This window comes from Mustela nivalis, assembly GCF_964662115.1.
Source record: "Mustela nivalis genome assembly, chromosome: 3".
Lineage (NCBI taxonomy): Eukaryota > Metazoa > Chordata > Mammalia > Carnivora > Mustelidae > Mustela > Mustela nivalis.
The window spans coordinates 150,425,811-150,714,168 of NC_139022.1; the positions used below are offsets into that span (position 1 = coordinate 150,425,811).

Below are 288,358 nucleotides of genomic sequence, written 5' to 3' on the forward strand. Positions count from 1 at the left end.
AAATGGAGGGGCAGCTTGATTGTCGCTATACAGCGACATAGAGCTGGGCGTAGTGCCAACCACAGGACAAGGGCTTGGTACGTATCTTGAAATAACTGGTCCTTGACCAGCCAATACATGGCTTAATGTGTCTCCTGGATAGAAGAACTACGTCATCGAACGGAGAGGTGACCTGCCTGGGCTCTGGCCTGCAGCCGTGGGAAGACCAGGGGTCGCCCGGCACCCGCGTGCCTCACCCAAGGAACGGAGGCCGCTGGGTGGCAGGAGCAGCTCCTTCCCAGGTCGGCTCGGGTAGACCTCGCTCACCCGAGGCGCTCCAGTCTTTGCGGCCTGCCCTCACCCTTTGCTCTCCTTCACAGACACTTGCTTCATCCTCCTGTCTCTCTGACGGCCGCCGATGAAGGACAAACAGGCTTTATGGAAGCGACCACAGGTGACAGCCCTCCTCCTACCCACCGTCCGCCAACACCGGCACGTCCTCCCTGCTTCGACATTTTCGTTTTTCTCTCTGGGCTGGCTTCGCTAGCCCTCCCAGGGACCGGCGGCCCGACTCAGTCATCCATTTCCGCCGCCACCTCTCCTCCCCGCAGTTGCAGACCGGCTTCTCCAGAAGACAAGCCTGGCCTCCCCTCTCAGACATGGCCTCGGTGGCGTAGGGAAGTCCTGGTAGGTTCCACAGGCCCCCCGGCAGCCTCCCGCTCCACCCGGGGCCAACACATCTCTTCTCCACATCCCAAACGTTCTTCTCTCAGGTCGGGGAGCCCCCACAGAGCTGGGCCTGGGGTGCCAGGCTCCTCCAAGCTTAACAGCCTTAGAGTCGGGAAGAGGAGGGCGCCCTTCCTCCCAGCGCCTAGTGCGGAAGACGCTGGTGGGCGTGGCCTGCGTCACGTGTCCAGGCGGAGGGGGCGCGGTCACGTGGCCCGAAAGAGGGCCTGTCCACAGGCAAAACTACACGTTCGGAGTCAGAGGACGACCAGTCCCCCAAAAGAAGAGGGGCGATATTCTGAGTGAACAAAACAATATTCCCTCTAGGCTCGCTCAAGAAAAGCTAGAAAATAAAAGGAAAAAAAGCACATCGTTTTCTTACACAGCTTTAGCTATTTTTAACACTTTTCCTTCTATCCTTTTAATTTTTCTCTGTGAATGTATCTAAATGTTCACACATTTCCATATGTATGTGTGCACATGTATGAGGGTTATACTGGATATTCTGTTTTCAAACCTGATTCTTTTATTTGATGTACCTTGAAAATCTTTTCATGCCAATATTTTTAGGGCATTGCTCTTTCCTGGATCTATAACACTCTGTGTATGGATAGGTTATTTAAATTTCCTATTCTTTATTCTTTATTGAATTCCTTCGTTTATTCATTTATAAAACCGCTGCTAGTTTTCATTAAACAGTGGATGACTTTGAAAGCCAGGCAAAGATGTTTGGGGTTGGGTTGGTTGGGACTAAAAACCCAGCGCTCAAGCTTGGCACCAGGAGCCACTGGCTCCCTCTACTCAAGCACTCCCTAGAGCACGCAACTTCTCTGTACCATAAAACGTCGTCTTTTCTTACCAACTGACTCATGAAGACTCCAGCCTAATGCAGAGTTCTGCTGCTCACATGCTACTTCCTCTGAGATGATGGGGTGGCCAGCAAGCTCGGAGTGGGGACCGCTCAGGACTCACACTGGGTGGTCACTGGAAAAGGCAGCTGCCTGGCTCAGGTTCCTCTGGTCCTCAGGGAACCCACACCAACCGCCAAACTCCGTCCTGAGCCCTTAGGCATTGGTAAGGATCTTTGCACCCAAGGGAAACAGGACTTTCAGGAACTGTCATAGGGATTTTGAAATATTTTGATGCTCTCTGGGAATAGAAGTCCCTTTATCCTAGGAGTCTTTGACTCCCTAGTGCGGGAACAGAGCAGATGGTGACACATTCTTTAACAAGAGACACGCGACACGAAGGTTGTCTTAGGTGAACAGATCTGGTTTCCGGGGCAGTTCTGTGTGGAGGCCCATGGCAGGCATGGAGGGTTGATAAGCTGTAGTCGGCAGAATTCCAAGATGGTCCTCAGGATTCCCAGCGCCGGCTGCTCAGGCCTGCTACCATCCCATTGCCTGGAATGTGAGTCCGACCCAAGTGAAGGAGACAAGACGTCGTGCCCATGATTAGGTTACTCATTAATCAACTTGCTTAATAAAGAGGAAGATCATCTGGGGTGGGCCTCACCTAATCAACAGCTCTCACAGGAGGGACTGGGTCTTGCAGAAAGAAGAGTCTCCTGTGGGCTTTGAAGGGGCAGGTGGCCTGTGAGCCCGTCAGACGAGACCACGGCCCTGGCGGACACCTGGATTTCAGGAGCCGAGTCTTATCTATCCTTCATCCTCTCCCCCGTGTCTCCTCCAGGGGTTGGTTTCCACACAGCAAATCCTCAGGAAATGTTCACAAAGCAGATGTGCGCTGGCACATGTCTGGGGCAGGGGGCACTACCGCAATGTTTGTGAGGACCCAGATCACTCTGCCTCCTTCCAGTCTGATAGCCCCAACGGCCCTGCACAAACCCAAGGGCTGCAGGCAGCCAGGCCAGAGGCAGTCATGTCACCGTGAATAAGGCCCCAGCACTTGGCAAATCATTTGAGCTCCCCAGCCCTGTTTGGGGGACTAGATCGGACCATCAGTCAGCTTCTTTCATTCGAGAGGTTGTACATGTATGGCCTGAGCAACCAGGGGACCCATTTTCTGCTCTGACAGTCCCTCCTGTCACACCCACGCTCCCCCAGCTGCCCTGTGAGCTGAAGTCCAGTGGGAATACAGGACATCTGCAGCCAGGGCCCAGGTCCCCTCCACACTCTCTCGGTCTGGCAGCTCCCTCCCCTGGCCTCTACCTTCCTGAAGCCCATTTCCTGATAGGGCTTTCTGCAGCTCAGCCTGTGGCCGGGTGCCTATTACTTCTGGTGCTAAATGAGGCTATTTGAGCACATTTCTTGAGCTCCCCTGACCGTCCTTCTCAGAGACATTCCAATCCAAGTTGTCTTCTAGCTAATTCAGAGCTGCAGCCCCATCACCGGGCTGTCCCAGGAGGCCGTAGCCCCAGGCTGGGCCCTTGCTTGGAGGTGGGCAGCTGGGACACTGGGGGAGGTCATACTGCGTACTAGAAATTTCTGTCTTTGTAAACCACTTAGATCTTAAATAGGTCAGTGAGACAAAGACAGCTAGAAAGCAGCCCCCTCATGCCAAAGACTGAGACACAGTGTTCCTCTCATGTCCTTCCAGGAAAAGACAAGTGCTCTGGGAGCCATGCACTTTCTAGGACCAAAGAAGTCTCCACAAGGGCAGGCAGGAAGAGGAGGAGTGGTGGGGAGTGTTTCCTGCTGCCGGCCCTGTGCTCTCAGTTCTTGGCTTGGCCCGGGCTAGGCCAGGGCCCAGGGGAGCACACTGCTGCTTGGAAATACTTCGCAACAACTCCCCTGAGTTCTGGAGGTTATTTGTGGAGGGGAAGGCGAAGGAGAGAAGGGAAAACACTTCAAATCCAGACCTCATCGCATACCGTGGGTCCCCGAATCCCACTCAGACCGAGTGGCTCTGGTTTCTACTTCCAGAGTCCTTGAGATAAGAGAACTTTGGAAGAAGGCAGACTTGGAGCTCTGATGAGAAACTGGCAATCAGACACTTGGGTACCAGCCTCTGCCCAAATCCCCTTACCCACAGGCCTGTGCTGCCGGCCTGAAGAAGCCCAGAGGGCACTGAACAATCCTGGGGTCCTTGGGCTGGTCGCGTCTGACTGCAGATCCAGGTCAGGGGGAGGAAAGCTCCACAAGGAAGCGTCATGGCTGTGTCCTCCTGGTAGGACCACGGCAAGTCGCCCGGTCTTTCTGGCCAGCTTCTGTCCTTGAAGATGGCAGCTCCGGCTGTCATCAGAGGAGGGCTGTCATTACGCTTCCACGTGTGAACGTGGGGCTGGAGCACAATGGCTGACAGGGGCCATCCCCCAAGCCGGTCCCGGTGGTCGCCAGAATACAGCCACCTGCGAGCTGGAACTTCCGGACCACAGCCTGTCACCTCCCCCGAGACCCACCAGCTTCAGGGCCTGCCTTCAGACGGCGCGCTCCCCTGCCTCACTGGGCTGAGGCAGGGCCCTTCTTCTTCCCTTCTCGGTCTCGGTGTGTGCTGCAGAAACACCCAGCCACGAAGCCGCTGCGTGACCCATGCTCTCCACCTTGGGAATAAGCCACTCGGGAGTGGGCTGAGGCACCACACGTCCCTTGTTTGGGATTCTGCCCTTGACGCCATTCCTGCCTGTGGTGAGCTCTCCACACAGCCTGATCAGGTCTGGTGCCGGGCACACCCCGACCCCCAAACCCCACCTCTCGCCACAAGGGCAGCTACCGTGTGTGTGGCTGGGCCGGAGCTGAAAGAGGCTATAAAGGACACAGGGAGTGGCTAATGCTTTGTCCAGACCACTCTTCTAAAAGATGGATTGTCCTTCTACTTGGAGCGGGATTTCTCTGCCTTGATTTTCCCCCAGCTGCTGGGCCTCGGCAGGCTGCCCCCCACCCCGGCCCTCCCCTCCCAAAGAGGAACAGCCCTCGGGGGCGGGGGTTTGGCTGTCAGAGCTGAGAGAGGTTGGGAGCTGCTCCTCCTCCCAATTCTTCTTCCTTTGGGAACTCTCCGTGCTAAAAACAAGCTTTCTGAGAACCATATTTTTCTGGGTTAAAGGTGAAAAATGCAGCATTTCCTCCAAGTGGAAAGCACTGGGCCGGCCAGCTCCGGGCACATTTCCGAGATCCTTCCTCCCACTCGGGGAGGAGGCAGCTCGCTTGCAAGGGGGAGAAGCCATGAGGTGGGCGGTGAAGGGAAGGCGAGGCGGGAAGTCGGAAGGAAAGCGCCCGTTCCTCTGAAGCCCGGGCGGTTCGCGTCCGGCAACCTGAGGCTTGTTTGTGTTGGCGCAGGCCTGGAGGCTGGACCGGGACCGGGTCCGGAAAAGAAAAGCAAAGAAGAGGGTGAGAGAGCAGGGCAGCCATTCGGAGCGGTGCCCGACGGCCGGGGTCATCAAGCTGCCACTCACGGGCTTCTGGGACAGTGTGGGGACAAAGAAGACCCCGCAGACCTTCCTGAGAGAAATCCCGCAACCAGGCTAAGAGGAAAGGTGTGGTTGTGAAAGTCAGTTTTAATAGGAACAGCAAGAACACCCCACCCCGGTCCTCACCCCCACCCCCACTTCCAGCCATCCTTGCTTAGGGCACATGGAAGTCTGAGGGATTTTCTCAGATCCTGCCTGTGGACAAAAGGTGGTTTTTAGGAACCCGGGCCTCCCGACAGCCCTCCTGTGCAGGACAGGGATGGCATTAATCTCCGAGCTCCCTGGCTTGCAAACCTCTCTAGGGAGCCCAGGGCCCAGGCACGTTCTTCAATATTGTCTCAACAGAGCCGCTTCCCAAAAGCTAGGGCACAAATCCTGTCACCCTGCTAGGCCCCCCTCCTCAGAGTAATAGCATGGCTGCCAAGGATTGGGCAACAGGTAGAAGAAGGCACAGGGCACAGCAGGAGCAGCCGGAGGAGGGACGGATGCTGCCCCCTGGGCCCCTCCTGGCCGGGCGGCCACTGACTACTTCACAGAGCCCCCTCTCACCGCCCCCCCAGAAGACCGTGGCCTGCGGGGCCACCTCCCGCTGATCACAGCATCTCTCAACAGCCTATGGCTTGCTGTGTGGGACGATGGCCTTAATGGCCCGGATCTTGCACCCTGGCTATGCCGGGCCCTTTGCTGGGTGACCTCTTCTCCCCTGCAGAGACCCAGTCTGTTTCTTCCTCTCTTCAGTCCATGGACTTCGACTGACAAGATGTGGCAGAAGAGACATGTGCAGCCCCAAAAGTAGGCTGTCAAAGGCCTTATACCTTGACTTGAGTTTCCTTGCCCTCCTCTCTAGTGACAAGGGCATGTCAGCCTATCCCTTGGGCCCACGACGTGGATAAGAGCCACAGGGAGCAGCTCAAGTCAGCTCACCATCCCAGCCAAGGCCATCCTAAATGAGCCAATTGCCGCACACATGAACAGGTCCAGTGGAGACCTGAAGAACCACCTGGTCAAGCCCCGCAGAGATCAGCCGAGCTGCCACACTGACCACTGGGGGCCTGTGAACAATACACCCTTCCTGCCGTTCTGTGATGCGTGGCGTGCAGGCTTCTGTGGCAGTAGAGAACAGACTTAGGACCCAAAGCACCCACAGAGCCAGCCCGAGCTCGCCTCGGCTCTATCTCCTACCCCTGAATCCCGGCCCAAGTCCTCTACTTCAGAATGCCGTTGGTACCCCCACAACCACCTCCCCTATAAATCCATCCCAGATCTCTCCCAGATCTTGTCCACCACGAGGGGGAGAGAGCCCTGCTTCTGGCTGGGATGTACTTTCCATGTGCTCTGACTCTGAGCCCCAGTGACCGCTCCTCTGGGGTCACTGTACTCTGCTGTCCTCATGTCAGCAGGGTCTCCCCCTGGTCCCCAGCCCACCACGGGGTCCCCCCTCCTCACCCCTCTGCATCCCACCCAGTGGGGGAAGGTGGCCCACAATTCTCATCAGCTTCAACACACCCCTCCCAGGTCCGGGTTCCTGAGTCATCGCATTTTTGTCCAGAAAACACCTGCAGGGAGCAGTAGCTCTTCTACAGCACAACTCTCCTGGCTTGGGCTCAGCTGCATATTTGGCTAAAATTGCAACATTTTATTTGTTTGGGGTTTGGGTTGGGTTTTTTTATTTATTTATTTATTTTCCCTTGTGGCTGGAGGCAATGGATTCAGACTGAGCTACGAAAGCAGCCCGGCTCTATCTCTATCTTGGGAAGCACGGATCCTGGCAGCCTCCAAGGAAGGGGTGTGGAGGTGAGGGTGTTTGGGAGGTGGCAAAACCCACTTTCTAACACAGAACCTTCTGATCGATGCCCTGAAGGTGACAGAGGATACAGACATGTTGGATTAAGGAATGTGATCTGCGGGGCTGAGGAAACAGCACAAAAGAATTGTGCAAAGACATCAAAGTCCATGAAGAGTTCAGGACACCATGTAGGCTGGAGATTGCAGAATACAGGAATACATATAACCATATGAAAATTCTGTATTTTCTAAGCTGAATGCTAGAGGGAATGGGAAGAGTCTGCGATTAACTGAACTAGATAACAAAACAAACAAAAAAGACAACAAACACCCACTTTCTACCACAAGGCTTTCCTGCAAACTGCACTCCCTAGCTGACGCCCGGCAGAACAAAGGAATTACCAGGACTGCCGCTGTGACGATCACGATCACCGTCCTTATGATCATCGTTGCTGTGGTTCCTCCTCCGGGAGGGAGGATCCTGGTCATCGGAGGTCCCAGAGACAGGAGATAGAAGGCTGAAGCGTGAGTTTCAGCCCGTCTCTAGTTTACTTGTTCATTTTTCAGAATTTTCAAAGTGCTTAGCACGGTGCTTCGCTCAAAGTCTTCGCTAAACGCAGGCTGCACACACCAGACTTGAGTCATGACGGACTAATTATAGGCTCTTCCGTGATTAGGATCCGATTTCCCTCCTCTTCAGGGACAGTGTTCAGCTCACCTTTCCCTTAGTAAGTCCTGTCCTGGGAACCTGCCAGTGAGCCAGCTGTCTGCAGGGTCACCACCAAGGGCTCAGAGCCAGCAGCCCGCTTCCTGGGTTCTTGCCCAGACGCTCAGACCACGCTGAGGACACCCCTGCCCCAGAACAGCCTCAGACCCACCAACTGTGAGATGCCACTCGCAGGGATCGTGTCTAGAGTTCCTAATTGTATTGGTGTCCACGTGTGGACACGGCTTCTGCAAGCATCAGTAACAACTCCCCCAAATGAACAAAACACTGAACACACGAGTTCTAGCCTTCTTCATCTCCTTTATTTAGGTTCACTATAGACGTTCCCCCTCTCTTAAAGCAAAAAAGACAGTGGCCCCCCACTCTGTAACCCATGTGCCTGCTGATCTGCTTTTTTTGGAAGCTTCATGTTCATCTCCTTGAGTCGTCCACATTTACTGCAAGAGAAGAGTCGGCTTCCCCAAGCTGCCCCCGCAAGTTTACTATCCGACTCTGACTGATGCCACGAGGGGCCCAAACAAGTCCCTCCGGGGGGCATATCTTTAGGAAGTGTGCAAAGAATTCAGTGTTGTCCGCACAAACTTGGAAAAGTATACTGTGTGGATAATTTGCAGCTATAAAAATATACACATACAAAAAGACAGCTACAAAATCATGGTGCCCCATTGTCTTCGACTTGCATTATAAAAAGTAGGGAGTCTCCCACTAAAGGTAAACTTCGGTGGAGGGCAGCATGATAACTGGGACTCTGTGCCTAGGCTCCCCTCCTCCTGATTCTCATGGAACAGTCAGAGCACACTGCCCCAGCCACTGAGGACTGGTAGGGATTAATCCTACTCATTCGAGGGCCAAGGTGAGCAATTCAAAAGTTCGAGGTCAAATAGTCATTCTGCTGTCATGAATCAGGAAAGGAGGGAAGTATTTTAATACTGCCCTGTGGGTCTCTATTTTTTTTTCTTTCTTTTTATATGCACCATGAATCACAACACAGTCATTGAGCTACAGCAGAAGGCTCTGGAATTTGCATTGATGTGTGATCTCTGGCAGCTGCTACACATTCAATGGACAAAGTTCGACGCTTCCTACACAGAGGATTCTGTTGGGTTTGGCCCCCAGAGTGTCCGCAGGAAAGGCCACACAGGGACTCCTGTCTCCGTTCTAGTCTCTCATCAGGGGGTACCTTCTCCTTGATGAGAAGACACACACCTGGTCCCCGTGCCGCTGTGGCTGGCATCAAGCAGGGTCTCAGGGCCTCAGGGATTCTCAGCACAGAAGGCTGTGTCCCTTGGGCAAGGCCAGCAGAGTTACTTGGCTCCACAGGTGTTGATGTTTTTTCCATCCACGGCATCTTCCACGAGGGAAACGTGGTAATCGGTAGACAGGGTGAAATGAGAAATGCAGCCCACGAGGCCCCGCATGTATTGCCTGTTAGTGTGCAGAGCGATTTCCTTCATCCCACCTGCCGGGAAGCAAGAGGGCAATGGGGTGAGCCAGAGGGAAGCAGGTCTCGCTAGGAAGCTGGAGCATTTACTGACCAAGATGTCCCTCGGCTGACCGGGTGAGTGAAGGCTGTAAGCGCCTCCAGCTGCTCAGTGCAGAGCATCCGTCTAACGAACAGTAACCCTTGAAGGAGCAGACAGACTTGTGTCAACCTGACAACCAACCAGGGGCTATTAATACCCGCCTCACGCGGGCCCGCTGACCCAACGGACTCAGGTCAAGCCAAACAGGACCTGGTAAATTTTGAAATGTTGTGTGACGGCAACAGAATGTACCAGGTGCTTAAAGGTGATGTCATCTCAGCCCGAAGGAAACACACTGATACTGAAAGCTTTCAATTAAGTTCACTTTTAGGAAATATCATTGGGGTAGAGATCTATTTTCGTGTTTCTGTGTCTGCAGTAGCGGTTTCTCAACTATTTACAGAAGCACTACTCATTCTGATTTGGAGAGGGAGCAAGAAGGATCCTCCTTCCTCAGAGGGAATTCTCGGGGCTATATCGGGCAGGTTCTCGTTCTATAAACAAGAAAAGCACGGTTTTCCTGGTGGACCAGCCCAAAGCACAACATCGTCCAAGTGCTTCCTGCCCCCTCAGCCATGAGTCAAAAGTTCAGAAAATAGAAGAACAGAACATCTGGCAAGCTTCCCAATTTCCAAGTGTTTGATCCAGTGACGTGCACCTCTTTGGGGGAACCCCACCATGACAAATGGCGGCCTACCAAGAAGACCGGGGCGTAATTTAGATTTGGTCAGAGGTCACTTACCCACATACAGAGCGCCGTTGATGTTCAGCTGCCTCATCATGCCGGGCGATTTGCCTGTTCTGGCTCCATAGTCATCCACGGTTATCTTTCCGGATTGGCCATCCCTGTAGAAACCACCATTTTTGGAGCTTCGTTCAATTAGTCATTCATTTCAATAAAACTCTATTCAAGTCCATCTCCTCTGTGCCAGACACTAGGCTAAATGATGGAGGCGTAAAGAATGAGAGAAAAAAAAAAAAATTCCTGGCCCTCAGGAGTTTAGAGTTTCCTGAGGCAAACAAAAAAAATTCAAAGTGTATATGACAACACTTTGTCATGGCTCCACAGCAGAGGAATGCCAGGATGCTGTGGAATGCAGGAGGAGGAGAGAGGGTCAGGGGAAGCTTCAGAGGAGACTCCGTCTGAGGTGAGCTTCGAAGGCTGGGGTGGTCAGGTGAAGGAGGAGGGTAAGGCAAACAGGAAGTGGCGATGCCAAAGAGAGAAAAGATGGGGCTAGTGCAGGTTGGGCATAGAGAATTCTGGGGGTGGGAGGAGAGAGGCCAGAAGCGGATGGTGAAGAGCATTTCTCCTGAAGGGAGCCAAAGAACAGAACCATAAGGGGAGGAGTGGTGGGGACATGGGGACACATGGTGATTTCGAACACTACTCTAAGCTTCATGGGAAGCCAATGAAGGAGGTTTTGTAGGTAGAGAGGATTACTCTCTGAAAGGACACAGACTGGCTAAGAAGTTTCTAAAGAACCCAGAGAGTCACCCAAAAGTGTCTCTGGGTACAGTGGAGTAGAAGTGTTTATATGTGACGAGGGCTTTGCCATTTTCTAAGCTGGTTTCTAAAACTATCTAGTCCCAGGGACCTTCTTCAAAAAATCACCTCTGTTTGTACAGCTCTTGGTGGGCTGTACCAACCCAGGCTGCACACTTTTTCTTTTTTTTTAGGAGTTCATTACTGATCTTCTAATATTCTTATTTTACAACAAACTGTTCCTGTTTCTTGGATCACTAGCCTCTCTTATCTCTCTGATAATAGTAATATGTTTTATCATTTTTTCATTCAAGTCTCTGTCTCCATCAAATTGCTTTGTTATGTTGACTTGTTCTGATATCTGTCTTTTACATCAGAGACTTTTTCAAATGCCTAGTGACTCCTGACACCTACTTCACAGTTAAGTGAAGAGAAAAGGCACTGGGGGTCTGGGGGATTCAGTGGTTAAGCATCCAACTCTTGATTTTGGCTCAGGTCCTGATCTCAGGGTTGAGACTCTGCACTCAGCAGGGCGTCCATTGAGACTCACTCCCCCCCACCTCTGCCCCTCCTCCGACTTGCCTGCACACTCTCTTTCTAAAATAAATAAAATCTTTAAAAAGGTAAAAAAGTACTACAAAGCAGGTTAGAAGCTCTATGTGCAGGATGGGTTCTGCTGACTGGGTGGGGCTTCATGTGCTGGGATCTGCTCAACCATTTTCCTGGGGGACACGTGAACTTTCTACTTTCCTTGCTGGGGGGATAGGCCTGGCTCCTAGCATTCTGGAATCTCACTGGGGGCAGAATGATGGGGTTGTGGAGTTCTTAATATTCAACATGTGAGCTTGCACACAGTCCCCAGCTTCACACAGTTGCCCAGTGTTTAGTATTTAGTTATGGCTGGCTAGTGTCACCAGCTCAGAACCTTATTTCTCTTTCTCCAGGGAACTGCCTTTCATTATTTTCTGCTGGGTAGGAAGGGCAGTGTGCCGGCTAGATGAGGCAGAAAAGGGGCTTGGGTTCTAACTCCTCAGGTAAATTAAGTAAAGTTTTTAAAACCAATCTTCCCATTTTTAGCTCCTCATTCACCTTCCAGAATTTCCTGGCCCTACCCTTTTTTGGGGAGACCCAATAATAGAAATCTGGCTGGCCAGGCCTCGTGTCTTGGTAACAACTCTTCTAGTAATGAGCTGTAGAGAGAATTCTGTTCTGCCTCACCCTTGGGACCGTACACTGCCTCCCCACTTCGGATAGGCTTTTCTAGAATCTCATACCTGAATGCCATGAGGGGCAATGCCCCCAACAGCTTGCATTGCCTGACCTGCCTTTCCCACCCCCCTCACCATTACTCCAAAAAATTCCATCCCCGCCCACTTTATTTCATCTAAGAATTTTTCATTTTAATATATCTCTGAAATGAGGCCATTATGTCTTATAATTGGTGGCATCTTAGGTTTGAAAATAACATGGTATCAACTTCTAAGGTAGTAAGTGATAGACAGGAGAGTGAGGTTACTCTGACCATAGCCTATACGTGAGCTGAGGTGGAAACTGACCACGGCAGCCCTATGGTTCCCTAGCCTCGCTCACGACCTCCCCCACGGGTCCCCCCACGAAGGGTTATGGCAAATGCTCAGGGAACCTGAACCACAGACTCTATTCAGCTCAGTTCCTGGAACCTTCCTCTAACATGGCACCACTGACATTTTCTTACAGAGCTAAGTTTGGGCCTGCTCTTTGGTTTCTCAGAATATACTGTTAAGAATATGGACAGAGGTAGTAAAACTAATTTTAAAGGAATGATTCACCCGAAGTTAATCAGAAGTCAGGGTAGTGACCTCTGTGAGGGGGGAGATGTGTAATTGGGGCAGGGCACAGCCTCTAAAGCTTGGGTAATATGATGTCCAAAAAAAAAAGTGGGCAGTTGCCCACACAGTAAGATTTGAAGATTATGGACTTCCTCAAAGTCCACAGGCCCTGAGATCTTATCCCACTAGAGACCTAGGTCTCAGGAGAAAGCGAAGCGCTCTTCCAGTTGAGCCATCAAAAAAGTTCTTTCTCTGGAAGGTCTCTGTTGAGCATAGACTTGGGAGCTCAGGCTCTCTGGCCTGTCAATGTTAGGGAAAAGCAACGAGGAAGTTAGGAACAGCTGCCCAAATGACCCGGGACAGAAGCAGCAGGATGCCAGGCAAGGTTGGGGAACAGGACTTTGGGGCCACGGGAACGTGGATAAGACATTCACTTCTTGGTAAGCTCTGGCTCCATCTCCCCCTGTGGTGGGGACTCACCTGACAGCCTTGACACGGTGCCACCGGCCATCACTGAAGGAGCCATTGACCATGATGGATGCCACGCCACTGCCCAGGTTATAGCTAATGGCATGAGAAAAGAAGCAGACAGACAGAATCAAGTGAAGTACAGACAGGCAGGCAACCATGAACGATTCTCACTGCAAAAATTCCTTGGAACTCGGAATGTACTTTCCTTAATACAAAACAAAACAATGTTATAAAAAGCATTAGGTTTCCAGGGTAGGCCATGAATGATCCAAAAAAAAAAAAAAAAAAAGTTTCCTTTAAAGTCTAATTGCAGTAAAATACATGTATCATTAAAATTTACCACTTGAATCGTTTTCAAGGGTCAGTTAGCTAGTGTTGAGCATGTTCAAAACTCGTTTTATCTTGCAAAACTGAAGCTCTACAGCCCTGAAATTACAACTCCTCATTCACCTTTCCCGGGCCTCAGGCAACCACCGTTCTGCTTTCTGTCTCTGTGACTTTGACTATTCTCGATACCTCACGTAAATAGAATCATGCAGTGTTTGTCTCTTGGTAAATGGCCTCTTTCATTGAGCACAAGATCCTCAAGGTGTCTGTTGGCTGGTTTGTTGTGGCCACACGTACAGAAACGTCAGTCCTACAGAACCAGGAGCAGGAAGGGCTTCATCATTTGTAATGTGTTGTCCTCGGTCAAACACCGTCTCCTCAAAAACCCCAGAATGTGACCTTATTTAGAAAGAGCGCCTTTGTAGATGTAATTAGTGAAGATGAAGTCATCCTGGGGTAGGGCGGCCTTAAATCCAATATGTCCTCATAAAAGGGGAAATTTTTGGACACAGAGACATGCAGACAGGAAGGCCACGCGAAGATGCAGGCGGAGATTGGAATGGGGCGTCTAAGAGCCAAGAAACACCCAGAATTGCCAGCAGCCACCACTGCCCGGGAGAAAGGGATAGAACATTCTTCCTCAGAGCCCCCTGAAGGAACCAAGCCTGCCAACACCCGTGTGTCAGACTTCTCTCCTCCAGAATTGTGAGTGAATACATTTCTATTGTTTTCAATCTACTGTCACCCAATTTGTGTTCATTTGTTACTGCAGCGCTCAGAAACTAATACATGCATTTTCACTTTCTGAAAAACAAAACAAAACAGAACATAGCAGATGGGCTGAGCCCGGTATATATCAGGAGGATCTGCCTAAAATCCTGAAGTGAATGGATAGGACTTAATTTGGTGTCTTATCTGCTCCTCCCTCCCCATTTTACGCGGATAGCAGGCCCACTCAGTAGCTTTGTATTTTCTATTTCAGTTTCCAGATACTCTCATACTCTACGGATCTCAGAAGACATGCACGTGTTGTTTACCAGAGAGAAATATCCCTCTCAGTCCACTGCTAAACTAATTCTAGTTTAATTCAATTCAACAAATATTTCGTGAGTGACTACTCCAGGCTGGGCACTGGGCCAACTGCCTAGACCTCCCCTTGATAATGTAATAAAGCCTAATGTAACCACGCTTTTCAAAGAAAATGTGTTCCACCGTGGCACCTCTCTCCTCAGCTTATAGAAGAGGACATGTCTCTCTGTGACTTCAATGGCCAAGAAACAGGAATGTTGAAGGGAAACCTGGTTTAGTTACTGAGCTCTGAGAGCAGAGCAAGACGAGAAAGCACTTGGCTTTCCCCAGGGAAAGCACGATGGGTCCTTTCTGTAATCTCGGAGGTTCCAAGGAGTCCTCCAGCCCGTTGACACCGAACCAAGCACGCAATTTGGGTGAACTGACAAGCTAGGAGACACAGCTGTCACTCAGATCCTGAAAACTTTACAGCTTCCTAATGAATTTTCCCATGTCCAGTGTCTCCTTGTATGAAGCAGCGTGGATATGGCAGCAGGTGGCTCAGTGGGTTAAAGCCTCTGCCTTCAGCTCAGGTCATGATTACAGGATCCTGGGTTCGGGACCTGCATCGGGTTCTCTGCTCAGCGGGGAGCCTGCTTCCCCTTCTCTGTGTCTCTGCCTGCCTCTCTGCCTGCTTGTGATCTCTGTCTGTCAAATAAAGAAAGAATGAATGAAAATCTTAAAAAAAAAAGAAAAAAAGGCAGCGTGGAGGTGGGATTTTCAGGTTTCATTATTTAGTGGCCAAATAACTTTGAAGAAATGAATGAGGATGAAGCAAGGCAGAGAGCCGGTTGGCAGACACTGAGCCGAATCACCAGGGGTGGCTTTAATTAATGAAAGGCATTGCTAGGTAACAGAAAGAGTGTGGGCACTTGGATTGGACGAGACTGCCTTGATTCCAGGTCTTGACAAGGACCTGCTCTGTGGCCTTGGCTGTTTGCCAGATCACTCTGAGACTATTTCCTCATCTGTGAAACGGGGGTAGTAATACCTTCCCTAAAGGACTGTAGGGAATGTTACACACAGTAAGAGCCCGGCACACAGTAAGAGCCAAACAAGTAACCCCACCACCCCCAAAACACAGTCGTTAATGCAGCTCATATTCAAGATCAAGGAACCAATAGTAGGGAGAAAGTTGCCACCAAGAGTTAAACTCATCAAGCCTCTCCTGGAAGAGTAGTCATGTGTGAGAGTGAACGAACAGGCTGTAAATATGTAACGAAAAAGGTCATGAACACCCAGATCTCAGAATCAAGGTGACTTGGGGATAATCTCAGGGACACTAGACTGGAACGTGATTGTAATCCAGTGAATGGAAACCTTTCAGCTGTTCGGACAAAAGAGGGGTGTTCTTCTGTTCTCCAACCTGATAATGCTCCTGTTCAAGCAAAGAGCCAGCACGTGCTCGAGGGAGTCAACACTGAACTTAGCAGCCAGGACCCCAGCCCCCAGAGTGTGTGTGGGGGCAGCTCAGGTATCCTCTCAATGGCCTGACTCTCCAACACCGCGGCATGCTGTTGGACCCTCCAACCAGCCTCCTGCTTCCCCAGACACCCTGTCACCCTGCAGAATCTCTTTGGTATTGTTTTAATTTTTGTTTTTTACAATATTGAAAGACCTGGTTACCTGCTTTGGGAGATGGCATGGGGGAACCTGCTGGGCTGTGGGAAATGTTCTATCTTGTTCTAGGTGGTGGTTTCACAGGTGTCTCTGCATGTTTAAAAATTTTCCAAAGTTATCAAGCTATACACCTAACATTTGTGCACTTCATGGAAGTTATACCTCAGTTTAAAAAGAAAAGGCAGAAACAGATGAATAATGAATGAACTCACGGATCAGTGCATGTCGGCCTCTCTACCAACACCTTGTGAATGTGGTTAGCAGGACTTGGTTATTCTGATCCAAATTTGCCTGCTCAGCTCTCAGTGCCGGGAAGCTATGGGGCTGGGCACCGAGGTGGGGGCCAGGGAGAGCCACCAGGTGTGGACTTTTGGAAACCACGTGGCTGCCTCCGTGTGGTGACCGCTCCCACCCCCTTAGCCGCACCCCCTTTGAACTGCAGCACTGGGCATTTTGCTACTGTCAGATCTCTTCCTTTTCCCTGTTGCATGAAAATGTTATCAAGGTCACACAGAAATAGGGGGAAAGCTGGTCCAGCAGACGGTTTTCACAAACCCCTTCACTGGCCTTTACGCCCCCCACACAATCATAAAACCTAATAAAGCAAAAACCACCCAAAACCATACCCTTGGCTGAACACCTTGATTCCTTTTCTTCTACTTAAACTTGTACACAGAAACTCAGAAAACATTTGCTCCAAGATTACAATTTTAATAATCAGCACCACCGACATCAACATGGAGATAAGGCCAGACCCTGCACTAAGCCCTGCCCATGAATTAACCCATTCAGTCCTCATGACTGTTTGCTTGGGGCTGTTACAGGGAGGCAGGGTAACTTGCCCGAGGTTACGAGGCCATGGGAACAGCCCCTGTCTGACTCCAAGCCCAGGCAGTTGACCATTTCAGACCCTGCTTCTTAGGTTGCGGTTCCTGATCGTTTCCAATCGGATTCGGATACCCCTGAGGCCCTGGGCCATCAGATCCTCTGGGGTGGTCCCAGGAATCCTCCTCTGAGACCAGCCACGCCCCTCCCCCTCCTGGCTGACTCTACAGTGACATTTTCAAACCACTGGCTGGCACTCTAATGACTTTCCATGTCCAGCCTCCCGCAACACTTCCTACATCCGTGCTGGGTGAATGGATGTGAGAAGCGCCTGCTCAGAGGAAGGAAGGTTGCAGAGGCAGCGACACTATAGCTCCAGGCCCAGGGACGGGTGGGCACAGACGACTGCCTTGGTTGGGGGGAAGCCAGCATCCTCCACACAGAACACAGCCACCACGCCAGGTTAAAAGAAACACACCAGGCCCATTTGCAGAATCCCGAGGGAGAACTGGTAACAGAAGAAAAATGTCTGAGATGCAGGGGGGGCTATCAGAGGGTGTCCCGGGGGTGTGGGAAGCAGGGGCTGGCCAGCTGCGAGAGCCCAGAGCCGGTGGGAGGTGCGGGGCGGGCCTGAGTGCAGTTCCCCTGTCCGGGGTCAGTGGTTTAAGGGGGGGGAAGCTGGGCCTCCCACTCACGGCTGAGCTACTGTTTCAGTTCCCCTTTCTGGGCACAATCAAGTACTTGAGGCCTTGGTGAGGTTAACCACAGGAAAACCACAAGAAAATGGCTTCACGGCAGCCAGCCTGAAACTGGGGTGTGAAGAGCTCTGTGTTTGACCTCAGGGCCAAGGGGGGAACGGAGCCGCGACGGGGAGAGTGCTCCCACCGGCCAGCCTGGAGCCTTCAACCGCCAACGCTCTCTCACAAGTCCCGGACCGACTGTCACAGGATCGCAACCCCCAGCCGCTCCGCTGTTTAGCGGCAAACGTGATGTTGCACAAGTGACATTTCCTGTCAAAATGCCTTTTAGTCAAACGGAAAAGACTTACATTATTCTCCTCAGGTGGTCAGTAATCCCTGTGCATGATCCACAGCAGCCCCAGAATTAAAGCTTCATCTCCCCCTCAGGTCAGTCATCTTTGTTTTGATTCCAACTGATCCCATATCATTTAGTGAATTTGTGCTGGTCACCAGAGGGGGAATTAAAGAAGGAAAAGCCAGAGAAATTCCTATCCCCATAGAGAGCAGATAGATGATCTAGAAACCAGGCAGGGGTTTCAAACCTTAGTGGACAGAATCACTAGGAGAAACAGTTAAAACAGACAGCTGGGCCCCATCCCTAGAGTTGCTACAAGTTTTGGGGGGTCACTAATGCTGCTGGTCCAGAGACCATGTTTTGGGAATCATGGGTCTAGACAAGTTATTTCTAACCTCAAATGAGGATGTAAAATCACAGTCTCTAAAGAAACTTTCTCACATCACACAAGCCAGTGCCTGTCCTGGGGAAACCCGGCTCCCACCCACCGTGGTGGGGAGAAGTGGTCTGGGTAATCTTTTAGCTGCTTCTCAGAATGATCCATCCGACAAATTTGAGAATAGTCTCAAGTCACTCAAAAGAGGCAAGAACTTCAGGGGCCGCCTTATCAGTATCACTCCCGAAGCAGTCACAAAAATCCAAATGTTGGGTTGGTCCACGGACAGGTGGTCTGGCTTTGCAGGGGGAGACTGGAAGGCAGGCGGTCTCCTTTCGGAGGTTGCACAGCTAATAGGGACCAGAGTCAGAATTTACAGGCAGGTCTCTCGACCTTAGCTGGTCACATCTGTCTGAGCCAGTTTGAGCAGAGCACTCACATTCGGGCTCAGGGCTATCAAAGCCCTCTTTCTACTAACTCCTGATTTGCAAGTGGGGAGCATATGGCCTAGAACAGGGGTCCAAAAATGTTGTGTAAAGAGCCACATGATAAGTATTTTAGGCTTTGCCCTGGAATCCCTACTGAAGTGTACCCCCGTAGCATGAAAGTAATCAGATAATATATAAGTGAATGAGTATGGCAGAATTCCAACAAAACTCCATTTATAAAAATGGGTGACGGGCTGGATTTGGCCCTCAGGCTAAAATTTGCCAACTGATGCTCTAGAAGGTGGATGCTGGAAAGAAACTCCAAAAGCCTCACAGAAGCTTGGACCTTTGGGTCCATTCCAGCATACAGGGTGCTAGCTAACTTTGGCATGTCTCTGCTTGGCATGACCAGACCTGAGGGGTTAGGTTACCTGAACACCAGGGCTCCATCTCGAAGGCCCAAGGAAATGAAGTCACTGTTGGGTCTCATGGGGCTGTCTCCCCTCCACAACAACAGACCATCCTTGGCAGTTGTCTTAAACCTCATGAACGCATTTGATCTTGATCCGGATACCCTGGGGAAAATGCACAAATAATCGCAACAGTTCAACCCGTCTCCACCAACAGCCATTCTGAATAGGCCCAGTTTTGTCTGTTAGCCCCGGGGAGCCCGGTATAAGGGTAATGTGGCATTTCTGACACATACTACCAGGAAATTACAAACGGCATCGCCACCACAGGCCACACGATGGGCCTACAATTCTGGACATTCATTCTGCAGCAGTGTCTTCTGTCGCTGTGGTGAAACTCCACGAGAGGCCATGTTATGAGTTACAGATTAGCTAGACTCTGGCCAAAGCTGGCATCGAGGCTATACCTCCAATACACACCTCAATCTTCCCTTTTTCCTGTCCCCGCCTCAAGGGGCCTTGGAATACTGCTCCCCATTACCCAACAGAAAGTGAGTTTCTTAATTGCCAAGAGGTTCAAGTTGGCAGCTCTCTGGGCCACGATCATGGCTATGGATTGCCTGCTCTGGCAGTGACTGTCCTTGAGGGGAGTGACTGGACAGGGGGAAGAGTGTCAGACAAGGAACGTGGCTCGATAGGATAACGGTTTGGAGAGCTGCTGGGGCGGAGGCAGGGTGGAAAGGAACAGGAAGCTCAGAGGAACGGAGCGGGGCTCAGATGGGTCAGCTCCCGGCCCTACAGGCATGGCTGGGGGTAGGATCACAGGCTTATGGGTTCTTATCAATTCCTGGGAACAGACTAGTTCAGAAATCTAGTCTCACTAAGGGGACCAGGGTTTCATCTGATGTAAGGAGAAGATCAAGTGTGAGATCTTTAAATAAAAGGTGAGCTAAGAGTAAAAATAATTCAGCATTGCACCTAACACGGCACCACTGGGAAAGTCTCCTTTTCTGTCTCCCTATCCCTCGCACCATCCCTCTCTGACTCACCTACCAATTCAAGAGCTACACAGCGTGTTCAGTACAGACCCTCCTCATCTTACTGTGGAGTTACACTTGGATAGACCCATCATAAATTATAAATATCCTAGGTCCAAGTGCTTCTAATACACCTCACCTACTGAACATCTTAGCTTAGCCCAGCTATCTTAAATGTCTCAGAACACTTCCATTAGTCTACCCTAGAGCAGAATCAACTAAAACAAAGCCTGTTTTCTAGTAAAGTGTTGACCACCTCAGATAACTTACTGAATACCACACGGAAAGTGAATTCTGGAACAGCTGGATGGGAACAGAGCGGTTCGAAGCACATGGGTTGCTCACGTTCATGATGGTGTGGTTACCTGGGTGGCCACTGCCACCACTCAGCTCTGTGAGAGAGAATCCTACCACACATCACTAGCCTGGAGAAGATCCCAATTGAAAATTCAAAGTATGCTTTCGGTGGAATGTACATTCCTTCGGCACCATTGTGGAGCTGAAGTCAAACCACCATAATGTGGGGACTCTCTACAGCGAACAGCGAACTTGCCTTGGCTTCCCAGAGCCTGACCTAGATAGGAAGAGATCAACTTTGCCTTCCCCATGCAGGGCCTCCCAGTAAAGCAGGAAGAAGCAGGGTCCATAGTGGTGACTTTGCCACCAGGCCCAGTGCAGAGAATCCAGCCCTGGCCCCACTCCCTGCAGACCTCCTTTTCCCATCTTTTACTCTGGGCTCCTTCCTTCCCTCACTTGCTTTGGATACACTGACCAGTGTAAGCCAATCAGAATGGTTCCATTTCTCTTGCAGTGATTGGTTTAGCGGTGGGCACATGACCAATACTGTCCACTGAGATAGAGGAAATTTATCCGAAGGAGTCTAGGAAAATTCTTTTTCTTTAAAAAAGAGTTGCATGAAAAAAATGTTTACTTCCACTGGACATTGTCCTGCTGTCCAGCCATTCCATGAGGGTCTTATGGACAGCTGTCGTAAGCACAGAGGGAGGCCCCTGGAGATGATCCTGACGACAACAAGGCCTAACGATGGAAGAGACATAGGTCTTTGATGATAGAGTTGAATCTCTGAATTAATCAGTCCAGGAACCAGTCTAAGTCTGGACTGCTTGATACACGATCTGATGAACGCCCTTCAGGTTGAAGACATAGGAGTTGAGTTGTCCGTTACTTGCAGCCAAAGGCATCCGACGGAAACAGACCCTGATCCTGACTTTTACTTGCAGCTTCGTGCACTTGCATGTGAATGTGCACACACGCATGTGTACGCAATTGTTTTGGTTTGGGGCCCTGCACCCCCTACTCTCACCAAACCCTTCTATTCCCCCAAACCACCTGGTGCCTCGTACTAAGCCCCAGGGGGCTGAAGATTTGTGCCCCTTTCACAAGGCCTTTTTTCTAGGGACTCATGCCCTTGTATCTTTGGGGAGAAAGGGCTGAAGAAGGAAGAGGCTCTCTCTGGGCCCCACACCAAGACAACCTAGATAAACACAACACATGATTAAAGAAATGAAGCAGTGTCCGTCTGGTGTGTGTTCAGTTACCAGGTATATCCAGCGCCCTGGGAAAATTTCTCTCAACCACTTTCTCCCTTGAAAGGCCCCCAAACTCATCTACCTTAAGTTCTGGGTGCCTTTTGCTTAAAGCTTTGCCTTAGTCTGCTAAGATGCAGTCAACCTGAAGAGGAAGGAAAATTCTAGAATGACGGTACTGGTGGCAGAGTGGGGGAAGGCACCCTATAAACTGTAAGGAACTAGAGGAAGACAAAGAAAGAGAGAAGGGCACATTGCAAGCACCCCAATTGAGCCTGGCTAGGGTGAGGACTCTGCCTGGGTAGGGCCAGCCTTTTTCTTGTCTTGTCCGCACGCGGTTCCAAACCGGGGGCTTGGACTCCAGGGCAGGGCCAGAGCTGCTGCCACCAGGCATAAAAAGCCTGGCCAGCACCTGGTCATCTCCTTGGATCAGGCTTTTGTAGCCACATGAGGAGAGCCCAGAAGCCCCTCACTGAACTGGCCAGAGCCTGAAGAGGATGGTGGAGCTCTGTGGAGGAAGACACAAGGTAGCATGTGGACTCGAAGACTGATGGCAGGACCACGGGAGCGCTTCTGCTGCTGGCTCCAGGCAGGACTGCACACTGTGGCCAGAGGACAGCGGCCAGCTGACTGGCCCACCTGGGGAATCACACTCAGAACCCCAACTTGGGGTGTGTCAGGTTCTCGATGCTTCTCAGTGCCCTGCTGCTGGAAATCCTGGGGCTGGGCAGTCTCCTCCCTCTAGGTCCTCTGACCAGAAAGGGTTTGGGCTCTTGGTAACAGGGTGGTCTGAAAGGCAGCACTTTTCAAGTAGGGTTTGTTTTTGTGTTTGTTTGTTCTATTTTGAGTTTTTCTCCCCTCCCCTGAGGCCATGGCTCAATGGCCTTCTTGGAGAATTATCTTCTGGCAAGTAAGATAAGGAAAAGTCCTGGGAAAGACTTGGAGAGATGGACCCCCGCAGAGATAAGGAAGGTGCCCACTGTAGCTTATTACCTCTTGAGGATATCTGGGTTGTCGTAGATCAGGTAACTGCGCCCCATGAACTGCGGGATCTCGATGGCTTCTGTGATGGCTGAGACAGAAGAGAAAATGGAGGTTACATGGTATTCGGATCTCTTGACCCCAACCCTCAATCACAGGGCAGGAAAATACAGAGGATGCCAGCTTCTGGAAATGGGACATTTAACAACTTGTCAGCCCCTTCCTCTTGGCTGCACATGTACTTGGCCAGGTTCGGAGCTGCCTGTCAAGGCTTGGGGTTGGTGTCTCCCTGTGGTCACCTCCCTGGGGCTGGCTGTCACTGTTATTGGCCTCAGCACTACTGAGAAGTCCTTGCAGTATGCTGAAACTTGAACTGTGCCCAATTATTCTTGGAAGCCAAAGAGTAGGTCTTGGGCCATGTGGGGAACAGCTGGGGATAACCCTAGATACTCTCCAAGGGAGGCAGAGAAAACAATCCCCAAACAAAGCCCACCAGGATTTCATTATCTGAAGCCAGTCTGCCCTAGGACTCCTACTCCTTCAGCCATGACCTCAAGAGACTGGTGAAATAGGCAGGATAAGGTTTTGGCTTGGTTGTTTTTGTTTTGGTTTTTTAAATACAAATCACCTTCCAGTGTCATGTTTAACAGCCTCTTCACCATATTCTCATGAAGTAGCAGAGAGTATGGAGGACGGCTGGCTATTCCCATGTTACAGAAGTGGAAGACGATGCACGAGGGTCATCAAGGATTTGCCCAAGGTCACACAGCAAAGAGAGCACAAGACCATACAGCAGGCGGGCTCTCCTTAATTCTGGCCCTCAGCCCACCTCGGACTTCCCCGTATCTTAGCAGTGTATTTGCTTCTTCCTAATGTCTCATGCCTTTGTTTTCCCAAAGAATCACCCTTTCCCACATGGCTGTATCTTTCTCCCTTCAGAAAGACAGAGAAGTGACCGTTGAAGGAAATTAAGATGGAATGAATCGCACTTTTGAAGAGATGTGCAAAACGAGAGAGAAGAAGCCAGCTTACAAGAACAGTTAGAGTTTCACCAAAATGCGTGCTTGACGCAAAGGAGACACCGAGCTGACTCCACGCCCAGGAGAGAAAACGTAAAATTATTTGATACTGTGAACCGCTGGAAAGTTTACACTTAACTTCTAATCATGAAAAGAGAAAGGGAGAGACAGAGAGAAAGGAGAGAGAGAAAGGCAACAGCGAACCCCCAAACCCAATGACCTTGAGCCCCAAGGATAAATTCCTCTGTTGGCAGGTCACCCATGCAGGTTTCCTCAATGAAAAAAAAAAAAAAAAAATTAAAAAAAGGAAAGAAGGAAACAGGAAAGGGAGGGAGGGAAGACAAGCAAAGGAAGAAAAATGAAAGTTGAATAATTTCAGAGGTAATGCTCAAGAAATTGCTTTCATGTTCTCTGACACTTCACAGCTGCCGGCCCAGGGGGTGCCTACTGGGACCAGGAAGGCTCTATCTAGGACAGCAGCCCCGCTTATTGGTGGGCTAGCTGGCCACACTTGCAGTCACTTGCGGTCGGCCGTGTTCCAGCAGATGCTGCTCCTGTCGTCAGAAAGCCAACAGGAGCCTAATGCTGGGTCACCATGCCTATGTCACTGCCCTCACTTCATCTCACCGGAGCGCCATTTCCCCTCTCAGCATCTCTGGAAGGCGGGGGTGCAGTCCCATAAGGTATCCGAGAGAGACCGCGGTCGCATAACTCTGATTATGTGTGTGGTTGGAAGGGTTCTGTTTTATCATCAGTTACTGTCGTTACTCTTCTGACTGTGCCCAATTTAGAAGCCGCACTTCATCGTAGGTGAGCGCGGCTGGGAAGAAACACAGAGTCTATGAGAGTCTGTACTGTCCGTGGTTTCACGCATCTGCTGGGGGTCTTGGCAGGTGCCCCCTGCACATAAGGGGGGGGCTACCGTAACTCCAAATTCTGGCCACACCGCCAGCCTCTCTCCCTTCTGGTTAAAGTGGGTACGAGGAAGAGGGGAAGAAAAGGAAGAGAAACAGAGACAGGTAAAAACAGCGGGGATGCAAAATACGGGCTGAGGAGGAAAATGAACAGAAAGAAGGGGGGGGGGAAGAAGCTGCCAAGGAGGGAAAGGAGAGCCCAGTGCCGGGGCAGCCTTCAGGTGGCGGAAGAGTGGGGCGGAAGCCAGGCAGCGAGGAAAGGACCCAGAGGAGTCAAAGTCGAAATGAGAAGGCAAGAGAGGAAGCGGGACAAGGGGGCTTGTTGGTGGGATGCAGGCCCCTAACTTTAGGATACGAGTGCCCAGGAGGTAAAAGGAGAGGCTAGCCAAGCTGTCAGAGGAGTCGTTCCCAGAGCTAAACATAGCCAAGGCTCCCCCGCTGGGTTTGGCTCACCCCCAGGGTAAGAGGCACAGGCAGGGTCTGGGCCCTGCCCTTATTGGCCCTGGGCGTGGGACTGTGGCCAAGAGCCCGCGTTCCCCTGGACTCCTTGAAATAGGCAGGATGTGCTTGTCACATGTCAGCTGGGCACACAGAGAGCCTCCAAGGGGTCAGCTGCCTGCCGGGCGCCCAGCTCTGGGGTTCAGGCTCTCCCCGATCTCCCACTGGGAGAGGAGTGCCATCTCAGGGCCTGCTGGATTTAGAGGGAGGAGTCCCACCTCCCCAGTGGAGCGGCCAAGTCCCATACCACTGAGCCAAGTTACCCTCCGCACGCGGTCGGCCTGCACGGAGCCCACGGCCTGGCCAGAGCCCCCCTGGCAGGAGCCCAGGGCTCTTTCACGGTGTCTCATGGGACATATTGTACTTACTATTGAGGCAGTAGTTTCCACACTCTGCCAGGTGCCAGCATGGAACAGAACGGGGAAAGTCAGAATTGCACAGTTGTTGTAAAATCCCAAATACCTCGGTTGCAGATCACTGGAAACCAGCCTTGTTTCCCTCATAAAGCCCTGAGAGGGCCCAGCTTGTCCTCTTAGGGGAATGAGACTATGAATCCCACAGGAACCGCTGGAATCTTTCTCAGCACAATTAGCACCAACTCCCCTCCCTGAGCCTCCACTCCGTGGTGGGGGTGGGGTGGGGTGGGGGGACAAAGAAGGGATGTGTCACTCGTATGACACTTCCGAGGCTCCCTGAGTTGGAACTAACAATTCCCCGTTTATTCTAAACCTGGAGAAACAGTTCTTTGCTAAAGAGTTACTTACCTTGTCAATGATTATTACTTTTCTTGCCTCTAGCTACATGTGAAAGAGGAATGAGAAGCTAGAATTCTGGGCTAGAACACGAGAGCTGGAAGTGACCATCTAGCCCTTTCCAGCCCTCTGTAGCTTATTTAAATATTGTAAACGTGATGATATTTTATCCTAACCCGATGTTTTCAACACGATCTTTTCTTCTGCAGCAAAGGCACTAGTGGAAAAGTGTTTTTGTCACGTTTTCACGTTTATACCTAAAATTTCGTGCCATCTGCTGACAGAAAAAAGTACCCAATGAGTAGCAGCCTCCAAGCCACACGAAGCCAATTTTCCACTTGAGGGACGTGAGATTCCCAACCAAGTTGGTGGGGTCGGGCTCTTCCTTACAGTCACAGGACCCCAGAGAAGGAAGGACCTGGGGGGCTGTAACCTGACTTTCCCAACCCAGCAACATCCTGATGGGTGGCCACCCGGCCCGAGGCAGCTCCCTCAGCCACCGGGCAGCACCCTCCCTTGCTGGACAGTTCTACTTGGTCCAGGATTCTTGGTTCCACGACGCAGCCTCTGTAGCTCGAGTAACAACCACCAAACTTTCCCTTTCTGTCCAGGACCAGCCTTCAACTCTCTCAAGACCGCCATCCAGGCTGAACACCGCCATACTGCTCCATTGTTAAATGACACAACAAGCTAAGGAAAAAACAGTCCCCATAGCCTGCATAAGGAATACGCTGTATGAATTTGTGTTTTTATAGACTGATTTTTCCTAAATTATGGCTTACATGTACTGAACTATTTTTCATATACTGGGACCAGAAAAAGCAAAATCATCTAAATCAGACCTCACAGTGTGCTGTGAATTGGCTAAACACAACAGAAAATGTTCGAAATGTTGCATTTGTGGTAGATGTGCAATGATGAGACAAATCCCATCCTGTAGGACTGAGGACCCTGTGCCCAAGCCCAGTTAGTTCCCTGTCAGTTTCTGAGTGCGGAGCGGCTCTCCCGCTGCAGTGAAACACCGCCACCTAGCGGCCGGACCGGTCCTGCACGCCCGGAGTCCAAACTTGTCCATGCAGGGAAGGGAGGCCGGGCCTCAGAGTTCTTTCCCAAATGGCCTGCGTGCTATTGGCTGGGAGAAGCCCTGGGGGCCGGGGCGGGGGGGCAGCTGCATTCTCTACCTTGTCTTGGACACTCTGATCACAGCCAAGGCGCCAAGAAGTCCCCCAGATGAGAGAGCTGTTGAAACTGGGGTTACTCAGGATTATCAGCCCACAGAACCCCAGCTCCCATTTTGTGTCTGTGAACGCATGTTGTCTGTCTGCGCATGTGTGCTCAAAACAGCCATTAATATTTCTTAGAACCTAATTTTGTTCATGAGCTTTGTGAAATTCTGCTTTAACTCACTAGTAACCTACTGAGATACAAGAACTCTGAGGGCCCCGACGCAAGATGGGTAAATTTGGATGAGAGTAGAGAGAAGGAGAAACGAAATCTGTAAGGACGGGGCATACCTTTTCTGAGGAGGGAGGCCTTCCTGACACCCCTCTTGTGAGAGGAGAGGGGGAGTCTCAGTATTGGGGTGCCCCAAGGGGGTGCTTAGATGTGAGGTGGCAGAAGGCACCTAAGAGTGAGAGACCCCACACGGAAGGAGAGGGGACCACCAAAGTCAGGCCGTATGATTTCTGTAGGCACCTGAAGCTAGAAGTAGGTTGGGAGTCAGAACAACTGGCTTCTCCTGGCCTGGTGGGTTCCCCAGGTTGAGGTGGACAGTTCAGACTTCCATAGCTGTTGGTACTACAGGGAACCCACAGCATCCCGGGAGCAGTAAGGCACTCAGTGGGAGCTCGATGCCAACTTCTGTCTGAGCTCAGCCTTGCATGGACAGAGGGGGAGGTCCCTAGACCCCTGTGATGGTCTGGGTGTCTAGACCACTCCAGGATTTGCCCGAGTTTCTGGTTCCAACCCTCCTGGGCCACTAAGAAGTGAGAACAGGTGCCAAGCCCCCAATGGGTGTCCTAGAGGAAATCGCCTGTGTGCCACAAACCCCCTGACCAGGGTAGAGAAAACCAGACTCACCAGGGATTCTCCAACACTAAACTGCTGGAAGAGAAGGTGGCATGGATTGAATGAGGCCTAGCGCTGGTGACTTCCGCAATGTGTTGTTGTAAAAGGATTTCACTTCCAGAGGGAATACTAAGAATAGGTTCTTGCTTTTGAAACATGATCTGGTTATCAGGGAGGGGGAAAAAAAAGCCCAAACTTTTAAATATAGGAAGTTAGGGACCACCTCGATGGATGAGACAAGACTGTTTCCTGTCTACCAGTCAGATTCATCCTGACGACCAAGGATGGCTTCTGAGCATTCCTGGTCTCTCCCACCAAGAATCTAACCAAACTTTTAGAATGTTCTTCTGTATCTCTGTGGAACAGTAGAGCAGCCCATCTCTCTCCCTTCTCTTTCCAATCCTCACTCAGGACGTGATGCCCACCCCAACATTAGAGCAGTCCGTGTGACAACTGCATGCCACCATGTGCCTGCAGGGGCCCAGAAAATTTGTCCTTAACAGCCCTAACCTGTACCCAGTGTCCCATTAATGCTCTCAAGCCAATTAACAGAGGAAATGACTGCTATAGGCCACCCACCCCCCTGCCATGCATAAGCCTTCCTAGGAGTAGCCCAGGCTGCTGTTGGGGCAGAAACACTATCTTTATTTCAAAGCTTAAGGAAACACTGATACAACACGAGGGGAGGTGATAGTTTTTTACTCTGGCCTCAAGCCTAGCATATTCCAGAAAAAGAGGCCTAATGCCCCCCAGGCTCCCTGGCTGCTGTCCAGGCCCTCCCTGGGGCTCTGACTCCTCATGCTGGTGATACTTGCTTCTCACTGAACCTGAACCCAATGTTAGAAAGCTATAAATGTGAGCACTTTAGATCTGTTACGGCTACTGCTCTGCAGCGGAAAACGAGGCTTAACAAGATCGCAAATTATCCCGTCCTTCCTCCTCTAATTCTCAAAGTGAGATGTTCATTTAAGGCTGGACTTTATATATGGACCATTAAGGTGAGTATTTAAGGCAGGAGCAAATCCGAATTGCTTCTGGTAAAGCTGGAGACCCAGGAAACTCAAACACTAATGTGTAAAATCCAAACTCAATTTTCCGAATGAATGGGCTGCTCTTGAACTAAATCTCCACAAGTACGTGCCATTAGCCAAACAACAATTTGCTTGTTAGAATTATAATCAGGATCTTTCCAGAAATGGATCAATTACTCTTCTTCGGGGGTTCATCACAGGGTGAGCTATGTTCATAAACATATTTCATATAATTTGCCACGCAGTTTTCAAAATTCACTGAAATAAAATACACTGCAGGCTTCCAATCAGCAAATTAGCATTTCTATTTCCCATGGTCACTGCAAAACAAGTTCTCCTACTATTCCTATACTACAGCATCTGCCTGTAACTGTCTTCCCCTAAGCCTGAATTCTGATAAAGTTCAGGAACCTGGAAAGAGATGGAAAAGAGAGAGCACACGTCCCTTCACTGAGGCTCACCACCTCACTTCCTGTGGCCTGATGCCCCCCCCCCTTTTTTAAAATTAGTTCCCAGACAGGTGAGGCCGTACTAATATCTGAAACAAAAAGATCCAATGGCCTAACATGACCATATACTGGTAGGCCTCTTCTGGACACAAGGTCCGTGGCCTCCCTGGGGCAGATGTGGGAAGCTCCATCATGTAGGGCCTGTGACCTGCTCTAGCTTTCAGACAAGGGCGGGCTGGAAGTTGAGTAGCTCCCAGCACCTGCAGGGAGCAGGTGCTTCTCACCAATAACAATGACGGTGAGTACTGGTTGAGGGCTTAGTAGACATGTTTCTCAGGAATAAGCATTGCCTCATTTAACCTATATTACCACCGTCTGTGTTAGACATTATTGCATGATTACTCCCGTTTTATTGAGGAGGAAACCCAGGCACAGAGGAAAGAGCATGAAAAATAGCACTTCACAGAAGGTTATTTATAATTCAGCAGAATTTACCTTTTTCTGTCCTGGGCAAGATTTCTCAGATTTCTCGTTATCATGTTCACAGGTAGAGGTCAACATACTTACCAGCCTCTAAAGCCCAGGCACCCACCTATCAGGACGGACTCTGGGTATGGCTCAGAGGCATGGGTCCCGGAAACCCTTCTTTTAAAAGCTTTCCAAGTGACTTGAAGACACTAGGATTTAAGCTTTTGGTACCTAGACCATCAGGGCATTCTCAGGGAAGAGGCCCACTGTTAAAGATACTTTGACATTATGATTCTTCTTTAATAGGATAATTAACCATGGGACATACCAGCTATTATGTTCCTGAACTCACTGCTCAAAACCATGTGCCTGGCTGTCCTGGGGTTCCCAGTGCCTCCTGGAAGAGTGCGGCCCCCGTGCTTCCAGAGACACCCCTTCCCGCTCCGTGCCTACCTTTCTGGCAGTGCAGCCCCTCAAAGCCCAGGGGGCAGTCGCACTCGTAGCTCTCCTTCCTGGGCCGACAGCTGCCCCCGTGTGCACAGGGCCCCGCCACGCAGGGGTGGGCTGCGTTCTCCACGTTCACGCCCCACGTGAAGTCATGCTTCAGGTGGATGGTGCGGTCGTTCAGAATGATCTGCAGGGGACAAAAGGTCAAGACGTTTGGGCACTCGGGACACATCTTCACAGTCGGCTGAAGCCTCCCTTGGCATCCTCACCTGCGTGACGCCTGGTGAGGGAACTTTCATAAAAGAGAAAACGTCCAGTTCGTGTTTGTATCACCTTGTAAAAGCGATGCAGAAACTGATGTCATTACCTGTGGCCCTTGGGAGACTCTGCAGAGAGGAAAGCATCCTCTGGCTCTGGAAGATTCCAGGTCATAAAGAGGTCCCCATAAATGAGGGTCCTCAACCTGGCTGCCTGTTAGAATGGCCTGGGGAACTTTAAGAAAAGTACCGATGGCCGGGTGCCAGGCAGGTCCCCCCTGCATCTCTGAGGGTCGGGGCCGGTCAGCAGTCACTTTTAAAAGCTTTCCAAGTGGGGCGCCTGGGTGGCTCAGTGGGTTAAGCCGCCGCCTTCGGCTCAGGTCATGATCTCAGGGTCCTGGGATCGAGTCCCGCATCGGGCTCTCTGCTCAGCAGGGAGCCTGCTTCCCTCTCTCTCTCTCTGCCTGCCTCTCCGACTACTTGTGATTTCTCTCTGTCAAATAAATAAATAAAATCTTAAAAAAAAAAAAAAAATAAAAGCTTTCCAAGTGACTTGAAGATGCAGCCAAGGAAGAAAGGTGCTGCTGTGAAGCCAAGTAGGAAAGAATACAAAAGAAAGAACCACACGGGCAGGAACCAAAGGGAAATGGATGGCTCCCGGTGGCAGTGGGGCTGGGAGAAGCTTCACCCTGTGCTGCTGTGTTCTTCTGGCTAATGGGCTCTGGGGAATCTACAGCTCCATCAACTGGGTCTTCCTGATTGTCCCACCCCCTCCTCTATGAATTCCCTTCTTCTCCACATCCTGTTCCCCACCATTTAAAAAAAAGAAAGAAAGAAAGAAACCCAGATGCCATTCTTCGCACTGCGTGCAGACTCGCTGGGACAGGAGAGCTCTTTTGCCTTCACACCCTGCTCCCTGCAGTGGGGGCTCTAGTGGAAATGAGGGGTGACGGGGAGAGGTTACTGGGCTTTCCAGCCCCAAATAAACGGAGCCAAGCTTTTCAGCCCTTGCTGTGGAGAGTGTGTTTGTTTTGAGCTGTGGGTGCTTCAGCGTCATGCACTTCCAACCTCGGCTGCATCTTGAGTCAGTTTGTGGAATCTGCGGACAGAGCACCTCTCAGAAAGACCTCCGCCCTGCAGGGCGTCCGAAGAGGTTAGCCGTGGTCCTTCCTGCCACTAATGCGTGGTTCCACAGGCTTGCCTAGATCTTGGAGGGTGTCGGGAGAGTTGGGAGAACACTTCTTTTCCTGGTCTTGAATCTTACAAGCTGCAAGAAAGCAGCCAGAATCCTTCTATAGTTGTCCCCTTTTCATGCTCCGAGTGAAAAGACTGTGAAACTGAGTCATGCGTACTTGAGACAAGCCAAGATGCTACCGTCCACCACGGGACATGGCAGAGCCAGTGACTCAGCCCGTGGGAGGGGAGGGTGTCCTGCCCAGGAGGTGCGGAGGAAAGGGCTCTGTGCGCTGTGTGAAGGGGGGAGGGGGAAAGCCTGACAAGGGTGGGGAGAGGGTGTGGGGCCCCTTAGCATCTCCGCTTTCTAAGTGAGAACTTAAAACACATGATTAAACACAGCCAACCGTGCTGATGGGGGACTATGGGCTGAGCTGAGGTGTCCCGGATATCGCTGTTCAGCCACACAGGGAAACACATCAGAGTCAGCAAGTGTTGACTGGACCCCTTTTGTGGGACCCACAGTGGGATACAAGAGGAGAAAGAGCTCCGTGGGGCCTCTCTGAGTGCAAATCATGAAAGGGTCTCCTTTCACTGGCCTCCTTCGTTCTGGCCTCCCCCATACTTCATCCCAAGGCTAGAAAGGATCCGCGGCCCACCACCCACCATTGGTTGCTAAAGGAAAACAGGACAAAGTTAACATCCAGGAATCGAATATGCTTTTCTTCAAATCCTTTTTCTCCCAGGGTTTCATGGTCCTGGAAATCTGGTTTGGTGAGTCAGCCTGCATGTCTGTTACAGACAAAACATGTTATCATAACTGGAGAGGTCATGGGCAGCCCTAAGGGAAGGAATAACAGACAAATATGAGTGGGGTCAGTGTCCTATAGCTTTAACTAGCTGAAGGATTGTTTTTGCTCAACCTTCTACGGAAGGACTTCCTTCACCTATGCTCTTAGGGGCTGGGTTACGTGATGGGTGAACAATTGTTAACTTGCAGGGGTGTCAGTGGGCGTGGAGGTTGGATTGGGGGTTGGCTCCGACTTGAGCAGACCACAGAGTAACCCCAAAGGGAAGCACAGAGCCAAGACCGGCTAGAAGACCCCCTCGGCCTCCTCCCCTTCGGCAGAAGTATCGGCAGCCACCTGCAGCCTGCTCCCTCCCTCAGCACTGCCCGGATCCTTTGGTGGATTGACGGTAAGGATTCCTCTTCACTGAGCTGTGTTCATGGAATGTCTGCTGGACAGAGGCCTGGGAGCTGACGTTATCAGAAAGTGGGATTGGAAAGCTCTGTGGCTAGCATTAACAAAGAAAACCTTACAACTTTCCCCAAGCTTCTTTTTTGGAGGCATTGGATTACAGTGCTCACAGTTCTCGCGCCCATCATCTGCAGACCAGGCCACACAACAAACATGCGTAAGTGAAGCCGGTACCTTCTGGATGCTTCCACTAAATGGCTTCAGGATGCCCGAGTTCTTCTTCACATCATCGTAATTCGGGACTCCACCGATAAAAATGTCTGTGTTGCACTTAATCTGCGTGAAGCCTCCCTGCCAAGAGAGGAGACACGAAACACGACATAGCTTCGGAAAAGGTAGTCAAGGCAACCAATGGGTACAGACACCCCAGGGACGCAGCCCAGCAGGCTGGCTGGACTTCCACATTGGCCGGCATCGCCACTTACCCCCACTGTTGGAATGTCTGTAAGTGCAGTAACCTGTCCGAGACTTTGTTTAGACATCTATAAAATGGGAACCCTAATGTCTACCACCGAGAGCTGTCACGGTGCGTGTGGTGGGCTGCACGACTGCCCACCCATAGTCAGCGCTTCTCCAAAAGCACCCCCTCTCCCTGCAGGAAGACCAGCTCCAACCTGCTGATCTTGATGGGGCGAGGGAGCTGGCTCCAGGCAATAAAACTCAGGCAGCAGAGAAATGAATCACGTCTTCGCAGAAGCTTTCCGAGTCAGACAGTAGCTCAGGGTGACTCTCAGCCTGAGTGCCCCATTCAAGCTGCACCTGACCAGGGACACCTGGGGGTCTCAGCCGATTAAGCATCTGACTTTGGCTGGTTTTGGCTCAGGTTATGATCTCAGGGTGGTGAGATCGAGTCCCGCCTCAGGCTCCGTGCTCAGTGGTGAGTCTGCTTGAGATTCTTTCCGTCTGCCCCCATCCTCCCCACCACCTCAAATAAATAAATAAATTTTTTTTTTTTTTTTTTTTTTTTTTTTTTTTTTACAAAAAGCTGCACCTGACCACAGATGGATATGCAAGTGAGAAATAAGCCCTTATTGTAGCTTTTGATATTTTGGAGGCGTTTGTGATTGCCATAAGCACAGTCTTGCCTCTCTTGAAGGCTGAGATCTGCTTCCTTAGCACTTTGTCCCGGGTTGGATGCATAATCAGCATTCCTGTGTAACCAGCTATTGTTATATGGGCAGTGGTAAAGACAGAACCGCTGGAGGCCAAGAGAAAAGGCAGGCATGGTGAGTGGGAGGCATTCCTTATCAACTACAAAGGGTAGAGAAATTCTTCTGTTTTCCATATTCTGAGAAAACTTCCCATGTCAACCCCCAGAGGCTTTCCCCTGTTACTGGTTTTTACTTCCCAGCCTAAACTCTCAGGCGTGGGCTGGTCAACAAACTGTACGTCATAGTTAGTGTCCAAATTCCTCCAGATAAGAGCTGTAAGCAAAAAGTTAAAATGTTCCAACAAAGGGGGGCACCTGGGTGGCTCGGTGGGTTAAGGCCTCTGCCTTCGGCTTAGGTCATGATCTCGGGGTCCTGGGATCAAGCCTCGCGTCGGGCTCTCTGCTCAGTGGGGAGCCTGCTTCTCCCTCTCTCTCTCTGCCTGCCTCTCTGCCTACTTGTGATCTCTGTCAAATAAATAAATTAAAAAAAAAATCTAAAAAGAAAAATGTTCCAACAAAGGGAGACACATTGAAATCTGGGATCTCTGCGATGAGCACTCTTTAGGTAACATAAGCCAGGTTGCCTCCGATTTATGGGGAAATGAAATATAGATAGTAGCATCATCTAGTCATTGATTTAATCAGTATTATTGGGCATTTCTGTGTCCCAGGCACTAAATGCTGGCCAGACAAGAGGGAACAAGGAAGTTCCTGCCCTCCAGAGGCTTACACGGGCAGGTGGGACTCAGCAAGGGCAGTTCTGGTGAGTCTGGAAGTACTTGCTGGCGGGAGGTGTGTGTCCCATACCCTAACCTGGACCCAGAGAGTTGGGGAGGTGGAGGTGGTCGAGGAAGGGTCAGAATTGTAGAAACCAGACAAAGTCAGGGCTTGTGGGGAAACAGTAGGTATAGAACAGAGGCAGGGAGGGATCAGACACTGCGTGCATAGAAATTTGCTCTGTACCCAAAAAGCAGTGAGAGAAAATAGTCCTATCTGTGTTTTAGGCAGATCACTGGTCAGAGGGAGGAGAATGGATATGGCACCAGGTCCGAGTAGGGATGGGGAGACAGGGAGGGCAGAGAGGAAGGGGCACCATCTTGGGGGGAGCTCACAGTGATGGGGTCCAGCCAGGTAATGGCAGAGAGGTCTTGACCGGGATGCAGACAGCACCACCTTCAGTCAATAAGCTTTGGCAGCTTCCGGGGTTCTTATTTAACTGGCCCAGGGTTGGCAGGAGGCCGTGCTCATCAAAGAAGCCGAAGGGCTTTCTGGAATTCTAGCGGCTGCCTAGAACATTGCCCCAGGCAGCAGCTGTCACCACACACCCACAGGCACCCATCGCTGTCGCGTCTTAACTGCTACCCAAAAGTTCAAGTCAGATAATAAGAGGAGAGGAGGAAGGCTGTAGGGTCAGAGGGATTTCAGAGAAACAGGCTGTTTTGAAGAACCTTTGAGTTGGAACAGGACCGGCCTCATGGGGTGAGAGTTGCTTCCTTTCGGTTGCTCAGCAAAACCCTTGCCCCTACCCCTAACCCATGGACAAGAGGCTGGGCTGCAGCTGCCCCACCCATGGGAAACCGCAAGAGAAAAGCAAACAGACCCCACCAAAATGAGGCTTCGTGTCTAGATCTGCCACTTCTGGTTAGCTAGAGGTGGATGGGAAAGCTAAGTGAAGCCACTGGTTGGGATTTCTGGAGCCCTTAAGTTGGAAATGGACTCAACCCTGGATGGTTGGTATTTCTCAGCTGAACGACCCAGGGCTCAGTTTGGCTTTAGTGTGGACACTTAGGGGCTGACATCCTGGGTTGACCCCCAGCAGTGTTCTCTAATCCCAGCCACCTCTAAGCTCTAGAACCACTATTCCTAATACCATTGCTCTATCAAAAGGGTTAGCCATGCCTTTGGATGTGGTATGGGCAGTGTGGGGAGCAGAAAGCCCTGGCGGGGGAAGATGTGATTAAGGCTCAGCTCATTGAGATCAAGCATGGGGACTTCCACACCTGCCTCAGAACTGCCTCAAAACAAACAAGCAAAAAGATAAAACCATGGCACAAGCACCCAGAATAGCTACACTTAACCCTCATGTTTACATAGCTTTCCAAGTGGGAGTTGCGCTCCAGCCTGTCTGGTTCAAAAGCCAACAGGGGGGCAGAGGTTCTACCATGCTGGTTTAATTCTCACTCTCTGACATGGTAGCAACAGAAACTGTGAGGTATGGTTTTTACCATTGTGTTGTCTCTTCGCTGTAGAATACCAATGGTAAATACTATGTCCTGAAGAGTTTTTTATTTGTAACCAAAGGCCTTGACCCTACTATCTACAAATATACCCATTCTGAACTTGTTCCTGTTGTACAAATGTTTGTGACTAAGGCCTACAGAGATACAGCGCTTTTTTGAATTTATATTAAGTCAACATACAGTCACGTCTACAGCTGTGAATTTCTACTTCTATCTTGGACTAAATTCAGCTGTTAGAATTTTCTGGGTCATAGCAGAAGTGATTCCTGTTCTCCCTTTACAATCCATCTCCCTCTTTCCCTCCAACCATCCCTCCCTCCCCTCCGCCCTGTTTTCCTTCCTTCCCTTTCTCCTTCTTTCCTTCCTGCCAAAATACATATAGAACATTTTGTAGGTCTGAAGGGTCCTCACCTCTTAAAGAAGAACCCAGTTTGGGATTCTTCTAATCATGAGGAGGTCCTTGGTTCGGACAGGACCTCTCACCACTGCCATCCCTAATGCTGGCCTCTGGACATATACGTGTCCTTCCTTTTTTCTTCTTCAACCCAATATCTCTTTCCTCACCAAAAGTCTCTTTTCCTGCCTTTTCTTTTTTCTACCAATCCATTTTCTTATCAGAATACCCACATTCATTAATAGCCTCTTTAAATCTGGTGATGTTCAGAACAAAGACTGTTGGGAATTAAAATAGTAGAAAATCCAAATTCCCCACTGTTTTGGGGGGACTAAATGTTTTGTGTGTAAAGAACCCTGGTAGGTTATAATTTAAAATAAACCTCTCTTATCTCTTCTTAAAAATGTTATTTTCTTTGGACATGACCTTGGGAATAAAATCATGGATGAAGGTTATAAACAAGTAGAAATTCTTGTTCTTGAGGTCACGAGAGTACTCTATTAACAAATAAGTCAAGCTGCATAGGGTTGACCGTGCGTTAGTACCACTGCGTTTTACATGTATAGTTATTCTCATTTGCACAACTCTGTGAACTAGGCCCTATTATCATTACCCTTATCCCCATTTCATAGATGAGAAAACAAAAACTTAGAGGTCAAATGACTCATGTGAATTGACAGAATGGAACTAGGTCTGGAACCCAGGAGCCTAGGGTCAGGTGTAGGACTCACCCAAGGCAGGCCCCCGTAGGCCCACGCTCCAAGTCCATGTCCTGACTATCAGACACTGACTCGAACAACGGCAGGGATGGGCGGTAGGGGTGGAGGTGGCAAGCAATTTTGTAAACGCCATACTTGTAGTCGCTCACTCAGTCCTTGCAACAACTGTAAGAGACCTCCCACATCATTCCCCCATTCACAGCCAAGGAATAGAAAAGTGAAGAAACCTGCCCAGTGGGGAGCTTGGGTGTTAAGTGAGGCAGCCTGGCACTGGGGTCCGTGTACTTACCCACCACGCTGCTGCTCTTCTCACCAGAAGAGGGAGAAAACACTACCCCAGTTCCCACTAAAGCATATCCTTCTTACCTCTGCCATTGCTTCCACCACCTTCTGCTTATCCACTTGTAAGATCCCATTCTTTGCTGTGCGAGACACGTGCAGGTCATGCCAGCGGCCCAGGGTGAGGGGGTCTTCACTCCTGTTGAAGGAAAGAAACTTGAGCGTGGGTTAACATCCTCAGTGTTACAGATCCCACTCATGAATCCTCCAGAATGCAACCGAGGCCAACCTCAGATGCCTCATTTCATTCAGTCCAAAGAAAATCATTCCTGTTTAGTAAGCACGGCAGGCAAGGTCCATCTATTGGAGCTCGGACCCCTTTACGGTAGGAACATTGCAATTATTATTTTATTTATTCGTTACAACAAGCCTGAAATGTGGGTCAGATGAGCCTGGTTTTCTAAATGAGAGGTGAGGAGGGGGTGAGATGTGATCACAGTTGCACATAAGCTTTGAAAACGGAGAAGTTACCTGGGCTCTGGTGTAAAACACAGATTCTCTGCTGTACTGATGTTTACAGCATCCTTTGAAATGCATAAAAAATAGGATGGATGGATGGATGGATGGATGGATGGATGGATGATTGGACAGATAGATGGATATAAGGATAGCTAGGCATGTGACAAAGCAAATATAGCAAAATATTAATTATAGATGGCAAATGAGAGATACAAAGATATTTACTGTATAGTTCTTCCAACTTTATTACATGTTTGAAATTTCTCATAAAAATGTTGGGGGGAGATTCCATATTATCTGATATTGTAAAAAGGATTAAAGGTACTTTAAAAATTCAATTACTAATTCAAGGTAGAAGTGCTTGAAGTTTAAATGTTACTGACAGGAGTTTTACACATTACTTTGGATAGTGAGGTATGCAAGAAGAGTATAATTATTGCATTTGTATTTCTAACGGTGTCTAGTTCCTAGCCTTCACTGAACCTCCCAATTATTTTTTGATCCTGGATCATCTTTAGAAAACTGTCAGGAATACCAATGGGCACAATTATCGAAAGGTCTCCACCCCCTCACTTGATTTTTTTTTTGCTCTGGCAAATGCTTTTGTGATTTGTCCTTAGCAATTAGATTTTAATCACCTTGGCTAAATCGATATGCAATAAAGAAACCAGAGGTACTCTTACAGCAGCCCCATCTCTGTGATAAGTCATAGTGCCTTGGTGGCGTGCTCGTCCTGCAGAGGTCACTCCCTGTCAATACCTGCCTTCCTCAGCATGCTGGGATCGATCACAGCCATCACAAACTCATTGCAATTGCCTTGATTTTTGAACCAGGTTCATAATGAACTTGACTGCCTTCTCCTTTTCCTAAAGTTAACATGATTTGGCCAGTTCCACAACTTCCTGTGGTTAGGGGTTTTCAGCGAATGTTACTAATCAAGCAGGAAGTCTTTGAAATGGTTTTCAAAATAAATATCTTGCAAAGGAGCTCCTGAAACACCATAGTAATCACTGCTGTCAGGTTATACTGGAGAGGGGATGGGACAGAGGGTGCTCTGCCCCTTGAACACTTTGAGCACTTGCTTTCTTTTGTCACAACCAATATGCAGAATCCTTTTTCTGGGTGCTTTCCTGCCAAGCAAGAAGACAATAACTCACAGTATCAAAACAAAACAAAAAACTAAAGCCTCCTCTTGTCTCAAAGAGGCACAGAATTATGAAGGAGAGATGCTGGACACGCAGGTCCTATGAGTCTGTGACCTCACAGCTGGAGCGGTCACTGCAGAGTGCGGAGTTGGGGGTGCCTTCCGTCCAGGAGGAGGGCTGATCAACCCGACCCTCCGCTCACGCTTTCGGTCACTCCATGTCCAGGAGGAAGCCATGTGAAAACACAAGGTGATATTCAAGGTGTCTTCCCCTCTCAACTTGACAAACAGTTCTACTGGAATTGCTTCAACTGTTTTGCATAATCATATGTAAATTGAATCAATTAAATACCTACCAAAGTTGTCTTGAGACCTAGGACATTTTTGCATAACCAGAGGTACAAAAATGTAGTCCTTTTTAAGAATTGTTGGAACCTAATGCTGTAAGCATTTCTCATCAGCCATGAAAAACGGCCAGCAGTTAAGGGCGATGTAAGGTTGTAACATCTCTCCCAAACACTCTTCCTAAAAATGATAGTCTAGCAGTAGGAATTACGATGGAACGCAGCCCGCGATTTCCTTTAAAACAACCACCACCGTCGGGTTTCCTGCTGCAGGGCGTCATTGAACAAAACACTGTAGTGAGTTTCAAAAAACAATTCACCAAACATAGGAACAAGAACCATGTCTGCCTTTGATGAACAGGCTTCTGGCTTGAAGGTAAAAACTACTGTGGGAGCAAGATGGTAAGAAGGGGGAGACACAAACAAATAAGAAGAGCATGGGCCCGTACCATCCACAGGCTAGGGGAGTCATCAAAATAGCGACACACTGGATGGGAACAATCGATCTGCTAATAAATTAACAGTACAAGCGGGATTCCAGGAGGACAGGTTTGACGACTCGGAGCCAATTCTGCCACTGCCAGCAAGTATTTAAGAAGCAACTAGTCACCGCCACGCTATCAAAACCACCTGTCACACAGCCTTCCGGAGATCATGCTCAGGGATGGGGCTCTGTGACAGCTGACTCCGCGCCCGGCTCTACGTGGAGAGTGTAAGAGACTCGTTAGTAGCTGGTACCATCGAAGACACAGTGTAAGAGGACAGTAAGCATGGAAAGCGAGGTCACCAAGGACATTTATGTTCCATGTCCTCTGATACCTCTTTGCTGGTTGTCATCTATTTGCTGAGCGCCCACCCAGGGATGCTCCGAGCACGTGCTGATGAATTACACTTCCTCCCGTTTCTCCTGATGGCACCATAGCAAAGAAAGGTAGGGGACCCCGGCCAAAGCTAGCCTGCCTGCCACAGATGGACACACAGAGTCACTCCCTGCTGGGGAGTTACTGGAGAAAAGGAAGTCCTGTCAGGAGGAAAGCCTGAGCCACAGGAAGCATGTTATCTATAAACACAAGGACAAATTTCAGAAAAGGTAACTGTGGAGGGAAGACAGGAAGAGTGCTAGCTATCAGGACAAAGTCATCTTTTCCCATAGTGACTGCTGTGTAGCGTTTGGGTGGTGGGGGGGCATGAAAGTTGCAGCCCTTACCTGAGAACACCGGTCCCAGAGCCACAGTCGAAGCGGAACTCCACGTGGCCCCCTGCCATGTTAATAGACAGGAAGTCCTTGCTGGCTGTGTCGTAGCTGTACAGCAGGACGCCGTCCCCCGAGTCCGGCCGAAACGTGATCTCAAACTCCGTGAAGGAGAGGTAATGCTGGGGCTCCAGGGGCCAGGGGGTTGCAGCATAGGACCTCAGCGACTCTCTGAATTGTGGAATGATCAGGCTGAAAGCTGAGGATAGAAGCGTGTCATTAGAAATCCCTCTGGGGCAGGACTAGCCACGTTCTTGTCTTCCTGCATAGAGAGCAAAGCTGCATTTCCTGGCGGCCCTGAGCTCGCTGGCCCCCATAACTGAATTCCGGTCAGTAGAATGTGGGTGGGAGTACCACACGGCACCCCAGGTCCAGCCCTAAAACTTCCCTCCATCTTGCACGCATCCTCTTCCCTCATCTGCTGGCTGAATGCAGGAAGGGGGGGTGGCGGGAGGTGGATTCTAAGGCCCCCCGGCAGAGCCACTGGAAGGCAGGAGCCTGCATCCCTGAAGGACTGCATGGAGCAGAGGGTGCGACCCTCCCCCCCTCCCCCCGACCTAGTTGCATCAATGTGTGATGTGAGCAAGGATCAACCTTTATTATGTTATACTACAAAGTATGAGATGATATGTAACAGCTCTGGTTTTCTGGAAACCATAGGCCTTCTTCTAGGAGAAATGAGATTTGAGATTATACTGTGTTCAAAAGATTTTCTCCCAGGATGATGTCTTAGGTCCAAATTTAAACCACTGGTAAAAAATTAAAACATGTTCAACTCTGCATGGTGCTCCAAAATCTTTTAAAAATCTTTAAAATTTTCCATTATTGTATGTGCGTTTGTGTACACGCATGTGTTTACATGTATATACACACATGTTGGCGTCTACATGTACCGGGACCTAGGCAGACGGTATAGAGGGGTGGAATGATTCACTAGAACAGTACAAAAACAGAGAGTCAAGATGACTTTTGTCCTATCCGTTGTTAATGATTCTGCGTCTCACTTCCCAACCTTTTCTCTGAAACTGTCAGCCATTCTAACGAGCATGAGCTGCAAATGGTCTGATATAGACCATATGCGCAGAGGTTTTTCTAAGTTTTGGGGGGGCCAAAAGGAGCTCACCAAAGCCTGGCCCAAGAGTATCTTCAAATGAATATATCCTTGGCTGATTTGACCCATGAACACTCAAAGACACACCAACCTTATAAAAAGGGGCAGGGGGGAACACCTGGGTTAAGCATCTGACTCCAGCCCAGGTCATGATCCCAGGGTCCTGGGACTGAGCCCCGTGTAGGGCTCCCTGCTCAGCGGGGAGTCTGCTTGTCCCTCTGCCTCTGCCTCTCCCCTCACCCCACCTCGTGCATGCACTCTCTCTTAAATAAATAAAATTGTTAAAACAAGATTCTCCTGTGTCTCCCAACACTGCATAAATTTTAATTCCATAAAAATGTATGGGACCTTGCTAAAAGCACACTGATGAAAAATTATATCAACATGAATTAACCATGCAGAGATCACAGTCAACTTGCTTCTTTCTCACCATCTTCACAGTGTCGCCCTTTGAATCCAAGGGGACAGAGGCAAACGTAGGAGTCGGCTTTGACGGCCGTGCAGGTGCCACCATTGATACACGAAGCCTCATCACAGAGCCCGCTGCTGCATTCCCCTAAATACAGAAGAGGAATTACCAAACAGATCCATCATGGGAGCCAGGCCGAGATGATGGCACTTAGCACGCCAACAGCTCAGGGCTCCGGATAAATACAGTTCCCTTCCACTCCTGTTCCCTGGTATCGCTGCACAAGTTCAGAGGAAGTGGAACGTACCTTCGTTTTAATTTGATTTTGGCTTGTTCTTTATGAAGAATCACCGAATCTTCAAAACATGGTGGACACAGTTAATCAATAGTCAATTCTTGGACAAATTTATGACCACTGACGAGGATGAATGAGCTGTCTCTGCTTTAATTCATCTCTCTCTTATTCCTACAAGAGTGTGTTTCAATCTCGCCACATCAACAAGGCATTTCTGTTAAAAGTGTTCTTGTTGGTGTGGCCGCAGTTCCCTTAAGTGCTAACACCCTGGGGGTTCAAAGTGGAGGCAATGAGGTAGGGACTGAAGCCATGTCTAATGTATGACCTGGCCTGAACCATCCACTCTTTTGTCTAAGGCAGGGAGGGGTGAGGGGTAAGGGGGCTCCCTAATACCTCAGCACATGCCTTCCAGAATCCCTGTTATGATCACATGGGAGACAGCAAGGTGGCCTGGAGTAAAAAGTGGTGAGACACTCCACGCCAGATGGGTCCATTCTCTTTACCGAACACAGAGAGGCCCATGCAGGGCACATTTTGTCATTGTCAAGATCATCGGTTGAAGGAGGAACAAATGGACCTCCCCTGCGCTGCTTGTCTTCTGCTTCTGCTGTCTTCCTTCTTGTATATATGAAATAAATTAGACAGAAGGGCCAGTATTTGGTCCAGAACGACATAGGTGAGTACAAAACACTTCTTTCCCGGATGGGGGCAAAGGGGCACATCTCTGATTGAGGGGTCCAGCCCTGTGCCCTGCAGGTTGGTGATGCTGGGCCCGCCTGAGCTAAAAGCATCCCCCACCCCCAACGTTGGCCTGGTTGTGTCATCTCTGCAAGCCTCACATCCTTTCGTCCTCAGCCCTCTGTGTTCATCGAGCTGATCCAGTCCCTGTTTCCGTGCTCAGCCTCCCTGGGAGGATGAACTGGGCTGGTAGAGTGTGCACCCCTCGAGGAGGCCAACCGCAGGGGCCCGTGACAGAGGTGAATTCGAGCCCCTGCAGATGGCTCGGTGCTCCAGCCAGGGTGGGCTGGCTTTGGCAAATCCCAGTTGGGGACCCTGGAAGTTCAGGCCAAAGTGACAGGTGGCCTGCAGTCACAGTCCGAGCACATGGCCAGCATCCTGGCTCCGCGGGGAGGGTGAGGAGCATCCCCGAGAGCCAAACTTGCAGGGCCGTGCCCCCACTGGTCTTGGTGGGCTGTGGCTCTTTCTCAGAGAAGGGCTGTTCCCACAGGGTAGAACGAGCTTCTCGGGTTATTTTAGATGCATGCAGGAAAATATTACTTTATATATTTGCATTGTGACTATATTTTAAGAGGTGGGAGTGGGAGGGGGCATTTCCTTGATGAAAGGGTGTTTTGGCTTAATTCTGCTGGCCATGGTATGCAAGCCGGACCAGGAGCGCTGGCGTGGGAAACAGGAACGAAATCTTACGGAGAGGGAACCTGGGGCTGGACAGGGTGGTGGCAGGGGACATGGAGAGAAAGTGAGACACAGGCAAGGAAGAAACAGCCAGCTCCTTCTAGAGGCTGTCAGTGGAGGCAGACTCTAGCATAATGTCCAGGGGGTCCCCGCCAGGCCGTCTGCATAGAGTGGCAGGAGCAGAGCCATGAGCACGGCTGGGAGCGGGAACAGGTCGCTCTGGGCAGAGAAGCTAGCCTCACTCAGGGGAAGCCTATGGTCCCTGTGCCAGCATCCCCTGCTCAGCCCCGTGGACACAGCCCCTATACACATGAGGGGCACGCTGGGGGGCGGCAGTGACGTGGGGGTAACCTGGACACCAGGAGTGGAGGGGCTTCCTAGAGAGGATGGGGAAAGAACCCTGTGGGACTCCAGGAACCAGGGAAGGGTGAGGAGCTGGCAGAGAAGACAACAGGAGAACAGGCCAGTGGGCTGGGAGGACTCAGGGCAGGTTTGGGGAAGCTCTGGAGCCAGAGCACAGAAAGCAGGCAGAGTTAATACTGCTGGAAAGTCCTGGAAAAAGGCTTGCGGGTTTGTAAAGGGGTGACCATACCCGGTTTTAGGAGAGGGATTTTGCTGTGCCATGGAAGGCAGAAGCCCTTTTGCAGGGGGTTCACATGGGGGCCTGGAAAGATTGGGAGCGTCGGGTCTAGAAAGAGAGGAGCGAGGTGCCCGGGATTCCCAAGCGCGGAAGGTAGCAGGGCTATGTGAGGCATGGTGCTGGGTTTCAGCAGGGGGACCTGAGCAAGTGAGAATAAGACCAGGCCGGGGGGGTCCGTGAACTGATAAAACACATTAACCTTTATTTTACCTCACTTCCAACTGAACGGGAGTGTTCCCCTCAGTTACTAACATAGACAACAAGCCTCTAAGAATGGGTAGTGCTCGTGGCCTGTGGCCAACAGTCCCGAGTTACTGTTATATCACATTCCACTCGTTGCAGATATCTCAAAATATCATTTATGCTAATTACTACTTTGAAACCATGGTAGCTCTTCCACCCCCATTAAATAATCTTATTCTCTAATGCTTTATAAAGAAGCACAGATACTACTACAATAACAAAACTTAAAAAAAAATTATATGGCTTTATTTCAATATAAGTGTTTCCTATCAGGAATATTTTTCTCCGCATTTATTTTTTTTTTAAGTTTTTATTTATTTATTTGAGAGAGAGAGAGCAAGCATGAGTTGGGGGGAGGGGCAGAGGGAGAAGCAGACTCCCTGCTGAACAGAGAGCCCCACATGGGGTTCAATCCCTGAGATCATGACCTGAGTTGAAGGCAAAGGCTCAACCGAGCCACCCAGGTGCCCCTATTCTCTGCATTTAAAAATGTCATTTCGAGGGGTGCCTGGCTGGCTCAGTCAGTGAGCATGTGACTTTTGATCTCAGGGTTGTAAATCTGAGCCCCACATTGGGTGGTAAGATTACTTAAAAATAAAATCTTGGGATGCCGGGGTGGCTCAGTTACTTAAGCATCTGATTCTTGATTTTGGCTTAAGTCATGATCTCAGGTCATGAGATCGAGCCCTGCGTCAGCCACTGCACTGGGGCATGGAGCCTGCTTAGGATTCTCTCTCTCTCTCTCTGCCCCCTCCACCCCCTGCTCTCTCTCTCTCTCTCAAAAAAAAAAAAAAAAAATCCTAAAGAAAATAATAAAAACATTTGAGAAGAGTCCATTGGCTTCACCAGACCTTTAAAGAAGTTCATGGCACACGAAAGGTTAAGAACCCTTGGGTTTCTGAAATGATGATCCTAGTAGCAAGGTCCAGGGATGTCGGGAAGGACAGAAGAAAAGTGGAGATAAACAGGTCAGTTTTAGAAGTGAGGAAATCTTCCCAATCTTAGAGCGGGAGGAAGAAAGTTGGTGTTCAGGTCACGGGCCTAGAGTGCTGGGAGTACCTTGGCCCCACTAAATGAAATCACTTTTGTTGACACTGAACCTACTAGATGCCAGCTTGTGTTTACGCAAGACAATGAAGTGAGAGCCAGTGAGAAGTGAGGCCACTGAGGAGAAAAGTGAAGGTAGAAGGTCACGGGGTAGAAGACATTAAGGACACACGGGCAGGGAGCAACCTCCTCCCCTCGTCCCCCAGTCCAGAACAGAGGCCTGTCGGTCTCCCCTACTGAAGACCTGTCAACTTAGTCTACACCTCTGCCACCACCACTGGCCTGGAGCAAATCGCCATTATCTCTGATCTGGACCGCTGCCATCACTGCCCGGCCAGTTTAACGTGCGTCCTAAATACTGCTTCCAATAAGCTGTCCGCGGCCAGAGCGATCTTTTCAAAACACAGACTACATCCCGGTAGACCCACCTCCCCCAGTACTCCCACTGGGACAAGTCATTTCCTCTGCCCGGAATGTTCTTCCCTCTCTTATTTGCTTTAAAAGAAAAATGCTTCAGATAGCAACTTTGCATTATATCCTCAGAAAGCTTTCCTGGACCTCCTGCTCATACAATTCCCTTATTACACACTATTATTGTGTTATCACTCCTCCTTTGTAACACTTACAGCCAAACGTCATTTTACATTTACTCGTGTTCAATCTGGTCTCTCCTTGCGGCAGCTACGTGAGGGCTGAGCTCCGGTTCTTGTTCATTACTTTATCCCCAGCACCTAGAGTCATGACTGACATTAAGCAGATGCTGAAACAAGTATCTTGAGGGAAAGAATGACTAAAAAACCGACAAGCCCATGGGGAGACCCACGGACACCTCAGACCTCTGGAGTCTCGAATAACTTGGGAAGCGGCTTTGTCACGCTGACCCAGTGGGGTGTGTGTGAAGATCCAAGACAGGATTGGAAAAAACGAGTGCTGCTGGTTTAGGTTGGAGAAGTTGGGTAGAAATAGTAAAAGAAAAGTCTAGCCCAGAGAATGCAAAATTTGCTGAGATCGCAGACTAGTCTAGAACATGAATTTAAAGAGAGTTCAGTCACTGGGAATAATCTAATGAAGGGGATGAGGTGGGAGGGCTTGGGGCATGAAGGGTCCCTCTGAGGAGCAGAGGCAGGCTGAGGTGATGGGGGAGGGGAACAGAGAAAAAGCTGGGGTTGCAGACAGCAGTGCCAACTTAGAGGTACCAGACAGAGGAAGCATGGGTCTGCTACTGTCATTACTTTCTTCTGGAAGCCTGTATCCCCACCAGAAATTCACTGCTGTTGGTATGAGCCCAGCCTTCCCCATGGTGGCACTGCATTTAACTTAAAAGAACTTGAATTTCTGAAGGACTAACTCCGACTAAAGCAAGTATGGAGTATGAGGAAGCAGCCCTTCTCCAGCACGCCAGGGTGAAAGATGGGAAGAAAATAAAAAAAGGCAATGTGACTGATGTCTGCCATTAAGGTTCATCATAAGGCTCACAGTCATCAAAGAATCCAATAGTAGCTCCTGAGGAGCCCAGAGCCAGTAAGGTAGGCCCGCCTGGTGCCATCGGCTCAATGGAGAGGTTGGTTTCACACTGTGTGAGAATTTAAAGCACTGCCAGAAATTGGTCCTTGCTCAACTTCTCAATGTCATAACTACCCATCAGATGACCACACGGCCTGGAGGCCACAGATCTTTCAGGGCTGTTTCCCTGTTAGTTCAATGAAGAGAGAAAAAACTGCTTATAGCCTGCTTAATGGGTGGAGTCAGGATATTAATAATAATATTAATAGCAGGAAATATTTACAACATGTTTGCTATGTGCAAGGCTTTGTTCTTAGTACTTATATGCACTACAACTCATCTGGAGAAAGTAATCTTACAAGGAAGTTACAAAATATATTCATAGGTTGAAGCCAAATTCCCTGTATTTGGAGACAGGGCCTTTGAGAAGGTAAATAAGGTGATTTGAAGTCTTAGTGATCCAATCTGAGCAGTGTCCTATAAGAAGAGGGAGAGACACCAGGGATAAAGGCACCGACCAAGGCCACAGGAGGACACGGCGAAGGAAGGATTGCCAAATGCAAACCGAGGAGGAAGGCCTCGGGAGAAACCAAACCTGCCAGCGCCTTCATCATGAAGTTTCAGCTTCCAGAACTGTGAGAAAAGAATGTTATTAAAGCTACCTGGTCTGTGGTATTTTGTTACAGCAGGCCCAGCAGACTAAAACAGTCACCAAGTTAACCAAATTTAGAATTACCTATCTGCTCTCAGTGATGGAATAAACATCCTTATTCCTTTAAAAAACAATCCTAGTCTTTTCAAAAAATCATGCTGAAACAATTGGACATCTGCATGCAAAAAAAAAAAAAAAAAAAAGGTAATAATCTAGACAGAGACCTTACACCCTTCACAAAAATTAACTCAAAGAGATCACAGACCTAAATGTAAAACACAAGACTGTGAAACTTCTAGAAGGTAGTGTTGACAAAAACCTTGATGACCTTGGGTAAGGCAATGACTTTTTAGAGACAACACCAAAGTTACAACCCTTAAAAGAAGTAACCAATAAGCTCAATTTCACTGAAATTAAATATTTCTAATCTATGAAAGGCAGTGACAAGAGAATGAGAGGATAAGCCACAGACTGGGAGAAAATATTTGCAAAAGACATATCTGAAAAAGGACTGTAGTCCAAAATTCATTAAAAAAACCAAAGTCTTAAAGTTCAACCATAAAAAAGCAATCTGTTTTTTTTTTTTAAATGGGCTAAAGACCTTAACAGACACCTCACCAAAGAAGATATACAGGTGATAAATAAACATATGAAAAGATACCCCACGTGATAGGTCATCAAGGAAATGCAAATCACAACAAAATGCCACCACACATCTGTTATAATCTGGAACTCTGACAACACCAAACTCTAACAAAACTGTGGAGCCACAGGAACTCTCAAACATTCCAGGTGGGAATGCAAAATGGGACAGCTACCTTGGAAGACAGTCTGGCAGCTTCTCACAAAACTAAACATATTCTTAGTACGTGACCCAACAATCACACTCTCTTTTGTTATTTATCTCAAAAAGTTGAAAATTTATGTCCACCCTAGAAACCTTCACACTGATGTTTAGAGCAGTTTTATTCATAATTGCCAAAACACGGAGGCAACTGAGATGCCCTTCAGTGAGCAAGACAGACAAGCCCATAGTACATATAGACAATGAAATATCACCCAGCACCAAAAAGAAATGAGCCACCAAGCCAGGAAAAGGCATGAATGATGGGTGCTTGGGTGGCTCAGTGGGTTAAAGCCTCTGCCTTTGGCTCAGGTCATGATCCCAGGGTCCTGGGATAGAGCCCCACATCAGGCTCTCTGCTCAGCAGGGCACCTGCTCCCGCCCAACCTCCTCTGCCTGCCTCTCTGCCTGCTTGTGATCTCTGTCTGTCAAATAAATAAATAAAATCTTACAAAAAAAAAAAAAAAAGGCATGAATGAAACTTGGATGCGTATCACTAACCAAAAGACGCCAGTCTGAGAAAGCTAGTTACAGTATGACTCCAACTATGTGACATTCTGGAAAAGGCAAAATCGTAGAGAATGTTAAAAAAAAAAAAAAATCAGTGGTTACCAAAGGTTGGGGGTGGGGAGAGAGGAGAGAGAGAAATGAGCAGAGCACAGAGGGCTTTTAGAACAGCAAAAAGGCTCTGTATGGCACCAGAATGGTGGTATTACATTATACATTTGTCCAAACCCGCAGAACGCACGATGCCACGAGTGAACCACAACACGAGCTACAGACTTTGGGTCAGTGTGTGCTCACCGCGTGTAACCAGGGGCATGGTGGTCATGGGGGAGGCCATGTAGGTGGGGGTGCGTGGTATAAGGGAAATCTCTGTACCTGCCCCTCACTTTTTTGTGTGAACCTTAAACTGCTGAAAAAATAGTCTTAATAAAAAAAAAAAAAAGAAAATAGAAAAAAAAAAGTCAGTCCTACCTCTGCCTAATCTTTTGGATAAGTTTTATTTGACTTTCAGCCCCAGTTTCCTCATGTATGAAATAGGCACAACAAGGGTGCCTGGGTGGCTCAATTGGTTGAGCATCTGCCTTCGGCTTAGGTCATGATCCCAGGGTCATGGGATGGAGTCCCACATCAGACACCCTGCTCAGTAGGGAGCCTGCTTCTCCCTCTCTTCCCTGCTTGTGCTCTCTGTCACTATCTCTGTCTCTCTTTTTTTCAAATAAATACATAAAATCTTTAAAAGTAAAGTAAACATATAAATCATAAAATAGGCATAACAGTAACAATCGCTACCTCGTAGAGCTAGTGTGAGGAGTTAAGGCAGATAAGAAAGTGCTGGACACAGTGGTCAAGAATCAGAATTTCGTCATTTCTCTGGAAGCAGAGGGCTTATGAAAGTTCTTCTTGCATTATTGTGTTGGCTCTTCCACTGGACTGAGGAGGAAGGGTGAAAGGGCTAAACTGCTTGGTGCCAGGCTTCATGGAGAAGGCCAAGGGCAGCAGGACACAACCAAGGGTTAGGTGTGCCATATTGTTTACCACGTCTTGCTGGTCAGGCTCAGGTCACCATGTCTGCAAAGCACCAACCTCACCTCTTGGGCCCACCTCTGGGGTAACCAGGTGCCTACAGTTGCAGTCCATGAAACTGTTCACCTCCCTGGCCCACACCAGAAGGGCAATCCCAGAAGAGCACCCAGGCAACTGGGCAACCACTTACCCACGTCAGCTCCACTGAGTGCCTTCCCTAGGGGCCAAGGCCTCATGTCGATTCTCTTTCCATTAACGGTGAGTGACTGTACACAGCCTTGAAAGCCTCTGTTTGTTCCTGTTGCTCTGACCAACCAGTATGCGCTGGGAGCCCCTCCAAGATAGAGGGGTGTCCGGAAGGTAATTTTACTGTACTGGCCCTTTAAGAAAGATGAACACTGTAACTCACTGACCAAAATCGAAAGCCAAAACACAACAGATTTTTAATGAGGGGCATGGTTAAGATGTAGTTTATAGCCCCCCTGCTTTCTTCCATCTGTATTTATGTTTACAACATTGCCTGGAAAATTAAACCCATGGTTGCTATAGGAAACCTAGGGAGCTCCTCCGAGGGCTGTGTTTTGAGAAGGGGTTTTGGAATGCCTGGAAGGGAAAAGAAGGGAAGGTGGGTCAGAGCCAAGAGTAACCCAACAGGCAGGGCACCATGCTGGACATCCAAAAACAACTTTCTCTTTCCAGTCCCGACACCAACTTACTGTGTACCTTGGATGAATCATAGGGCTCTTGCGTGTCTCAAAAGGTGATAATGGTAATTTTGTGTATATATGGGCTAACACTTACCTTTTACTTCCCTAGTCTCCCATATACTATGTCCTGCAAGAAAAGTTGTGTGTGGCGGGGGAGAGGGCAGGAGTGCCACACAGATTGTGTTGCAAAATATTTTGAAATTTGCTCACGGATACAACTTTTGTGTATGTGTATATCTATAGTTAGGTAGGGACATTTCTAATCTTAGAGAAAACCACAATCTGGATTGTAGGTTTTGAGGTTATAAAATACTGACCTGAACATTAGGTAGGACAAAATTAAGGTACCCTTTGTCATTTGTTTTTTGTTGTTGTTGCTGTTTTTATATATTAAAGAAATATCTTATTCATTTGGATTAAAGGGGACTGGGAAAATCATGTTGCCAGAATTTATAAAAAGCCCAGAATGTAAGCCACTGAAATAAAGAAAATCTTTATCTTTTAGACTTTTGTTGCCAACAAATAGAACATCTAAATCATTACTTTATCTTTTCTAATGAATAGATAAGAATGATTTATAACTAGTGGACTGAATATGAGCTAGGCCGCTTTAAAGTACTTACAGAGAATTTTAAGGATTGTTCGCCAGCCACTGGGCACACTGCTTTTGTTAGATGAATTGAATGCCCTGTGGGCTTATTTCATTAAGATCCTCAGAACTCACTCTGGATCCCATTTTCACTCTGCTCCTTGCTCCAGGATCACAGCAGGGGCCTGACAACTCAATCTTTTTCTTTTTTCTTTTCTGGAACATTCCATGGATTGTAGGGTGAGTGGTTCCTCTGAGCCTCCCTCACAACATCCTAGACAATAGTCTGATAAAATTGGCCTTTACCTTCCTCTGATAGGTTTGCTTTGGGTTCTGGAGCCTGTTTTGCCTGCTATCAGAGAATTGGAAGTGCCCTGGAGTTAGCCTATACCCAGCACAGCACTTAACAGTTTTTGACGGGTGCCAAATTGTGAAAGTCCAATTCCCTTGCTTTGGTTGGGATCACTCTGAGATGTAACTTATACTACAGAGCTCCCCTACAGAATCAGGCTGAAGCCAGACCCTAAAGAACTTTGTAAACCTTGATTTAAGACAGAGTCATGGGGCACCTGGGTGGCTCAGTGAGTTAAGCAGCTGCCTTCAGTTTAGGTCACAATCCCAGGGTCCTGGGATCAAGTCAGGCATCAAGCTCCTTGCTACGTGGAGAATCTGCTTCTCCCTCTGCCTGCAGCTCCCCCTGCTTGTGCGTGTTCTCTGTCTCTCTCTCCCTTTCACTTTGACAAATAACTAATTAAAAATTAAAAAAAAAAAAAAAGACAGAGTCACTATCTCCCAAGACAGTTTACCAAACATTCCACAATTGTCCTGCTTATTCAACTTGCTAGCAAATCCTGGTAGTAGAAGCAAACATTGCCCTGAGTAGCCATAAAATTAAATGCTTCTTGCAATTAATTCTTATATTCATTAGAATTATAGATCCACAGGATTGGAAAAGATATGGAAACTCATGCAGTCCAATCTCCCATTGACTCTGGAGCCCTTGTGTGTCCCTACCAAAAGGTTTTGGTAACGTATTTTCTGCACACCCCCAAAGACAGGGAACAGTCTCTGAGATCATCTGTTGCACTTCTGCATACCTTTGTATGATAAATTGGAGTTAAAATCACTTCCTTAGGATCTCCCCATCCCACTTCACCTTGGGGGTCCACAGAGTAAGTCCTTCTTCCCCCAAACTCTCCCTCTATGATGAAAAGGCACCATCCACACCTTCATCTTCTCTCCAAAGTAAACAATGCTCCTTCTGTTGATCATTCTAAGGATTTTAGGTCAATTTCCTGTTTCAATAACTGTTGTTTAAACATGCTCCAATTCGACTGTGGTCCTCCTAGAGTGCAATCACAGATCTGAATGCAAGCCTCTTAGAGGATCTGAGTTACCATTAGAGCACTGGAGGCTATGTACATAGCTCCTAGAATATAATAGGACTATCACCTCCATTTTTCTGGAGGTCTCTACTAATGGGACTTATCATTTCTTGAGCTTGTTGTTACTACATGGTTCTGTTTATTAACCTTTATTGAATTTCCTTGCTTTAAACTGTAAGACATTTTCACATGTATTGCTTCTATTACAGCTTCTCCATCCTATTTTCACAGTTAGTATTTGGGATCCAAGTTCAAACTTCTTTATTCCTATCAGACTTAACTGTAATCATATTAGGGCTGTTGTCCTGGCATGTATATGATTCTGTAGTTCATTTATCTTGTCTTTTTTTCCTTAGAAATAACATGCGTATATGCATAAGTGACCTTACAGGATTCAGTGACTCAATTGGATTCTTGTTCCTTTGGAACCACGGGGGTCCAAATTAATGGGAATCAGCAAGGCATGGCCCTTTATATAATATGTCCTGCCAGTAAAAAATAGGGAATAGTCCAGGCAGGGAGGAAACCACACACATATACACAAAGGCTTTTTTGCTACATTTTTCCTCAGAGAATACAGACACCTGCCTGATTATAATTACAGACTCAGTTCCTTGGCAGCTTGCTAATCCAAACCGTTTATTCTAAAATTGCCCAGTGCATGACCAATATGTGAATACCTAGGTGATTTACTGCGTAGCCCAACAGTTAAATTGTTTGACCACTTCCTGTAATCATCCCCCCCCGCCCCCCCCCCCCCCCCCGCAATGTGGTAGGATGAAAGGATCATTCCTGCAGATTCAACCAAGGGAACTTTTCAGGACTGTTTTCTAAAGTCACACGGCAACACCCTTGCCTTAAAAGCAAGCTTTGTGTTTGGCACTAATAATGGCTTCTATTCTTCCAATATGGGCCTTCTTCTCCCCTGGCTTTGATGTCCTTGTGGAAAGAGGCCATGGCCATGAGCACAAGGCCAACTGTGTGTTTCTGCACCCCCTCAGTGATGATGCTTGCAAATTCAACTCTTCTCCTCAATAGATGTGGGATGGATGAGTGCCCTGAGCCTGTGTCCTGCCCTGTCTGCCTCAGCTCTCAGCAGGGAGGGGGGTGGGAAGGTGGGGGTGGGGAGGAGGCAGGGATGCTAATGGAGGGCGCTCACACTCACCTGGGACTGGCCTGACACGGGGGTGCCGTTGTTCACCTGCAGTAGCCCTTTCAGCCCATCTCTGTAGAGCGTGACCGTGTGCCAGGCCCCTAGTTTGATTTTGCTTTCACTTATAATGATGGCAACCCCGGTTCCGCAGTTAAACCTGTGGGGAGGAAAAGGAGGAAAAGGCCCTCTGCTCAACCAGCTCATTAGGTGTTCTGACCCCCTCAACAGCATTTTCGGGGTGATGGCTTCTTTGAGAGTCAACCTGTTTGGATATGCTTATGAGTATCAAGAACTGCTTCAATCTCCACATGAAAGAGCTACACTTTGCCTGCTCTCTGGGCCAGTCTCAGTCCAGCCATCTTTAATCTGTCCACAGACCCTTCAAATGTGGGGCCTTCTCCAACCTGATTTTCTCTGCAGCTTCGAAAAGGATGGGCCGCTAAGACCTCCCTCCTGCCATCAGTGACTGCCAGATGCTTCAAGTGGATCCAAGGTACGGCGAACTAGAACTTGAGTCATTCTGCTTCCAGGTATTTCCCTGGGGACTTCCCCCAACTCCCAGATGATGGGCTCAGTGATATTAATAAAATGTAAAAAACACAAGTCTTCACACTCATCTTGGCAAGCCGGCCAGCGCCGCCATCTGTGTTCAGCTGTGCCCAAAGGCAGTGCCGTTTCCACAGGAGGCCCCAGCTTTGCTGGGGGGTGTGGGCGGAGGGGGAACATTCTCAGACGATTGCTTTATTCTTGTTTTTGTTTTCTTTCTCCAACTTCCCTATGGCGCAGGGCACCCGCTAGTCACTGTGCCTGACGTCTAGAATTCTGACCCTTTCCCGTCAATTTCCAGACGGCTGCCATGCCGCTTCCCCGTGGGTCCCGAGATGGCCAGTGGGGAAGGACACGTGACCAACATCATCCTTCTCAGGACTTGCACTAACTGCAGCTACTTCTCATGGATTCCCTGCGTCTCCTCGATGATCCTCAGTGCAGAGGCATGGGGTGGAGATGCGTGGCGGAGTAGGCTTATCTAGAGGGGGCGGAGGAATCAGGAGATGCAAAGCTGGAGGGCGGCTGCCATAAACTCCTGCCAGTGCTACGTATCCTCCGAGCGTTAGTGTCTGTGTGAGTGTGAGAACCGCTGTCCGGACCCTGGCCCAGCCTCGGACCCCCACGAGTCAAAGCAATGGTGGACCGCTGTCTTCCCCAAGTGGGATGTTCTACCGTCTTCTCCAGCTTAACCTAAAGTAATCTGGGGGCTGAAATAATCAAAAGACAATAATGACGGATGCTTCTGGAGTGCTTACTACGAGCCAGGCACCGTTCTGAGCACTTTCGTGTATTCATTCATTTCCTCCTCACAAGAGTCCTGGGAGGAAATGCGGGCTCAGAGAGGTTAAGTCACTTGCTGAAGGTCAGGCAGCAGAGGAATGGTGCCATCAGGACCTTAACCAGTGCACTAGGGACAAGGACAAGGCTGATCCTCCTTGGTCATTCTCAGATAGCTGCTGTGTACACCACCATGAGGGTGGTTCAAACCCTCACACCTCCACAAAACTTGGCCCCAGAAAACCCCTCACAGATTTAAGGTGGCTTCCAAAGTATGTTGGGAGAGAAATGACCAGGGCTGAGGAGTGCCAGTCTGCAGCCCCGGGGCGGGGGTTGGGGGGATGCTGAGCCAAGGATGGGCTTTGAGCCTCTGGGAACACTCAGGAGGCTATAGGCTCCTGTCTGCTCTCTGTGGCCATCAGTCCTATTTGCCACAGGAGATGAGAAGATCCCAGCTTCCTTCCTGTCACATCTACTTGAGCTTGGGGAGTGAAGAGACTGGATTGCTTGGGCTCACTGTTGCAGTCACCAGACCTACAACCGTGCCTGGTATACTGCAGGGGCTCCAAAAGTATTTCCTGTTGAATGAACGGACTGAACTCAAGCTTCGAGGCGGACCTGCGTTCCTGCTATGCCACTATTCAGTAAATTTCTCCAGGCTCACCTTATATACCTCATTCATTTATCAGCAGGGACCCATCCCATTTATATTTTACTCACACTATAAAATCATAAACATAATGTAGGATGGTATTAACAAATACAGGGGGTTTTGGTGGGAGTTACCTGAATTGGAGCGAGCGTCGGATGATGGCCAGAGACATGAAATCGCCTCTCCCGTTTTCATTCTCCCCGCAGTAGAGCAGTAAGCCATCCTCCGCCTCTGCCTAGTGTATGAACAAAAGCCACATGAACAATGAGCACCACCTGGAAACACTCATGACTGTGGAACCTGAGCGTTCTCTCTGTGGCCCTATTTACAAAGGGGTTGAGCACACGGTACTCCAGTGAACTCCCAGGTCCCAAGTCTCTGTTCCTTTACAGTAAACAGAGGGCAGCAATATAAACAGGGTGTGAGGAATGGCAGCGAGTTTAGGGAAAGCTGGCTTGGCCTTCCTCTTCCCTTGCTTGGCGGGTCTACCAGCAGAGCCCCAGGAAAACCATGTGCACAAAGACTGCAGGCAGAGAGGCTGTTTGCATGTCCATCGAATTCTATTTCCACCAAAGAACATACTTTTTTTTTAAAAAAAAACAACAACAAAAAAAACCAAAAAAAAACACAAGTCCTTTTCACTTCCCTCCCTCTGGAGAAGGGTGCGCATTTGCCTCTTTCCTTCTGTTAGGGGAACAGGCCAATAAAATCTGCCCTGCTGCTAGACTGGGTTGTTTTCACACTTGTTGGCTGCCCGAGACTGGGACGGATCATCTTTTGGACACTCAACACTGTGACCATGACCTCAAAGGGGACTTGTTTCCAGATCACCAACCCTTGCTGTGCTGAGATGCCCAAAAGAAGAACTCTAAGCTGAAATCCTGCACTGAGATCTGATTTGTTGTTGATTCAGGTCAGAGAGCATCCCCTGGGCTCTCACTACGTGCAAGGACTGTTATAGAGCAGTTTTTCTATGCGTTCGATTACAGTCATAGCAAGGATGGCAGACATGGGAGCTCCCTTTACGAGGGATTTTGGAATGGGGAATTCGTTATGCCTCTGAGATCCCGGTCTGTGAAGAGTCACCATGATGAGCTACAGGGCTGGGACCTACACGCTCTCACTGGCCAGCCAGCCACTTCCATAGTTCAGTAACACACAGAATCCACCCTCCGCTCACTGCACCCTTGAACGTATGAATGTGCCCATTGTTCTTGCTACCCTGTGAATGTGTTTAAGGACAGACTCTGTGTCGTATTTACTTTTGGGGTATACCTCCACACTTCCTGCACTCCCAGCGCACCCTAGTTGATATGGTCCAATGCCAGCTAAGATGTCCGTCCAATTGGCATTCATCAAACAACTAATCCTTACCCTAAATTCAAGAGTAATTTGAAACGCCTGATAGGAGTTCTTCAGAGGCTCAAAAGTTACATAGGAGTGGCCAAAGAACTGAGGATACTGTATAACAATATCTAAAAAGAGAAAAAGACAACATAAAAGCATACTATATGATTTCCTTATTTGTTCAAGTGCAAAAATCAATATATGCCATTGCCTAGAAGTCATTAAGTGAAACCCCCCAAATCTGTTACACCTAGCTTATTATCTTCTCTACTTTTGACACCTATGATTCTGATTCTTGGGAACTCTGAGCTTCTGAAATTCTTAGGGAGAAACTAGAGATTGTTAACTTGATACCCTAAAAAAGAAATCAATAATTTCAAGATCACTGACACCTGCCTTCTAGCTGGATATTTATGTGCTACAAGTTGGCTCAGTTATCATCTTTCATAACTTCATGCCCATGTTTCAGCAGCACTTTTTCAGTAGAGATGTGATCCAAGTAAAGTCTGCCTCCCCAAGGTGTCATTAGGATTATTCAATAATTGCTCCAAAAATACTACATGTACGGCACACATAGAAACACATTGCTTCTATTCAACTAGAAGCAATGGAAGTGGCCTTACGTTTTTCCTGGACAGCTAACTTAATTATGAATACATGGACAAGGTGCTTATCTAAAGGGGGAAAAAAAAAGGGCTAGAAGGAACCATGGAACCATGTGTGGCACACAAAACTGCCCCTGGGTCCCACTGGAGCCAACCTCCCCACCACATTCTTCTTCCCACCAAGGGCTTACCTTCTGAGCAGCTCACACCACCTTTGCCCAGGTTGCAATGGCACCGTGAGCCCCCCCAGGTGTAGTCATTGATACAAAAGCTGTCAGCAGAGCAGATCACTTCATCACAAGACATGTCAAAGAGCCTTGGCATTATAGCCATGCCCTTCTTTCCTTTCCTCTCCGCTGGAGTGGGCTGGGGAGCCACCGTAGTCATTGGGAGAGATGCTAGAGTAGGGGGGACAAGCCTCGGAGCAGTCTTTGGGTTTGACCTGTGTTCCTTCCTGGATTCCACCAAATATTTCCTATTTCCTCCTTTGAGAGCAGAGAGCGGTTTCACCTAAAGCCAGAGAAGAGAAAGGGTTCAGGTTTGACACAGAGCACAGTGTTTAGACAGCCTTATTTATGGCTGATGTCTAATACTTCAAAATATGGTCAGTTTTGTTATTTTTCAAAACCCTAGAGTGTAGAACCTATTTATGGATAAGCACTTGAGGCTCAAGGATTTTAAGTACCTTTCCCTATGCTATTCAGAAAATCAGTGGTAAAGCTGATAGCACCTGATTTTTATTATTATAATATCACAAAGATGTATTACTTTGTCAAGGAATTGTTCATTTCCTTTTAATACCTGACTTTATACATGTCTACTTGGTGGGAAATCTAAATGTGGTTCTGCCAGATTGTGAAGTCAGCAGGCAGGGGCTGGCTATAGGACATTTGCATGGTCGGTCCCTAGTTACTATGAATTTATGAGCACCTGGAGCCTAATAGAGAAAATAAATAAATGTTAAGAGCAAATGGGCCAAATTAAGTAAGTTTGAAGTAAAATGTTCATGGTCCATTGGTTAAATTGCCTTGTTCAGCATGAGATCAAGAACACCCAGGTTTTACGAGCAGAGATTTGGTTACCTCCTCAAAGGAGACATCCAAATCTAGGTAGTCTTCAAATCCGTCATCATCTTCATCGACTCCCATGTCGATCGTATAACGGGATCCGTAGCGGCCACTTCCTGCTTCTTCGGGGCCTTTGGGGAGAAAAGAGCACAGGCTATCACCAGACATCTTCCCTCCCTTTTCTAGCCTGAGCCATATACAGAGAGTTCCATCAGATGGATTGGGATGTGTTGGAAACACAAAGAATTCAACACAAGAGAGGACGCCTCAATGACCAAAAAAAAAAAAAGTTTTATCTCATAAGGACTAAGGAAATGCCAATTAAATACCAGAAAGATCTGCCATTTTATACTGACAAGACTGGCAGGAAATGTAAATGTTGGGCAATAAAAGACTATTACCAAGGATGGGCTCCATGAAAACTCTTCATACCCTGATGTTTGATGTATACGACCACTTTGTAAAAATTCTTGGAAATAAGGAGATAATGTTCACACCTTTTGATGCAGCAATTTCACCCCAACATATAAAATCTGGAGAAATTCTCCCACATGTGTACCAGGTCATGTCCAAAACACATTCATAGCATTAGAATTTATCATTGTAAAAAACATCTCAAATTTTCTATTTATAAAAACTAGTAACACCCTAAGTATCTGTCAACAGAGAATAGATAAGTGAATTATACTGTATTATGGAGTGGAACACTATATTGCAGAAGAAATGAAGGAATGAGTATTTAAATGCATTGACATGGCTTAATCTCACATTATTTCATGCAAAAAATGCAATTAGCAGAAGAACATACCCAGTTTGATGTCATTTATATAAAATTCAACAGCAAGCAAATTTGATATATTATTTAGAAATGTACAGAGATATATATATGTATATATATAGAGAGAATTATATTGAACTAAATATATGTATTTCTATGTAAATATGTATCATTTTAAACATATATATATTGTTCTCTATATTTTTATATGTTTTAAACTCCTAAGCAAAGTAAGACCATAAATACCTGGGGGAAGTTAGAAGAGGGTAGTGAATGAGCTGCAGGACAGAGAAGCCTCTGAGTGCTCTGTTAACAGTCTTTTTCTTAACCCAGGTGCTGGGTATGAGTGTTCATATTACCTTTACATGAACTCTTGATGTATGAAATATTTCATTACAATTTCTTTAAAACAAGAAAGAGATGTTGCACTAGAGAAAATGCCCCTACAACCAGCAAATGGGTATCTTGGGCGCCACCATTTCCATCCATCTTAGCAGGACAATGGGATCTTTGAGAACTAGAAGGTGGGCTGAGAAAAACTCTTAGGAGACAATAGATGACATTATCCTTTGGGGAATGGTCACAGCAGTCCTGCCTTAGTCCTGCTTTAGGCGCACACTGGTGGCACCCCCCAGGGTCTGGGCACCCCCCAGTGCTGCTCCATAGCACCCCCATTTCCTCCCAGTTGGCTGGGGCCTAGATACCAACTGCCTACACACTGGACACCAGCCCTTAGAGCAGAAACAACTGGCAACAAAAACTAACTTTTGTAGGTTGTCAGAGCCCATCAGACCTTCAGTGTTTGGATGACTGGCTAGAAAAAGGAGAGGAAAGGATAGGAGGGAGTCAAGAAAAAGAGAAACTGAACTTAAAGACATTCTGCTTTCAGAATAAGCCAAGCTGAACACCTTTCTTATGAAAGCAAACTCACCCTCCTTTAGGGAAAGAAAAAAAAAAGCACGCAGATGAAAAAGAACATGCAGAAAGAGGGTGTGGGAAGCCTTCTCTGTGGGCACAGGGTCGACCAGAAATCTCTGGACCAGGAAGAGCCAGATGGCAGTGGGCAGGTAACACAGAGACAGCAGGGAAGGAGCGCTTCTCAGGTGTTTAAGCACATTTTGGTGAAGGTGGGATAACAGAGAGGAGGTGGTGTTCTCACCACCTTCACTTCAATTCCCTGTAGTTTTATTTAAAATAGCCCACATGGCAGCTGAAAATTCAAGCCTGTTGATTCCAGGTTTATACCTGGATGCGATTCTCCTAAGCCACCTGCGTCTAGCCGGCACAGCCATGTGCCAGATGTCTTCACATAAAAAGCCAGGAAGCCTGTGAACACAGCTTTCCTCTCTCCTGTCTCTCTGTAGCTATGCATCTTTCCACCTCTCTCCTCAACTCTCCCTCTTTCTGTGGGTCCTTTTCTCACTCTCCGTTTCCACGTCTGTCTCTCTCATAGATTCACAATGGTCAGATTAAGGAGGAAAGAATCCATTTGGCAATAAAAGAACTATATAGCACATACATGAAGACAGCTGGGTTTTGTCTCCAGGGAACCAGTCTCTCTCTGCCCCCAAGGCGTTCTCCCTGCCCTGGGCACAGTCTCGCCATTCTTGTACCGTGCTCATCAAAGTCAAGATTCTCTTCATTTCCTCTTATGATACCCTATCTGAAAAACAAAAACTTTCAAAGACCCCCACAAACTACAAGATCAATCCTAGGCTCTTGGTTGCAAGTTCAAGGATCTCAATGGTAACCCCTCCTTTTCCTCCTTCTTTTCCTCATCACCATCATTTATTAAAACCTACTGTGTCTCCACGATTAACGGGTATGGTTGCGTGCAAAATGTAACCCAATTCTAAACTGCACAATAATCCTGCAAAGTACTAACTGTTAATTTCACTTTGTAGATGAGTAAATTGAAGCTCAGAAAGGTTAAATGGCTTGACTAAGATCAAAGACCTTGTAACGGGCCAACCCTCACTCAGAGCCAGGTCTGTCTGGTCACTCCTTTCCCAGCTGCCTGTCAGAGAAGAAGCCACTGTGGAGGTGGAAAGAGCCTGGGATTTGGAAAATTAACACTTATGACCAGTTGTACTGTGCCAGGAACTTTTCATACTGACCGCTGGGTCCCACCATCTTCCAGCCTCTTCCCCCACCCTTTCCTTCACCCTTGACTCTCCCACCAAAAGGATGTATGCCCAAGTCATGTCTCCATAGGTGACCCGATAACTATGCAGGAAACAGATAAAAGACCCCCGCCAACACCCTCCCAGTGCGACTTCCCCCACTCTGCTTTCCAGAGTCGTGGAACTTCACCCGAGGGTGCGCACCTCCTCCCGGCGCAACTTTCCTGGCTCCCCTTCTCCTGAGCCCTGAAACTTCACCGCAGAGTGCCTTAAATAAATCTTGCCCCTTGCACCTACCTTGCCTGGTGTCGTGTTTATTTCACCTATAAAACCTTACAGGTTAAGCCTCTGCTTTTGGCTACGCTCATGATCGCAGGGTCCTTGGATCTAGCCCTGCATCGGGATTTCTACTCAGCGGGGAGCCCACTTCCCTCTCTCTTTCTGCCTACTTGTAATCTCTGTGTTGAATAAATAAATAAAATCTTAAAAAAAAAAAGTTCTGTATCGTTGGTATTATCATCTTCATTTTACCATGTAAAATAGAAGCTCAGAAAGATTAAATAACTTCCTCAAAGGCATGCAGATGGTAAAATAACAGAGCTAGAATTAGAAACTTTGGTTTCTCTTTTGACTACATCATACTACTTATAGTCTGACTCCAAATTGTGTTGTCAGCATTTTTTTCCGTCTTCCAAAGTCCTGATGGCCAAACTGGCCAAGCAGTTGTCTCCTTAATACATCTTGTGTTTTCTTATCCCAAGACTGGTTATTACTTTTTTCCCACACTGCCATCTTTTCTTTCTCTCCTATAGCCTACACATAGCTTACCTAGACTTCCAACCGCACCCTATGGAGACAGAGCGGAATGTGTATCATCAGAAGGCCAAAATCAAGTGATATTTTAAAAAGAGAACATCAGACACTTCTAGAGAAAAGATGGTGATTACACAAACACACACACACACACACACACACAGGGATATGTGCCCCAACTCTGAGCTTAGAATAAACTTCCATAGCTTGAAAATATCAACAGATGTTAAAAATGTTATTTCCGCCTCTGAACTCCTGGCCCTGGAATGCTCCCTTGTTTTTCCCAACTCAGTTGTGAACCCCTTGAAGGCAGGACGCATAATTTTAGGCTTCTTGAAAGACCTCTCCATTATCTATTTAAGTCCATTTAAGTAACACTTTACATACTTTAAAGCTGAAGGAGACCTTAGACACTATCCAGTCCAAATTTCCCATTTCATAAATGTGTAAACTGAGGTCACAGAAGACAAGTGACTTGAGATCAAGGTCATGCAACTCATTAGATGATCGAGGACCAAAACTGGATCATATGACCCCTAGTTCTATATCTGTAACACCTTACCATGCACTTTCTGGTGCCAAGTATCTAAGATATTTCAGCCAGAAGAAAATGAAGACGCTGAGGTTGGGGTAGGTAGCTGAGGACTCCTCCTGCCCCTTAGCCCACCTAGAATGTCTGTCTTGAAGGAAACTCCTTAGAGAAAAGGACCATGGACGTGTTGCCATAGCTATGAAATGGTACCATGATGAAAATGGAAATGATGCCAGATTCTCTCTTCGTTCTAACGAGTTGAATAAAGCATGTATTATTCATTGGATAAGGTCCTTTGGTATTTATAAAAACCGCTCTGTTTTGACATGATATTGCATATCTCCTTGAAGCTAGAGGTTACTCTTTGTTTTGGGGAAACGAAGGGTATGAGATAAGAGTGGGGGAAAGGAGTATGGAATTATAATGACTCAGAGTCAAAGAAATTTTGACCTCTATAGAAAGAACTTAGGGATTGACTAGCACAAGTCCATTTTACAGATGGGTAAACTGGGCTCAGAAAGTCCCTGTGACTTGTCCAAAGAGACAGCTGATCAGTGGCAGAGCTGATCCAGAATTCTGGGTTCCCAATGCTGCTTTCTACTACCCTTTACGGCATCTCAAATTCCCTATCTCTCATCATAACCTGGGCTGATAGTCACTTCCCATTTTTAATAGGAAGGAAAGGAGCACAACATGACTGGAAAAAACATGGGATAAAATTCTCTGCTCTTGTTCACGGATGGCCCCACCACCTCAGAGTTCAAATCCACGGCTTACATGAAGTTTTTACCAATGCCATTTCTAAGTGAACATGGAATGCACGGTAGGAGATGGTGATAAGAATTCTCTCAGTAGCCTGGGGTTATTGTAATTAAAGTGCATAACTTATCGCTTTCTACTTGGCACGTTGTTAATTAGGAAAAGAGAACATTAAAAAGGAGACATTTATTTAGAACCAGAAAAGTCAAACCACTGACTGAATGCAAAACAAGTTCAAGGGTTATTCTACTCCAAGAAAAACTAATACACAAAATAAAAATTACCACTAACAAGGGTGATTTATTTGGCAAACACCTGTATGTTTATTTCTTATTTTTTAAAGATTTATTTATTTCAGTGGGGGCAAACATGTGGGGGAGAGGCAGAGGGAAAGAGAATCCTGAAGCAGACTTCCTGCTGAGCACAGAGCCTAACTCAAGGCTCGATCCCAGGACCCTGAGATCATGACCTGAGCCAAAATCAAGAGTCAGTTGCTTAAGTGACCCAGGTGCCCCGGTATGTTTATTTTTATAAAAGCATCACAAGTATTCTATAAATAGTGAGTATCTCTGATGTATCCACATGGTGTAGTTGGAAATACCCCTGGTCACAGAATCCAAGTAATTAGGAGAGGGACACAGATGACTATTTGACCCTGGGTGAGATACTTAGTCTCTCTGGGTCTCATGTTTTCTAATAAAACAAGGAATGGGATTAGACTGATGACCTATAGGATCCTTTCCAGCACTAATATTCTGAAGTTTACACTTTTGATTTAGACATATTGTTGGCATCTGTTACTTCAAGCAAGGTTTGAAAAAGAAACAACTGGGGAATTTCATTTATGTGGATGAAAAAGAAAAAACGGAGTTGGTTCAGCAAAGAACTTAAAGGCTTTGGGGACTGTGGCTTTGTGTTCAATATTATAACCCTCCTAGAAGATAGGATATCATTTATCAGAATTCATCTTCATTCATAAGGATCAGGTTATATGATGTCCTTCTCTTAACAGCTCTTGATGATGGATGAGAAAGGAATACTTATTCCCCATGGAAGTTTGGAATCATGCAGAGAGTTCCCCCAAATGCCATTGGATTCTTGTTCAACCCCTTTGCTTCCCTAAAGAGGTAGAGACAGTAGCCTAGCTCTGGATGGAAGCATTTGGTTTACATTTGTGAACTAAGTGAAGCTAATGTATCAAAGGACCTGGGGGCGGGAGGTGGAGTTAGGGGCAAATTTGGTCCCTCCCACCTCCCTTCTCAACCTGGAAAAGTGGAACACAGTGACCTGGGCAGGTGTGACTTCTCTGCAGATGCAAACTTTCCTTCCAGGGGGCTCTCCCCTAGTCAGAGAGGAGTTCGCAAACCCGCTTTGTACCTTAGAGTAAGCTACATTCCCTGCCCAACCTTCTCGGAAATAAGGATGGTATTCACCCATATGGATGGCAATTTGATTCTTTATCTGCCGACTACATTGTCTTATTTCTCAGTTGATTCAGAAAGTGTACAAAGAGGTTACGGGTTTTTAACTGGGCTTCCTCAACACCTCAACACACCAGAACAAGAATGGTTGGAGGCAAAGGGTCTCCCATGAGACAATGTGTCATGGATGGAAACTGGGTCATCTTCTCCAATGCAAATACTCAAGATTCAGTTGGTTGGATGGAAAAGTGACAGGTCATTCCCATGGCCTTTGTCCCTTTAGAGATTCTGTGTTACTGCCAGTTCACGCCCCATCTCATACCAATTTATTCCTTCTCATCTTGCTCCAGCCAGAAAGAATATTGGTTCTTCTTTCAATGTGGGAAGCACATCTGCCTTCTCCTGTCTCAGGGTCTTTGTACATGTTATTCCCTGTGCCTGCGCTTGGAGATCATCCCTCATTGCCCATCTTTTGCCTTTTTAAATTCTTATATCTCTGCTTAAAATAACTCTCTTAGAGATGCTTTCTCTGCACCCCAGATAAGATCAGGTTCTCTTCCTGTATATCCTCATAGATCTCTCCTCTTTTATCACATTATTAACTTGTGATTACATATTTATCTGTGGAATGATTTCATAATTGTGACTCCCACAATAGATTGAAAATGCCAAATGCCTTGAAGAAGGCAATATTGTCTACATCAGTTTCTATTATAACACCAAACCTTGCTCACTCCCTGGCACACTGTAGGAATTTATAAAATGCATAAGAAATAAAAAGAGTGAACTTCTAAAATAATTTAGGCATAATAAAAATATATGACTATAGCATTCATCTGGATTCTTAAATAGCAAAACTCAAGGCACAGGAGGAACTGAATAAAGAAGTTAAAATCTATCAATAATTCTTTCCAAGATCTTCAAGAAATCATTCCATAGACCTTTTCTGGAAAATTCATCCATACCCTGTGCCCCTTCTGGGGTGGGTCTTCTAAGCATTAAGTTGCTTTGGCTTGGGCTATATGATTTAGGTGAAGTCAGTCCTGCCACCCGGGCCAAAAACGATGGAGCCAGGATCTAGACCTGAACCTAAGACAACCATATACAGACCAACCACCTCTGAGAAGCCTTGTGTGAAAATCTCCCAAAAGGAGGGCTTTGTATCCGAGGGCAAGGCAGATATTTCACATAAGGGGCGCCTGGGTGGCTCAGTGGGTTAAAGCCTCTGCCTTCCGCTCAGGTCATGATCTCAGGGTCCTGGGATTGAGCCCCGCATAGGGCTCTCTGTGTAGCAGGGAGCCTGCTTCCTCCTCTCTCTCTGCCTGCCTCTCTGCCTAATTGTGATCTCTGTCTGTCAAATAAATAAATAAATAAATAATCTTAAAAAAATATATATGCAAAAAGTAATAGGCAGAGAAACTCATAAACATCTGGAAAAATCTAAATAAGCATTACTGTAAGAAAAAGTGTCTAACCTATGGCTACTAAACAAGGCAGGACAAAAATATTGATAGAGAACATATTAAGACAGGAAAAAATTGACTTAGAGGCTGCTAAGATCCTTTTATTGTTCGTGATGAGAATAATAGATATTAACTTCAGACTATGAAAGATTTTTCTTTTAAGATTTTCTTTATTTATTTGAGAGAGAGAGTGCTCGTGCACACGTGTGCACATGGCAGGGGGAGGGGCAGAGGGAGAGGGAGAGACAATCTTAAGCAGATTCCCGCTGAGCGGGAAGCTCAACACAAGGCTTGATCTCATGACCCTGCACTCATGACCTGCACTGAAACCAAGAGTCCAAAGCTTAACCAACTGAGCCACCCAGGTGTCCTATAAAAGTCTGAAAGTTAACAATTCTGGGGTGATAAATAAAAGAAAGTATAATTCATCCCAATAGAGGGGAAAGGGGGGCTAAGAAAAAGGGGGACTAAGAAAGGAGGGCTAGACACGACTTTTCAATCCTGTGAAAAACAGGAGAGAAGTGACAAAGATTCTCCCCAACACCAAATAAAGAAAAAAGCAGAGTAAAAAACACAAAGTAAAATGGTAGAAATACATAGAACATGCTAATAATTATAATAACTCTAAAAAAAAACCCCAAGCTTTGGAGGGGGAGATAAATCATGAGAGACTGTTCTCTGAAGAAAAAATGAGGGTTTTATGGGGGGTTGAGCCTGGTGGTGGGTATTAAGGAGGGCACGTATTGCATGGAGCATTGGGTGTGGTGCATAAACAATGAATTTTGGAATGCTGAAAAAAATAAAATAAAATAAATATTTTTTAAAAACCCTGCCATTTAAAAGATGGTGCTTGTCAGACTGGATTTTTACCAGTTAAATACATTGTTTTGAGAAAGTACCTACAACATAAGATACAGAGAGATAAAAGTAAAAAAATGTAAAAGATACTTTAAGCAATAGCTAAGATGAAACCAGTATATCTGTATTATCACTGAACAACTTAAACTTTAAAAGAGAAGCAGCATCATTAATGTTAAAAATGGTTGTTAACTAATGATTAAAGGAACCACCAGGAATATAAGATGATTCTGAGCTCGTATGTACCTAATATTACAACCTCACATATATATCAAGAAAAAGATTAAGAGAAGTACAGGGAGATATAGTGGGAAATTTTAATTTATCTCTCTCAATAACTAATAGATCAACTGACAACATAGAAGTTTGAACAACGATATTAGAAAGCTTGATCAAGTAGACATATATAGAACCCTAGACACCAAAATAAGAGAACACACATTCTTTTCAAAAACACAAGGGAAAGGTGCATGAAAAGAAAATTGTGTCTACAAAATAAAAAAAAGAAAGGAAGGAAGAAATTTCCACAGATTAAACTAATTTAAAACAGCCTTCCAAGTACAAAAAACCAGAGAGTAAGTGTAACAAAAGTGCACTAGAAGACTTTGGAAAGATCCAAATAAATGAATGAGATATAACATGGCCCTGAATTGGATGGGTTTATATCACAAAGATACCAATTCCTCCAGAATTAATCTATACATTCAAACAGAATTCAACACAATTTTGACTTTTAAAATCTCAATACAGTTTTTCATGGTATTAAAAAGTTGACTCTAAAATCTATATTGAAGAGGAATAGGTCAAGAAAAGACAATTTTGAAGAGAATGAGGTAGAGTAGAATTATGTACCAGATATGATTCTATATACCGGCAGAAATTAAGACAGTGTGGTATTGACAGAGGGAAAAGGAATAGACTATAGAACTCAGAACCAGATCCATAAATGTGTGGAGATCTGATATACAAGAAAGATCCCATTACAAATCAAGAGGAGAAAGGATTAATGATTCAACAATTGGTGTTGGGGCGACTGGTTACCTATATGAAAAAAATGTCCATATATTAAGTTAGTTTCCTATTCTCCATGCCTAAAAGTAATTTCAGGTAGACTGAGACCTCAAATATGAAGAGCAAAATTTTAAAATTTGGGGGATAAAACATAATTTTGCTTAAGGACCTTGGAAAAAGGAAGTTGTTTAAAAAAAACCACATAAATCATTAAAGAAAAATTGAGATATTTAACTACTTTGAATAAAATAATTTTGTTCATTAATAGATACTGTAAGTGAAGTAAAAGATATGTCACAGACTAGCTGAAGGTATTTGCAACACACATTACTGACTAAGACTAGTATTTATATGTATATATTAATGCTTATTAATATTTACAATGTAAATATATGTACTACACATATAATTTATGTATATAAATAAGTTAACATATACCTGCATATATTATTTATAGGCATATATACCAATAAAGATAGGAAAAACATATAGTCAATTCATAAAATAAGTAATAAAGTTAGAAACTTATATTTGACCTCACTAGAAATAAGGAAATGCAAATCAAAGCAATAAGGACATATCATTTTACCTCCATCAGATTGACTCTATTTATAAGTCTGATGAAACCCAATACTGGCAAGGATGGGCAACAAGAAGAGTTTTGAACACACTGTCCGTGGAGTGGAGGTAGCTACAAATATTCCGAGGAACAATTTTCTACCAGGTGACAGAGGTGAAGATATGCACACATTCATTTGTACGTTCATACCGCGAGAGGGGTGGGAGGGGGATGAGGGGGGAGTTCTTCTACTCAAGGAAACATACATGTTCAAGGAAACATACATGAAGTTGCTCATTGCAACATTGCTTTTAATGTTAAAAAATGGAACAATTTAAATGTCTAGCATCAAAATAGTTGATAAATAAACTACAGTGTACTTAAAGGGTAGGAAACTATAGCAGTGAAGCCGAATGAACTAGAGCTTTACAATTCAACTTGCATGAGAGTAAAAAACATAATGTTGTGGAGGAACATTCGTCACCAAAGGATACTTGCATGTCATTGTATTTATAAGGAGTGTAGAAACCTTCAAAACAATATCCTACCATTCATAAATAAACATATACATGTTAGCATGATGATTAAACATGCAGGGAAACCATAGCACCAAATGCAAACATCTCCAAGAAGATGGTGGTGGGGGGCGGTTCAGGGTGCCGAGTACAGGCTGCCCGTTTCTGTGATGTTTTATTTTTGTAACACTGAAGAAAATATGGCAACTGTTAAGATTTGACAAAACTGGGTCATGGATATAGAGGTATTCCTGACATTTTCTACTATGTTTGAAATTGTTCATAATAAAAAAGAAGCAATGTAACAAAGCCAGAATTTTATAAGGAGAATAAAAATCCACACCTAATACAGTAAAGACCAAAACTGATACTGGAGAAACTTGAATTAATAATGTGGGGGTGAACCTGAGAAATGTTCCCAGAAAGATGAAAAAATAGGAAAGAAAATACGACCTACCAAATGAGGATATAGAGGACAAGATACAAACCAAGGGATTATGGATGTTTCTTTAACCTTTATCAGAAATGACAGGAACATTTCACCTGTCTTAGGAATCAAAAACATAAAACTAAAACTTGTCTGAACTGGAAAAAAAAATGGAGACAGTTTGAAGAGCTAATATTGTTGCTAAAATGGAGAGACGTACCCCTAGATATGAACCGATAAGATTCCTACAGCAGAAAGAACAGCCATAGGAATCAGGATGGTGATTTCTGTGCAGACAACTTGGGGAAGTAAAGAAATAACTTGATATTGAAATACACAGTCCAGGAGGGGACTTGTCAAGATTGTATTAGACAGTTAGGAAGGCAAAGGACATTCTACCAACTTCAGAATGTGTCTGAACTAAAAAGAATGAAGACACTTTCAAAATACCCTTTTGAACAGTTTAAAGGAAAAACCTTGGTATTCAGTAACAGAATGCATTAGATGTTAACTTCTAAAATATACATGAGGAATCTGCTGAATAATTCTGAAAGCATATTAATCATCAATGCTTCTAATTTTCTAAGGGTTTTCCTTCTGTCAAGTCTGATTATCCCCACAGAAACATCATTAGTCAGCTACAATCCAATTTTTAATGAGGATCAGTAAGACTCTAGCCATGCAAAAAATATTTCTTCACCCATTAAACCATTATTAAGGTCAGTATTCATTATACTGCTCAATATTCTTTATAAAATGATTCACTTGGTAATTTCTTTCTATAGCTGTATCCAGAAAAAAAAAAAATCAAAATTTCACTAAAAAATGGGTTTGCATCCTTGGGCCAGATACAGAAAGAGTTCTCTAAGACCTTGATTTTGTTCTTGTCTTTGCTAATAAGAAGTTTAGAGCCTGGTGGCCCCCAGGACTTAAGTGACTGTCTCATCTCATACAATTATATTTGTATTTCTGATTTGATTTCTGATCATCTTCTCAGATTTATTTTAATTGTGTGTGTGAATGTGTGTGTGTGGCTGTGTATACAGACTTTCTCAAATTGCTTTTGTACATTGGTGAAGGAGAAGTGATTTCAAACTACATTCAAATGTCTTGGGTGAACTCACATTCCGAAAGCCAGCGTGGCTCTTGTAGACAGTAGCCCTTGATGATGAGCTACAGGAAAGACCGCCGGTGATCATTAAGCTGGAGAAGGACCAACATGCGCTGTCCTGATGAAAACAACTTCTATGTTAGGACTATCATCATCGGAGGAGAGCCAGTCTTAAATCAGGGAAGCGAGTCTGGCTTACCTCCTTACTCTGACCCCCAGTCCTTTCCCATAGTTGATTGAAAATCCTACAGAGAGTCTGTGGGATTGTATTAGACAGGAAGGCAGAGGACATTCTACCAACTTCAGAATGTGTCTGAACTAAAAAGAGGAAGCCAAACCCACTCTGGGTCATAGATTAAGTTGTGCCCAAGAAACTTTTTTCCCGAAATAAATGGGAACAAGAGTAATTTGTTCTCACTTTCAAATAGATATTGGCATATTGATTAAACCCGCACAGAGAGCGAGGGGAAGCCGGGGGCTACACTGAGGGTTTGCAGGCACTGAAGCATCACGAACTGTTCTCCATCAGAGAGACAATGATGAAATGCTCGTGCTGAGAATTCACTGATGAAAGAACAAATGCAATCATCACAGCGCTTTCTATGGGAGAATTTCCTTACTCCATGTTGGAAACTTACACCTTGAGAAATGATCATCTGGCTGGAATCCTTGAACAAGAAAAGATAAGATGAGAGTGTGGAAAGATGCACCGACTTCTGGCGATGGTCTGGGATGGGGGACACTTGCTAGGAAGTCAGGAGCAACAAGGCAAGAAGGTCTGGCCTGGGGCCCGATCATGAAAGACCGTGAATGTCAGGTTGGGGAGATGGTATTTACCCTGGGAACAGGAAGAGCAGGAGAGTAACGTGCTAATGAGGGTGGTTTTACATTAGCATAGCACAAGGGTCCGGGTATGGGGGGGGGGTTCTACGTTCTGCCTTGGTGCCCCTATATCTTTTGGCCTCATGCACATCCTCAAGGATCTCCCTCAACACCCCACCCAGGAAACCTTCTACCTGGATTCTCTTGTTCCTCCTCTCCAGCCCCTTCGGAGAAATCCCACTCAGCCATCCCTCAGGTTACCTCACTGGGAAGCCTTTGCCAATCCACCTCCCAGTTTCCTGATCCACAGAACCCAGCCCTGTCCCCTCCTCTCGGAGCTGCAGTGCATTCTGTATACAGCACATCACTGCGCAGGTAGTTAGTGGTGGTCTGTCCACTGAGCTGGATGATCGAGAACCCCAGGAAGGCAAGAACTGGTTCATTTCTCTCTGAAAAAATGTTTGGCCAGAATAACTACTTGTGAAATTAATGGCTGATCCTTTGGGGGGCTTCTATACAGAATATGCCCTTGCTCTTTGCCTTTCCGTGCTAACCTGGATTTATATGAAACTGTGTTCAATTTTCTTACACATTTTGTTCAGTATTATTCAAACTCCAGATTCCGAACACATTCGTGAACAATAGAAATAATTCACTGGGGTGTGACCACATTTTTTTTTTTTAATGGAACCAAATGATATAAAAATAGAAAGCTCTGCCTTCAGCACAGGTTAGTATTGCTCTGGGAGACATCTGTGCGTGCATGTGCCCGCGCGCGCGCGCGCGCACACACACACACACACACACACACACACACATTACAGCAGCATTTGTATGCATTGGGCTGCAATGCAAACTGCTTCTTCTTATGGGGAGGGTTTGCAGCCCCCCAAAGTTTAGAAATACTTCACTTGAGTTGATTTTTGAATGCTACTCAATTTTCTAGTGTGACTGCCATTTTACTGAGAGCAAAGTTTAGATTTTCTCATTTATTTTAATCTTAAGAGTCCTTCTTCAGCTCAGCACAATGACATGTTGGGATGGGTCGCTGTTCGCTGTGGAGGGCTGTCCCGTGTGTCATATGGCACTTAGCCCCTTCCCTGCCTTCTACCCACTGGACGCCGGTAGCACCTTACCCATTGGTGTCAGCCAAAAGCGTCTCCAGGCATGGCCAGCTGAGCCCTAGGGGTAAAAAACTACACCCAGCTGAGAACTACTCCTCTATGGTGCCCCCAAAGCATTCAGGCATCCAGACAGCCTTTAAGAAATGAGTAAGACAAGGGATGCCTGGGTGACTCAGTTGGCTAAGCATCTGCCTTCAGCTCAGGTCATGATCCTGGGGTCTTTGGATCAAGTCCCAGATCGGGCTCCTTGCACAGCAGGGAGCCTGCTTCCCTCTAGCCTTCTGCTTGCTGCTCCCCTTGCTTGTGTTCTCTCTCTCTTTCTCTCTCTCTGACACATAAATAAGTAGATTTTGGGGGAAAAAAATAGAAAGAAATGGGTCAGGAGGCATTCTGGGAAGCAACAAGAGTGGAGAAAGACTACCAGTACTTCTGGCTGAAAGAAGCAGACCCTTGTAGCAAAAGAGGCATCTCCAGAAGCTCATGTGGAAGGTTCCCACTGGGACCACAGAAGCTACTATCTCCTTGCTCTGAAACGAAGCTACAAGTACTTGGGGAGACCTCGGAAATTAAGTGTAGGTGGCAAGGAATGACCCTGTTCTTATGTGGCAGGGCCCGACCATGAGTGCAAGTGGGGTCTTTGCAGCAGAGAGGTGGGTAGGAGATGGAAAGAGCACTGGCCAGAAGTTCTATGAATCTGACACACATGGCCACTAACCGGGACCTAAAATTAGTCACTTAATCTGGTGGTGTTTCAGTCCCTTATCAGAAAATTGTGGCAGTTTGGCTAGGTCCTGAAACTACCTGCTAGTTTCAAACTTCCTTGATTTGGTTTGGCTCTCTAATTTTCTTTTCCATGCATATTCTCCTTAAAGTCATACAGAATTGCCTCTCTATCGGGCTCCCCTCCCCTCTGTCAATTTCTACACCATAGCCATAAAGATCTTGTTTAAAATGTAGGTCAAATCATACCCCTCAGCTGCTCAAAACACTTCAAGATCTTTGCATCTAACTTAGAATAAAACCCAAAGTCTTCATCAACACCTACAATGTTGGACCCCTGGCCTCTGGCTACCTTTCTGATCTCATTTCCTGTCCTTCTTCTCACTTACGGTGTCCCTGCCACAGAAGCTTCCTTACTGTTCCTAGAGTATGCTGAGCCTCCTGTCACCCCAGAATCTGCACACTTGCTGCTCCCTCCACATGGAGGGACTCTGCTCAAATCCCTCTTTCGGTAGCTATCCCAAACAGCAGTTCCCACCATCCTCCGTGCCCTCTTACTCTCTTTTTTTCCTCTTGAGACTCATCATTAAGAACATATTCCTGGGCACCTGGGTGGCTCAGTGGGTTAAGCCGCTGCCTTCGGCTCAGGTCATGATCTCAGGGTCCTGGGATCGAGTCCCACAGCGGGCTCTCTGCTCAGCAGGGAGCCTGCTTCCTCCTCTCTCTCTGCCTGCCTCTCTGCCTACTTGTGATCTCTCTCAGTCAAATAAATAAATAAAATCTTAAAAAAAAAGAACATATTCCTTATGTATTACAATATAATAAAGATTTTAGTTCATCATTTACTTACTTTCTGAGACGGACTCTCCCACATATGGGCTCCATGAGGGAAGGGGTCGTCTATCCTGTGGACTGCTAAGCCCCAGCACCCAGAATTTGCCTGGAATATTATAGGCATTACATGCCCATTTTAAACATGAATTGGCAAAAGAGTGCTTAAACAGGCACTGTAGGGGCCCCTGGGTGGCTCAGTGGGTGAAAGCCTCTGCCTTCGGCTCAGGTCATGATCTCAGGGTCCTGGGATCGAGCCCCACGTCGGGCTCTCTGCTCAGTGGAGAGTCCGCTTCCTCCTCTCTCTCTGCCTGCCTCTCTGCCTACTTGTGATCTCTGTCTGTCAAATAAATAAATAAAATTTAAAAAAAAAAAGAATCACTGTAGATTCAGAAACTAAGTCCTTTACTGTCTCGAGCATCCTCAAGACTTAACATAATTACCAATGGTGATGTATGAAGCAAAACACAAAACAAAAACAAAAACAAAAAAGGCCTGACTTCAAGTTGTTCATAGCCCTTTTCGCCTCTCACTCTTGTAATTTTCATTGTTCTGATTCTTTCTAAATTTGATGGCTCTTTATTTCATCTTAATTTAGAAATTTACTCTATCGGTTGGTTCTTGGTACCATGAGGACTCAGCATAGGTTATAAACAGGGTGTTACAAAGCCCTCAGCTCTCTGTGCAGATTTCAGTTTGTGTTTGCAAACTTTTCTTTCGATTGAAGAAATGCAAATGTAAAATGAATTGTTCTCTCCGGTGTTGGTTGGGACCATTAACTATGGAAGAAGTCAATCATGAGAGGCAAGGGCAGGGAACTTCTCTCTTCTGGGTCTCCACCACCTCAGGGGACTATAAACTGATCCCAAAGGCTCTTCCGGCTCTCTAAGTCTGGGTACTCCTGCCATCTGCTGGATGACTTGTGAACTACCGCCATCTGCCGGTGGGTAGGTCTCCTTTCTCCTGAGGAGCAATGGTTGATCATTCCCCCATGTCTATGATCCTTTCGACATTTGGCCTTCGGAATCCCTTTACGACCGGATGACCAGGACTAGTGATGGAAGCAACATTGCACTAGGCCAGAAGAGACATACATTTATATCTTTAAATATGGTAGACACTGGGGTTTGAGTAAGACGGCAGTGCTGATCAGGGTTTCCTGCCAGATCTCTAGCTCACCACACGGGTGGGAATGAGATGCTGGAAACAAAAACTCCAGTATGAGACCTGAGCTTCAAGGAGGATGATTTTTTTTTTCTTTTGAAAAATAGTTTTGTCTTAAAAGTGTGTGTGAACATTGTGCTTTACTATGTACATTACCTATCAACATACTCACTAATAGTTAGAACAGGTGAGTCTTAGGGCTCAGAAGCCATCCTTGTCTGCACATACAAGTCCATCTATCAGTATATATAAGGAAAGGATAACAGTCTTGACCTGATCTGCCATATCGAGATATCAGAAGAGGAAATAGAAACATGGCCAAGCTGAAAGCTAAGTAAAGGCATTATTGGGAGGCCCATCTTTGTATATAATAGTGAAATAATCTAAGTGTCCATCAATAAAGAATTAAATCACATGGTAGAGCTTCCCAATGGAATACACCATGGTTATTAAAATCAATGATGTAGATCTTTATTCGCTGGTACTTAAAGATGTGCATAGCATTTTGTTACACAGAAAAATTATATGCACCATGACCTCAGCACTGGATTCAGAAAAATCCTGCAAGATCACACATCACTATGTAAATAGTTGCTATGCCTGCGTGCTGAGATTAGATGGAATTTTTCATTTGGATTTTTTTTTTTTACATTTTTAATGTTGTTTGAGTGTTTTTTCTAATAATAGGTATGGGTTGCTTTTTCTATTTCAATACAACAAAAAAAGCTATGATTGCAGTGGTTTCCCTGGTTGGTCTCACGGCTCTTACTCTGGCCCTTTTCACGTACCAGTAAGAGTTCTGTCATTGAAACCTAAGGTCTTTTCATCCCTCTGGCCAAGCCCCCAACCCTCAGTCTCCCCACTCCCTTCCAGTAAAAGCAATGTCAAATGGCCTCCAAGGTCCTAATCGACCGTTACCCATGACTTCCCCCATCTCCCCTCATTACCTCATCTCCTTACAGGCATCTCCCCAAACACCCCTAATCCATTCACACAGGCCTCCTTGTTCTCTGAACATCCCAGGATGCTCTTGCATCAGGGGCTCTGAATTTGTCTAGAACACTCTTCTCCCAGGTGGATTGATGGATAGATTAGATAGATGATAGGTGGACAGATAGATCAATTGATAAATCAATTGATTTATTGGCCAGGTACATATATCCAGAAAATTCACCCCATTTTTCTCACTCAAATATCACCTTCTCAGGAAGGTTTCTCTGACTGCCCATCCCCTTGACTGCTCTGCATTTCATCATAGCCCTTATCCCATCTGACATACTATCTACATTTTTTTAATTGATCTGTTCATTGTCTGTCTGCCTTAACTAAAACATAAGTTCTGCAAGGTCAGGGACTCTTTTTGTCTGTTTTGTTCACCGCTGAATCCCCAGCACCTGAAACAGTGCTGGCCTAAGTATTTAGGGCAGTGGGTACTAAGTATTTGTTTGAAGGAGCAAATCGGTATATTGTAAAATAACTTAGAAGAACTGATTCTTTAGGAAAAAGGAATCCCACACACTTTAGGAATCAAGCTGAAAATAAGGTTATCACCGAACTGCACTCTTATCCAGGACCTGTAGCTAAGTGACCTTGAGAAGACTGTTGAGTCATTCTGGACCTCAGTTTCCTCATCTGCAAAACGAGAAATCAGTCCTTCCCCACTCTGAGCTTATAAACTTTCAACCAACAAAAGTTTGGCTGTGAAACCCGACTATCTCCTCTGTTCAAGGCAAAAGTTAAAAAGGCAAAGATGAATGAGATAAGGTTCCTGCTCTGAATAAGAGTAAAAGGCAAAAACATAATCTATATTATTGAAATCCATGTAAGGGCACAATCTCTTCCTATATGAGATGATACTATTATGTAATCCTTTTGGTAGATTTTTTTCATCTGTCCCCCAGCATCTTCCTCTCTTCCTCCCCACTCTGCCCTGGGCCCTGGAAGGCTGACCTGTCAGGCCACCAGCTGTGATGTGACCATCTGGAAAGTTCGAGGATGGGGGAGAGAAGTCAGCGTCTCTGTTCTCCAACCTCCATCCCAGACGTTGTCACAGGACACACGGCTGAAGGTCACAGCTCTTGCTTGATGGCTCTCCTGGTCTGCCTCCAGGTTCTGACAATTGTTTGCCTCTGCTTTCCTTGCAAAAGGGTCCTTCACTAAACTCACTTCGAATGGAACAACTGTGTCTCTGTTTCCTGCTGGGGCCTGTTGACATGGGAGATCATTAGAGAAGTCAACTTTCCTTCCACAGCTGCTTCTTACTTTCACATTTGTTTGGTATCTGCTTGTACCATCAGACGCGATCCATCAGACCCAGCCAGCACGCACCGGGTCCCTCCTCTGTGTCTGTCCCTGCATCCAGCTGATTTTATGGACTTCCTCTCCCAAGGGAGAACATCAGTGACTCGGGGATTTCAAAGGTAAGAGACAATCCTGGTGGAGAATTGTGTAAAACCAAGAAGTGCTCCACAGGAAATAGGGAAAGTTTAACCATGAAATAAGGAATACAATAGAAAGAACAAAATGGGTCATAAGGACACAGAAGGAAACAAAAGGAAAAGTAATGAAGAATATTTGCGTATTACTTCCATATTTGAATGCTTCAAAATCCATCGAGACAGAGCTCAATACAGAGTAGCCCACTGCTCATAGTGTGGCCAGAGTAGCAGCTGACCTAAACAAGAACGTCACAAGCAACTCTTCTTTGGAAAATTCTATTTTCTTCTCATTTGTTTTAGTCTCTCCTCCTTAGTGAGCCAGAGGGGGTAAAACATCCACGTAGTGATTCTGAGCAAACGTATGGAACTGCAAACATATGGAACAGAGGCCTCAGAAGAACGATGACAAGGTAGCAGGTATTTAAACAGCAAAGTGAATCATTCCCTTTAGAACCAATAAAGCTGTGTCCATGAGCACCCCTCAGATTTACAGGCATCGAAGCATTAGCAAATCAATGGAGCGATTACCACTGAGGGCACCTGAAGGGAAAATCTAGTTCCGAATTATGTTTATGCACAAACTGCCCACTTAAAATGCAGATTTATCTAGGCTATGAGGGAAACAAATGATTTGTTCTTCCTCCCGGTCCCTCTCTCCCTCTTACATTCTAAAGATTTATGCATACAAGAAGCTCACCAATTTATAGGCCGAACTCAAGCTCCGGGAGTAGCACCCAGCTGAACAAACTTCCTCAGCTTTCTTGTTCTCCCTGGACAGCAGCACCGACCTGCCCAAATGCACCTAGGTGGCGGGCTCTCTGGGGCTCTTATCTGTTTCAGAATTTTTATATGAAAATTAAAATGAAATTTCATGGGGAAATTCAATTTCCATCAAGGAGACAATTTCATTAGTATGCATTAATGGATTCTTTCCAAGTTTGACAAAATTGCTACCTACTAGAGTCCCCAAATTTCCTGGACAGTCTCCTAAAATCTGGGGGGGAGGGACCCCAGTAATACATACCACAGAAGTCAGCAAACTATGGCCCTCCAGCCAAATCTGTTTTTATACTGATGAAAGAAATTTCTAGGCCCAAGATGGGGTCATTTCTGCCAGGGTTAGCACATCAGCAAACAGTGACCTAGGTATCTTCTGAGTCCCTTGTAAATGCCCCTTCTTGACTAGAAACATGGTATGTTCAGGAGGACAAGCTTGAACAACCAAGCCAGCTCTGAGTTCTATGCTTATCTCCTTCCTGATTGATTTTCTATTTTTCCTTTCCTGCTGTTCATTCTTTATCCTTCAGAAGCTTCTTGCCTCCCACCCCATTCTGCAGCTTTCTGGAGCCTGGAGAAGAGAGACTGCTCAATTCGCGAAGTGTTAAATACAGTTTGCTTATATCACCTAAATCATTTTCTTTAATCCTTTTAATAGTACACAAGTTATGTGGTTTTTCCTTTCTTAAATGGCTGAAAAAAGGGTTGAAAAAATATTTTGTCACACAGGAAACTGATATGAAATTCAATTTCCCATGCCCACTGATAAAGTTTTATTGGAACACAACCACACACGTTTTTTATTGTCTATGGTTGCTTTCACACTACAACAGCAAAAGTGAACTCAGAAATCCCAAAATATTTACTACCTTGCCCTTTACAGAAAAATCTGCTGACCCCTGTCTAAGTAAATGGCTAACTTTGGGTAGGTTAAAAACAAGCAAATAAGAGGGAAAGGTACAGTATTATAACTATGAGGTCTTTTTCTCTCTCTCTTCTTGCCTGAATTCAGGATGTGCTTGAGTGGTGAGAGAGATGAAATTTTGTTAGCAAAGTTCATTGTGCCTTGCAGTTTTCATTATCTGATGTCTTTTAAATCTGCAATCTTTTAAAACCAACCAACCAACCAACCAACCAACCAACCAACCAACCAAATCCATCTTAATGATTCTATTTGACCTAACTCTTGTAGTCTCTTCTATTCTTCCACTCTGTCAGGACAGTTTTTGTCCCTGAACCTTTGTTTCTGAGTTCTGACATTCTAATGCCCTCAAGTCCCAGAAGCAGAACTCAGGGTATGGAATCATAAAGGAAAAGTGAGAGTCCAGTGAGCCATCCCCTGGTCAGTTACACGTTCAGTAATTATGCATGGAAGAAACACTTACCAACATCTCCTTCATCTTGAAATGTGGGTAGATGTCATAATCTCTGTTTCACACATGTTCCCTCAAAATGGTCTTTGGACATAGGAAATATTATCCAACCCCGACATTATTGTACCCATTTTAGAGATGAGGACACTGAGGCCCAGAGAGTTTCAGTGACATTCCTGAGTTCTTACAGCAAGGTGATAAGAGAACAGTTCTGGCACTCAGATCCAGACATGCCTAACAGATTCTGTTAGATGTTTAGATGGAGATTCTGCTTTATCTAAAGGTACAGTATTTGGGGGCAGTGAGGAACTTTCAAGGGTTGGTGAGGATTTTTCATAGGCACTGACCAAAAGAGGCAGTAGGCTGTACATAGAAGTCACGGGTATTTGGGGAGAAGCTGCTTCCAGACCCCTCCTGTCTGCCTCCTACCCATCCCTGGTGCCCACCACTACCTTCTGTCTCTACTCGCTTCCCCTCTATTCACTGTTGGAGCTAATTCAAGGCATTGCTACCAAATAGGAGCCCTTACTAGTGACTGGGGATAAAGGAAATCTGTTTTGTGGCTAGGTATGGGACAATATGTTCTGAGGAACCCCAGTATGCTAAGCAGGTCTCTGGGGAGACAGGCAATGAAAGACAAGGGTTCAAATCTCAGAGCAACACTGGGCACAATCAGGTTCACTTGCAGACATTTGTATGGTGAGGGTATAAACAGATACACAGCCAACACCAGCAGCAATGTCCTAGTGGGCAGGAAGGTAGAGACCAGAAAAGGGGGAGGCGGGGGGGGGGGGTGGAAAGGGAACGTCATAAAACCAGGTCTACTCTAGAAATTTGATTGATTTGGGCCAGGTGGGTTGTTTCAGTTCAGAGGAAAAGAGTGTTTCTCCAAGTACTGTAGTAAATGGAGGGTGGAGGGTTGGGGGGAACGTGTGGCGAAAACCAGACCCATACTGGACATCTCACACCTTCCTAGCAATCTCTGAAGGTCTAAGACCATAATTAGATAACCTAAAACCAAAGGAAAAATGCACTCAAATTTAGCATAGAAATGTTAAACCTTATTCTAATGATCGAGAAAGAACACAGGAGTAAACATGGGTTTGGTCAGGAAATGTCTCTCCCTTCCTCACCCCCTATTAGGAACTTGTGCACTTTTGATCACTGGACTCTCTCTCAAAGGCTTCTTTTCCATCCTTTAGTGTCTTGAACGTAATCCCCCAGATTTTTCTCTCTTTCTTCCCCCTCCCCCTCTTCCCTCCCTCCCTCTACTCTACTTTTTCTTTTCTGTGACACATTGCAATTCTGGAGTTTGACTTTTCCTGTGAACCTTGCCATAATGGGGAAACCTGGTGGGTTTCTAGACTCCCTTTCTCCTCCATCTGCTCTTGAATTCCCCAGACAGTGGCGGTAGAAAGTTTCCAGCCTCCAAAGTAGCACCTACTTGGTACAGGGTGTTGGGGACACAACCTTGAGCAAGGCATTCCAAGTCCACTACGAAGCTTATCCTAGAGGAGAGATGCAGAGACCACAGTGGCTTCCGGCAGTGAAAGTGCTCTGGGGAAATTACAGCAGGAATGGGGCTGAGGTGAAGAAGGGTGCAGGGAAGCCTGTCTGAGGAAGGGACAGCTGAGCTAGAGGGGTGCGAGCAGCAGTCAGGAAAAGGTCTGGGAGAGAGAGTTCCAGGCAGAGGAAACAGTAGGTACAAAAGCCTCGAGGCAGGAAAGAACAAAATGGCGTTTCTGAGGAACAAAACAGAACCTTCCCCTGGGACAGCCCCGATAATACTAAGTGCATGGCAGTGAAGAACTTACTGGTTCTTTCTCTGACTAAATAACGAAGATAGAACATGAGAAAATTAAGTGGCCGAGGGTGGTCGGACCAAATTCCAATTCCAGCAAAGGTTATGTAACCCTCCAGTTGGCCGACCATGTGAGTTCCCTTTCATTCCCTTTCATCTGTCTTTGGGAAAACAAAAGAAAAAATTAGGCTTTTGACTTCTACCATTTCCATTATCCCCAGTTTGTGCCCTCTTTTACTCTTTCTATCCTTCTCAACCCAGCTAAGCCTGGATCCCAGCCAATAAGTGGCCACCAGATGGGGCCAACACGTGTCCTACAAAGTTACAAAGTCACACGTGTGTGCCTGTGTCCTTGAGGCGCCATAGAGCCCCCTGCTTTGACCGGGTATTTTCTGAGATAAATCTCAGGGGAAAAGCACACCACCAAGCAATAAGGCAAATGATAATGCTGTTGGTATTTCTTTCTTGAATAAAAAAAAAAAAAAAAATGAGCAGGATGGGGTAAGGAGTGGCAGACCGTGACCTTGTGTTTGCCTTTCCTCAGGGGAACAGAAGAGGCCCTGATATGTATGGAAGGTCACCAAGGAGAGGATGGACGTAAATACAGGGGAGCGTCACTGTTACTCAAGGTCACCAAAAATGATTCTATTTCTCGTTAGAGTCCCTGGATCCTGAAACATCTTGGTATTTTCTCCCCATTCTACTTGTAACTTGGTAGAGCTGAGATAAGATGGGGAAGTTGGGCCCACGGGGCACCACGTCAGAGAAGCCATCACACCTTTGCTCTTCCTCACTCCGGGTGAGCACCAGGGAAGGAGAACACTGGGCCCCGGCTTTCGCTGACCACACACACTAGCAACTGAGAGCCACCAAGGGCCCCTCTGAGCAGTGATGGGGCTAACAGGGTCTGACATTAACAGGTCAGGGGAAGTCAAAGCCCTGTCAGTAGAGCTGAGATGGTATGTCTCCATAGGAAAGGAGGTGGGTGCAGGCCTAATGGAAGCCACAGAGGGGCCCAGCCCATGGTGGCATCCAGAGTGGGGTCTCAAGGGTTCCTGGTGGGCACTCTCCACCTTGGTGGTCAGCGCGAACATTCTGTTCTGAAGTTCACCACTGAGGAAGCAGAGAAGGTTCTACATACACCAAGAAAACACCCCCGTGAGAAGGACCCTGAGGTAAGGAGGAGGAGGAGGGGCGATGAGGAGTGGGGACTCTCCAACAGGCACATATACGGGTCTCACAAATCCCTTCAAGGTGGCCTTCAAAATATTTCACCACTGGCTTGGGTTCTAACCGAAGAGAAGGGCTGCCGGCTGTCAATGCTGACGATTCTCAGTGGATTTCAGGCCTGCCTGTATGTTTTATTCCCATTTTTGTATGTACCGTATACCTCACAAGTTAAAAAAAAAAATTCTATAGTTTTGTTCTGTACTGGCAAACGTCCTTATTCCATAGATGCCCCAAGAACTATTTCTTGTACTTTTTTAATTGCTGACCCTGCTGTGCTCATGCTACTTTGCAGTAGAAAAGTAAGAACCTCCTTTGATTTGAATCTGGCTCAGGGAAGTGGCTTTGCAGTCAGCTAAGCTTGAGTTCAAATCCTGCCTTTCAATGACTATTCTTGGCAAAATATGGAATCTTTCAAAGACTTGATTTTTAAAAATGTATAAGGGGTACTTTGCTATGGTGAGCGCTGTGACCTGTGTAAGACCGCTGAATCACAGACCTGTGCCCCTGAAACAGAGTACATTATATGTTAATTAAAACTCCAGCACAGCGATTCTGTGAGAATCAACATCGAGCGGCAGCTGAGTGGCTTAGTCGGTGAAATGCTGACTCTTGGTTTGGCTCAGGTCACGATCCTGGAGTTGTGCGATCAAGCCCCGCATCAGGCTCGTCACTCAAGCCTCTCCCCCCGCCGCGCCCCCCCACCCTCTCTGCACGTTTTCTTTTGCTCTGTCAAATAAGTAAATAAATTTAAAAAACCAAAAGAATTAGCATGGAATTTCCTAAGTAATGTGCTCATTCAGACAAGTGCTCATTGGTAATTAGGTTATTTTATATATGGGTTTGGGAAACTAATAATATAAGCTAATAGCAAAATAAGAAGTGGGAATGTGGCAGAATACAGGGTTTTCTAAAATATTTGAAGCAATCATGAGGAAAAAACTCCCAACTGAAATACGACTTATGGTATTTCATGCCTTCCTGAAACCAACCCTCTAATCAATTCTGTTTAATTTTCTTTATTTCAGAATATTTCATAGTTGAGAGTTCTCACTGAATCAGCCCCCACCCCGACCCATAATTACTTTGCAATGATACAGTCTTAGTTCACACAGGAGACCAATCGGAATGTAACGTTATGTATCTGTGAAGCAATTTCACAAGCCTTCCCACTTCATTCACAAAGCTGCCACCCACCCGGGGGAAATAAGCATCAGAAACTGTAAGCCCAGACCAGTGTTTCCTTTTTTTTTTTTTTTTAAGATTTTATTTATTTATTTGAGAGAGAGAAAGTAGGCAGAAAGGCAGGCAGAGAGAGGGGGGTAGGCAGGCTCCTGCTGAGCAGGGAGCCCAATGCAAGGCTCAATCCCAGGACCCTGAGATCACGACTTGAGCTGAAGGCAGAGGCTTAACCCACTCAGCCACCCAGGTGCCCCGTCTTTAAAAGAAAAAAAAAGCTTAAGAGGCACCCCAACCTCTGTCCTCTTCTGGGACTGCATGCAGCCTCCACACCCACACCCAGGACCAGCACAAGTGGTCACATCTTGTCCTTCTGTCTCCTTGTCTATGTGGAGAAGGACATATAGGAAAGCACAGAGGAAAAGAGCATGGGGCAGCTCACGAGACAGGAGCGAGGAACTGGACACTGGGGAACAGCACAGAGAACACAGAGCACCTGCTCGCCCTTGACGCAGAAAGACAGACTGCACGTGTTGAAACATAGATCCCGGGGCCTGCTCCAGCCACAGCTGCCCCCATTTTGGCCACACACTCCAAAGCTGAACCAAAGATGATAGCAAGGATCTCATTCAGCAAGAGTGAAAGGAGACCCGTCCTGGATTTGAAATAGAATTGTTAACATTTTTTCTGGAACGAAGGCCCTCTATCCCTTGTCATATAACTGGGGAAGTTTTAGCTTCTAAATCCTAAAGAAGAAGGAGCATGAAACAATTGCTGGGTAATGACAGTTACTGTGTATATATGAGTGTATGAGTGTATGAGTGTGTGTGTGTGTGTGTGTGTGTGCGCACGCGTGTGTGTACCTATGTGTGTGGGGTGGCCTCGCCAAGCCCCATGACCCCCAACAATTCAACTTGAAGGAAGAAGCCCTGAAATTCAAGGTTAGAGTACAGGTTTTTTGTTTTTGTTTTTGTTGTTTTGTTTTCAGAAAAGCCAAAATTGCTAGGACTTGGGGAACGTGGTGAATCTGAATCCCTGGAAACAGCCATGGCCTTGGCCATGAGCCATGCGGATGCCGTGTAAGGATGGTGAGGAGCTTACTGAGACTGACTAACCAGTATAAACAGGGCTCTGTGCTGGCCAGTAGAAAGCAACTGGCAGGGTTAGGTAGGCTTCTTTTCTTTTTGTTTAATTTAAAATCAATTTAATTAACATACAGCGTATTATTATTTTCAGGGGTAGAATTTAGTGATTCATCAGTTACATATAATGCCCAGTGCCCCCTCCATCACGTGCCCTCCTTAATGCCCATCACCCAGTAACCCCTTTACCCCACGCCCTCCCCTCCAGCAACCCTCAGTTTATTTCTTATGATTAAGAGTCTCTTATGGTTCATCTCCCTCTCTGATTTCACGTCATGAAACAACAGATGTTGGCCAGAGGCAGAGAAAGGAACCCTCTTACATTGTTAGTAGAATTGTAAACTGGTACAGTCACTCTGGAAAACAGTATGGAGGCTCCTCAAAATTTTAAAAAATAGAGCTCCCCTATATATAGACCCAGCAATTGCACTGCTAGATATTATTCAGAAGATACAAACATACTGATGTGAAGGGGCACCTGTACCCCAATGTTTATGCAAATGTCCACAATAGCCAAAATATGGAAAGAGCCCAGATGTCCATAGACAGATGAGTGGATAAAGAAGATGTGGCACATATAGTATATACTAGAATAGAATACTACACAGCCATAGAAAAGAATGAATATTGCCATTTGCAACAACTAGAGAGAATTATGCTAAGTGAAATAAGTCAGGCAGAAAAAGACAAACAGCATGATTTCACTCATATGTGGAATTTAAGAAACAAAACAGATGAACATAGGGAAAGGGAAAGCAAACCAAATGAAGGTCGGCTTCTTTTCTGAGAGTTCCTCTCTAGGTAAGGGGACCTGAAGTAGCAGCAGGGATCTTTAGACATAGGAACTGGACGGAATTTATTGTTAAGACTAAAAGATTACAGAGTTTTCCAACAAAACAATGCCAACATTCCAGTTCTCAGACCTCCCCACCACAGTGCTCTAAGTGTCCGTCACCGTGCCCCCATTTCCAAAACACAAATATTCTAAGCCAGGGTTGACCAGGTGGTCTAAGCAGTCAACATGTGGTTCTTACCTGAATCCTGCAGGAACTTCTTCAACCCCAGATCATAATCAGAATCTGAATTTTTACAAAATCCCTGGGTGATATGACAGCCGGTGGCCCAAGCTTCCTCGAGTCCTCCCCAGGGAGGCATTATGACAAACAGGAACCTTTGCCACAGGACGACCCCCAGCTACACGCCAGCGCACCAGTGACTTCAATTCTCCCTATCATTCCACGGGACTGATTTAACTTAAGTGTCCTTGGTTATGGAGATGAATGCTAGCCCCGAGGAGTCTGAGAGCATTATTTTTTTTTTTTTCTCCAGATGAACCCATTTTCTCAAAAGATGCAAAGGCCAGGCGGTAGGGGGAGGCCACACATCATCTTGGTATGTGGTTTGCTCTGTAATTGTGAAAGAACGCTGACCTTGGACTCCCCAAGGACGAGGCAGAAATAAACCTTCTGCTGACCTCCTGTACATAGAAACAGCCTGTGTCCCTGTGGAGAGCCTTGAACTTCCAAAGTGCTGGGAAAAGCACAGCAGGAAAAGTTGAAGATAACCTCAGGGCGGGCTGTCCCTCTGCAAGGGCCTAAGAGACCCCAGGCAGGCGGGTCCTCACCAGGCAACCTCAGCAAAGCAGCTACATCTGTCCTCCCAAAGAGGCAAGGTACTCACAGAAGGTCCTGATGGTGTCGCTGGGCTGGCTGCGGGGGCCGCGGCCGTGGGCGTTCACAGCCCTCACTGCGAACTGATAGCTGGTATCCGGATCCAGGCCCTTGATAACCATGGAGTCCATCTGGATCTGCTCTTGGATTAAGGTCCAACTCGTATCCAAATCTGGCCTTTATTGATTATAAAAACAAAACAAGAAGCAGTAATTCAGGAGGAGCAAAAGGGAAACCATGTAAACTGACCACATTCGGACTTTAGCAGCAAGTTAACTCTCCTATCTAAAAGTCATCTTGATTTTAAATCATAGGTCCTAATTATTAGGTCCCTGCCAATAAAAGCAAGTACATCATTTGTAGGGTCAGTTTAAAGCACGGTTTCAAGATCATCTGTTTTTCCTCAGCATGGGCTTGACTATGGTGAAAAGATCCGCACACGGGAGTTCATTCTCAAGGACTTTTGCCTTCCAGATGTTTCATAAACAAGCCTTCCTCTAACCGTCCCCATTCCCAGGGGTCAGGAGGGCACAGATTCCATCTATTCACAATCTGTGCACAAAGTAAACAAATGCAAGTTTTATAGGGTGACTAATTGCATGAGCTTCCACGGGAAAACCCAAGAAGATGGGTCACGGCCATTCTTGCACTTAATGAAATTGGACAACTGTGCCAATTCACTGAATTTTCATACGTTCTTCTAAAAACCCAACGGAGAATGCAAACCCTCGCCTAGGGCTCCCCCCTGGCGGGCAATCAGCAGAGGGTAAGGGGTACAAACCCTGTGGTCAAAGAAAGCCACTCAAATCCTGCCTCTCCTACTTACCAGCTGCTACTGAACTTCTCTAAGTAATGAAAGTACTTATCCAAGAAGACTGTCAAGAAGACTAAATAAACCTATATCCTCAGCAGAGTGCCTGGCATCATGTGGCAAACACTTGGCGTATTTTGGCCATTATTTAGGGGATTTACCCACATCACCGAGCGAGTAGACCACCCCAGGTCACCTGCTTATTCCTCTATACCTGTGTGCACCAGTACGGTGCCCCTAGCCCCAGGGTGAGTAAGCCCGTGAAATACAGTTCATCTGAACGAGTGAGATGGGCCACGAGTGTAATGCATACCTTGGATTTCAAAGGAAGAAAAAGAATGTAAAATATCTTACTGATCACACATTGTGAGGATAATATTTCAGATTCAGAGGGTTAAAACATATGTTATTAAAATTAATTTCACTTTTTTCTTATTGTCTCTTCAATGCCACTATTAGAAAACTTCCGATTTCACATAAGGTCTGTATTAAATTTCTACTGGATAGCGCTGCTCTATAGGGCAGTATCCCAGCAGGGAGAAGAGCACCTCAGGTAATAAGAACTCCAGAATGAAACTTGGGGGCTGCGTGAGTGGCTCAGTCAGTTAAGCTTCTGCCTTTGGCTCAGGTCATGGTCCCAGGGTCCTGGTATCAAGCCCCACATCGGGCTCTTTGTTCAGGAAGAAGCCTGTTTTTCCCTCTCCCTCTGCTTGAGCTCACTCCCCCCCCCCCGTCAAATAAATAAATAAATAAATTCAAAAAATAAAAGAAAAGAAAGGAACTTGGGAATGATGGTACATGGCTGTGGGATGGTCTCAAGGGTCTAATCGAGCGGGTGTTTTGTGACCACAGCTAAGAACAGCTACATTTGTCAAGTGCTTGTAAAGAACCAATCTTGTTCATGTATCTATGCAGGAGATACTAATATTAAACACCTCTCTCTTCTTTTTACAGAAGAAACTGAGGCATTAAATGAATAAGTAACCTGCCCCAGTTCACACAGCTGATAAATGGTGAGGCCAACACCATTTACCCTTGATCCTTGATACTGGATGAAAACTTGGGGCTGGTGCAGCCACTCTGGAAAACAGCATGGAGGTTCCTCAAAAAGTTAAAAAGAGAGCTACACTATGATCCAGCAATTGCACTACTGGGTATTTACCCCAAAGATACAAATGTAGTGATTCAAAAGGGCATGTGCACCCCAGTGTTTATAGCAGCAATGTCCACAATAGCCAAACTGTGAAAAGAGCTGAGATGTCCATTGACAGATGAATGGATAAAGAAGATGTAAGATATACACACATATACACACACACATGCACATATTATATATACATATATATGATGGAATGTATATGATATATATCATATATAGATATATGATTATATCGTATGTCAATCATATGACATGATATATATCATATAACATATGATATGATATATATGATGGACTATTACAAGGCCATCAAAAAATGAAATCTTGCCACTTGCAACAATGTGGATGGAATTAGAGGGCATTATGTTAAGTGAAATAAGTCAATCCGAGAAAGACAATTATCATATGATCTCACTGATATGAGGAATTTGAGAAACAAGACAGAGGATTATAGCGGAAAGAAGGGAAAATGAAATGACAAAACCAGAGAGAAAGACAAACCATAAGAGACTCCGGGAACAAAATGAGGGTTGCTAGAGGAGAGGGGGTGGGAGGGCTGGGGTCGCGGGGTGACGGACACTGGGGAGGGTATGTGCTATGGGGAGCCCTGTGAATTTTAAGACTGATGAATCACAGACCTGTTCCCCTGAAACAAATAATACATTATATGTTAATTAAAAAAAAAAAAAAAGAAAAAGAAAACTTGGGGCAATCGTGGTTGGGCAGGCTATTCTCCATCCTTTAGCTTGCTTCCTGAGCAGTTCTCAGTTTTTCCATTGTTAAATGCCTCTGTTCACAGATATTTAGGGGAGAGCAGAAAGCAAAAAGAGTGATGCTTATCCTTCATGAACAACTTATCAGGCAAGGAATAGAGCCTTATTTTGCTGAAAGGAGATGCCTGGATGACCCATGGATTTCTCGAATATGTGCTTGCCTCATCTCTCACTGGCAGGAATTAAAAGCCAAATGGAGTCCTTAAGCCCCATCAAAGAAGTTTCCTCAAGCTCACCACACAAACAAGGAGTCTGTGGGGCCCATGTCCCATAAGAATTCATCTGTTTGGAGAAGCAGCGGTCATGGGGCATGCTCACTGGAGGAAGCAGGGCTCATTTCTCTTTCTTGATATCCTTTCCCCAAAGATGGACTTCTTGTATAAACTAACTTGGTCATCAAAGAGAAAATCTCAGTGAGCGGACGGAAGCACATTTACAAATCCAAATTAGAACAAAATCACATCACAGAGGAAAGCCACCAGGGATACCTAAAAGTTGACAGAAAAGATGTGATCTTTAGCTAAAACATTCCTGTTCTTTGCTAAGCTTTCCGGTGGCATTTATAGGGGAAATGACATGTGCCTGCTCTCAGAATGTGCTACTGTTTACCCAGGATGACCTGCAAATATCTGCTACAATCTTCAGGTGGAAATGACAGGGTAGAAATATTATATTTTCTCATTTAATGCAGGAAAGCTATCTTTTCAGAAAAGAAGAGATTGAAATCATTAACATTTAATTCATGATGTCAAGTGAGAGAGCAAAGCTCATACGGATTGAATACCAGCCCAAAACCTTTAACATTTTGCCTCTGATTTTGTCACCGTTTCACATTTAAATGTTTTTAGAGTCTCTTCATGTACAAAAGTGCAAAGGTGAAGTGGAGAGAGAGAGAACTAGACAAAAGGATTGTGTCAGATCACCCTCAAACAACAGCTTTATCTTTCTCCCCTGAATAAAATCATTCTGTTCTGACTACAGAGTTGCCAGTCAAATCCTCATAACCACACCGGCCTGCCAATTTCCCCATCAGCAAAAAGGCATGTGGCGGGGAGAGTAAACCAGGAATGTGCTGCCATCCCAGGCAAAAATGGGCAGTTCACCAGCCTGGTGGGCACTTTAAACACTTTTCCACATAATAGGATAGGGTTGGGTTGGGCATCCCACATCCCAGGAGATCAAATGCCTTTGGAAGGTGTTTCAGCAGCAGAAGCAGGGTCTGATGGGGCAGATAGACTGCAGTCAGCAAAACCCCATTACTTGACTCAAGTCATTGAGACCCACTGGTTCATTGTCGTGGGAAGAAGCAGCACCACCAGCGATGTTAGCATCCAGCCTGGTTATCAAATATCTTACAGATCAGCTGGTCCAGATGTCTGAGGGCTCTCAGAAATTACATGCAAGAATTTACGTGTGAGCATCATTTCTGTTCCCACGTAAAGTGTCCTTAGCCTCTTATCAGTTTCTCAAAGATAATCATGACCCCAAAAGCTTTAAGAGTCACTAATCTAGTCCAGCCTCTCATTCTACCCATGTGAACACTGAGAAAAGGTAATTTATCTGAAGTCATAGAACCACTGGGTGGTATATTTTTCTGTCTTATTTCCTTCCTTGTGGCATTTTGACTACCTCGCCTATTGCCAATTCATCTTATGTGGACATTCATTTTTCTTGGTACCATCAAACCCAGCAGGTGGCTGCCTTGGGCTACTCAACTGGGATATGATTAATTATCATCAGGGCATCCATGACAGAAGCTATATTCTAGGAGGCTCCAAGGAACTATTTATACAGTTCCATTCTTAGGGAGTTTATAACATAATTGGGAAATATATTTCTAAGGACTGGTAAGAAGCCAGTGCAAAATAGCATATTTCAAGTGTTATAAACTGACCCTTGAACAACATGGAGGTGAGGGGTGATATCCTTGTGCAGCCAAAAAGCCATGGGTAACTCTTGACTCTCCAAAAGCTTAACAGTCTACTACTGACCTTATCAACAGCATTAAGTCAATTAACATATATTATGCATGTTCCATAGTACTATACTATTTTTATAATAAAGTAAGTTAGAGAATAGATAATGTTATTAATAAAATTATAAGGAAAATACGTGTACAGTACTGTATTTATCATAAAAAGAACAGAAGTGGACCTATACAGCTCAAACCTATGTTGTTCAAGGGTCAGCTGTATTTGGATGGCTCAGTGTGAACTGGAATGCTGGGGAAGGTCAAGGAGACGAGGAAGAACTTGAGTTAGATTTCAGATGTATTTGGGTTTTCATCACTGAAAAGGAATGGAGTACCTGTGTGTGGAGGAGAGAGAAGAACAGTATGGGCTCGCTCTATGATCTGACCACATTAAGCACTAGCTACATGGAAAATATAGTGTGGACTATCCAAAGACAATATGGGTCCTGGAAATGAATGATCAATGAATCTATCTAAAAGATGGGTATAACTTATAAAAACACTAGCTATAAGTAGGTAAGTGACTATATGATACTCCTGTGCGTATCACACATAGTCAAAGCTTTCCTTATCAACCTCTACTTAACCAACTTGTCAAATTAACCAATGATCTTCACTTGTTCCCTCTAATTCAGCTAGTGGCTTGTCAAGAGTCAGTTGTGCTGATTCCTAAATTTCTTTATGACTTTTATGTTTGTTATTTAATGATGTTATTTAATTATATAAACTCATGAATATGAGTAAAAAAAGAAAGTGACAGCTATGTTAAATGTTTTTGAAAGACTTGAAAAAGTTGAACATAATTGCCTTTGATGTGGTGTGTGTGTGTATATTTAATTATATATAATGAAATATTATTCAGACATGAGAAAGAAGAAAATTCTGCCATTTGCAGGAGCACAGATAAAATGAGGACATTATGTTAAGCAAAAACAGGCAAACAAAGACAAATACTGTATGATTTCACATTCATGTATGGAATCTAGAAAAGTTGAACTCAAAGAACCAGAGAGTTGAATGTTGGTGGCCAAGGACTGGAGAATGTAGGACATATAAGAGGTTGGTCAAAGAGTATAAACTGCCAGCTTTAAGATGAATAGTTCTGGGGATCTAATGTACATTGTGGTGATTATAGTTAATAATACTGTATCATATTCTTGAAATTTTCCAGGAAAGTCGTTCTTAAGTGTTCTCAACACATGCATGCACACACACAAGGGTAACTATGTGAAATAAAAGATACATTAATTAACTTGATTATGGCTATCATTACACAAATGTGTACATATATTAAATCATATTATACACCCTTAAGAAACCACATTGTACAACCTAAATCTGTACAATTTCTATTAGTCAATCATACCTCAACAAAAGTAAAAAGAAAATCTAAAATAACCAGAAAAACTTTAGGAAATACAAATAGTTGCCTGGGAAACGGCCTTACAAATAAGATGCATTACAGAATAAAAATTCAAAATGATCTCCATATACAGAAACACCAGGGAAAAGCCAGTTCAAAAGGAAAATGTAAAATCTTACATTATGTTTGTTTTTTTGTAGTTTTTTTTAATTTATTTTTTATTTTCAGCATAACAGTATTCATTATTTTTGCACCACACCCAGTGCTCCATGCAATCCGTGCCCTCCATAATACCCACCACCTGGTACCCCGACTTCCCACCCCCTGCCCCTTCAAACCCCTCAGATTGTTTTTCAGAGTCCATAGTCTCTAATGGTTCACCTCCCCTTCTAATTTCCCCCAACTCCCTTCTCCTCTCTAACTCCCCATGTTCTCCATGCTATTTGTTATGCTCCACAAATAAGTGAAACCATATGATAATTGACTCTCTCTGCTTGACTTATTTCACTCAGCATAATCTCCTCCAGTCCCGTCCATGTTGCTACAAAAGTTGGGTATTCGTCTTTCCTGATAGAAGCATAATACTCCATAGTGTATATGGACCACATCTTCCTTATCCATTCGTCCGTTGAAGGGCATCTTGGTTCTTTCCACAGGTTGGCGACCATGGCCATTGCTGCTATAAACATTGGGGTACAGATGGCCCTTCTTTTCACTACATCTGTATCTTTGAGGTAAATACCCAGGAGTGCAATTGCAGGGTCATAGGGAAGTTCTATTTTTAATTTCTTGAGGAATCTCCACACTGTTCTCCAAAAAGGCTGCACCAACTTGCATTCCCACCAACAGTGTAAGAGGGTTCCCCTTTCTCCACATCCTCTCCAACACATGTTGTTTCCTGTCTTGCTAATTTTGGCCATTCTAACTGGTGTAAGGTGATATCTCAATGTAGTTTTAATCTAAATCTCCCTGACGGCTAGTGATGATGAACATTTTTTCATATGTCTGATAGCCATTTGTATGTCTTTATTGGAGAAGTGTCTGTCCATATCTTCTGCCCATTTTTTGATACGATTGTCTGTTTTGTGTGTGTTGAGTTTGAGGAGTTCATTTTAGATCCTGGATATCAGCCTTTTGTCTGTACTGTCATTTGCAAATATCTTCTCCCATTCCGTGGGTTGCCTCTTTGTTTTCTTGACTGTTTCCTTGGCTGTGCAGAAGCTTTTGATTTTGATGAAGTCCCAAAAGTTCATCTTCGCTTTTGTTTCCTTTGCCTTTGGAGACATATCTTGAAAGAAGTTGCTGTGGCTGAGATCGAAGAGATTACTGCCTATGTTCTCCTCTAGGATTCTGATGGATTCCTGTCTCACGTTGAGGTCTTTTATCCATTTTGAGTTTATCTTTGTATACGGTTTAAGAGAATGGTCGAGTTTCATTCTTCTACATATAGCTGCCCAGTTTTCCCAGCACCATTTATTGAAGAGACTGTCATTTTTCCACTGTATATTTTTTTCCTGTTTTGTCGAAGATTATTTGACCATAGAGTTGAGGGTCCATATCTGGGCTCTCTACTCTGTTGTTTTGTTTTTTTAAGCCAACGGCACAGATATAAAGACAAAGAAAACCAGGTATGGCAAAAATCTATGGGGAAGGCAGGCAGCATAAAACTGGACTTTATAAATTGGCCACACACTCAATATGAATTCTCTGGGCAAGATGCTGTTGAATGGCCCCTCTCCCATACCCTGGGGAGATGTAGTTTTTTAGGTTCATCACTCACCAGGAGGTGATCTGGACTCCTCTCCACTTGACACAGAGCTCAAAGGGTTGTATTCTTGGCTCCCGACAGTGAGCATAGGACCGTGTCTTTAAATGTGTGCCAAACAGAGATGGCAAAGACACCTCTGTGATGTCTATAGTAGACTAGGAGGCCCAGTGGTTCCTTACAGAGAAGCTGATGGCAACACTCGTCTCTCAACATTAAGGGAAACCCTTCTGTGATGGCACTTAGGAATGGTTGACAATGAAGCTAGCTGCCTTAAAACGGTCCAGCTCTGCATTAGTGGCTATACTGAAGTGAAACTGGATGACCATGAGGGATGAAACAGAGGCTTTCTGAACAGGATGACAGGTTGGACTTGGTTCACTAACTCTAACAGATTCACAGTACCACAAATGTTTACACATAGTAACCCAGTATACCCATAATAGAGGTATGTATGCATAGGACTTACATATGAGTACAAAACTAAAAAAAATTTCAAGGAAAACTATTTAACCTTACTCTATTCATTTTGCTGTTTTCTTTCTCTTCTTTTCTTTTCTTTTTGTTATTTTTTTCCCAGCTGGTAAGAACCCACTAAGTCGATCTCACCACCCAATGAAGTGTGATGAACCCGTAATCTGAAAAACACTGGAATCAAAGTTGTTTTCTTTTTTCCTAGAATACTTGAGTTGGAGATTTCAACTCTAAAATTCTAAGAATAAAGAAAGCACATTTTGTCAGACACGGAGAGAAATCTATGGCTTACTGTGTCATACAAAGTGGCAAATGAAGACTGTCTCACTTCAAACATGCTCTGTATACATCATGCTCTCTGGCACTGTCTTTCAGTCTTTGAATGAACCACACAAGACACACATGGGACACTGACCCAGGACATAGCACGCATATGTGCACACACACAACTGAAACATACGTCTCATAAAATAATCGCTCATTTTACTATGTGTGATACTCTCTGATATTCTCTCTTCTGTTCTATTTCACTTTTGAAAAACTCTCCCTCAGGCCTCTTCACCTGGTCTTACTACCTCCTAATCAGTAACTAGTCCCAGTTTGAGAACCCTTTCTCTAGAAAGCTGGAGCTGGGCTGAGGAAGGAAGTTCAAGCATCAGATGTTAACTAGGAAACTGGGCTAAGAATGGTTAAATTGTGCTAGGGAAATACTTTTGAGAATGGAATTCGTTGGTGCAGAAAACAGTCCTCCAGGGGATTCAGCAGAACATCCAGAATGGCCTTGACATAGAGGCCACTGGACTGGTCTGAGAGGGAGTGGACCAAAAGCCTAATTATAGTACGCCGGAGATATGTGTGGTCTCCCTCCCTCAGCATCCAACCTAATATCCCATGGTTTAATGTTTTCGGGAGAACCTTAGATGACTGGGAGGCTCCTTTCCTAAATATTTTCCTTCATGCTATTCCTTCTAAGCATCATCTCAGACACAGAACTACTCTGCTCAGGACTTTCCCATGCCTTAAATCTGATTCTAATATTACACTGATTATATCACCTTCTATATATATATATATATATATATATATATATATATATATCTCCTTTCGTACTAGGCTGTGAGCTCTTTAGGCATGCTGACTGTGTTGCTCATCTCTGTGTTCCTGGGAAAGTCTGGGCGATCTTTCAAAAATGCAAATACTATCAGTCTCTCTCCTGCTTAACACTCTCCACTCTCCATAGCTCCCTATTTCCTTTAGGACAAATGTGAGCTCTGTTATTATGCCTTTCTTGCTCATAGTCTGACCCTTTCTTGCTTGTGGCAAGGTATTATGCCTTTACTCATCTAGCCTTATCTCTTGCCTCATAGAGCTTCAGACTTTCTAAGCAATCCCAGGAGCATTTTCCTCTTGCCTCCAAGCCATCACTCAAGTAGCTTCTTGCGTCTTGACTCTTTTCATGCTGTGTATTCCTCCCTTTTTCCTGGTTATCACCAAAGTGTCCTTCTTAGCTTCTGTAAGAAGCCTTCCCAGGCTCCTTCAAAACTGTATCAGATGTCACGCTGGTATTCCTCTAGGCCCCTGGTCTCTACCCCTGCCTGTACCACTCACCGCTTGAGACTACGCTCTCCTCTGCCTTCCCCACTGGATTGTCCAAGCAGAGACTGAGCTGTTTGACCCCTAAATCTCTTGTACATGCTTTTCACAAAGAAGATATTCAATATGTGCATGTCTGGATGAACACAGGCACATACCAGGTATCTGATAATGGTTGGGTAAGATGAATTGAAACAGCTTCAAAATTTGGCCTTAAGAATAACACGATGTCCCATGGTACTGGCACAAAAACAGACACATAGATCAATGGAACAGAATAGAGAGCCCAGAAATAGACCCTCAACTCTACAGTCAACTAATCTTCGACAAAGCAGGAAAGACTGTCCAATGGAAAAAAGACAGCCTCTTCAAAAAATGGTGCTGGGAAAATTGGACAGCCACATGCAGAAAAATGAAATTGGACCATTTCCTTACACCACACACGAAAATAGACTCAAAACGGATGAAGGACCTCAATGTGCAAAAAGAATCCATCAAAATCCTTGAGGAGAACACAGGCAGCAACCTCTTCGACCTTAGCCGCAGCAACATCTTCCTAGGAACAACGCCAAAGGCAAGGGAAGCAAGGGCAAAAATGAACTATTGGGATTTCATCAAGATCAAAAGCTTTTGCACAGCAAAGGAAACAGTCAACAAAATCAAAAGACAACTGACAGAATAAGAGAAGATATTTGCAAGCGACATATCAGATAAAGGACTAGTGTCCAGAATCTATAAACAACTTAGCAAACTCAACACCCAAAGAACAAATAATCCAATCAAGAAATGGGCAGAGGATATGAACAGACGTTTTTGCAAAGAAGACATCCAGATGGCCAACAGGCACATGAAAAAGTGTTCCATATCACTTGGCATCAGGGAAATACAAATCAAAACCACAATGAGATAACATCTCACACCAGTCAGAATGGCTAAAATCAACAAGTCAGGAAATGACAGATGCTGGCGAGGATGCGGAGAAAGGGGAACCCTCCTACACTGTTGGTGGGAATGCAAGCTGGTGCAGCCACTCTGGAAAACAGCATGGAGGTTCCTCAAAATGTTGAAAATAGAACTGCCCTATGACCCAGCAATTGCACTACTGGGTATTTACCCTAAAGACACAAACGTAGTGATCCAAAGGGGCATGTGCACCCGAATGTTTATAGCAGCAATGTCCACAATAGCCAAATATGGAAAGAACCTAGATGTCCATCAACAGATGAATGGATCAAGAAGATGTGGTATATATACACAATGGAATACTATGTAGCCATCAAAAGAAATGAAATCTTGCCATTTGCGACAACATGGATGGTACTAGAGCGTATCATGCTTAGCGAAATAAGTCAAGCAGAGAAAGACAACTATCATATGATCTCCCTGATATGAGGAAGTGGTGATGCAACATGGGGCTTAAGTGGGTAGAAGAAGAATCAATGAAACAAGATGGAACTGGGAGGGAGACAAACCATAAGTGACTCTTAATCTCACAAAACAAACTGAGGGTTGCTGGGGGGAGGGGGTTTGGGAGAAAGGGGTGGGATTATGGACATTGGGGAGGGTATGTGCTTTGGTGAGTGCTGTGAAGTGTGTAAACCTGGTGATTCACAGACCTGTACCCCTGGGGATAAAAATATATGTTTATAAAAAATAAAAAATTTAAAAAAAAAAAGGCTCAGCCTACCAAAAATTGTAAAAAAAAAAAAAAAAAAAAAAAAAAGAATAACACGATGTCCTAAATCAGGGGGTGAAAAGCTTCAAATAAAGTTTTTTGGGGACACAATCATGACCATTTGTTTAGGTATTGTCTATAACTGCCTTCTTGCTACAGCGGCAGAATTGAGTAGTTGAGACAGAGACCATAGAGCTGGGAAAGCACAAAATACTGACTAGCTGACCCTGTGAAAAAAAGTTTGTACCAGGTTGTGGGTATTATAGAGGGCACGGATTGCATGGAGCACTGGGTGTGGTGAAAAAATAATGAATACTGTTTTTCTGAAAATAAACAAATTGAAAAAAAAAAAAAGTTTGCCAACCCCTGATCAGAGACAACAGTCTTCACCTTTGTGCCATTTCAACCGTCTGAGGAAGACCTATTAGAAACCCTTCTCAGAATAATATTTTTAACTGCATCAAACAAAATACTTAGGATCAAAAAAGATACCAATTATATTGAAACACAGATCTAAATAATAAAAATTATGATTATGATAGTAAGACACACATCTTTACTAATACATTAAGTAATAATACCTAGCAATGCATTTAGTAAGTACAATTATTTTAAAGTAGTGATAAGCATGACTGGAACCCTGAGATATGTGTAACAGTTGTAACGGGATAAGAACATACTTGTGATTCCATCAGTGACAAAGCCACAGGAACTGCTAATACAACTGTGCTTTGTTGACCACATTCATATTGGAAGGGAACATTAAATTTCAGTTGATAAGCTAAGAATGTAATTTTTGTCCAACCAAAGACCAAGGACCCCTTTAATTCTCTTCATGGGCCCCTTGGGAATCTACACACTACAGATGAAGAGAAGAGACATGATCCCACATTATCCAGGGCGAACACAAAAGGGGAAGAGAAAACCTCACACACGGAAGAGCCTCTGATTCTCTGTCCATTTTGCAGACTGGTTTTATGCAGGATTTGCTCCGTACTAAAGTGAATTGCCAAGAAAAGTACAAAACCACTAAGTAGTCAGAGATTAAAAAAAAAAAAAAAGATGCATTATTTGACCTTCAACTTCAGCCTTCTTTCTTTAAGAATTGGTTCAACCCAACCAAACGACAAACAGATGGATAGAATGGGGTGATGATAAACTCAGCTCGCAATGTGTCCCAAGCAGGACAACTGGAGAGCACACTTTCATTGACAGTTTACAAATGGTTCCCAATGTAGTTACACAAGAACTCAGTTTATGTGACCTTCCGTCAATCTGACCAGGGATTACATCAGGGTAACTCATGGTAGAAAGGATGGAATCCTTAAGGGATTGAATCGTAAAACTGTAGGTCAGACCTCTGCAAAAACATTCAGGACCATCCTTCCCTTTGAGCCTACGTGGAGGAACTTGCTGGCTTCCAGAATGGCTGGGATCAGGCCTTAGTCTGGAAGGTGGTGCTAAGATCTTGGATTTGGAAACTAAAGATAAGAAAAAGGAATTTTTTTGTGAAGGGCCACTTGTTAATATGAAATCTCAGCTGACATCAAGCAAGCCCATTCTTGCTTATTTCTAATTCTGGTGGTGGTGGTAAAGAAGGCTTATACTTAAAGGGTGCAACTTCCTCAACACTTCTTGAAAGGAAAGGAAGATTTCTCCTTTTTTCCCCCATTATTCACCAAATTAATTAATTGTATAAGAACAATTCTTTAAATATTTTAAGCTCTGTGCTTTTGGGGGTAGGAAAACCAACACAAGGATACATCACTGTTAAATATTGTAGCCGTTTGCCCAATTATTGCTATAAATTCTAGTAAAATGCTATGAAAAAAGTTGGCAATTTACTTACATATTATGAAGAGCTCCAAAACACAAGTTATAATTCAATATGAAATAAAATAACAAGGGGAATTTCCAAGTTAGTTTTGCAGTTTGTATTATTTGAAGCATTGCCATCTACTGATACTCCTTTAATGATAAGAAAACAAAAGCAATAAATAACTTGGGATGGGGGGAGAGGAGAGAGATGTACGGTCAGATCCATGTTGAGTTTTGCCTGGCTTACACTACTGTAGTTAGTAAGGTGTGTTGTGGCCTCTGAGATTAGTGGTAAAGGATTCAATGATCCCCCTGCCTCCAGTTTTTGTGTCAATACATTTCCATTTCCATGTGGCTTAGGGCAAAGAAAAGAACCAACATTAAAAAAAAAAAAATCTTCCATAAGCTACCTCTCTAAGTGCTGCACAGAAAGCTTTTCATCCTCCCAAGCCACCCCCGGTAGCCACTGTCATTATCCATGCTTTACAGTGGCCAAAAGTAGGGCTCAGAGAGCTTGAGGAACTTGTGCAACATTCCAGCTAGTTTGGGTATTCTCTAAATGCAATCCCATGACGCTGCTGTGTCCAAATGTTCACCAGCACCTATGCGATGTGTGGTGTGTTCACCCCAGCCTAGGTGTTAGGTTCTACAAAGGAGAGCAAGTCAAGATGTTGCCCTCATGTCCTGCTGAGGAGGACAACCTTGGGCAAGTAATTAACTACAAGTGTGCTGAGTGTCTCATGGAAATGTTACGGGTGTACCTAATCTTGTCTAGGGAGGGGGCAGGGTTTCAAGGAAGGCTTCCTGGAGGAGGTAGTACTTCAGCAGGGTTCCTGAAGGATGAAGAAGAGTTAGTCAGGTAAAGGGGCAGAAGAACTATCCTGGCAGAGAATGGCAAACATAAAGACTTCTAACCAGGAAAGAACAGGGCTCTATACAAAAGCAGAAGATACATATCTCCAAAGCCATAATAACAATGGTTCACACTGACAGAGCACTTTTGTGTGCCTGGGACTGTTCTGTACATTTCGTGAGCATCAATGCATTTCATCTCACAACTCCATGAGGCAAATGAACTATTACCCCCATTCTTCTGTCAGAGGCAAAGAGAAGTTAAATAATCCACTTAAGCTGACACAGCTTGAAAGTGGTTGGAGGGGTGGGGGGTTTGGACCAGGGATCTCGCTCTAGAGCTGATGCAGTACTCACCTTTGTCATGAGAACAGCAGCCAGAGTCACTGGGGTTTAGGGGGCAGATGGTCCAGACTGATTTTATACGTAAGGAAGCTAAGAAATGGAATTGAGCAATTTGTGCCCAAGTTTAGAGGCCAGCTCCAAGCTGTGTCTTCTAATCCCACATCTGAACAAATTCTAACTTGAAAGAGGAAACCAAGAATTGGATACTAAGTCTCAATTCTTTCTTTATTAAGTTTTTAATTCCAATATAGTTACCATACCGTGTTATATTAGTTTCAGGTGTACAATATAGTGATTCAACATGTCCATACAAGAACCAGTGCTCATCACAACAGGTGCATGCCTTAATCCCCATCACCTGTTTCACCCATCCCCCAACCCACCCACCTCCCCTCTGGTAACCATGAGTTTGTTCTCTAAAGTCTCAATTCTAAATGAGAAACTTTAACCTTCAGATCTGTGACCTTGACCATGAGTCAAATCACATCATTCCTTAAAACTACTCAAGGAAAATCCATAATCCATTCAGCTTCTATTCTGAATCCCAGATTTCATCTTCATTTTAGAAACAGCCTTTACAAGGTAACTTCCTGTGAGCAAACTAATTAAATTCATTTGTTACTTGCAGATTAAGGAAGAGTTTTTGATGGGATGGAAAGACAGATGACTTTGACAAAAATATCAATTTGTGAAATAATTTTTAAAATCCATTCAAGTGTGTATGACCTTAAGATTCTCAAGGAAAACCAATCTGTAGGCACTGTGATCAGCTTAGAAGCAGCCCTGTGTGAAGATGAATTTTGCAAGTCTTATCATGGAAGGCATCTGCAACAGACCAGGGAATTACTTAAGTAGAAAGGTGTGAAAGAGAAAAGAGGAAACACACTGCTTTTTCTCCTTTATTAGTATAACTATCTTGGGCTGAGACTGAGATCAACACTTCTTGACCAATGTCCTTAACAAATACATAGAATATTTTGAACTTTCACATGGACTCCAAATAAGCCAGTGATGACTTTTTTATTAAAAAGAGCCACTATCACTCATATGTGGAATTTAAGAAACAAAACAAATGAGGGAAGGGGGAGAAAGGAGGGGGGCAGACCAAGAAACAGACTCTTAACTGTAGAAAACTGATAGCTGCCAAAGGGGAGGTTGGTGGGGGGCTGAGTCAAGAGGGTTACAGGAATAAAGGAGGGCACTTGTGATGGGCACGGAGTGATGTATGGAAGTGCCGCATCACTATATTATACACCTGAAATGAACAGTACACTCATGTTAGTGTTGGAATTTGAATAAAAACTTAAGAAAACATAACAGCCACTGAAAGCTTTATCTACCCTTTCCAGCAACTGTCAATGCAAAGCTCGAATAATTTTAACCCATCATGTCACACATATGGGAAAAACTATACTTAAGTTAAATGAAAACTTTAACCCACCTGACAGATAGCATACGTGGGGCATGGCATCCCAACTGGAACATCAGAGATAAAGAATATTTTTCCAGGCCTTTCCTTTTCATTGCCACCATAGTATATATTTTTTGCTTATGAGAAAGGCACTTACCCTGGGGAAATTCTTAGGCAGAAGGAGAAAAGTTTCTCAGATATTTATAGCCAAAATATTTCAAATCATAGGTAGCTATATTTATGCTTGGTTCTTATAAACAGTAAGTATTGCTGCCCCCAAAGAAATTTTCAGTATCACTTTAGAAAAAGAAAATTCTTCACCACCTCAAATGTAAGACTTTTTTGTTTTAAAAAAAGCAGATAAAAGTTTTAAAAACACTGCAAAATATCTTACAGCTTATAGGCTTACTAGAATCTGCCTCTTCAAATCTTTTCTACACTGATTAAATATTTTAAAAATCTACTCTTAGCAAGGAAGTGAAAAAATAACCCTCGGGCCAACTTCGGGGGGAGATCAGAAGATTACATTCATCTAAAGCTTCATCCTCCCTGAGCCAGAGACCAAGTCACTGAGAGCACTGCTTCAGGGAGTCACTCTACGAATGTCCTCCATTTTAAGGAGGCAGAAGTTGGATGATAAATAAGAAATTTGCTTGGTCTTAAGCCTATGACTTAAAAGAGAGCACCATAAATACATAATGCCCACTTGAAATATCACCAAAACCAGCAAACATGCAGTCAGAACCCCCATACTCTGGCCCAGTATAATTGCTGTGGTTAATCTTTTACTAGCCAGTTAAATGCCTCTTTAAAAGTTTTTTGACAATTTCTTAACAATGCCTTTGAAACTGTCATCCTCACTGAATAAGAAGAACAACCAATGTATAAGTGCCTACCAAGGCAGAGAGAGGCAGGAGAAGCACATCTTCCAGAGACAGGACTTACAGGGGAACTGAAATCTGAAGATAACTCAGGAGCCTGATTTCTACAGTTTCTGAGTCTCGGTTCCCAAAGGCCTGCCTCTTGGCTACAATAAGAAACTTTCAGCTCACACAAAGCTGGTCCCAGATGTTTGTGCATATGGGAGTTATCTGGGAAAAAGGAACTGAATGTTAACATGAAGCAAACCTTTCTGGGGAAAATAGAATAATGACTAAAGACCCCCAAAAGCTTTTCATACTAATTGTAGTGTCTGATTTAGAGCTCACAAAGCTCTCTCTAAAGATATCTGTGAGCACTCACTGGAATGGGATAGGCTCTGAGATGTTTACAAATGAATATGGGGATTTATTCTGTGGCCAAACATTAAATACCACAACAAGCTGTGAAAGCTTTCATTCTGGAACAACAGCAAACAGCAGCCCAAGATGAGGCCTCACGGTTCCTTCCCAGCAGGGATCTCGGAGGGCTGGGCCTATGCGCCCACTGTCTCAGAAGGCGAATCACAGACATGAAAGGGACATGTAGGGTTTCACAAAAAGAGCACTGCACTAGAAGTCAGGATATTTCTGATTGTGTTTCTGTCCCCAACCCGTCATTTTTACCTTGGCAAAGCAATTTAAGCACTTGAGCCTCAATTTCTTTCTTTGTAAAAGGGAAATCATGGTGTGGAGGGAAGAAAATGAATAGCCATTAAATGTCTATGATGTAGAAACACTTTGTAAAGACTGTAGCCAACAATACTGCAATGAGGGTTACAGCAGCTTGCTATTACAGAGGAGGACATGGAGGTTCTGAGGCAAAATCATTTGACCAGAGTCAAAAATTCTGGAAGAGATAATAGAGGCAGAAATCTTGGCATGGGGGCTGGATATAGGGGGCAGGAAGCTCTCCCCATTCTACCATGTTCCTTCCATTTGGAACTCCAAGATGTCCAAGAACTCTGAATTCATTTAGTTTTCCAGAACACTGTAAAGTTATATTTGTCAAGATAATTTTCTTTTTTTAAAAAATTAGCAGTTTGTTAGAATGGTATATAATTTTTAAATGTTAATATATAAAAATCTAGGACCTAAGCCCTCAAACATTAGAGACTGCTCTGAATGCTAAAGTGCATTTTTCTTGGTAAAGAAGGAGAATTATTAAACGTAGTTACATAACACCCCTATATACTGTACACTCTCATAGGTGTTAACATCTACAAAGCTCTTTCTCCTATGGGATTGCAGCCAATCCTCCTGACCACACACTGTAAGGCTGGAAAATTATGACCCGTATACTGCAGATAAGGACTGGAGGTCAATGTTTGGGGGGCCCACATCACCTCCCTTTGTCCCACTTCTGGTCTCAGCAGCAGCTGCAGTGTGGACCTCTCCCTTGGACAGGCAAGTCTGAGAGCAATTCTGCATACTTCAGGAAGAGTTCAGTGAAATCAACCCCCATGGGAAGATCCTGTTGCCTGCAGAAGTGACTTCGGGGACACAGTTATACATCCTCCTTCCCTGTCTCCCTCTCCCCACCTTCTCATTCTTGCTTCCAAATAAAATAACCAATGTGCTCTCAAACCCCTGTATCTGGCCAGCCTGTGGGGGGACCCCAAACTCTGAGAGGCGCTGAGATTTCAGGACAGGAAGTGACTCACACCTGGCTTCCGGGCTGGCAAGTGATGATGAAAGGGCTTTCTTCCAGTTCTTCTGGTTCTAAACTCAATGAATCCCTTTCATTGTCCACATTCAGTAGGGTACATGGGTTAAGAAACTGCAATTTCTACCTTTTGCCAGTATGTCAGACTTAAAACCAGTTTTCAAAATACATGCTTTAGCACAACATTAAAAATAAATGATAACCATCATATTTTCTGGGGGCTACATAGATGCCCTGCTGGGCTACCATGAAAAATTTTGCATTTCCCCAAATTTCAAAGTATTGCATTTTGCTTTTCTGGTGCTAGACAACTGCATTAGAAATGTTAAGTTCTGGGGCGCCTGGGTGGCACAGTGGGTTAAAGCCTCTGCCTTTGGCTCAGATCATGGTTCTAGGGTCCTGGGATCCAGCCCTGCATCGAGCTCTCTGCTCTGCGGGGAGCCTGCTTCCTCCTCTCTCTCTCTCTGCCTGCCTCTCTGCCTACTTGTGATCTCTGTCTGTCAAATAAATAAATAAAATCTTTAAAAAAAAAAAAAAAGAAAGAAAGAAATGTTAAGTTCCCCTTAGAGTTTTAAGAATGAGCAAGCTGAAGTTATAGGACTCTCAGTGCTTCATGTTTAACTACTACCAGAAACAGGATTAGAATCTTTTCTACCCCAGGCACATTCAGGCTTTGCCTACCAAATTTGTTCAATGGAGGGCTAGTAGATAATCCTCAATAGTGAGCATTGGTCTGGAGCTCTCCAGTGGGCGTCCTTTTCCCCATCTCATTTTCCCAGCATCTGCTTTGCCCCTTTTACATTAAGAGCACCACAATTTTCCTTGGAGGAAACAACCCTTCTGAACTCTCTCAATCCATGTACTTTGGTGTAAATAACCCACCAGGCCCTAGTTCCAGAGCTCAGAATATGAGCAAATGTCTGATCAATTAGTGTAGCCTCTTCCCTGGCCACAGTGGTTGGCTCAGAGAGAAGGAACCCAAGACTGGCCAGTTAGAGTGGACACTGAGACTCCAATGGGCCCACTGAGAAATGGCCACTCTTTTCCAGGGGGGAGTTACGCTAGAGGATAGCAAGTCTTTGGTATCTGGCAGCCATCTTGCCACCACACCAGAAAAGCCTACTTGAAAAGGCAGCCAATAAATGAGAAAGCATAGCACAGAGATGGATGGAAACAAATGGCTGCTTTGGCACATATCAGATCCTCCCTGAACCTAGGTTTTCCACTGGACTTGAGAGTCCCAGCAGTCACCACATTCCTGCCTCATCTTCTAGGCTTCTGCCACCTGTTAGTCAACAAGTCCTGCCTGAAATGAGCTCTGTCCTCAGGCATTAAAGGGACTCAGAGCAGCACTTCTCTGAAGAAACAAGGATCTGTTTTCCACTACAGATGAGAAGGCTAGGAAGTCAAGACACAAAGCAGGGCTAATCGAAATCTTGGCAGAATCATTTTGTCCCAGCTTCAGATAGCTTCGGGAATGAGGTACTAAACTAGTCTCTTTATGGATCCATGAAGCAGCAGGCCTTCGACAAACACCACCACCTTTACTGGAGGGAACACTAATTCCCCAGACCCGTGTGCATCTGCCAGCTGCTTCGGTTCACTCTCTAACTCAGCTAGAGCTCAGAGGAAGGGCCTTAGATTAGGAACTCCTTTTGTTTGGTGTGTGCATGTATGTGTGTGAATGGGGGGGGGAGGGGAAGGCACATATGTGCCTTCTTTTTGTTTGTTTATTTTTGTTTACAATTACATAGCAGCATTGAGAATCCATATTTTTCTATCTGTAAGATTTTGGAAGAATTCCTCATTATTCTTCTACCTTCTGATAAGCTAAGTAACAAGAATTTGAGAGGTAGATAAAAGAAAAAAGCAGAAACCAAACCAAGACACCTGCCTCATGGCATTAAGGATGTGGAGGAAACAATGACTTCTATTTGTTTGTTTTTCCCCTTCCTCAAGAAAAATCACCACCAAATATTTAAACTTCAGGTATAACGTTCCAAAGCCAGGGAGGCAAGTTTCAAGCTTGAAATGTGGGCAGGTGTGCTGGCAATGATGCCTAGGGAGTTTTCAGAGCCTAGAATAGTCCTGATGGTAGAGGGGAGAAGAGGAAGACGTAGGGTGAGCACTGGGTTTACCAGATGACCTGGGTCTGAAGAGGTGTGGGGATAGGTGCTGGCCTGGGAAGAGAGTATAAATATAGGTCTTCAAGCCTTTGGCTTCTCTTAAATACACATGCAGTGGAGACAACTCTCCACATAGTATTCTGTCATGTTTGGAACACTTGAGGTCAATACATACTGTTTTTGAGTGCTACACACAAACTTACCTGATGAATTCCACAGAATAGTACTGAATCGGGGAGCTTCCTTCACTCTTTCCAGGTTTCCAAGACAGGGCCACCTCAGAATCTGAGACCACAATGACGTGTGGCTGCTGGGGTGCTGTCGGAGGCAGGCAGGAATCTAGGTGGGACAGCAAACACTTAAGAGTTGACTTTGTGGTGGTCTTACTGCTGAAGATGTTTAATATATAAAAAGCACATGTGCTTCCTACAGTTTAAACATCTCTATTCAGTATGGTCATTGGGGAAAGTATATGTTATGGTGAATGCTGTGAAGTGTGTAAACCTGGCAATTCACACAGACCTGTACCCCTAGGGCTAATAATACATTATATGTTAATTAAAAAATTAAAAATTAAAAAAACAAAAACAGAAACATCTCTATTCAGAACAACCTCCAAATCCAAGCCAAACAAACACAGAAAAATATACCATGTAACATTTCAAATGAGAACAGGGCTTCCCTCCTTCCCTCAATGCCCTGGCTGAAATCTAACTAAATTAAGAGCACGCCATCAGCTCTGGGACACACAATAGTGCATACCCTTTAAAATCCTCAACTAAACTCCCACCTCCTAGTTACCTTCCATCTCTGTTTGCATGTTGGAATGGACACTTGCAAGGAAAATGAAATGCATAACATTACTGTCACTCAAGTTCAATTTTGTGCGTGTGTGTGTGTGTGTGCATATGTGAGTGCACACGCATGTGTGTGTGCATATGTTGCCCCAGCCATCAGAACGCATACCAGTGGTAGGATGTTTGGGACATGCCCTCCCACCATCATGTGTAAAGATGTAAGAGTCACCCACAATCTTATCGCCCCAAGGAAACTGCTATTACTATTTTCATATCCAGAGTTTCACATCTCCTAGCCTTTACTCACACTATTGCTTATGCCGGAAACATTTTTTCTTACTGTCTCTCCTAGAGGAATCCTATGTAGTTTTCAAACTTTGGGCCAAAAATATGGATCTTTCTAAAATCTTCCCTCAGCCTATGTATTGAGGTCAGGAGGAGGGCTCCCTCCTGAGTGCTCCAGAGCCCGCTCAGATGGCCTGGAGCTGCTCACCTACCATCTGCTTCTCCCTCCACAATGAGCTTGTGAACTGTGATGATGGAGCCACCTTTGTCCCCCGGTGCCCAGCAAAGTGCCACTTTAATGCACCATTGTTGGGTTCCCTTTGCCTATAAAATCTCCTCTCCCACTCTCCTTCCTCCCCTTCCTGATTCCCCCTTACTGGTCAGTCATTTTCCCAGGGAATTCTCACCTCACTCCTGCATGGGATCTCCCTTTACATGTTCTTACAGCACTAAATAGCATTTGCCACCATCCATGACTACACCTTAACTAGGTAATGTCTTGATCCACCCCACTAAGTTTTGAGAGGACAAAGGCTGTGCCTGTTTTGGTTCATCACCAGAGCCTCGCACAGTGCCTGGCACACAGAAGGTCATCATTGGTATACACTGAATGAAGGGATGAGTGAATGGCATCCATTGCTTTTCTACACTTAATGAATTGAACCCATTTTACCTTGGGGCAAAGTGGTAACATGCTGAGGAGAGCTAAGCCGCCCTTTGCCAGTCTGGCTGTAAGCTGCTATGCTCACTCGATATTCAGTGCCTGGTTTCAAATCTCCGATCACTTCCTCCTGTCAACAACCAAACAGGAAATGCATCAATGACCAGAAGTTCTTTTCAAGTGAACCAGACAATTTCCAGAAGGATTGTACCTCAAGGCCCCTCTGAAACTGCATACCACAGATTTCTTTGCTTTCTCTAGGACTGGCCAAGTTGCAAAGAGGAAAACACCATCACATATTTCCAGAGAGTTACCCTTTACTGGCATCTACACATGGTTCTAGAACAGAGAGACTCAGTCATCTTATCAGATCTTGCTTTTAACATTTGAGTTCCTTGATCAGAGTACTGAGCTGCTAGAATTCAGGGAATCATCCTTTCCAGGGTTGGATTCCACCAGTTTTTTCTCTCCATTTGCACATTACAGATGTTCAGAGACTAACCACAACAGCAAACTGAGGTCTTGATTTGTACCAGTAAAGAAGGGTCTCAAACTTCGGTTCTCAAATTTTTAGCTGCATCACAATCACCAGGAGGGTTTCTTAAATTGCTGGACCTACCCTCCTCTTACTCCAGGGTTGCTGATTCAGTACATCTGGGAAGGGACCCAAGAATATGCATTTCTAAGAAGTTTCCAAGTGCTGCTGCAGGTCCAGGAACCCCACATTGATGAAGGATGTATATGAACTTCACCTGTACCATGTCCCTGACCAGAAGGCCCCAGCTGGAGGCTTTCTGAAAGCATCCTCCACTTCAGGCTTTGGTGAAAGCAACATGTCCCAGGGGCTACAGTGCTAACTAGGAGGTGGGAGTCTGGGCCCCACTGGTCCCAGCACACTACAGTGGAAAGGACACGGGCTTTGGAATCAATGAGTCTTTAGCTTGAATCCTGATTCTGCCACTTATTGCTAGCTGTGGCCTTGAAATTAAATCCCCTGAGCCTCAGTTTCTTCCTCTGTAAAATGGAGATGATATAGAACTGTCTTGCATAGCTGTCATATTTGGGATAATGTGTGTAAAGCAGTTGGGATGAGGGATGTCCTCAAGAAATGGGTTGTCATGACTACTGTCCCGTGTGAGGCCCCTCCTCTTCCCTGCTAACTTACCTTCCACCACTCCTGTGAGGCCCCAACCTTCCCCATGACATCTGATCACCCAGGCCTGAGCTTACCCTACCAAAGGCTGTGTCACTGATCAGTACTTTTAAATATTACAAATCATGTACTCCTATTTCTCCTCTGGGGCTGTGAGCTCCTTGAGAGCAGGGACCCTGCCTTGGACTTCTTCAGAGCCACCTCTGGAGATGATCAGTCATTGCTGCTAAGGAGAATGTGCCTGCTGATCAACGAAACTTTTTAGAAGGATTCAACAAAGACTTATCGAATACTTACTATGAGAGTCCTTAACCCTGAGTGCACATAAGAATCACTAAAAAAAAAAAAAAATACCAATGCCTGGACTCCACTCCAGACCACTTAAATCAGAATCCGTGGAAGGCAGGGCCCCTGGGGGTCAGTGTAAAGCTCTCAGCTGAGACAAATGGGCAGCCAGGTACATGAGCCCCGGATGCGGGGCACGGCTCTCCTCCTGCGCTCTGCATTCCATCTGTTGCCCGCCTTCTCCTGTGACTCCATCCCCTCCCCTCCCTACCGGGTCCTTCTGGGATTACTCACTGTGCTCAAGTCTCTCCCACCTCAAGAACAGTCAAGTATTCTCCAGCACACCTGCCCCCACCTCCTCTCCACAGGAGCAACTTTCTTAAAGGAGCGGCCTCCACTTCTGATTCACCCCTCCCCGGCCTCTCTGCACTAGGAAACTACTGAGATATTCTTGTCCCACAAGGTCACCACACAACTTTGTAGTGAATCCAATGGGGATGATTCTCTGTACTTGACTTTTTGTACCTTTCAGTACTGTTGCCTAGCCTTGCTTCTTAAATTTCTTGGTTCCCTTGGAAGCCATGACGATGCACCTCCTTGGTCTCCTTCTACTTGTCTCATTGCTCCTTCTCAATATCCTCCACCCACTCCCCTTTCTCTGCTTGCCCCACAGGTACTGATTTTTCCCAGGGAGTCATCCCTTGCCATCTCACCCTCTCACTCTGGCATCTTGCCTGGGTAAGCTCATCTACTACTTCCGCAGCTTCCAGACTACTTTCACTTGACACCTCCCAAATCTGCCTCTCAGCTCTGGCTGCCCTCTTGCTGTCCAGACATGGGGTTGCAACCGCCTCTAGACTATCTCTACCCAACAGCTACCAAGCCGCTAAGGTTCAACATAGTCAAATTTCACCTCATCTTTTCTCCTCCCGCTACTGAAAACAGAGCAAGGAATTGCTTCCCATGTTGCCTTCACTCTCTCATAACCCAAACAACAAATTCTTGACACTCTCCTCTCTGTGTTCACCTCTTCTCTAACCACCATTCAGCCAGTTACCAATACTGTCACTGAGACTTGCTCACGTCACTTGAGTCTGTTTAGGTCATCTCCTCTTCATAGACACTTAAGTCCAAGTCCCCAAATTATGACAGTGGGTTCCGATTCTCAGTTCATTTACACTGCCTACACCACCAGTGTAGAACTTACCTGCTAGAGTTATCTTCCCACACCTCAAATCTGAGCATGTCACTTCCCATTTTATAATCCCCTTAGAATGGCATAGTTGTGTCCCCCTGTTTATCCTTCCAGCACCATCTCATGTCACCTCCTTTCCTTGCATTCTACATTCCAGTCATACATAAGGACTTGGCAGGGCTCAAATTTATGCCATTCAATTCCTTGCCTCTGGGCCTTTGAACCTGCTGCTCATTCTACATGAAATGCCCTTCTCCCCACTCTTGCCTGGCTCACCCCTGCTCATCCTTCATGACTCAGTTCAGCTGAGACATTACCTCATTTCTCTGACCCCCAGCCTCCAGTCTGGTTAGGTGTCCCTCCTCTACGCTTCCCTGGTGTCCTTGGTATATCTCCATCTTAGCACCACTCACCTTAGGTTGTAAGTGTCTGTTTATTAGTCACCTTCTCCCCACCCACTTGAGGGCTGGAGGAAGTTCTTATTCCTCTGGCAACCTAAAGCTTAGTAGAGACGGGTAGCGAATGCTTAAGCAATGCTTTTTTGATGAACGAATGAATAAATGGAGGCAAGAAAGTGAATGAGTGAAAGAAAGAAATCCAATCAAGGTGCCCAATATAAGCAGATTACCTCATCGAGAACCAGCTTCTATGACTGACCCCTCCATCTTGATTAACAGCATTGTACCACTGTCCCAGGCCCTGGGGTTGGCAAATCCAGAGACAGGCTGACTTTCTCTTACCCACCTCTCTCCAGCCACCTCCACGTGCCTCTCAGACCTGCTCCCTTCCTCCACTTCCTCTGGATCTCAGCCATTTCTACAGGCTCCCTGAGGCTGTCTGCCTCCAGTTCCTCCGCCTCTCCTTTCTGCTCTGCTCCATCTTCTGTGCAGCTGCACAAGGGGGCGTGGCTGAACATATGGACCTCACCCCAAGCCCCCTTCCGGTCCTAACTCCTTGCATCTGTGCATCTCAGTTCCCCTATCTGTCCCCCGGTTCCATGTCAAGTGGGATATTAAGAGACTAGAGGTAGCAGGTGGATACAAAGCCTCTCACTTCTCTCTCGTCAGCCAGCCATGCCCAGGCTCTTCCATGAGAGCAAAGATACACTTTCAAACCAATGTCCTCGCAGACTTTTGCTTTAGGATCTTTTCTCCCTGGAAGTCCTTATACTAGAATGACATATGGGAGGAGCAGCATGGTTATAGATTGTTATAGATATTAGCTCTGAGCCAATAGCAAATATGGCTACTATTACCATGCATTGTGTGTTTTCTCTGTTCCAGGTACATGTAGCCTGATTTAATTCTTTCTTTAGTTCAGTGAAGTAGATACACTCTTTCTTTCATTTACAGAGGAGAAAAGAGAATCCCTGAAAAGTTAATGATTTGCTCAAGAACATAAATTTATTAAGTGGCAAAATGGAGATTTGAACCCTGCTTTGTTTAACTCCAAGGCCCAAATTCTAACTCAAAAATACATGTACAAAAAAAATTAAAATTTAAATCAATAATAAATACTTATCATAAACACTGAAGATCAGATTATTATTTTAAGAATTTTATTTTATTATGTAAGTTTATGAATTTATTAATTTGTTAATTAAAATAAATTATTTTATTTATATAAGTTTATGTATTTATTAAGAATTCTATTTATGTAAGTTTATGTATTACATAAATGGAATATATATTCCATATATGGAAGTTTATGTAATACATAAACTTACATATCAACATACATGTTGATGTTGCTTATGTAGGTCAAAAAGCAAACCCTTTATTAGATATGAAAGATTAGTTCTACCTGTAGCCCAGGTATATTCTAATAGGTAGACAGCTAGAAAGTGACCCTCCCAGAGCCAACCATTCCCAGCCTTTTCCTGTTTTGACCAGCTACGTAGGTGGCATAAGGGAACAAGGGCACTGGGGAGCTGGGGTCATGGAAAGAGGAGCTGGACTCAATGACTTAACCATCATTTCTTCCTCTGACATCAATCCTCCCAAATGGAATCTCTCACTGTATTGTGACTAGGGATAACCATTGGGTTCTTTATTAAAATACCATACAATTCCACAAATCTTTCTATTTCCATCTTTAAGTGTTTTATAATTATTTGCATCAAACTACATAAGATACTGTATATGCATTAAAAAACATTAAAAAACTAAGTGTTTTGTTGCCTGGTGGAAGTTTGAGAACAAATCAAAATGTTTATCTCTCTTGGATTTTATTTTATACAATGTAGTGAGAAGCAGTGAGAGAAACCGCTTTCTTGGAGTAGAGTCCAGAGTGAATTTAGCAGTCTCCATGGACCCCTTCCTACACCTTTTTGGGGGGAATGAGGAGGCAAAGCTGGATACTTCGCTACAAAATAACGTTACTTTGTGTTTGTCTACTCCCTCTTAAAATGCAAAACGTCAAAACCTGCCCCCTCTGTCTTCCCAATACCCCCAGTGGTTGTCATGGGATCAGAGAATTTATATCTAAAGAAGAGAAAAGCAAGGCTAGTTAGTTCACTGAATCCAAGATGAAAGCTCAACAACAGAAGTAATGACAATAATGGGTCTGGTTTCCCTCATAAGACACATCATAACCTAATATGCTTCCAACTGCCCAACTCTCACACACAGCATATCAAATTTTCAGGCTAGCACCTTGTTTTTCAGAGGTCCAACTAACTTCTCCACATCTACTGTACCAGTCTCATTCCCCCCATTCAAAGTCAGTGACAGGGATGACTGATTGTCTTCTCATATCTATTCTCTCCTTTCTTATCATAGAACCCCTGTATATTAGTTGGGCCGTCGCCACTCAAAGACTACATTTCCCAGCATCCCTTGCATCCAGCTGTGGCCATGTGGCTAAAGTCTGTCTAACAGAATTTGAGTTAAAATGCTGAGGGCAATTTCTGAGTTATCCCTTCATAGGAAGGACTGCATTCCCTTTCCTCTTTTCCTCATCTATTGGCTAGAATGTGGATGTGCCAGTGAGCCAATGTGGGCCATGGGAAGGAGAGCTAGAAGGGTTGGCAGAGCAACAAGATGGCAGAGCAATAAGATTCGAGGTCTCTGAAGACAGAAGCCACCAAAATTGGTTATAGCCAAACAGGATATATCCTGAAGGAAACATGAATGCACATTTTGTTAGAATCACTATTATCTTGGCATTTTGGACTTTTTGACTTTTATCCTAATCATTATGTGACCCAATGTACAAAAACAATCTGGAGAGCTATGTACACGGAGCCCCTAAAGATGGGACTACTCTTAACTGAATATCTCTTTGCAATGATAAAACCATGCTGAAGGACTCTGGATTTAAATCTCTGACCCCGATTTCAGATTCCACCTTTATTCCCTTTCACGCTATATTTTTCTCCTACTGCTGGAACCCAGGTTATTTGTTTCCAGAAATGAAGCTAGAGGTCATCCTGTTTGCTAGCCCAGCCAGGGAGCTACTATACTGTAAGGGCATCTAGAGAGCAGAGCTGAGAGAAAGCACAAAGTGGGAGAGCACTGGACCAAGGAGCCAGGAGACCCAGATTCTGCTGCGCAATAGCTTTGTGATCTTAGAGATGCCACTCTGCTCCTCTGGACCAAAGTTTCAACACCAAAATTCTACGATTGCTCTAAAATGACCTTGTTGGTAGCTAATAACCTTGGATTCAACTTCACAGTTGACTCTACAAGTTGAGACTGGGCCTTGGTTGTGAATATCTAGCATCATTACATGGAAGGCACCAAAGAAAGAGAAAAGTGCTATCTTCTAAACATCTTTCTTTCAGTGGCCCTGAGGAAGGCTATGTGGGCCAGAGTGGTGGTAGGAGTTGGGGGGATTCTGTTGCCTGAGTGGTCCCAGAAAGCTAGAAAGTATCTTCCAGAGTTTCACAGGAAGGGCAGTACTGACTTTGGGGCTATACAAATCTTCCTTGTATGGGTCTGTCCTGTGTACTGCAGGGAAAACAGCCTCCCTGAGGCTTGTCCATGAAAATGTCCATACTTATGTCCACATGCCCCAGAGGGAACAAAGGAACCCCCAGCTGGGAACCATTACTAGGTCATTTTACAGTCAAAGAGAGATTCAAAGGGGTTCAGTAACTTTGTCCAAGATGACCTCTGGTGTGATGACAGAGCTGGGACACCATAACTAGTCTCATGACTCCTGCCTCTGTTTTCTCTCTCTAAGCTTGGATAAGACCCAAGTGCAATCATGATTCTGGATCACCAGACCAGTGGACTCCAAAGCAGGATGATGGTGCTTCCCTGTGGGTGAGCAAGACAATATTCTGAGATGCTAGAAGAAAAGAACTTTCTATTTCTGTCTTATCTCCTCCTTTAAGGTTCTGTGGAACATTCTAATGTACATAGTATACTAGTAAAGTAGCATGTGCATAATTTATAAATACACGTGCGTGTTCAAATATTTTTTACCAATGATATGAATGATTAGAAAGTGTGGAGCCTACCAGTCTAAACACTTGCTTCTATTTCCAACTCTAAAAAATGACCAAATCGCCCTGCTTTGTTTTACTACTTATTTTTTCCAGGTTGAAACCTGCAGGTTGTTCTAAGAAAAAAGTGTCAAACGCTAACCCAGTCAAAGGCCTCCATTTGGCAAATCATTGAAGGATATAACCCGACCTGTTTGGCAGTCAATCCAGCAAGTCAAGTGATTTGAGGTGACCTGGCTTCCTGGGAAGGTCTGGAATCCTTAGGGAAAGTGAGGAAAGGAGAAGGAAGGGTGGGGGGAGGGGAACCACCCTGCAGCGGTGTTCAGTCATTTAAATATCTTCTCTCCTTTTCAGTCTTTTTCACCCAGTTATGGAACGGAGCTTAAATTACTTCAACCTTTAAAAATGTTCCCAGTAACCTCACTCTGCTGTGTGAGATGAAGCAGCACAGAGGAGAATAAAAGCGCCTTCTTTCTAAATGATTAAAAATTCACCTGGTATGCTCCGCTGTCCCTGCTCACACTGGAACTAAGCACTCTCCCTCAGGCCTCAATCAGTAGGAGCGAGATGTGGGAAAATCAACATTTTGATGAAAAGAGAACCCCTGAATCCTGGGTTGGGACAAGGATTTAACTTTTCTGAAGCATACTTACAAAAATCACCCGGTGATCAGACTGTCCCTGCAGAGGAGAAACAAAAACAGAACAACATGAAAGGAAAGGGAAACTTCCAGGTTGCAAATAAACCAGCAGAGCAGCCCCCCCTTCCACAGAGAGACACAGGCAGCGAACACACAGCTTCCGTCTGAGCTCTGTTGCCCCCTCGCTCAGTGCTTGTTCCATGCTAGCTGCAGTACTGAGGGCATCACGGCCGGGACCCTGTTTAGTGATCACACAGGTCAGAGGGTTCCCAAACTTTCTTTGCTGACCGCACCTTTGCTGTCTCAGGAATATTTTTATAGCACCTATGATACCAAAGAAATGCCCAAGTGTTCCATTTATGCTGTAGTTTTACCCAAACAACCTGGTAGTGGTCGTTCACACAGATGTCCCTCTTTCCCTTGAGAAGCTGAAACATTCTGCAGCACCCCCGTGAGTTTGCTGCACAGCCTGGAGCAGCTGGCACAGTTTGGAAACCCCAGATATGCTCCCATGATATAGATACTATTTGGATCCCTGTTCTGTCTACGAGAGAACTGAGGTCCGGTAGGGTTAGCTTGTTGTAATACAGCACACTGAATGCAAGTCCTGAATCCAGAGCTCACTGTTAAACCAGACACTTCCCCTCTTCCTGACTCACTGTCTTTATGTCCTCGCATGATTTCCTCTCTCCATTCTGGGCATTCTGCACCTCCCCCCACTCCCCACCAGAACGCACAAGCACGCGGGCATGAACACACACACATACAGGCTGTCCTCTTGGTTCACACCATTCCTTTTGATTTCAGTGCTCCTCCCTCTCCTGTGCCTTTCTAAAAACTGCTCCTGCTTCAGTGCTCAGCCCCTAGTTGGACCACTTGTTCATATACTAATCTCTCCCTCTTCGAAACTTCGGTCTACTAAGCGGCATGTTAATGACATCAGGTCTCACGTTGCTTTCCAACTGCTTATCAAGGAGAATGGGATTTTCCCAATAAGACTGAAATCTGCCTGAGAATCGGGACTCTGTGTTATCCTATACTGGGCGTATAGCAGCAACTGTGAAAGTGTGTTGAAATGGGCAAGGCATAATTTGCTAGCATACTCTAATACCTGGATGTAATTAACAGACAGAATGTATTTAACATAAAGGCAGTGATCCTCAGGAATGATCACTAACATCTATCTGGCTTCTTTACATTTTAAAACCAAAGGCTTTTAAATATACCATTTTATTTGGAACTCACAACAAGTGTAGTTATTATACCCCTTCCATGGGAGAAAGGTAAGGCTTAGCCAGGTGAGGGGTCTCTGGCCAAAGTTACCCAATCTGTAAGTGCAGGAAGGATGTCTGGAGGCTCAGGGTGCCTATTTCTCCCCTGGCCCCATGCTTCACCTTTGCACTGCTGGGTCCTCCCCAGAGATGCCAGTGTTCGGGGCAGGATCTCAATTCCAGAGGTACTGCCCAGACTCTAAGACACCTGTCACCGTCACTGTGCCTTCGATGCCTGGACCATGTTGCAGGCTGATGGCTGGGGATACTTCTGGCTCCTTGGCAGGGTCCAGGTGCTTGTTGAAAGTGCTGAGATGAGACACAACCTCAACTCAAGGATTCCTCAGTGGGCTAAGCCGGTCTCCCCTTTGAGGATAAAGTAAACCATAGAGGTTGGGGCTGAGGGCTTCTGGGGCAAATGAGGGCAGCTGGCACCAAAGTCTGAGACTAAAAGTGTATCCTGCAAAAATGTACACACAAGCTGCAAATGTGTATCTCTTCTTCCTGAAGAGCTTTTGTAAAAACTTAAAATTTAATTAAAAAAAAAAAAAAAGCCAGAGCAAGGTTCAGAAGTCAGCCTGTGCTGGGTTCCAGTGGACGTTGTTCCTCACTAACGTGTGACGTGGGGAGAGTGATTTCACCTGAGAGTGAGTCTCGGCATCCTTGTCAATAAAATGAAGTTTAAAGGTTGGTTGTGAAGATTAAATGCGAAAGCGAATGGAAAGCAGGAGGAATTGTGCCTGGCAGGTAGAAGGAGTCCAGGGAGCAACAGCTTCCACGTAGGGCTTCCGCGCCTACAGTGGGCGCGGACTCCGCAGTCGCCAACACCCCCACCGCCACCGCATTCTGGGGCTGGATGCTTGCAGAGCAATTCCAAAGGCTCTAGCCTCTCGGAGAATTGTAGTAGAACGGGGCAGCGGGGGGAGGAGAGTGGAGGAAAGAAAACAGAACATGCCTAAGGCAGGAAAATTCACCCACGGAGACCTTGACAGGAAAGAGGAAAAGAAATAGATGGAGAGGCAGTCGCTGGTGAGTGGAAGGACCGGGCACCGGAGCTTGAGAAGAAAAATAAACAACTTGGACCGTTTGAATATACATTTCAAATGACATCATTTTCTTCTGCATTGTGTCTCCAGGCACTTGGGAGGATACGGATGGGTCATATTTATTTATAAAGCTTTACGGGGATTTTTAAAAAGTCGGCATCGAACTTCATGAACGAAAAAACAGCTGTAAGGTGGCTGTTTGGGGGGGGCGGGTTGAGTCCAGGATGGATGTGCTTCTCCAGAACCCTTTCTGCACGCGCCTGCCTTTCTGGACACGCAGGCCGAGGCGTGTGATGAGAGCGTGTGCGTGAAAATGTGTGTAAATTCCAGAGGACTATGTACACATGATTATTACATATGACACACACACACGATTAGAAATCCTTCTGACTATCGCTGCAACGCCAACCACAGGTGCTCTTGGAGGGGGAGGCCTCGCTGTCTTTACTCACCGGGGCCACGGGGTCCTGGAGCAGCACACGATGCGACCGCTCCTGTAGGGATTTATCCGCACCCACCTCAGAGTAGAAGACCTGGAAAAGAGGCAGGCATCGGGGTGAGAGCCGGACCAGCACTCCTATAGCAGATCAAAGGCCCGGGGTTCGAGCTCCGGACACAGCCGCCAGGGGGTGGGGCGGGGGGCTCTGAGGTGCGCCGCCTCACTGACCCTGGTTCTACAACAAACACCAGCTCCCCGGTGGCTGGACTGGCACACCCATGAGCCCACAGACACTGGGAGAGAGATGTGTGCCAGTGAAGTGGGAGGAACCCAACAGCTGCTAGTCTTCCCCAAACCTCGACTTTCTCGGGTCATCTTCCATTGTCCCACTTTTTATGTAACAGGAGTTCGGAAACATACTTCTCTGCCTTAAGAAGACAATAGGAGGAGGGCCCATTTTTGGTGACAAGGAGGCAGTAGGGAGTTGCAGATCTGGGTGTTATGGGGGTTCTGTCCCATCTAAAGTGGGCAGCCCAGCTCCAGTGGACTCGGTTCCCCCTTAGGAATGTGGGCCTGGTGTGGCCCACTCTCTGGATATTCCCAGAGCTTTCAGAACTCAAATACTTATTTGAAATCTCCTAACTGCTAAGAGTTCACTCATTTTTAAAAACTTGTTCAAACAAAACACATTGGTGACCCTCTCCTCTGATAGGTAGGAATGCACTCTCTGTCCCCTCCCCCACTTTGCCTGTCCATGCCTTTACTTTATTCCCATGTTTCTGCTTTAGCCTCCGAACTTGACCGTGGGCACTTGGATAGCAGGAACCACATCTTCTACTTAGTTTACATTTTCCCCCTCCCTGAACAGAGTAAGGACTCCATAGATCCTAACAGACTTTCAGGCACTTACAAATACCCTTAAAAGGGAAATATTTGCTCTGGTTTCATGTAAGGAAACCGGGGCAGTGATTAATTGGGGAGGGTTGGTGTAAGCAGGCCCTCTATAGGAGGAGCAAGGGTGGGAAGGGCGTACAGTTACCGGGATGACACCCATGTCTGAGATCACTGGGCCCCGGTACTCACAGTATAGCCGGTGATGGGGCTCCTGGGATGCCTGGGCATTCTCCACTGGATGCTGAGAGCTGTGCAGTTCAAGGCGAACAGCATGATATCCAGAGGAGGCTCCACTTTGCCTGCCCCAAAGCAAAAGAGACTGTCAGAGGTTCTGTCTATTGATGGAAAGATGATACCGCAGGACAGAAATCAGACACCTCTCTGGCATGCCACACCTAATTCAGCTGACTTCACCAGAACTCTGCTGTTCCTTCCCAGCCTGGCAATCGTATGGCCCCTCAGTCCTTTCTATAACTTCTAGCACCCAGAGGCCAACAAAGGGAAACCAAGCACTTGCGACTTGTCTCTAGGGGCATGGAATGTATCAAAGGAAGATGAATTTCTTTTTTCTTTTTACTTTGTAACATAAATATGTTTTATAAGTATTTTATGTAACTATGTCTCTTTACATAGTTCACTTATTCATATTACAGAACATCTCAAAAATATGGTTAAGTGTGAAATGGAGTTAGAAAACTTCAAATGTTTTACAGTAGCAAACTTCAAATCTTTTACTGTATCCTTATCGTAAATAATTTCATGGTTATAAATAATACATTTTATGTTTATAAATATAACATATGCAGATTGCCAAAATTTAGGAATGAGTCCTGTCAACATTTAAATACAATACTTCCTTTTGGTTACATGTGACTATTTGTAAGATATCTGTATGTAAATATAGATATGTAGATATAGATATATACACATACATATGTACATATATATTTATGTATATAAAATTTTTATTTTTCTTTATTGTGTTCATTATATAGAATAAATATATACAAATCATTATATAGAATAAATATATACAAATCTTATATAGTTATATATATTATATATATAACTATATATATATATAATATAGTTATATATATTATATAGTTAGATATATACTTACAGATATAGTATATCTATCTATCTATCTATATATATAAACTGAGAGTATATATTTATCAATCTAATTATTTTTAATGGCTGTAAGTTCTCCTTTATACAGTAATTCCCCCTTACCTGTGCAGGATACTTTCCAAGACCCCCAGTGGATGCCTGAAACCACAGATAGTACCAAACCCTATATATACTATTTTTCCCCTATAAATATATACCTATGATACTTTAATTTATTAACTAGGCAGTGTAAGAAGTTTACAATAATAAAATAGAACGATTATACTAACATACTGCTGTAAAGGTTATATGACTATGGTCTCTCTCAAAATACCTTATTGTAGCATACTCACCCCTCCTTTCATGATAATGAGAGGTGACAAAATGCCTACACAATGAGGTAAAGTGTGGCAAATGGCTTAGGCACTGTGATGGAGTGCTAGACTGCTCTTGACCTTCTGATGATGTGTCAGAAGGCAGATCATCTGTGTGCAGACTGGCTGACGGTGGGTAATTGAAATCTTGACGTTGAAACCATAGACAGGTGGGGGACGACTGTACTGCATATGCCGCAATTTACACTCTTTCTCATTCCACTCTTGTTAGACAATTAATTTATTTCCAGTATTTTCCGATTTTAAATAATGTTCCATGACGGGCACCTGGGTGCCTCAGTCCTGCATCAGGCTCCCTACTCAATGGAGAGTCTGCTTCTCCCTCTCCCTCTGCCCCTCCCCATGCTTGTGCTCTCTCATGTGCTCTCTCTCTCTCAAATAAATAAGTAAAATCTAAATCAATCAATCAATCAATCAATCTCCATGAGGGCAAGAAATAGGTATGTCCAGTTCAGAACACAGAGACTAGTAAATGAAAGAGTTTGAGTGGATGAATTTCTTCCATTTGATTTCCCACTTACCAGTATGGGCTAATGATCCTTCTTTTTAACAACTGTGTAGAATGCTCTAGCATATCACTTAGGTTACACAGTCTGCAATTCACCAAAATCTTAAGGTGTCAATTTATTAGACTGCTGCTGGGGCTTCCCATCCATGTTTTTAATAACAGAAACCAAGGCCTTTCTGGCAGCCCAAGTAGTAGAGGCTCAGTGCTGTCACTTGGTAAGAACAGCCAGTCTAGGAGGCAGCTGCCACCGTCCCCCCACCCACAGACACCTACCACTGCCGTCACTGGTGTCACTCAGGGGTTTGGTCTTGAACTATTCTCTGGCTCCACCTTGGTTGAAGATCTAAAGTCCCGGGTGCCTGGGTGGCTCAGTGGGTTGAGCCGCTGCCTTCGGCTCAGGTCGTGATCCCAGGGTCCTGGGATCGAGTCCCGCATCGGGCTCTCTGCTCAGCGGAGAGCCTGCTTCCCTCTCTCTTTCTCTGCCTGCCTCTCTGTCTACTGTGATCTCTCTCTGTCAAATAAATAAATAAAATCTTAAAAAAAAAAAAAAAAGATCTAAAGTGGGTGGCCAAACTTATGTAATGTGACTCCCTCTTGACTCAGCCAAGGGGTCAGAGAGGAAATATCAGGTTTTTTTCCAGTTTCCAAACTGGGAACTGACAGGATGAAGGGCGTATTGGGAATAGTTCTTCTATTGATCCCACCCATAGTACTGAAAGCTCCTTAGAGGAGAATCAGATCCTAGGAAAAGACCACTGGGCAGTGGGAAGGCCAAGTACTCTGCTCCTTAGAGCACATATGTACATTAACTTACACGACAGATTGATATTTAGGTTGTTTCCAAAATTTCACTGTTAAAATAATGCTGAGAATATTTGTGTATATGTCTTTTTGTTCATATCTGAGTATTTCTATGATGGATAATTAAAAATTATGGATATATCTATACTAATACAGTGAAGTACACATTCTTTTCAATGCACATGGAATATCTCCAGAATGGATTACACATTAGGCCATGAAATGAGTCTCAACAAATTCAGAAAGACTGAAGTCATACCATCATCTTTTCCAACCACAACAGTTTGACAGCAGAAATCAACCACAAGAAAAAAATCTGAAAGACCGCAAATATATAGAGGTTAAATAATGTGGTACTGACAAATGAATAGTTAGCCAAGAAATCAAAGAGGAAATAAGAAAATACATGGAGACAAATGAAAATGAAAATACAATGGTCCAAAAATTTTCAGCTGCAGCAAAAGCTGTTCTAAGAGGGAAGTTTATAGCAATACAGGCCTACCTCAAGAAGCAAGAAAAAATCTCAAATAAACAACCTAACCTCACACCCAAAGGCGCTAGAAAAAGAACAAACAAAACTCAAAACCAATAGAAGGAGGGAAATAATAAAGATTAAAACAGAAATAAATGAAATGAGAACTAAAACAAAACAAAACCAATAGAACAGATCAATGAAACCAGGAGATGGTTCTTTGAAAACATCAACAAAGCTGATAAACCTTTAGGCAGACCCATCAGAAAAAAAAAAGAAAGAAAGAAAGAAAAAAAAAAAAAAGAAAAAAAGAGAGAGTGTGAGAAAGTGAGATAAAGAGAGGACACAAATAAACAAAGTCACAAATGAAAGAAGAGAAATAACCACTAACAACACAGAAATACAAAGGATTATAAGGGAATATAAGGGAATTTTACCAAAGAGTTAAATTAGAGTTAATAACACGTTTTTCTCAAACTATTCCAAAAAATAAAAGAGGAACGAAAGCTTCCAAATTCATTCTATGAAGCCTGAATTACCCTGATATCAAAACCAGATAAAGACACTATAAAAAAAAAAAACCTATAGGCCAATGTCTCTGATAAACATAGAAAAAAAAAAAACCTTCAACAAAATATTAGTGAACCAAATCCAATAATACAATAAAAAAAAAAAAATCATTCACCATGCTCAAGAGGGATTTATTCCTGGGATGCAAGGGTAGTTTGATTTTCACAAACCAATCAACCTACTATGTCACATCAACAAGAGAAAGGATTAAAACCATATGATCATTTCAATAGTTGCAGAAAAAGCATCTGACACAATATGACATCCATTAATGATAAAAACCTTCAACAAAGTTAGGTTTAGAGGAACACACCTCAACATAATAAAGGCCATATATGTAAAACTCACAGCTAACACCATATTCAATGTGAAAAACTGAGAGCTTTCTTCCTAAGATCAGAAACATGATAAAAACGTTCACTGTCACCATTTTTATTCAACATAGGACTGGAAGTCCTAGCCACAGCAATCAGACAAGAAAAAGAAATAAAAGGCATCCAAATTGGTAAGAAGTAGAACTTTCACTGTTTACAGATGACATGATACTGTTATATATATAGGAAAACGTAAAGATTCCACCAAAAAACTGTTAGAACTGATAAGTGAATTCAATAAGGTTGCAGGATACAAAATCAACATACAAATATCCATTACATTTCTCCACATGAATAATGAAGTAGCAGAAAGAGATTAAGAAAACAACCCCATTAATGATTACACTGGAAATAATGAAATACCTGGGAATAAACTTAACCAAGGGGATAAAAGAAGTGTACTCTGAAAACTAAAAAACATTGATAAAAAAAACTGAAGATGACACAAACGAATGGAAAGATTTTCCATGCTCATGGATTGGGAAAACAAATATTGTTAAAATGTCCGTACTACCCAAAGCAATCTACAAATATTTTTACAGATATTTTATTTTTCTGCATATATCCCTCTACAGAGAGCACAAGCAGGGGGAGCAGCAGACAGAGGGAGAAGCAGAATCCCCACCAAGGAAGGAGCCTGAAGAAGGACTCAATCCCAGAACCTGAGCTGAAGGCAAATGCTTAACTGACTGAGCCACCCAGGAGTCCCTCAATCTACAGATTTAATGCAATCTAATTCAAAATATCAAAGCATTTTTCACAGAACTAGAACAAATAATCCTAAAATTTGCATGGAACCACAAAGACCCTGAATAGCAAAGTAATCTTGAAAAAGAAGAACAAACTGGAGGTATCACAATCCCAGATTTCAAGATATGCTACTATATACTATATACACATAGATGAATAGAGTAGAATACAGAGCCCAGAAACAAACAAATCATATGGTCAACTAGTCTTCAACAAAGGAGGCAAGAATAGGCAATGGGAAAAAGACAGTCTCTTCAACAAAAGGTGATGGGAAAACTGGACAGCTACACCCAAAAGAATAAAATTGGTCCACTTTCTTACACCATATACAAAAATGAACTCAAAATGGATTTAGGTCCTAAATGTAAGACCTGAAACCATATATATTTTTTTCAATCTGAAACCTGAAACCATAAAAATCCTAGAAAAGAACACAGTCAGTGATTTCTCTGACATTGGCCATTGCAACATTTTTCTAGATATGTTTCCTGAGGCAAGGGAAACAAAAGCAAAAATAAACTATTGGGATTACATCAGAATAAAAAGCTTCTGCACAACAAAGGAAACAATCAATAAAACTAAAAGGCAACCTACTAAAAGAGAAAAGATATTGCAAATGACATATCTGATCAAGGGTTAGTATCCAAAATATATAAAGAACTTACACAACACAACTAATCCAATTTAAAAACAGGCAGAAACCCAAAACAGACATTTCTCCAAAGACATCCAGATAGCCAACAGACACATGAAAAGATGCTCAACATTACACATCATCAGGGAAATGCAAATCAAAACTACAATGAGATATCATCTCACACTCCGAATGGCTAAAATCATAAACACAAGAAACAAAGAGTGTTGGTGAGAATATGGAGAGAAGGAAATTCTTGTGCCCTGTTGGTGGGAATGCATTCTGATAGTGTAGCCACTGTGGAAAAGAGTATGGAATTCCTCAAAATAATAAAAATATAATTATCATATGATCCAGTAATTCTACTGCTGGGTATTTACCCCCCAAAATATGAGGACACTAATTCAAAAAGGTATATACACCCCTATGTTTATTGCAGCATTATTTCCAATAGCCAAATTATGGAAGCAACTCAAGAGTCCATCAACAGGTGAATGGATAAGAAGATGTATTACAGTAGTGTATACACACACACACACATACACACACAGAAATATTACTCAGTCATAAAAATAACGAAATCTTTCCAATTGCAACAACACGGGTAGGAGGATATAATGCTAAGTGAGAGAAGTCTGTCAGAGAAAGACAAATACCATATAATTTCACTCATATTTGGAATTTAAGAAACAAAATAATGAACAAAGAAAAAAGGGATAAACAAAAAAGCAGAATCTTATATATAGTGAACAAACTGGTGGTTACCAGAGAAGAGGTGGGTGGGGGGGATGGGTGAAAGTTATTAAGAGTACAATTACCATGGTAAGCACTGAGTAATGTATAGAATTTTTTAATTACTTAACTGTTCAACTGAAACTAATATATACTGTATGCTAATTATACTAGAATTAAAATTTTTAAAATTATGGGTATGTACATATAAAGTTTCAATAACTACTGACTTACAGTTCTCCAAAAACGCTTGAATAAATGAATCCTTAGATGCATTTAATTTTCTCATTTGGAAAAATTCTTAAAGCAAAATTCTTGTATCTAAGACAGAATGTCTCAATATCAACACTGTTGACCTTTTGGGCTATGTGGGTTTCTGTGGGAACTCTGCTATGCACTGTAGGATGTTGGATATCGCCCCTGGTCTCAAAGCACTAGATGCCAATAGCACCCCCCAGCCATAGTATGAAAACCAAAAATAATCTCCAGACATTACTAAATGGCTCCTGGGGACAACACTGCTTCCAGTTGACAACTATTGATCCTAGAGAATGGATATTTTAAGGACTTTTCAGAAATCTAACCAAACTAATATCTAGAAAATTAACCAATTTAGCAGCTTATGAAGGGGTAATGAGAATGTCCAGTAGAAGTAATATATCTTTACCAGATCTGAGTATTACTTAAAAGTCTTTGTTAATTTTTTAAAAGATTTATTTATTTATTAGAGAGAGAGAAAGAGAGAGAGAGAGAGAGAGAGCATGAGTGGGAGGGACAAAGGGAGAAGGAGAGAATCTCAAGCAGACTCCACACTGAGCACTGAGTCTGACACAGGGCTCCATCTCATGACCCTAAGTTCATGACCTGAGCTGAAACCAAAAATCAACTCAACAAACTGAGCCACCCAGGCACCCAAGTAATCTGATACGAAAAAAGGTGAATATTTTAATATCTTCCTTGGCTACTTTTCTTCCTCTATTCATGCATTTGGTTCATTTTTTAACTGGGTTGTTAATTTTTTTTTCTTATACATTTGAAAGAACTCTTCCTAAGTTAAATATCTTAATCATTCACTTACATTTTCTCTGTGTATTTTTATCTTTAGGTCTAGCTTTATAATTACCCGCTACTTGTAGCTTTTTGCTGATTTAGGAGGTTTGTGCCAATAAAATCTCAAAGGAGACTGGGAAGTGGGGGGAAAGAGAGTGGAAATGATCTATCATACCCTCACAGAACCATAGAATAATGAGTAAGCACAGTTTCATCCTAAGTCCTAGGAACAGAACTTTCTCCATTTATTTTGGGAAAAATGACAACTGACCAAGGTGGGCTACTTGAGTCCACAAGTGCGACACCAGTCCTTATGTCCTGCCAAGGTTCAGTTCAGAAAACAGAAAACATTCTAAGTATTTTCAGCAGAAATGTGGTTATGGAATTGCTGAGAAGGCCAATGGACTGGAATTCATGACTCACCATTCACTCTATTTTACAGATAGATGAATAAATAGATGAGAAAGAGAGAGAGAGGAACTGGTTTTAGTGGTGACTCAAAACCAAGAAATCTCTGCCTTCATACTCAATCCTGCCATGACACTGGGGTTGCCTTTAGACCCACAAAGTGATGGGAACCTTGGAAGTGTGAGTTCTATGCTTTGACAGCCTTGCTTAGCAGAAGAAAGAGCAGCAGGACATGGCCTTCATCCCACACCTGCCTTCCATCTCTCCCAAGAATGCATCTCATCGGTGAGACCTAATTTACCTACAGAATACTGTCTGCAAGGCAGTCTGAAAAATGTTGTTTTAATTTTTCCAGCCTTTGCATAACAGTTATGGTGCCTAGAAGGAGAATAAATGGATGTTGAACAAGCCAAGCTACAGTATCCTGACATCTTCAGACCATAAAAAGCATGAATTCCAATATGCTATCCCCTTTACTTTCATATTCTGCAGGGAAATATTCTAATCAAGCCTTGCTGGGACAGAGTTGGGTAGGACTCCTACTTTACTGACATATATACTCCTATTAGGCCTTTCACATAACTAACAAATATGTATTGAGCTCCTAAATGCATCAGGCACAGAGTTAGTCAGTAAGGCTACATTAATGATGTAAGAGGCAGAGGACCACAAATAAGTTAGCAGGACATAGCAACTGGTGGGAAAAACATACGAGCAATATGGGGCACTTCGGTGGCACAAAGCCAGGACATCCCTGACTCCACCTTCCAGGTGAGTAGGGATGAGGGAAAGTGGGGTAGAAAAGTGTTCCAAGCAATATATACTCTTTTCCAAAAAAGCAGGGGGAAGAACCACATACTAGAACCACGAGGGTGTTGTAGTTGAGTGAATGTGGAGGGTGAAGAAGAGGAGAGAGTCAGAACTCCAAGGATTCGGCCTTGGGCAACACAGGGGAGGGGGGTGTACGCCTTTCACTGACTCAGGGAACACAAAGGTGGTCTTTAAGGTTGATGGTGAAGAAGGCGTGGCCACCTGCAGCTGCTGAGCAAGAGGCGGCCAGGTCAGACATTTGGGCCAAACGCCAAAAATATTCCAGATGAATCAAATGGTTAAAGATAGGAAATCAAATTATAAAAGAGAATTGGGTTTTAAGATCAGATTTTTGTTCTTGAGGAGAAACCTTTCTAACCTTAAAAAAAATAAAGAAAATAAATCAAAAGAAAAGTGATGAATTCTGCGTCCTAACACTTTGGCTATGCTCTTCAAAAATCGCAAAAGAAAATCAAAACAACAGATTGAAGGATAAATCACTGCAGCAAAATGACAGGCCAAGGGCTATCTTTATTATAAAACTCATACATATTGATAAAAAAACACATTCAGACCCTAATAAATAAAATATGAAGAGACAACTCACAAAAGAGACAATATAGTTGGTAAACACATGTGGTAAAATATTCAAATTGGTAGTTAATCAAATAAGCACAATTTTAAAAAATTGAGATGTCATTTTAACCTGTTAGATTAGTCAAAATGTTTAAGTGAGAGTAACTAATGCTGATAAGATTACATGAATGTGCTACTCTCAAAAAATTACTTGTGACAGTGGAAATGAGCACAGGCATTTTGGAAGACAATTTGGCAATGTGCGACAGTACCCAGAGCCATCAATACATCCCTCTCCTCGGGCTCTTGGAAATGTGGTTACAGTCTGCTGTGAGGAAAAGAATCTTAAGGGAAGAGGTTCTGCCTGTGAACCCTTGTGAGACAGGAAAGAAAAAAAAAGCAACAATCTAGATATTGAGAAACTGGGTGTTAGGTCAATAGTGGGATATTATATGGATGGACTGTAATACAGTCATTAATGGTGAGATTTGACTCAACACCTTGGGTAGCTTGGATTGGATCTGGAAGAGAAAAAGACATTAGTGGAAAAAACCAGTGATATCCAAATAGTCCGTAGCTCAGTTGATAATATGGTACTACTACTAGTTAGTACGATCACTACTTAATTTTTTAGACTTGACCAATGTGCCATGGTTAGGGACCACACTGGCATGAGGAGAAACTGGGTGAGAAATGGGCAGGAATTCTATTATCTTCACAACTAACAGTAAATCTAGATTTATTTCAGAATTGAAAGTTTAGTTTAAAAGGGAGGCTAGGGTCACTCCACAGCAACAATAATGATATAGTGTTAAATGAAAAGTATACCCAATTGCCATGACGCTAGTACTGGATATATAGGAAATATTCATTTGAAAAATAACTTGAAGGCAAGGGTAAAAGGCAATTGTTATATCAAGGTGGCTGAGATGAAGGTTGATTTTTTCCCCCTTGTTTTCTTTTATTTGGTTACAGAATGCTAGTATATTATTTCTTATAATTTTAAAAAGTTACTCTGAAGAGTATTTTCATAGTCAAAGACCAAACACTGTATGAGTGTGGGTATGACCAGGCTCCTTTAGAACTGAAGGAAAGCCACAAAGCATTGCTTTATGAAGCTTGTGTTACTTGAGTTAAGGCAGGCTTTGTTGTCTCGTGGATGCATTCTGTCTCTCCATTTAATGCTGAGGCTAAAAATAGTTTGCAATTAATGAAGCAGATCTATTAGCTCTTAACAACCAAAGGTAATTTATCTGCAGAGAATATCATTCCTGTATCATAAGTCAATCATCACAGTAAAACGAAGGCACCCAATTGCTATGTCAATTGCTGCCATGAGCAATGCCCACAGCATTGTCAACTATTAGCGACAGAAATACTATTGGGGTGACTTGGTATTATAAAGACACAGAACAGGCACCCTCTTGCTTCTCCCTACCTTGGTGGCTGGCTGTATTCCAGAATAGTATTTTCCAAAGTTTTTGCTCTCTAGGTCCTGCATTCTCTAGGGCAGCTGATTCTAACTTAGGTCTCACAGCAGTGGAAAGTGGAGGGGCTTTGTCACCAGGCCTCACAGGACATAGACCGGGGGATGGCCAGAGCCAGGTCTCACAATGTCTAAGAGAAGAGGGACAGGCCCATAACCATAGTCCTGGGCTTCGCATCTTCATGAAGATTCTAAACCAGAGCTGGTGGGAAAGCCAGGTGCTCTGAGCATGGTGCTTTTACATACACTCACTTATACATGTCCTTGCATACTGATGGGAAGATTTTGTTTTTCCTTCCTCAAAATAACTTAACGTTTTAGTTCATGGGAGAAATACTTGTACCCTATATATTTGATAAGGGGATAATATCTAAAATATATAAGGAACGCATACAATTCAATAGCAAAAAAACAAATAATACAATTTAAAAATGGGCAAAGAACCTGAAATTTTCCAAAGAAAGATGTTTTTCCTAAGATGGACAAATCAGAAGCCAACAGACACATGAGAAATTGCTCAACATCACTAAACAATAGGAAAATGCAAGTCAAAGCCACAAAAATGTATAAGCTCACACCTGTGAGAGTGGCTATTATCAAAAAGACAAGAGATAACATGTGTTGGTGAGAATGGGGAGAAAAGGGACTTTTCTGGTGCACTCTTGGTGGGGATGTAGCTTGGCCCAGACACTCTGGAAAACTATATAGCGTCCCTCAAACTACCAAGACTGGGTGTCTGAAGGAAATGAAAACAGGATCTCAAAGAGTTATCTGCACCCCTGTGTTCATTTCAGCATTATTTACAATAGCCAGGACATGGAAACAGCTAATGTCTGTTGATGGATGGATGGATAAATATATTATGATATATACATATACACACACACGTGCATGTGCGCATACACACGCACACGCCACCAAACAATGGAAAAATATTCAGTTTAAAAAAAAAGAAGGACATCTTGCCACTTGTGACAAAATGGATAAACCTGAAGGGCATTATACTAAGTGTTGATTCAGAGAAAAGCAAATACTGTATTAGTTCATTTATATGTAGAATCTAAAAAAAGTCAAACTCACAGAAACAGAGCGTTGGAAGTTGCCACAGTGGGTGGGGTAGTGTGGGGAGGAGGATGGGTAAAGGTAGCCTAAGGATACAAAATTTCAGTTCTAAAATGAATCCGTTCTGGAGATCTAAGCATGGTGACTATAGTTTACCATACTTGAAAGGTGCTAAGAGAGTAAATCCTACAAGTTCTTCCTGAGATGATAAATGTATCATCTCCCCTTATTGTCTTGATCATTTCTCAACATGTACATCAAATGCATATATTGAATTACCACATTGTAGACCTTAAACTTACACATATAACAGTGCCATATGTAATTTCTATCTCGATAAAGCCCCAAGTAAATAAATAAACGTGGGGGCAGGAAATAAAACACAGCTGTATCTCCATTCTCCATTCCTTTCCTCCTCCTCCTTCTCTTCCAGGGGTAACAGCCCTTAGGGGTTACTGTGTCTTATCTCTGTGGAGGTTTACATCCCTTTATTTTATCTGTACATTTCTTTGTTTTTACCAGAAACATCCTAACATCCTAACTCAGTAAGAGAATGGATACACTGTGGTTTATTCATTCACACAATGAATTCACACAAGGTACCCATATCTTTCTCCCTTGAACAGTTACTTCTTTAAAATGAAAGAGAGATCCGAGGAAAGAGAAAGAGTCAGAGATGCAGGAGAAAACCCTTGTAAACTTTAAGGCTCCCCTCAAACAGTAGCCAGCTTCTGATCACCTTCCCCTCGCTGCTGGCCTAGCAATCATCATTCTTTCTGTTTTTGAAAGAGAGAGAGAGAGCATGAGAGCACAAGCTGGGGGGAAGGGCCAGAATGAGAGAGAGAGAGAGAGAATCTCAAGCAGGCTCCACACTGAGTGCAGAACCTGAAGTAGGGCTCGATCTCATGACCCTGAGATCACGAGTTAAGTTGGACACTTAACCTATTGAGCCACCCAGGCACACCCCATACTTTGATTTCTAAATGCATTGCCACTTGCCTATGTGCATTTCAGTTTCCCAAATGTCATCACTGCCATCTTCTACCTCTTTCCCTTTGTCCTGCTGGCAAAGTGTCCTTTGCCCCAATTTACAAGCATTTCAGTGGAATTCTGGAAGGACCAGGAGTAAGTATGCTTGTTCCGCCCACCATGTTTCACCAGAAATCAAGTGATCCTCATGACAATATGGGATACAGGAAGGAGAAATCATTCCCACTTTACGGAGGAAGAAATTAAAGTCTAGAGTGTGTTGATACAAAATCTTCAATGGGACGGGGGCAGAAATAATGAGTCATGGAGGTAGAACTGTACTTCCTCTTAGAGTTGGTGTTCTTGGGGATTCTGCCCAACCTCTTCTCAGCTTCCCCTACTCTCTCCCCTTGGGTGTTCCCATCCTAGCCAGTCACTGCCGCATAGACGCTGGTGGCTGCCCATCTAATTCTCCAGCCCAGCCCTCTCCTTCAGAAGGGCAGATCTGTGTACCCAATGGCCAAATGGATCCAGGTGTCCTGTGAGTCTCTCAAATTTAACACATTAAAACTGAGCTCCTTATTTTTCTCTTTAACTTGGGCTGCATCAGTAATCCCTGTCCTGATAAACGGCATCCCCATCCACCTTGACTTCCTTCAGTTGATCACATGGTGTCAATTCCCTCCCATTCATGGAGGCCTTGGAATCTTTCTTAGCCCAGTTCCTAGAACAGCGCTACTAACTATCAGAGTTGTACGTGCGGTGGACCTTATTTGCCATTTGGTCAAGACTTCCCTGGTGGTTTTTCTGGCCATTCCAGATCCGAAGGGGCACAGCTTCCTTCTCTCACCATAAACAGCATTTATTCTCCACTGAAGATGATGCATGAGTAATTGAAACTCTTTTCCTGCAAAGCAGCGGAATGCAACATGAAGGGTGCTGGGTCATAGGATTGGGGGCTCTAAACCTCGTGTGTGGGAGGCATGTATGAATGGCCCTCAGCTGGAAGGAAACCCCAGGGGCAAGTGTGCATTGTGAGCACAGCTTTTTGTCTCTTTGCATGTTTGAAGTGTCCTTAAGGGCAGGGCTGGTCTCTAGCCAGGAGCCGACCAAAGCTGTGTCTGCAGAGTAAGCACATTGCTGGAGATCGCAGATGAGCACGGCCTCTGTGGAGGAGGAAGTTAAGAGCTGGAGAAAGCCACCCAGCAGAGCCACTTCTGCATGCTGGAAACAGATTCCAGACACAGCAGGGTGGTAGATCTGGAAGGACCAGAAAAACCGCAGATAAGGAGTCGGGAGTGCAGTCCTCACCGGGATGAATGCCAATCAAAACTTCTAATGCTCTTCCAGCTAAGTGAGCGAAACTAAAGAGGCTTTCCTTATATCAAGGAAAGTCCAGTCTTTGAACAGGGCAAGTCGACAAGCTACACTCTTCAAATACTCCTCATGAAGCAGAAAGTTTAGATAACGGTTACAACACGGAGGTCTTCTGGGATGTTATCTATTATGATATGAAAACATACCAGCACTTCTTCAACATGAACAAACATCAAAATAGTAGGCCACTTACATGTGGATGAAAGATTTAAGCAGTTACATATGAAAATCACACTTGTATTTAACCAACAATGGTTAGAATGAAGGAAAAAATGTATTATGCAATAAAAAACTAGTTTTAAAGAACCATAGCCTTGAAAACTAGTATAATGCATTTATACAATAGATTCAGAAGCTGTGCTCTCATGAGCTAAGAGCTGTATTTCTTAAGAGAGAAGCAAATAAAAAGTGTTGCTTTGCCACAAGGGAGCTGTATTCTTGGGCTTTCTTCTTTGGAGGGCTTTCAAAACTCTATTAGGTTTTTGCATTTGAAACTTCTGAATAATTAGGTCAATTTCTCATGGTAATTTTATTTCATAAAAGACTTCAACTTCCTGAGCAAAATTCATCTCTGATTTGGTTAGTTTTGTAATTCAATTTATAAAAACACTTCAAAACGCAAACAAAAATATCATCTGTGACAGAAATACATTGCTAGCCTTATAGTTATTTGATTTTCATGGAATGAACCAAGTTATATTCATCGAAGCAATGGAGCACCCAGACTAACTAAAAATTATCAGGAAATTCTGAACAGGGAAAAAAAAAAGACCTTATTTCCATCTTTTTGAAGCTCGCTCCAACTATTATTACTAAAGCAGCACTATGAATATGTAACCGAAATCTGCCACTCGAGCCTCTTCCAAGGTGATGCCTTCAAGGCAGCAGTGCAAATGTGGGTTTAAGACAGAACGGTGTTTGTTCTAGTTACCCAGGGATTCAAGACATTCTCAGACATGAAGAGCAGCAGGAGGTGCTTTCCAAAGTGCTGCCTGCTTCTCTCTGAGAGGCGGGTCTGTTCCCATCACAGTCCTGCTTCCTTTTGAAGTCCACCATTGCCACGTATAATTCCAGAACACTCTCCACCATTCCACACAGTGTAATTCCCAAATGGAATCCACCCTCCTAGGGTGTACTCTCAGGGTGTAATTAATTTGTCACTCCCGAGTATCATTCCAGAATGTGGCTGGCCCTTCCAGAGCACTTGGCTTTCCCACATGTTAACTAATGGGCTCCATCAGATGCTTTCTAGTGTCTCCCATACTTCGACATGCTACATATCCCTAAATGTCGCATGGAGGGAGTGTCTGCAGGACACAGAAGATAAGAGGGAAGAGGAACCCTCGGAGCAGTTCATGGCTTCTCCCTTAGACCCACATAAATGGGGGTCTTCTTTTAGAAGCCCCACTGTGGGTCCTCCCTTGGGCCATACCACACTCCTTGGCTGGAATGTGGGGTCCCAGGCCACGTGTTTATGAGAGTCAGGACCCTTCCACGTGTAGACCATCCCTGAGTGCCCAAGACCCTGGATTCCCCCCCCAGATTCCTGTTTCCTGGTCCTCAGTGGCCGCCTCCTCTCCTTCTGAGGGTGGACCCCGTTGCTGGTGGGTGCCCACTCTGGTGAGAGGGAAGGCCACTGGCTTGCAGTCTGCCAGGGTCAGCGGTGGACAGAGTGGGGCTTGTTGGCTGGGGGCTGCACGTGTGCACAGTGGCACATTGGAGGAGGGACTGACCCGCAGGTGACTTCTGACACGGAAATCTGGGCTGAACTAGCAGCAGCTCTTGTTACAAAGCAGTCATCAAGCCCAAGGGAACAAAGACGCCAGAAATGCAGAGAGATGCCAGAGAGCGTGCCAGTGGTATGGGCAACAAAGGCAGAAGGAAATGTAGATAAAAAGAAATATCCTTATGACCTACAGCCCATTGACAAATGCTGGAGGCAGGCAGAGGGTAACCTTCCTCCAGGAAGCTCCCAGCTGTCTTGAAGCTAATGCCTTGCTAGAGGGAAAAACTACCTTAGCTTGACAATAGCCTCCAGGATCCTGGTGAGTCTTCCTCCACATCTGAATATCCTTCCGGAACTTCCCACTGTCTTCCCCCAACCCCAAGCATGTCATCAGTGGCTCCTCACAATCCAGAGGCTACAGCTCTTCCTGCCCGTAAGGCCTGTCTCCTTCCTTTAATAAAACCACCCTTTTACCCCAAAGATGTCTCAAGAATTCTTTTTTAGCCGTCAATTCGGGACCCCAACAACACTGTTCCCAAAACACATCATTTGACAGCCTCCCTCGTGGCTTTGAGTCTTTACATCTGGACTCCGAGCCGCGGTGCAGACTTGGCGAGTACTTCCTCTCCTCTCTCCTCTGCTCTCATTCCTGGCGCTGTTCAAGGAGTGTGGTCTTACTGGAACACTCTCCTGCTGATTGCTCATGCTGCAATCCCCTAGCCCAGAACTACTCTCTGGGGAGGAGAAAGCCTGCCTTTTGGCTGGAAGTTAGTACCCTGGGCAGAATGGTAATAAGATCCAGACACCTGATGCCCTCTCTTTACTCCTGTCCTTATACAAAGTTCTCTGTCTTGGACACAGATCAGCCACCTAAGTCACCAGGACGGCTGCTGATCTTCAGACTCCCATGTGAAGTTTCCTCCTCCTTGGTCTAATGTGATCCCTTCCACATCTCTGATCTAGCCACTTCTGGCTGCGGGATCTCCACTGGGAGCCAGCCAAAAACCAGTACCCAATGGAATTAAAACCCAACTGGGGACCATTTCCTAGGGAAGCTGGCTTTAAATACTATATGTATTGGAAGGTCGCTTAGGCCATGATGGATTTCTATCTTTACTGTTTCTGTCAATGTCCTCTGCTAACTAAAATTACAAATTTGGGTAATTGCCTTTTGTTAAACTTCTCTCATGTTTTCTATGGGTTAGAAACAGAGGATTCTTCCTGGCCTCAGGCACTCACTGTAGTCTAGAATGTGAATGGGGAAGGGGGGAGGAGGGCAGGCCTCCCTCCTACAGGGCCTTTATGGCAGGCAGTGATCATAGGGATTTTGTTCCAGGGATGCCTGGGGTCACTTTGACACCAGGAATCATTGATAATCCTGCACCTGGGACACCACAAGGGAGGTGGGGGGATTGGGCGCAGAGGTGTTCTGGATAACAGACCTTTTCTCTTCAGCCCCCAGGGACTCTCCCTTGGGATGCCTTTTAATCCACTGGAAACAATCCAGTTGCAAGATTTAAAGGGAAAAAGTGTGGGATCTGTTCATCTGTCGGAGCTAAGTTTTAAGACCAGGAACCTTTTTTCTCTGCCTTCTGGCAGCACCTCACCTCTTCTGTCTTCCCCTCCCCCTATATCTGTACCACTCGGGTGTGTGGACTGCACAACTGGCTTCTAGACCATCCCTGGTTCCAGCACCATTGGCTCCTACCTCTCCCCTTGCTGTTGAAGAGCGAAGCGCACCCCGAGACTTAACACCGCCCACTCCAGATTGCCCCACCAGTATCCCAGGTAAAAACTGACAATGCGGAACAAATCGACTTACTTTTAAGTCGACCCAGGTAGAACATAGTTCAGTATTTAAACTAATTGAAACTTCTTATTCTACAACACTTACTAAGGGTTACATAAACTCGTGTTATCTCTGTTGGAATTCGTTAGCAAAAAGAAGAGTTAAAACCAGGGGCATCTGGGTGGCTCAGTCAGCGAAGCATGTGACTCTTGGTTTCAGTTTGGGTCATGGGATCGAGCCCCGTGTTGGGCTCCATGCTCAGCAAGGAGTCTGCTTGAGACTCTCTCTCTCTCCCTCCACCACCACCCCCAGCACTCTCTCCCTAAAATAAAAACAAAAACAAAAAAAGATGACTTAAAATTCTGGCTAATTTTGTCTGTTTCAAGTTTTCATGGGTAATTGTTAAGATAGCTTTCAATGCCTTTGATAACCTGAAACTTTAAAATTTTGCTTAGGTAATATATAGGATTGAATTCATTGGACACCTAGGCCTTTTCCAAATGAAATAAAATACTAAAGCATTGATGGCTGAATGTAGGTTTTGACTTTGGACTTACTGCAAAGAAACTAAGACTGTTTGAATGTGTTGGTAAATCTGCTTTGTGCTTACTAGATTCATAAATTTGCCATCTGAAGAATTCTGGTTTAGAAGTTCACATTTGGTTACTACTTAGTTTTCACTGGAGACTAAGGTTTCTAAGAGTTAAAAGTTTGTTAAATGTAATTAAGACTGATGGGAATAAGGGAAACAACTCTGAAATGAAAAAGTTGTTTTAAAAGGTTTATGAAAGGAAATCATTGGAAAGGAATTTTATATGTGGTCAGGCCTGAAATTAAAATGAATGGATTTTAAAAGTACAGTGGCATAATTGAAATTCTGCTGATCTCTCAGTTAAAAGAACAAAGTTTTCTTGAATTGTGGTTTGCACTTGATAAGAAAATATAAACATTTTTGTTTTCTCTTTTGTCTGCCCAGGAAAACCAGTTTCTAGGTTTTGTCTTTATCAGGTTTTTTTTTTTTTTTTTTTTTCTTAGAGAGAGAGGGGGAGAGAGCGAGCACAGGCAGACAGAATGGCAGGCAGAGGCAGAAGGAGAAGCAGGCTCCCTGCTGAGCAAGGAGCCCGATAGGCGGGGGGTGGGGGGGAAGCAGGCTCCTTGCTGAGCAGAGAGCCCGATGCGGGGTTTGATCCCAGGACGCTGGGATCATGACCTGAGCCGAAGGCAGCTGCTTAACCAACTGAGCCACCCAGGCGTCCCTTTATCAGGTTTTTGATTACTTAGTTACAACTTCTTCTCAATATTAAAGGAGCTACATTTTGCTAACAACTGTATAACCCTACATATTTGCCTCTGGACTCTCTTATGATCATCTTGATTGAATAAATAATAATTAAGTTTTGTAATGATCTGTAATCCTATTTAGGCATGTGCTTTATAACCTTCTGAGGTTTATTTTTTTTAACAAACTTCTTAAGACTTAACATGTAAATGAAGTCTTTTTGACTCATGAGGCCTTTTTATTTGGTTATGATGAGTTTATTTGAGTTATTCTGGAAGCACTGTTTAATAAGCCTTAGGTTGTATTGCTCGGGTAAATGCTTTAATCTTCTAGAGATGTCAGGCAATTCCTAAAGTTATAATATGTTCTGGTATAAGGCCATCATTTAATATTCTGATTACTGAAGTGTCACAGAAATCACTAGATTTCCTCACCAACTATATTGCAACCTCGCCTCAGATCTTGAACCATGTCCATATTTTAGTCTTTTTGTCATTTACAGTTATTGTTCATCTTCTCTTGTAAAATGTGTTTCATCTTCCAGAAGATTCATAAAAAGGGCTTTTGACAAATACAGGTTTTTAATATCATTAAAATCCTAAAACTAAAATGGGTAAGAGTTGCCAGAAGTAACTAAAGTGAGGATGATTATAGTTTTTGTGACTCCTGTTCGAAACGTTGCTAGTTCTTTAATGTTTGCTGCTCTTCCAGATTAAGGCAGCCTTCTCTTAAAACATCAATGATAGACAGAAATAATGATAAAGTATTTCTCTTTGAACAAAATGAAGCCTTTAGCTTTTCTCTCTACCTGAACCCTCTGAAATTAAAAAGATCTCCTGAAGTATTCTTCCTTCTTTGGCATCATAGCAATCATTTGCATAAGTTCAATACAAATTCTGTTCTCCTTGTAACAGGACAGCACTGATTTTGAAACATTGGTTATTTTACCAAGGCTTTAACTGGAATATCCTATTTCAGAGATATGCAGAGACTCAGATATGACCAAACAGTTTTAAGGAAGTACGGGTGACTTTGTGAAACATGAAGCCAATAGAGTCCCTTAGAAATGTTGGCCTGATACCTTGCTTATAGAGTTCCCAGAAGCCTAGTGAAGACTGTCACTTCCTGGCAGGTAAAGGACTATCAGGATACTTTGGGGACCTCGTAAAAAAGAATTCACTCAAATCTACAGGTATTTTCAGGCATGTCTGATGACAAGCACTTAGCTTGCCTGCTGGTCTAGAGAGGCTACTGAAAGTTCAATCTAGATTCCTTATAAAAGTTCTAGCAAAGCTGATTTTAAAAGATCTGTACGATCATTCACTATTCTTACTGAGCTTATGAAAGTAATGAGGCCAAGTTTGTTAAAATTGGACTTGTTTTATAAATAAATTAGTCTTGATTTGGCTATCTTTGATAAAAATGAGGGTTATTACAGGAGAAAATGTTTCAGCAACACCTCTTTGTAGATATTAGACCTTAAGTACTTAAGACTCAAGACATTGGGGTTTGTAATTTTGCTCGAGCCCTTAACCTATATTTTTGCTTTTGTTTCTATAAAAGGTGCCTCTTGGGCACCTGGGTGGCTCAGTGGGTTAAGCCTCTGCCTTTGGCTCAGGTCATGATCCCAGCGTCCTGGGATCAAACCCCGCATCGAGCTCTCTGCTCAGCAAGGAGCCTGCTTCCCCCCCCACCCCCCGCCTACTTGTGATCTCTCTCTGTCAAATAAATAAGCAAAATCTTTTTTAAAAAATTAAAAAAAAATAAAGGTGCTTCTTACGAATTACCTGATTGCTTGCTAAACAAAGGAGGATATGATGGCAGTAGATACTTTAACTGCTACACAAGATGAAAGCAGTGATAGCATAAAACCAGAATGTGGGGAACAGCCCATGTGGCTCAGTCAATTAGGTGGCTGCTTTTGGTTCAGATCATGATCCCAGGACTCTGGGATCCAGTCCCAAATCAGGCTCCTTACTCGGTAGGGAGCCTGCTTCTCCCTTTCCCTCTCCCTCTGTCTGCTACTCCCCTTGCTTGTGTGCGCGCGCTCTCTCTCTCTCTCTTTCTGGCAAATAAATAAATAAAATCTTTTACAAAAGAAAGAGGGGGAAAAAACCAGAATGCAGTATATATATTCCAGATATCACAAAAATGTAACACGATGGCTAGAAGATACAAATACTCAAATTGGTGCTTTAAATAATTTCTCTCTTTCCCTTAGTGATTGGTTAAATTCCTGGACTAGAGGAAATTTTTGACCAACTATCAAAGGCTGTTTTTCTTGGGCTCCTCTTTCTCATTATAATACTAACTTTATTTTGTTGTCTTTTGTGGTGACTCCCTCCCTGGTGCCAAGACTCCTTCACTGTCATAACCTCCAGCTGACAGATGATCCTTCCCACTCAAGGAGGTTCTTATATGTTGTCTATCTTGGATTGGGTGCCTCTGCCTTTGGTAACTCATATATATAAATTCCCCCAAATGACCAATGTTGACCCAGAAGTAAGGGCATCTCTACACCCCTCTTCATCAAGAAGAAGTTAACAAAGATAAGACCATTCACCCTCAACAACCTTAAAGATTTAAGGGTCAAAATTATTTAGGGGGGTATGATGTGGAAAACAAAGGCAGAAGGAAATGTAAATAAAACAAAATGTCCTTATGACCTGCAGCCCATGGACAAATACTGGAAGCAGGCAGAGTGGAACCTTCCTCAAAGAAGCTCCCAGCTGTCTTGATGTAAATGCCTTGCTAGAGGGAAAAACTAGCTTGATGATAGACTGGCCTCCAGGATCCTGGAGAGTCTTCCTCAGCATCTGAAAATCCTTTTGGAACTTCCCATTGTCTTTACTTCCCTCAACCCCAAAGTATATAAATCAGTTGTTCCTCACAATCCGGAGACAATAGCTCTTTCTGCCCATAGGGCTTGTCCCCTTGCTTTAATAAAACCACGTTTTTTGCACCAAAGATGTCTCAAGAATTCTTTCTTGGCTGTCAGTTCCGTGCTGCTCCTAAAACACATCACTAGCACCAAGAGCTGACAACTATCCCATGCGTGTAGATCCAGGTCAACTCTACCCCTAGCTCCAGCTGTGTCAGAGAAGGTTAAGGCAAAGCACAGCTTTTGAGGGCCACTGTGTGCGTGAGCTCACCCACTGTGATCTTGGGCTTTCCCTGACACAGCTCGCTTACACCGCGGAGTACAAGAAAGCAAGCCGGATAGGACAGCCTAAGTCTCCACTCACGAGCCCCCTGGGACTACACATGCGCATGCGCACAAGCAGGATGGGCCAGCCCTAACTCTTCATTCCAGAGCCTCCTTGCACTACACAGGCGCATGCACATATGTGCGTTCATGCACACACATGTACTTACATATACACACAGGCGCACACACAGACACCCCCCCCCCACTCCAAGCAGAAAATTTTAAGCCACTTAATGATGATTCATCATTAACAATGGTTAAATGTTACCATCATTTAACAATTAAGGGAAGACAAAGCAGCATAGGCTATTAAACTTGACAAAAGCACCCGAAGGAGAATGCAGTATAGAAGCTTTTAAGCTAGAAGGGAGTCTTACATTCATCTAATCCAGTGGTTCTCAAACTTTGCGGATCATCAGAATCACCTGAAAGCGTATAATAAATGGATGGCCCTGTCTGGGTTGTCTGATCTCGTAGATCAGGGATGGGGCCTGAGGATTGACTTTTCTCACATGCTCTCAGGAGAGGCTGGTGCTGGGGGCGGGGGTTCCATAAACCACAGTGTGAGAACCTCTGGTTTGGCTGAACCTCTGATTTCAGTGATGGAGAAATTAAAACTCAGGAGCTAAGTGTCTTGTGTGAGGTGACAGCAGCTAGTGAAGGGCTCACATTAAGACCTCGATATATTGACTCTCTTGCGAGATGCTAGAAAGCACACACTTCCATATCTCATGAAGCTGTAGGAGCTTTCAATTTGACCCAGGCCTCTTTCCAGGTGGTACCAGTGACTCCCAACCCTTTCTGTTGCCTTAACACACATCACACTTCCCCAGGTGCTCCTCACGTGCACCTGCCCTTGGCTGAGCCCACCGTGAGTCCCATGCTTGCAGGAGCTTTCATCCATTCCCAGTGTCCCCAGGCTTCTGCTAAATGTAGCTTTTCATATCTAACTAGGCATATCTAAGTGAGCTTCTCAGCCTTGATGGCTCACAAACACTCCAAACTCCAAGTGTTCCAGAATGAAACCATCCTCTTCAACCTCCAAATCTCTCTTGTGGTCTCCACAGTTCAAAAACCTACAGCCCCTTTAACTGCTCCTCCTCCCCTTTAACTGACTTTCCAGATACAACCCTGATGCTAGCCCTCACCCCCAGTAGCCCATAGAATGCAAACTCTCTGAGCACAGGAGCCTTTGTGTTCAACCTTTATTCTTGACTCCTATAATATTCTCTGGAATACAATAGGCATCCATAAATATTTGCTGTCCGATCGACTAAATGCCTGAATTATTATCTATCTTCCTTCTAGCACTACCGCCGGGACCTTAGTTCAGCCTTCTATCCAACAGTGCTAACTCCCCAAATAGCCACAAACCTGAATTTGCTCTTCCAGGTGCCCCAAGGTACCACAGGCCTGCCAGAAGAAATCATGGTGACAAAAGTGGGTCATCTTTCCAACACAAGACCCCTGTCTTGTCTGGGACCAGAAGCCATTTGCTCCACATCGGAAACCCACGTGAGTGGAGCTCAGGCTCCATGCTGAGGTCTGAAGGGAATATGCCATTCAGAGACCTCTAGGGGCTGGGGGTCTGCTTCAGGAACTTGGGTCACCTTTCTGAAGAAGGCATGGAAGGAACATTGGGGAAGGGCCAAGGAACAGTGCTCCTAATATTAATTCTACCCATCCCATGATACCGAAGCCACACCATGTAGGAGATCTTTGTAAGGGTTGGGGATTTTAATGTCTATAACCAGTCTCTTTTAAAGTTCTCTCTGATGATCTTGGGAAAATGACCTGTTCTCACAGAACGCAGCCTTCTCCAGAATTCCTCTGGCTCATGGCTACATGCGTGACCTTTTGAGGTCACTGCGACTACGATGAGGGTCCCTATGATGAAAAAGAGAATCACCTTTAGAATACCACAGTGACGCATCACTGCCAGCAAAATCCATGGGTGAATGCAAACTTTAAGAGGGGAAGCTCCCATGAAGAGAACATTTGCAGAGCCTCCAAGAATAGGAGTTACCAATTACTGTGGTGGTTTTAACATGTGTCCACAAATTCACCTCCAAAAGGTGGAGGTGAACTTCCCTCCCTTGAGTGTGGGATTCAGTAATCTACTTCCAATAAATGGAGAATGAAAGGGAGAAAAGGTGGGTTTACCATGAAGCAAGATGGCAGATACCACTTTAAACAAGTGTTCAAGGTTAACTTCACCACTGAGCAAACAGATCAGCATGATTTGTCCCCTGATTTGACTGGATGTGAAGGATACTTCACCTCTCTGCTATTCCTGCCTGAAATGCACAGCCTCTGTCTAGTCATCAGAAAATATTAGACAAACCCAAATCAGGAACCAGTCTACAAAATAATCGACTAATACTCTTCAAAAGTGTCAAGGTCATGAAAGACAAAGACAGAATCTGCAGATTTAATGAGACTAAGGAGATACAACAAAGTACAATGTGGTATCCTCGATGAGGCTCTGGAATAGAAAAGTAGACAGTGGGAAAACTGATAAAATTTGCATAAGGACTGTACTTTCATTAATAACATGGTGCTAATAGTAATATCCCAGCTTTGATAAATGGGCTATGGCAGTGTAAGATGCTAGCATTAGGGAAAGCTGACTGAAAGACGTATGGAGACTATACCATTGCCAGAATTCTTCCATAAATCTAAAATTAATACAAAAAAATCACTGAAGAAAAAACTGGGGCTCCTTCCCTTTTTTATCCTAATCCCAGCAGGAGACCCTTTTCTGACAGGCAGGGCCCCTTTCACAGGCAAGGCTCCCTCCTGGAACACAACTGTCTGCAAGCCCTGGAAATCAACAGTAGAAAGCAGGTACCGTCCCTGTAATTCACTGCTCTCTCGCGCGTTCTCAGCTGTGGGTTTCTTTCCGGTCTCCTCCTGCAAGCACCAGCTCTGCACCATATGGCACTACATCTGGGGAGGGGTGTCCAGGCTATACCTGCCTTAGGAAGCAGCTTCCCTCCTTTCCCTTGTGCTGGGCCAGAATCTGGCCTCTGCAGTTTTCAGGACGGCAGTAAAAGGCATTTTGCCAAAGCAGACTCCTTCCTGGTGCAGAACATGAAGCTTCATGGTCAATGGACTGCATAAGCACGTATGTAACCACAAATGGCCTGAAATGAAAATGTCTTGTCCTTCTGGGAAGACAGATTATGAGTCATCGAGAAATGGAAAAGAAACCAACTATATACCTTTCCCCACAATGCTGGAAACTCTAAAAACAGTAGGTTCAGAGTTTTGGCAGGCAAATATGTTAGGATGATAAGGGCTATAATTTAATTTACAGACCACCATCTCTAAGCCTGGCACTCTTCCTCATTTGACAAGGGAAACCCCTTCTACCACAGTCCCAATTCCATAGGACACTTTGGGCAAATAGGAAAAAGCTTTCCCCCTCCTGGCAGACACAGACCTCCGGCTGGAGAAGAAGCTTAGAGAGAGGGTGACATCTCTGCTCCCAGGCAGTTGCCCAATTCACAATTAACAAAGTGATCCAGACCTCGGCAGCTCTTGGCCGCACAAGACTGGCCCAACATTATGCAAGTTACACTTTTTCATTCTTTGGACAGCTCTGCAAGGTAGGTGTTGCTATATCCACTTTTAAAATGAGGAAACAGAACAATGTACTGACATATTCAAGATCATAAAAGGCAAAGTGGCCAGGATTTAGCACCAGACCTCTTTGACTTCAAAACAGATCTTTGCAGTTACTCCCAGGATCTTGTGATGGAAAAACCACTGGAATGTTGATGGCAATAAGCAGATTTACTACACGGGCAATAAGTCCTGGAAATCAACAGTAGAAAGCGGGTTTTGCTGGCAAAAATGGTATCACTTGCATCTCCTACTTATTTTGCCTTTGGACCCAAACAGTAAGCCTTCCCTTGCCCTCTGTCCTTTCTTAGTAGCATCTTAAAAGGTAACATAAGAAAATGGGGACCTTTTATTTCCCCAGATTCAGGGGTGGGGACAAACTGAGCAAGCAAGGTTAGTCCTCAAAAGTGAAACAGCGGAAGGAGCCGCTGAATTGGACCTCATGTCTCAGGGAGCCTCAGGGGTAATGAGGGGCCTGCTGGGGGAACACAGGCTTTGGAAGGCAGGAGAATGCTGTGGAATTGAGCCAGCAAGGTGGAGGGAAGGTGAAACCTTTAATAAAAATTACTAGCTTTAAAACATGTGAACATGGACAGTTATAACAAAGAAAGTTTACTGGCTGCTTATTACATGTCAGATACAGTTCTAGAGGCTTCAGATGTATTAATTGTCAGTCCTCACAACAACCCTGTGCAGTAGGCACTATTATTTTCCTACTTCAGGGCTGAGGAAACTGAGAGAGAGGTTACGTGGTTATTCCAAGGTGAGGAAGACAGACCATGAACTCCAGAGCCTTGGGGACTAACACATGGAGTTTATTGCCAGATTTAACCAATGAATCAAAGAACAGGAGGGCCCCAAGATATTTGGGCTACATTAATCATAAAATAAAATAAAAGGAACTTATTTAATGACCAGATTCTGTGCTTAAACACTCTACACATATTTTCTCATCCAATCTTCACAAAGAACCCCATTCTACAGATGGGAAAACTGAAGCTGAGAGAAATAAAGGAATCTGCCCTAATCATACACCCCCTAAGTAGTAGCTAGGAATCCAGGTCAGCTGGACTCCAGAAACCAAGTCTTTCAATCGCCTGGCTTACTGGGCTCCCTCTTGTTGGGGATGACGCTAATACCCTTTTCTCTCCTCTAAAGCTCCTAAACCCAGATCATCTGTGCAGGCCTGTTCAGCTAGGAACAATAAGCTGTTGCGATCAACTGAGAAAGTGTAATAGGAGCAGCTCACACAAAGACTTTGGAAACACAAAATGCTTTTAGTACATAGTTGTGGCATGAAGGAAGGAAGGTCCAGGATGGTGCAATAATCTTTGAAGGGAGAGAAGCTGCATAAACAGTGACTGTGCCTGTCAGGACTTACGATATCGATGAGGAGAGAAGATTAACAGAACTGAAGCAATAAAATATGAAGAATTGTGTGTTGTCCGGCACAGCAAGTCACGCCACACGTAATAGAGAAGAGGGGCTAGGATCGCTAAAGACTATAATAAAATCTAAGTTAGGAAATCAATACCCAGGAAATGAGATTTGAGGCATGCAAAGTCACCTTAACAAGAGGGGATGAGGGGGCGCCTGGGTAGCTCAGTCGTTAAGCATCTGCCTTCAGCTCAGGGCATGACCCCAGGGCCCTGGGATCAAGGCCCATGTCAGGCTCCCCGCTCAGCGAGGAGCCTGCTTCTCCCTCTCCCTCTGCCTGCTGCTCCCCCTACTTGTGCTCACTTTCTCTCAAATAAATAAATTCTTTAAAAAAAAAAAAAGAAGGGGGGCGATGATAAGACTTAAATGAAGTATAAGGTGAACAGTCATGCCCAATGCAGCTCCAGTGTGTCCTGGCTGGTATCCATTTTGATTAGTCAGTGTGCGTGTCAGACCCATTGTGAAGTATTTTGACTCCTGCGATCAGTCAGGACAGGCTAGGTCATGCTGCCGTCATAAATGACTGACTTACAACAACAGGATATTTTTTTTAACCATTCATTCTACAAAATTACTGAGGGTTGACTGCAACTCTGTCCCATGCCATCCCCGTGGGGGGGCTCGGGCTAACAGGGTAGCCTCTATCTGGAGCCCAGTGAAACAGGGGTTGCTCTTCAACTTCTTCCGTAAGTGACACATGTTATGACCACTGACTTTCATGGATCGGAACGAGCCATGTGGCCTTCTTATAGCCACCTAATCGACAGATTACCCTTATGGATGAACGACAGCATTCTACCAAGATGTGGAGAAAGACATTATTGCCTGATGGAAGAGTGGGGATTCATGTGGAAAATAAAATCAGCAGGAAGAGGAAAATGACAGTGGGCCCCCATCTGGGCCCTGTCCAGAGGAGCTAGTCCCTGGGAAGCTTCTACACCTCATCTGCATCCCTCAGGATCTCCCTTCAACAAATACCAGTCACTATGTGACCTGTTCAAGGCCCAACGATGGGCAGGGAGAGTAAAGCGATTGGGCATTTGTAACTATCTATTGCCCATTTTCTCACATTCACATCATTGTTCTGGTTCTCCGGGGCTCACTCTTGAAACAGTGGACTTAAAACACCCTTCAACCTTAATTAAAACACCATGGTATTGGCATAGAAATGGATAGGCAAATCAATAGAACAGAACAGAAAGCCCTAGAATGTATAAAAACTTAATTTATGGTAAGAAAGACATCTTGGATCAATGGGGAATGGAAGAATTATTCAACAGATGACATTAGGACAGTTGGTTAGCAAATTAGAAGAGAAAATCAATTTCTAGCCTTAATTCATGCCACAGACTAACCTAACTTGAACTCCAGATGGATTAAAGAATTAGAGAAACTTATATTTTTGTAAAGCCATAAAACAAGAATGTTCTTCCCTCTCACCCCCACTCACTCCAGCATATTTACTTTTATGTTTTTGTTAATAGAAGAAATCATACACAAAATAAAGGATCATACAACAACAAAAAAAATTTAAACCTTTCTTCCTGTCAAAATAAACATAGTTAAAATATAGCTGAGGACAAATATTTATAGGCAGACAAAAACATATTATTTAATATATAAGGAACTCATATAAAACAAAAACAGCAGGGGCACCTGGGTGGCTCAGTTGTTAAGCGTCTGCCTTCAGCTCATGTCATGATCCCAGGGTCCTGGGATCCAGCCCTGGCTCAGCAGGAAACCTGCTTCTCCCTCTCCCACTCCCCCTACTTGTATTCCCTCTCTCGCTGTCTCTCTCTCTCTCTGTCAAATAAATAAATAAAATCTTCTTAAAAAATTGAAAAATAAAAATTAAAAAAATACAACGCAGCATTTTATGGCTCATAGATAAAAATGGACAGAGTATACACAGACTAGTTACTAAAAAAGAGAAAGTTTAAACACACGTCCATAAAAAATACTCAAGACTCTCAAGGAATTAAAGAAGGGACAATTTATTGCAATAATGAGAACTATTGCTTACCTATAAATTGAAACAAATTTTTTAAAATGATACAACCCAATGTTTCAAAGGATGTGTTTTTATCTTTTTGACTGTAGTTTTATAGGGTGTAACTGTTTTGGAAATTAATAGGGCAAGGTATGAGAACTCTTAAATCTATATTAATATACCCTAGTGTTAGTACTTCTCATACTCTCTCCTAAAGGAATGATATAGAAAAAAGGGTCTATGTACACATTTATTTATCTAAATGTATTTATAATATTGAAAACTTAAAAACAACATGAATTCAGGTAAGAATGTTTAAGTAAATTACAGTAACATGTAATTGATGGCCTATCATTAAAATGATGCTTACAAAGAGTTTATAATAACATGGAGAAATGCTTCTGTTATGATGTTATGTAAACAAGGCAGTCTACAAAATGAATGCATATATAATACAAAATTATGCAGAGCAAAGCCCCAAGAAAAATTCAGCAAATATTCATTGTAGATGGCTCAAAGTAATGAACTTCTCTCTATTTTCCCATATATTTGAATTTTCTCTAAAGAGCATGTGTTACTTTTATGAGAGAAAAATAAGCATCATAATAATTAATAACAATAACTGAGGGCTGACTGTGTCAGGTGCCAGGCTGAGACCTTACAAAATCAAGGCAGAAGCACCCACAGCTGAAGGCAGATGTACAGCATCTAACATGATTCGGCACTAGATATGCTCTGACTCAACCCCTATATTATCCTGTCATTCTGTGTTATTATTACCCCTTTGTACAGATAAGAAATGATGCGCAGAGAAGTAGAGCAACTTACTCTAAATCACACAGCTGGTAGGCATGGGAGGGAAATGAGATCTGAACCAAGACAAACTGATTCCAGAGCCAGCACGTGTAACTTGATAGTGATTGTAGTAGTCACTATATTTACTATCACTATTTAGTCACTTTAACAACCCGATGGACGCCATTTGACAAATGAGAAAACCAGGGCTCTGAGAATGGTGAGTGATCGCAGTTACAGGCGTGGCAGGAAAGGAGCCTGAATGTGAACTCAAGCAATCTGATTCTGGAACCCACTCTTCCCCCAACCCTTGCTCCTAACACCCACAAAAACTACCTTGTCAAATAACTAGTGCACATAGCCCCCACACTTCCCTCTTTTCCCTCTGGGGCCCCTTTTTCCTACTTCTCAGTGCGTCAATTGCCCTAGGCTCTCAGGAGTCAGCCCTTCTGTTTCTCCACCTGTTTTGCCTTCTCTTCCTTTCTCAGCATTTGCAATTCTAGGTTCAACCACTTTCCACCACATGCAGGATCTGATAAAGATCTCTGTAGAGAGGGGAGTGTAAGCATGTTATAATATTTTGTAGAGGTTGTTTCCATTTTTTTTCCATTAAAACAGCAACAACACCACACACACACACACACACACACACACAAAACAGGAGGCTGCCAACAGGGATTGAACAAGGGGAGTTGCTGAGGCTGCACCTGGCCACCTCTTGGAGCAGTCTCCCCAGGGCCAGCCCCAGTGCACTGCTTCTTTGGCACAGTGTGCCACCCTGAGAGCATCACCCTTCAGGAGTTTTCACACATGAACCAATCTCTGTGAGAAGGAAAGAGTTTATTGGCCACATTAGTTTAAATAGCGGCATGTCAGATCCTCAGGCAGGATTGAGATATTAAGGGAGGTCAATGTCACTGCGTTTGCAACCTTGTATTAAGTTTGAAAATTGCCTGCAAATTCAGGCCAGAAGGGTAGATGATAATGACCCAAATATGTATATGAAGGCATTAGGTATAAAAAGATACATTTTTTTCTTTTTTTAGTAGCTTGAAGTGTAACATTCAAAGAGATTCCTACAGAATGAAGAAAGTGTATAAAGAAAATAGGAAAGAAGACTGAAATTGTCATTGGGGGGGAGGGGGTAGTTCAATACTAAAGAATAATTATAATATAATATAATTATAATAATTATATATATTTATAATAATATACTTTTTGAGCCCTTATGTGTCACACAGGGTCTGAGTGATTTAACTAAGTATACTAAGTGATTTATACTAAGTATAACTGATGTGATCTTCACAACAATGGTGTGGTACAGGCATTATCATTCCCATTTCATGGATGAGGAAACCTTGGTACCAAGCTGTACAGCTCGTCAGTGCAGCAGGGTTTAAACTCCACTGTGTGACCCCAGAGCCCACAACTCTTAACCACTTTCCTGATCTGAATAAAGCAACCTCCGCTCAAGACAGAGCCTTAATAAATGGAAAGAAGAAATGACGTCACTGCTTGGGGATCTGGAGAAAAAAGAGCTAGAGAAGCCTATGCAGAAGATCATCCAAATGCGTTTAAGCATTTTAAAAGATCAGAATCATCTTTCATTCTGGGGATAAAATACCATCTAGTGTCCAAGCTCCAGGTGCTCTCAAGCACTAGGCAACCCTCGAGACTCGGAGCAGAATCAGCAGCAGCTTGGCATTCCCCGCGAGGGCTTCCTGGAGCCATCTGTCTGTCCAGCACTAGGTCCTGCGGTGGCATTCAGTGTTACTGCAGTCTGGGTTATCATCATTCGTTGAGGGAATGGGCAGCTGCACTTGACCTGACCCCGAGAACTGAATGGACTGAAGTGCACTGTGTCCCCTTCCCATCACCCTCACTTCTCATCACATCGGCGTTTTAACATCTCACAGCATCACAAGAAGAAGGGTGAGTACAGCCCCATGAGAGATTTTGAGAGAACGAGAGAGAAACCACAGTCACGCAACTTTCATTACAGTCTATTGTTATCAGGGTTCTATTTTTAATCAGATATCGTTGTTAATCTAATGTATAAATGAAACCTCATCATTGCATGCCTGTATGGGAAAAAACAGAGTTCACAGAGTGTTGGGTGCTCTCTGCAGTTTCAGGCCCCCGCTGGGGGGGTCTTGGAAATGTATCCCCCAAGGATAAAGGGGGAAAACAACTCTTTTGTGGCCCCTGCATGAAAAGACAGATTCTAGAAATATCACAAAGACAAATGTCCATGAGTTTACTGCTCCTTTTTCCTTTCAGAGTGCTACCTTTGAAAGAAAATCAACCAGGTTATTTCTCTGCTCCAAACCCTGCACTGGCTCATTTCTCAGCACCATCCTGACTCTTGAGACCTCGCATGACGGACACCCCCATTGTGGCTCTGCTCTCTCACCTCTTCACACTCAGCTCCAGCGCCCCAGGCCTCCCCATGTTTCTGGGACATGTCACACCCCCCTCCCCCTTAGGATGTTCTTACTGACTACACTTTATATGGCTAACTCCCTTGCCTCCTTTAACTTTTCAACCTTCCCAAAGAGACCAGCCTGATGCCCCATTTAAAATTGTAGCCCAGGGGTGCCTGGGAGACTCAGTGGGTTAAAGCCTCTGCCTTTGGCTTAGGTCATGATCCCAGGGTCCTGAAATAGAGCCCCGCATCAGGCTCTCTGCTCAGCAGGGAGCCTGCTTCCTCCTCTCTCTCTGCCTGCCTCTCTGCCTACTTGTGATCTCTGCCAAATAAATAAAATTTAAAAAATAAAAATTAAAAAAAAATAAAACTGCAGCCCATCTCAGTCCCTGCCTGGCACCCTGTGAGCTCCTTACTCTTCAGTATTTCTTGTTTCCTATAGCAGTACTAAATCATACATTTATTTCCAGGTTCTTATTTATTGTCTGTCTCCTCTGGAATGTAATCTCCATGGCAGCAGAGCTCATTGTCCGCTTCTGTTCACAGAGGCAGCCCATGTACTTCAACAGTGAACGGCACACAGCAGGTGCTCAATAAATGCATGTCACATGAATTCTGTGTACCACCTTGCTAGGAGACTGGCCATCAGAATTCAATGCCATGTCCAGGATTCATTTGCCATAGTGTCCTGAACTCTGTTCCATCTCACTGGGCTTTAGCTTCTTTATGTAAGCCATATAGCACATGGAGGCCTTAGAAGTAAAGAGTAACAAGTGGGCATGGGAACACTGTAGAAAAAGAAGTATTTTTGTCACAGTATTGGGCACCTAAACAGGCACAGTCTGGCCTGCACTCATCTTTACTTTTGTGTTGCAGAATACAAGCTATAGCCCAGGGACAGGTGACCAGGAGGACAGTCTGGAAACCGTGTCTCCTGGATTCACAACCTGCTGCTACCACTCACTACATATCATTATGAAGGGAATTTCTTTCTTTTTCTTTCTTTCTTTCTTTCTTTCTTTTTTTTTTTTTTTTAAGATTTATTTGAGAGAGAGAGCAGGGTGAAGGGCAGAGAGAGAGAGAATCTCCAGCAGACTGCACACGAAGCACAAGTCCAACATGGGGTCTGATCCCATGACTCTGAGATCATGACCATAGCAGAAATTGAGTAGGGACTCAACCACATGAGCCAATCAAGAACACTGAGGGAAATTTCTTTAACCTTTCTGTGCTTCACTTTTCTCAACTGTCAAATGGGGATAACAGTTGAACCTACATCTAGTATTGCATAAGGATTAAATTAGCTAATACAAGGCAAGAAACCTAAACCAATGCTTAGATATAATAAACACTGAATGATTTTAACTAATATTGGTAAAATATTTATATTTTATATTTATATTTTGGTAATTCCATGGAAATCTTAGCTTTTATATTCATTGGCAATGGCAACAGTCATATAGTGGAATACTCAGTATATAGTAGAGAACTTAATACCATCTTAAAAACCTAACACATGGACCCCCCTCCAATTTTTATTTACATTCCAGCTGGTTAACATACAGTGCAATATTAGTTTCAGGTGTCAAATTTAGGGATAGCACATGAGCTTTTATAAGTGATTTATAGCCCCAGAGTCAGTCCAGAAATAGGGGTTTGTGAAGGTATGGACTGAGCAAGTAAGCTATGTACAGGACACCAGGCTAGCAGGGAGAAACAGAGAAGGTACAAGAAGCTGGGAAGTTTTGCATCTCTCCTAACTGAAGAGCCCTGAAAGAGAGTCGTTGGGAAAGATCTCTAAGGTTGACTCCGAAAGGGCTCAGACAGGGCTGGAGTCACAGTCAATTAAAACTGAAGCCTTGAATGCCAACTGTTGTACAGAAGGGAAAATAAGACCAGTGAAGGTTCTCAAAAAGCATGTTAGAGAATCATTCCCCTCCTTCTCTAAGCAGACCATGGCTCCTCTACTACCCATCTTGTCTAGCTTGGAGATATTTTCTGCCCAAGTCTTCATAAGCCCTCAAGGAGTTCAGTCTTCCAGAGGCCACTCTTCCGGTGCTGTCAATCTATACTTGGTGTGGATTTGGACTGAATGATACTGGATCCAGATGGAACGCACTGGGAAGACACTGTTTATAGACAATGATGGAGACTGGATCCCAGCTACTGGCGGTGTCCTCCCTGGCTACCTCTCTCTACCAGAGATCCAGGGGCCCGGGGTGCAGAGAAAGAACTCTAAATCTTTGGTGAGAGGTTTTCTAGGCCCAGAAATTATTGGAACATCTCCTGGTGCTGTCTTGGATAGTGAGTCCAAGAACAGTTAAGTGCAATCCTTTGGTTCTAATCACACATACTAATGAATGGCTCTTCCTGTTTGTTTGTTTTGTTTTTTTTTTTTTTTTTTTTGCCTGAGAAGTATGACTTTAAAGACCAGATAATTACCGCAGAGTCAAGACAGGCTCAGGGAGTCCAGCAAATTCAGGTTAGAACAGACACGTTCTGAAGAAGCTTCCTTCCACTTTGGATGTGGTTTATTGTTCATATAGTCTAGTCTTCAGAAAAAGTCCAAAATCCACAGGGCAGCATCAAAAGGAATAACATATCTGACTGGAAGCTGAATGCTAAGACACAACTGTGTAATTTGAAATCACTGCCAAGGGATTAGGTATTTTAAAAATTCTAGGAATATCTGTGTTCCTGGGTAAGTAAATAAGAGCTGATAATAGTCTTTATTTGGTAATAGGATGACTCTTTAATAGTAAGACCCAGGACCTTTATTAATTTAACCTATACCATTATTTTACTTTTCTAAACTCTTTATTTATTTAATCTAGACATACAGGAAATTTGTAAAAATAGTACAAAGGGCTCCTGTATACCCTCCACCAAGCTTCCCCTAACATCAGCACTTTCTCTAGCACGAGGAAATTACCACAGGCTCAATACTATTAACTAAACTATAGCTCTGATTCATATTAATGTCAGTTTTTCCACTAATGTCCATTCTCCATTTCAGGATCCAATCCAAGAGTCCTTATTGCATTATATTATGTTTCCTTAAACACCTACAGTCTGCAACAGTTCCTAACTCTTTCTTTTATGACTTTGACACTTTTGAAGAGTACGGACTCAGTTGTCTTGTAGAATATCCCTCCATTTGGCTTTCTGATTTTTTTTTCATCATTACATTGAGGGTATACATTTGAGGCAAGAATGTCACAGAAGGGGTGCCCTTCTCAGTGCATCCTACAAGGAGAACAGATTGAATATGTCTTATTACCGGTGGCTGATGTTCATGTTGGTCACTTGAATGAGGTGCTATCTGCCAACGTTTTCCACTGTGAGGTTACTAGTTTTCTCTTTGTAATTAATAAATATCTTTGGGTGGGGAGATACTTTGTTACTATGAATTATCCTTCAAACTTTGCCTACAAATGAATGGATCTTGCCTATATTGGTTATTATTGCAGCATTTGACTAAAACTAATTTTCTATTTGTCTCATTCCTTCAACTTTTATCAGTTGGAAGTCTTCTGTAAAGAAGATCCTATTCCCTTTAAGTAAGAGGCAGCTGCATACACTGAGTCTGGATGAAAGAGAATGGACTTCAGAGTTGAACGGCCCTCTTCTGGAATGCAAACTTTTCAACTTAGTGGGGCAAGTATTCAGCAAACTGATTCGATCATCGTCATTCTCACCATCATCTAAAATTAACATGTGCCTCCACTAGAACAATTCCTTAGTTTGGTTTAATATTGTTAAAATGTTAAGAGTCAAGAGCCTTTCCTTCTCTCTTTCTGCCTGGGCTTCCTCCAAAAAGGGACTGCATGGAGACCTCTCTGCTTTCTATCCTGACCCTATCAAGACCCTGTGGATACCACATTCTTGCCCACACAACATTTCTAAAGCATTGCGTGGCCAGGAGTGTGTGATGTAACCAGTAGTAGACTTGTTAAACTTACTAGACTGTCTTTACAGTCATTCTTGGGCTTCCTTTTGATGGTATTTTGCAGTTGTAATAGTAGCACTAACCCTAAATATATAACAAACCATCTTCGCCATTTCAGAATTGCTGCTTGTGCTGCCTACATGAGACTCGCCTTAGCAAAGAAGACGGCACAGAGCTACGGTCTCTCACTCCACTCTGAACGGAAGCAGGAGGTTTCCTCAGCAATGGAATACATTTTGCTTTATATGAGCAGTCTTCCCTACGAGAAATGTGGGAAGTAGCTTTTAGTAGTTGTCCAATAATCAGCACCATAATCTTATTTATTGTCTAGGGCTGGGGGAAGGCCTATCTCAGTTCCAAAGTTCAACTCAGTATACACCTCTCCACTGCAGCCTAAGTTAAAAAAAAAAAAAAATCAGTCCAATTTCAATTTGCAATTGATTATCTCCTTTCTCCACTTGATGAAATACTGGGACTCTAACATATGCCTTGAAGAAGAAAAGGAATGTCCTCTCTGTTCATCCACATTATGCAGCTTGTCCATATAGACCTTACTTGTCAGTCATCTATTTTTGGCAATCTTCACAGGTGACATTAAAACACCCATTTAGGGGCACCTGGGTGGCTCAGTGGGTTAAAGCCTCTGCCTTCGGCTCGGGTCATGATCCCAGGGTCCTGGGAGCAGGGAGCCTGCTTCCTCCTCTCTCTCTCTGCCTGCCTCTCTGCCTACTTGTGATCTCGAGCCCGATGCGGGGCTCGATCCCAGGACCCTGGGATCATGACCCGAGCCGAAGGCAGAGGCTTTAACCCACTGAGCCACCCAGGTGCCTCAGTAAATAAAAATCTTTAAAAAAAAAAAAAAAACACCCATTTACTGAAAGATCAGACATGGGCCTCTCAGTGACTTGACTACCAGCACAAAAATGCTTTCCTGCCCAAGTAAAAATGGATAAGAAGCAAATTTAAAAAAAAAAAAAAAGCACAAGCCACTACAACAGTCCATGAACCTTGTTTTGTGGTCAACTCTGCTCACACCCTGGTTGGTCGTTAATGCCGTCTGGTGGTTCTGCATCAGGCCATGCTGCCGTCCATGTGAGCTTTATCACAAGCAAGTGATTGATTACGCATCATACCTAAAATACCAAAGTTTAAGAACTGTTTGCTTCTTAAAAATAAGCTAAGGGAGATACACTTTTTTGAGAGGGAGAGGAAAAGTAGAATTACAGCTTGAACCTAGACAAACTTATAAAACTTACAGTCTTTGTTATCCTTTTTTTTTTAATGGTGGAAATGGCCCTGTATGGGAACATCATTTACGTGTCACTTCAGGATGGCCACTGTGGAGGGTCACTAGACCTTAGCGGCTTGAACTGTAGAGCTGTACAACACAGATATACACATTTCACTTAGGAACTCAGTGTATGCACTTGACCATGGGGTAAGCGATAAGAGGCTCAAAATGTTCTTGTGCACTTGGGTTTGCTTCTTGTCCCTCTGTCATTGCCATGACAGTCCCTGCAGCCTGGGCTAGACACATATGGAGCAGATCTCAGCCTGAACTGTAACAGGAAATCAAGCCCAGAGGCACCCATGCCTTGAAACACCACTGCCTGGCCAAGTCCAGCCGAGATCAGTCTGTCCCCAGCCAACATGCAGAGACATGCATGAGAATAAATGATGGCTCTTAAAAGTCATTGAGTTTTGGAGTGGCTTGCTCTCCAGTAATAGCTGTCAGAGTCATAAATAAAAGAGAAAAAAGAAAGAAAAAAGAAACATCAATACAAAGGGTACTCAGCGAGTGAGCACTTGGAGAGAGTGTGAGATGAGAGTCTTGAATCTATTTTTCCTTAATCGTTCTCAATTCCCACATACATCTCCCGGGTGAGTATCAACCTCACAGAGTGTGATTTCAGAGTTTAAAGAGAAATGCTTTTCCTACAAATGGCTCCCTACATGAGTCATATGTGTAGACATCAAAGCGTGTACACTGTACTTATGAATAGTAATAATAATAAAGGCTCAAAGAATAATGTTGACCCCTTGTGCCATTTTGACATCATGCACTGACCTTATCGGAAAGAGCCTCACAGAACCTCCAAGCCCATTGTTCCTATCTTGAAGAAGCACATATGAAGACACTTTGCAGGACTGGTAGAGGGCAACTGCTAAAGAAGAATGTTTTCTGTGTGGTTAACTGTGATTAAAGTATTTCAGGCATGGAAGAAGACATTAAAGGAGAAATTCTTGGCAGCCAAGTCTCCATACAGAGCCAGTACATTATAGCACTGATTATTAAAAAAAAAAAAAAGACAAACTTAAAATGTAATACATATGATGAAGCTTAATCCTTACTGTAATTCTGTGGGCAACATGTACCATCATCCTTATTTAACTCATTTTTAAAACACAGAATTTCAGAGAGATTGAAGGTCTTATCTAAAGTCACACAGCTGAGACTGATAAGGGGCCAGGACTCAAGCCCAGTTCTCGGGGTTCAAACCCCTTGTTCTTCCAGCAACAGGGAACAACTGAGCATGCCTGATTCCACACTGCTTCTATTTCCCTTGCTGCCGTGACATACCGCTTAGAAACTTCGGCTTCACCCCGCACGTAGGCGTGTTAATCATTGAGGAATTCTGCTTACAGCTGAGATTTGAAAAAAAAAAAACCCTGCTTTTTTACCAGATACCTACCTCACTCCAGGAGATAAGGAAGTAAGCGCACAAACCACTATGCTATGTTTAAGATTTACAGGAACAACAGGACCAGATTCCTGGAGGCAAAGATCAACTGACCAAGGCCTTTCTCAGATGTCTACGGACCACAGACGGCGGTCACCTTTGGCTCCAACCTCCTCCCGTTTCCCTCTCTTCCTAATAGGAGAGAAGCTCAAATCTCTTATCCTGGGGGCATGGTTCTTTGGGACAATAGTCCACCCTCTCCTCGGTTTGCTGGCTTTCCAAATAAAGTCCCTTTCCTGGCCCCAACATCTCACCTCTCGATTTACTGGTTTGTCGCATGGTGAGCAGAACAAACTTGCGGTCCCACCACACCGCATATGACGACGACTGCTATAGAACCCAGATTAGAGAGCCAAGGGTCGTCACAGTCAAAACACTAGACAAATTAAAAGGTTAAAAACAAAAAGCCTTATTAGGCTGGAAGTTCTCAGTCAATAGCAGTTCACACTCTTTTGAGTGGAAATGAAAAACATATGGAGTCAGAGGCCCGAAGACAGAAGAAAAAGCTGCAACCTAAAAACAACAGAAAAACAGGAGATTTCCAGTGGAGCTGCTTCTCACAAGGGCAACTCTCTGTTGTATGTTCCATAGTGACAGGAAGAGACAGAGAGCAGGAATTGATTTTCTTAAAACAATTGTTAATGGTTCTCCAGGGAAATACCCACTATCTCACCAAGCATAATAAGTATCAATGTTTACATGACTTGCTAGAGCATTATATCCTAGCCTTCTAACACCGGCCAAAATGGTGATTCTTCCAGAAAGTTCTCTTTGATTAATCACACCTCACCCTCCCAGCCCTGGCCAGCCTGCTGACACATGTATATTCAAAACTCTCCTAATACCAGCACGTACCTTTGCAAAATGTACCTAAATTGCCTACACGTGTACACCTGTGTACTGTCCCTTCAGAAGTCATTGACTTGGTATAGCTGGGCTCTCTGTGTGATTCTGATAAAGGGATAATGATTAACTCATTGACTGCAGCGCTTGATTAGTGTAGAACAGCAAAGGGGGGGGAGGGGGGACATGAGTGATTCATAAATGGGACAGATGTCAGAATCTGGGATATAGGAGCAAACTTGTAGTTGACCTGTATCTGCAAGTCCTCACAACTGAGCTGCTGTTGTTTTTCTTCAATGTTTTCCTTGTAGACTTTCTATTTAAGCAGTGGGGACAGACACATGGAACACAACAAAGCCATTCTCACTCAAACAAACTCTTACTCAGCCACATGAGAACAAAGGGGCAGTGAATGAAATTGAAAGGCAACTTAGTTAAAACAGATCAAAGAAAATGAATTTTTTGGGGGTCCCCTACATAGTTAATTTAAGAATTTGCTCTATAGGAATCATTAAGGCAAATTATTGAATATCTTTAATATCGTTTTTAAAAAAGGATTTGACAAAGAATGCAATCTGTTTTTGCATTTGTTGGGTAAAAAGCTAAGGGTCAGCTATCTTTGTTAGACTGCATCTCACCATCTGTGGCCACCGGTTCCCCTTTCTGATAAGCATTTCAAAACAGAATGGCAATATTAACAAGGCGGGGGGGGGGGTTGGGGAGAGCACGTGACAAAACCTCATGGGTGTGCAATGGAGAAAGGTGACACCATAGATAAGGCCAAGGCGCCCTCTCCTGCTGTTATTCTTTGTCACAAGCTCCGGGATGCCGGGGACATCCCACCGCCATGCTGCAGGAACCCAAGAGTGTCTTTCGGAAAGCGACAGCCAAGTGGAATTCCCTTCGGCAAGCGATATCCCATTCTCCTAGCCCATCAGAGGGGCCCCTCAAAATACCAGGTGAAAGCACTTACAGTCATCTCGCTTCTCCCAGTTCTGCCCCAAGAAAACCAAAGGTTTCTGTTCCCTCCTGACCATTAGCAATCCATGGTGGAGGGTTTGGAGGGTCACCTTTAGGTGGATTGCATTCTGCTGTCGTGTCACCTGAATTAGGCAAGCCATCCTCAGTTCACTCCCATTTCTAATGAGAATAAGGACAGATACATGTCCCAGATGTGACACACTGAGGGAAGCCTGCCCTCCGTCGTCAGCTCTGTTCGCCTCTGCTCAGGATTGCAACTGTGAGTGACAATGCGGGGGCTGCCTGTCAGGTGAGCAGAGACCCTGACCGAGGCACAGTCAGCCTCAGGACAGAAACCTCCCAACACCCAGACTTCAAGGTGACCTTCAGCAAGGCCAGCCAGCACGGGCTGAAAGTGACCTGGATATGCCTATGGATGTGTGCACACATGTATGCAATCACACTGATCTGTCTGACTCCACCAAGTATTTGAAACAACTGAATAAAATACGGTCCAGGCTTGGGGCACCTGGGTGGCTCAGTCAGTTAAGCATCTGCCTTCGGCTCAGGTCATGATCCCAGAGCCCTGGGATCGGGTCCCGCATCGGGCTCTCTGCTCCACTTCTCCCTGCTTCTCCCCTGCCTGTCGCTTCCCCTGCTTGTGTGCTCGTCGTGCTCTCTTTTGCGTGCGCTCTCTCTCTCTCTCTCTGACAAATAGTTGGGCTCACAAGGAGCCTGGTCCAATCCAGAGAAAGACCTATAAATGCATCCCTGCCGTGCAAGATGGGGCAGACTAAGTGTTGCTGGAACCTTCCCCACTACCACGGGTGGAAAGGTGAGAGGCAGCATTTCTGATGACCGAAGAAGGCTCCCACGGAGAAGGCAGTGTTTGAGCTAAGCAGAGATCAGGGACAGAATTTAAGCAGGAGGCACAGAGCCAAGAGAACCGCCAGTGGCAGGAACAAAGGCATGGAGAGGAAGATACAAGATGGTCTGAAGAGGGATCAGTGACCACTTTTGGCTAAAGCACGGATCGCTCTCCTCCGCTAGTAAGTAGTGAGCGGTCAGTGTCAACTCTGGGTTTTGGAACAAGTGCCTCTGGGTTCAAATCTCATTCACTGCCTTCCTCGGGCAAGTGACTTCACCGCTCTGTATAGTAGAAGCCGCCAATGCCTGGAGCCCCTAGGGTTATCAGCTCTACCCTCACAAACCCACAGCAGGCTCACTTCTGCCGAAGGGTGTGTTGCAGCTGACAGAGTGGGCTTGGCTTACGGTCAGGGCAGGCCAGAAGCATCGGGGAGTTAACCTCTCAACAGCAACCTGCTGCAGAGAACATAGAGGTGTGGGTGGAAAACCAGCCCAGGCCCTTGGCCCAGGGCAGAGCTGAGCTCTGGTCCCTGGTCTCTCAGAGGGTCCACCGCTGGACCAGCGCCCCAGCTGCCCACAGTGGTAACTCACTCACGATCACAGTGTCGGCCCTCCTCTTACTATTACCACGACCTCCTCCCTAACCGGGCTTCCTGGTACCCATGTCCTTGCCATGTGGTATAAATTTGGAGAAACCCAAACTAGGACATTCTTTAATCCTCAGTTTCCTTATCTGTCCCATGCGATTAAAAATGGCTGCCTTGAAGAATGGTGAGGAGAAATAGATAAGATAATGGATTATCTTCCTTACTGACATAGTAAGTGCTTCATAAATATTGGTTATTCAATAAATGTTAGAGTTCCTTGAATCACAGGACATCGGATAGAGACAGAGGGTGGGAACCACTGAAAGATTTTGGCTGAAGGAGTGATTGGAGAGTATTACCAAGGGCCTTCCTTGGGGGACCTGGTCTTCAGTGTAGGATTCCGGCCTTCACTATGGGATAGAATAGCGAAGCCCCCAATGCTCTTCAATATCTAATTTGTCCCTGTTGCAAGCACTTGGGAGAGTAACGCACTTCTGCCATGTGACTAACTGTGGCCTGCGACACAGAGTGAAAGTTAGCATGACATGCTGAACACGCGTCAGCCTGAGGTCCTCCGGTCCCCATTTCTGGCTGCATCGGGAAAGCTAAGCAGAAATGATGGAATTCTAAATAGACAGCAGAGCTTGGGACACAGAGTGAAGACGCTGTGGAGGGCGGCCTCCTGCTAACTACGATGACCCCGTCACAGTGATTTTGTTTTAAGCCTCTGGGATTTTTCTGATTATTTGTTGCCGCAGGCTAACCTAGCTCACCCCGACTAATACAACCAGGGAGAAGGCAGAAGGACTGAGGCAAGGGAGTCAAAATCTGTTGCAGGCCTCAAGTAAAAAGAATCTGAAATAAGACCTAGAAACCAGACAGTGAGGGAGGAAAGTGAAAGAGTAATTCCCAGGAAAGAAGAATTAGCAAGTAGGGGAGGAGAGAAAAGGAATTAAAAGATGACCCCAGGGGGTGCCTGGGTGGCTCAGTGGGTTAAAGCCTCTACCTTCGGCTCAGGTCATGATCTCAGGGTCCTGGGATCGAGCCCCACTCCCTGCTCAGCAGGGAGCCTCTCTCTCTCTGCCTGCCTCTCTGCCTCCTTGTGATCTCTCTCTCCCTATGTCAAATAAATAAATAAAATCTTTCAAATAAATAAATAAAAAGTAAAAACATAAAAACAAAAGGTGACTTCAGAGAGGCAAGCTTAGAACACTGGAAAGAAAATAGTGCCATAGAAGAAAAAGGCAACTAGAAGAAAAGGGGATGGATGAGACATGAGTTTAGAGGGGTTCTACTTCTTATCGCTGAAAGAAAGCTTCCTACCCCTTCTCCCCACAGAGGACTCCTAGAACTGGGGGTTAATAACGAGGTGAACCACATGGGGTTTTCCTAGTGTTACACCCCTAACAATGAGTGGTGATCACGATCCAACCATAGCACATAACTTGGGATGGCTTGTACCTGGGGCCCCTGCCTTCTAACCCAGAGCTCATCCTACCACACAAAATTGCCCCAATGTTGAAGAAATAGCACACATCTGGTCTACACAACCAGATGAAGGGTTGCTCAACAATGCAGTTAATTTAATATTGTCTAGACAACTGAATTATGTAACTTGTCAGGAAAATAAAGCAAATACTTGTCATCTTTCTCCTTCTTATAGTGGGAGACTATTTTACCACAAGAAAAATTAGCACTCAGGCTGTCCTCAGCTTTGCTATGTAACTGAAGAACACTACTTCTCCCCAAGAATGGGAAGAAGCCCTATATTTGCTCTACCTATGAACCAAAGTCTCAGGAACTCAAAACCCCACTTTCAAACCTTAAATATGGCCTACTCAATCAGACTCTTCAATATTATAAAATTTTACAAAATTATTTAGGTTTTTATTTTGATTTTAGCTAAAATACAATTGTGAGATGAAATGACCAGAAGATGAGAATAATAAGATGCATAAGAGATAATATCAAAGTGGAGGTCCTTTCTTTCCCAGCAATATGTTTTTTTCCATTTTCCAGTTTCGAAAATGATCATTTTCTTTCATAATAGTTACAGCTATTTTACTAATTATATTGAAAGTGCTAGAGAGTGTCAAGAAAATTGGGTAATACAATAAAACAGCCTTATCATATATTTAAACCCTTTTATCTTTAACAGGTTTTTTTTTCTAAATGCAGACCTGTGCACTGAATTTTCATTTATGTATGTAAAAATACATTAATAAATTTAAGAATTTAAGAAGTTCCACTGAAAAAGCAGTTCATAATGTACCTTTCAGCTTTATAATTAGTTCTGTAATCTGTAATCAGATGATTTAAATCTCATAGAGTTAAATTACAAACTAAGTCGTTTCTATTTCCAACAGGAATCATTATATCTTTGGAATTTTGCAAAGCGTTAATGAGTTTTAGAGAAATTATTATATTTCTTATTCACTTTATTCCCAGCAGTTAGCACAATACCTGGCATATGGTGCTTGCTACATAAACAACTGTTGAATGAATAAATGATTATGTAATCATACGTAAGTGATTAACAAAAGCACATTCATTTGTCATTGCCCCCATTCAGAGACACTCACTTCCAAGTCTCAACTCAGGGCACTGATCCATTCCTTGCCTTCTGGCTGGTTGGGTGTCTGTCCTGACTGGATGGTTCCTTTGCCTCATGGTGTTCAGAGGCAATGTGCCTGCCTCTGGACAGTGTATGATAAAATGCAAGGACTGCTCATCTGATTCAGATGTAGGATCTGGTTGTTCACATGCACGAAGGAAATCTTCATTAAAAATACAGCAAACGAGGCTCTGGGCTAGGTACTTCATATGCATCATAGAACCTAACTCCGAAACATAAAGGATTTGTCACCATTTTACATGGAAAAAAACCAAAAAGCAGAACAAAAAAAAACCAGCTCACAAAGAGTAAGGGACTTAACCAAGGTCATAGATCTAGGAAGCAAGGTCATAGATATATAGGCAGGAGACTATAAAATCGCTCTGACCCTAAAACTGATCACCAGGAACAATACTAATGATATGGCAGGACTGCAAACTACATCACTGTACAAACACAAACTGTTGTCTCCTAGATTTTCACCTGTGCCCTCATAGATATCTCCTATCTGAAAGTGATGGATACCATTTAACATATCCGTGGATCCTTCCTTGGCCAGGCCACTGTGGAAGGTTCCAACCAGGCCTGCTGTGTTCAGTTCCTTCTTGGTCCATTACGTCACATGGAACTGACATTGTCCCCCATGGGTCATCATTTTGCAGGTGCATAGCCACTGTTCAGGAATGATGTTTGCTCACTTTCATAATCTGTGAAAGGATAGCAAGACAGTGCTGGTGGCCCAGCTCTCTACACTCAGATATTCAGCCCAGTGATACAGCTTTCTAATGGCAATTTTAGATCCATAAAAGCTAAGTATGCTGGAATTTTGGGGTTCATAGCTGAGGCTTAAAGAGGCTTCTCATGCCCTGGCAAGACTTCACTCTGCGTTGGAAGTCTACGATGGCCACCAAATCAAGGGTGTCTCCCTTGAGGAACTAGGCAATCCGGCCATGTACTTGCTCACCGCGCCCCAGGCTGATACCTCATGATACACTTTGCTGAGAACCTATAGTTTGTGCTTATTAGAGTGTATTTTGAAATGTAAAAGATTTGAGTGTCACCATGTTCATTCGGCTCAAGTCTCCAGCCCAGCTTGTGCGCGGCAACTCCAGCTCTGGAGGGGCAAAAGGAAGTAGACAAGAAAAGCTCTAGCTCAGCCCAGCATGGTTCAAATCCCAGTTCAGCCACTCAGTTTCCTCCTGCTTTAGTCTCCTCATTGGCAAGATGGTCATGGATTAAGAACTCAAAGGAATTGTTAAAAGGAATAATATATAATTATTACTAAGCAGTTGAAATACTACTTGGCATGTAGTAGAGCTATATGAATGTTAAAGCTTTTTAAAAATTATATAATAAGGGTGCCTGGGTGGCTCAGTCAGTTAAGCATCTGCCTTCAGTTCAGGTCATGATCCTGGGGTCCTGGGATCAAGCCCCATGTCAGGGTCCCTGCTCAGCGGGGAGTCTGTTTCTCCCTCTGTATGCTCATACTCTCACTCTCTCTCAAATGAATAAATTTTTAAAAAGAAATCTTTAAAAGAAATTTTTAAAAGTTAAAATTATGAAATAGTTTACCACTCTATTATTTTACACTTGTGTGTCATTACAGAAGACACAGGTTTTATGAACAACTGGAAGGTTACTCACTGAAAAGAACTGCATTGATTTAAACTCCACCAAGCCAAAGTTAGTTGATAATTTCATCAGAGTTTGCCAGAAGCTTGTGTACAGCCTACTGTGAAGAAATGACCTGTGCAAAATATGAGTGTGAAGCATAGGGAGGGATGTAACAAACCCAAACCAAACACCTTTTTAAAGCACCATGAGCAAAAGAAAGTTCACTTAAGTTATTTCTGGGGTCCGTTCCCTCTGCAAAGCATATTGCTACTGAGAGCTGCCCACAGCCCAGGCAGGCTTGGGGTCCGCAAGGCCTCCCTCTCTGTTGGACCCTGTGCCTTTGCTCCCCCGCAGCTGAGAGGTGTGCTTCGGAGACTGGCCTGTATGGTCCCCAGTTGTTATTTTGATCACATGATATTTCCTTTGGTAAATGGATGAAATACAAGTACCAGAGAAAGTGGTTTCTGTAAAAACTAGATGGACTGCTTTGGGCTAACTCAATAAAGGTGATTCTAAACAACGGCTGCAACTCTCAAAGACTGGAAAATCTAGCAGTGGGCACTCCCATAATGCCCAGCGGTTGTGGTGTATGCTTGTAGGATGACCAAGGATGAGACAGTGTGCCCAGGCTAAAGAAAAAAAAAAAGACTGTCCCCCACTTCCCCACATTGTGAAATAATTTTCCCATTACTATTTTCTAAGGGAAAATCAAATGTATCTATATTTAAATCGTCTCCTCAACTGACTCTTTCAATTAACTAACCAAGGCAAATTGGACTTGTAGGAGGGTTTCTACTGTAGTTATATGAAAATAGTTACTCTTGATAACAAGAGTTATCGTATTTAAAACACGAGCAGAATGAGGTTCCTAGGATATGGCTCAGACCTATAATGCTTTCTGTATGTGTGTGTTTTAGACACAGTCATTCACTGCCTGTTATCTACATCAAATGGAGACTATTAGTTGGATAACTCAATCGTCTCAGGGTTATTTACAACCAGAACAAGACCCCCACACCCATCTGAGGCTAGCTCTGGACTTGCTCTAATAGCCGGCCTACTTCTTAAGCACCACAACAGCCCCGCTTTGTTGGTGTTTGGGAACTGATTCAAGTTATTTGCTAGAAAAAAAGAAACTTTCAGCAGGAAAAGACAATGTTAATGATATTAGTAATGCATAAAGACACCAAAGAGGGGAACATACAAAAGAGAGCAGTGGCCCTGCACACCGGTACCACCTGAAGGCTTAGGGCTTATCAGAAATCCAGCAAAATATGGCCCTCAGCTTGTTTTGTAAATAAAGTTTTAATGAAACACAGTCACACATACTTATTTACATACTGTCTATGGCTATGGGTGCTTTATAATACCAAGCCAGGTAGTTGAGATAGAGACCTAAAAAAAAAAAAAAAAAAAAAAGACTAATGTAAATATTTACTATCCAACCATTTAAAGAAAAAGTTTTCCAATCTAGCTCTTAAAGAGCAATGCTATACTAGGCAGTGCTCTACAAGGTATGACTATAACTGTTTTCTAAAGATGTTCTGGAACTTTGCCACCATGGATTAATTCCTCAAGTTTATCCCCAATAATGAGAGACAAGCCAAGTGACTAAATCACTGACACTGTCTTATGACACAAATTTCTCCTCAATCTCCCCTTTAGGGTGCCTCCTGGAAGGATTCATTCAAGACCATGCTATGGAGATAATTCCAGGTAGACATTCTGATCCTGTACAAAGTTTTTTTTTTTTTTTTTTAAGATTTTATTTATTTATTTGACAGAGACAGCAAGAGTGGGAACACAAGCAGCAGGAATGAGAGAGGGAGAAGCATGTTTCCCTCTGAGCAGAGAGCCTGATGCAGGGCTCAAACCCAGGACCCTGGAATCATGACCTGAGCCAAAGGCAGACGCTTAATGATTGAGCCACGCAGGTGCCCCAAAGTTATTCTTTCCTCCACCCTGATACCCCTGTCTACCTACCTGTGGGTCTCAGTGGCTTCAAAGATGATGACTCTCATAGATCTTATAGTTTGCAGGTAACCAGGAGGAGCCAAGAAGGTCGTTTGGCCATGACTGATAAGCAGAAGCAACCTTTTTATAGGTTGTTTCTCTGGACATGACACTGTCTTATAAGCCTGAGCTGAGGGCTCCTTACCTCTAAACATATAAGCAAAGACCGCTTTTGAAGGGAAAGAAGAGACAGTCAATGAAAAACAGAAGGTGCCCTTGAGTCTCTACCTACCCTGGTGGACATGGAGGTGGTTGGTCCAGCAGAAGAAGCACTAGGCCACAGGTCAGAAGACTTGGGTCCTAGTGCTCACTCTGCCAGTAACGAGATGCATGACCTTAAGCTGGTGACTTTTCTTCCCTAGACCATACAAGGTTAAACATCTACCCCTAAAGTCCCTCTTGTGCCAAAATTCAAGATTTCTATGATGCCAGCCTCAGAAGACGGTGCTGTTCCTACCTGTGCTTTGTATCTACCAAGCACTATATAAATATGAGCAATTGCTATTGTTTTGGATGCCTTTAAATGCATGCCTTTAAACTTAAGTGCAGATTCTTCCCCAATGTAACACTCAACAACCTAGAAGCAAATTCTAAGCAACAGAGCATACCCATAAGGAATGAAGACTGTCATTCCTAATGGCCTTCTCAGTTAGCACAGTTTTTATTTGTTTGTTTGTTTGGCTGGTTGGTTGGTTGGTTGGTTGGTGGTGGCGATTCTCTGATCTACAAACCAAATTCAGTCAGCCTTCCTGAACACTTCCAACTGGAGAACTGATTCAGTCATGGCCTGTATTTCATACAGCAGTGCAGAATCACACATACCCCTCACTCCCTGAAAATCCTAGTGCAGATTAGGACTAAGAACTAGGACTCCGGATGTTAAGTTTTTAAACATCCTCTGCCCTCTTCTTGTAATGCATATAAACTGCTAGTGGGGGGTGGAGAGAGGGTGTCAGTCATGAATCTCCAAATAAAATTCATCAGTTATGGGTATAGAAGCACTGATAGTACCCCCCATAATTCCTCCTGCCTCCCCAGAGCCAGCCCACTTCTAGCTACCAATTTCTGCAACCTTTTACCAGAGGGTTTCTCAGAAGACCCAGAAAATTGGCTCTGCCCAGGAGCCCGGCAGGCTGGAAGCGTTGGGGAAAGAAAGCCCTCCTGGGCAGCAGCCCTGCATAAAATCCTCGTGAATGTGAACGCACCAGCGCCTTCACCTCTCAGGTAGGACAGCTCCCAATGGTGTGTTTGGTGACACTTCCTTGAGTTTCTCCCCTGAGTTTAAGCTCTATCATCGACAAGCGCCCCCCCCCCCACTTGACAAGAAAACCTTCAAGGACGGCCTTCTCAGTGGGCTCCTTGTCTCATTCCTCCCGTTTTCATTTTTGTTTTGTTCTGTTTACCTTTCAAGTAAATTATTTCTATTCAGATTTTTGTCTTAAGGTTTGTTACTGGGGAATCCAAACCAAGACAATGAATGTGAGCTAATTAGTTCTTTTAAATTAGAGTAATAAGCATTTTCAACCCAAATCAGTAGAATATCAGGTACGAGATATTTATAGCTAAGGAAGCAGAACAGAATCTAAGAATTATCAAAAGCCTAAAAGCCATCAACAACTAACTAAAGTGGGAGAAAGTCCAAGCTTCTCATGGCCTTTTCCCTTAAGGTCAAATTCACTGACATTCTAAGAGTTAGTTTTGGTTCACGGTGACTTTCTCAAGAAATGAACTATGCTCCCGTCATGTCAGATGTGTTCTAGAAAGCTCTGGGTTTCCAGGATTTCTATTGGGAGTCCTTGATATTACTGCGATCATTTCTCAGCACCACATAGCTATGGACTGGTTGGTCTCAATGTGCTCTTATCCAAGAGGCCAGCAGATTTGGGCCTAGAGAACCAGGTCATCCTCAAAAGACCAATGTTCCTGTTGCTTTTGCCATGAATTTATAGCAGGCATCCTTAAGCTAAATCAGACCTGATCCTCAGAGAGTTCTAAATGCAAGGTAAACAGAAATCAAAACCTTATGGCTACGCCTAAGGAAGAAAATCATAGAAATAGGGCATAGATAACAAGGTAGTAGCACAAAGGTATCAGTTAGGATCCCAGCAGGAAGAAGAATTTACTTAATTAAAAAAGATTTTAATTAAAAGACTACGTGGAGAGGTGCGAGCTGCTTTAAGGGAGAATAAGGGATATTGAAAGCGACCCAGAGATCAGCCCCAGTGAGATGCGGCCACTACCCCCAGGGCAACAGCCAGTGGAGAAAACCACATTAGGTCACTAGAGCCACAGTCAGAGTTGGAAGCTGTGCAGGGGCAGGAGCCAAGGTTTCAGAGGAACACAGTAGCAAAGCAGGAGGGATCACAGATTCTCTCCCCCCCAACCCACCCGTCTCTTTCCAGTGCCGCCCATTGGCTGAACCCAGGGGAAGCAAAGGGCACAGCAGTCGCTGTGATCAGGGATCGGACAATCGGACAAAGTGGCCCCACGGGTCAAGGGGCAGGGCAGAGAAGTAAAGGGAGTAAATGGGGGGTGAGGAGCAGGACAAAGGTAAAAACCCACAGGCCTGTGCGTGCAGAGCTGAATTTGTTGGGACCTCAGTCTTCATGCGTAAAACTTTGAAGTCATTTCAATTCTTTCCTTAATACTCAGTTCACCATTTCCATCCTTTTATTATGAAAATACTCATACATACAAAAAAGTGAGAGAGTTTTAGAGTGAACACGTATATACTCACCACATGGCTTCTACCACTTGCTTTACCATCTCTGTATTGCGTATGTATTTACCCCTCTCCCCAACCATCAGGCAGGAAATCTTATTTTTTATGTATTTCAATATAAATTTCAGACATCAGTACACTTGTCCCTAAATACTTCAGCAGCGTATCATTTACTTAGTTCAACTTTAACTGCCATTACACTGCAGCTTCTTCTCAGGTCTACTGTACATCGACATGGATACAGTATTTATGCACACACACATAGACATGTATAAGCCAATGGGTGAATGGGTCAATCAATTGGTTGCTTTCAGCTGGGCTGCCCAGGGGCTTTCTTTTTATCAAACATGTTGGTCCTTACGAAACAAAGCCCAGAAAAACCTCTGCAAGCACTCCAGCTTTCCCTTGCTTTACTTTCCAAGGATTAGAGAATTGATCTTCACAAGCAAGCCAGGGTCAGCACAGTAAAACTGAAGAGGAATGCTGGAGAGCTTGAGTACTGTTCTCCTCTGGACCTCACAGTCAGATCTCATTACGAGAGAGGGACTGGCTTCATCCCTTCTCCTGCAACCTGACCTTTTCAGGCCAGGCCAATGCCATTCTCCACACAGCCTCCTTTCCCTTTGGTTTCAAAGACAGATATGAGAAGGAGGGGAATTGGACTTTGGACTGTTAATGCCTCCTCCCCCACTATCTTTTGATGTAGGAGTAAAGGGTATTATTGTCTTTGCTTCATCACCTCTCAAGACATGATAAAACGCAGACCTGAGGGCAGCCCTGGAAGTTACTTCAAACTCTACCAGTTCCCCCATGTAGCAAAAACGACATATTTCACAGTATGGACTCGATCAGACCCTCCTCGAACACCCACAATTCCAATAGCCATTGGCAGCACGGAGGTAGGATTTAAATTCCAAAACAGCTGCAGATTGAGTCCTGAGAGATTTCCTTCTCTAAATCACACTGCCCTGTGGGTTTTCAAACATCTCCTCCGGTGAAGCAAGTGTTGGCGCGTGGAAGCGACACGTTTCCTGCATGGTGCTAGAGGAAAGAAATGAATTCAGGGGCTGGGAGCAGAATCCAATTACACATGATGTTAAAACGTATTTGCCCACAAGGCCATCACTTTCCATTCCGCAGCTGCCTGGGGAAGGCTAAGTGCACGCAAGACACTCCACAGGGCAACGGAGGGGACCCACAGGTGAAGATGGCATGGTGCTTGCCTTGACAAAGTTACAAATCTAACCGAAGGCAAGAGTCAGGCACACCAATCACGTAACGCAAAGGAGAATGGGAGAAATCACAAATGGCTCCTGGCTGGGAGGGCACGTGAAGACTTCACAGAACAGGGCCAATGGAGCCATGCTTTGAAGGGTCATTGCAGTCCAGGATTATTCCAAAGGGCAGATCAACATGCCAACAGCTTTGTATTGGGACAATGAAGAGGTGGTCTACAGAATAGCAAATAACCCAGTGTGGCTGGAATACAGGTTGTGTATTCGGCGAGAAGACAGGAAAAGTAAGGTGGAGCCATATTGCAACAGACCTCCTATGCTCAGGTTTACTTGCCAGGCAGGAGGAGCCAGAAAAGAATATTAAACACAAGAGTGACAGGATTAGAAGCGCATTTTAGGAAGATTTATACCGGCAGAGAGTGTGGTTCACTCAAAATGGGGACAGAGTAGATACCACAGAAATAGAATAGAATAGCTATCCATATCATATCAGAATAGGTAGCATAGCACCTTTTATATCTACTCTCTTAATACCACAGTAAAGAAAGCAGCTAAGAAAATTTTTTTATATTCTAACTGCAAATAACCTCTGTTTGGGTAAGGAGCCATACAGCTGATACATGAAAATCTGTTACTACCTCAGTGGCTATATATGATCTTGATATATCATTGTGAGTCTTTGGTTCTACACAAAGCCCCAAATGAATGTTGGCTATTTTTATTAAACTCTAAGGCTGATTTCAGGTCTTTCATCAATAACACGAACTTTATGACCTATGATCTAGATACCAAAAGTCATCATCTAACAATATAAACTCCAAAAATCTATAATATAAAATTAAGGAAATAAAATTATTTTCAAATCCATTTTCACGGGAGCCAAAACTCAATTATACATTCGTGTCAGAGTTGTCAATATTTGTATGAAAAAGCGACCATCTCTACCACTATATAAACTCTGTAAACCATAATGAATCTAATTAATACATACTAACTTTGGAGGGAAATTATTACCAAACGTTAAAGGGGTTTCCTAGGTACATTTCTGGAAATCATAGTATCTCATTTATTTATCACACAAAACCTTTGTGGTTGGTATTATGAGTCTGAAATTTCAGATGGAAATCTAAGGCATAAAGAGATTAAGTACTTTATCTGGGGTCAGGCATCCATAAGTTTTAAAACTAGGGTTCAAACCCAGGTCCGTTTATTGGATTCTTGCTACAATTCCTCCAAGTTGAAAGGATGTGTGTTATGTGTGTAGGTTGTGACCAAAGCCCATCAATTACTTTAAAATAACTATCAGCAGAATGCTTTTTTTTTTTTCCAAATGAATGTCATACTTGTTTAACTACACTAATTAGGAACTCCTAGAATATCAAAGAGATGTTTAAGAAACCAACAGAAAGCCTTGAGACTAGAAAGATAAACCCTGAAATACGCCACGACGAAGGTCTAGAAAACATCATTTGCCACTAAGGAAAATGGCTAACCAGGGGAGGAATGGAAAATTTCAAGGCCCTGCTGAGTCCTGCAGACTGTCCCTAAAACCCAAAAGGGTCTTCTCTAGGAGACATCTGGAGGGATTCTAGAGCACCTTCCAGCTAGCACGACTGCTTCTCAATTGAGAACAGCCCCTCAGTTATCGTGTACTTTGCACGCCCACTAACCAGCCAGGAGAATGACTGAAGGCAGTACCAGTTCTTTGTACATTGTGTCCCATGACATGCATGGAGCCTCTGTGAGAGTGGCAGATCTCATCGGTGAGTTTCCTTCTGACTACAGAGCTAGACTCGAGCATGTTTCAGTGATCACGCTCTTATCCATTAGCTGCAGGAACATCCCTGGATTGATGCGAAGCAACAAGGGCTAGGGACTGGACAACCCAGGTTCATGTCCTGGCTCTACCTCCTTCCTCCTTGCTAAGTCATCTGCTCTTGACTTCCCAGTAGGGCAAGGGTTCCACGATCAAATGAGATCATTTCTATGAAAGTGCTTTGAGATGTGTGGTGGTTCAACCCAAGGTATCAATTTATTTTCGTTGGGATCAGTCCACACTGTCTTTAGCCACAACAAAGCAGGCTGTGGTATCTAAAAACTGATTTTTATATTTTAAGATGCATATCTCACTGAATAAATTATCCTACCATGAATAGTCCTTTTTGTTATGGGATACAAATAGAAGGAGCTTCCAGAAAACTATAGAGAAAATAATTGGAGTTCCAGTTGATGTGCCTTAGGAATTCACTCTATTTAATCAACTAGATAGTTCCTTTACTTTTTAAGAGGGATTAATTTTACCTTGTATAAAATGGAGCAAATAAGTAGCAACAAATATCATATATTCATGTAAATATATAAATATTTTTGCATCCTATTGCAAACCAATCTGGGTCAATTTGCTTAGTTTTCAGGATCTTTTGTTAAATTACGATTGCTTCAAACACATAAAGATAAATGGCAACTACCTGCCTTTCAACCAGGTTGTACACTAAAATGAATGCAAATTCTAGGCCAAATTCTGCCACATACACAAATATATCTTGGTAAGAAGTCACAAAAATTCTCATAAACTTACTCTTTTTAACATCCCCTGTCTGTCGGTTTAGGAACTCCAAAGCACTCCATGAGAAACTACCCACCACATCTGGTCACCTTCTTCCTGGGTACATGGCCAAACTACATTTCCCAGCCTCCTTACAGTTAGGTTGGGCCCGTGGGACCATATTACAGCCTGGCGCATAAAAATCTGTCACACAAGCTTTCTTTCTCTTTACTTTCAGTGACACCTTGGAAGCTCACTTCAAAGATGATGGTATTACAAGATAGAGGTTACAAAGACCTCATGACTTAGGTTTTCAAGTCATCGCTTGAAGGAGAGCAAGCCAGGAGAGCTGCCCAACAAGAAACATTCACTTCGGGCTTGGAGTAAGTGAAAAATGCATTTTGTGTTAAGTCACTGAGATTTGGAGTTGTTTGTTACAGCAGCAAGCACCTTGCTGAGGCAGATACATCAATATCCTAGCGGCAGAATCAGCAAATCATTTAGGGGGAGCAGGCAAATGAGTCCACTATTAAGTGAGTGGAATACATGACTGAATGGGGCTTTAGCCTAACTGCAGAGCAGCTTGACTCTTGAGTTTACTGGTGCTTATTCTCTGTCTATGCAAAAACAGAAAGACTATATACTCTTTCTAGCTATTCATATGTTTCACCAATGAAAACATTATTTCTAACATCATTTATGCTAATTAACAAGCCATTTGGCCTGGATTTATGCTAACAGTTATTTTCATGTATTTTCCAAGCCACCTCTGAGAGTAGACTCCATAGTAAAGGTCAAGCGGTAACTAGCCCTGGAGCATGGATTTCTGGCTAGCTCAGAGATAAAGCTCGAAATATTTGACCACTGACATGGCACAGTCACTGAGAGATTAAAATAGATGTAAACTCTTATGCCAGAATGGTACCTTCTACGCTGGATTACTTTGAGAGTTAATTAAGTACCCCTACGGATACAGATTAAAGTAATTCACACAGTGACTGTTTATACTGAAGTATTTTAAAAATAAATTACAAGCAATATAACAGGCATCTAATTCACAGCCATCATCCATTTTATTTATTTCTCTGCTCACTCTAAGAATTACGAGCAAAGGATCATGGGACCTATTCCTAAGTGTAAAATTAGATCAATAAAATTAGCCATCTGTCCAAGGAAGGCTCTAAACTCAGGTTGTATTTAAGTATTATGTTTCCAATTGCCCAGATGTTAGAGAAAAGTGCCTGCTGATACAACTCCTTTTGCACAATGTAAACCATTAACTGGCTGATATAAACTTATTACACCAAGAAAAATAAATAGCATTAACATTACATTAAATCTGATTCCAGATCCTGGGTGCCCTGTCAGCAAACACAAGTGTTAAGATTTAAATTGCTTAGGATTTGCAGAGTCAGATGAAGAAAGCATCTTCAAGTGTCTTTAGGGGAGTGAGGAGGAAGGGACTGGAAATGAGATGAAAGCTTCAGGATGAATATTCTTGGTCGGTGTGGTTGGTTAAGATAATAGTAATTACTATGATTATTGTTGAATGATCGATCGTATCCTAACTTTGTGGAGTGCATCAGCTCTTTCAAAGCACTGCTCCGTTTTATTTCCTTTGAAATAGGAAATAGGTTTTATTTACTTTGAAAATAAACTGGTGGGGATATCTGGGATAAATGGGGGGTTTCACGGCCGAGAATCATTCATAGGAAAGAAAGAGCCAGTGGAGCCTGGCCTCTGACATTCCATGTCACTGGGAGTGGCTCTTGAATTACTCCAATCTACTGATCAATCAAACCCCAAGCCTTTCTTAGCTCTCAAGCTTCACGGAGATTTCCACTGACGCCCAGTCATGCATCCGTCTGGCTAATTCTCTTTCAGGAACAGCTGCTCCCCTTTCACCACCAGACCCTGCAAAACCTCCCCTAGATAATTACCAGGTCAACATCACCCACCACCCTGGGGGTTACTGTTTCTCCAAGGAATCCACTCAGGCAAGACCACAAACCTGGCAGCCCTATTTTCCAAACCAAAAACTAAGGCATGTGGTCAACCAAAGAGTCTTTCTAATTTGTCAATTAATTTATCGGAAAAATTTTAGGACTCGGTACAAATTAAATCACATGCAATCAATCATACATTCATATGTATGGAAAAGGAACATGAAATCCTAAGTGCCTGTGTTTCTTGTCATGCCCGGAACATAGTCTTTCAGTCACGTGTATTGACTCAGTTGCTTTCCTCTGCCCGGATTAAACAATCCGAGTCCTTTAAATACTGCCTTCCAGTCTCAGGCTCCTGTGCCTTTTAAATGCCTCAGTACATGTCTTGACCAACCTAACCCTTCTAGCAACCGTTAAGTGACAGGATCTTTCCAATTTTAAAGATGAGGGTACGGAGACCACAGAACTAACACAACTTGCCTTACACCATCAAGTCACTAGTAAATAACAGTGTCAGAACTTGAACCAAAACTGTCAAATATTAAAGTCTGTGCTCCTACCCAAGAAGAAACCAGACTTGGAGGCTGAAAGCACAGGTGCAGTGGTGGCAGGTGGGTGGAGAGGGTCTGAGGGAAATGAGGGCAGGGGTGGGGGGGGACGGGTTACACACAGTTGCAAGGGGCTGCTTGTTAGTGCTATGGCAGCCTTTCCCTCCTTTGTATGGCCATCTCTCAATGAACAGGTTGCGGAAAGCGGGGGGCAGGCGCAGCGAAGAGAAACATTCGCTCAGAGGAGATGTCGTTCAGCTGCCTTCCAAAAAACCACAGCCCCAAATCCAACCTTCAGAAGACCTGTGGAGTTTAAGGTTACAACACAGACCCCGAGCAATGAGTTGTCACTGCAAATCCCACATGGTGTGGACAAAGGAAGGAAAAGGAGACCGTGCGCGTGTCTGGGGAGTGTCTGGGAAGAAGGTCAGGAGGCAAGGGAGGCTGACAGGAGCCCAAACTCTGCTTTGTCAGGTCTCAATGTGCGGACGGCAAACCATCTCATCAAGTCACCAGACGTTCTTGTTAAAAAGGCAGGCACTTGAGATGCACGCCAAGAATTCTCATTCACAAATGGATAAAGAAGATGTGGTGTATATATACACAATGGAATACTATGCAGCCATCAAAAGAAATGAAATCTTGCCATTTGCGATGACATGGATGGAACTAGAGGGTATTATGCTGAGCGAAATAAGTCAAGCAGAGAAAGACAACTATCATATGACCTCTCTGATATGAGGAAGTTGAGAGGCAACATGAGGGGTAGGGAAGGAAAAAATGAAACAAGATGGGATCAGGAGGGAGACAAACCATAAGAGACTCTTAATCTCACAAAACAAACTGAGCGTTGCTGGGGGGAGGCGGGTAGGGAGAGGGTGGTGGGGTTATGGACCCTGGGGAATGTATGGGCTATTGGTGAGTGCTGTGAAGTGTGTAAACCTGGCAACTCACAGACCTATACCCCTGGGGCTAATAATATATATAATATACATAAATATAATAATATGATACACACACACACACACACACACACACACAGAATTCTCATCCATGTGCAAGTTCAGGAACTACTTGCCTGGGTCAGAGGCCTGAGATCGGCTGAGGCTAGACCTGCTCTGAGCCAGCTCTGAAAGGTTCGTCCTCTGCTTTCACCTGCGCCCCTGCCCCTGCCTCCCCACCCCCAAGCCCATGAGATTCAATTCCTGGGAGTAAGAGGTAAACATCTTTCAGCTCATTTAAGGAGGCTGAAGCCACACAATGGCATCTTTCTTCAAAATGGGAGTAGACTCAGGACAGGTTTGGGGGTTTCCGCTACAAGCGGCCCTTTAGGCTCTGTCGTACTTCTTTACCTTTTCCCTTCTTCGATCCCTGAACCAGCAGGTACACTTCTAATATCTGCCACTTGACAGGCTGTGGCCAAAGTCAGTGGCAGGGATCCTGACCAGCTCAAAAGATTTTCTGTTGCAATCATAACATCCCATCATCCCTCGAGTCAATGGGGAGCAACCAGTCCTGAGGGCCGAACAGGTGAGGTGGGAGACACAGGCTATCCCCGGGGCCACTCTGTGGAAGCTCCCCCGGCAGCCTCCAACGCCTGAAGCCCTGTCTTCTGGAAACCCAGCTCTGCGGCACTGGACCACTTCTGAGCTAGACAGATGGCCAACTACTCCCCAAAGAATTGCAAGGTTATTAAATCCCTGGGCTCAGGGTAAGAAACACGAAGCAAAAACCAAAAACACCACTCAGTTCCTTTCTGGCCAAGTCACTCTTCCATGAGAGAATTCCGAGAAACCAGTACTGCCTCACGTTATGACATTTACTCTTGACCTTGACCTCTTTGTCCCTTTACCTCACAGGGAATCCAAGGGGAGAGAGGGGGGGGGAGGGGGGTTTCTTATAGGGATTAGATGTGGTATGGAAACAAAGAGGAGGGTAGGAGGGCTAGCGACATGGAGGAGTGGAGGAAATATTTCCGCTACGTTGCTTGGACTGCATGGATGTCTGTAGTTAGGTGCTGGGGAGATATATGGCCTTCAAGGGCGGAAATATGTGTGGCCTTTAGGAGCTCCAGCATTCCCCAAGAAGCAAGACAATCTGGATCGCATTGTAGAGAAGGACTTTGGTTTGGAAAGGGAGAAGGAGGGACATACAGAAGAGATGAGCACCACCCCCCTACCCCCCAGCCCCCCACCAAATGCGTGCTTTGGGAAGGGGACTTGCATGAGAGCTTTAAGTGAGGACATAAGCAGGCCCTCATGACAGCCGTTGTTCAGGCTGGCGTGCAGGAAACAGAGCAGGGAGGCCTCTGACTCAGGAGCCAATAAGCCTCACTCGAGCAGCAGCAGAAACCACCTAGAGGCTCCTGGATTCACCCTCAACAGCGGGCAAGATACATTGCCCACCAGCTAACTCTGCTCTTCGAAAGACTCTTGTTTTTTCTTTCTGGGTTTCTCCGGATCTTCCCTGTCGTCCAGTTTTACAGGTAAGGAAATGCTGAGGGAGTGGAAAGGAAATGATAAGAGCTGCGCATCTTCCTGAAGACGGTCTTCTAAGGAAGACCTTCAATTCTCAGCCCTGACCTGGCCTTGTCTCACTGCTCCTGGGGCCTCAGGCAAACTGCAAAGACAAGAGGAAAGGCGGGGCCCTTGTGGCCCAGTCTCTGGGCCAGAGAGGGAATTAACACCGTGAGTTACCAATCTGCCTGCGGGAGAGGTGTGTGGCTAGCTGTGTGTCTGGATTCACTGTGCTTCCTGGGGACACTCTGGATAAGGAAGAAGTACCCACTCGGGAGGGCCTGGGTACTAGTTCCGGTTCAGCTTCTGATGTTAAGTTGGACAAGTCCCTTAATCACCCTTAGCCCAGTTGACAAATGAAGCCTTTTCACTTCCTTCCAGGTCTCTGATTCTAATCTGTGATCTGAAAAGGAGTGAAGGTTATGCGAAGTTTCCATGCCAGGGAGATGATGGTGTCCTCTACCCTACCTAGGGTCAGAAGCCCCTTTTTCTACCTCCAGGTCTTTGGATAGATCCTTGGCCCTCACAAGATTTAGCACCAGGAGTTGAATAAGAGAAACGAAGTGGTTCATCGATGTGGTGATGTGGTTATACCCCCTGATTCTTGCAGCTGAGGTCAGTGGACAAAGGCTTCCAGAATTGCATGTCCGTATCATTCACACTGTTACCCCGGAAGGCCTGGGCATGATCCCATGTACAAATGTTTAACAGCACGTAGGAGGCTCCACACCCACAGCAGCAGGGATAACACGCTCCACCTGGCTCTGTCCCATGGGAGCTCCCCTGTTTAGCCAGGAGGGAGACGTCCTCCAGGACCAGTCTGCAGACCTCCACTACCAGGACCGCTAAGGACTCCCTTCCCGGTCCTGACTAGCACAGCCCGAATCCTATTCCACCACTTACTCATTGTGTGACCTTGGAGGAGATCTTTAATCTCTCTGAGCCACAACTTCATCTTCAGTTCAACAGAGCTAATAACAGTGCCCATCTCACAGAGCAGCTGGGTTGATCAAGTACAGTATGTGCCAAGTTGTTAGAGCAGTGTAGCAAGCACTTAATTAGAGTTCGTTATTATTATTTCATTTGACTTAAGTTAAGAGCTGTCATTTCTTGTTAGTCTCGGCAAATGCAGAGGTTTCTTTATTAATGCCCAATGGCAGAAGATGAGCTATCTTGGGGCGGAGGGAAAGGTTGCCTATGTTGGACTCAGATTGAACTCATCATTGAAGCTGTTACTTGCTTTTTTCCCACCAGAGCTAGGTGGGGATGAAGAATTTTCGGGTTGATTTTGAATCCAAGAATTCCCCGTCTTTCTGGAGCATTAGGAGACAGGGTCATCCAAAGAAAACAGGACTATTCAGCATGCCTACATGGTGGCCGGGCTCCCTTCAAAGTAATATTCACAGACCAATTTCTGTTGAGGAAACAGAGTACAAAGAAATTCCTATATGGATCCTAGCAGGATTTTGTGGTGTCTGGGGAAGATTATAAATTAGCTGGTTGCTGTTCACATCAGAGCCAAGCAGGGCACTTTCAGGTTTTAATCTGGACCAATTTTCCGGATCAAAAACTAGTCTTTCCAAGGGATGTAAATGAGCCCAGGAGGAAATTTTCCCCTGAAGTTTATAAAGTAGCTGTCATTTTAATCTGAGCAGCTTTCCAACCTGAAAGCCAGTGTCTGGAGAAAAGTATAAAATAATGAAAAGCTCTTCTAGGCTGAACCTAGTCCAAACACCCCTTCTACCTCAAATTTGGTGTATTTAATATGCCAACATATTTAAAAAGATAGAGTTTCTACTATCAAAACCTATTCAAGCTTCAAATAAAACCAAAGAGGCCAAGATGCATATGCATAGCATGAGTATCAGAATGAGAGCCTGGATGAACTAGGTAGAAAACATTTTTAGGAGAGTAGCTAAAATAAATAAAATAAAATAAAAATAAAAAATAATAAAAAATAAATTAAAATAATAAAAAAAAATAAAAAATAAAAAAGGAAATAGGGTGAACCATATGAGCAGTTCTATATACACTAGGCTTTTGTGAAATGCTTTTTAAAAAATTCTGCTTAAATGGCTTGAAATCTATCCTTAAAAGAATATTACATACACTGCTTAAGCCTAAGAACTATAGATAGATAGATATAACTAGGCATCGCTCAAAAACTGTGACTAGGTGGTTTTATGGGAATAACCCCTCAGAATACAATGATGATGATATGCTTATCTTAAGGAGAAAAGTTAGAAAGAAGCCCTTCACTGAAATCCTTGAAGATGTGTGTATGCGTGCATGTGAGAAACAATTTAATAGAATATCGCCTTGGACTGCTGCTATCATCTCCAAAATGAATTGAACAGTGGCTCTAGAATAGCTGGTAATTTAAGTGTGTTGCAGATTATGATAATGACTAAATTTCAAGGCAGGTAGTGATAGACACAGCTTGAAGAGTGAGGGGTCCCCCAAAGCTGAAAGGCAACAAGTTGTATTTCCAAATGAAGAAATCCTTGAGCAGTGAAAATATTTAAGCAGCCATATGGGAACCTGCCAACATTATTTTCTTCACCCTCTGATAAATTTCCCTGGTTTGTCTCTTTCTTATAGAATCGTTATTTGTGAAGATAAACTGCACTTTCTGCAGAGTTTTGCAGACTGCATTCAAATAAAGTTATATTGCTTTCCATTGTTCATAAGATGTAATTAATCCCATAAGACAACCTCGCTTACAAAGTAAACTAAAAACCAAAAACCAAAAAGCAAAAAACAAAATCCCAGAAAAACACAGATTTTTCAGCATCCAAAATACAGCCTCAGCAAAGTAGAATAAAAATCGTTATTCAGGCAACAACGTTTAGAACTTTATTGTTTAGAACGCTGTAACCTGAATAATCTCACAACACAGACCAACTTAAAGCAGACAAAAATACACCAAGAACTTTTACCAGTGTAACTAGAGGAAATGCAGGTTAATTCTTTGTAATAGCCTACAACACCATACACCTTCTAACTGACCTCGCAAAGACAGACAGGAGTTCAAAACTCTAAAATTAACCCACCAGGCACTTCTTTTTAAGAAAACGGCCCAGAGCAGAAACCATCCTTAGGAGAGGCCACTTCCTACACACTGCCAGGGCAGGACCAGAGATGGGCACAGGGAACTCCAGGCAAATCTTCAGACACTTAACAGGAAATGGTTAGGCTCTGGACAATATGAATTCAATAAAGATGTTTAGAGACACAGGAGGAGCTGTTTGACTTCTCTTGCACAGTTGCAATCCTCTGTAATTGAGACAGCATGATCGCTGTCCCTGCTCTCAGCTCTGTGCTCAAACACACAGCCCTCCACCTCTACTGTGTCTGGAAAATAGATTATTCTTTTAACAAACAAACATCCCTGGAACCGCCTGAGCTGGGGCGGCGGGGTGGGGGGGGGGTGGTTGCGGGGGGCGGGGTGGAGCGGGGCTGAGGGCGAGGTCGAGTCTTTCCCCACCTCTGGGCAAAGATGAACCCAGTTAAACTGCCGCGGGTCTGTGGGGTAGAGGGGCGGCGCATTGCCCGCTCTGCGTCCAGGCAGGGACCGCTACCCGGGCGCTCCGGGCGTGGTGCCCCCCGGCGCTCCGAGCGCGTTACCTGGTTTTCGGAGAGCTGTTCTGAGCGACACTGCATTGGGTCCGAGGCTGGAAGCCAGAAGCAAGAGCTGGAGCAAGAAGCCTAGGATTAAATCCATTTCACCGCGGGCGCCTGCAAAGTTTCACCAAGTCCCGGACGCACCAGGAAAGGGCGTCTCCTGGGGGACGTGGGGGAGCCGGCCCCCGCAGATCCCAGCCGGAGTGAGGAGGTGGAGGGCTGAGGGAGCTGGTCCAGCAACCACGGAGGAGTCGGAGAAGGCTGGGCTGCTGCCGGGAGGTCGGCGTGCGGGAGTGAAGTCCTCTTGGAGCGGCAGGGCTTTTCCGAGGCGGGGGGGGCGGGGGCGGCGAAGGAAGCCGACGGGGAGGGACCGGCTGGCGGTGGGAGGGAGGGAAGCTCGACCCGCCCGGGGATGGAATTACAATCGAGTGGAAGTGAGGGGGCAGGCTCCGAGACCATTTACTCTTCGCCCACCTCTGGGGCCGACAGCCCGCCCATCACCTTTCCACGACCCCCGTCTCAGCCCTTCCCTGCCAGTGACCTAGATTGGGGCGCTAGGAGGGGACGACTTCAACCACGAGAGTCGCAGGGCGGGAGTTAGGGGACAGTGAGTCCAGGACCCTCTGCAGTCCTGAGCCTGAAATCTGGCGCCGCTTCCCGTCCCCCGGCGGTACCCTCTTCCCCTCCTCCAGCCGCGCCCCTGTAGGTCACTACCACCCAGCTTGGGGACTTTTCCCAACACCTCCTAAGGTTGCTCGGGTCTGTCCAGCGCACTGTGGGGGAGGGAGGGTGTCTGCGGTTTGCAAGTGGGGTTGGATAAGAGGAAGAGGGGGCGGGACTGGCCGAGTCTAGGGCGCTAAGAAGATAAATGGGATTTAAGGCGCGCAGATGGAGAGCGGAGGCCCCGCCACTCGGTTGGAAACGCGGGGTGGAGATTAGGGCCCCTCGCGGGGGAGCGGGGTCTCCTCCCTGCAGAGAAAGGCAAGTTGAGACCCTCCAGGGGAAGCGAGGAAAGTCCAGGTTAAACCTGGCGTCGGGGAGAGGACACGAGCTCAAGCCCCCTGGCGGACGGAGAAGACCAGACTGGGACCTGGGCCCCTGCGCCCGCCAGCTGAGCTGGGGTTGGGGGCCTGGGTGAGGTCCTGACCACTGATTCTGGGACCTGGATTCCCGGGTCAGCTCCTTTCTCTCCTGGATTTGTGCCCTAAGACTCAGTAAAACACGCCTTTTGTCGGGTTTCCTGGTGGCGCGGTGAGAAGGGAGACCCCGGGACTCGAGTCCAGTTACACACTAGCGTGCTGATCTTCAAGTCAACGAGAAGAGAAAGCAGATACAATAAATAAACGAAGAGAGCATAAACCTGAAAGAAAACACAGGCTTGGCCAATTCCTGGGGAAAGATCAAAGGCCCTAGGAAGTGCCCCGCAGAGGGAGCCAGCGCTTGCTGGCTGGGAGAACCTCACTGCAAGGTGTCCTGGCCTTTCATTGTTAACCTAGGCTTGGGAAAGCAGGAGGGAGCAAGGTTGACCAATATCTCTCCGCACCCCCCCCCCCAAATTTCTCCTCCTCCTTTTAGGAATGAAGTTTGCCCTAGCTCGAAGTTTTGTAATGAGCCCAATCTTGTTTGTTTGTTAGCAAAGCCTGAGAATATGTCCCTTACCTGCTGGCATCCCCAGGTGTGCAACTGCCCATTAATAAATTCAAGTCCACTCCCAACTCGAGGATTTACAAGTCTTAGCTGTGACGCCAGACCTTGTTTTTTTACATGAAGTTAGAGTAAAAAAGTTGAACAAACAGTGGACCTCACTTCCAAGATGATAACAAGGCCATGTTTGGATACCAGGCAATGTGACTGCTCTCAGGACTCCTAGTCTCAGATGTCACAGAATCATAGACCCTTGGGACTGTCAAGACGCCCAGAAATCTGCCTTCAGCATCCTTGGCAGGTCGTTCACCTGGGTTTAACCTCCACCTGTGACAGAGAGTGCCTACCTCACCACGGCCTGAAGGATGTTGGATAGCTCTTTTTATGAGACAGTGATTTTTTTTTTTAATGGTTTATTTATTTGAGAGAGGGAGCACGAGCAGGGGGAGGAGCAGAGGGAGAGGGAGGGAGAATCCCAAACAGACTCCCTGCAGAGCACAGAGCCTGAGGGGGGGGCTCAAACTCAGGACCCTGAAACCACAACTTAAGCCAAACCCAAGAGTCCACCACTGAAATATGCCACCCAGGCACCCCATGAGAAAGTGACTTTTTGTATTAGACCTAAGGTAGTACCCAGAACCAACCAAGTGTTACCATGATGATACCTTCCATGTGGGTTCTGCTTTTTTCCACTTAAAAATAATTCTTCCTGAGGTAAAAATCTAAAGCAATAATAACCACTATTCCGGCTAGCATTCATATTAAGATCTACTGTAGACCAGACCCTCTCTGAAGGGCTTTAGCATCCCAGTAGCAATCATACCAGGTAGATATTGTTATTAGTATTATTCCCATTTGACAGATAAGGAAACTAAAACATGAAAAAGTTAAGTAACTTTCTCAAAAACCATGCAGCTCCCAAGAGACAGAGTTCGACCAAATCCAGGTGGTCTGGTTCCAGAGTCCAAGCTTTTAAGGAGACAGAGGGAAACCAGACACAGAAGCAGACCAAGTGGTCCAAGTGGACCAGGAATCCTGGGATCTTGGTGTTTAATCTTGGGCTCTGTGTATCCTCGTAAAAAGAAGGGACTAGATGACCCATCGGTAACTTACAGGTTCTGCTTTGTCTTTATAATCTGATGAAAAGCACCATCCAATCCAAGCCAGTTCTGCTATGAACGTGCCTTCTGTACAACTTGAACAAACTGTTCATTGCAAATTTTGCAAGCCTGAGTATCATCCTTCTTGCATACCTTTGACTTCTGCCCATACTACCTCTTCAGCCCTGGCCCTGGGCCTCCCTTTGATCTTTTGCCGATGGCCATAGGTGATTTGGAAAGCCGGCTTGGTTTCTTCAGAGTCCCCTCTTATTTCTTCCTTGCAGGATTACCTTCAATTGTGTCATTATATTTTACTTCAGGGTGCCTCCAAATGCTCTGGATCCTCAGGCCACTGAGATAAGGCCTTACTTCCTGAGATCTGCTTGCTACAAATCTAGGGCATACTTAGGGCATACTGATCTTATTTCCTTCTGTTGAGAGTCAAATCACAGCCCCCAAGTTTCCCTCTCCTACCAGTCTGACAACCAGTTTATTGCACTTACAAATCTGACTAAAGATAAATGGACACTTGCTTTTCACTTCCTTCCAGCCTTCTGGGAAAAGAGGAACTAGAGAGGGCAAAACGGCTTTGAATGTTTCATTTTAAAAAATCTGTCCAAATTCACAGGAGGTCTAAACTCAATTAATAAGGTCACCGGTAGAAGGGTGATCTGCCTGCTTTGTTCAATATCGTGGGAAAAGAGTCTGACCTTTGCCTCGTGGAACGGATTTGGAGGGTATTTAGATGAAAGTAAAGGTGGAGTTACCAATGACAGAATGTTGAAGAAGTCACTCCATGAGAGTGTGGAAGAACCAGCAGCCAAGAATTACCCTTAGGTTTAATTTTTTTTCTTTAGAGAGGTTATACGTACATATAAAATTTGAAGTGTGCACCAGGCAGAGGGTATAGGGACACATAAGTGTCACCCTACCCCTCCCAGAAGCAACCGCTATTATCAGTTTCTTGTATATCCTTCCAGAGATATTCTATGTATGAACATACAAGCAAACACATACACATATACTTAACACAAACAGGAGCATCTTGTACATGCTTTTTAATCTGAAAATCTGCCCAAATCAGCAAGTAGAGATCTGCCTCCCCTTCACTGACTGCTGAATAATATTCCGTTGTGTGATGTACAATTTATTTGTTCTTTGTTGTTTCCTATTGTATCATTATAGACACTCTGGCAGGGCATGACCTTGAATAACAGTTTGTACCTGTTATAATAGACTGCAGGTTACATTTCTAGACTAGCCATCGCTCAGCAGAAGAGTAAGTGCCTTTTTCATTTTGATGATTTGGCCAATTTTGGCCTAGGAGAGGGTACAAATTTACATTCCCTCAAGCAATATAGAAGCATGACTAATTCCACAAAATCTCATCAGCTCAGTAGCTGATCAAACTAGAACCAGATATTATTTCCATGTATGTTACATGTTTCTGTCATCATTCAACATACAAAGAAAGGTACACCAATAACAAGCATACCAATGATTAATTATAGCCAAGTCAGCTTACCTGCATAACTAGCCCCCAGCTCAAGAACGAGAATCCTTCCAGCACTTCCAGGAGTCCTTCCTTGGGTTTCCTCTCAAGATGCACAAGTTCCAGAAGAAGGATGAGAAGAGTTCAGACCTCCCACTTAAATACACAAATAAAAACGACAATTACTGAATGACAATAATGAAAAAGAGATCAGTGGACAATGTAAGCATTCTTCACCCCACTATGAAAACAAGCTTTAATCGAGGTTTGATCCCACTCTGTGTAAGGCTCTGTCCTGAGAACAGAAAGACTACAGGAAAGAAAATAATGTCTTCTGCACTCAAAAAGACAGTTCAGAGAAGAGAATTGCACAGCCTACTTTTCCACAAAGCAGGGCAAAAGAGGCACTAGGTAAGAGTGTTAACAGCATGCTGTTGGTATGTCAAGAGAGAAAGAGCCTGTATTACAAATGATAACCTATGTCCCAATATACTATAATATATAGCCATCGATCTCACGAATGTTTAAATCATACTTCTATACAGAACAGGGTTCTACCAGGGACACAACTGGAGTTAGCAAGAGTAAATTACCTGGTAGTCACCAATCTGTCCTTCCTTCTGCATACCTTCTTAGAAACATAAATTAAAAATGGCAGGTGAATTATGGTTAAGGTAGGCAACCTGATTCTCCAGGCTTTTATTTTAATGTAAACTTTTCAACAAAGTATAAAAATGCATAGATCCTACCTACACGAATAATCCAATGGATCATCATAAAATGAACACACCTACGGAATAAGTCCCCAGATCATGAACTAGAACAATTCCTGACCCTGAAATCTCTTATAATCCTCCTACTAGTTATAACCTACCCCACAATGAAATAGGAAACCGTTTTCCTAATTTCTAAGACCTAGATTAGTTTTGCCTGTTTTTCAACTTTATATAAATGGATTCCAGTAATTTAATCCAATGACGTACTAATTTATAGCCAGCCCCTTTTACCCAACATTATGTTTGAGATTTTCATCCAAGTTGTGTGGTTTTTCTTTTTCATTGGCATGTGGTGCCCCATTATATGCATATTTGCAATTTGCTTACACACTACTGCTCATGAACACTTGGTTTGTTTTCTGGTTTGGAGTTACAACCAAAAACATTTCTGTAGTTGTTCTTGTACTTGTCTTTGGTAAACCTAAGTACACATTTCCATTATGCATAATTCCCAGGTTATATGGTAAGGCCAGGTTTGGGTTTGGAAGATACTGTCAAGCAATTTGTCAAGGTGGCTATACGAGTTTACACTCCCCCAGGCAGTACATGAGAGTTCCAGTCATTCCACCATCTCACCAGCACGTGGTGTTTTGGTGTCTTTTTCATTTTAGTCATTTTGGTGAGTGTGTAATAATATCACATTGCAGTTTAAATTTGTGTTTAAATTTGTGTCTGACTCTTGATCTTTGTTCAGGTCTCGATCTCAGGGTCATGAGTTCAAGTCCCACACTGAACTCCACACTGGACATGGAGCCTACAAGGAAGGCAGGCAGGCAGGCAGGCAGGAAGGAAGGAAGGAAGGAATCCTAGTTTGGTAGTGTCTATCCATGTATTTTGCCCACTTTTCTATTGATTTTTCAACCTATTTCTTATTGATTTGTAGAAGTTCTGTATATAGTCTGGATACAAGTCATAGGATTTTGTTGTTGGTGGTGGATGTTTATATTGAAAATATTTTTCCCTCTCTGGCTTGTCTTTTAGCTCTCTTAATAATGATTTTGAATGGACAAAAGTCCTAGTTTTAGTGTACAATTGATCAATTTTTTTCATTAGTGGCTAGCATTTTTAATGTCCTGCTTAAGAAATCTTTATATACCTCAAGGTCACGAAGATATTAGTCCATGTTTTCTTCTGAAAGTGTTACTGCTTACCTTCCATAGTTAGATCTGCAATGGATTTTTGTGTATGGTGTAGGGTAGTCCTTAAGTCTGCTTGACTGGATGCTCCCTCCTGATTTAGATGTGGGCAGGTGCATCTCTGCAGGGAGAAAGGGCTTCTAGAGAATGGCTTTGGGAGGGTATCTTTTCCTCTGCAAGCATCAGCCAAGCTGATATTCAGGGCTAACACTGTGACTACACTTCCCACCAGGTATACCGGAGTAGATAGCTACCTTGCATTATATGTTCTGGAGCATAAACAAAGCCCACTTGTTCCAAAATATCTCACCTAAGGTCTCTCAGTTTCCTTGAAATTTCTACCATTTGAAATACTCCCATGAGTTAGGAGTATAACTTGTTAACGATTATATCCATTCTATTCCAAAAAGCTGGAGAGAGATGTAAGAGAGATGCTTTAAGAACATTTATCCAGGTGGTTCTCTTAACATGGACATATTCTCCCTGAAAAGGAGAAAGGGCTCATTAATACTATGCCTGTGAACAAAAAGGTAAGGACTCATTTATTAGCTAATTGAGCAGTCACCTATGATATAAGTTCCAGGGTCCTCAATCGGTAGAGTGTGTGAGTTTGAGAGTGACTTGGGAAAGGGAAATTGGTGGTGGGTGAGGTTCTGAATGTGGGTTATGGATTGCTGGTAATACCACAACTCTTGAAGCATAAACAAACCTTTCACTAGAGGAGAGATGGGTAAAACACAATAGGGAACACAATGGAGCAGTGTTTAGCCACCTAAAAGGGATGGACTTAGAGCTTCATGTGCTAAAATGGCCAAAGTGGACCAAGCAAGCTGCAGAATGGAGCGCGGGTATTCACAGAGCAGTGGGAAGGGGATCCGGGGGTCTAGCACGGATGGAGGGGGTATTAGCAATGTGTTATATATTTACTGGTTGTATTTTCAAATTATAAAGATCTCCTTATCTGGGTTAAAAAGGAAGTATTAATGCCTTCTAAGGAAGATAGGCTCAGTCCAGGTGGAGCAACAGCTTGAATGAAGGGGACTGAGAAGACAAGAGAAGAAATATAGGTCTCACCCATCTTGGGAGAGGGAGGGAAGAGTTTGAGACAGGCACTCCTCCCAACGGGGAGGAGGGCAGGGAAGGCAGATCTCACACATCATGGGGTTCTGTCTGGTGTGCCAGATTTCACGTGCAAGAAAACAAACAAACAAACAAACAAACAAATTACCGTCTTCTGGAAATGCAGGGAGAGCCTGTAGCACATTGAAGTTTGTGGTTCCCCACACAACACGACAAAACCCAGGGCCCCCACAGTGGCTCACAGTGGCCCACTGCACACTGGGAGGCATCTCTTCAGAGCACTGGCACGCCACTTCAAAATGCAGAGCTTATACGGGAACAACACAACATCCAGAACATCTCGGTGGACTGGAGGTCAGGACACCTGTGCCCCAGGCCTGGCCCTGTCACCAATTGTCAGAAGGGCTTTGGTGACTCGAAAGACCTTTTAAGACTTGATTTTTCTTCTCTGTCATCCAGGAGTGCTGGGTAAGATGAGGTCTCAGCTTGTCCTAGCGATCACAGCTATCAGCTTCCCCTGAAAAGCCTCTTGACTTTTCCCAAGATGGACAGATGCCACTACTTAAAACCAAAAAGGAGTCTTGTAAAAGGCTTGTCCTCCGAAAACAAAAAACAAAATCAAAAAACTTTGAAGTTGGAAAGCAACAGTCTTTTGCCCCAAAAAAGGAAAAGAAACAAAAAGAACACAAAACAAAATAGAGTATTTAACACACATGCATACACACATAGACACACACATGCACATACACACAGAGGTGGCAGGACAAAAGCAATCCCTTGCTTCAGAAAAGGCTGTAGGAAGCAGACTCAAAGTTTCCAAGCAGGCCACATGCAGGGTGTTCAGACAGAGGAAATGGGGAGGTGTGAGAAAGGAGCGGCAGGGAAGACCAGGCCTGGGAGGTGGGCGTAGGAAGCAGAGGAATGCTGGCTCAGTTTCTGGGTTAGTTAGTGACACTGAAAATAAATGCAAATTTTTTGATGCCAAGAGAAAACCTGTGGAAAGAAGCAAAAGGCCAATCTCTCCATCTGAGTTTGATTATATTTTTATTTGTGCATTTCTTAAGAGAGGAAGTGAGGAGGAGGAGGGGACGGGAGGATTGGAAGGTATGGTCTGATCCGTGTCACCAAGCAGAAGGTGTCAAGGAGGTGAAAAATAAGTGAGTGAGGGGGACATTTGGTTTGTTTCCAGCCCCAGAGAAGTAGTGGAGGGGGGAGGTGGTTTGACAGGAAAAGGTTTAAGCAAGAGAAGAAGTTGTGTGGCTTGTCAAGATGGCCATGCTGTGGGACAAAGGAGGAATAGGACAGCTTCAAAGGCTGGTCATAAAAGCAGGAGGGGGTGGCTTAGATTCAAGACAACATGAAGTTAACTGACAACATGAAGCAAGATCAACACTGAAGTACGAGAGAGAAGTTAACCTCAGGTTCCTCCCCTCTGCAATGGGATGTCACACCTACTGGGAAGGCTTTGCCCATCAGATGGGATGCCCCAGTGTACCGTGCATACCATGCACTTGGCACTCACTGAATGTTGGCTTTATTTTATTTCATAACTCACTTTTTTAAAAAAAATTTATTTATTTATTTATTTGACAAAGATCACAAGTAGGCAGAGAGGCAGGCAGAGAGAGAGAGGGGGAAGCAGGCTTCCCACGGAGCAGAGAGCCCGATGTGGGGCTCAATCCCAGGACCCTGGGATCATGACCCGAGCTGAAGGCAGAAGCTTAAAACCACTGAGCCACCTAGGCACCCCTCATAACTCATTTTTATCACAGAAACAAGCTAAGTGCTCTCCAAAGTTAAATTCAGAAGTACTAGTAGATGATTGCTAGCATAGCAGTGGAATCTCGGGGCCAAAGATGAAGCTCTAGATACTTTCAATATGAACTAGAAATAAGGGAAAATCAAGGTTTGTATTTTGAGACAGTGAAAGACATCTCCCAAAATACTGTGACATTTTCAATAAGGATCCTCCCAGGAAGGAATAATTGCTGAGCCATCAAAATAAATGAAGATACACACAGGATAGACCTATAACTGGTAGGATGCCAGGTTGCTGTAGCTGCTCTTGAAAATTCCTAGCCTATTCATATTTTCCTTCAGCTTTCATGCCTCTTAATTGATCCAGTATGCATGTTTTTCATGTTCCCTATTTCCTTCTTTATTACTCATTACATGTCCCTGGATGAGTCACATGGCTTCCCTGACATTAGTTTTCTGGGCTGAACTGAATAGAACTCAAGGTCCTTCTCAGCTCGGACAATCCTGCATCCATGTTTGGGCATGGTGGCCCCAGGCACATCCTTTTCAGTCATCTCTGGACTCTAACAACTTATCCTGGGAAATGCTACCATGGCTCTGGTATCAGAGCCAAAAGAATAGACCAAAGTGGTTGTGGAGATGTTGACTTGCTTGTAGTCAGTGAACTAGTGAACTTCATCTCTCTCTGGGGATGGTTTTAATCACCCTTTGTTCCCAAGCTCTATCATAATCATGGGTTTAATTGGCAAAAAAAGCAACAACATGCTATTCAAGCTCTCAACTTTGAACGGAGTGAAAAGCAGTCACAGCAATATAAAGACTTTATTTTGAATGCATAAGAAAGTATAAGTGCAATTTACATGTGCCCCCTTACGTCCTCACCATGCAGGGGTATGCATGGGCTTTCCCAAACAGTAGAGAACTATATGGAAGGAAGTTAGGACAAAGAAAAAAACCCAGAATTCAAGAAAACAAACTGAGAGTGGAGAAAGGAACAGAAGTGGAAGATACAGTGACAGAAGGAACATCTCTCTTATATTCCAAAAAGTCCACAGAATTGTAGCTCATGAGTTTGATAGCACAGTTTCAAATTTTAACTAGTTAGCATTTCAATGACAAGTCAAACAGATAAACAAAATTACCAGTTCAAACTGATGGCTATTTACAAGTGTGCCCTTCTATAAGAAATCTGAATTTATGAAAAAGGTTCACTTGGGGGATAACTGGGATTTTTTTTCGTGATTTTTATTTTATTTTATTTATTTATTTGACAGAGAGAGAGATCACAAGTAGGCAGAGAGTCAGGCAGAGAGAGGGGGGGGGGGGAAACAGGCTCCCCGCTGAGCAGAGAGCCTGATGCAGGGCTTGATCCCAGGACCCTGAGATCATGACCCGAGCCGAAGGCAGTGGCTTAATCCACTGAGCCACCCAGGTGCACCTTTTTCGTGATTTTTAAAAAACTTTTAGGAAAGTAGTTGCTACTTTCCTAATCAAATGTTTTGATTGAGAGTAGAATAGATACTTAAGCAAAAGTATTAGCTTTCATTTCATTTTATATGTATTCAAAGATAAAGATAAAACATTGAAATGAAAGTGTAAGCCAGTGAAAAAAGTGGAATATATGTATATCAAATTGATATTTCATTAAAAATTTTTAAATGCAAATATTAAATTATTGGGGAAAAAATTACACTTAGGGAAAAAAAATCATTCTCAAAATTGTTCTCCATCTTCCTGATCCAGGTTTTCTTAGGAAGCCAAACCACATGTTCTATAACAGAGAACAGAAATATTCTAAAACTCTCATTACCTTTCTGAGGCACTGAAACATAGCCCTCTCTTCCTATAGTACTTGCTTAGCCTAAAGAGACTTTAATACCAAAATATCTCTAAGATTACTGGGATACTCAAGAACTGAGAATCTACTTTTAAATCCCTAAGGATCTAAAACTCTGTCAAATGTGTCAAATTCACGATTAATCAATGCTCTAGTAAGTTTATCAGATTTGAAAGCTGGGTGAGTAGGAAATGTTGGGGAGGAGAAGGTATTAGTATTGATAGTATTTTATCCTCAAACATCCAAATTAATTAAGCTATTATTTAGTTTGTAAAACAAGGAAGTATAAAGGAGAGTTTGCAAGCTGTAAATTTCTAAATTATATTTTAATATGTGAACGATACTCATTAGAATCTTAAATAGTAGAGCTTCCAAATTTATTATTAAGGGTTTGTTTCCTGTTATATTTCCTTTCTTTTTTAAAGATTTTATTTCTTTGACAGAGAGAGAGCACAAGTAGGCAGAGCAGCAGGCAGAGGGAGAGGGAGAAGCAGGCTCCCCACTCAGCAGGGAGCCTGATGTGGTGCTCCATCTCAGAACCCTGGGATCATGACCTGAGCCCAGGGCAGCTGCCCAACCAACTGAGCCACCGACCCCCTATGTTTTGTGTTATATTTTAATTCATGGTAAATATACGACTGTAGGTAGTAAGTTGATTTTCCTTTTAAAGTAACACTTTTTCAGGGTCCCGGGGGGCTCAGTCAGTTGCGCGTCCCACTCTGGATTTCAGCTCACGTTATGACGGCAGGGTCATAAAATCAAGCCCCGTGTCAGGCTCTATGCTAAACACAGCCTCTGCTTGGGAGTCTCTCTCTCCCTCTGCTCCTCCTCCTGCTCGAGCATGCTCTCTTTCTTTAAAATAAATAAATAAATCTTTAAAAATAAATAAAACAAAATAACACTTTTTCCCTTCTCCCCCAATTTTTGACTTGATCACATAGTTAACCTGTTCAGAATTACTGTTAACATGATTTATATGTCCCCCAAACAATGATTAGTCTAATGCAGAAGTATCTAAATAAAACTAGATCATTTAAAGCCTACTAAAATGTCAAAAAAACATTTTTCCTTAAATCTTACGAACAACAACAACAACAACAAAAAAGCAGATTTCAGTTTCTTGAATAGTTGTGTCACCAACAAAAGTCTGTATTACTCAAGAGGACCCCAGAGAGATGAAAAACAACCAGCCGCTTTTAGGCCAGCAAGATTATGATGATAGCAAAATTTCTCTCAGACCTGTCAGGTCAGGGCTAAGCGGGGAACTAGCGCTCATCTGACGGAGCTCACCTGACGGAGCTCACCAGCCTCGCAGCTATAGAGCTTCTTCACTTGCGCACCCCAAAGACCGCGAATGCAGAAGCAAGAAAAGGGGTGGGGAACCGGAAGTGGGCTCCCCGCAGGAGAACTTCCGGTTCCTGCCCAGACACTTCCTGCCCCCGGTAGTTCCGCTGAGAACTGGTTACCAGCAGGCGTGAAGCCTGGCCCTCTGCGACCCGGCTTCAGGTTGTTTGCTTTTCTCGTTCCAAACTTTTGGCTCCTCCTACCCAGAGTACTGCTACATGATTTGTTATGCCCACTAGTGTATGATATTAAAGAGTCTGCAATAAATTATTTGTGCCCATTTAAAAAAGAACCCTATTCCCAAGCAAAGTGCAAATGAGAGGTAACAGTTTTGCCTTTCTGGGGGGATATTTGCATTTTCGCAGAATATCAAAGCAAGAAATGAAGTAAATAGTCTAAGATGCAAACAGGTGGCTCTCCATCTGGGGTTCACAACTTGGATGCACATCAGAATCTCATCGGGGGATTTCACAAAATATCAATGCCTGAGCTCCATCTCCACAGATTCTGATTTCATTGGTCAAGGGTGAGGCCTCAGCATTGGGATTTTTAGAAGCTCCCCGAGGGATTTCGATGCACAATGTTGGGATCTCTTGATCTAGAGTAAGTAGAGTGAGAGAGTTCAGCCCCGAAACTGGAAGGTGAAGGCTGCTGAGCACTTGGGGGTAGTCAGGAGGAAGAGGCTGCCGCCAGGACTGCTCTATCAGATGGGAGGCTGGTCTGGAGCCCCACTTCTCAAACTTTAATGTGTAGACTCCTCTGTTGGGGTCTTGTCAAAGTGAAGATTATGATTCAGTAGGTCTGGGTGGCTCCCACGATTCTGCACTTCTAACAGGCTCCCAGATGACGCCCATGCTGCTTGCTGATCCAGAGGCCACATCTGAGTGGCAAGAATCTTGATGACCTTGAAGATCCCTTCTGATCCCAAGATTCTAAGATTCTCTGAATTGAGAGCAACAGGACCGGAGGAGGAGATATTTTCCCGGAGAGGGATTCTGAAGGCTTGAACCACAGAGTATTCTATTTGCCTAGCCCTGAAATGTTGATAAGTCTGCCAGGAGCATAACTCCCTCCGTGTACACTTGGAGGAGTCAGGTTGCTACGGGAAGCAAATGTCCTAAGGAGACACTTCGAAGGTCTGAAGCCAAGGAGCCTATTCAGACACATGCCCAAGTGGACGTGGTGTAAGCTTAGAAATCAGGCATAATAAGAGTAAGGTATAAAAAGGTGAGAACAAGAATTGGACATATGACATTTAAGTATATCAGACTATTTCAAGCACTTTATACTTTACATTTTAAAAATTATAAACCACATTTGTATAAAAGAACTAAAGATAAACGTAGTAAATGAATATACAGGAAAATCATACTAGCTTTAAGTGAATTGATATATTAGGTTGGGATGATCTATTCTTTAAGGCAATTTTAAATATCAAAAACATGAGGGAGTAGCTGGGTGGCTTAGTAGGTTCAGTGTCTGCCTTTGGCTCAGATCATGGTCCTAGGGTCCTAGGATGGAGCCCCAAGCTGGGCTCCCTTCTCCCTCTGCCTGCCACTCCCTCTGCTTATGCTCTCTCTCTGTGTGTCAAATAAATAAATAAAATCTAAAATAAAATAAAAAATTATTGTTTTAATTCTAAAGCAATTTTAAAGTCTTTCAGGGACCCAATAAAACGTTTCTCCTTTTGAGGTTCTTTGTTATCAAATAGTCTGTCTAAAAGGAGGATCACCTTCTGGATCATTGGTTTACCAAAGTGATTCTTATCTGTGCTGACGTCATGACCATGCACCATCATCAGATGAAGATGAGGATAGAAACTGTAACTGGAGAAGAAACAAAATCTAGAGTCAGAAAGAGTCTCCGCATGGAACTTCTTAGGCCAGCGATTTTACAAGAATGCCCAAAGTCTAACTGCACGGTGAGTGCAGTAACTGTCAAAGTCCTCATGGATTTTTAAGAATGGTCGAGAGCAGTGGTTTTTAAAGTGGTGTCTGGAGACTCTTGGGTGGGATCCCTGAGACCTTTTCAGGGAGGCTGCCAGGTTAAACCTATTCTTATTGATGATACTAAGATGTCATTTTTGCCTTATTGACTTGAGTGAGTCATGAATACCTGGCAGAGAGTTCCAGAGACTGCACGTCAGGTCATATCACAACAGACTGAATGCACAAGCAGGTGGGAGAATGTAGCTCTCTTCTCTTAAACCTGATGTTAAAGAGATGTGCAGAAATGGGAAACAATGTCATCATCATTAATGTTTTATGTTGAAGAATATGGTTCTTTTTCATTAGAATATGATACTTACATGAACGCATAATGGGTTCACTTAACTACTTTTTAAAAAAAATATTTCTATTCCTCAGCTTTATTTTTATTTTTATTTTTAAAGGTTTTATTTATTTTTGACAGAGCGAGAGAGAGGACACAAGCATGGGGAGCTGGAGAGGAAGAAGAAGGCTCCCCACTGAGCAGAGAGCCCAACATGGGGCTCAGTCCCAGGATGTGGGGATCATGACCTGAACCAAAGGCAGGCGCCCCTCAGCTTTAATTTTTATGACAGTAAATACCAACAGATATAACCCATGTAAATAAAAGTTCTTTGGTGTTGTCAATAATATTTTAGAATGTAAAAGGTCCTGAGACAAAAAGGGGAAAAAAAAAACAAAAACAAAAACACAACTTTGACCCATTAGTCTAGGGCCTTGTTCTCAAAATGTGGTCCATGGACCGGCAACACTGGCCTTGTTCTCAAAGTATGATTCAACAGACCAGAATCTTGCTGTCACCTCAGACCTACTGAACCAGAACCTGCATTTTTGCAAGGTCAGCAGATGATTCGTGCACGGTTAGGCTGAAAAGCACTGGACTATATCTTTTACTTATTCCATCAATCCTAATCTTGACACCACACGCAATGATGAAAAATGTAGCCTCTTTGAATTCCATCCTAACTTCTCCCTAGCTTGTGGAAGTTAGGTGAATTACATAGCCACTTCATGCCTCAGTTTCCCCATCTGTAAAGTGGGGAAAATAACAATACCTAGCTCACAGAGTTGTTGTGGAGATAGATGCACTAATATACGTACCATGCCTTGCCTGTAATCAGCATTCTGTAAATACTGAGGGCTGAGTAGATTTTCTGAAAGTTCTAGCCGCTATTCCTCCTTCGGGGAGTGGACAGATCAGTGGGAAGACACAGATCCCAGCAGCTGCCATACAGTGAAGCCACCAGGGGACTCCTGGTGTGTTCAAAAAGGCAGTGGGAGCCCCAGGCCTGTGTTATGAAGCCAAGGATTTTATTCTGGAACTTCAAGGATGATGGGCATTTTCAAACAGACAAGCATGGAGAAGGCACGTTCCATAGTAGGAAGAGCAAGGGAAAAGGCAGAGAAGCTGAGGAGACTGTGACATGATTAGGAATAACATTTTATCACCAAAGCCTTCGAGTTCCAGGAAGGAACTTGAGGAAATGAAGGCACAGAGAGGTTAAGTAACTGGCCCAACATCACAGAGCTAGTAAGAGAAGCGGTTAAGATCCATACAAAAGCAAATGGGCTCCCAAACCCATGTAATTTTCCACTATGTGAGACAGCCTCTGTCCATGATGCCAACACTCAGAGATTTTGGAAATATGTTCTATGGCTAATAAGTGACCTGTGTGCACAAATGTTCTAAGTTCTCTATTTGGTGGGTAGTGGGTTCTATATGTCTCCACAAGTCAAATTAATTCATTGTACTCTTTAAATCTGGACAGAATCCAGTCAGGAAGGGCTTAGTTGCCAGACAAAGGAAACCAGATCTCACCCTGTAAACCACAAGGGAGCCCTAGAGACTTGTTTTGGTGGGGCAGAGGGTGGTGACTCTCTAATTTCAAGATGATTAAGTTTGGTCCATTGGGTGTTGTGACAAATTACATTCAGGCAAAGTGATATCATGATGAAGATCTTCTAAGAAGGCAAGAAAAAAAATACCTCAAGGAAGATGAAACACGAGTTAGATCTTGCTGAAAGTGTCAGCAGTCACGAGCAGAGGCTTTGCTGACATTTATGGGTGGGCATTTTTCTCAAAGGAGAGCTGAACAGAGGAGGACTCTTGGTTCAATTCTACTTGGGGATCTGGGGTTTAAATTGATCCTTAGGTCATGAGACCTCTGACCAGCAGGTATATATGTTTCCATCAACAGAAAAGATCAATTTAAAAACCATGGTGAGCTTGGAAAAGTCATTGAATGGCCTAGCTGCACACGTTCCTGTCTCCTCTCCCCGTGGAGCCATGAACCAGTGAGGTGAAAGGTAAAGCTCAGCAAATGCCTTTTGCTGTGCCCTCTGCAGCCTGAACCCACACTTTCACCCTTTGGAGCAAACTGAAAGAGACCTTCCCTCAAGTGACTTCCATTAGTGGCCAGCCAGAGGGATGGGCTTCCTGTCTGCCTCTGAAGGAGCAGCTGTCCATCCACATAAGAAGTACGCAAATCAACATAGATGGGAATTAAAGTAAGGGGGAATCCATATTAAAGGCACAATTATAGGGACATTAGAAAGATAAGCAGTTGTCAGGGGCTGTGGTGGGAGGAGGAGCATTTATTTTGGGGAAGATAGAACTGTTTTGTATATCAACTGTGGTTACCTAATGAGTTTGCCAACTCAAACAATTTCTGGAGTTTCTAGAACTGTGTACTGTACATAAATTATACCTCAATTAGCCAGATGTTTAAAAGATTGCATATCATTTCTTTTCTACTTTTTCACTTTCTTCTCTCTATATTTCCTTAACATTCTTTCATAGTTAATATTTCCTGAATGCTAGTATTTGTCAGGTATAAAGCTAAGTGTTTAGTATTATGCTGAACCATTTCAACTTACAATTTTCATCAGTCAAAAGATGGTCCAATATTAGCTATTTCATGTGGTTGAGACTTAATATTTAGTACAACACTTTGGGATAGATACTATTATTATCTTCATTTTGAGGTACAGAATGAGGCTCAGGGTGGTTAAGTAATTTTCCCCAGAACACAGGGAGGAGTGAAGCCAGTTCCAAAAAATATATATGCCTCGTGGAGCAAAGTGGTAAAACACAGAGATTCCCAAAGGAAGATAAAAGACCCACCCACAATACCACCACCCAAAGTGATAACATCTTGGTCCATCATCACCAAATATTTTTCTAAGCATTCAATAAAAACTATTCTGATGCTTTTTTTCAATAACTGAAGAAGAGAGATACAGACAATGAGTAGCAACAGCAGAGTTCTAAATGGAGATTTTGGTCTTATTTCAGCTTGCCAGGCATTTTGATAATTGAAAGCCAGTTTAGTGCTATTTTCCGCACTAACAGTTTTAATTTTTACAATTCATCTTCTCTTCTTCTCACTTTCTACCCCTTGGTGGTGGAGTCAACGTCACATATTTAAGATGGCTATTGATAATTATCGCAAGTTTCTAATGCAATGGTAGCACCGAGAGAGAGCTGAAGAATACAGGTGTCCATGTAACTAATTACCACATGAATTTATCTCGAGGGCCTCCTTATCGTCTCCCTCCTGTGAGTCATTGATAACTTGCCGGCTCCAGATGAATCCGCTGTGTCAGAAATAGAGAAAGAGCATTGTAGACTTAATTCCAGCTGCCAGAGAACCTCAATAAGCCCCCAAGAAGCTTTTGAAAAATCAAAAAGCTCTTAAAAAGGTCTTTAAAAGTAGTTTCTCATGTTTGGCCCAACAGAGTGATAATGCTTCTTTAAAGATAGTGGGCGTAGGAGCCAATCAATACACTATTAAGACACGGACAGCGCTGAGATAGGATTACATGGTGAAGAAATTGTGAAACCTTTAACTTTTCATTTTCAGCAAGAAGAATTGAGGGAAGCGGCTTTTTAAAATTTATTTTCATCTGAATAGCCTTAGGTAATACAATTTTTTCATTTCAGATCAGGAAGTTCACCCTCGGTCCACATGTAACCAAGAGATCAAGTTAACTCCCTATCTTTTTTTATAACATGACTTTATTCTCGAGTCTGGTCCAGCTTCCTGTTTCAGTGGGAAAATACAACTACTTAGCTCATAAAGACTTTTTTCCAATTATTGCCTTATTCCATTATTGAAACTATAGGAGCTTAACCAGATTGACTTCCAAAGTAATCTGGCTGCACTTACACATTAACTTGAGGCTTGAAACACTTTCTAAATGGAAGTCAGTGGTCTAGAAGAGATTGTTAAGGCTGGAAGGATCTGTAGAAGTCACTCCATTCCTAATTTCATAGATAATAAAATGGAGACCCAGAGAAGTTGACTTAAGACCACACAGATGGGTGGGTAATACTGGAGTTCAAAGTCATCCTAAAATCCCAACCCGTAAAATAGACTAATGACTTTCTATTCTAGGTGTACCTTAAAGAGCTTACAAAACAAAACAAAATAAAACAAAACAAAAACAAAAACCAAAAAAACTGGAAACCCAAGATGCATCTCAAACTAATTAAATGAGACTCTCTGGAGTGGGAACCAGGCATCAGTATTTTTTAAACTTTGGGGGAAAGCCTGATGTTCATTCTCCCAAGTGTGGGGAACCACTGGGTAGAGCTTCTTAATGTAGTGAGTGTTCATTTTTATAAAATCGGAGATCATTATTACTAGAAGCATCTGACGTGCATGCTTTTGAACATACTCCAGATCAAATTTTGTCCTTTCAATTTTAACGACATGTGGAAGTCTTCAGCACTATTTTTCAAATATTTTTAGCTCTCTGTCTTCTGGGTACTTGGTAGGATTTCACTTCCTGGCCCCTTGTGATTGAGTGGGGCATGTGACCAATGCTGGTGAATGAGTTGAGGGAAAACATGACATTGGGCTGGAGCACTTAATTGCCTGTCCAAGCCCTTCCAAAATTTGCATTCTGTCTGTCACAATAATGAGCCATGTTTCACGAAGTCCTGGGCCCCAGAGTGAAGTCAACACCCACAATGGATATGTCACACGGATGAAAAATAGATCTGGGTTTGTTTTTGTTTTTGCTTTTGTTTTTGTTTTTAAGGCACTGAGATTTTGAGGTTGTGTGTTATCACAGGATAATCTAACCCATCTTGAAAGATTCACTACATAATCCTAATGCTGGTATTCTAAGAAAAATAAATTATTTTAAAAATTAGTTTATTTTCTCCCCCAAAATCAGTATTCAAGATTTCATTGTGTTTTCCCTTTTTCTGCTGAGAATGGGTCATAAATATTTAGTCTCAAACTCAGATTTTTCAAAGTCTTGTCTTGTACCCAACACTGATAGTGTGATTTCCATGTATCATCAAAAGTCAACTAAAAGAATCACACAGAGGATTCCCAGATGTTCAGAAATGAGAAGCTGTCTTTAAGAGGCTTAAGTCTTTTCAACACACACAAGGATTTCTCCTAACATTACTGCTGTTGTAATATTTACCAATGGACTCACACTTGAAATTATGTTTGTCTTTTTACACCATTAAGTTGTTGCTTTAAAGTTATTTAGAATTTAAAAAGTTTCCAATGGGGCCACTCATTTGCTATTAAAATCCAAACAGTTGCATGATTTATGGCCTGAATCACCGGCAGATAATCACTCTGGGGTCTGGAGAGAACTCTAACGTACTTCCTGAGCTCAAATCTTAATAGTCTTATTTCTGAATATAATATCTGGCGCTCCTTTTTCTTCCTTATAAGTTTCAGTAGTAACAGGGGTCCACTGGAGCCCATGTATGTGAAGGGACTGTCTTGGAGGAAAGGCTCCAACTCGGCCTGAAGGGGAAAGAGGCAAAATGCACCAGCACCAATTATGGGCTTAATCCAGCCAAGATGGTATCATGGGATGGGGAGAAATAAATTATGGATAACTGAGGGTCAGAGCCATGGCATAAGCGGCTAAGAAAAGGCTAGGGAGACACCATGCCAGCTCTAATAACCTCTAACCAATTAATAGTAAGTGAACTTCCCATGCAGCCAAACACATCTGAGAGAACAATCCAGCATTGTAAGGGTGGAGTGGAGTGAATCTATTGACCTAATAATGAGCTTCTTCCTCTTTTAGCATCTATGAATCTATGACTAGCACTGGAGACTTGTTACCCTGTGCTATAGTTATAGGCTTCTAAGTCATGGTGGTCCTTCAAGGTCTTCTTTGAACCTGTAGGGTCTCATTTTATGTAGTTGATGAAACAGATCTATTTTTAACATTTACCTTCATTCCATTGATTCTTCTGGGAAATTTCGTCCTGCCCCAGGAACCAGTCCTGCAGCTCAATGGTGACTCCACAACTTCAAGAATTAAAAAAAAAAAAAAAAAAAAAAAGTGAAGAAAGGAGGTGAAGTTAGTTTGCAAAACGGTCAAGAAATTTCTAAGAATGTTATTATTTTTTTTAAAGATTTTATTTATTTGACAGAGATCACAAGTAGGTGGAGAGGCAGGTGGGCGAGGGGTGGGGACGGGGGGGGGGGGGGGAAGCAGGCTCTCCACTGAGCAAAGAGGCTGATGCAGGACTCAATCCCAGGACCCTGGGATCATGACCTGAGCTGAAGACGGAGGCTTTAACCCACTGAGCCACCCAGGTGCCCCTAAGAATGTTATTTTTTTTTTTCCTCTAAAGAGGGAATACATTTCTATTGACTGAAAATTAAAAATTTGCAGTTTACTCTGAAAGTGTGATCCATGAACGGTGGCTGGGAAGTTACTGTGGTGTAGAAGACAGACTATCACACCTGGAAAATGAAGGGCTTCAGAGTCAACCAATTCTGCAACTATGAAAAAATGAGATATATTTTCAGACCTTGGGCTTTTTTTGCTATAAAATGGGATAATTATAAACCTGCTCTATCTTAGTTATTGCATTGGGATTCACTTGGATAAGATACTTTTCAAATTCTGGGCTTAATATTGTTATTGATATAAGAATATCTGAAGGTTTAATCATAATCACTAATGAAAATGGGTTTTGAGAAGCAATAAAAGGAAATGTGATGATGATTGCTGTTTACTTTTAAAATTTCAAAATTGACAGAGTTCTAGAAAAGTATGTTAGTTTTAATAAATACTGTGAGGCTCTTATTGCCCAAGCAGGACTTGCACATCTCAGGGGTGTCATCTAGTAATAATAAATAAGTAGTCTATACTTCAGAGTCTATAAGCACTCAGCTCTCTTTATCCCTGATCCATACCAGAGATTTTGCTAAGTAGCAAAATACCTATTAGCGACGGGTTTTCATTGTCAAAAACAGCACTTCTTAATACATGCGGGTTGGCTGGGGCAGTGGTCAGAAAATCCCTTTACTTCCTGAAAGATTTTATTTTTATTTGTCAGAGAGAGAGAGAGAGAGAGCATAAGCAGGGGGAGAGGCAGAGAGAGTAGGAGAAGCAGGCTCCCCACTGAGCAGGGAGCCTGATGCAGGACTCGATCCGAGGATCCTGGGATCATGACCTGAGCTGAAGGCAGACACTTATATGACTGAGCCACCCAGATGTCCCCAGAAAACCTGTTTAGTAAAGGTTTGATGTTGCTTTTGGCTTTGCAGGTAAATGACCTCTGTCACAATCCCTCAGCTCCTCTGCCACTGTAGCACAAAACGAGCCACAGACAATATGTAAATGAATTGGGATGGCTGTGTTCCAATTAAACTTTATTGATAAGCACAGACCAGATTTGGCCTATACACTTGGGTCTGCCAACTGCTAAGCTAGAACCGTGTGGAAACACTGCCTGTCCTTGAATGGACAGGGTTTAAGGATAAAAACCTTTTCAACATATTAAATGTTTCCCAAGGCTGAGTTCTAAAATAGCGCTAAGTCCACTGTTGGCATGGAGGATTCTGGTTACCTGATGGCAACTACAAGGTTAACTGAACCCTGTCTCTACAATGTTATGCCATTTGCCCCAAACGGGCCATTTAAATGGGGGAGTAAATGAAGGAAAGAACTGATTCTAGAGAAAGGCAAAGGACAAGCAAAACAGCCCAGCTCATGAGGTCCTAACAGCACAAGCTTCCAGGTCATTCGGAACCCAGTCCTTCAGAGTCGAAGATGACATTATCTCTGCATGTCTTTGTGTCTGGAGAGACCACCCCCAGATTTAACAAGCCTTTCAAGTTGGTGGAAGACAGTTCTTTGACTTGGGGCAGCAATTACTTTTACAAAGGTTATTATTGTTGGCAACTTTGTTTCTTCAGATCCTGGTATGAGCTTAGAAAATCTCCTCCTTTCCAGCTGCTAGGCACCAGGCGGAATTTCCAACAACCCTTTTATAGGGCTTGCAAGGATTAAGTGGAACAAAGTAGGGGAGGCCTGACTTTTAGTAAACACTCTGTAAATGAGAGGTGTTTGTTATCACCTCCCAAATGTAATGAGGCTTCGCTCCCATAGAGACTTTGGATTTTTTTTTTTTCAGCCCCCAGTCATCCCCTTGTGATTTTGTTCACAGAATTCTATACTTTTAGGGCAGAAAAAGGCATTCAAGACCATCTAACCCAATTTCCTAATTTAATTTTGAAAACCTGATCCCTGATTGGTGACAAAGTTTGAGGAATTTCCTTCTTATCTATACATTCCCATATGGAGACATAAACCCCACTAATGCTTAAAGCAAGCTTTAAAATTATGTAGCCAACCAAAGGGAACTAGAACACATTAATCTACTTCAACCAGAATACGGGTCAAAAAATAGTTAAAAACTACAGAAAAATAAAATATGGAGTAACTTTGTTAACCATCAAATTGCTGTAATATAAATATTTCGTTTTTGAAGTTTTTATTTATTTATTAGAGAGAGAGAGAGGGAAAGAGAGCACGCACACACACAGGAGAAGCAGCAGGCAGAGGGAAAAGCAGGTTCTCATCAGGAGCCTGATGCAAGACTCGATCCAAGGATCCTGGGAGCATGACCTAAGCCAAAGGGAGATGTCAACTGAACCACCCAGGCATCCCAATATAAATATTAAAAAAAAACAAACAAACAAAAAAAAAAAAAACCTCTTTCCTTCATCTTCTAGGATTGGGGAGCCCATCTAGTTCATGAAATAATTTCTGAAAGCATCATGAAAGGTGCATTCCTTCATTTATACATTCAATCAATACATTTTCATAAAATATCTACATTGTTAGGTTTTCCTTATGTTAGGACTCGTGATTATAAATGTATGACTCTCAAAACTCTATCTCCAGCCATAGCCAGCCTCTCTCTTTGCACTTCCATGTCCTTCCCCAGTTGTGCAGAGATGACCTGAACTTCATTCATTCAGTGAATGTTCTTCGGGCCCCTATTCAGAGTCGGTCATAGCTCTGGGCCAAGGGGACAGAGCAGTGAATAAGGCAGACACACCGCTGCTCCTGTGGAGTTGATGTTCTGAGAACTTTCCATGGTGAGGATCCTTCATGCCTAAACATGTTGAAACCTAAATTCATTCAGATTCCGCTAACAGTTGGGAAGTTCATACTGTTTACCGGCATTTTCGCGTGCACCCTTTCTTTCTCCCTCACAACGACCCTCTAAAGTAAGCACTGCTACCTTAATTTGTCCACGGTCACACAGTTCTAGTAAGAGGCGGAGCCAGAACTCAAATGTAGGTCTTCTAACTTCAAGCCCTGTGGGGCTGCCGTCTCTCTCTCTCTCCACATTTCTATAATAATCTTTTCCAGGTAGCTGCCCTCTCCCAATCTGTGCATTTCCTGGCACCTTCAGCCAGGCTGGCCTTAATTCTAAACGTCACAAGCCCATCCCCCTCACTCCTCTCATACCCACCCCCCGCCTCCCCCAAGCCCCACAGTCTCTGCATCTGGTAAATTCTCTATCTTTAGGTCTAGGCTGTTGTTTCTACTTAGCCCTTCAGTTTGGCCCAGAAAGGCCCAACAGGTTGCTGGCTCTGTGCATCATGGGAGTTCTCTGGGGGAAGTTTTCCCTAACGGCGGAGTCGCACACAAGTCATTGCCAAGACATTATTATGTAACTGTCGTCGTCCATGGTATCTGTCAGATTTAAAATGCCCCTAACTTCTGCTCCTTGGTATTTAGTTAAAAGGCACTCTCACATGCACAAAATGGCATTACCGGGCATGGTTCCTCACTGGAACATTGTGATTGCCACAGACTGGAAACCACTTAAATGTTCCTTAATAGGAACTCGTTAAACAGAACATGGTATGTGGTGAAATGAAATATTATACAGAAAATGGAGGGAGTTCCTTACAAAATGATACAGAAAGATCTTCTAGACAGTGTTGATATGTTAAAAAAAAAAAGGTACCAAGAGTATTTATCATATAATATTACATTTGTGTAGAAAATGAATATATACATGTTTATTAAGTACACCTAGAATACTTTTGAAATGATACATGGTTGACTCTTGAACAACACAGGTTTGAACTGTACAGGTCCATTTATACGCAGATTTGTTTTTTTCAATAACTATAGTACAATAAATATATGTTTTCTTCTTTATCATTTTCTTAATAATATTTTCTTTTCTCTAGCTTACTTTATTGTAAATACACATTATATAGCACATTACATACAAAATACGTGTTAATCAACTGTTTGTTATCAGTAAGGCTTCTGGTCATAGTCGGCTATTAGTGTTAGGTTTTTGGAACCAAAGTTACACATGGATTTTTGACTCCATGGTGAGAGGCCGTGAGCCCCTAACTGCCTTGTTGGTCAAGGGACAACTGTATAGGAAATGGGTAACAGTGGTGACTTCTATAGAGGGAAACTAGATTTCTAGAAGGCCAGGGAGAAAGTAAGACTTGCTTTTTTTACTAGATGATCTTTTATATTGTTTGGACATTATAAGCGTTATTATCTATTCAACAATAAATTAAATTATTTTAACAGTTTAAAAACAGGATACCCCAAAAAGATTTGAGTAGCTTAAGAACAAAGCCAATTTTAAGAGCCTTACCTGCTTCCTTGAAGTTCAAGTGTTGGAAACTAGGAATACTTGTTAAAGTGTTTTGTTTGCCCACGTGTCTCCGCAAAAGTCTAAAAGTCAAACAACACCGGTGCATTATTTACTAATAAGTAGATTGAGGTTTAAAAATACTCATGTATGTTACAGATGTGATTTTAATTTGTATTTCCATAACCATCAACCTCATTAGGCTTACGAACCCACTGCTCTCCACTAATGTACAAGCAAATACTTAGAACATCATTAGCAGCCCATTAAAATAGAACCACAGAAAAATATTTTCCAGTTAAACAAATCAGGAAAAGCAAAGGGAAAAACAAAAGTCATTTATAGCTGAACTTACAGCCAGAAGCATATGCTTGACCACTGGCGCATTGGCGATCCATCTCCTAAGTCATTTAATTACCAAATCTGATGACCACATCAAAATTTCTTTTTGTTTTAAAGCCAACTTTAAAAAATAAATACCTATTTTTTTCGATGCCATGGCTTCTACATTGGAAGAAATATCAATCTGAAAAGAAAAATGACAGAATGCTGTTGAGTGTTCCACGGCGTACTGCTTAAAGTATCCCGTGTGTATGGAAGCAGGTTCTGCCCATGCCAGGTCCGTCATGCCCCTTCCCAGGGTGGACACAGATACAGCCACAGGAGAGCTGGGTCTAAGAATGCTAGGGAATGAGGGGCTTTCATTCTGCTCAGGATCACAGAGGTGAATGCCCAGGAGCCAGATACCTGCCAGCTAGATGCAGAAAGCTTTCAGAATGTTAATATCAACATCAGAATGTTAATATCAATATCAATGTTAGCTTCCTTCCTATTTACCCTACTACTGGAATGTACCCGTCCTAGCCTGACTGCTAAAACAGGCCATTCACGTCTGTTGATTTCGCACTCGTATCACAGCGGAATGTGAGCTGGCGGGAGAGTGGGAGTAGGAAGGAAGGAAGGGGAGGAGTCGGCTCCAAGCAGTCATTGGGGACCACAGAGTCCTTCTGTCTCGGAGCCCACTATCCCCAGGACAGAGACTCCAATGTTTTTGGGTGATGGAACCCACTGGGAAGTCTGGTGAAGCTTGAGGACCATTCCCACATAACTGCCAGGGAGGCTGGGACAGGTAGCCCCACTGTGGGCCTGAGAGCAAACGGGCAGGGTGTGGTGAGGGATTACCCAGTCTCTCTGCCACAGGAGACTTTGCGATTCAAGTGAGTGGAAGAAAGTCCTGAAATAGTGCATACTGTACCTTTCAGAAAGGAAACAGTCCCCTACCAACAACAAGACTCTTTTTTCTAGAAACTTCAGTTTTAAGGAAAATGGTTCATATGAATGAGCTTGTATAACAAAAAGAATTTATCTCGAACTTGGTAACTTGGATACCAAGAAACCTTTTTTAAGAATCTGAGCCCCAGGGCAACAGTTCAGCCCTTCAAGACTGGTTTGGGGCTGTCCAATGCCCCCACCTTGGGCTGCCAGGTCACCTGACCTGCCCAGGACTTTGGCCACCACCAATGGTTGGTTTGTCTTAAATATTTATTTATTTATTTATTTGAGAGAGAGCGGGAGAGTATAAGTGGGAGGAGGGGCAGCGGGAGAGGGAGACAAGCAGACTCCACCCTGAGTGGGGAGTCCCACTCGGGCTCAATTCCAAGACCCTGAAATCACCAGGATCTGAGCCATAATCAAGAGTCAGAGGCTCAACGCACTGAGCCAGCAGGTGCCCCCTATGGCTTAAAAGTGGAAAAAATAACGTGCTTTTGGTCAGACTCTTTCACACTTGGAATGTTCAGTAATTCCCTGCATCTTGGACGGAGTGTGATTCTGACCTCAGGAATATTTGTGCGTGCAGCAGGGCCAGGGCCAAAGAGTAGCCATCTGCTCCGGGCACTAGGATTTCTGTCCCCTCCTTAGCCTGCATTAAAACGCCCGGGCTTCATTCTACAGCAAACACACTTGCTCCGTTTCCAGCACACGGCCCCTGTGTCTTGTCCTTTCTTGGCCCCCAGCGATCGTCCCTGTTCTCCGGCGTGTCGGAAGGCAGATTTTGGCAAATCCATCCACATGCTTGTTTCCGCTATTTCCGAAGGTGGTGCCTCTTCTATAGCCCGACAAATCATACATGAAAAGAATGGACAGGGAAACTGTGTGATGAAGCCCCCCCAAAGGGAGGTGGGCCGGCGTCCCTGGGAATCAGGAGCCTTCAGCCTCAGATCAGTACTTGGAGCCATTCCTGTGCCTGCTCCCAGGGAGCCAGCTCGCTAGTTGAGGGCTGAGTTCTCACCTCCTGTGTGATGACACGCATGGAAAGTGACAGAGTGGCCTCTGGGAAAACCACCTCATTCCATTCTCAGACCAAGGAGAGGGGCCAAAGATTTGGACATGTAGCTGGTGGTCGCTGACCCTATTTATTCTCAGAAAGTGCTGAATTCTCCAGCCACGTTCTTCTGAAATGATATTGGCATCTCCCCTTACTAATGAGCCCCCTGACATGTGGTTTCTGCCGGAGAGTAAAAGAAATCACAGCCTTCCTAGCACAAGCATTGATTGATAGCATTATTTATTCCATTGCTGTAGCGTCCAGAATAATGCAAAGAATGGGAGAGTATTATTCCTTAAATCTTCTGAGAATTCAAATACCAACTTATTCAAAATTTAAGATGGCACCAAATAAGCTCCAGGAAAGGCTAAATAGATCTCATGTAACTATAGATATATTTTATAACTCCATGATACATATGTGATAAATTTCACTTACTAATTATACTATTGGTTATTACTAAGTTCATAGTCTAAAAATCATTCTAATGGCACTTTTTCAGAAACCCTAGTGGAAACAGTTTCTAGATTCTGTGTCAAGGAAGTGAGAGCCTCATCTTCCCCGCAGCCATTAGGAAGCAGACTTATATTTAAACATGTATGAAGCATACACGAAGAGCACACACAGAGTTCACCACACTGAATGCAACCCAGACTGTCCTGAACTTGGCACAACTTAGGTCAAGGTCAGACACTGTGCCTTGTGTTTGGGGCGGGGCAAGGGTGTAGGTGCAGGTTACCTGACTGTGTGTCACCGGGACTGGCCATCATGCTAACTAGCATGAAGCATCCAGTGGAAACAGCCAATTCTCAGTTACCTGGGGGCTCTTGGTCAGCTACCGAATTATCCAAAATCTCCACATTTTCTTTTTCCCCTATTAGGATTAGCCCTAGGGGCACCTGGGTGGCTCAGTGGGTTAAGCTGCTGCCGTCAGCTCAGGTCATGATCTCAGGGTCCTGGGATCGAGTCCCGTATCGGGCTCTCTGCTCAGCAGGGAGCTGCTTCCTCCTCTCTGTCTCTGCCTGCCTCTCTGCTTACTTGTGATCTCTCTCTCTCTTTCTCTCTCTCTGCCAAATAAATAAATAAATAAAATATTAAAAAAAAAAAAAAGGATTAGCCCTAGAAGGAGACGATGCAATCTGTGATTTTACGTCTTCACAAAAGTTTCGGTGGGGCAGATATAAAAATCTACTGGGGAGGGGGAGAGTGAGAACTGTTAGCTAGTTATTGTGATTATATTCACTGAACTTGATTCGTTGTTATAGCCAGTAATCAAATGTTTCCCATTTGTACAAAACAATTGCCAGTCCTCAAAGTACTTTCTCTCCCAACTCCTTTTCTCCCTCTCTCTTTCTTTCTTCGTTGGCCCACTTCCTTCCAAAAGAGAGATGCTAAAAATCATTAAAGTCAATGTCCCTTTTTCATTTACCAAGTATGTATGCTCATATACACTTCCCAATTGGTTTCTCCCAAGGTCAGTATTTCCTTATTTTTTTAATGAGGAATTGAGGATCAGAGAGGCTAAGGGACTTGTCCAAGGCCACACAGCTAATAAAACAGCCAAGATGAGATTCAAATGCAGGTTTTGTCATTCAGATACTGTCAACTTCTATACACCAGAGCCGCTCCACCTAAAATAGCGTGTTCTTCTATGTGAGCTGCTGGCTAATGCTAAGGGGCCAGGCATAGGCTAAAGCTGAGGGAGAACTCTCTACAGCAGGGTAGGTTGACTTATAAACTATTTTCATTACACAGCATTCACCATCTATGGAGAATCAGGAAATAATTCAGAGATGTAGAACTGAGACAAAACAAATGCAGAGGGCGAGTATATTGTTCTCTTTGGCTTGGGTGGAGGGGGAGTTGGGCAGAAATCTACACAGCAACCACATATTCTTTAGACTTGACAAAACTCTACTGCTAAAGATCACTGTCCCTTGACCTTTGCAAGTTTTGAGGGCCTCCTTATTCCTGACCTTCCAAAATCTGCAAACTTACAATTCCTTTTCATGAAATCAGGGGCTTTTTAAAAAAATATGAAATGAAAATAATCAGATGGGCAAAATTAGATTCTGTTGGGCACATAGTAGGTGTTCAACTGCACTATGATAGCTACTACTGCCTGCCATTGACCTTAACGTTGTCGTGGATGTTGAATGGGTCTGCTTTTCTCCTTATTAGGAAATAGCCATGCTATATTTCTTTACTTTGCCTCTGATATAACACATATAAACACTTTGTCTGAAACTGTATCTCTTATTATTAAAGATAAGTACAGTGACTGATGGTGATAACCAAGCCAGCTTTCATACCAAGTCCACTTTGATCTAGAATATGTTATAATCCCAATGCTTGGACACTCCCACCAGGGTTGCTACTAAATATATAACTGGATTATTAGAGAAGTATTACTGCATACCCAGAGAGAGTCAATAAACTATGATAAACTGTGCCAAAGAATGTATTTTCTTTCTTCCCTCCTTCCCTTCTTGTCTTCCTGGACCCAGGATGGTTCACAGTATGTCACAGTTAAATACTTTGAAAGATAAAACAGAAAGCGTCTGTGAATAGTAATCCGATTTGTAAACTGTGGTTCGGTTGATGTTTTGTTTCTCAGTCCTGTCACTGTTTGATGATGGTTGTCTCCACTGGGATTTAAGAGTGGAAAGCCACTCCCTGCAAATCCTCTCCATGCCTGAATTTCCTCACTGGGGATTTGTTTTGGGAACTGCCTTCTCTTCTCCCAGAAAGCTCTTGAAAAAGGCAAACAGTCCTGGGAAGTGTGACACTCAAGCCCTTATAGCTTGGGATCGAAAAGTTTATTGGATGCTTTCTTTTTTGACCTGAGCTGTCCAAGGACTATGAGAATGTTGAGCAAAGGGATGAGGAGGTGGGAGAAACAGCAGAGCACGGTGGGGAGGGAGGATTTCTGAAGATGATTATTATTTACCTCCTTATTTGCTCAGGCCAGTCTAAGCTCTGAGTTCATTAACTCTGCAATGCAAACACCTTCCCATAAAGCCAGCCTAAAACTCTCTGATCCTCCTGGAGGCCAACTGACTTCTACAAACAGGCTTTCCATAAGGGCTATCAAATAAACAAATGAGTGGGTTCATAGCAAGTGACTCAAGCCAAACTCTTCCATCTTCTGCCACTAAATCTGCCCGCCCACGGCCTCTGTGTCTGCACGCTCTGTGCCCACGCCTGTTCGTCCCACTCTGTCCCTGTTCCGGTGAAAGATCAGTCCTCTATTTGTGCTCTGGCTCTGGCCTCCTTTGCTGCCTCAAGGACTCTGCTTCTGTGGCTATTTCTTTCCTCCTCTACCTTCTTTTTCGTCTATTCATTTACTCCTCATTTATATTTACATGCCGACCTCTCTGAGCTCTCCTTCTTAGCCCCCTGGGCCCCTCCATCTGTCCCACCAGACAGAGTCCATGGCTTTTCCCTGCGCACCTCACTTTCCGAACTGCCCCTTCCCCTGACCTCAGCCAGTCCCGAGACTTTAAGCAGCATCAGTATGCCGACGATGCTCGGATTTACATTTCCAGCCCCGACCTGTCTCCTCCACCCCACTTTGGACTTAATATACCTATGAGGATGACTAATGGGTTCTGAAAAAGAGAACTATTGATTTCTGCATCTCCCCAGCCCAAAGTTACTCCTCCCTCCATCTTAACCATCTCAGTAAAACACTCTATCTTCCAACCAGGAAATCAAGGGGAAAAGCTAAGAGAACACTTTTTGTCTCCCCATGACAAATCCAATGGGAGATCCTATCACCTCTTCCTCCAAAGCACATCCCAAATCTGTCCAGTAATCTTTATCTCCACTGGTACCACCTTTGCCCACACCATTACCATGTTTTTCCTAAAATAACCTCCTACAGGCTCCCAGATTCCTTATTTGTCTACACAACCCATGCTTTATAATGTCAGGATTACCTTTATAAAAATATAAATAGCACCATATCTTGTCTTTTCTTAAAACACCCAAAGGGTTTTTCATTGTATTTAGAATAAAATAAAAACTCTGTATTATAATAACTAGGGCTATCATAAAACAAAAACCAAAAAAAAACATAAGAAACCTAAATGGACATAAATGAAACATATCTAAGCTCAGCAACACAAGTGTAGATAGTAAGAGAATGTCCCAATTCTGACAGAGCAAAAATTCCCTGTCCCTCAACCCAACCATATACCTGGGGGACACCGCTTCCTTCATCACAGAGTGATTGCCTCGCATTAGAGTTGGGCTTCTTCACAATGTGGAGGCTGGGTTTCTTGTGTGAGCATACTGGAAGTTGGGAGCACCAGGTAGAAGTGCTTCCTTTTTATGACCTAGCCATTGTCCTATCAAAGCCTAGTTCATATCCTGGGAGTAAGTAAATGGTAAATTCTACAGCATTACATCAAGCCTTGTAGGTACTCTGCTTCTGAAACAAGTGGGAGAACTATTGGCATTGCCCAGCTGTTTCATTTTGTACTAGAAGGACGAAAGAGATAGTTGCGATCACCCATTGGGAGACTCCCTAAAGCACAGCTATTACCAATCTCCTTTCTCCCTCTGCTTGCCTTCAGAGGCCATTCTAGAGCAGGTGGAATTAGAGACTGATGCTAAAGGGTGGGAGAGGTTGGGCAAGCACTCGGGTGCCGTTGACGTGTGGAATGGACTTGGAGAAAGTCTGGGGCCGCGGGAATCCAGAAGAGTTTTGTGTGGCAGTGGGAAATGGAGGGAGTACAGGATGAGCACAAGGAGACAGTGACAGGAAGGAGATAGAGCAAGGCGGTGTTTCTCAAAGTGTGGCTGGTAGACCAGCTGCATGAGAATCAGGATCACCCAGAGTGTCTGTCACAGTGCAGTTTCCTGAGCCCCTCATCTTCTGATTCCCAATCTCTGGAGTGGGGCCTAAGAAGTCATATTAATGGGCTTTCAGTGGGCACTTATGCGAATTCCTGAGACAGATGATGAAACTAGCTCTGGTTTATAAAATTGAGCCTGGCTCAGAAGTAGGTCCCAGCAAAAGGGACATGAATATTTCTGTGTCACCAGGACAAAGCTCATCAAATATAGTGGAAAGACACTGAAGCGATGTAGTGAAAAGAAGGGCCATCTGTACCCCAATGTTTATAGCAGCAATGGCCATGGTCGCCAAACTGTGGAAAGAACCAAGATGCCCTTCAACAAATGAATGGATAAGGGAGATGTGGTCCATGTACACTATGGAGTATTATGCCTCCATCAGAAAGGACAAATACCCAACTTTTGTAGCGACATGGATGGGACTGGAAGAGATGATGCTGAGTGAAATAAGTCAAGCAGAGAGTCAATTGTCATATGGTTTCACTTATTTGTGGAGCATAACAAATAGCATGGAGGACAAGTGGAGATGGAGAGGAGAAGGGAGTTGAGGGAAATTGGAAGGGGAGGTGAACCATGAGAGACTATGGACTCTGAAAAACAATCCGAGGGTTTTGAAGGGGTGGGGGTGGGAGGTTGGGGGAACCAGCTGGTTGGTATTAGAGAGGGCACAGATTGCATGGAGCACTGGGTGTGGTGCAAAAACAATGAATACTGTTACGCTGAAAAGAAATAAAAATAAATTAATTTAAAAAAAAAGAAAGACACTGTAGCAATGAAAGAGAAATGAAGATTTAAGTTTTCCTCAAAATAAAAACGTAATTTAGGGGAAATGACTAATTAACTCTCAAAGTTTTCAGTTTGTACCCGTGATTTGGCAATATTTGACAGCCTACTATCATTGCCATTTTTTTTTTTGTCATTGCCATTTTTAATAAATGAATCTCACCAAAAGAAAGTTTACAGTTTGACTTCAAAAACTCCCTCCATCTAGGGCTTCACAGAGCTCAAGAGGAGAAGGAACACATCTCTTTCTGTGACATTCAGCTGATTTGCACATGCAAGAGTCAGGAAGCATACATTTCCATAGAAGCCTAAAGATGAAAAGCCAGAACACTATTTGTATTGGGGGCACTTATGATGTGACCCCATTCTGCTTTGCCCCACCACCCGTCCACGGTTTCCATTAATATCTTCTCTGCCTTGTCTCTGAAATCCTTCATCATCAATGGCTCATTGTTAAAAACTCCCTTCCTTAGCTTCAGGCCACTTTTCCCAGACGGCTCCATGGTCCCCTGCCCCCAACCAAGAATTCCTTTTTCCCTGACCAGGAAAGAATGAAATTCCTCATGACATGCAACCATTTCAAGGATATGAAGACTCTCTCTAGGATTTATACCTCAGGTCTCACTGGGCTGGTAAGACACCCTCATCCATCAAATGAGCACCCCCAAATGTCACAGAGACTCCCAGAGAGCTACACCCTAGGCAGCTAACAATCTCCACAGCAATAGCCATCCATCTGCTTAACTTTTCCAGATAAGTTTTCTCTCTCTAGGGAGTGCTGATGCTAGAGACAGTATTATCCCACCTATCGTTTTAAAAAAAGATGTTCTTTGTTTCTGAAACAAAATCCTAGCTCTTACTGTGGATGGCCCTGCCTCCTCTCCACCCTGCCCCCTCTCCTCCACAACCCCCCCTCCTCAAAGGCGAACTGCACATTGGCCTGCTATTAAACAACTTTAACACAGTTGTACTTTGTTTGCTCCATATCTATGTTTTTGCCTTTCTGAGAGGAGGTATTGTGCTAGGCGGGACTATTTGATTGGAGAATTGTTTAGACTATGGCAAGTAGAATAGCTAAATTTCAAGGCAAAAAGAAGGCATCATTAATGCACAGAAAAGAAAAAAATGAACAAGTTGGCATAGATAGGACACTTAGGTCATACTAAAACAAGAGTCAACACAGAGCTTCATCTCAGCTTCGCTGAATTGGAATTTCAACTGGGAAATGGAATCCAAGCACTGAACATTTCAGTCTGCAAAGAGGTGGAATCAGAAAATTAAAAAAAAAAAAAAATGCTCAAGAGCATAAACTGAAACTTTCATATCAGTACTTCCTAAAATCCAATGTCTTCATTTCTTTGTAATTCTTCCTCATGTTCCCCATCGTTCAGCCAGCGGGGTGGCCTTTCTTTCTCCATGGCTCTTTATACAATTTGCAGAGATTAGAAGACATTAGCTTTATGTCAAAATGGCACCCAAATTCTGATTCTACCGTGAAGCACATCTTAGTGGAAGAGAGAGGTTGAATGAACTCAAACGCTCCCCGGTGACAGAACAAGGCAATAAAATCTAATGAAACATGGTCCTGGCTGGGAGCTGGAGACCACGTTCTGAGCTTGACTTTTCCACTTTCTGGATGGTCTTCCGCGAACCTTTTTACTTACCTAGGTATCAATGTTCTCATCTCTGAATAAGTTGAGAGATTTCAAAATCTTCAGAGCTCCGAATTCGGAAGCCCTGCCACTCCAGAACTCATATTTCTTTTTACATTTCTGGTTCATCTTGCAGAGGAAACTAAGTATGGTTTTCTTAACCACAGGCAATCACTTGCCAGTGTTATTTGAATGAGTCAAAAACTATTTTGTTCATCCCATTTTCATTTGCTGCCGAAAAAGTCTGTGCTCCTCATGCTCAAAAAGTTTCACATTGAAAGAGTAGGGAGGGCTGCCACCATCGCAACTTCATTTTCTGTGACATCTTTCCTCCACATTGAAATCTCCAAGCACTTGACAGAACTTCTCTAAGTCACACAGTTATGGAATTACAGAGACAGGGGAGAAAGGAGGTTGAGGAACACGCAAAGAAGAAAAGACATGAAATGTGGACTTTTTCTCCCACATTTTTCATGTGTATACTGATATGAAGAAATTCTGTCCCCAGGAGAGAATAATGTGGGCTAAAAATGCCAACTGCCCAGGGCTTTTCAGACGTGATGGGACCTGTTCTCTTTGCTATTGCTGTATTATGAGTTCAAACAGCTCAGACAAAATCTTATTAATTTGAAAGGCCACATTTTCAAGTGGATATGCTGGAGGTTCCAAAGTCTGTAAGCTTAGAAACCTGGGTAGCATTTGGGTCTCTGAATCTCAAACCAGAACACATCAAAGTAACACTGGTGCATCAGGAAAAGAAAACTTCCATAATAAAAACCTTGCCTCAAACCAGAGGTTTATTGAATATCAAAACGATGCTTTTCAGTTCAGTTAATAATTACTAACGGGTTGGATATACCAAACACAGATGTTAACATGACATGACAAACTTTTGAAAATAAGAAGCTCCCATGTCCTGATGGTCCAGATGCCAGACCTCCTCCCCTTGGACACACATCTGGAAAGAGGTGAATATATCCCATGCCATGGCTGATGCTCATTCATTCTCCGCATCAACAATAATTAGTGTAAATTAATCATTTTAAATTATAATTACTATATAATTAGATGTATGCAAATTATTGTCATTATTATCAATGTAAATAATTATTAATAAACTAATGGTGTGTATGGATGTTGCCACCTCTTTTTGTCCACACACTTGAGTTAATTTTGTTGAAAAGAAACAGCTATTACCTTCTTTGATTATAAAAGCAATATAGACTCAAAAAAAAAAAAGAAAGAAAAGGCAAGCAAACAAGCAAAGCATATTGGAAGAAATAATATTACTTATTCCATAAAACCTTCTTATCCCTCTAAATTCCTGAAATGTGTTAACCATATGTACTACTCATATGTACTACTCATTTGGGTTCTCTGAAACAATCGTGAATTGAGACATTTTTGCTGGGGGAGAGGGGGCAGTTCCCTTCCTCTCTGGCTCTGGTCAGTAGGGAAGGGAGTTCCTGTATTTCCCAAAGCCCCTACCCCATTCTGGCCCCTAGAGCCTCTTTTGTCTCCTTTACACAACATCAAGCTTGCACTCCATCTCTTCCCACCCACTCAGCTTCTTGAGAGACCAAACTCCTCCCTTCTTGACCCCAGAAGAGTGAGCCTTGAAAAGTTGACCTATGCCTTGGAAAAGTTGGCCAATCTCCATGGAATCTGACAATACGAGGCAAGAGAGGGAGAAGGTCACCACTTTATACAACTCCAGGGAGTGCACTGTGCTGCCTTCTGTGTGAAGAGTGCCCATGAAGACCCTGAAGGAAGTGGATGGTACGCCGGTACCTTGCCATGTGACAAGCTGGCTTGGTGGCCAGCATGCTTGGAGGAGGACCCTAAGTCAGCACAGAGTAGGTACTCAGCGCATGATCTCCGTTATTGGGGGAGGAGAGGGAAGGGTGATGGCTCACCACGTGCAGACTCATCCGCTGCTCGGATGCCGCCAACCGTCCTAACATGGCTGCCACTTGGCTTCATCCATGCTGACACCAGTTGTCCATTCTAGAACAATGCAAAAACCTTCTACCTTGTAAAATAATTCCCCCCAATGCCCAAATGTGGTGAAATTCCATCAATCTGAGCCAGCAGACTCTTCCATACCTCAGATGTTCTACACCATCAATCCACCGTGCAACCTGAAAGTATTCAAATTCAAACAATGGGAAGGGGAAAAAAGTGAAAGGCTTATGGAGACTACACATGATGCTTTACAATTCACATAAGTTCTGTCACCTTTCCCTTACCTTTTTTGATACCAATGTGAATCTTTCTGAAATTCAATTGATAAAACTGATGAAATAGCCAACCTCTTTTACTTTCTCACATTTAAAACTCATCCCCCTTCTAGGTCTGAGAGTCAGAATTGTGTCAGAGTGATCAACATTTGTACTGCTCCCTCCTCCTCCATTCCCGTTCAGTCCTCCCTCAAGCCCAGGAACCTTGACCCCTGGCTGCTATGGCTTCTCTATTTCCAAGAAATGTTCATGTATGAGCCTTTCCTTATACCCGTTTTCAAAATGTATCTCTCTTAGGTCTCATTCATTTACCTTCTAGGTAATAAAATTTGATGCATTGGTCTTTATTTATGACTGCTAATAACTTAATGTGTTACCCTTCCTATGACCACGCACCCACATGCATTTGCACATACACACATTTTAATAAAAGCCTTTAGTACTTTATCTACAGGAATGAGCAGTGATGAAATCTTAAAGTGACCACTGATGCCAGATACGTGGGATTAAGATCACCTAAAGCTAGAACTAAAGCAACAACAGAGCAAACTGGATTGTTACCATCTTCATTCAAAAAGAACCCTCTCCCATTCCCTGACAAAATATTCTAGATACAGTTAGTAGTCACCTGTCACTTCTCCCCATCACAGGGGACTAGCTTCCTGTGCCCAAAACTGTGAAGGTCTTACCCCTGAAGAGGTCCTTATAGTCTTAAAACTCCAGAATCTGTCCTGGAGAGAACCTCAGTGGCTGTCTTACTGGTCAGCAGGTTAGCTGCTGCTTCAAAACAAACAGCCCTGAATCCTGGTGGCTTGAATAACAGAAACAAGTGTATTCAATGCTTATGCTCCATGAGGATCAATCAGGGGTTTTGCCCTGCAGAACTCTGTCCACACTCTGAGACCCAGCTGACAGAGCATCCACTTTTTGGAACGTGTCTGGTTGCCATGGGAGAAGGAAAGATGGGGGTGAGGGAAAGAATGAGAGCATGTGCACAAACTTCTAACATACAGTTGCAAGTTCCCCTAACAGTTCCCTCAATACTCCATTCACCAACCCAAGTCCATGTCCACACTTACTTCAACGGGGTGTGGAAGCACCATTCTACTGTCTGCCTTGAAGGGCAGTCCGAATATTGATGAAAATCCCAGTGGACTAACCTGGAGTATCAAACACTATCATTTTACTAAAATGCCAAGAACAGAGCCTGGCATTTAACAAGAGCTGTCGTGACTCCTCTTACTACTTATGGGAAAACCGATTCGGTGATGACATGAAATGATGACTTGAGGTCACACAGCTAGCTAACTGGGAACAGAACAGAGACGAGAACATGTATTTCTTGAATTCAGATGGGAGGTTTTTTTCTCTTCGTTCATCTGAATGCCTAGAAAAGACATGCTCAAACACAGCGATTGGACCAACACATTCAACTAGATGACTACAAAGCGTTTTGCTTTGTTTTCAAAAAGGGTTACTTTTGGGGCGCCTGGGTGGCTCAGTGGGTTAAGCTGCTGCCTTCGACTCGGGTCGTGATCTCGGGGTCCTGGGATCGAGTCCCGCGTTGGGCTCTCTGCTCAGCGGGGAACCTGCTTCCCACCCCCTCTCTCTCTGCCTGCCTCTCTGTCTGCTGTGATCTCTCTCTGTCAAATGGATAAATAAAATATTAAAAAAAAAAAAAGGTTACTTTTGTAGAATGGGGGTCAGCAAACTTTTCCTGTAAAGGGCCAGTTAGTAAATGCAGGAGGCTTTGCAGGCCCTGTCATGCTACTCAACACTGCCACCGTAGCACAAAGCAGGCACAGACCATAGGTAAACCAGCGGGCATGACTGTGTTCCACTGGAACTGGATAAAAACAGACAGCGGGCTGGACTTGACCTGCAAGCTGCACGGGGCCCGACCCTCCTCTGGAGCATCCTCCACTGCAGAAAGATCAGTCAGTGGAAAATTGGAACAAACCCAAAGAAACTTTACACAGGTTACCTACGTTACAGAGCTGTTGCGGGCCTACAGGTCGTTATGTGTGAGCACTTAGGAGAGCCCTGCCCCCCCCACATCCCCCAGGCCTCAGCAAGTCCTCAAGTCTTCTCTGCAGACGTCACTGCCCCTTCCTCTGGGCCAGCCACCGTCCCTGGTGCTGCTGGAGGTTGGGCAGCAAACAAAGTCCCCACTCTCCTGAAACTGGTGCTCTGGTCCAGCAAGTCAGACAAAGAGCAAGCAGATGTATAAAATGTCCAGAGGTGATAAAGGCTAAAAAGGAAATAAAACAGGTCATAGGGGGCAGCGGGGGCAGGGACAAGATTCCCAGAGAGAACACACAGAGGGAGGAAGCAAGCCATGCGGATGGAGATATGTGGGACACGCTTGCGACAACACAGGTGAGAGCAAGGGCAAAATCCCTGGGGCAGGAGCCTGTGTGTACATCCCTGGAGGGGAGAGGGTGCCTGTGGGTAGTGGGAATCTGCAGGGGGAGTGGGTAAAGCTGAGCCCAGGGCAATGCGAAGAGGACAGGTCACAGACCCAGGTGAGGATGTCAGGTGTCATTCTGCACGAGATGGGGAGTATTATCATCATTGATTGGGCCCATTTTCATCACTCTGCCTCCCTCCCCCCCTTCCTCCTTGTCCTCCTGCCCACCCTCTCCGCATCTACCTCTGCTGCTTTGTCTGTGCTCCTCGAGGAGCATTTCTGCCCTTTTGTTATCCTCTTTTGGGTAATACTCCGCTAGGCTGGCAGCATGTGAAACCAGGAGCTCAGAGCCCTGGCAATAATCCAAAGGGAAAGTTGGCCCAGGCCAGGTCCTTCCAGGAGGATTTAACCTAACTCCTCAGATGCTGGGCATCAGACAGAAAAGGCTTAGGAAGAACAAGAGGAGAATGAAAGCAAAGACCTTCAAGAATATTTTGTTATTTTTCAAACAAGATCCCCAAAGCATTTAAAGAAATATGCAAGTTGTACTGGGCTGATGGGAATGTGGTGGGGACAGGATAGATGCCTAATCAATCCCTTCCATCCTCTTTGCCATGTGAGTTTGTGAGTAGGTGTGTGTTTCTCCCAGAATTCGGAATATAACCAACTCTTGATTACCAGGGCTAATGGATGTGACATAAATATTCAAAGTAGATAAAAGTTGTTAAGATACGTTTGTAAGGGGTGCTTGGGTGGCTCAGTGGGTTAAGCTTCTGCCTTCGGCTCAGGTTGTGTTCTCAGGGTCCTGGGATCGAGCCCTGCATCGGGCTCTCTGCTCAGTAGGGAGCCTGCTTCCCCCCCCTCTCCCTGCCTGCCTCTGCCTACTTGTGCTCTCTCTCTCTGTCAAATAAATAAGCATCTTAAAAAAAAAAAAAAAAGATACATTTGTAAGATAAACTATTGTGTTCTGGTTAAGCAGATACATATCCTATAAGATATATCACATATAATATATATGCATATTATATGTGATGATATATAATCATATATTATATATATACACACATTATCTATGTATATATAATGATATATGTACATATAATACAATAATATATAAATACGTCATTATGTATCTATGATGGTGGATCTCTGGGTACATATTCTACGTAGAGGGAAATAGGAGATGGCAAGGAGAGAGGGAAAGAGGGAAAAAGGAGAGAGAGGGAGGGAGAGAGAAAGAGAGGGAGAGACAACACAATATGAGCGCCAATGAACCAACAGTCAGGATTGCTGTGTAAGGTGCAGGTTAAATCCAAGCACGAGAGCCCCGGGAGAAAAGTGCTGTGCTTACTGACATCCGGCTGGGCCCAGGCATTTGTGGCCACATCTGCCTGCAGGGAAGCACTTTCTTTCAAATGAATTTACAAGAAGATCACATGTGGGCTCACGGCTCTTGTGTGATTCTCAGATTCTAATGTGATATGAATCACCTGGGGAATCTGATTCAAACATAGATTCTGACCCTGTGGGTCAGGAGCAGAGCCTGACTCTGCATTTCTCAGAAGCTCCCACGCTCTACCCATAATGCTCTCCCTGGGCCATGCTTGAGTCCTATTGTGTGTTTTTTAACATAATAATAAATTCAAAAGTTTAAGTTACATTCAGTATCTACCTTATTGCATTAAATGGTAACATTTGTAATAAAATATCTTGGTCAGAAGTGGACAGGTGTGTGTCATTTCTGGGTTGAGGAACTCTTAAAGTTTCTAAAACAAAGTTTCTAAGGTAAATGGACTTGGAAAAATGTTAACAAATCTATGGGAAAAAATTCTAAATGTAGTCTGAGAGTTGGCCCAAGGTGTGCAGACGTCTGCAGCCCAGTGGACGCTGACCAGTTGTCCAGCTTGGACCCTCTGGTATGAGCCCTTTGTGAGGTCTATCGTGAAAGGGCCAGAATATTTGGCCCCCACAGCAAGTGGAAGTGACAGGACCAAACACGATGGGCTTGTTAGCGCTTGCTGGCCTTTAGGCGCCATCTCGTGGTGAAAGCAAGAAGAAATAGTTTTTAATCTAGACACAACCAAATACAGCGTAATTCTCATCTAGGTACAATGCTGTTGTGTAGGTATTTTAATTCAGAACGGTGTATCTTAAAACAAAAAAAAAAAATAGTTTTCTAAGAGGTATGAGTTGGAGTTTATAAATTCCATTTTTATATTTCTTTTCTAATTGTAAAGTTGAAATTCTTGCTACATTCAATACATTGAGCTTCTGCAGATGTCCTGGTGTCTACCCTTATTTGCTGTGTGGCTATGGCCAGATTGCTTAATATTGCAAGATCCTGAGTTCTAAGTTTGTAAATGGGAATAATAAATTTATTTCATGACATTATGGTGATGATAAATCCATGGAAGGTGCTGGGCCCCAGTGCCTGGTATGTGCTCAACAGCGAGAGAACAAAAAGTGAAGTAAGTATGAGTATTGGATCTAGTAGGAAAAATAACAACAGTAATCAAAAAAAAAAAAAAATCCCACAACATTTTATTATTTCCAATTTACAAACCAGGAAAATGAGGTTTAGAGGTCAAATGATTTATCCAAGATAACAAACCCAATGTCAGATCTAGATTTCAAATGTGGGTCTTCTAACTCTAGGTCACGGACTCTGTTAGTGACGAAGATGTTTCACCATATGTATTAATTGGATAAAGGGCAAAAAAAAAATTAGCTTTCACTAATTATGAATGAATTCACTAATGCTGAATTAACAAATAACTCCAAAGTCTCAGAAGTATACCAAATACAAAGGCCCATTTTTAAAAAAAGATTTAAAAAAATTTATTTACCTGTAAGGGAGCATGAGTGGCGGAGAGGGGTAGAAGGAGACTCCCCACTGAGCAGGAGCCTGATTTGGCTCCATCCCAGGACCCCGACCATGACCTGAGCTGAAGGAAGACGCCTCGCTGACTGAGCCACCCAGGCACCCCAACAAAGGCCTATTTCTTGCTCATGTTACATGGCCTTCATGGTTGCCTGGGCTGCGGCTGCTCCTTTCAGCCGCGGGCAGAGGAAGTGAGCAGAGCTGGAGGTCCGCTGGGGAGATGGGAGGGAAAGTGAGGTATTTTTATTTTGATCACTTCTGCATTTTCTACAAAGTTATGGGGTGAGGTTGCCTAATGACCACGAGGCAAGGAAAAAATACTGGCAGTGTGAGGAGAGATAAGCTTGGACTGTGTATTTATTAGGAAAATGCAGGATGCTGTTCAGTGGTGAGAGTTCATTTGAGCTACTGGCCGTAAGTTTGAAGTGGGCTGCTCAATGCTGTGTGTGATTCCCTTCAGGAACACTGAGCCTGCTTGGGTTCTGGTAAGCAGAAGGTTGGGCTGAGCTCTTGCTGGGTGAATACAATGTTGGTGGGAGCGAGGGGCAAGGGAGCTAAGAGTTTTTAACATTTTTTTTTAAACATAAACAAAATCTGGAAAGAACTCCGTGTACTTCCTCCTGTCCCTTCTCTCCCTTATGCCCATTCTACAGGTGAAAAACGGAGGCTGCAAGTAGACAGCTGACAGCCTGCAGGTCCTGGAATGAAGCAGATAGTATCCTGGCCGCCCCTGTGCCTGATTTATTTCCTACCCTGCTGCCTCTGCCTCAAGAGGGCCCCTTATGCCACCAGCGCTTAACAAAATGAAGGCTTCGTCTAAATCTTGGCTATTCCTGGCTTTATGTGGCTTTAGTGTGGCAGCTCCTGTCCCAGGAGATGGGGATGGAGTAGACTGAGTTCAGTGACCCCAGTTTTTCATCCTTGTCCGTATTTATACTGACAAGACCTGAAGTCATGTGACTTCACAGGTCTTCCTACTTGAAGCAAAGTGTACTCCCCCATCCTCACAACTTGGGTTGTGGCCATGTGACATGCTTTGCCCAGTGGGATATTAGAACATATGGTGCAAACAGAGGTTTGAACTGTGTTTGCTCAGTCGGATTTCTGTCCCCTCTATGAGAAGAGCGTGCTCGAGAATCCCACTGGTCCAAGGATGAGAGGAGACTCAGAACAGAACTGCAACCAACCTGCAGCCTCGAGCCTGGCCCAGCCCAGCCTGGATCAGTTGCCTCCAGCTAACCTACAGCTGTGTGAGCAGGAATAAATAATCCCACTGAGTTCTGGGGCTTATTTGTTATGCGGCATTTTTGCAGCAACAGGTTACTATATAGAAGTATCCTTCTGAAAATTGACGAATCGCTCAATCTCACCTCTGAAACTAATTTTTAAAAAAGGAAATTCATTATGCTTGCTTTCTTGTCTTTCATGTTTCTCCTAAACATAGGGCACATTAGAACTTATAGATAAGAGAGGAACTCCATTAACAGTCTTGCTCTGAAAGGTTTGCCGTGGCATGGCACCATTTCCAACTCAACATATACAAACCTTGTGGGAGGGGAAGAATGTTGGCAGGCATATTCCAACCCCCTGGAAAAAAGTTAGGAGAAGGGGAGATCCTGGGTGGCTCAGTCATTAAGCATCTGCCTTTGGCTCAGGTCATGATCCCAGGGTCCTGGGATCAAGCCCCACATCCGGCTGCTCTGCAGGAAGCCTGCTTCTCCCTCTCCCACTCCCCCTGCTTGTGTTCCCTCACTCACTGTGTCTCTCTCTGTCAAATACATAAATAAAATCTTAAAAAAAAAAAAAAAAGGAGACGGGAGGAAGTCACTTTTACACTTTTTTTTTAACACTTTTCATTGTCAGTTACCATCGAATAGCAGCTGTAAGGGAGATGACAAAGAGGAGTGGGTGTGAGGGAGGGATGGGTCCTGGGGAGGGAGATGGGTGGGTAGGAGCAGGAGGGGAGATGGGAAGACTGGGAAGAAAGCCCAGGCAGGAAGGGAAAGGGGCAGATTTCCCACTGGCAGATCCAAGGGGTTGGGGATGAGAGCAGTAACTGGGAAGGCAGCGTTCGCCATGGCCAAGTGCTAACAGATATGTTTGTTTTAATTTAAAAAAAAAAAAAAAAGGTGCGATGTAGCTTAACAACTCAATTTCTAAACTGAGTTTCACAATGTATGTAGCTGACGTCACCTACCTGTATTCAGACCCTTCCCAGCGTGCCCGCCCCACCCCCTCCCTGCCTTTGGGACATTATGTTGGAATTAGGCAGGTGACAACATAGGCAAAGTGCCCCCCCTCGCCCCCAGCTGTAAGGTAGTAAGAAGAGAATAGAGAAAGAAGAGTCAGCCAGACTGGTCACTGGGGGAGGGTCACACCTTCGGCTCCAGCAACCACGCTGCACTCCTGGCTATTAGCCCAGCCTAGCCCCTACTCAGAACCCACAGTTGGCTGGACCCCCTTTGGCAGCCTGACGGTGGGAGTGGAGCATGGGTTTGCCGGGCTGGAAAGTGGTTACATGACACGACCATCATTTTCTCTATCATGTCTGAACTGTGTTCATGGGATCTGATTTTGCCAGTCACGCCTCTGTTCTTTTCCTCATTCACATTTTTCTGTTCAGAAGTCTTCCAACTCTCAAGGTCACTGCACCCACAGATACCTTTCAGGAAGCATGGAAGTTCAGGTTCCCCTTGGAGATAACACATTGGAGTCCCCAGAACAATGTTCTTGAAAATTATTTGGTCCAAAGACATCACTTTCATTTACTTAATTTCCAGCTGTGCTCTCCTGAGTGCAGGAGTAAAGGGGAGATACATAGGTCAAGGAGTGATGCTCACCCAAGCACACCCCTGGGGAGTCATCGAGCAAGGAAATCCCAGGCGAGAAAAGAAAGGTTGAGAACTGTATTTTGAATGCATCTTCTACCTTAAGGCATATGATGTCCAAGATTTCCCACATAGTATTATGTACCCCACTCCGGAGGTCTGGGGGAGAAAGAGGGCCCTTACTACTCCTTAATGGCACAAGACTTTGAGTCCTTCCCTTTTTCCTAGACAAATTCCCTTAAACATTTTTTCAGCTAGGCTCTACCTCCTAGCCCTCAAAGAAGTAGCTGGCTTGTTAGAATATTCCTGCTGCCCTCTGCCTTCGGGTCCCACACTATGACAGGTGTGGGTTGTTAAATTTTGGTTTCACCACTTTCTAGAATTTTTACCTCTGGGAAAGATGCTTTGCCTCTCTTCTTCCATTTCCTCACCTATAGCATGTGGCAAATAATAAGACGTCAGCCGTGGGGTGGCTGCAATGATCAAAGAGTAAATTAAGTACCTAGAACAATACCTAAAATAGTATGTGTTCAATAAACAGTAGCCATGAGTAGCTGATTTTGCAGTAATAGCAGTAATGATAATGATATCAATAATGACCACTGTTTGAGGTCTTCCTATCTATTCTGTGTATATTGGCCTACATGAGGTTGGTAGTTAAGGTTCTGGAACCAAAACTATATGATCAGGTAAGGAGATTAGATAAGATCTGATAAGCAGAATCAATGTATTGAATTCCTCAGGAAAATCAATTTAAAAAACCAGCTGGAAAGGAAAAAATGACCTATCGTTGCTGGAATTTAGGCATCAACTGCACTATAAGACAAAGGGTGTGGCGCCTACAATGACATTCATGCCTGGACATTTCCAATACCCTTCAAATAACACCTCATCGAGCTGGCCATGGAAGAAGTCTTCCTCGGCCAAGTACAAGATGAGCTTCCTGGGGCTGTGTTTTCAGGTGTTTGGGGGCCAATACAGGGCTCATGATGGAATGAGCCTCCCCACTCTACTAGGGCCCATATGTTGCTCTTGGTCTCCTGGCCTTGAAAGGATATCTGCTCCTATAACATCAGCTCCAGAGACGAGAAGTGGCACTAGTGAAAAACCAAATAATAAACAGGTGGAGAAAAGTAATCACTTGAGCTTTGCCTGGATTGGATTCAATTTCTGCCTGCAGCATTTCATTTTTAACTCACTAAACCTCAGTCGGAGTCTTGGGAGAACAAGGCAGTACAATTCTGAAAAGCAATCAAAAAGCAACTGCCAAGTTATCGGGAGGTTCTACGGTGCGTTTCTAAACCAGTGCTAATCTAATAAATGCACGCGTGATGAACTGTGAAATTGAGAACATGATTGTCCACATTCTCTAAGCCAAAGGAATAAAATGGTCATTTCCCCCGTTATTTCATATGAAAAAGGAATCACAAATAATCGGTTATTTTGTACCTTCCTCTAAAACATGGAAGTCTGTATGTCTAATGGCATTTGTGAGCCGCGAGGAAGCACTTAGAGAATTATGATCCTCGGCTTGCCAAACCACAGCTTCAAACAAAAGGCAAGGAGGAGTTCTGGACCTGTACGTCGAAAGACCTGGATCCAGGAGTCCAACCTCTGCCATTCAGCGCTTCAAGAAGTAAGGGTATTCATCTTCCGAGGTTTAAATGATACAGTGTTTGTGGAAAGCCTGTGTTAAGCATATGAATAATGAGTGTAAGGCAGGAAATAAGGAGAGCAAATATTTTCACTTCAGTTTGGGGAATCACTGGACAGAATCTTTTTTTTCTTGCAACTTAAGCGCAGTTAAAAACAACAACAACAACAACAACAAAACCCCTACAAACGTAATGATTACATTATGAGTCCAACTATTACAGCATAGCAAAAGCAGCAGACTCATTGAGGAGGGATGACCCTATAAGATCTTAGGGTGACCATTTGGAACATCAATTCAAATCAGCCAGTGTTTGCTCAGAACATCCGCTGAGTTTGTGGAACTTGTAATACCATGAATGACTATGACGTCATTAAAATCTAATGGAAATCAGTCGGGATGAAATAAGTGAATTCTGTACTAGATGGAAAATTACCCAAAAGATGCCAAAAGATGTTCAAAAAGCAATAACTAATCACAGATAGTTCACGTTACCTCTGGATGGGAGATCAAAGATAAGGCTTCCTGAAGGAGAAGGCATTGGGGATGCACATGTGAAGGATGCACAGCGTATCATTCTGGGCCTAATCTGGAAAACAGATACCAAGCTAAACATTTCTAACATAGAGGATTTAATTCAGGAAATAGTTACAAAAACACTGAATAAGCCAAGAAAGCAAAAAAACAGGAAGACTAGTAGAAATAGAGATGTGTAGCTGAAGGAAGTAATTTCTGGCTGCAGAAACAAAGAGAGGACTATCTTACCCATAACCAGCAGCTCATTCTCCTCCACTGCGGGGGTTACCCCCACCTGCCCAACTATCTGGGGCTGCTGCAGGAGGGCCCTTTACTTGGAACAGTCCTGGAGGGGACCCACAGCTGGCACTGGGACATCCCTGACAGGAATCACCACTGCTGTGTCTTTCAAGCAGCAGTAATTGATTTATTTATTTTTTAAATAAATTTTTAATTTTTTTATAAACATATAATGTATTTTTATCCCCAGGGGTACAGGTCTGTGAATCGCCAGGTTTATACACTTCACAGCACTCACCATAGCACACACCCTCCCCAATGTCCATAACCCCACCACCCTCTCCCTACCCCCCCCTTTGGCCCCCCTCAGTTTGTTTTGTGAGATTAAGAGTCTCTTATGGTTTGTCTCCCTCCCGATTCCATCTTGTTGCATTTATTCTTTTCCTACTCCCAAGCCCCCCACATTGCTTCTCCACTTTCTCATATCAGGGAGATCATATGATAGTTGTCTTTCTCTGATTGACTTATTTCGCTAAGCATGATACCCTCAAGTTCCATCCATATCGTCACAAATGGCAAGATTTCATTTCTTTTGATGGCTGCATAGTATTCCACTATATATATATATATATATATATACACCACATCTATATATATATATGTATATATACATATATATATATATACACCACATCTATATATGTGGTGTATATATATATACACCACATCTTTATCCATTCATCTGTTGATGGACATCTAGGTTCTTTCCATAGTTTAGCTATTGTGGTTATTGAAGCAGCACTAATTTATATAAATACCTTCCTCACTAACCCAGGAAAGTTGTATATTTTTTTAAAAAATTGGGGGGATGCCTGGGTGGCTTAATTAGTTAAGTGTCTGCCTTGCTCAGGTCATGATTCCGCATCCTGGGATGAGTCTTGAGTCCTGAGTTCCTGTCGGGTTGTTTCTCTTCCCTCTGCCCCTCCCCCATGCTTTTGCGCACGCTCTCTCTCTCTCTCTCACTCTCACTCTTGCTCTTTCTCAAATAAATAAATAAATAAAATCTTCAAAAATATTTTTTTGGCAGGGCTTTTGGGGCCTTTGGGGTCCTTTCAAAAAATGAAATATCCTTATCTCTCAATAGTTACCCTGAATGTGAATGGGCTAAATGCCCCTGTCAAAAGACACAGGGTATCAGAATGGATAAAAAAACAAAACCCATCTATATGTTGCCTCCAAGAAACTCATTTTAAGCCCGAAGACACCTCCAGATTTAAAGTGAGGGGGTGGAAAAGAATTTACCATGCTAATGGACATCAGAAGAAAGCAGGAGTGGCAATCCTTATATCAGATCAATTAGATTTTAAGCCTCATAAGAGATGAGGAAGGACACTATATCATACTCAAAGGGTCTGTCCAACAAGAAGATTTAACAATTTTAAATATCTATGCCCCCAACGTGGGAGCAGCCAACTATATAAACCAATTAATAACAAAATCAAAGAAACACATCAACAATAATACAATAATAGTAGGGGACTTTAACACTCCCCTCACTGAAATGGACAGGTCATCCAAGCAAAAGATCAGCAAGGAAATAAAGGCCTTAAACGACACACTGGACCAGATGGACATCACAGATATATTCAGAATATTTCATCCCAAAGCAACAGAATACACATTCTTCTCTAGTGCACATGGAACATTCTCCAGAATAGATCACATCCTCGGTCCTAAATCAGGACTCAACCGGTATCAAAAGATTGGGATCATTCCCTGCATATTTTCAGACCACAATGCTCTAAAGCTAGAACTCAACCACAAAAGGAAGTTTGGAAAGAACCCAAATACATGGAGACTAAACAGTATCCTTCTAAAGAATGAATGGGTCAACCGGGAAATTAAAGAAGAATTGAAAAAAATCATGGAAACAAATGATAATGAAAATACAACGGTTCAAAATCTGTGGGACACAACAAAGGCAGTCCTGAGAGGAAAATATATAGCAGTACAAGCCTTTCTCAAGAAACAAGAAAGGTCTCAGGTACACAACCTAACCCTACACCTAAAGGAGCTGGAGAAAGAACAAGAAAGAAACCCTAAGCCCAGCAGGAGAAGAGAAATCATAAAGATCAGAGCAGAAATCAATGAAATAGAAACCAAAAAAACAATAGAACAAATCAACGAAACTAGGAGCTGGTTCTTTGAAAGAATTAATAAAATTGATAAACCCCTGGCCCGACTTACCAAAAAGAAAAGAGAAAGGACCCAAATAAATAAAATCATGAATGAAAGAGGAGAGATCACAAATCACACCAAAGAAATACAAACTATTATAAGAACATACTATGAGCAACTCTACGGCAATAAATTTGACAATCTGGAAGAAATGGATGCATTCCTAGAAACATATAAACTACCACAACTGAACCAGGAAGAAATAGAAAGCCTGAACAGACCCATAACCAATAAGGAGATTGAAACAGTCATTAAAAATCTCCAAACAAACAAAAGCCCAGGGCCAGACGGCTTCCCGGGGGAATTCTACCAAACATTTAAAGAAGAACTAATTCCTATTCTCCTGAAACTGTTCCAAAAAATAGAAATGGAAGGAAAACTTCCAAACTCATTTTATGAGGCCAGCATCACCTTGATCCCAAAACCAGACAAGGATCCCACCAAAAAAGAGAGCTATAGACCGATATCCTTGATGAACACAGATGCGAAAATACTCAACAAAATACTAGCCAATAGGATTCAACAGTACATTAAAAAGATTATTCACCACAACCAAGTGGGATTTATTCCAGGGCTGCAAGGTTGGTTCAACATCCGCAAATCAGTCAATGTGATACAACACATCAATAAAAGAAAGAACAAGAACCATATGATACTCTCAATAGATGCTGAAAAAGCATTTGACAAAGTACAGCATCCCTTCCTGATCAAAACTCTTCAAAGTGTAGGGATAGAGGGCACATACCTCAGTATCATCAAAGCCATCTATGAAAAGCCCACCGCAAATATCATTCTCAATGAAGAAAAACTGAAAGCTTTTCCGCTAAGGTCAGGAACACGGCAGGGATGTCCATTATCACCACTGCTATTCAACATAGTACTAGAGGTCCTAGCCTCAGCCATCAGACAACAAAAGGAAATTAAAGGCATCCAAATCGGCAAAGAAGAAGTCAAATTATCACTCTTCGCAGATGATATGATACTATATGTGGAAAACCCAAAAGACTCCACTCCAAAACTGCTAGAACTTATACAGGAATTCAGTAAAGTGTCAGGATATAAAATCAATGCACAGACATCAGTTGCATTTCTCTACACCAACAGCAAGACAGAAGAAAGAGATATTAAGGAGTCAATCCCATTTACAATTGCATCCAAAACCATAAGATACCTAGGAATAAACCTAACCCAAGAGACACAGAATCTATACTCAGAAAACTATAAAGTACTCATGAAAGAAATTGAGGAAGACACAAAGAAATGGAAAAATGTTCCATGCTCCTGGATTGGAAGAATAAATATTGTGAAAATGTCTAGGCTACCTAAAGCAATCTACACATTTAATGCAATTCCTATCAAAGTACCATCCATCTTTTTCAAAGAAATGGAACAAATAATGCTAAAATTTATATGGAACCAGAAAAGACCTCGAATAGCCAAAGGGATATTGAAAAAGAAAGCCAACGTTGGTGGCATCACAATTCCGGACTTCAAGCTCTATTACAAAGCTGTCATCATCAAGACAGCATGGTACCGGCACAAAAACAGACACATAGATCAATGGAACAGAATAGAGAGCCCAGAAATAGACCCTCAAATCTATGGTCAACTAATCTTTGACAAAGCAGGAAAGAATGTCCAATGGAAAAAAGACAGCCTCTTCAATAAACGGTGCTGGGAAAATTGGACAGCCACATGCAGAAAAAATGAAATTAGACCATTTCCTTACACCACACACAAAAATAGACTCAAAATGGATGAAGGACCTCAATGTGTGAAAGGAATCCATCAAAATCCTTGAGGAGAACACGGGCAGCAACCTCTTCGACCTCTGCCGCAGCAACATCTTCCTAGGAACAACGCAAAAGGCAAGGGAAGCAAGGGAAAAAATGAACTATTGGGATTTCATCAAGATCAAAAGCTTTTGCACAGCAAAGGAAACAGTTAACAAAATCAAAAGACAACTGACAGAATGGGAGAAGATATTTGCAAACGACATATCAGATAAAGGACTAGTGTCCAGAATCTATAAACAACTTAGCAAACTCAACACCCAAAGAACAAATAATCCAATCAAGAAATGGGCAGAGGACATGAACAGACATTTCTGCAAAGAAGACATCCAGATGGCGAACAGACACATGAAAAAGTGCTCCATATCACTCGGCATCAGGGAAATACAAATCAAAACCACAATGAGATATCACCTCACACCAGTCAGAATGGCTAAAATCAACAAGTCAGGAAATGACAGATGCTGGCGAGGATGCGGAGAAAGGGGAACCCTCCTACACTGTTGGTGGGAATGCAAGCTGGTGCAGCCACTCTGGAAAACAGCATGGAGGTTCCTCAAAATGTTGAAAATAGAACTGCCCTATGACCCAGCAATTGCACTACTGGGTATTTACCCTAAAGATACAAATGTAGTGATCCAAAGGGGCACATGCACCCGAATGTTTATAGCAGCAATGTCCACAATAGCCAAACTATGGAAAGAACCTAGATGTCCATCAACAGATGAATGGATCAAGAAGATGTGGTATATATACACAATGGAATACTATGCAGCCATCAAAAGAAATGAAATCTTGCCATTTGCAACAACATGGATGGAACTAGAGCGTATCATGCTTAGCGAAATAAGTCAAGCAGAGAAAGACAACTATCATATGATCTCCCTGATATGAGGAAGTGGTGATGCAACATGGAGGCTTAAGTGGGTAGGAGAAGAATAAATGAAACAAGATGGGATTGGGAGGGAGACAAACCATAAGTGACTCTTAACCTCACAAAACAAACTGAGGGTTGCTGGGGGGAGGGGATTTGGGAGAAGGGGGTGGGATTATGGACATTGGGGAGGGTATGTGCTTTGGTGAGTGCTGTGAAGTGTGTAAACCTGGTGATTCACAGAACTGTACCCCTGGGGATAAAAATATATGTTTATAAAAAATAAAAAATTTTAAAAAAAATAAAAAATAAAAAAAATGAAATATCTTATATTACAGGTAAGGTTTCTTCTGTCGAAATATTGATTTTAACTACATACCCAAGGACTGGTAAAATAACCAGAATATGTTTGGGATCTCACTAAGCTGCATTTGATGTAGATTTGGACAAACTATCACTCATCAATGCGTCAATGGTCTCCATCAGCCTGCTCTCCAGGCTCTAAGAATTTGTTAGTTTACAGTCAGTGTCAAAACAGTGCCTTCCCCAGTACCGTTAGTGTGGTAAGTGGTCTTCCGGTATCTTTGGAAAGCCAGGAGGAAGAGCCATAGTGTGTCCTTGACGTGTCACTACAGAGTCCTTCCTAAAGGCACCCAACTCCTTCACGTGCTGCCTCCAGCTCCATAGTGTCCCTTTCCACCATGGTGGCCTAGCTCAAGTGAGACACGTGGTCACAAGACCTAGATGTTGCTTCTTTAATATCGTATTGGATGAACTTTACTGATAACTTTCCGGTTAGGTATCAGAGCGTGAGGGAGAAGTTTTCAATGTAGGCTCTCAAAATATTTCAGGTGTTTCACTGAGGCAGGGAGGTCTTTTTACCACCAGGAGTCCATAGGATGGAGTTTCCCATGCAGCCAGTGGGCTGGAGACTTAAACCGAGCAGAGTATCTCGCTCAGCACTGCCAACAGGAAGGTCCTCCACTGGAAAGCGCTGTTGGATTCCACCCTTCTTCATCAGTAGTAAAGAGACCTCGAAGACTCCGGCTTTGCTCTCCATATGCTATAACTCTTTGCAATCTGACAGGCCAAATCGGAAAGAAGGGAGATTTTCCCAGACCCAAGTCCTCTTCAAATGGGTGACATATTCCTTCATACTAAATAGGCAAACGGTGAATCAGCAGAGCACACTATCACGCCAGTGTTTACAGACCTAAAGTCTCGTTTCTGTCACTAAATTGATCTTTTAACTCAAAAATGTGAAAACAAGAAGAAAAACGATAAGGATTTTCCCTGTGACCAGTTAAATTGAGCTCTTTGGGTGTCCACTTGTCACAGCTGTTAATTCCCCGTAAGCTGGACACTTGGACCCTTGGCTTTGCTGAAGTGGAGGCAGGGGTCAGGCACAGGCACCCGACACGCCTTTCTTGTGTCAATTCTTTGCCTACATAGAAGCGGCACCCCCTCCCTCTGTTCCCAGCCCTGATTCCCTGATGGGAGTCAGGGTCTGACAGGGCAGTGGGTGTCTCTGTGTTCAGAGGGCAGCTTCTGGCCATATGTTTACATTACACAAATTGTGGCAAGTCCACAGTGTCTTACACTGAAGACTACTTTTGCTTATACAGATCAGGTAGGACTTTGACGAATTATCCATATACCTATGGAACTTCAGAATCAATTAACTTCTGCCAAAGATTCTTGTGAGTCAGATCAATGCTATTACCAAGTCAGCTCTGCTGACCATTACAGTAAACACACACTTTGTCTCTGTCCAGTAAATGCTTCTGTGGAGAGCCCAAGTGGTTCTCTAATCCCACTGCCATCAGGGAACACATGTCAGCTACTTGCAGACACAGTCCACATGCAAGAGCCATAAAAACACCACTCAAATATGGAGGGTCTCCTTCGCAATGGTATTTCCAAAGGTGTTGGTGAAGAGCACGGTAATTAGACCCTCTCCAGAAACACAGAGGCTGGATGCTGATTAAACATGTTAAGTGTACACCAACATTCCCATTTTGACTTCTTGTTCTACATCATCATAAGAAATTGATCTCATCTTGATGTCATTTAGTGGCTTCAAGCTATTAACCAAGCTAACAGCAGGGATCGCTTCCAGATGATTGAACTAAACTCACTGGTAAGTGCACCTTTATTGATAAGCCCAGTCCCAGCTAAAACGATCCCTTTCTCTCCTTGGTCAGGCAACCCAAGAATATGTGCTATGTTACTCCTCGGGGTTTTGCTGACAAAATTAGGAAAGTGCCACATTTTGGGGGATGGGGGGGTCACTAAGCTTTTATCTAGATTCTTCTTTATAAGCGCACCCTAAGGGCATTGCTACTCTGGGGTAGAAGAGACTTCACCACCTCTTAGGGTTTTTTTTTAACTGCCCCAACCTGGTCCACACTTCAGTAAAGAGTCTCTTCATTAAGAAATGTACAGCTAAACCTGCTGAATGTCTCATCTGATGCCATTTGGTATTTTGAGGCAGCTGTTACATCCTCAAAATACAGAATCCTAAAGAGAATTTTTGACTGCCAGAGTCTGGGTCATTGCCCATGTCTCAGTATCCACAGAGAGGGGAGAAGCACTGTGTGCCCACACTTCTGTGTGAAGGGAGTTCTTCCTCTCACCAAACCCATGGTCATGGTATTTCTCCAAAACAGAAACAGTGATCAGTAATTTTTTAAAAATACAAATGTTCACTATATTAAAAAGTAGTTCTGCTTGGATAGAAAGGAGGGTGTGTGGTGGGTGTCTAGGAAACTAGGCTACACAAGGAGATAAGGACTTCTTTAATTAAGAAGGGCTTGCACGTGGGTAAGGGAATAGAAATCTCATGAGATGGGAAATGGGGAGCCATTGACAGTCTTGGGCAGGGAAATGAAATGATGTGATCTGTGCTTCAGCAAGATTCATCGGACAGAAGAATGAAAATACATCTCTGGAAGAAGAGAATTTTACACTCTCTGTTGAACTTCAACCTTCATGAGGGCAGGGCCTTGTGAATTAAGATCTTTCTTCCTAGAGATTAGCCCAGTGCCTGGCAAAAAGGGAGTATTTGAGTAGTGTTTATATCCTAGAGCCAAGAAGCAAGGACTAAGTAGGAAGCTACTGAGTTAGTCCTGGTGAGAAAAGTGAGCCCAGAATGAAGGAAATAAAGCTTATAAGGTACATATTGTTTCCATTTTCCAGAAGTTTAAATGCACAAAGTGAAAAGTCTGCAGAGTTGGGATTTGAACCCATGTCTGACTCTGAAACTCATACTCGCCTATGGCATCACTACATCGTGCCATGGGGTTGGGAGGGTGGGTAGCAGTAAGAAGAAGATAGATGTAAGAGATGCCACCAAGTGACTAGGTCCAGTGGGTGGGATGGAAACATGAAGCAAAGTTCAGGGGTTTGGGGTTCTGCACTGGAATCCCCAGAAGAATGGTGATGCCATTAAGAGAAATGGAGACATCAAGGAGAGGCACTCCCCAGGACAGGATATTGGGGTTGGCTTTGGACATGCTGCGTGAGGGTCTGGAGGCACATCTGGATGGAGCTCTTCATTGGGCAGCTGGATACAAGTTGGGACTCCAGGACAGAGGGAGCAGTAAGGAAATGGATTTGCAAGTGGCCCATATTGAGATGATGATTTGAAGGCATCGTCATGGAGGAGAAAAGTTGCCTAAGGACAGGATATGAACACACATGGTCCAGGCATGACCTGTGGATGGTGATGAGTACATATAGATCCCAAGGTATGTCCTCAAAATAGGTCTTCCTTCTTAACTCTTCCTCTTAGCAGTTTTCTTGTGATTTCCACATTTATTTAAGTGGGGTGTGTTGGCAGGGAGTGAAAAACACACAGAGGATCTCTGACCGATGACTTGGTGTGACTTGGGTGCCCTATGTGAATACCTTGTTCTGTCTTCTCGAGGCGACTTTAAATAGCCAAGTGGAGAGCTGCAAATGCTGATGATTCTCTGTCTGGGGGCTGAACACCCAACCTCCAGAAGCCGTGATTCTTGGGTCAGCCACCTGTTAGCGGGGTTTCGTCTGGACAATCTCCAGGAATGGCCTTCAGGATCGGGTTTCTGTGTCTGCAGAAGGGGATCCCCTCTCCTCTTCCTCCTTCCTTCCCTGACTCCCCTGAAGATTTACTGGGCAGGACCACCTCATCTGACGGGTCTCCGCTGAGGCTTTCTAAGAAGCCAGGGTCCCCGAGGAAAACTAGTCAACATTGAAATGCTAGTTCTCAGGCTAAGTTGTTGGATTACAGCCTCATCAGAAGTGGCCACCTCTGTCTCTCAACACCAAACCAAAAAGCGACCTCAGATTTCTATTTGAACACAGATAATCTAAAACGGCTGAACTTGAAAAACACGAGTCTTTCAGCACTCAACGTTCTATAGTGGAAAAGTACCCTGATTAATTTAGGAAAGCATTTTACCCTAACTCAGTTATAAATGGTGGATGTGCTTTTGCATCTGTTTAGGATGACATTTCATGGGCATCCACCGGACATAGCATTTCCATGACAATAAACACATAGACTTCTTACTTGAGAGTTGCATAATTGTGGTTTTCTCCTGCTTCTTCTCACAGAGGTGGAGAGCTGCTTGTGTGATTTTTGTTCCCCCCTTCTTTTTTTTCCAGGAAAAAAATGTGAAACGCATCAAACCAGAGAGAAGAAACAGTCAATATGCCATTGCTGCATGTGTATTTGCCAGCTCCTCTCTGAAGTCTCCCAGGAAGCGCTTTGTGGCCCTGCTTGGGCTCTAGGCTCCCTAAGTGGCAATGCACAGCAATGACCACCAGAGGGCAGTCATGCCCTCATAATGCCTTGGGAAGGCTTTCCATCCACAAAATGAGCATCCTGGAGTGAAGGGCTCTCACAACCTATAACTTGAACCACCTCTCTCAACCACTGAATAAATAATTGCTATGTTCGAAAATGATCTGCATGCGCTCTGCAGTCAGACTGCCTGGGTTAAATCCCAGCTCTGCCACTTACTGGCTGTGTGACCTTGGATGAATTACTGAACCTCTCTGGGCCTGCTTCCTTCTTGTTTGTAAAATGAGCATAGTAATAATCCCTCTCTCATTGTGAACATTTAATGAGTTACTACTTGTCAAGCTCTAAAAACAAAACCTGGTACATGATAAGCTATTATATTTGTTATTTTTACTAGTAATATTACTCTGAACCTTTTTATTTTCTTTCAGGTCCCAACTAAACTGCCCAAGGAGAAGGGATATGATTCAGGAGAAAAGAGGGAAACCTTTGCTGAGGTTCAGACCATGCCAGGAATCTCTGGAGGATGGAGAAGGGGGTGTCGGAGATGTCAGACCTCTGGCAGAAGAGCAGGAAAATAGTTCTAAGGAGGTTGGAAGGGGCAAAGCCCGACTTAAGTTGGCCTGTTCCTTCCCAAAGCTAGAATGACAGGCCCAAGCTCGTGCCACAGGCAGGCCAGCAGGCATCTGGGACAAGCAGGGCTGGAGGCAAAGGAAGAGCTGTTCCTCCCAGCAGCATTCGAGCATGGTGCAATTAGCTGAACCCCGAGGAGGTCCCTGCTGGCTGGGCACCCCTCCTTACAGTCCACGTGAAGGACAAAGGCAGGACACCAGCTCTGAAAGTGAGGCCTTGGGGTTCTTTACAACCAGTGGCAGAGGCCAAGGAGACAAGTGTATGTTTTAGCTGCCTTTAAAACCAAGGCTCTAATGTGAGAGTGAGGCAGAGCAGGCATTCACAGCAGAATCTGGAGATGTTTCTAAGGCCTCCGGGAAGGATCTGGAAGTGAATTCTGGGTAAACTTCTTGAGGGCAGAGACCACAATGTAGTCCTTGTAGACTAGCAACTGTGCCTGCCATAGATAGGGCCGCGGATAAACACTCCAGCTTTCTCCTTCCGACACACGATAGGATTGCCCTCCCCTGCCCTCTTGCAGTCGATATAACCGTGTAACCTCCTTGGGCTAATGAACTATGAGCAGAAACTTTAAGAGCCAGTGCAGACTTCCCCATGTTCTTTCTCCCCTCTGACCCAGCAGCTGAGGCTGCTCCATCAGCCTGCGTCCCCCCTGTGACTTCAGGGAGCAGAGTGCCCCCTATGTTGAACTGCTGGAGATTCACAGCACGAGTAAGAAATGAACCTTTGCTGCTTTAGACCATTAAACGCTGGGACTATTGCAGCAGACGTGGCCCATCTGGGCATAGCCCTCGGCCCACATACACATGCCTTTCCCACATCCCACCACCTCATTTGATCTTCTGGAAAGCGCTGTGAGGTAGAACCATTACCCCACTTTTCCAGATGATGAAGCTGGGTTCCCAGAAGACAAGCATTCAGGGCCAGGACAATCCGGGACAGAGCCGAGAATCCAACGCAAGCCCTGGGACTCCACCGCCCACCCCGGTATGACGCCTGATGGTGAGCAAATGTGGACGGACGTAATAAGAACGGGAATACGGGCCAGCGCAACCTGCTCCTCACCATCACGCGGCTGTCACGGGGCTGAGTCTTTCTTGGCACCATGAACACGTATGTCCAGCACAGCGAGTTCCAGGAAGAGCGAAGGTCAGTAAGAAACGAGGGGTACAGTGTCTTAGAGAGGACAGGCATCGGAAATCTCGCCTCGAGAAGGCTGACTTGCTGTTAGTCATCACACAACACTGATTAGAGCGGCTTTCAAGCCAGCTTCTGGAGCACCACTCCCTACCCACCATCGCCCCAGCACTGGCCTCTCACTCTTTGTACCAACCCCCCTCCGCCAGCATGGACCTGCCCCACTCCCTCAGTCACTCGGGGCCCTTTGTCCCGAGTGGGAAACCGGGGAGCTAAGTCGGGAGTGGGCTATGCCACCCACACGTCATTCCCCATGCTAACCTGCTCTCCCTGCGTGGGGCCGGCGGCCAGGGTCCAGAGCCACTCGGCCGGCTGGTCTGGGAGGTGTCTGGACGCTGGCAGACTCTGCACTACACCTCGGATCACATCCTGTAATTGGCAGTCGATTCTACCCAGCCTACGCCGACCATCCATCCTTCACTGCTAACTTTGAAGGGATCAAAGGAGCCCTGTGTGTTTTCCTAATCTCCCTAATCCTCCTAACTATCCCTGTGAGGATGCAGGTCTCATCACCACCAGGTTTCAGATGAAACGAAGGCCCAGAAAGTTTTAGTGACAGGCTCAAGGTCACCCCCATGAGCTGGTGGCCGAGATGGGAATAGAACTCAGGCCGGCAGATCTCCCGGGGCCAGCGGTCTCCATCAGCCCCTGCCGTCTCGCTCAACTCCCCCCGCAGTTTTAATTGAATATCATGTTCTTCGCTTCCTGCCCTAAACAGGCCGGCAGCTGCCACTCACCCTCCCGGGGCCGGCTGGCGGGACTTCAGTGGGGGGGTGAAGTTATCCTGGGATATAAAGTGGGCAAAGCGTTTCAGGATAAAAGGACCCATCCAAACGGAAGAGAGTCACAAAGGTATAAAAGGGATGCCTCGACTTTACCGCTTTCCCTGACTTTCAAATGACACCGCGTGGGGTTGGGCACCAGGCTAGGAGGGAAATCTGCGTGGGAGGGTGAGTACGGGAGTTAGGAGGAGGGGGTCCTGCAGAGGAAACATAGATATGTGTGTAGTTGGAGGAAAATGTCTTCGCATAGGAAAAAAAAGAAATAGAAGCCAAACGTATGGTGCTGCTAGACCACCCAGGGTTCACCTTCTTTTCTTGAGGATGATACTATAGGGTTTCGGGAGGATTAAAAGGAGGAGGACTGTAACCCCCTGCACCCTGTTCCAGCCACCGGACGGTCTCTACACCACGGGCTCTAAAACTTGGGGTGTATCAGAATGGCCTGGGCAGTGGGGGAGAGGCATCGGTTTCTGCCTTGTCCTGGGGGGGGGGCGCTGTGTGGCTAACGTAAAGGGAAGGCCCGTGGCCATGCCCCTGCTCCCACCCCCATGCCCTTGGGTAAGGTCCTGTCCTGTGGAGGACAGAGGAGTCCGCCTGCATGCAGAGGGCCTGAAGTCAGCCGTGCACCCGAGGCAGCCGGCTCCCCCATCTGCATTTGCAGGCGGCGCCCAGTGAGGCTCCTGGTCACACTCCAGAGCACGGAGGACCCAGGAGGAGAGGGGACTCTTGCCCTTGGAAACCTGAGCGGTTTGGTCCAGGCCAGGAGGAAATTGAAAAACTTCCCAACCAAAACGTTTACTTCCCGAAGAGATAAAAAACAGCTCAGGGTCATAAATCCGTGCCAACACCCAGGACCCAGAGGTCAGGCCCGAGGCCCAAAAGGGGATCAACGTGCCCTGAGAATGAGGAAGGCAAGGGGTGAGATCCCTGGCCATCAGGGTACACAGCTCGTCCACAAACGCTCAGGTCACAGGAGCCCAAGGTGCTCCAGCAGACTCCTCGTGGGGAGCAGGGGCTCCGGACTTCTGGCCGTTCTCACACAGTGAGGCACCGGGGTCTCAGGGATCTGGGCCACCCGGAACCCCTATTCTGCCACCACCTTTCTGTGTTTTGCAAAGTGGCATTTTTCCTGGAATCCAGTTTAGGCAGGTTCACCGAAAAGGAAGCAAATCATCAGGGAAGATGGTGTAAACAACCAGCAGCCTCTGTTTCTAAGCCGAGAACCTGGGCTGAACCAGGACGCTGGCAGACCAGGTGCCCAGAGAGAGTTGCCCAGACCAGACAGCCCAGAGGGGGTCTGTCTTCCTGACTGTGTCCCATATTGGGCAAATGGGCCCCTAAGAAAGCACCCCTAATTTCCCTCAGGAAGCGTTTGGGAAATCATGAATTATGACTGCTGTGGCAAGGACTGAATTATGACTCAGGATGCCTTTGACTGGGAACCTCCATCTGCAAGGACTTCTTATTTTAACACCAACACCCCTGCTCTGGGTAGGATTACCTGTGCTCCCTCTCCCTTTCAGGGCTCCCCATGGTTATGAAAATCTGTAGAAAAGTGTCCTGAGAATCAAGGAAATGCTTTCTGCTTTTCTCACCAAACCCTTAAGATTTGAGTATCACAGAGGCTGGTAGGAAGGAGGTCACTGTGGATCCTAAAACTTCTTTATTTCTGTATTTCGATCATTTTCTACCACTAGAAAATGAGGTAGATAATCAGCCTCTAAAGTGAAGGAGAGAAGCTACTGTGAACTTAAAATACGGCTGGCTCGCCAGGATAATGCGAGAGAAGGCCTTGCACTTCCCTGAGCCTCATGGTTTTTCTCTCCATCACACAGCTGTCATTCTACCCCGGAAGCAAATCCTCGCTGCCTCCCCAGGGCCTCGAGCTCCACCTCAGAAAGGTACAGAGAGCTGAGCAAAGGATCAAGGTGGGATTGCCTGCAGTAAAATCAGGAACTCAGAGCCTCTGCTCTTCAAAGGGCAAAGCCTCCCCCAAGGATAATAGTAAACATTTAGACACATGAGTGTGCAACAGAGTTGATTGTCTTCCAGAACCCCCATCACAAAAGGCCATCTCACACCTCTGAAACGGGGTAAGAAATAAAACAGAAATCAGAACAAGCAGAGGCCAATGATCTGGGCGTGGGCAGCCCCGATTCTGTCCCAGCACTAAACTAGTGTACCATCTTGGGCAGGACATCCGTCTTTCTGGCCCTTGCTTGCATTCTGTTTACGTTTTGCTTCTTCATTGTAAAAACCACATAACATACCTTTACCCTCTTAAACAGTTTTTAAGTGTACAGCGCAGGATTGTCAAACCTTAACTGTGTGCAGTGTTATATTACGGATCCTAGAACTTCACCTTATGTTAATAAAACGATATCCACTGGACAACCACTCTGTGTTTTCCCTGTCCCCGGCCACTGGCAATCGCCATGTTACTTTCAGTTCCAATCAACAGGATCGCTTTAGATGCCTCTTATAAGTGGAGTCACACAGTCTTTCTGTGATTAGCTTACTTCCGTTAACATAGCTTCCTCAGGTTTTATCTGTGTCATTGCACATGCCAAGATTTCCATCCCACGGCAGGTATATACACCACATTTTCTTTATCTGTTTATCCATCCGCTGATGGGCACTTAGGATGCTTCCCAATCTTGGCTATTGTGAATAATGTTGCAATGAACACGAGTGTACAGCTCTCTCGTAGAGATCCTGTTTTCAATTCTTTTGGATACATACTCAGAGGTGAGATTGCTGGGTCACAGGTAGTTCTATTTTTAACTTTTTGAGAAACACTATGCCCCTTTTCATAACAGCTGCATCATTTTGTAATCCCGCCAACAGTTTACAACAATTCCAATTTTTCCACAGCCTCGTCAACACTTGTTATTTTCTGTTCTGTTCTGTTTTTTTTTTTTTAATAGTGGCCATCCTAACAGGTGTGAAATGATATCATATTGTGGTTTTTATTTGCATTTGCATTTACCAAATGGTTAAGTGATACTGAGCATCTTTTCATAAACTCTTTGGCCATTTGCCTATCTTCTTTGGATAAAATCTATTCAAGTCCTTTGCCCATTTAATTAGGATATCTGGGTTTTTTTAAACTGGGGTTTAGGAGTTTTTTAAATATACTGAATACTAATCTCTCATCCAATATAAAGTTTGCAAATACTTTCTCCCATTCTATAGGTTGCCTTTTTATTCCATTGATTATTTCCTTTGCTGTACAGAAAATATTAAGTTTGTCATCTATATTTTGGTGTCACAGCCAAGAAATCATTACCTATTCCAATGTAATGAAAATATTCTCTATGTTTTTTTCTGGGAATTTTATAGTTTCAGGTTTTACATGTAGGTCTTTAATCCATTTCGAGTTAGTTTTGTATATGGTATATGATAAGGGTCCATCTTCATTCTTTTGCCTGTGGATATCCAGTTTTCCTAATGTTATTTATTGAAGAGAATAGCCTTTCCCTATTGTGTAGCCTCAGTATCCATCTGATCACTTAGGTGAGGATTTACTTCTTCTCTCTCTATTCAGTTCCAGTCGGTCTGTTACTTCATGCCAGTACCATACTGTTTTGATCACTATAGCTTTGTAACACATTTCAAAATCAGAAAGTACAAGGCCTCTAGTTTTGTCCTTTTGTCTCAAGATTATTTTGGTCATTTGGGGGTCCTTTGAGATGCTGTATATATTTTGCAACTTTTTTCCTCTTTATGGAAAAAATGCTATTTTGATAGGGATTTTTGACAGGGATGGCACTGAGTTTGTTTACAGCTTTGGGAAGTATGGATATTTTAATAATATTAAGTCTTCCAGTCTATGAACATGAGCTCTCTTTCCATTTACCTGTGTCTTCTTTAATTTCTTTTATCAGTATTTTATAGTTTTTAGTGTACAAGTCTTTCACCTCCTTGGTTAAGTTTTTTCTCAAAGTATTTTGTTCTTTTTGATGCTATTGTAAATAGGATTTTTTCCCCTTAATTTTCTTTTTGAATTGTTCACTGTTGATACAGACATGAAATGGAATTTTTAGTGCTGGTTTATATCCTGCAACTCTACTGAATTCATTTATTTGTTCTAACAGCTTCTTTTTTGTGTGGTGTCTTTAGGGTTTTCTGTATATAAGATCATGTCATCTGCTAACAGAAATAATTTAACTTCTTCCTTCCTGATCTGAATGTCTTCTTTTTCTTGCCTAATTGCTCTGGCTAGGACATCCTTTGTATTTCCATGATATCACTTGCAATGTTTCCTCTTTCATCTCTGATTTTAGTTATTTGTCATCATGTTAAAAGGTCGTTGTTGAGTTAGATTATTTCTAAGGCCTTTCTATCTCTCAAATTCTTTGGCACCTCAAAGGAACATTTAAAAATGTGCTATAAAATATTTAAGAGATACAACATGATATAAAAAATGATACAATGAATACTTACTTGACTTAAAAAATAAAAGTTATCAGTGTAATAGACAACCTTCTGTGTATCCTCTCGTAGAGTGTGCTCTCTATTCCAGAAAAATACACCATCCTAAATTTTGTGCTTTTCGTTCCAAGCATTTCTTTATACTTTTATCATACACATATATATGGATCCATGAAAATTATGTGACATTTTTGCCTGCTTTTAACTCCACATCAGTTGTGTCATACCGAATTTATTAGTCTACAAGTGACTTTTATTCTCTTATCATTTTCTTTGCGACCTCTATCCATATTGATGCGACCTCTATCCATATTGATGCAGGTAACACTTGGTCATTTTCAGCCCTATCTCACAATGATTATATGAAGAGGTCACTATTTATTTAGGCACCACTGATGGACATTAGGTCGTTTCCATTGTTTTTTTTTAGTTTTTTAGTTTTTTTTTTTTTTTAAACAACACACTCATGTTATACTTGCCAAAACAGTGGTCTATTTGGGGCTTATGGAATACACATCTTCACCTTGACTAAATAATACAAATTTTTTTCTAAAGTACTTGAACTGATATATGTATGCCCTGCAGGGCACAAGACTCCCCGTCGTGCAACATTCATACCATCACTTTGTACTGTCAAGCACTGTATGCCCAATGTGATGGACATAAAATGGTAGCCTGTTGTAGTTTCACTTGCATTTTACCAAGAATCATCCCGATAGTTCATTTTGCCATGCTTAGCGGCCATTCATGTTCCTCCTCTGTGAATTGCCTCTTCATATTCTTTGCCTACCTTTGATTTTCAACGTGAATGGACTCCATTTACTCCCTATCCCAGGAAAGTCATGAATTGCATGACCAGATCTCACCCTTGTGCAATGCATTCTTGAGGAATTTATAGCATAGCTCCCACTTGTGCCACAAGAATTTGTAGACAAGCATCATCCTTCCTTGGTTGCAGTCCATGTATCCATATTTTCTTCACACCAGCGAGGGCAGGTGGAGAATGAGTCTTCTGTTAGAGAACTGAAACTCAGGGTCCTCACGGCCCCCGCTGCTGAGCTGATGCTGATTCTATCCAGATGGCCATCTGCATCACTTGATCTGGGGAGGCCTAAGCACGCTCTGGAAGAAGGTTACACACACTAATTTTGCACAGCAAAAAAACAAAAAAATGGAGTTGGGGCTCATGCTCTAACACCTAGAGTTTCCTGGGTTTTATGAAGAAATGTGTATTCCTGGTATTTTTCACAGTTGCAAAATGCTAACATTTATTTAAAGACATGTCACAAGTGAAGCCAAAAGAAACATGCCCAAGGGTGAATTGGGGATTTCTCTCCCCGCAACTCTGGAGCAGAGCGTTCACCAAAGAAAGGTCAGCCGTGAGGAAGCAAAAAGCCTACTGTGTGAGTTTTGGTTTAACTCTTCTTATGGAAAACTTAACTTTGTCCACCTGGGCTTTGAACAAGTCATGGCCGGAAGAGGTGCTGGGCACACAAGATAAACTGACCTCAGTTTACGAATCCATCTAGTCTCTGATGTGTGTGAATTGTTGCTGTTGTCACTTCCAATTGCTGTCCCAGCTACAGCTGGGTGGGCTGGTGTGCCAAGTGTAATGGTAATGTAGATTGGCGTGTCTACCATGGATACATCCCCACCGGAGAAGACCAAGTGCTCGTTGATGGAGCCCAAAGTAAAAATATAGAAGTTGTAGCTTTGACATTGAGACACAGTTCCTAGGACATTCAAGAGGCAGAGAGGAGAGGGCTTTCTTTTTCACGGTCCCCATCCTCCCTCCAAAAATATAGATACACACACACACACACACACACACACACACACACACACACACACACGCCAATTCAGAAAAGCACAGCTAGTTCATGCAGCCCCTATTCTGCTGAGTTCAGTTTTGTCCTATTTCTACTTCTCAGTAGCAAGAAAAGCCAAAAGTCAGGGGAATAAAGAACGATAACAACAAAATCAAGAAAAATTCTATCAGGACTAAAATTCGTAACAGGATGAACAAACATGTTTACCAAAAAAATCACAAAGAAAACCAATATGCCATCAATACGTTAGTCAAGTAATGCAGAATTATGGAGTGTAAGGTTTCTGCCATCTTCTGGATTGGAAGGCTCCTGTGGGCTTCCCTAGGGCTGACGAGAGTAAGTATTTAGGAACAGCTCACACTTGGATGGCTGTTTCGGTTTTCAATCAGCATCTTACGCGCAGCCAAGAAAAGAAATATAGGAATATAGGGCTAAATAGAGACTAAACAGAAGACCACGCAAGCCTTGGGCAAAGAGAATCTTGGAAATATAAGAACCTTGACTAATTGGTCCATCTGCAAATATTTATCTAGGACTCAGGATACACGGTCAATGTCTATGTTCTATCAATAGTAGACCAGCATCTCTCCCTCTGTGCTTCAGTTTTCTCAGCTGTAAATTGGGGATAATAATAGCACCTACCTTGAAGGACTGTGGTTTTCAAGTGAAGTTAAATGAAGTAACACATTTAAAGGGTGTGGAAGAGTTCCTGGTGTGGTGATCAGGCAGTCGGGATTAAGGAAGGGGAGAAATCATAAGCACATAGAAACTGAACAACAATAAAGACATCAATACAAGAGATGTCACACGCCCTGCATTATTAATTGCCAAACAAGTGCTTCTCACCCCTGAATGTCAAACCTGGGGCACAGCGCTAAGAGACAGCCAAAAGGAGTTTGGTTTCTCTCACTAGCCAAGCACCTGCCTTTTGCACGTGTCTGAGAAGCTGCAAACTGGGTTCCTCTAGAGACACCATGAATTGGGATGGGCTTTTGGGGAGAAAAAATGCAGAGCTACCCTGTAGCATGGAGGCAGTGCTGCAGAGTGCTGGAGAGCACAGCTATGGGGCCAGACCACCCAAGTTCAAAGCCCAGCACTGGCATTTACTATTCATTAATGGGAAAGTTATTTAACTTCTGAGCCTCAGTTTCCTTGTATGTAAATGAAGAATGATAATATCATCTACTTCATAGGCTGGCATGAAGATTAAATGAAAGAGTTCACTTTATGCTTGTAATAAAATACTTGTCACATACAAATAACATTTCTCATCTAAACTGAATGCTAAACCAGCTGCTTCATCAAGATCTCCTAGGAAAGAAATTCCATAACCTGCCCCAATGTTCAAAACTTCCTCCTGTGAGGAAATCCTCCCTTTATAAAGTTTATATAATTGGAGAGGGCCATTAAAGATTTTTATAAACCAACTCATTCTACAGATGAGGAAATTAAAGCCTGAGAAGTTTAAGCAACTTGCCTAAAGTTATCCAGATGGTGAGTGGCAGAGCTGGGGCTGGCCCCCAGTCCACCTTACACCCGAGTCCACACTTGTCCCGCAAAGGCTGCATTTATTGCTTCCGTCTCCAGGCCCTCTCCTCCTGGGATTCCAAACTCAAGGCGGAGCGTTCCAAGCCCTCCAAGGTCTGGCTGTCCGCTCTCTGGTGGAGCACCCAACACATAACAACCCTCTTCCCTGCGTGGGCTCTGGGAAAATTATGAAATAAAACAAGGGTGCAAACATAGCTGAAACACCCCCTTTAGTACTGATAAAGGCTACATTGGAGAATATAGCTTCGTCCGAGAGCCAGCAGGCCAGCCAACTGACCTCCCAGCCCCCATTAGGCAGACTCTCACACATAGCCCCAGGCACATGGACTGGAGCACAGAGATTTCCATAAGGCAGACAATTCTGATCCCAAAAGGAAGAAGGAGGACAGGGCTGAGCGGAACATGCTCTAGCATTCCTGTGCAGTGCGGCAGTCCGAGAAGTCACTGTACCTCCCTAAGTGTGGACAGAAGTGGGGAGCTTGGGTAGGGAAAATCCCCTTTGGTAGAATCCAAGAGTGGGAAGAGACTTCTTTTTCTAGTCGCACCTCTTTCCAACTGTCCTTCCATTGCTCCCTACTCTGGCCCTAAAAACAATTTGTAAGCTTCTGGCCCCTATTCATGGTTCCTGTGGTATAGAAGGTGATGTAGGAACTCAATCTTGAAAGACAGGAGGGCACTGGACACTAGGGGACCCAGAGAACATGGGCGATCTGTTCAAATGGAGTAATATGCTTGACAGATTGTCTAAAATAACCAAGAGTGGGGACATTCTGAGCTTACGGGATCTGAGCCTGCATAGTCCTTTGGGGACCTGACTGTGGGTCAATGTCAGAATGGGGTTAGAACAGATTCTGAGACTTGGTTTTATTGTTGCCTACCACCCCGTAGCCAGGGTGTGTAGGAAGAAGATAGGAAGATCCACCTGTCCCTAACTGTTGGAGGTGACCAATATTTAGTGTTAGGTTCCATACATCGCCAATGGCCAGAGTGGCTTCAGGCTCCTTTGTAACAGTCCTTAACGATTCTTTCCATTCCTAAAAATCCCCTTCATTTTTTTTCACCTTTTTGCTTCCTTTTGCATCCCCAGTTCTGTCAAATGACATCCAGCAAAAGGAATGCACACCAATATTATTAACAACTGAACACTTACTCTATGCCCTTGACATGCATTACTTCATTTAATCTACATTTATAATAATGTATCATTATCCCATTTAGTACAAGTTGAAGCTCAGAGGGGTTAAGAAAGCACCCCAGCATCACACAGCTAGTAAAAGGTAAGGCTGTGGTTTCAAAAGCTTGGAATTAAGAACTCGTGCTTTTTTCAGCAGACAACTTCACACACTATTTTGAAAGGAGCTAATAACTGTCAACACCTTGCTCTTACATGCTCTTACACCAGATGGCTTCACCACAGGTATTTCAAAAAACTGAAAAACAATCATAATGACTTGTGATCACCTTCTCCTTCTAAGCCCATCCTTCTGCTGAGAACGGGGAGAACTCTTTTTCCCTGTGGCAGAGAAGTTAGCTCCTGCTCTCCAACTGGTCTCTAGCAAACCTGACCTAGGGCTAGACCACGATGGAGTGACAGGAGAGAAGACATCCATGGATCTGTATGGTGTTAAGAACAAGCTGAGGCCCGCATGGTTATGATTCATTTGATTACTTTGAACCATTATCACCTCCAAAGCCAAAGGCACAGATGGCGTTCCTTTTGCACAGACCCCTTCCTGCTGGCCTTTGATGACTTCTTTGCTATGTTGTCCCTTCAGCTTACCTAGAATGTGGCCTGATTGCCCCTGGATCAGGAGGCATTGTTTACCATTAGCCTGAAGACCTTGTGAATATCCCTGAAACATAGGTTAGGCCTCCAAGAAATTTCTCTGCTATAGACACTTCTCTAAAAGAACATGTGTTATCAGAATCCTACTTGCTCAGTGTCCTCTGTCTCTGGCTTACAGACCACTCACTGGAATACAGTGCATTCCACTCTGGGCATCACAGAGTGAGTTCAGAGGCAGTGATTCTGATAAGAAAAATTCAAGAGATCAGGCATACGAGTCTAGTTCAGGGATGACAGAGGGAAAGTCAAGACAGAGAATTAAGTTCCCGATTTGAGGCCCCTATTGTTCCTTACCCATAGCTATGACAGTTAAAATGTAAAAGGAGGACCTTAGAAGGAAAGGCTATATTCTAAATTAAGGGAGATTTTTGTGCAATATTTAAAATGGAATGGTAAAGTAATTCGCAGCTAGAAGCCAAATTTTGGAGTTCCGTTTTTGTGGAATCATAGGGAATATTAAAATAGATAAATTAAATTAAATTAAATTAAATGGTACTGGATACACCACTCCACTGGTCCCAGTGAAAGAGAGACTTTGTAAATTGGAAGGCAGTTCTGAAGAATTCACGCAGGACATAGCTCGGGAAGAGAAAGACCAACATGAAAGAGCAGGAGGAGAAGGGAGGTTAACTGGCAAGTTCCACGATAGCGTCTATCATTTCAGTGAAAGAAAAAGAGTGCATGGGGAGAAGAAATACTTGAAGTAATGGCTAAGAATTTTGAAGAATTGAAGATGGTCATGACTCCTCCAATGGAAAGCACATACTATATTCGAGCGGCTTAACCACTCACTGGACAATGGAGCCTGAAGGAAGCAGGGAATTCGAGAGAAAAGAGCAGTTCCAAAAGGGAAATGTGATTTTTACCTCTATAATGGTTCATCTGGGCCTATCGTCTTGTTATTTTCCAAATGAATTATATACCTTTCCTCAAATTCTAGCCTCCCCTAGAGTCAGGCAATTCTCTTTGACTAACCCCTTTCTTCTCCCATCTGGATCTTTTAGCAGAGCTACATGCTCTCTTCAGACTCGCTCTCCCCATCACCTTTTCAGAGGAGATTAGACAGCCAACATAAACCTGACCAACAGGGGCACCCGGGTGGCTCAGGGGGTTAAAGCCTCTGCCTTCCGCTTAGGTCATGATCCCAGGGTCCTGGGATGGAGCCCCACATCAGGCTCTCTGCTCAGCAGGGATTCAGCTTCCTCCTCTCTCTGCCTGCTTCTCTGCCTACTTGTGATCTCTGTCTGTCAAATAAATAAATAAAATCCTAAAAACAAACAAACAAAAACAAAACAAACAAAAAAAAAACCTGACCAGCAATTTCCATTTATGAAGGTATCACTGAAAGATGTCTATTTCTAAGCCCCTTTCCCTTAATTCCCTGATATAGAAGACAGAGTAACAGCTCTAAAATCACAACTCACAGTAGACTTTGGTTTTACAAGGCTCTGTTATGTATGCTAACCTCCTTTAATTTTTACCAAAAAAGGTAAAGCAGTCATTATCACTACCAGGGAATCAGGGAATCAAGAAGGCTAGGTAAGGTGTCAAAAACCAACACCTAGCAACAAACCAAGTGCCAGGGTCTCTAAATCAAGAGATGGTTAACCACCCCAGACGGCCAAAGCCATCCAGTCTAAGAGCAAATTGAAAGAGATGGTTCTAATGTTCCAAGCTGCTTCCAGAAGGGAGAGTTTTGTCTACTTCTCATTGCATCTTAACTGTCTGGCCCCCATACCCTCAGTGGGCTCTGTAGTCCCTAACCCTCCCTTGCTCACACTCAAAAGAGATATTCCCATAGAGCCACGGTTATGGTAGTGGAGAGAAGTAGTAACCGCAGAGAGAAGGCATTCAGTAGATGTGTACTGCACTGAATTAGAATTATAGCTCAGACTTGTTACAGGGCTAAGTCAACCACCAGAGAAACCAACCAGTATTCTTCTATCCCCAGTGCTCACTGGGCTCTAGCTACTCTGGCCTTCATGTTGTTCCTTAAATATAACAAGTTCACTCTTGAGTCTGGAACTTTCCTCCCCCACTCTCTCACTCCTTCAGGTCTCCGTCAGATAAGGCCTTCCTGAGTTAGAATCCCAGCCCCATCCTGGCACTCCTCTTTCCCCTTCCCTAGTGTATTTCTTTCCATGGCATTTAGGATCACTCAGCAGATCATAGATATTACTTCTCTGCATTTCTCTGTCTCCCCTGCCCAGGGTACACACTCCTTGAGAACAAGGGTTTTTTATATGCTTTGTTCCCTGCAGACTCCCCAGTGCGTAGAAAAGTGCCTGCCGTATTGGAGTGCTCAAGATGTGTCTGCCGAATGAATGAACAAATTCATTGACAATATTATTTCTGTGGACTTCCAGTTTCAAACAACAAATTTTCACCCAGACCTTTGGAACATACACCAGTTCATAAATACGGATCTTCTGGAAATGTTTTGTGTACTAATAATGAAATACAGAAATCATTTTTAATAAGCTCAGTCTTCCCTCAGGTCAAGTTGTGCACCATCCAAACCTTGAGATAAGTATAAGGAAGAAGCCTCATGGAGCCCCCTGGGTCAGCTTGAAGCTGTGTGGAGACAGAGCAGGTGCTTTGCTGAGTGGGAGCTGTGGTGGGAGGACTAAAACAGGAGAAGAAAGACACCCGGAAAGAGAACACCAACCCAACAGGCTGGAAACTGAGAGCCTACTCAGAGTCTTGGACTACACTGGGCAGTGTGGGCCAGAAAGTCACAATTATGATCCCAAGGAATCAATAAAGCAGCGAGGGGACAATTGAAGGGGAGGGGTCCAAGCGGGCACCCAGGAGAATGGGCAGTGTGCGTTCCAACAAGCATCAAGGAGGAAGACAGCGGAGCCTCTGGGGTTTTCAGAGAAGGCTCACTGGAGGAGGTAGTCCTGCTGCTGACCTTGAAAGGTGGTGGGTCCACAGCCTCAGAAAAGAAGGGGCAAGGCGGGCTTGTTCCCACCTGGGCCAGGGGAACTGGTGCTGCAGAAACAGAGCCCAGGGTGCTACGAACACAAAGCTCTGTGCTAGCAAATCTAAAAATACCCACCCTCTATTTTTTTCTTTCCCTCTTGGTCCCTTTTCTTCCCATCCTCCTTCCTATTTTCTTCCTTCTCTGATTATCCTTTCTGGCAAGCCTTGGACGCATTTGCTCATCCCACCAGGGAATCTCTTAGCCGCGGGGTGGGTCAAACTCTTGCTGGACTCCCTGCTGTTCAGGTACAGGTTGGCAGCAGCTCCAAAGGCTCCCTGCCCCCCTCGACTCAGTCCTTGCAAATACCAGTTAACAGGTGTCAGCAATGCTGGCCTGGACTAAGAGACCCATGTCTGCATAACAACCCAACTATTTTGGCTATCCAGCCGGCGAGCATAAATATGGTGGTGTTTGAGCCCTTGGGGCCCGTGGAGTTTACAAGTATGCTGTCAAGATCTCTCTGCTGGGCTGGCGCTTGAAGTGCTGCCAAACAGCCAGGGGACTCCTGTGCTTTCATGTGTTCCCAAGCGCAGGCCGCCCTGGCTCTGGGAGCAGCCCTCTGGGGACCGCGCGTCGGTGTGAATCTCAAACAGCAAGCTGACATTCCGGTTGGGAGTGTGACAGTGCATGCTTGGGTGATGATGCCAGGGCGGCAGGTGACACGGGTCCACTGCAGGGGTGGGGGGGCTGCTGGAGTGGCTTCCAGCTACATGTCCTCAGAGCTCTGAAGGATGGCACCAGGGTCAGAGAATAGTTACAAAACGAGGTTACAAAACCCAGATGTCCTGATCAAGTTGAGACCACTGAGATGGGGCACTGGGAGCCTAGACGGCACTGGTGTTCCCCCAAAAGCATCTGACTTGGGCTCATCTAGGATTAGAACGCTGCAGCCCGGAGAAACAGACCATTGTCAACCAGGGAAAGCACATACACGCCATCTCTCAGACAGACAAAGAGGAGGCACCCCCTGCCCCAGGCCTCGTGCCTGCCACGGAGCTTCTAACTCAGGGTAAACATCTGAAAACAAAGTGGCTGCCAGGGAGGAGAAAAAGAGAGGCGAGGGTGGAATGGGATGGGGTGGGGCATGGCGACAGGAAGAGCTCAAAAGATTCTCAGGTTGGGCGACTACCAAGGTTGGCTGGTCCCCAGGGCAGTTTGGCCTTGGCCCGGCAGGCTGAAGGGAGCAGGTGTAACACACGCTTCCGCCGCTGGGGGCAGCATTTCCTCCGCCTTTACCACTGCACCTCAGGCTTTGCTCTGGGGGCTTCAGATCTAAGTTTGTGGGATCTTTTATAAAACTGGTTCCACTCCAAAAGAACTCTATCATGGGGCTTGAACAAACTTTGCCACATCTGCTTTGTGGTCTGCACAGAAGGTGGGAAAAAGCCACAGTAGTAGGAGGCCTGATCTGGGGGCTACTGAGACTAGTGAGATCTCCCCCAAGTTCAGCCTAATTATGCTTTTGTGGTCACTGTTCTGGAATCTCCGAGGAGGAAAGCTTTCCTGACTTCCCCAGCACTTTTGACCCTCATCGTAAAAGCCTAGTATATTATAGATTTTACATTCATGAGGACCAACGTTTGGAGAGAGGCAGATCAAGATCATACAAGATCACATACTTTCTCTTGGTCCCTGATCACCTTTCTGCTACAGTATTTTTTGTTCTATCTTGTACATATCCCATTAACACATTGAGATGATAAAGTACGGTAAATATGCATCCTTGGGAATATTTCCTCTTCCTTGAGGGAGACTATGAACTCTCTGCAAGAAGGGGTGTCCTTTATTCCTTCACTCTCCGGTCCTAATTTAACTTAGAGCTTCTGTGCAATGCTACTCCGGGTGCCCCTGGCCCCTAATAATTTGAGGGGAAAACAGAGAGTCTGCACAGCCCTGAACTGCCCCGAGAAATGTGAGAACGAACCTAACAAGAATCCCAAAGATAATGTAGAGTCCTGCCTCTCAACTGTCGGGATCTGGAGTATTCATTGACCTCCAAGCAAAAGCCAGATGCCTGTAGAGGGGAAGCTTTCAAAAAGATGAGGTCAGTTGTCCTGAAAAGAAACCTTATTGGATGAGGACAGAAAAACAAATAATTTCACCCAGTGTGAGAAAATAATTTCTTTGCTCCATTGTGACCAGAGGCCACTGGGCCATAGACTCTGAAGGCCAGGTAGGTTTGAGAAGGTTGTCGATGAGTTCATTTTTATTGTACAGTCAGTGCCTGGCCCTGAGATGGCCCAAGAGGAATGTCAGAGCCTCAAATCTTTGCCCATTTTGGGGAAGGCCACTCTGGGCAGACATTTTGCTGATCATAATCACTTTTATATGTAACTGGACCTTAATTCATTTGGTAGTTTGAGCTACGGAAGGGCGGCACAGATTAGAGAGCTATGTCTGTAACTGACGAAATCTGCGCCTGGCATGCATTTGTGGGGAAATTAAAAATAAAATGAGGCTCATCTGAAAAATGCCTGGGCTGGAATTAGCCGTCTCCTGACCGGTCACGCATGGGACTTTGTCGGAGATGACCAGGACAGAAAAGTGAGACCGGGACACAGATTGGGCCACACTGCCCGCCAGGCTCCTGGGAGCCTGTCATAATTTATAACGGATTATCTTAGGAAATAGATGAGGATGGCTTGTGTTCAGGAGGCAGGAAGGACTACTTTGGTTTAAAAGAAAAAAAAAAAAAAAGGTCCGAAAACATGTCTCAGAAATACACGACCCATTGTTATTTATTCCACAACATACTTAATGCCTTTACTAGATTTGAATTAACTCATCCAGTCCTGTGCTACACACATGACATTTTTGAGGGGAGTTAACACAGCCAGGCCAGGTAAATGGCTCCTCTTGCTAGTACTGCTGCTGGGGCATCTGCTTATACTCTTTGCCATAAAGTAGCTCTCCTAATGGACCAGAGTTTTCGCAGTTTATACTTTGAGTTTCAAAAGCTGGGGCTTACACACACACACACACACACACACACACACATACACACACACACGCACACAGAGGGTATATTCTTCCTGTGACTTTTCTTTCCGTCCATGCTGCCCTTGAGGCCCACTTTATGTGATTTCATCAAATGTAATCACTCTGGACCAACTACATTTGGTTGCACAGAAAGGAGAAAGGCCAGAAGCATTCGCTGACTTTCCTCTGGGCAGTGTGATGGGGAATGCCATAAATTCCGTTTGCCCTCAGGAAGGCCCTCGAAGGTACTATCATTCTGCTGATTTTATTGATGAGGCCACTGAGACATGGAGAGATTATACGACTACCAGGATCTACTATCCAGTGAATGACCCAGCATGGCTTGAACCCAGAACGCAGGATACCAGACTGGGCCTCTACCCCCCAGTCAAGTCAAGGCAAAATCAGAATCCTGCAGAAACTGGGCAGGACCGACAATGTCAGAAGAATTTCGAAGCAGCAGCCAGCTCTACCACAATCCTTGGCTCACCTAATGTGGCCCTCAAATCCAGCCTCCTTTTTCTGGAACAACTAGGGAAAAAAAATGCACTTTCAACTTAGAAAGGTAGTATCAATAGAACAACTCACTTTCCATTGTGAGCCCGGCTTTTCCGCCTCAGAATTAAGTCTAATGGGATGTTTTGTAAAGATGACAGAGACAGACACTGAAAGGCAGGCTTGCGCATGGAGCTCCCTGGAAAGCTTCGTCATTAGAGGCCGACATTCTTCTTTAATAACAGCCATCTTGTTTTTTTTTTTTAAGATTTTATTTGTTTATTAGACAGACAGAGATCACAAGTAGGCAGAGAGGCAGGCAGAGAGAAAGAGAAGAGGAAGCAGGCTCCCTGCTGAGCAGAGCCTGATGCGGGGCTCCATCTCAGGACCCTGGGATCATGACCTGAGCTGAAGGCAGAGGCTTAACCCACTGAGCCACCCAGGCGCCCCAATAACAACCATCTTTTGAGTGCATGGGAACAAAAGCGCATACTGAGGAGCACACGAGCATTTCAGCCACACCGTGCGGCGGACACACGTGCTAGCTCTTCCTTCAGAGCTTCCAAGGAACTGCAGTTCGGCCTCTGTGGAAAACAAGACCAAGAGGTCGTTTTGTCCAAAATGTATCCAAACACACAGTGCTTCAGAGAGGAGCTATGAATCTTCACGCTTAGATTTCGAGGGAGGTTTTAGGGTGGAAAGGAGGGATGGACGAGAAGCCAAGATGCGAAGTGTAGTCACAACTTTCCTGCATGACCCATCTGTGTCACATAGCAAGAGAGAGAGAGAGAAAGAGTGTGTGTGTGAGAGAGAGAGAGAGAGTGTGTGTGTTTGGGGGGAGGCACTCATGGGGAAAAGTTCCGTGTGCTCCTCTACAACACCCTGTGTCATCTATGGAGTAGAGGAAACAGGAGGTCATTCGCTGCTGCGGGATTTCAGAAATATGTCCCTTATGTCCCTGCCTAACTTTTCCCCTGCCTCGCATGAATTCTGTCACTGGGTGGAACGAAGAAGGAACAGCACCGAACGGGCAGCTACCCTGTGCCACACAATGTTCAGGCTCATTCTCCCATCTTCTTAATCCTCATTAATATCTCCTCTGAGATATTATTCTCTTTTTAGAGATGAAGAAATTGAAACTAAGACAGGTTAGGTTACTTGCCAAACGTTACATAACCAGTAGGCAGCCCAAGATTCAAGCCCATGTGTGTCAGACTTTGTCCCCTGTTAAAATAGGACTGTCTGGGGGAGAGGCGGCACGTGGGACGCCATCGGTCATGTACACCGTAGCCTAATGAATGGACCCTACCCTTTCCTGAGAGAAAGTTTTGTTTTAAAAGCCTAAAGGTCTTAGATTCCACAAAGCGGAAGAAAGTACAGAAGCGAGGACGGTGATGACAAAGATGCCGATCAGTCACTTGCCAGTTGTGCCCAGCCCTCGATTCCCTGGCAATCTCAACAAGCAGGTGAAAAGGGGAAGGGAAGACGAGTCATCTAAGGTCTTCCGTAGACTCTCCTTTCTGGAAAGATGGTGCAGGATGGAAATGCTGCTAGGGCTCCAAGAGCAGCGATGTTGAGACTGGAGATGGGACCCATTGGTGATTGCAGGCAGCACAATTCCAGGCATAAAAGCTGCCCACCCTATGCATGCCACAGTGTGGCCCAGGGGCTGCAGGGTCTCCAGGCTGACAGGCTCTGGGAATGGCTCCTTCTGGTCCCGCTCCTCAAGCCAGCCTGCTCAGCACCACACTCTCGGCCCGTGGGATGTGGCCCTGTGGGTTAGAGCGGAACGCTGGAACTGGCTTTCTCATGTCCAAGCTGTGTGGCCTCCGGTCTATTACCCACCCTCCTGTTTCTTCATCTGTAAAATGAAAATCAGAAGGCCTGCTTCTCAGGGTCACTGTGAGAAAGACAGGCAGGTGGCACTTACGGTGGTAAGTTAATTATAATAGTAACTAACGCCAATCATCTTACATGCGGCCCTGCGATCAGAGAGCTGTGGGGCCAGGCTGACTTGACCATCGAGGTCACTTTGAGTCACTACCCAGTGTGAACTGATCGGTGGTAGGAAGGGCTGTCAGCTCCAAACCCCAAACTTCTTTATCCAAAGCTACAACATCTGAAACTCTACATTCAGGATATGTCCCTTCGGCCACTGCCCCAAACATCCTTTTCCTAATTCCTCTGATGGGCAACACATTAAATCTATCAATTAATTAAAGCGACCAATGCCAACTACCCACTGGGATTGTCAGGGTATAATAATAAATGCTCTTACCAAGAACCCACCCCAGACCCCCCACCTCCACCCCACAGATTAAAATCTCTGGGAGGGGTCCAGGTATTAAAGATATACTTGCCAAGTGTTTCTAAGTTGCCAAATGCATAGCCACTGTTGACAAGCCCTGCATTACATTATTTCACTCTGAAGAATATAAGCCCAGGGAGTCCAAGGAATACAGCACAGCGTCCTCAAAGCTTACTACTGCAATTGGCACAAAAACAGTTAGCCTACAAGTTCACTGTCGCTATTGTTGTTGTTTGAAGATAAAAGTGCTGATGACTCTAAATGCACTGCAGTGAAAGCCAGAGGCAAGGTGAGGGACCAAGAGCTGAAAGGCACAGAGGAGAAACACGCTCTAGGTCATTAAAGAAGAGCAAGTCCCATGTGTGAGGAAATCAGCTGATCGTTACTCTAATATTTCTAACAGCAAAAGACAGACCTCTTGCAAGGGACAGATGCTACATGAGGACTAGGGGAGAAAAAAGAAAAGAAACGCTTTTTCAGGTTCTTAGAAGTAACAGAATACAAAGATAAATTTTTCAATTAAATATATCCACAGGTCCCATTGGCAGTTGGAAGAAATAGAAAACTACATATTCTGGAAATCAGAGGACTCTGGCTTCAAATCTCACGCCTCCCACTTATTAACCATATAACCTGGTAGAAGGAGGTTGGAGGGTTTTCTCTGTATTTTTTAAAAGCCTCTCGGATCCTCAGTTTCTATATCTATAAAAGCATGAATAATACGACAGATTGTCCAGAAGGGACGAAGGATGCTGGTGAAACTGCCAGCACGCTGTACACGACTGATACAGGTAAATTCCCTCTCTTTGCTCTCTCCTTTTCTGCTCTCCCATTCTATCCTAACAAACCAGGAGATGCAGGACTCTGGAGAGAACAACTTTTCAAAATGAGAAATTAGATTATGATTGCTACATTCATTTTCTTAAAGTAGGCTCCATGCCCAGTGTGGGACTTGAACTCCCAACGCTGAGATCAAGAGACACATGCTGCGAGATAAGCTTCTAGGATATAAGCAAAGCAGTTTATCTAGCGGGCACAAGGAAGTCTACTCCTCCCAGCAAATGATGGCTGAATGTACAAACTTTAGTTATGAGTGTATTTGTTTTGCCTCTACGGTTTGAAGCTCTTTAAAGGTAAGGTTTGTGCTTTTTTCTATTTTTTTGTTGCCCGTCGCACTTAGCATAAGCCTACTACACAGTAAGTTTTTGATAAAGGTTTCTTGATTCCAGCCCATTCAACTTTTTCTATATTTCTATGTTTCATAGTTATTTCCATCTTCTTTTTTTTTTTAAGATTTTATTTATTTATTTGACAGAGAGAGATCACGAGTAGGCAGAGAGGCAGGCAGAGAGAGAGAGAGGAGGAAGCGGGACTCGATCCCAGGACCCCGAGATCATGACCTGAGCTGAAGGCAGCGGCTTAACCCACTGAGCCACCCAGGTGCCCTCCATCTTCTAATTCAACACCACTATGACTCCCAAAAACAAAACAATCCTGTTTTTCAGCCACAAACTTCACAAAGAAAATGCTTGAGGTGGTGGCCAGAATGGATTCTCTAAAATCAAACACTAAAATCGGAATACTGACATTTGGAAACCCATTGTGGCAGGCTGAATAATTGTTTCCCTAAAGATGTTCACATCTTAATTCCCAGAACCTGTGAATGAAGACATTACCTCACATTTTCAGAGGTAATTCAGTTAAGGCTATTGAGATGGAGAGCCATCCTAGATTTTGGGGATAGATCCATTGTAATCACAAGGGTCCCTTAATCGTGGAAGAAGAAGACTGAAGAGTTAGAATCAGAGTGATGTGGTGTGAAAGCAACTCAACCAGCCATTGCTGACTCTAAAGATGGAAGGAGCCATAGGCCAAGAAATACAGGCATCCTCTAGAAGCTAGGAAAGTCAAGGAAACAGATTCTTTCCTGGAGCCTCTAGAAGGAATAGAGCTGGCTAACATCTTTACTTAAACCCACTGAAACCCATTTCACACTTCTGACCTCCAAAAACATAGGGTAATAAATTTGTGTTGTTTTAAGCCACTTAATTTTTGGTAATCTGTTACAGAAGCAATAGGAAACTGATACAGCATCTTACGTGAATTTTTTTCCTGGAAACTTTTCTGATTGTACTGAACCATCAACTCTAGTTGAGAAGAATGTTTCATAAGGGATCTTCTCAACATACCACTTAGTTTTCTGAACTACAATAATTTCCTCTTTCTCCATATATTAATACCTAATATAGATAGATATATTACAATCTATCCATCTATATCATATATATCATATATTAGTACCTAATATAGATAATATAGATAGATAATATGGACAGAAAATCACCAGAAGGTGCCATATCTAACACAGGGCATACCAGAATAGAAGTGTTCAAGTTAGAGGCACAACTTATTTTTCTCTACTTGCTTTATTCTTTAAATTTGTAATTATGCGTTTTGTGCAGTGGTGATCATTAAGCAATTCATTCACTGGTACAACGTGGTACAAATATAGGATGGATATTGGCCAACATGCTCTTCCAGTGCACACCAGATGAAAGACTCAATACTGAATTAAAAATTACAATATCTCCTTTTACATATGTATATGGATAAGGTCTAAAGAATTCATCTTCGCTATTTTGTAACACCTCCCACTTCCCAATCCTCAATTAGAATCCATCATATATAGTGTGGTCTTGCATAAATCTCGTTGAGAACTTATGCTCAAACAGAGTTAAAATAGCTGGGGACGTGAATTCCAGAACTCTGGACCTACCACCAAGAACCTTCGAAGTACAAAATACAGACCTAAGTATTTTTTGGCAGACTTGCACAAGTCCTCTGGATAAAATAATTTAACCCAAAGGAATAAGGTAAGACTTTTCAGAAGACTCCTTAGTGAGAAGTGAGGGTAAACAGGCTCATCCATCAATCATACCTTAAAAGCCCCACATCTTCACTTATCAACCACCCTTACAAAAAGTCACATCACACCCCTCAAACACATCTCTCCCCACAACCGTGGCATGAGAAGCGGATCCCTGAAACAGACAGTCTGGTTTCTTGGCCGCCATCCTCTCTTCCCCTTCCTTCCTTTAGTTCAGGTCTGCCCCGTTTCCTTGACTCAGGGAACAAATCTTGTTGAATCTTAACTACTATAATTTCATCTCCCTTGTCAGTGATTGGTTTAGAAAGAAGCATGGATCCAATCTTGGCCAATGCTACATAAGGACTTGCTTGGGGGATTCTGGGAAGACTTCCTTCTGGATAAAAACAGATATGTGCGAAAGGCAGCCTCTCTTCTGCCAACATCCTACAGATATCATATAGAACTGATAAAAGTCTGAATTATCTATGCTGTAGATGTCGACTACTATAAAGTTAGGCTTTATTTATTTCATATTTTCAATAAGATAGTGACTTAACTGAACTTTACCTTTGCTTTAAAAGAATTTTAGAAAACTAATTCACAGTGTAAATAACATTTGAGAAAGCATAAAGCTGCTAACTAAAACGATGAATAAAGGATGGATTCATGATATTATATTTTGTTCATTCATTCATCTTATCAAGAATTGATAAAACCCCTTCAGTGGTGATTATAAAGCCCCATCTTTGAGGAATCAGAGAATCATATGACAAAATTGTGTCAAAATAATCTTTTTTTTAAACAAAATATGCTTTCCCCTGGAGTGGTGGATAAAGGCACTAATAATAGCATATCTTAATTTTATCAAGGCAATCAAAACATCTAGGTGACAATTCTTTCAATTTTTGTATAAAATATTCTAGATATTCTAGAATTCAGTCATTAATTAACAATAATGATTATTAAGATTGACATCTCCATAAGTCAAAATTGATGAGATACAAACTTACTTTCCAGAGACTTCACAACATCCTATTCTGTGTGACACACTTTGAAAGCCCCTCTTTTAAGTATAAAGTACTATTGATTATTCCTTGCTTTGGGATAATTGGAAAATGGAACACTGATTAATTCACATTTCTTAAGGGATTAGAAGGAGACAAAGGAGATAAAAATTCAGCTGATCATGGGGTGCCTGGGTGGCTCAGTGGGTTAAAGCCTCTGCCTTCGGTTCAGGTTATGATTCCAGGGTCCTGGGATCGAGCCCCACATCCGGCTCTCTGCTCAGTGGGGAGCCTGCTTCCTCCTCTCTCTCCACCTACTTGTGATCTCTGTCTGTCAAATAAATAAATAAAATCTTTAAAGAAAAAAATTCAGCTGGTCAGTTTCAGAAAAATAATTGGATATGGTCTATATGTCACAGTAGTTCCATTCTTATATCCAGAAATGCTCTTGGAATTACTTTTGAACAGCTGAACTTTGGAAAGTCTGTACATCACTAGTGTCAGGGGATGCACAATGGAGTAATCATCACATGAGGACAGCCTATTACGGATTGGCACTCGTTCTGAAAAAATCAAACAGAAGGAAAGAGAGTCATGGTGGTGGGTTCATCTCTTGGATATCCTTCCTGTTGGGCAACTAGTTGGTGTTCAAAGTCTGGGCTCCACCAACTGTCATTGGTTGCTCAGCAGCAATTTCTCACAGTGCTGTTCTCATGACACAAGCAAACAGACACTACTTTTGTTCTACTTCGCCCCCACTCCTTAAAGGCAAAAATGCCTTCTTGATGGGTTGGCTCCTGGAACTGTGCAGCCCCCACAGCTGATTTCCTTTCTGGCAAGTTGCCTCCTGGTAAACATCACTGGGATGAGCAAGAGGGTGTGTGGGTACGGAGCAGCGAGACAGGGCTTTGACTATGATTATGCTTTTGGTCATCATCGTTTCCAAATTGCAGATTATGAACACAGATTGTATTGGGGACATTGAGGATGGAGGGAAGGCTTGTGCTTCTTCTGTTCAGGGAACAGTTATCAGAGTTGACCATTTCCAAGCTTCCATTGCTTTTGAATTGAAGGAAGAAAGGATTCACAAGAGAGTCTTCCTATGCTGGAAGATAGTAAGAGATTCACTCCTGGTTCAGCTGCATCATTACCCCTCCCTCTTGGCTTTCTTTTACAGATCTTTTACCCACATTGGAAGATTGACACATTTCTTTATTTTCGGGCAATTCTCCCAGATGCCGATTCTGAAGATTTGTTTTATAAGGAGGTAGAGGACGAGGGATGGTGGACAGGAAGGGGAAAAGCCACGAACAGCTGTGGTTTTAGGGAAATTTTCACAAAAGGTATTTGTGTCTGATCTTTCAGGAGAACTCCGAAGTGTGGATTAAACCTCCAAGTTTATCCCGAATTGAGGCAATGGGCCTGGGCTTTCATTCTCTTCTGCCGGTCAGTCATTGGCCAAGGGCTCCGCAGGGAGATATAAACCCTTAGGTGCTCTGACTTCCAGGATTCAGGCAAACAAAGAAGCAGTCTTCTGAGAGAATCACAAGTGTGAATCCATAAACAAAACACACAGAAGCCCGAGACAAGAACACCAAAATGGAGAAAAGGATCAGGGGGCATCTGAGTAGAGCAGGCAGCATCCCCTACTCCCCTGGTCAGAGATGCTGCATCCTTTAGCTGAAATCTGTTCTAAAGCTGTCCATGACTATCTCAGGAAACTATCAGAATCTGGTTTTTGTGACAGTCATAACAAGACCCAAACCCAATATAATCGGTACACACAAAGTCTAACTTAACAGTGTCTGTACTTGGAAACCGATCTGACCAAAGGAATCTTGAAAATCATTAGACTTACTGGTATTTGGTTTTCCTCCTTTCTCTGTGTCCCTGATCAACCAACAACAATTCTCTCTACTTGCTTTAGCATCACTAACCCACTATAAACACACCCTCCTTCAAAAAGGCTTCTAGATACAGGGAGGTAATAGCACCACTGTCTGAACTCCTACCATTTAATGCATTGAGAATCTGCCTGAGGTTATTCATTTTATATATATACCCACACGCATGGATGTACACACACACACACACACACACACACACACAGATATACATCCCCCACACTCAGATATACACACACACACATAGATGTGTACACACACACACACACACACACATATACACCCACATACAGATATATACCCATACACATAGATATATACCCACACATATATTAATTTTACAAATGAACTGCAAGATCCCCAGCAATGCTCAGAAACCACCTCCCCTCAAGCAGAGTCTTACATCTATACTACTTGCCTCAGGCAACTTTTATGAGGACATAAAGGTATTTGGGGCTTAAAAAAAATGTAAAATAACTAAATAGTTATTAAGCAGTCAATAGTAGTATCATTCATCCATTTGAAGTTGCTGCTTCTCTCTCCAAAGGAAAAATATGAATTAGTTAACTTTTTTGTCATTTATTTTAAAAGTTGATTTTTCTTCTAATACAGATTTGTTTGTATGCATTTTGGGAAAAAAATCCAGTTGTTCATTAAATTGCTTATAGTTTTTTTTTTTAAGATTTTATTTGTTTAATTGACAGAGAGAGTAAGATCACAAGTAGGCAGAGAGGCAGGCAGAGAGAGAGGGAGAAGCAGCCTCCCCACCAAGCAGAGAGCCCAATGTGGGGCTCGATCCCAGAACCCTGAGATCATGACCTGAGCCGAAGGGAGAGGCTTAACTCACTGAGCCATCCAGCCACCCCGCTATATAGTTTTATATATTATACTTTCTCATTCTTTTGTTCCAACTCAGAGAATATGGAAATATATTTCTGTGGGATGAGGAAGGGTATATGCTCAGTTTATTTAATAAGGACTGATGAAAATTGATCCCAAATATTTGTCTTCTTGTCCAAAAATATGATCCCTTGCAAATAACTGGATGAAAAAGACCCATCAGATGGCTAGACAGTAACTGAAAGTGCTTCCTAAGTCAACCCTTACTCTGGAAATCCCAAAAAGGAAGACTTGAGGAAGCTCAGAGCTGAGAACTCTGACACGTGGAAAATCACAACAAGTAATGCTGCTGTCAAAGAATGTAACCAAGGCCATTTACAATTTAGTCACACCTAATGCTTCAGCTCTTCCTTCATTCACTCATTCAACACCCACTGGGCAGACAGTGTATGCAAAATTTGGGACTGGGTGCTGAGCAGAACCTCAGGCTTTTTACTGAAAGTCTGAGTCATTTGTGGACCTGGGTTTTTCCTGAATTCAAAGAGCAATAAAAAGCACATTATACCAAGAACACACGAAATTGAACAAAGCCACCTTTTGAAGGCCCCCTTTTAATACCAGGTTGACTGGCTCTTCCTAGTCACCCATCTGCTAACCTTTAGAAAGATTTTTCTTATTACTGATAAGGTCAGCTGGTGATCACCCTGTTTCCCCTCTCTAGTGCATAAAGGATGTCTTTGTTTTTCTCAGCATGAACTGAGAGGCAAGTCTAGGGAACAGTGAAACGAGGTGTCTTTGTGACAGTAAACTCTTTCTTTGGCCCCCATTATCGAGATCAACATGACTTAGTCACCGGTGGATGAAACCAATGATTGTTTTACTCGGCCTACCCAGTCACTCACTGAGTCAGTGGGTAAACTGGGATCAGAACCCAGCCTTGTCCAACCGAGGCTGAGCGGTTCTACTATATTTATCCAGGGTCTCATGATTCTTAGTGCTTTTGCTCTGCCCTCTAATTTGCACTGTGCCTGCTATAATATCTAAACGGGAAGTTGCCAGCTAAAATGGTCATTATCCGAGAAATCTATTTAAACATGTTTATAAGGTCAAATGAAGTGGGTGGTGGATAAGCTAGACAGAAAACAACACAAGCTTTGGTTCAGCATAGTCAGTGAGACTAAATCAAAAAGAGAGTAACATCCAGCCAAAATTATATCTAAATGTAGGAATGAGCAATCAAAACACTCACCCAACCAATTGATTTCTATTTAAGAAGCAGAACAATGGTTTGACTTATTTTAATTCAATGGATCAGGACTTTGAGACAGCACCTCAATAGGTTTCCAAATCCAAACTCTGGAAAAGATCTTTATAGCCATCATGCATTTATTTCAACAAAAGGGGAGAGTTGGGATAATTAAAAAAATATATATATATATATCCAGAATCAACCAAAAACGATCTTTGATGGATTTAACAATAGTGAGTATTGTAGGACCATATCAAAAGTAGAAAATTGGGGGAAAGTTTAATGTCTTTGGGAACCCAAGCTAGACTTCCTATACATTCAAGATTTTGAAAAACAGCTTTCAACCCCAGCAAAACTGACATCTCACAGTTCAGAGCCAACCACCACATTATAGGACCCCCTACGTTCTGCTCAACTGTCTTCAAATATCAAAGAGGAAGAAGGAAAAGGGTGTGTCCTCTTCCTGTTTGCTAAGAAATATGGATATGGGTTGGAAGGTTTCAATTAGCAAAGAGAAATATAGTATCTAAAATGGTCCCTACATGTTCTGCATGGGCATGGATGCTAACTCACAGGGATTGAGCAATTAAATAGATTCTATGCAACGGAAGCATCCCATATGGTTTCTATTGGAAAATGTAACAATACATGGGCATCAAGTAATTAAGTCATAGAGGAGAGTTAGTATTTATTTTTCACTATGAATGAAATTAATTCAATAAACTCCTATGCATACACAATTCACCTACAAATATTATTTCTTCCTGGAGCTTGATGTGCTAGAGCTGCATAACATTTGTTCCAGATTCCTTCTAATATACCATAAAATTAAGCTTCCTTTGTCCCTTTCTTTCTGATCCACTCTTCTCATTTCTCATGATTCCAGAAATGATTTATACAGGTCATTGTTACACGAAAGAAAAGGAGAAAGAGAGAATATTGGAAAAGAAATTGGGGGAAGATGGGGCAAGCAGAAAGAAAGGAGAGATTTCAGAATGATCTGAGAGGTGGGGCAGGGGAGACATCGGGAAGACAGATGAAAGTAGGTGTCATATATTAAAGTAAAGGATATTCCTAAAAATGTGCTGATCAATATCGCGGCCATTAGCACAGGTCACTACTGAGCACCTGAAATATAGCAATGTGCTGAAAGTACAAAATACACATCAGATTGTGAAGACTTTTGTACAAAAAGAAAAAAGATCGCCAAGTAGTAATATTTTTATATTTGATTACATTTTAAAATTGTAATATTTGGGATACACAGTGACACAGATTTGAACACCATCGGTTTGAACTGGGTGGGTCATTTACATGCAGATTTGTTTTGGTAAATACAGTACAAAACTGTAAACATATTTTCCCTTCCTCATATTTTTTTTGCTCCATGATATTCTCAATACCATTTTCTTTTCTCTAGCTTCCCTAGTTGTAAGAACGCAGTATAAAATACATGTAACATACAAGACGTGTGCATCAACTGTTTATGTTACTGGTATGGTTTCCAGGCAGCAGAAAGCTATTAGCTGTTAAGTTTTGTGGGAAGTCAAAAGTTGTATGTGGATTTTTGACTGTATGGGGGGTGGGGGTGGGTAGGTAAGTGCTCCTAACCTCCATGGTAGGAACTATATAGCATTCAATAAAATATATTTTTTATATATAAGGGTCAACTGTATAGCATTCAATAAAATATATTATTAATGATTTCATCTGTCTTTTTAATTTTTTCACATGTACACTAGAAAAAGCACATTACATATGTAGCTTGAGTTACATTTTTATTTCACAAGTGTTGTCCTCCGTCTTCAGAAGTGGTTGAATGGCTTTCTACTCTCTCCACTGTCTCCACCACAACAACCTCCAAACTTGCAGCCCCAGAATCGAGTCCTGACCCAGTTATAAGCCCTTCAACAGTAGTGTCAATGCTTGAAGTTTCTTTTGGGAGGCAGGTGATGTGTGTAGTAGCTTCTAGTCCTTGGGAGGCAGGTCTATGATTGACACGCAGGGGCCATCACACAAGGCTGTCCTCAGACCTGCCCTGTGGACTTGTCGACTGCAGTCCCACAGGCTCCTGACTCTTCCCACTCCAGCCCCTGGGCCCCCAACTTCGTCTTCCTCACGACCCCCTTGTCACAGTATTTTCTCCCCCGACTACCTTTCCAAGGATTTACTTTTTTTCCTTCAAACATAGGTACTTTCAGTAGAATTTGGGGTAAACCAAAAAAAGATAAAAATCCTTCATGACTCACAGAACACAATACATCATAGGAAAGTTGGGCCTGGCATAGAGCAAGTTCAAGGTGCTCCAGAAACTTTCAGTGACTTTGGAGCAAAGATTAGAATAACAGGAGGCTCCATGTAGAAAGAAAGAGGAGGAAGCAAGAGGAAGGAAGTAGAACTGGTAGAGCGTGTACAATCCAGAGACTCTTGGAAGAAGGTAGGCAATTGTCAATGGTTTTGATTTATTTGGTGTGTCTTATCTCTGTAAAGTCCCTACATGTCACAGACAGCAGGGGCCTGTCTTTGGTGGAGTGTCTATCACACATTCAGTTTACCTGTGTTCAGAATGCTCAGAGCTATGGCAGAGCCCAAGTCAACGTCAAACTTGAATAGGAACACAAATACTGGAGTGGAAACTCTACACCACTACAGGAGATGTCACACAAATCCCATGCCTCACCCAGGATGGGCCAGTAGCTTCATGTTGTTCTAGATGAACAACACATCAGGCAGGAAGCTTATCCTTTGCACTGAGCACTTTCCACTCAAGGCACTTCCCGTGCTGAAGCAGTAAAGGCTTTACGTGAAAAAACCCACATCCTTGTCCCGAAGCACGGCCAACTCAACCAAGAGCTCAAAGGATCCAGCAGTTTATGCTGTAGCTTAACTATTTACACTGCATAACAAGTAATTCTGTATCTGGTCTACACCTCAGTAAATCTGATGGGGGGGGGGGGAAACACATCTTTTCATGGTCATCCCTGAAAGTTTGGGTTATAATAGTAATCTCCTTTCTTCTGCCCTCTCTTCTGTCACTTTTTATCTTATCACTTGGGATTGGGTTAAGTCTGGTGATTCTCAGACAGACATGAGCATAAAGGTCAAAGAGATCTCTGAGCCAGTTTTTCACTACTCACCCCAAGTTGGAATGCTCCTGTGGCTTTAGATTAATAGCTGCCTGCTGGGGTGTCAATGTCCTTTTTTTAAGCCAGTGATCTGAGAACTCATCCTTTTTGTACGTTCCCAAAGGAAGGCATTAGGTTTCCTTCCTTCCTTAAAATGTGGGCCCTGATGTACAGAAACAATTCAGGATCTTGGTGTAGTGTGGCTAAGACTGTCCATCATGATCACTTTCTTTGTTGCCAAACTAACCCTAATTTTATTCCAGGAAATGATGTGACCACCTGAAAGATTGTATTTCTCAGCTGCCCTTGTAATTAGAATTGACCTCTGAGACGTAAGTGGCACTTGTCAGGTGGGACTTGCGGGAAACTCCTAAAAGAAGAATGGGCAGCTAGTATATGTCCTTTTGCTCTTTGCTCCCCTCTCCCCTTTTCCTTCTTCCTGTCTAAACCCTAGAAGTGATGGCTGGAGCCTTAGCAGCCATCTTAGACCATGAAGTAACTCTGAGGATGGAAGGAAAGCCCTAAGGATGATTAAGAAGAAGAATAAAAGGAGCCTGCAACACTGATGATCTTATAAACATCCACAACAGTTTGGATTGCAGATATACTTCTTTTACAAAAGAGAAAATAAACCTGTATCTTAAGCCACAGTCATTTATGTTTTCTTTTGTAGGCTATCCCACTCGATTCTAAATGATACATGTAGAAAGAAGTCTAGGTCAACTTTCCAGAAATCAATTTCTGTAATTAATTTCTGTAAAAACCATTCATCAATTTAGTAATTCCCTAAATTATCTGTTCAATTAAAACTTGTTTCTAATAATTTCTTAGGAAGTTTATGGCAATTTGTATTTTTCTGTAGGCTTTTAAAGTTCACTGTATTGGGGGTAATGTCTTGTTTCTGCTAGCATTGAACATATAATGAATTTTAAGGATTTTATAAAAGATAAAGGTCTCTTTTTTCCTCCCCAAATTATTCAATTTTATGTCCACAACATTTCACAGAGAAATAAAAGTTTAGGGTCCTAAGCGGGAATTGGGAAATCGCGACTAGGAACACCTTTACATATGCGTCCCCCATGCACAAACACCCAGAAGCCTCATGTGTGCTGAAGAAAACACGCTTGTGCACACGCAGGCACCCCGGGCCCACATACAGACTTCACACTCAGATTCATACAGACTTGGTTTGTCCCTTTCACAAAAGAAGGCTTCTACTTCATCTACGACAAACAAACTATATTGAAGGGAAAGTCATCCCATTCATATATGAAATAATCGGCTTTAGAGAAGTGCTCAGAACGGCTGGAAATCTGAAACGCTCGTGAAATTGACACTCAGTAGAATGCACTGACAAATGCGTACATGAAAGAGAAAAGACAGTGAATTGTGTTCAAAGGATGACCTCATCAGATTTGGTATGCCATCTATGTTTCCTCATAATAACCTTCTGGACCTTTCCTTTCTGTTAGTTTGAGGTTCAACATTATGCACTATCTGGCTTTTCCTAGAAATGGCTAAGTCAATTGCTCTGTCATTTTTTTATTTCAGATTCATAAAATGGGAGGACTAACAGCCTCACAGGACCGTAGCAAGGATGAGGTGACATAGTTCACATATGACTAGAGTTCTATCCCTGGCATATCACAGATAGATGCTCAACAACTACTGGCCTTATTGAATGGCCATAGGAATGACTGGTATTAGATGAATGCATGCTCCTGAGTTCATGCATTTTCTGATTCTGTTTCCTATGCCCTCTAGAAGCCCCGAGCAAAACCCATCTCTGCTCTGGCTCACTCTCTGATGCTCCATGTGTCCTCATCCAGGCAAGCAACATCCTTCATCAACTTCCAGCCTCAACTCTCCCCACTGTCCCACCCCAGCTGCCTCTCCCATTCCTTCCTCTGGCCTTGCAAGGGCTTCCAGTGCATGGGCCACTTACTCGCTCTCTTGTGTCATGCGTGTCAATTTTGCAATTACCCCGTTAACTTGTCTGTCTCACCCCATTTTTTCATCTTTGTATCTGCAGGGTCTACTGTAACCATCTCCTGACAGTCTTGAGAGATACATTCTGGGACTATCATGGATTTCTAGATTTGCTAGTAATTTCTTTTCTTCCTTCCTTCCTTTTTTGGTTTCCTTTCCTTCTTTCCTTTCTTTCTTCCTTCCATTTCCTTCCTATTGATCCTAATATTTTTAAGTTCAATGTCCATCATTAATTTTGTTCAGAGCCGAGTTCAAACCCCAGCTCTACTACCTATGAGGAGAGACCTTGGGCAAGTCCTTTCATCCCTTGGTGTTTCAGTTTAGCTCCATTGGAATATCAACAGTGCCTGTCTCAAAGGGTTGTGCTATGAATTAAATGAGGTATTACAGAAAAAAGTCCTTAGAATAATGGCCACGACATAGGAAGCGCAGTGAAGACTCACCTCCAACAAATAATTGTGAGTGCTGACCCAAGACAGGCACCATGTCAGGCAGTGTTGTGCCAGGAGGGGAAGTGGATCGCCCCTGCCCTCCCGGACCCTGCAGTACCCCAGTACTTTTCCTCAGTTCTCCCTCAGAGATTCAGTTTCAAATGTGTCCTAGGGGTCTAGGAACTTGTCCTTTGAATGCAGGTGGTCACTGAACCAAACTTTGAGAAACACTGAAAACGAATCCAGTCTGGTATACATACAGGATTTAAATTCCCACTTCAGCTCAATCACAAATTGCTGTATATACTGAACCTCTGAGAAGAACCAGGTCTTGGAACACCATGGACCTCAAGGACAGAGTCTGGTTCATTGTGGGGGGGATGGAATTTCCTTTCTATGAAAGGTTTGAACACAGGTATGTGTGTGGAGGGATGAGGAGTGGAGAAGACAGGGAAGTCTTTCCAAGTATTAATGACCCCATGTTGTTCTTTAGGAAGTGAGCAAGGACCCCAAAATAGTTAAGTTTCATAACTGTCTGACCACTGTGCTCTTATCTTCCACCTGAAAAATACTAACTTGGAAACAACTACTTCTGAGTTTGATTGTGACATTAAGTAGAATGGCTGAAAACAGAAAGAGATTCAAACAAGTTTTAGATACGTTTAGGGCAATACACCTGAGACATAGATCAGTAACGAGGCGTTAATTTCTAGGGATGTTTAGGCTACTACCCCTCATCTTTACTTGGAGGTGATAGTGGGGCAGACTTGCTAGTTACTGCCCCTGTTCTTCACAAACCATTATTTTGTTGACAGGTGTGAGATCTTCCCAGACAGAGTTCTAGGCCACGAGGTATGAGCAGAAGCCTTATGGGCGGGGCTTAAAGGGCAGATCTGGCAGGCTGGCACCACTATTTCTCTTTGCTCCCAGATCTTCCCAGATACTGTGGCCTTGGTATCCATAAGCCACTGAGCCAATGACACTAAACCACTTACTTGTGGACTTTTTGAAAGACAAGGAGGATAAATCCTCTTTGCTTTCCCATAAACATCTTTGTTGCCATGACCGATAGTAAATACAGACCCATCTATTTCCCTGAACTAAATAAGAGTTTGATTCTGCATGTTGTGGGGGGTGGGGAAACTGTCTTCGTGGTTCTCCTTCACATCTTTAAGTTACTCTCTCATTATTTTGATTATTTAAACTTTATTTAGAAGAAAGAATATTGCCAATAAAAATCGCAATTTTTAAAATTATGGTAGTTCTCAAAAATTGCAATTTATTATTATGTAAATGTAGGCAAAAGAAAGCCCTCAAATGGCATACAGCTTTAGAAAATATATAGCACCTATCCTTTTAAAATCATAGAATAGTAATTATTTTATTATCAATTTGGGGCCTAAAATGGGCAGCAACAGTTGAGTATTTCAGGAAATATCTTGTCATATTAACTTTCAGAAAATTTCTAGGCCAAAAGGCTGTGTAGCTCATGTGGTAATAACCAGAAGCCACCATCTATCCCATCGAATGACTGGTTTCTAACAGCCAGCTGAGGTTAATGAACCCCACCTGTGTCCCTAAGGACCCCTGTGAATCAACCTCAGGTGGGGTGACTCATTAATGTAAAGGGATCCAGTAGAGAACAACTTTTTCTTCTCCTGGGCAGCTGAGATGATGGTCACAAATAATTTTAAGGTAATTCTGGAAACGAAGTCATGCAATTTAGACAAGCAGCAAATTTCTCTCCCAGACATGAGACACTGGTTTGATTCCAGGTCTAACTCTAAAATGAAGGAAAATAATTTTAACCTTACATTCAGGTATCTACAGAGCATCTCAGAATTGGGAACGAATAAATTCTAAATGAAATCTTTCCCACATAGAAAATTCAACTGCTGGCTCTTTCCATAAACTATATCTTCAAAGGCCCCATATCATTTTTCTTCCCCTAATTGTTATTATGAGACAATAAATTTCTTATATGGAAATAATGCAAATAAAACTGCATGGCATATGTAGGCCATGTGTTTTAGCAAATCCACAAAAATGTTTCATTTATATTTTCAATGAAAGGTACAACAATTTTCCAAGAGCATTAATCATTACTTTTGGAAACACAGGGTTAATCCATGGCTTATCTCAATACTAGAACAGGGCTCAGTAAATACCTGTGAAGGAAAGTTTCATTCATTCAACAACAAATATTTAGTGAGTCCCTACTATGCTGGAATTTAAGAACTGTGTCTTTTCTGGCTACAGTGGCATTGGTATGTCATAATGTGAATGATATTCATATGACATTTTAAAAATGTGTTATAGTTTAAGGTTTTCTAAAAAAATACCCAAGATAAATTATTTTCAGGATCCAGAAGGATATTTTATAATAACCGAGAAAAGTATCGCCTTAGAAGGTATTAGACCAGAAACTGTGGAGCTATCAGACCCAAAGTCAGTTCCTCTACCTCTCTGGGACCACGTGGTCTCGTTTCCACTTCTATGTGCATATGTGCAGCATTCTATGTTTCCCTTTCTGCAGACTGGTCTTTGTGGTTCTGCCTGACACCCAATTTCACATCAGAGCCTGGCCCAAACATTCAGCTGAATCTGGCCAGCATCTTAGAATCCTAATCCTGTGTTCTGGGAAAAGAGATTGGCTTGGTTCAACCTGGGTTGGGTGTCCTCCATTCATCCAATCAGCTTTGACAATGAGGGAGAGTTTACACAATGAAGATATGCCATAGGGTCCCATCCCTATGATGGTGGCAGGAGAGGTTCTGAGAGATAGGGAGCATGGGTTGGGCTGTCACCTCCAAATATTTTCTCCACTTGAACTGAACAGAAAACACGTTCAGCTGTGGACTTTGGTAAAAAGATAATCATCTAATTCTGAATCTCACTCAACTTGCAGAAAACCTACCAAGACAAATTTCTCTCTCTCAGCTGGAAGAAAAAGTTGTAATTTGTTCTTCCTTGGTTCTCTATGAAGAACTAGCTTCATTGAGCATGACAAAGCATCTCATTTTTTTTTTTTTAAAGACTATATTAAGAGGTGTGTATATTCCTGTGAAGTCTTAGTGTCATTTGAGTCTTTTCCACATAATTTCCAGGGGAGTTTCTTTTTGTATTTCTATAGCTCCTCAGCCTGATTTCTCTCCTAAAACTTATCACCCCACTTAGTTATGGGTACATTTGACACAATTGTACGTGACTGTACTGGCTTGGAAATTTGTCATTGCTTTCATAACATATTATAGTTCCTCAGAAACATTCCCTCAATTCAAATTAAAACAAACTGAGGGTTGCTGGGGGGAGGGGGACTGGGGGAAGGGGGGTGGGGTTATGGACATTGGGGAGGGTATGTGCTTTGGTGAGTGCTGTGAAGTGTGTAAACCTGGCGATTCACAGACCTGTACCCCTGGGGATAAAAATATATGTTTTTAAAAAATAAAAAATTTAAAAAAAAAAACCATGAACATCTAAATTACCCCACCTTCCCATATCCAGATCAATAGGTTACACCAATTTTAAATTTTCTAATATTATTTTCTGGAACCAACTCTTTGCTTTTTCTCAAACCCTTTCCTGTGGTTACTCTAAATCAACTCTTACCCTGGTGACATGGTGGGAACAGTTTCACCCCAAGTCGTCTTCTGACATAGGAAACCGTGTAAAGCTTTTCTCATTGCTCCAATTTCTACAAACTAATCTTAGTGAAAAATTACAAAGCTGATGACTACTAAAAGACATGTGGAAACACAGTTTATTAAATACAGTTTTCCTCCCAGACATGAGACAATGATTTAACTCTTCTATTCACATGAGAGGATGTTGATCAGACGGGAGCAGTTAAATTCTCACTCTAGCATTGTGACCCCACCGAGGGTCTCAAACTTTCTCAGTAGAGATAAAAACCTTCTCAGAATAAAACTGAGTTTGCATGTGTTTATTAAAAATACTATTTATTTAGCTCTTCTAATGTGTTTTTTCAAAAACATATCAACATAGATGACCTTACTCTATCCTTATAATTCTGTGAATGAAGCAACAGTAGTAATGAAGGGAAAACATTAAACATTCTATTTTAAAGATGAATCAACCAAGGCCTGAAATAACTAGCTTTCTGACATGGTCACAATTGTCCAAAGGAGATCTTCCCTGATCCATAGAATGAAAGGGTAAACCGAAGGTTCCCTAAAGTCCTGTCCAGCACTATTCAACTTTTAATAAGTATTTTCTCAATGGAACACACAATTTAGTGCTTACAATCCAGACTCATATCCAGGTTCTCTGCTGAGGAGTAGGGAAATTTCATAAGATCAAGCAAATAAAATAATAATAATAATAGTAATAATAGAAGAGTAAGAAGAGAGAAGAGAAGAAGGAGGAGGAGGAGGAGGAGGAGGAAGAAGAGGAGGAAGAGGAATAGGAGGAGGAGGATGAGGAAAAGAAGAAGAAGGTGTTACAACTCCAGAGTTTGAAGGTGCCAAATTTGAGTTTCCATTTCTAAGGTTAGACAATACTTAGAGTGAATTACAGAAGACAGTGTAAGTAATTCTAAGGGTAGAGCTCAATTTTCATTGGCAGAATGTTAACAACAAGTGGAATATTTGAAGCAGAACAAAAAAAAAAGTTTATCTTTCAGGCTATAAAATGGACATGTTGAAAAATTCCATCCATTTTCCAGCCAAATGGACCAAATAAAGTTACAAACACAGGTGCACCTGGAGCAATTTTTCAAAATGGAAAGGTTTTTATACAAGTAACATAGTTTTCACAAGGATCATCTTTGGATCATGGCTTGTTGCCTGGGCCAGATTTAGCTAACGGGTCAGAGGCAAAACACTTTGAGCTCAGCACGGGACTGCTGAAATTCTGCTCTCAAGGGTGTTGTTGAGCTGCAGTGGAGGCTTACCCTCTACGGCGCAAAATTTCAACCACTTGGGGACATTGAGCCTGTTGGTTCAGGAAGCATGTCACCAGATAACTTACTCTCTGAGACCAGCTGTGAACACAGCATTGCTGGGCAGAATCTTCAATCAAATAAAAACCCTGGACCAAGGGACACAGTTCTACCTACACCAATAGTTCCAATTTGGAAGGTCTGTCTTTGTGATTTTTTATTATGGGCTCATGACTGAAATGACTATATTTTCTGTCCAGAGTGTCTTCTTTAAAAAAAAACAAACAAACAACTTTTTGAGATATAATTTGCATATCATAAAATGCACCAATTTAAAGTGCAATGGTTTTTAGTATGTTCAGAGTTGTACAACCATCACCATAATCTAATGCTAGAAGATTCTCATCATTCCCCAAAGAAACCTCATACCCATGAAATGGCACTCTCCAACCCCAAGCAATCACTAGTCTATTCTACAGATCTCTGTCTCACCAGAGCTACCCTTTAATGCATGGTCTTATGTAACTGGCTTCCATAAAGTGCCCAGTGTCCTTATGGCTCACCATATTGTAACATGTATCAGCACTTCGTTCCCTTTTGTTGCTGAATAATATGCCATGGCTATCACATTCTGTCTCTCCCTTCCTCACCTAAGGTGCATATAAATTGTTTCCACTTTGGGGCTATTATAAATAATGCTGGAATAAACATCCACATACAAGGCTTTGTGCAAGCATGTCTTTTCATTTATCTTGGGTAGATAACTAGACACAGAATTGCCACATTATATGTAACTCTGTGATTAACATTTTGAGGACCTGCCAAACCGTTTTTGCCATAGTACCTTCACCATTTTATATTCCCACTAGAGACGTAAGAGGGTTCGGACTTCTCCACATCCTTGCCAACATTCAACATGGTGCTGCCCGCAGTGTCAATACCAATGGCATGTCTCTGCCAGTTGGTTCTTCACTGTAGTTTTGGTGACCCTAGAAGGTAACTTTCCCTCTCTTTGATAGCATCTCTTTGGGGACTCCCAAAGTATGTTTTATACACCCCACACAGACCACCCCCAAACATACCAGAGAAAGGATTCTCTATCATTTTTGTACGATATGAGAGCAGCAATTAAATTCATTGTATAGTTAGGTTTTAACCAGTTAATACCTTCTTGGTCTCCTGCTCTCTAGGTTCCCGTGACTCAGAGATCTGAGCACAGGGAAGACAACAGATCATCAGATCATTCAGCCAAAAGAAAAGTTTCAGATTTCTCAAAAATCTCAGTTAACTCAGAAACTCACAATATAATCACTACTTATTATTTTGATATTTAAAACTACTACCTGGTATTTACTTTAAAAAAAAAAATGAGGATGTAATCCAAAGACCCTGAAGCACCCTTTCTCAAAAGGACATCTGTGAGCTACCTGCCTCAGAACTACCGGGGAAGAGAAGTGGTCTGCAAATTATCAGATGCCCCGCCCCACTCCAAAGCTATCATATTGGTATCTCTTGAAATGAAATAAAGTAATATGCAATTATAACAAGAGGAGAGTCTGTGTGCCTAAACATTTGGTAATCCCTGCTATTAAACCTAGAGCACGTGTCTGAGCCTCGACATCCTCTGGAGGAGAGTGGGAGAGCTCAGGTCCACAGGCCCTCAAGGTTGTTTGCAGATATGCCCCAGCTAGGGCAGTAGGGAGGCTGAATGAGGAAATGCAGCCTAGCAAGGAAGCAGCAATTATTCTGGAAAGCTTAGGTAGCAGCTCTTATTAAGGAGAATCTTAGGGGCAAGGCCCCTTATCTTATTCGAGGTGGGCTGGATTAGACACACTGTACCCAGTGGAAGGCTTGGGACCATTGTGTCCATCACACTGAGCTGAGCCCTTTCGAAAGGACTTGAGTGCTAGCTCTCCCGGTGTGTGGAAATGAAACTCCACCACGAGAGACCTGGGAGAGGCCAAGAGAAGAGCGGAGAAGATGCCAGAGTGGAGAGAACTATGCAGGAGACCTGCCAACTCAGCTCTTCAGTAGAGCCGCGCAGACGACCTCTGGCTGGTGGGCCCTGAGGTGCAGTATCTGGGAGTTTCCCAGAGATTTATCTCCCAGTCACCAACAGTGAGGGGCTTTCAAGCGTGGCAGCAGCAGAAGTAGCCAGAAAAATCACAGTCCGTGGGCCGCAGCTACTACTCCAACGTCTACCTCCCTGCTGAGGGCAGGTGACAATGAGGTAGCTAGTCCTCAGACAGGGCGCACTGCGAAGGTCTGCGGTGTGGGGCAGAGAGCAGCCGGCAGCTGTTACCAGGACAAAAAGGTCTCCAAAGCGTGGCCTGTGGCGGCATCAGCAATACAATGAGAATGGCTATTCCTCGCATTGGAGAAGGAATACTTGCTTTCTCTGAACCCCACTCCAGCGACCAAAGTCCCAACCCAGCAGCTGAATCCCCAAGGGTGGGGTTCAGAGTCCAAAAGGCTGGTCCAAGGCAGGAGGAGCCAGTGACGTGACTCTGAGCTAAAATCCAGTAGGAGGAGCACCTGGGTGGCTCAGTTAAGCATCAGACTCTTTTTTTTTTTTAAAGATTTTATTTATTTATTTGACAGAGAGAGAGACACATCACAAGTAGGCAGAGAGGCCGGCAGAGAGAGGGGGGAAGCAGAGAGCCCGATGCGGGGCCCGATCCCAGGACCCTGAGATCCTGACCTGAGTCAAAGGCAAAGGCTTAACCCTCTGAGCCACCCAGGCGCCCCAAGCATCAGACTCTTGATTTCAGCTCAGGTCATGATCTCGGTGTTTTAAGATTGAACCCCATGTCGGGCTCTATGCTGAGCATAGAGCCCGATTCTCTCTCTCCCTCTGCCCCTATCATCCTCCTCCCCACTTACGCTGTCAAATAAATAAATAATCTCCAAGGGGACCCTGATGAAGCCTAGAGTTCAAGCCCTCAAAGGGCTGGTGTGGAATCCTTAAATAGACAGACTCAGAAGGCAGATGACATCTGGATTGAAAAAAAAAAAAATGATCCTAGCTGGTAACCGTACAGCTTATTAAGGAGTGGGTACCTTTATCCTCTGGCAGGTGAGGGCACAGAGCCAGGGGAAACATACAGACAGGCTGGGAGCATATACACCCTGGGCTTTCTGGGGCTGGTCCCTGCTAAGGGCTTGCTCTGAGGACAGATGTCAGGACTGAGATTTTCCTGGGCCTGGCACATTTCACCTAAGGAATGAGCCTGAGCCTTTCTGGTTCTCTCTAGAAGGAGCTGGAAAAAGACACTGGAGAGTCAGAGAGGAGTTCTCAAACCACTGATACTTGGGGCTGTCAGTAGAAGCCCAGGGTTGTGCTATTGACTTTCACTTTTTGAATTCCCCACTAAGGTCATAAATGTAAACGTAGTGAGTTTCTCATTTGGAAGATTCCCAGAGTCTACACTCAGCACGCACGCGCGCGCACATACACACACATACACACGCTCAGACACCCACCTATAAGCACATACCCACATGCATAATCAAACACCACAGACCACACAGACAATGACTGCTGCTCAGGAGAATCTAGAAAAGGGCCGATGCCAATCTGTCTAAATCTGCCTTGAGAGAAGATTCTTTTTCAGTTAGGAGACAAAGAGGAGAGGCAGCTTTGTTCTCAGAAAGGCTGGTGAGGGCTGGGATACTCAAACTCTTTGGCCTGGAAACCTTGAGAGATCAGGTCCCTTTACCAAAGTTGAAGTATTTCCTGGCCTTGAGCTGGCTCTAAAATGCCAGAAATGCCCTGGAACCCCTGGCGTTTTGGTATTTCCAGCAATTAGTGGTGTTGAAAATCCTTGAGGGGAAAAAGAACCCAGGCAGTGATTTCACAAAGGGAAAACAAACAAACAAATCCCCAAGAGAGGGTAAGAAGGTGAACCAAACTTCTACTTTAATTTTAGGAAAAACATGATGCTGCATTTTCTCTGCTCCAGCAAGGGGAGTACACGGGTGGTTGTCCCTCAGGTCAGGCTGTGGATCCAATTTTTATCCTCTGTTATGCCTTTCAAAGGTTTCAGACAGACTTAAAATCATTATTGGGGAATCTTAATGTGAACAGAGGCATCAAAGTGGCCTCCTTCTAGTGCTGCCTTATGAGCTGAATGGGGACACACTTGAGTGGTGACCGAGTGCTGATAAGTGGGGAGGGGTGAATTTATGAAGTGAGCAGTTCGTCAAATATACAAGTCCCTCAGAATTCACCGAAGCAGGTGCGAAATGACCAGGTTTCAACAGCTGAGGTGGGATGATACTTTGTAATAAGAGAAGCCCTGTTCCTGGGACAGGGTCGACTGAGACCAAGACTAATCAAGGCATGCTGTGACAGGGGCCAGCCCTCCGGAGCTGGTCAGCCCACGCGGAGATGACAAGCCCAAGCCGAGGGCTCAGCCGAGAATGCAGGGCAGCAGGGCGGGAGGTGACCACAGACCCCACCAGCCACGCCGGCTGAGAGAGAGCCTTAGCCCAGGAGCAGAATGTAGAAGTGCAATATGGTGCACCCTGCAGGCTTGTGTTTTATTCAGTATAAATATTTTAAATGCAGTTTTAAACATTATGCAAACCAAAAATAGCAGCAAGTATGGAGGGGACTGCACTATTGGTTTTCTGCCTCTTTCTTGCAAAACACAGAGTCAGTAATGAGCCTGTTATTTGTCAGCCATTTTAAACGTTCAGTTTCCTTAAAAATAGTTCAAAATGAAATACAGACTTTATTTTTTTTTCTTTTAAAGAGTACATCAACCCAGCAAAGCAGGTGAATTTTACCGATAGCATTTTTAAAAAAAAATACAATCATTCTTTAAGCAAAGAGAAGAGTGGGAGCATTGTCCCAGGGCAAAAATCTGAAGAGCACAGGCCTATGCAGTGGAGAGCAGGTTTTCCCAGTGGCTGATGACACAGGGTCGCTCCGAAATCTCTGAGAGAAGGGCCACACATGTGTCACCACAGCCCCCATTAGGAAGGTGCTTGGCCAGGGACGTCCTCCGGCCGAGCCACACTCCAGAGCCACCACATACATGAAAGAGGATAAAAAAATTAATCCATGAGCTGAGTAAAAGCCACAGCAGCCTCCAACACCGCTGAGGTTGTTTGCTTTGTGTTTTTGATAAACAGAAATAGTGTGAAATGTTGTGGAGGAAATACTGTGCTCCCAGTAAACACAGCGTGGATGGTGTTCTTGCAGAACACACACATGAGGCAGAACGTTAGGCTGTTCTTTTACTCTTTTCTTCTTTTATGATCTTTGACTCTGCTTTTGAGAGGACAGAGTTTCAGGCAAGACCAGCTACAGAATCTGCAGGGCCCAGTGAAAAATGAAACCTCAGGGCTCTGTTCAAAAATGAGTTAGACTTTCAACATCATGATAATAGAATATCAGCCAAACGCCAGGCCTCAACTCTGTGGCTTCACAGGTCACGGTACAAAGCCTAATAGCAGCTGGACCTCTGTTTCTCCATTGGACAAGGCTGCACGGCTGGAGGCAACCCTTAAGTTGCCATCTTGCTGCAAGGGTCACCCTAGCGCTGACCACACTGGTGGAGGGACCCACGAGGTCTCAGCAGCAAGACCAAGAAGTCAAGGCAGCTTACTAACCTGCAGCCAGAGAAAACACGGGCATTTCTTTTTCTTTCTTTCTTTCTTTTCTTTTCTTTTCTTTCTCCTTCTTTCTGTCTTTCAAAGATTTTATTTATTTATTTGACAGAGAGAGAGAGAGACAGCGAGAGCAGGAACACGAGCAGGGGAGTGGGAGAAGGAAAGTAGGCTTCCTGCTGAACAGGGATCCCGATGCGGGGCTCGATCCCAGGACCCTGGGAACATGACCTGAGCCGAAGGCAGAGGTTTAATGACTGAGCCACCCAGGGACCCCTGAAGTTTCTATTTCATTTCCTAACAACATTTGTTGTGGGATTTCTCTGATTTTAAAAAATAATACATGTTTATTAAAGAAAATGTAAAAAATACTGAACACTCCAACTACCCAGCTCTAACCACTGGTCACACAGTGTAATGTATCTTAATTTTTGCTGCGTTTGTTTCCCGTGTGTGTGTGTGTGTGTGTGTGTGTAATTTTCCAAAGCTAGGATCATACTCTCATATTGTTTATAACCTTTTCAACTTATTTTACTATCTCCCCTCATCATTCATTGAATATTCCTTAATTACCTCATTTTTAGAGGTTGTACATTAGTCATATATAGAGAGAGAGAGAAAAGAGAAAATATTATATATTTATAACACAATGTATTTA

General features: G+C 44.1%; 1 protein-coding gene across 3 annotated transcripts; it reads right to left on the bottom strand.

Annotated features, from left to right (window-relative positions):
- Positions 1-7,863: 7,863 nt before the first annotated feature.
- Positions 7,864-189,870, bottom strand: EGFLAM (EGF like, fibronectin type III and laminin G domains). 3 transcript variants are annotated; one of them, XM_082723444.1, is made up of 23 exons: positions 189,849-189,870; positions 122,082-122,191; positions 121,012-121,092; positions 118,256-118,282; positions 110,532-110,649; positions 108,980-109,115; positions 88,067-88,233; positions 59,434-59,549; positions 58,543-58,861; positions 57,774-57,874; positions 56,534-56,634; positions 54,434-54,578; positions 50,778-50,967; positions 42,439-42,564; positions 40,853-41,096; positions 37,726-37,837; positions 33,031-33,147; positions 30,174-30,354; positions 22,535-22,613; positions 18,979-19,122; positions 12,878-12,961; positions 9,849-9,952; positions 7,864-9,042 (listed from the first exon to the last, which is right to left on the bottom strand). In XM_082723444.1, exons 2-23 carry the CDS (start codon positions 122,163-122,165, stop codon positions 8,888-8,890), a joined length of 2,931 nt encoding a protein of 976 aa, XP_082579570.1. In that variant the 5' UTR covers positions 122,166-122,191; positions 189,849-189,870; the 3' UTR covers positions 7,864-8,887. The 3 variants fall into 3 exon arrangements, with proteins under 3 accessions (XP_082579570.1, XP_082579569.1, XP_082579571.1); XM_082723443.1 differs by lacking the exon at positions 189,849-189,870 and adding an exon at positions 185,583-186,236; XM_082723445.1 differs by lacking the exons at positions 30,174-30,354; positions 33,031-33,147; positions 37,726-37,837; ... (13 more) ...; positions 122,082-122,191; positions 189,849-189,870 and adding an exon at positions 25,322-25,536.
- Positions 189,871-288,358: the final 98,488 nt, after the last annotated feature.

Coding starts and splice junctions, on each gene's coding strand:
- EGFLAM (XM_082723443.1), bottom strand. CDS start 185,679: ATGGATTTAATCCTAGGCTTCTTGCTCCAGCTCTTGCTTCTGGCTTCC. Junction 121,093..122,081: donor GCCCCATCACCGGCTATACT/GTGAGTACCGGG, acceptor CCTCTTTTCCAG/GTCTTCTACTCTGAGGTGGG. Junction 50,968..54,433: donor CCGTGTCAGGCCAGTCCCAG/GTGAGTGTGAGC, acceptor TCTTTCTTAAAG/GGCCAGTACAGTAAAATTAC.